The sequence below is a fragment of the Schistocerca cancellata genome, chromosome 8 (assembly GCF_023864275.1).
Source record: "Schistocerca cancellata isolate TAMUIC-IGC-003103 chromosome 8, iqSchCanc2.1, whole genome shotgun sequence".
NCBI classification, from domain to species: domain Eukaryota; kingdom Metazoa; phylum Arthropoda; class Insecta; order Orthoptera; family Acrididae; genus Schistocerca; species Schistocerca cancellata.
In genome coordinates this window covers 359,096,552-359,338,497 of record NC_064633.1, presented here as the reverse complement: position 1 = coordinate 359,338,497, position 241,946 = coordinate 359,096,552, and the positions used below count along the sequence as shown (strand labels likewise).

General features: G+C 42.3%; 2 protein-coding genes across 2 annotated transcripts; both read right to left on the bottom strand.

The window, feature by feature from the left end:
* Positions 1–14,537: 14,537 nt before the first annotated feature.
* On the bottom strand, positions 14,538–72,125 carry LOC126094846 (cytochrome P450 4C1-like). Its single transcript, XM_049909449.1, has 12 exons — positions 71,930–72,125; positions 53,913–54,019; positions 51,960–52,050; positions 51,695–51,880; positions 47,336–47,405; positions 36,895–37,021; positions 33,747–33,819; positions 33,553–33,662; positions 28,583–28,651; positions 28,338–28,506; positions 21,196–21,375; positions 14,538–15,911 (listed from the first exon to the last, which is right to left on the bottom strand). The coding sequence occupies exons 1-12, from the start codon at positions 72,093–72,095 to the stop codon at positions 15,754–15,756; spliced, it is 1,506 nt and encodes a 501-aa protein (XP_049765406.1). The 5' UTR covers positions 72,096–72,125; the 3' UTR covers positions 14,538–15,753.
* Positions 72,126–94,815: 22,690 nt separating this feature from the next.
* Positions 94,816–238,224, bottom strand: LOC126094845 (cytochrome P450 4C1-like). The gene is made up of 12 exons (XM_049909448.1): positions 237,968–238,224; positions 139,525–139,631; positions 134,624–134,714; positions 134,336–134,521; positions 124,597–124,666; positions 118,092–118,218; positions 111,113–111,185; positions 110,921–111,030; positions 109,240–109,308; positions 108,990–109,161; positions 98,956–99,135; positions 94,816–95,582 (listed from the first exon to the last, which is right to left on the bottom strand). Exons 1-12 carry the CDS (start codon positions 238,131–238,133, stop codon positions 95,425–95,427), a joined length of 1,509 nt encoding a protein of 502 aa, XP_049765405.1. The 5' UTR covers positions 238,134–238,224; the 3' UTR covers positions 94,816–95,424.
* Positions 238,225–241,946: the final 3,722 nt, after the last annotated feature.

Here is a 241,946-nt window from a genome sequence, read left to right as displayed (position 1 = left end):
GCGTTGGCTAGTAGCTACTGCACCGTGTTGAGCAGAGTGGAGATATGCTGCGTCTGGAACTGAAACCTGCATTAGCTGTGTGGCATCTAACGCTTGTGGCTGTGGCGCCTGAGCGGAGAGAGAGGGGAGAGGGGGGAGATAGGCACGTTGGGAATTTAGGAAGAGACAAATGCAACAGACAGACAAGACAAGCAAACAAAATAAAGACAAAAGAAAAGAAACTTTCTGCAACGGCCACATGAAAACACCAATTAGCAAAAGAGATTGTTGAAGCAAGCAAATGCCCCTGCAAAGTAAAGACAAGAGAGAATTAAGGCGCCGGCAAACACAAAATCAAAAATTCCATGGCCATCAGGCGCGGGGTTTGTCTGTAGCTTCGCGTCGCCAATGTCTGGTCCTGCCCACTCGTCTCCTACAGGATGCCTAAAGGATGCTGCTTCCTCGGATAGCTATACAACAATTGAAGCAAATCACGTTAATGGTTTTTATTAGAATAAAGTAAATTGACAATACTTAACTTTGGTTTACAAAAATGTGTCACAAGCAATTGGCGACATGCAAACAATTAGTGTCTTTCGCTATTTATAATGTTCACGCAAGTAACACATATGGATCACAAGTCTGGCTCTACTAGTGTCCTACTTCTACTGTCCGGCCGAGGCTGGCAGGAACGGCGCTTATATTCTCTTCTTGCAGAGGCCGCTCCTGTCGTGGTGCGGTTCTAGTCAGCGAACGAACTATTGGCTGACGTCGTCTCGCAGCCTTCTCTGCTCTTGCGTTCTACATCTTCGTGCTGGCGTTTGTCGTTACGCCGGACTACTAAATCGCACCAAATCAGAATACTTCGGAGTCACGCTAGATCATACATTGTCATTTAAAAACGCTGCACTGATCTAAACGGGAAAATATGTGCAAGAAACAGTGTTAGCGTAAACTGGTTAATTCAGAATGTGGAGCACAATCGGAACATCTCCGTTCATCAGTAATGGGACACTGATTTGAAGTCGGAGCATACATGGGAGCAGTACGCGTCTAACCATCTAAAAAATAGACATCGCTTGAAATGAGACTGTCAGGATAGTCGCCGAATGCCTGAGATATACACTTGTCCACAAAATTTACCCACTTGCTGCCTAGCGTCAGACCCATGAAACTTACTGCATAACCACCGAACACAACTCGTCTTAAGTCAATGAAGAGCTTTATCCAACAGACAGTACCGTTAGAAGGCCAACCTGAGACCCGTCGCCTGCCTTTATGGTTGGTCTGTCTGCACAATACAAACCTGCACCAAAAAAGAGGAAATCACACAAGGGCAGCAACAACAGTATAGTACATGAAGAGCGCTGAATAGATTGAGAACAGGAGTCGCAAAATGCAAAGTAAAAATGGTTAAGTGGGGTTACTCTGAATATGAATAGTATGAATGCGAAGAAACACAGACAGCTGAATATTTGCTCTTGTTCCTACGGATGCAGTTTGTTTGCACAGCGGAAGATGTATTTTTGTGCAGCCACAAAGCCATCAAAGCTGCAGAGTTTTTGAGGAAGGGTGTTTATGTGTTCTTGCTCGGACACAGAAAGTGAAGGAACGAAATAATAAAATGTCGTGGCCATTTTGTTACTAATGTTTTCAATATAATTATTAAATATTCCATGCCTGTCAGATACTATAATAATAAATGTTTTTTCCTTGTGAACAAAACCTGGACTGGACCGGGTTACCATTTTAAACTCCGTGTGTCTGTGTTGTAATCCTGAACAATGCTAGTTGTGTAATTACGGAAACGCTATCTCACTAGGTGAGTCACCAAACCTATCTGAAATTTGGTAACCTGTGTTCGAATAAACTTGACCAAAGTGCAAAACTGTATAAACTACAATGCATAATGTCACTCTACGTGACCTGCAATTTCAACACAGTAGACTAACAGAACAAAACAGCTACATTAAATTACAAAACGAACTTTGAAGGAATAAATAACGGGAAATGTTTCTGTGAATGTGCCCTGTAATATTACGAACGCAGACTGAGTAAACATATTTTCAAACGCTGCTTGATATGCACGCAAATTTAACTCTGCGCCGTGAAAATAAAACTGTCTCCATAAGAAATGAGATCTGAAATGAACTTTACCTAATCGGATCCTGATATTAACTTTGAAATGCAACACCTAACTGTGAATGATCTTACTATCTTGGATGTAATTTAACAGGTGCTAACAAAGTTTCATGGCTTACCTGTGGCAATCGACACTTAGTACTGCTCGAAGTGATGAATGTAAAAAATACAACGCAGTGTCAAACTAGCTAAAGGAAGGAAAGAAAGCGTTGCACAGAGAATCGCAAGCACGTGCAACCATGGTAAGCAGATGATGCTTCAGTCTTAGCCAATGTGTGCCGCTCAGTGCAATGTGGCAACACACAAAAATCATAAAATAAATTTTTGTGAGACAATGATAGATTTTACGTTTGTTGAATGACTCAGAGAACACTAACCTTTTTTAAGGAACTGTATTGTGAACTCATTCTTTAACTATTTCAATCATCTTTACAAACATTACTTCTCATTAAAAAAATATGACTTTACCATGAAATTAATTGCTTAAATGGTAAAGAAGTGGCAAATCTATACTACTGAGTGGAAGCGATGTGAACTGATGACTTTACTTTATTGTATCTGAACGATGAAACCAACTAACACAAACCCATAAAGAGGTAGAGGTGTGGGCCAGCAGTTGCAGGAAGTGTTGGCGAGTGAGTACCAGGTCACTAGCATTGTGAAGCGTAGTGCAGGGTTGGCTCAGGTGACTGAAAGCATAGGGGAGTTATGTAAGAATTTCACGAAGGAGGATCAGGTAGTGATAGTGGGTGGAGCAGGGAACAGTCTCGATAGGGACGGGGAATATGATGTCAGTGGTCACTTGGTTAAGATAGCTACTCAAACTGGTGGCACTAATGTGCATTTCGTGCAACTGTTTCAGCGTCATGATCGACCTCACCTTAATGCGGCTGTTAGGCGCGTTAATGTGGGGCTGGGGAACGCACTGAAGGCGGAGGGCATGGATCACATCTCAGTGGTGCCAGTTGGGTCTATCAGTAGATGGGGTTTCACTAGGCATCGCCTGCACCTCAATAGGTATGGGAAGGGGAGGCTGGCTAATCTTATAGGTGACAGTATAGTGGTGGTGGTGGTGGTAGTGGTGTTACTCATGGGGAAATTACTGTAGTAGTTGATGTTAGAGCTGCACCTTTTTTAGATTGAAGTCAGCTGATAGGTATACCTGCTTAAAGGAAGTCCTTCTAACTAAGGGCTCACCTTCAGAGGATGTAATGTTTTCAAGTAGAGAAAGAATTAACATATTTCATCAAAATATAAGGAATATTAGAGATAAAGTTAATGAACTGCTAATAAATGTTAACTCTGAAATTATTGGTGTATCAGAGAACCACTTAAATAATTTGATAATTCAGAGGATTCCTTTACCAGGCTACAGATTAGCTGGCTGTTTCTCAAGGAATTCCTTGCGGGATGTGGGAGTGACTTTGTACGTAAAAAACAGTATTTCATTTGAGTCTATAGACGTGCCACGACACTACACTGAACAGATATTTAAAAGTTGTGCAGCATTAGTTGAATATAGTGAAAATAAACTTCTAATTGTTGTTGTTTATAGGTCCCCTAACTTCGACTTCAGAGCATTTTTGCTTAAGCTAGAGAGGGTTCTTTACTCACTTTGTAGGAAGTACCAGAAAGTAGTTATGTGTGGTGACTTCAGTATTAATTTTGTATATGATTGTGAAAGAAAAAGGATGTTGGTAGATCTCCTAAATTCATATGACCTGATGCAAACTGTGTTTTTTCCAACTAGGGTGCAGGGGAACAGTAGCACAGTCATAGACAATATTTCTATTCATTCTTCATTACTAGATGGGCATTCTGTTACTAAAAGTGTGAATGGCCTTTCAGACCATGATGCACAAATTTTAACACTAAAAGGCTTTTCTACTGAAACCAATGTCATACTTAATTACAAACTATGTAGGAAAGTTAATCCAACAGCAACAGAAAGTTTTTTAAAACTTGTCAAGGAACAAGAGTGGCAAGATGTTTATAGTGCCGATAACATAGAAGATAAATGTAATGCTTTCCTTAAAACATTTCTCATGGTCTTTGAGAGTTGTTTTCCATTAGAATGTTCTAAATGGGGAACTAGCTGTAATAGGCAGCCCGGTTGGCTGACTAGTGGAATAAGGATATCTTGTAGAACAAAGTGGGAGTTATATCAAAATGTTAGAAGTAGTCACAATCAAGCTACAGTAGCCCATAACAAACAGTATTGTAAGGTGCTTAAAAATGTTATTAGGAAGACAAAGAGTATGTGGTATGCAAATAGAATAGCTAATTCACAGGATAAAATTAAAGCAATATGGTCAGTTGTGAAGGAAGTGTCTGGTCAACAGCACAAGGTCGATGATATAGTCAGTTTGCAGTAACAACATTTCTGTTACTAATAAATCAGATATATGTACAGTATTTAACAATCATTTTCTGAGCATTGCTGGTGAATTAAATAAAAATTTAGTTTCGACAGGAAATCATATAAATTTCTTAGCAAATTCCTTTCTGAGATTGATGTCTGAAATACTCCTTTGTGATACAGACAAGAGGGAGATTGAGTCAATAATTAAATCACTGAAGACTAAGGACTCTCATAGTTATGATGGAGTGTCTAGCAGAATACTAAAGTACTGTGCTGCACATGTTAGCCCTGTATTTAGCCATATTTGTAATTTTTCCTTTAGGAATGGTCAGTTTCCTGAGCGATTAAAGTACTCAGTAGTAAAGCCACTTTATAAAAAGGCAGAAAGGGGTAATGTAGATAATTTTAGACCTATTTCTATGCCATCAGTGTTTGCAAAAGTTATCGAAAACGTTGTGTGTATAAGGTTAATTTATCATTTTATATCACACGATTTGCTATCAAATGTACAGCTCGGCTTTAGAAGTCGTTTAACAACTGAAAATGCTATATTCTCTTTTCTCTGTGAGGTACTGGATGAGCTAAACAAAAAGTTTCGAATGCTTGGCGTATTTTTTGATTTAACTAAGGCATTTGACTGTGTTGATGTCACAATATTGCTCCATAAGTTGGACCATTATGGAATAAGGGGTGTAGCTCACAATTGGTTCACCTCTTACTTTAGCAACAGGTTGATAACGGCTGTGATGTGGGATCTGAGCGGGGTACTGTCAAGTGGGGGAGGGGGGGGGGTGCCCCAGGGAACAGTGTTGGGGCCGCTCCTGTTCCTTATTTATATAAATGATATGCCCTCTAGTATTATGGGTAACTCTAAAATATTTCTTTTTGCTGATGACACTAGCTTGGTAGTAAAGGATGTTGTGTGCAACATTGACTCGGTTTCAAATAGTGCAGTACGTGATCTCAGTTCATGGCTTGTAGAAAATAAACTAATGTTAAATCACAGTAAGACTCAGTCTTTACAGTTTCTAACACACAATTCAACAAAACCTGACGTTTTAATCTCACAGAACGGGCGTATGATCAGTGAAACTGAACAGTTCAAATTTCTAGGTGTTCAGATAGATAGTAAGCTGTCGTGGAAAGCCACGTTCAGGATCTTGTTCAAAAACATAATACTGCCATTTTTACTATTCGAACGGTATCAAAAGTGAGTGATACTTCGACTCGTAAATTAGTCTACTTTGCTTATTTTCATTCACTTACGTCGTATGTTATTATGTTTTGGGGTAACTCTTCCCATTCTAGAAGGATATTTTTTGCTGAGAAACGGGCGGTTCGGGAAATAAGTGGTGTGAGTTCACGAACCTCTTGTCGACCTCTGTTCACGAGTCTGGGTATTTTGACATTGGCCTCTCAATATGTATATTCCTTATTGTCGTCTCTTGTTACCAATATTAGTTTATTCCCAAGAATAAGCAGCTGTCACTCGGTTAATACTCGGCACAAATCAAACCTCCATTAGGATTGGACTTCCTTAACTCTAGTGCAAAAAGGTGTGCAGTATACTGCTGCATCCATTTTCAGTAATCTGCCACTCGAATTCAAAAATCTTAGCAGTAATCCACGCGCTTTCAAATCGAAACTGAAGAGTTTTCTCATGGGTCACTCCTTCTATTCTGTCGAGGAGTTCCTTCAAAAAATAAGCTGATTCTTTTGTATTGCTGATAGCGTTTACTTAAACTTATGGACAGACTTTTTTTCAGGTTTATGAACATTTATTTTCATGTGTTATTACTTTTTATGTTGTAAGTTCATGTACTGACACGTTCCAAGACCTTGGAGATTTGCTCCAGAATTTGATCCTACGGAACTTGACGTGTAAATAAAATAAAAATATAGTAGAAATTCTATTAAAACTTTCTGTTTTCCTAGCACATAATAAATTACTCACAAGCAGGCAGTAGAACTCCAGTACTTGAAAATCTTAGCTTCTCAAATTATTCTTTACCATACCATATCACCAAAATTTATCATCCTTATCTTTATCTCCGTGCTCTGCAAGCTATTTACAGACCGCTCAGTTGAATGACCAACATCCCACTCACTCACTAGCTTCTCTTACAATACTACAGCAATGAGAATGCTACTAGCAACCAAACATCACATTTCTTGCACTCAGAACCTCTGTAGTGTGAAATATCGACTATTGAAAACCTCTTTCTGCAGAATATCCAGTACATGGATATGAAGTATGACACATCGAATGATAATAAAGTTCATACAGAATTTTTCTTTGATACCAAAAATAAGTTGGAAACCTTACAACTTGCTTTAGCCTGACGTATAATTCTATTTTGCCGAAAACTGATATGGTGAGACTCCAGCAATCTGAAAGAACATGTTAATAAAGCTGTGATATAATTCTATGCCTAATCTAATGCTGTACTGTCATGTTCAATGGGTTACTTTGGAGAAATACGATTTTACTGAACAAGTGCTAAAGATTTCGTATACCTGTGGTTTGCAAAATGCTAGAAAACATCTCATATTTCAATTATAATTAGTCCGAAAAGATGTGTTAGTAGTAAATAACTTACTCAAACAGAATTTTTTCTCCAGTGTTACAAGTTATGTCTAATTTTTTGTTTTACTGTAAGTATTTATTTATTAAAATTGTGTCCAATTCTTCCTTTGATGAGTTGTTGAGACATGGCCTTGCATCCACGTTGTTTCGGTTTTAGAGCAAGTCGGTAGCACTGAAATGTCGCAGGGTAAAGTTCATGTAAATGTGTGATCTATTATTGATAGTCAACAATAATACTTGTATGTGTATTTACGTTATGTGAGAAGCCGCAGAAGAGATTGTGCTGATTTGTTTCTCGCTATATGTGAGGAATAGTGTTATGGTATCCCACATCCATAGAAAGTATCAGACATTTTGAACGTGTAGCGTAATAGGAAATGTAGTTGAGAAATTACCCTTATTTTGGTAATGCCGATTGTAGATTTTATGTCGACTAGATTTGATCTCGACCTGTGTGTCTGGGTGAAGAAGTCTTCATTTATTTCTTGTTTTCTGCCCTTAATCTTGTTAATGGTTTCATACAATCTGTCACGATTTCGTGACACTTCAACTTGCAATATCACTTACACTCTACGTATTTAGCTATATATTCTGATCTCTTTTTCCTTATATTAAACCTTCTATGGCTCCCTGTAGCTCCACACAACTTATTTTTGTCTATATTTAGACATATCTTCTCATTGTGTGCATCGTTCTTGTCAGTGGTTTCAAATATTCCTTTCCCGACTGATTCGGTGGAAAACCTCATAATTTCTTGTCTTACGAGACTATTTAAATAGCAACAGCCTTCTACAGCGCCACATACCAAATACCCCGAGTCTCTTATTTTCCCGTTTTTCCATTGTCTGTGATTATTTACATGCAGTATTGTTCTTGAGACGCTCTTTCTCAAGGATTTATGCCTCAAATCAATGTTTGATAACAGTAGTTTCAATTTAATCATCTTTGCTCTTTCTATTACTTACCTCCGCTCCTTATTCTGTGCCAATTATACTCATTCAGCAGGTCCGGTCATTCCTCTTCGTTTTCACATAGGACAACAGTGGCTCCTCCAGTTCTTACTATTGATATCTATTTGTGCTAGATTTTAAGTGCAGTTCTGAATCTTTCTTTTCTTTCCTTCACTGTTTCTTCGATATAAAGGTTGAAGACGAGAAACACTGCGTTTCTTCGTTACGACTATTTTAATCCGAAAACTTTTCTCTTGGTCTTGCATTCTTATCGTTCCCTCTTGGGTGTGTACATGTTCTATATCATCTACGTTTTCCTGTAGTTGTACCGTGAAACTGGAATTTCGGCTTACATTTGCGTTCCCGCCCACACAGCTAAAGTAAACAATTGTTTTATGTGTTCTTTAATGTTAGAAGTACGTTAAGAGTAACAGTAAGAGAAAGCACCACACAGGAAGGTAACAAGAGCTTCCCACAAAGCGGTTAATAGCAGTACGTGAGAAAAAAGGAGTTTCCAGACTTTCTTGCTGTAAATAGTGTAAGCTTATTAAACTGTATAAAGTAGTGTATGTAAAAGAAGAAAAACTACATCAAGTCCTAATGTTAGTTTTTCAGTAGAAGTTCTTGTTTTCCGTTGAAAAAGTAAAGAATGACATTTTTTGCATTTGCACGTTTTCTTAGCTACTGTGTACGAGTATAATTCAATTCTGAGGAAACTAATCGGTGCGTAAAACAGATTTCGTTCGTGTCTTATAGTTTCGCATCACAGCTAGGTGATGAAGTCTCTATTTTTTCAGTATCGGTCATTGTTGCTGTGATATTTCATTTCCTACCACTGCAGCAAAAGAAAAATTCGGAGTAGGTATTAAAATTCATGGGGAAGAAGTAAAAACTTTGAGGTTCACCGATGACATTGTAATTCTGTCAGAGACAGCAAAGGAATTGGAAGAGCAGTTGAACGGAATGGACAGTGTCTTGAAAGGAGGGTATAAGATGAACATCAACAAAAGCAAAACGAGGATAATGGAATGTAGTCAAATTAGGTCGGGTGATGCTGAGGGAATTAGATTAGGAAATGAGACACTTAAAGTAGTAAAGGAGTTTTGCTATTTAGGGAGTAAAATAACCGATGATGGTCGAAGTAGAGAGGATATAAAATGTAGACTGGCAATGGCAAGGAAAGCGTTTCTCAAGAAGAGAAATTTGTTAACATCGAATATAGATTTAGGTGTCAGGAAGTCGTTTCTGAAAGTATTTGTATGGAGTGTAGCCATGTATGGAAGTGAGACATGGACGATAACTAGTTTGGACAAGAAGAGAATAGAAGCTTTCGAAATGTGGTGCTACAGAAGAATGCTGAAGATAAGGTGGGTAGATCACGTAACTAATGAGGAGGTATTGAATAGGATTGGGGAGAAGAGAAGTTTGTGGCACAACTTGACTAGAAGAAGGGATCGGTTGGTAGGACATGTTCTGAGGCATCGAGGGATCACAAATTTAGCATTGGAGGGCAGCGTGGAGGGTAAAAATCGTAGAGGGAGACCAAGAGATCAATACACTAAGCAGATTCAGAAGGATGTAGGTTGCAGTAGGTACTGGGAGATGAAGAAGCTTGCACAGGATAGAGTAGCATGGAGAGCTGCATCAAACCAGTCTCAGGACTGAAGACCACAACAACAACAACAACCACTGCAGCATAAAATTTGAGGGGTTTGTAGTGAATAATTGGTCCCTGGCTACTTTATGTTTGGTTCATTTTAGACGATACGTTGGTGTGTACTAAATATACCTTACACACTGCAATCGTTTCTGAAGTTGGCAGGAGAGCTACATCCTACTACAATGTGACGAAAGCGAAAGTAAAAAAAGTATTTTATTCGGGTGTAACGACTGATGGGGCCGCGTCAAAATAGCCTGCAGCTCGCTTGTGAACAGCTGGCGGAAGTGGAAGACGTTTTTAAAATTAATGATCATGGTTTATTGTCATACTTACTGTAGGAAGAATGCGATGAAGAAGAAGACATTCCAGATCAACAGTTACATAGCGAAAAAACCGAAACACATCTCATATTTAGGATAAAGTAGAACAGTTTCGTTGCGACACGTACCAATCGTCACTTATGGAACGAATATGATTCATATTACATAAACTGCCGGAATGAACTCATAGGTCTGGACCTAATTCAAAACATTTGTACAAATTAAATTGTAATGCAGTCTTCTATCTTCGTTTAAAGTAATACCTATGTTAATTCGACATAAATTCAGTGATAGCGAGTATCATGGCATCAGCTATGTTTGGTATATACTACGCTTTAGCGACGTACGAAAATTTGTGCCAGATCCTGACTCAAACTCGGATTTTCCGCTTATTGTGAGAGTTTACCTTAACCACTACGGCTATCCGTGCACGCCAGTTTATCTGGAATTAATTTCGGACGGTTTTCAGTCATCATTAATGACTATTCATCCAGACATAGAACCAAATAATACCTATGTTTTACTTTCATGCTGGAAACATGAATGAAACTTCTAGCAATTATAAAAGCACTGGAACCGCTGCAGTGTCCCATAGGGTAAGTCCGTGAGAGTTGTGTGTTTTTTTAACTCCTTTTTGAGTACTGGCAACATGATCGTATGGAGCATCATATAACCAAGTGCATTAAGTTGTTAAGGCATTGCCTCTTAAAATTTAAGAAATGTGATAAAATGGAAGTACGCATGAGTGGCCCATCTCACCTGTCGGTGCACTGGTGAGACGAAGCAGCGTACTGTGTGAGACAGACCATTAAAAAAATGAACGTGAGGAAATGAGTCAATAAAAATTACGTATTACTGTTTGGATTTTGTTGTAGTCAGTAGAGAACTATACGACTAAATATTTTACCCCAAAATTATTTTATCAGATTATTATAAAGGTTGATTGAACTTGGCTTTTATAACGAACTGGTGGTTTTGTTCAAGCAATAGCCCATCTTTCACTTACCACAGCAACTACTCTTATTACTAAATGTTGGACAACACTCATGACAACATTGTAAACAGGAATCACACTGAATCCAAAATACTTTGTTAGTTTCGTAATAGGTTTCACCATACCCAACACATTTAGATGACCCTATTCATCAAAGCTAATCTCCTAATCTTCGATAAAGTCTCCAATGTTCTGCATCTGATGAGCACTGTGATTTATTTGCAGTATTTTTCATTTTAGCTTCTTCAGTCTCTTTTTGTCTTCACTAGCAATTTGTTTTGGCGGTCTTCTTTGTGTTTTCTGTTTCCTTTCTTTTCTCATCCCTCTTTTCCTTCACAGTTTCAATCTTCTCAGCAGAGTTTAGCACTTTGGATATAGTTGTTGCCTTCCTCCTAAAATTCGTGATTGTATCAGTGTAAGGAACATGTGATATTCCTTCTAAACGTTTTGTAGGTATTGGCTTAGGAATAGTACTTTTGGTAGTTGTAATCTCGGATGTTTTAGATTTAGTACGAGTGGAGTCCAAATTTGTGTCATTGAAGGAACTCGACTTGTGCAGATAGTTCTGCTCTTTCGACGTGCTTGGATTCACTAGGTCTTTTCATGAACTTTGAAGTGGTTGGTTGGCCTATCTGTGACATTCAACTCTTCCACTTGTTGCCACATACGCATCTTCCGACAAATAAGCTTAGCCAGCAGCTGCAGCCAACTTCAGTGGTATCATTCCATTTGATTTGAAATCACGAGTTTTTCAGCGTTGGCCGATGTAGCCGACGCTGAGTTGAGCATTTTCCAAACTGGAGACGGTTAATTTTCCTGGCTGGATTATTCATCATGATAGTGCTGCAGGTGTTAAAAAAAAAAGCTTTTCAGGTATTTGCGAAATGGGTTCTCCAGGGGCTGCAACCAGTGGGACTCATTAAAATAATAGTTTGTTCCTCTGTAAACTCTCATGCTTCCAAACAGCTTATGTGGTGTGCCCATCAAATACAAGCAATATTTTTCCATCTCTTTTTCCTCGATATGAAATGCGTTTTTAACCATTACCAAATATGAAAAAAACACGTGTTATTCAATCCTTCTTCAAAATGTAAGTGAAACTTCCATTATTACCCAAACCAAATTTAATTGTGGTCCGTCTCTCCCAACTAATATTGGTTCACCTCTCTCTGGAATGTCTGGGAGACATGGACCCCCCCGACTTCTGTCTGCTGGCAGTGAACTTGGTGACCCTTTGACGTTAGTTTCATACTTAAATGTTTATTAAGCTCTTAGTAAAAAACTGTATACATATTGTGCAAACTAATCCTTATAATTAAAATTGATAAACTACACAAAAAATATTTTCGGCTCACCAGAACAGAGAACGTGATTTTTTTCCAGAAAAAACACACTCTTTACAAGTATCAGGAGCTACTTACTAGCCTCGCATTTGTGAAACAAGCCACCAGTCCGTGTCACCCAGTGATCCAACTCCCCCGGACATACCATAACCGCTTTTTTCTGTTAGAACTGGAAGTGAGGTTGATTTATCAGCTCGATGTCGCAGAAAAGAAAAATTCATAAGTAAAAGAAAATTACTGTGAGGAGAAAACCGATATGAGTAAAAACAAAGTAGCTTCATTGCCACCTGAAACTAAAAGCATAGACAGTTCACAGTTTGCACATGTGAATAGTAATGCATTTAAAAGCCTATTTTGTAACTTTTAACTAAAGTTTTATCACAACTTGTTTTCATTAGCATTTCCTGCTACAGGAGTTTCCGTTTAGTCAGTTAGATTGCTTCCGTTCCTTAAGAATGTTCATTTCGAGCCATAGTAGTAAGCAGCTATCGTTTCACATTTACTCGACTTCAGTATGACGTCGAGCGCTATGCTTGACCTTACAGCCGATCAAGGGAGCCTCCCTCCACTTTCCTTTTTGTATACTCGCTACTCTTAGACTGTGGCGTCTCGACAAAGCTGTTAGCAGTCTGGTTGTACATCTGAAAGCAGCAAGAACATGAAGCCAGCTCTGGGATACCATGTGCAGCAGTTTTGCACAAGACCTAGCGTGCAGTACTAGGAGATGCAGGGCGCACCACCATATCGTGCTTACTGCCAACAGTTGCCGGCTCTGAGAGCGTCGGCAGACCACAGGTGGAGAAGGGAGGCGTGGGCGAAAGATAGCAACTGGACTTTGTGCCGGCAGTATGCAGGGGTAGCGGCAACATCAACTTGAACTAGCACTGGGGACCGCTATAGTTAGTGATGGACAAGACCTGGGTTCGTCGCCAGGCTTGGCATGGTGCATCGCCCCGTGATTGCCTATGTTGACGTAAGTGGCCGAAGTCGTCAGCTACGGGCGTTACATTGGATTTAGCCGTTACTTTACACCAGCAAAATGAGACAGGTCCTGGAGAAACAGACAGAGTCGTGGAGTCAGTCATTGATTGGCTAGGACAGAGGACTGTTTCACCTCCAGAGATCTAGCTTGGACTCTTGGAGGGACTGCGAAAACAAATTTACCGTTCCGACGATTCTAAATTGGGCCTGTAGAACGGATTGTTCCGTTGAATGTGCCACAGCTACATTTATGTGCCGGCATTAATGACAAGGATTTTAACTGTAAAAACGCGGTGCAGCTGTGTCGTTGCTGTATTGGTAGAACAGTGCTTATATAGTGGTATTTGAATTGAAACAGCATGGTGAGGCCATAGTGTGCTTCGATTGTATTATAAATGTAATTCTGTAGAAAAGACACGGTGAGGCCATAGTGCATCTGATTTTGTCATTAATTCCATCATCAGTTTATGCTTGGTTGTATGTTAGTTTGTTGTGCCAGTATGTTAGTTTGTTGTGCCAGTGTAGGCTGTGTTGTTCTACTTGTCTATTTCGTGTGCTGTTAAGATGTTGGATGTAATTGGATGTTGGAGTATTTTCTGATGAACTAACGTCTTAGTGAAGTATTATTTGCTGTACCAAATGTAAAGTTAATTCATGTGGGCAAGAGACATATTTCTTAGGAACGTATTTGTTTTTGATTAAGTATGTACTTATTGCCTCTGTGATGGTTTTGATATTTGATTACTGTGGGTCGAGTCCTTTTCTTTTACGATTGCTTCATTTGAAGTTAACAGAATAATGGATTAGAGGCAAGACTGAAGAATTTTTTGTCCGACTGCGATTCAATCACACAACTTTACAGTTTAGAAGCATGTGATTTATTACGAGACCGAAAGAGAAAAAATCTATTTTGCTCAAACTTTGCTGCTTTGTAGTGTTTTGGCAGCTGTTTAATTTACTGCTTTTTCCACCACAAACCGCCTCTGCAGCTCATCGGCTTGTAGCTCCCATCATTTGCACGAGATGTCACTCCAAACACCAATTAAACAGTCAACAGTTAATACGTGTGTTACACACTCATCCTTACTAAGCAGTATTAAATTATACACTCAAAGATTTCCTTTCAATCGGTCTATCTATTAGTAATAATCGTATCAATATCCTTACAGTAGTTCTTGAGATTAGCTGGAAGATACAGGTAGAAACTGCAGCAGGGGAGTATAAATTATGTATGTATTGAATATACAAGATACATAGAAGATTACGTGTAATTTCAGTTTCATATAACTATAATCGTAGTACTACTGCCTTTCCTTATTTGCCATATACTTTCGTTTATACAAATATATTTATACTGTTCAAAATAACCTTATTTAATAATGAAAATCAAATGTCATACATTATCTCCAAAAACATGCACAATAGATATGTTCGTAATTTAGACCTTTAGAATATAGTCCAGTAATCTTCAACAGTGAATACTGATTGTAGTGTATTTTTCTTGGCATCCATAAAGCAACTAATATGCGAATGAGACAAAGAGCAGAGGGCTTTGATACGTTTTCCTTAAAATCTCGAAGAACTGAGGCAGAGTATATCAAATGTACAAAAAATTAATTTCTTAAAAGTCCACATGCTTTTTGTAACTTTTCAAAAATTAGATGTGAAAGACGCAGAGCTTCAGTATTAATCTGATACTTGTCAGTGCAAAGTAAAGACACAGTTTTCACAACACTGTCATTCATGTTGGAATTCCACACATTTAGTTGGTAGTGTAAGGTAGTGCTTCTGTTTGTGACAACTGGCGTTTATCTTTCGATTCAGAAACGTAAAATGAAAAACGTGTGGCGGATGAGGCCTTGCCACCATCAAAGATGACAGTTGCAGAGTACATGAGCCAGTGTTCGACTGATATTCTTATTTTTTTTTTGAACGCTGCCGTTGTTTTCGATCTAAAATGTGTAGTCCAGGAGTGAAAAAGAGCATGGGGAAACTCCTTTTTTTCCGTTTTATATTGTCTTTAGGTGGCGCGCCAGTTAGCAAAGGCGATTTCTTTGTCATCCGACACTCCACTCAAGGTACTATACGCTGCTGGTGAAACAGTTCTTCTGTTGGTGAAATGTGTGATAAGACACAAGATTTATTCGTCAGGTATTGCCTCTGAACATCGTCCCCAATGCTTGTACATAATGTAGATGATTTAAGAAACACTGAAGAAGACGCTTACTTAGAAATTAATCTGTCCTTGTTAAAGACCCTAGTACCAACTCACCCACACTGCGGTATCGATGAAATGCTACTTTCTGTCTAATTGAAAAGATCGAGTATATTGTGTCGTTAGTTAACAGGTTCGTTTTGCGCGGTGCGTCTGGTGCCCTGGTCGCGCTGGGCTGCAGTTCAGTTCTTCGCCCCGGCTGTGACCAGGAGCCACCCTCCTACCGCGGAGTCAGCCTGAGGAAGACGCCCTTGAAAGGCCGCAACACCAGCTCGCCTATCAGCTTCAGGTCCTCCCGCTTCTCCACCGTCTCTACGCGGAAGTTGCGTAAGATGTACGACAGAACTGTCTTCTCTTCGAGGACGGCGAATTTCTGGCCTGTCGGAACAGTAAAAAACATACAGAAACAAGGCTTATATTTACAGGAGTGTTTTAAATAACAACTACAGATACACGAAATATAGTGAAGTAAAAAAAAAATGCTCTAATTTTCATATTCTGTTGTGTACTGAAGATGGCCTCACCATGAACGAAATCTACTCATGCAATTAACATCATTTGCGACTGACTACCGTGTCCTCTACTACTTGATAAAACACGGCGTATTATAGAAGGATGTTTATTTGTGTATGCAAAAGTTTCGGGTTTTGATTAAATTAATTGTTGTGTGGCGAATAAAAGTTTTTAATTTTGAGGTTGAAGCTCATGGCTGCGTCCCCGTTTGCGAAGAAACAAACTTGTTTTTGGATAGGTTCCGCCTTTAGCAAACAGTACATTTTCTTTTTTTTTTTTTTTATCCAGACACTTTCAGTGAAACTACAGCGTCATCACTGTCTTTTTCATTTACTTTCTCTCAAATAACAGAAAAAATTTGTTTTTACTGCCTGTACGTAGATAATTTCAGTTTTTAAGTCAAGTATTTATCAAACTAGTTTAGACAAGAAGAGCATAGAAGCCTTTGAAATGTGGTGATGTACTGAACAGAACTGAGGAGAAAAGAAATTTGTGGGACAACCGGACTAGAAGAAGAGGCTCGTTGACAGGACACATTCTGAGACTTCAATGGACCACCTATTTAGTACTGGAGGGGAGTGTGGGGGCGAGGGAGAGGGGGACGTAAAATCGTAGAGGGAGATCAAGAGACGAATATAGTAAGCAGACTGAGAAGGTCACAATAGTCATTCGGTAATTAAGAGACTTGCACACGACAGAGTAGCTTTTGAGTTACATCAAACCAGCGTCCGGATTGAAGAATACAACAACTACTACAACAACAATAACATCCACCAAACCGAAAAAGAAATTTTTTTAGATCCTGTAAACATGCAGATTTGTTGAAATCTGTAAAAGGATATGTAAGCACATTGCATATCACACATACAGACACACAGTCTTTCACATCAGGTAAAATAATGTGAAACATAAGAGTTAAACGTAAAGGCGTAATATCCCATACATCCATGTAAGTAATTTTTCTGTATGCTGACTGCTTTGACAGAAAGCAAACAGAAAACCTAAGGATAATATTGAACTTCAAAGAATCGTGTCGGGTAAAAAACAAAAAAGAAACATTGTTTGCTGAAGGCGGAACCTATCGGAAATCAAACTTAAGGTCTCTTAAACTTAAACTGAGGGATAGACGAAATTAAGTTGTAACGCTTTCTGCAAAATCCCAAGTTCATTTTATGAAAAGAAAAGAATAAAGCCTAGTTGCGAAACGAGCTCAGATGTCACAGTCACCCTAGTCGTGAGATATGACCCTCAACTGCTAAAACAGTGTTACAAAATTAAAAGGTAGAAATAATCGATTGACTTTTTGGGCAGTGCTATTCTAATTTAGCCATGCAACATCTTAACACAACAGTTTCTCTTCCCAAGCATAACATAGGCTGTCGTTCAAACAGCTCCTGACTGAATCAGCCTTAGCTGTGGTTGCATGAGCCTACGAGGAATAAAAGGAGCCAGCTGATTACAACAGTACATTATACTCCGATGGCTCGGTTGGACGAGAGCTCCCTGTGAAAAGTGCTCCTAAGAGTCCAGCTCACGATGTGGTGTGGTTGAGACGCTCTGGAAAGAGTGAAGTATATCATTTCAGGGCCTGGGCTGTTCCTTTAGAATTGACGTATCTTAAAAATTTCGCGTAATATAATGCAGCCGCCGATCCTTATGAGCGCTTACTATGACGCCCGTTTGACAGGAAATGCATGATGCAACAAAAGAAGCGACTGTGATATTATCATCAGTAATATTACCAAGAACATTTTCTACGTTATTCATAAAGTACATAGGTCGCAATGTGAGCATGTTCAGGTGTCGTCATAAGATCATATCAGAAGCAAACAGCCTTAGAGCTGCGTATTTTTGTACAAAGCTTAATTCTTTTGGAGAGTGAGGTGTGAGTGGGGACGGGGGCGCGGTGGCTGTTGGTCGTCAGCTTTCTGACTTGTCTGATGCGGCCAGCAACGAATTCTATGAAAGTGATGCCTAGGTGTCTTAACATATTTTCTATCATCCTCTCCCTTCTTCTTGTCAACATTTTTGGTGTGTTGCTCTCTTCGTCGATGCTGCGGAGAACCTCCTCATTTGTCATCAGTCCACATAATTTTGCAGCATCCTGCTGGAGCAGCACATTTGAAACGCATTGATCCTGTTCTTTTCTAATTTTGCCACAGTCCATAACTCATTGATCTACACCAAACGCAAATTCTCAGAAATTTCTTCCTCAAATAAAACCGAAGTTTCATTCTAATAGATTTCTTCCGGCCAAGAATGCCTTCTTTGCCAGGTTATTTCTTACGTCCTCCTTGCTTCGTTCGTCATGTGCAGTTTTACTCCAGGTATGGCAATGCTTCGCTCCCAAATTCTGATGTCAAGTTCGCTGCTATTTGTGCTTCTGCTACTTCTCACTACTTTCGTCTTTCTTCAGTTTACTGTCAATTCGTTGTGCGTGCTAATTAGGCTGTTCATTACACTCGGCAGCTCCTGCAATTCTTGCTCACTTTTGCTCAGGATAGCAATTTCATCAGTGAATATTTTCATTGAAATCCTTTCACTTTAAATTTTAATTCCACTCCTGAACATTTATTTTCCTTGATTGCTTCTTCGATGTGTAGGATGAACAGTCGGGTTCGAGAAACTGCATGCATGAATTATACTCTTTCTAATCCGAACATTTCATTGTTGCCATTACATTTTTTTCTGTATTGGTACTTGAACATATTGTGTTTTAACCGTCGCTGTCCACAGCCTGCAACGATTTTACTGAGAATTTCGAACATTTTGCATCATTTTACACTATGTAATACTACTTCCGGGAAAAAAAATCGTATGTAACTATTTTGATTTTTGCAAGGCTTACTTCTATTATCAAGGACATCGTCAGAACGCCCCATCTGGTGCCTTTTTCGTTACCTAAAGTAAAACAGATCGACATGTAACACATCCTCAACCTCAGCAGCGTCAACTCGTTTAAAACCCATGACTGCCGCCGAATACTCTAGGGCCACTGTCACGTGGTGAGTGTGTTTTGGGTGCTCCTACCGTCCTCATACAGCCGCATTGCCTTTTGTGACACTTATACGGCGCTAGAGGGATCACCTGTTGTAACGATTGAAAAGAAAAAGAAGAATGCCGATCCGCCTGTCTATCCGTTACACGGTGGGTTTTATAAAACACCTTGTCCACGATACAAAATCCCAGGTTATATCAATACTACAGTTTACGAGGGCATGTGTCTTCACTTTCCTGGCATCTCTGACTTTGGTTTGCTTACCTCGCGACTTCTAAGGTTGTCTCGTAACTTTCGTCCCGCTTGGCTTTTTGTTCATCCAAGAACAGCTTTCGACGTACAAACAACAAACTACGCTAAGTTGAAGTGCTAGTGTGGCAGAAAATCCAGTGCTACGAAATAAAATTATCAAAACGTATAATGCCACTTGAGTTTTAGTCATTAATGTTTAACCGTAATCAGGAACGCAAGTAACAGCCTGTTTAGGTCCATTCATTAAATAAAAAAATGACTCTGAGCACTATGGGACTTAATTTCTGAGGTCATCAGTCCCCTAGAACTTAGAGCTACTTAAACCTAACTAACCTAAGAACATCACACACATCCATGCCCAGGCATGGCGGTCGCCCGGTTCCAGACTGTAGCGCCTAGAACCGCTCGGCCACTCCGGCCGGCTCATTAAATCAAATTCTGTGGGAGGAACCATGTTCAGAGCACCGCAACGAGACACAGTTTAATGATTCACTGCATTACGAGACGTTTAGAATTTCACACGGCCGTTCACCAAGCCACAGTTCAACACAGCAGTGGATTATCGGTAACTCGTCACACTACTCCGTCCAAAGCGCAAGTTGCCTTTGTTCATAACTGATGTAAAACAGATAGCGAATTGTTATACACAAACATTTTCCAAGGCACTGTTAACTGCGGCGAATAATTATCGGCATCACATTCCACTTGACCGCCCCGACTCGTGTCCGGCAGAAGACTCATAGTGACTTGACAGTAACTGATCGGCACCCGCTTATTAAGTGCGCGCTTCTGATTGGTCCGTCATCTTCACCAACAACGACTAAGCTAAAATGTCTTTCTCGTTTAAATTTTTACTATAGTTAATAAACTTAGGAAAATATTATTAATCATTCATCAGTTCAACTATGGTTGACCGGATGCCTGGAGGAGCATAGCAGTGTTCTAATAATAAATGTTAACTAACTATACTGTACTGACGAAGTAAATCTCGGGTGAACAGCCTGGTATGAGTGTGCATAGGACACAATATTTCGGCAATGTGGTCGATTGCTGAAATATTGTGTCCTATACACTCTCATACCAGGCTGTTCACCCGAGGTTTATTTCGTCATAAAATACGCCGGAAGAATCACATAATATATTGTACTGCCTCGTGCCACGATCAGTATGTGATTCTCGGCTATGTATACGGAACTCCAGCGCGATACAGTCACCACTAGCAGGTGCGTTCCCATGCTCTGAAACCATCTCCCGCGCAATTAAGTGCACGGGACTCTCCCTACCTCCCTGCTACTGAATGTTCTTGTCTGATTGGCAACAAGTAGAAGTAAGAATGTAACGTGGGCTATAAATGTGTCACAGATGGCATCTCAGAGCGGCTGTATACGGACGGTAACGAAACGAAACTAAACTAAACTAAACTCCGTCCGAACAGGCCTTGGAAGGCCCCAACGGTACCGACCGGCCGCCGTGTTATCCCTCTGTCCAGGGGCGTCACTGGAGGCGGATGTGGAAGGGCATGTGGTCAGCACATCCCTCTCCCCTCGGTCGTCAGTTTTCTTGACCGGAGCTGCTACTTCTCAGTCAAGTAGCGCCTTAATTTGCCTCACGCGAAGGGCTGAGTGCACCCATCTTGCCAACAGAGCTCGGCAGACTTGACGGTCACCCATCCAAGATCTAGCCCAGTCCGACAGCGCTTAACTTCGGTGATCTGACGGGAACCGTTGTTACCACTGCGGCAAGGCCGTTGGCACATATACGTACGGTAGCAGGAACCAAAAGACATTCTCCACTCAGACTATGGCCGAGGAAGTCTCGGCCGAGAGCTTGTGCATTTTGAACCACTTAACGCGGCTGGAAGCTTGAGGGAATTTTATCAGTACATATCACTATTCTTACCTATGCAGTTGCGCGGGCCTCCACTGAAGGGCACGTAGGCGAAGGGGTGCCTGCCCTGCACCCTCTCCGGCAGGAAGTTGTCCGGGTCGAAGCGCTCCGGGTCCGGCCAGTGGTCGGGGTCACGGTGGGCGTGGTAGATGTGCAGCGTCAGTGTGGTCCCCTCCGGGATGTTGTAGCCGGCTGACAACAAGAATGAGAGGTAGGCTTACACTGCACCCAGAGGGGAGTCCATGATAAAGAATTTACCTTGTCAATATGTACTATATTTTTTACCCTTTATACGCTGTAATTTTAAATGCTGAGCTATCAGTTATCACCATTCTCGCCCACTTCTAAGAGATTACGAAGACAGTATGTAGCGCGAAAAAAAACTGCCTTAGGTTTTTCGTCCCGTCACCAACAACGTCGTTAGGGCCAGAACACAAATTCAGATTTGAGAAGGTTATTATTTTGATGGTAACGATCCAGGAATATTTCCTAAGCAGTTTAGGGATTGAGCAGAAATCCAAAATTTGGATGGATGGTCGGTGATTCGATCTGCCGTAAGCATTGTGCCACCCTAACCGATGAATACGGTGGAAAATGGCTTCTGATAGTCGCAAGTTATTCAACCCAGCAGGAAAAACTCTGAGGTTTCACAACTGAGCGCCAGAACACAGCTCGAAATTCCCAGCAATCCTCGTTGTCGTCTCCTACTCATACACAACTGCAGTACGGTACACAGTTTCAATACTTAGGTGGTTCATACCAGGAACATCATTAAAAACATGAAACGAGATAGCAAGAATCTAATTTTAATAGACAAAAAATAATAACCCGCAAACAACACTGTAATTGTGAACGTTAGAGACAAAGACAGTATCGATTTGAAACTGTACGCGCTATTCACCCGAATACTGCTGGATGTGAACTATATTTAAAATAATTGTGTATATCCACAGTATCGAGGAACGGCAGGTTATTTCTATATACAGCCCATTGTACACACTCGGTTCTTACCAGCTAAGCACCAAGTTACAGGGGAAGAGGGTTCTTTTATTCTCCAAATCTTTCAGTCCTTTCTTATAAGCATTGTAACTTTCTTCACACTTGCGGTATTTTACTAAAGTGTGTAAAGAAATAGAGCAAGAAGTTTGGTCTAAGCTTCATGAAGCTAGGAAATTTTCGTAGTCTTACACGGATGCCATTCATATAATGTAGATCATCAATATACCCAGGAACTCCAACATGCTATAAATAAATAGCTATCGAAAGAAACATTATAACTACGTATCTTTAAGAGCAGAGAAATGCATAAGATCATATGTGTACAGCAGCTGTCACATGTCATTGCAAAATGAACATAATCTACACACGTTTTGTAGTCAGTACTAGTTCCAGATATTTTGCCTGTTTCGTCCCTCCCCCCCCCCCCCTACCCCTCCCTCCCGCTTACAATTCTCATTCCTACTCCCTCAATTAACAATTCTGAATTACCATAGCATATTGCCATGATGGATAACACAATAATTATAAACAATATAGATACGTACATCATGGGTAATATAGCAGTTATAAGGCAAGAGCAGTTGGTGCAGAAATTTTACGAGAGTTAGTGATGAGAAACACAAACAGCAGAACAGTTTGAAGTAATCGAAGTATTAAAGTTACGGGGATTGAAGAAACAATAAGAGAAATGAGGCAAGACATAGGCTACTGTATGAAAGTTTAATCGTTACATTACGCCAATAATTTTTAACAGTTAAATGTATATGACACCAGTAATGATTAGGACGCAAAATCAATGGTTTAAATTTTTTCAAAAATAAATCACGGGGGTCCCACAATTGTTTCAGAGACCTTTGCTAAAAGACGAAGGGAAAAGCAAACAACAGACGTTGAACATATTTCAATAGATAAACTGATTTCATTTACTAATTGTAAGAACTGATGAATTTATGTGACGGAAATTAAAATTAACGGATAGGGTATTCTGAAGACTAATAACCTCTTTTAGACTGTATGTATAATATAGCAGCTCTGAATGTTCTACTGGAAACGTTAACGAGTGTAACCAAACGCATGTATTTCTTCCTTTGACGTAAGAACAACGTTTTTAATAATGTAGTACCACGAAAAAACAAAACTGGTAACTTGCTTTGTGAGGAATCGCTGATATCTACAGTTTCCAAAGAGTAACGAGCACGATTTTTATAAATAAAATCGCTTTCCGCCATCTACCTTCTTAAGGCTATAGCGTAAACGATAAAATGAATTATGCGAATCATTCAAGCCTACTCTTACCTTTTATTCGAACTGGCACTGACACTGATCGATATACACTGTAAGACAAAAAGAATAACGCACCGCGAAGGAGTTATCCAAATAGGCCAAAACAACTACCGACGGAAAATGCAAAACTGTACATTTCGGTGGCCGATGGATGTATGGGTGACGCTGCAACGCAGTTTGAGGCAGTGATAGTAAACAAGGAAGATGTCGATACCAGGGCATAAAGTGTTTGCGCATTTCATTGCTTTTGCTCAGTAGGACCGTAACGGTACCTCGCAGGCAGGCATGTGAACAATAGGCGCAGATGTCAGCATTTGAGAGAGGACGTGTAGCTGGTTTGAGTAATCGACGAATCGTTCAACATTTGAGTAGGAGGGATGCCACTGTTCGACGATATTGGCAGGAATGGGTGACCCATGGCAGAATACAGCGTCAAGAAGGGAGGAATCGACCTAGAGGGACGACAGAACGAGAGAACCAAGCAGTCGTCAGGGAGGCACTCAGAGCAGCAAATTCATCATTATCATCGACCCGACGTGCACTGGAGCATCAGTAGTCTCAAGGACCATTCACAGACATCTCTCAGAAAGGCAGCTGAGCTCCTTGCGCCGACTACCCCCTTACGCCAACTATCATTCGGCTCTATACACCAAGAAGGTCGTCTGCAGTGGTGTCGAGCACATTCGGCCTGGAATCTCATTTACTGGAGTATAACTGTCTTCTGTGATGAGGCCCGCCTCGAAATGAACTCCTATGACCAGCTAGGACATGTCTAGGCAGGCATCTGAAAGAACGCAAAATCCCCAAGTTTGGCAAAGTTTTACAGAAGTTCGAAATATGGCGCGTACTTCAATGCGAGATGCTTTTAATAATTTCCCCAACGAAATTCTGTGTCGAAATCTGGCAGAAAACCCAAAGAGATTCTGGTCATACATAAATCACACCAGTGGCAAGACACAATCACATGACAGTGCCACTAAAGCAGAGTTATTAAACACGCTTTTCCGAAGCTCCTTCACCAAATAAGACGAAGTAAATATTCCTGAATTCCAATCAAGAACAACTGCCGAGATGAGAAACATAGCTCCATCTTTCGCAATTATATACAGCCACTCACAGAAAGATCCGTACCTAAAGACTGGAAAATTGCTCGGGTCACATTAATACCCAAAAAGGGAAGTAGGAGTAATCCGCTGAAATACAGGCCTATATCACTAACGTCAATTTGCAGTAGGGTTTTAGAACATATACTGTATTTGAACATTATGAAGTACCTCGAAGAAAACGATTTATTGACATATAGTCAGCACCGATTCAGAAAATATCCTTCTTGTGAAACACAACTAGCTCTTCATACTCATTAAGTAATAAGTGCTATCGACAGAGGATGTCAAAGTGATTCCATAATTTTAGATTTACAGAAGGCTTTCGACACCGTTCCCCACAAGCGTCTTCTAATCAAACTGCGTGACTACGGAGTATCGCCTCAGTTGCGCGACTGGATACGTGATTTACTGTCAGAAGGGTCACAGTTCGTAGTAATAGACGGAAAGTCATCGAGTAAAACAGAAGTAATATCCGGCGTTCCCCAAGGAAGTGTTATAGGCTCTCTATTGTTCCCGATCTATATTAACGACATATGAGACAATGTGAGTAGCCGTCTTAGATTGTTTGCCGATGATGCTGTCATTTATCGTCTTGTAAAGTCATCAGATGATCAAAACGACTTGCAAAACGATTTAGATAAGATATCTTTATGGTGTGAAAAGTGGCAACAGACCTGAATAAAGAAAAGTGCGAAGTTATTCACATGAGTACTAAAAGAAATCAGCTACATTTCGATTAGGCGATAAGTCACACAAATCTGAGGACTGTAAATTCAACTAAATACTTAGGGATTACAATTACAAATAACCCAAATTGGAACGATCACACAGATAATATTGTGGGTAGAGCAAACCAAAGACTGCGATTCATTGACAGAACACTTAGAAGGTGCAACAGATCTACCAAAGAGACTGCTTACACTACGCTTGTCCGTCCTATTCTGGAGTACTGCTGTGCGGTGTGGGATCTGCATCAGGTGGGACTGACGGATGACATCGAAAAAGTACAAAGAAGGTCTACTCGTTTTGTATTATGGCGAAATAGGGGAGATAGTGTCATAGACATGATACGTGAATTGGAGTGGCAATCATTGAAACAAAGGCGTTTTTCATTGCGACGAGGTCTTCTCTTGAAATTTCAATCACTGGTTTTCTCCTCCGATTGCGAAAACATTCTGTTGGCACCCACCTACATAGGGAGAAATGATCATTACGATAAAATAAGAGAAATCTGGGCTCGCACGGAAAAATTGAAGTGCTTGTTTTTTCCGCGTGCCGTACGAGAGTGGAACGGTAGAGAGTCAGTATGAAGGTGGTTCATTGAACCCTCTGCCAGGCATTTTTTGTGAATAGCAGAGTAATCACGTACATGTAGATGTAGATGTAGATGTCTAGAGACGCCCCGGAGAGCGGCGGGATACCACCCTGAATCTCACCTGCCACACGGGCCGGTAGCCTAGAGTGATGGTTTGGGGCGCCATCTCATCCGTGACACCGTTATAGCACAGCGATATGTCGGCTACGCCCCGTTTTGCTGCCCTTCATGGCAAGCCATCCCTGGCTTACATTTCGGCAAAATAATGCCCGAGCGCACACAATGAGAGTTTCTACTGCTTGTCTTCATGTTTGCCAAACCCTACCTGGGATAGTAAAATCACTGGATCTCTCCCCAATTCAGAATGTTTGGAGGATTATGGGCAGGACGCTTCAACCAACTTGTGATTTTGTTAATCTAAAGCGCCAATTGGACAAAATTTGGCACGATATACCTGAGGAGGACATCCAATAACTCTATCATCAATGCCAAGTCGAATAATTGCTTGCTTAAGAGCCAGAGGTGGATCCACTCGTTACTGACTTGGCCTTGAATAAATCATCCAATTTTTCTGAAATTGTTATGATTTGTTCGCCATAGTCTATTGTGTTTAATGATACAATGAAAGATGGTTCAAATGGCTCTGAGCACTATGGGACTTAACTTCTAAGGTCATCAGTCCCCTAGAACTTAGAACTACTTAAACCTAACTAACCTAAGAACATCACACACATCCATGCCCGAGGCAGGATTCGAACCTGCGACCGTAGTGGTCACGCGGTTCCAGACTGTAGCGCCTTTAACCGCTTGGCCACACCGGCCGGCGATACAATGAAAGATCTATACATTCAACTTCAGAATTATTACTGAGATCAGTCCTGCCTTTAATGTACTAACATACATGCATTTAAGTCCTTATAGAAATTACGTTTTTCGCTGGTGAAGTGTGAATAAGTTGAACCAGTTATCTAGTGGCAGTACGAAAATAGTTTCCACTGCCATAATCTATTATTTTGTCAAACACATTCTCGCTTATACGGATTAAAGAACCTGCAGAATGTAAGTCGAGATCCGATTCAGATATTAAAGTTAACAATTCACTGGTATTTCAATTAAGCATCTACGCAGTCAATATATTCTCAATTTTTGCATATATTCCGTTCAATACATGAATTACAAATATACTTATATAATTTTATATTATAGTAAATACTCGTCTGGTCATAAGACTACTAACAACACAAGCAGACGGAGAGCCCACTCTATTGATATTTATTGGATATCTTCCCAATATATGGCGGTTCCTATATTTCTTCGTTCTAGGAAGACGCCTACTTTCCCTACATGGTGGAAAGACCATGTAGTTCGTGCACAATGTTGCCGTTTATTCATTTGAACAACAGGACACATAGCAGGCGTTACTGCCTTCCAATTAGAACAAGTTGTTTTACATTACGTTAGATACACCTGCATGGCCAGCTGCTCAAGTAGAGGTAGACTGTTCGAATAAAGGCTGCGCCGTTACGTTTCGTCGTTGTGAAATGTACCACAAATTAGACAGATTGTATGTACGCATAGAGTTCTTTTCATTGTATTTTGTAGCCGTATGGAGTCTTCTCTTAAAATGAAGCTCAGCTGTTGAGGTGTTGATAACGGAACTTAGCAGACTCTAATGATACGCATGTCTACGGGTATGTGTTGTCGTTGAGGTTGGTCTCCTCCCCCCTTTTCTGTTTATATTAAGGACAATACTTACACAAGCTCTCACAATTACACGATACAGTAACATCTCACTGGAATATTTCGCCGACTGGTAGTCATAAAATACCCCAACAAACGCGGGGCAGAAATTTTCATCATTGTTAAGTGTATCACAATTCAGATAGATTGTAGGCGTAGAGTCCTCTCATCAGATTTTCTAGCTTTACGCAGTCTTGTCTTAGAAACCTTAACTTCCAGCAAAGGAGAACACAATCAAGTTCATTGGTCTCTCACTGAACTGGAAAACATTTCGATGACAAATGCTCAAGTCTAGTTAAGGCAGTCGTAACCGAGTGTTAACTATTCTTATCGACAAAATGCTAACTGAAAAGAAACTGGAACGACAGGATAAAAGTTACATTTCTCCGACTATAATGGAGTTAGTCTGTTATGAAACTTGTTTACTACTTATTGTAATTGAAGCTAATTAATTTGAATAAGCCGGCCGAAGTGGTCGTGCGGTTGAAGGCGCTGCAGTCTGGAACCGCAAGACCGCTACGGTCGCAGGTTCGAATCCTGCCTCGGGCATGGATGTTTGTGATGTCCTTAGGTTAGTTAGGTTTAACTAGTTCTAAGTTCTAGGGGACTAATGACCTCAGCAGTTGAGTCCCATAGTGCTCAGAGCCATTTTGAATTTGAATAACAGCTTCATGCAAATACAGTCGTCTTAAGTCACCTAATATACATACCTATTTGTACATCTTGAGTGGCCCTGCGCTGGATGAAAGGCACACTCGGATAAATTCTCAAGGATTCCTTGATTACCATTTCGAGATATTTCATGTTATTCAGATCCTGCATTGTCGGTGCTCTCTGCTCGTCTTGGAATATGTCTTTCAGCTCGGCGTAAACTCTCTCCTGCAAACAGAGAAGCACGGTATCGCAACGTCCGCAGCCGCTTCGGCACGCTGTCAAGCTGTCTGGTAACACTCACCTGTACATCTGGATGGTGCCCTAGCAGGATGAGGACCCAGGACATGCCAACTGTGGTCGTGTCGTGACCCTACGACAGACATACCTCTTAATGCGAGACTTTGGAAGAATGGAACACATTTAAATAAGTGGTTAGGGCATTTTGCAAATTTAAACAATAGCGTGGACAGCAAGTATGCTAGAATAGGCCGCAGCGATAATCACGTCTCGTGTACGTTCACACTCCGAATTTCGTGGCACTGTTACGACGAAATTAAACTGTCAGATGTGCGGAACAGTCATTACGTTACAAAATAAACACATCCCGTTAACCTTTACACTGAGTGAAGGCACACTAGGCGCTTGGGATAGGGCGAGATGAACTTACGATGGATGGAAGGGGTACGACTGCAGATGACATTCGTTATGTAGACATATTCATATTATATTCCACCATTCATTACTTCAAGTAGCTACCATCACGAACAGAGAAAAAAGGCTGAATCAATGGACAACCAGAGATAGGAGGAGGTACATCCTACGCATTCTTTGTTGCTACTTAATGAATATTCTTCACGACTAAAATCACACTTTACATTATCATCACTAAGGCCGACATAAGAGCTCATGGCACAAAATCACCGCATCCAAAGAAACAGTGACGTCCCGACAGTTACAAAGTCGTTCTCGACAAACAACAATGACATCAATGGTAATGATATGCCTTCATGAGCATCAGTGTGGAGACTGTATAACTCTTGAAAAATGACGTGATTCCACGATTCTATGTTTTAAATTGTTCTGCACTACTACCTTCAGACACCATTCATTTTCAAATGCATCTAACTAACGTACCAATCATCATAACAAAAGAAGAGAGCAAAAACGTTAAAGTGATATAACTACATTGGATACAGATTTAAACAAACGTATTGGTTACCTATAACGACAGATGGGGGCTCATCGTTGTCAGTTCCTTAAAAAAATCGCATGCTATGCATATTTGTGCACAGCCGTCTTGTCAACAGTAATCATCTAAAACATAAGGTGTTTGACAGACAAAGTGCTTTCGAGGACAATAACATTAAAATGCCACATCTAGCCAGAAGCACCAGTCAAACGAACCATGTAATGTTTACAACAAATCATACTGTATTCACCTGTTCATTTGATTGTCACATGTGCTTGAATGCGTGAGAAAATTTCAAATGTCCGTCAGTAAATAAAGGTTCTTACTGTAGTATTGATACGATTTTATAGTATACCTCTGTCTTACACGAACAGTTGCGTGGGGGACGCGGATACTTATATACAAAGCGGTGCTTCATATGAGCAGCGGTACAGACACTTTTCGTACAATTGTCAAGACGTGTTTCGTCGACAAACGTAACTGTTTGTATCATATATGTTTGGTTCGTCGACATACCATAAATTTTTGTACCATATATGTTTGGTACGTCATTGGTAAGCGAAAAACATAGTGTCGAATCTCGAACTTAATATCTTAGTGTATAAAACTGAAGAATGTGTGAAATTGTACCTTTATCTTTATTGTAAAACAATGAGTTAAAAACTATAGCATTACAACTATAGCACATCACAACATGAAAAAGGTATCAGAAATCAGGAACGGGGAAAAGAAGCTTGTTAGATTTCGTAGATAAGCGGTGTCCATGTACAAAGTAAATAAGGTAAAATAGTAACAATGGATCAAAGGTGAAACAAATAGCTTTAAGACGTCAAAATATACATCGTGTTGTGCGTGATCTCTATTTATATATTGCGTAGTATGTGTCTACGAGCATGTGTGTGTATGTGTTTGTCTGTCTGTGAGTGTGTGTGTGTAGCAGACACCATTTCGCAGAATATAACCATTATTCGAAACTGTTCAACAATTAACATATGTTGTTGTTGTGGTCTTCAGTCCTGAGACTGGTTTGACGCAGCTCTCCATGCTACTGTATCCTGTGCAAGCTTCTTCATCTCCCAGTACCTACTGCAACCTACATCCTTCTGAATCTGTTTAGTGTATTCATCTCTTGGTCTCCCTCTACGAATTAACATGTATTACTTCCAATAGATTAGGCTTACAAATCGTACAAGAAAACGGCTCACTTGGCAAATACATTCATATGAAAAAAAGAACTTTATTTCGTTTAATGTAATAAAATTCTGCTGGTATCAAAGTGGAAAGATAAAAAGAAATATAGTGGACAGGGTAAACATTTAAAAACAGAAACTTCTACTTCAACGGCTAAAATGTTCGCAGGTAATTTAGAGTACGAGATTAGTAAAAAAACAGCGAGGGTAGCATAGAGTGGTGATATACATTGCTTAGGTTATATACGTTTGTCCTCTCTTTTTGATAAAGGCACGGTGGACGATACTGAAAATTATGATGATCGTGCGCGGTGTCATAATATGAGAATTCAAGACAATCCAGCATAGTGCATTGCAGATATATACGTGGCAAGCGATTTCTTTTAAGAAATTGAGTACGATGTTTTTCATTTATTCTTCAGGTACTTCTAGGTAGAACAATTCTACACCTACATCTACATGGATACTCTGCAAATCACATTTAAGTGCCTGGCAGACGGCTCATCGAACCACGTTCACAATTCTCTATCATTCCAATCTCGTATAGCTCGCAGAAAGAATGAACGCCTATATCTTTCCGTGCGAGCTCTGATTTCTCTTATTTTATCGCGGTGATCGTTCCTCCCTATGTAGGTCGGTGTCAACAAAATGTTTTCACATTCGGAGGACAAAGTTGGTAATTGGAATTTCGTGAGAAGATTCCGTCGCAATGAAATACGTCTTTCTTTTAACGATTTCCAGCCCAAATCCTGTATCATTTCTGTGACACTCTCTTCCATATTTCGCGATAATACGATTCCATATTTAAGGTTGAATAATTGTTTTTTCAGTTAATTTTTGCTTATTTCAAACTAGTTTTCGACTTATAGGGCCATTTTAATGAAGAAAACTGAGTGTGTCTGGAAGAGACACTAGTTCTGAGGTAACCAAAAATTATAAGAAAAGATAATATCCACTTGCATAGGGTATTATGTATCAGACTTATTTCATAACGTCGAAATTACACTTTACCTAACAGACAAAAAATTAAGCACAAGTAATAATTAAACTACACAATATTACAGGTTAAATGGTTTCAATGCTTAAGTTTTTGGGGTGTTGACATTGGCTGAGAAATTGTTAAGTGGATTGTATCTTTGTTTATAATGTTTGGTTACCAAAGAACTGGTGTCCCTTCAAGACGCTAGTCAGTTGTTTCCTGAAGATGGCCCAATAAACCGGTAAAATAGCTTGGAATAAAAAAAAATCACTAGAACAAAAATACGGTGTGCTTTTTATTAAATCTTAAAAATGAGAATTATGTGTCCACATCTGTTACTAAAGGTAACTACTATGTTCGTTTAAGGCTGTATCCAATGTAGCTATATGACTTTAATGTTTTTGATCTCTTATTATGGTGCGTTGTGTGTTTTTTTCTTTTTTTTTTAGATTCACATGAAAATTGAGAGTATCTGAAACTAGCACTACAAATAAGGTGATTTAAAACAAAACTTGGTGGAATTATGTCATTTTTAAAATTTAATGAGACTGTGGAGCCCATCCAGAAGAAAGTAAGGGGAATTTTACGTCAACGTACTTTGAGTGGAACCTGCGTACATGTCACAGGTAATAAAGTGAATTGCGAAGGTCTACAAGCCCTGATCTTACTCTTCGATCATATTCTATAACCATATCACGCCCTCCTCATTTCATTTACATGTATTAAGACATAAACATGAGCAAGGATGTCAGTTAACCTTCGATCATATTCTATAACCATATCACGCCCTCCTCATTTCATTTACATGTATTAAGACATAAACATGAGCCAGGATGTCAGTTAACCATATTGATAAATTAATATTGACCATTTTGAATTTTTTGCTCCTTTTTTCCGCTGATTGCCAAATGTCGTACTGCGTCACTTGGACCTAAAAAATACCAAGGAGAGGAATGTGCCGACCACCGTTTAATGTATTAACAACATCGTGTGCGGAAACCGGTCTTGTAAACGCTGACTTTTATGCCTGTTTTTTGTTCCGTCAAAGCAAATAGTTTCTCACGTACTGTTACGTTACACATTTGCAGTCGCAATACTCGAAGCTGTCTATTATGGTGAAAGTCATTCTGTTCTCATAAGGAGTTTCCATACAATCGATAATCCCACATTAACATCCGGCTCTGAATATGAAAAAAGAATCATAAATGTTCATTTTTGTGTCACCATTGCGTGATACATGTGCAGTCGCAGTACTCTGTGCTATCTATCATTCAAAAGGTCGTTCTGTTCTCGTAAGGACATGTACCTAATGAGCTCACGTTAATATCCGACAATATATTTGGCTTCAGCTGCCTGAGACTGCAGTCATGTGTGTGTGAGTTGCGTCTACGTGAGTGTATGTACTTGTATCTGTCGTCTATTTTTGACGAATTTTTATTTGTGACACTCTTTTTGTTGTGCCTCTCTGCAACTCAACATCTCCGCTACATGATGAGTAGCAACTTTACTTTTCATAATATTATTACATTCCATCCTAGATTTTCCATTGTTTGACTATATCACAAAAATTGTTATAAATATTCTTTTTTTGAGCGATGCTAACTTTCATTAGGAAATGTTTAATTAGTTGGACTGGTAAAGATCAAATGACGCTACTGGAATCTCGAGATAATTTTATTAGTAATGGCGTAGTACGTCAACGAGTCAGAAGAAAATACTCGTATTTGCATAAAAACCGCTTCACTACTTCCTCAGAATAGTGAGAAACATCACAGATAAAGGAATGGTGTTCCATACCTTTTGAATAATTTAGACCACTGATACTTGTTTTCAGTCCTGGTGTTTTGAATAAATGTGCGATTGTCTGGTAGCTACATACAGTAGTTAACTTCCCACCGGCAGAGCGGGCTCACCTCAAACATAAAAGTGTCCACTTCCTCCTGCAGCTCTTTGTCGGTTAGTTTCTGCCCATCCTCAGACTCGACGAGAAGCATGTCCAAGAAGGCCACACGCCGCTTTCTCCCTGCGAACATTGACACCACAACAGAGATGATGCACACAATGCAGCAACAATAAGAAGCCTCCGTGTTTTATGAAAGTCACATACCCAGATCATCGTACTGTGCCGCCTTTTCATCACTTTTTTTGGCCTTTCTCGACTGCTTCTTTTGTTGAATGACCTGCAAAAGAAACCAGGTGATTACGCACTTGGTAGTGATACAGCGGTGTTGTAAAGCAGATTACCAGTATCTAATTCCCATTATGAGCCGTGTCGATATCAATGAAGTATAATTCTATGACAGTTGTTGTTGTGGCCATTTTTCCGAAGACTGGTTTGACACAGAACGCTACTGTATCCTGTGCAAGCCTCTCCATCTCTGAATAACTACTGGAATCCACATCCAACCCAAAGCCCGTCCTCACAGTTTCAGTTCTGCCCGTAGCTCGTCTCCTACCGTCTAAATTTCACACCAGCTGTTCAGTGAAACTTGCAGAACTAGCACTCCTGGAAGAAAGGATATTGCAGTAACATGGTATAGCGACAGCCTTGGGGACATTTACAGAATGAAATTTTCACTCTACAGTGAGGCAAAGATTCCGAGTTAAAGTCCCGGTCCAGCAAACAGTTTTAATCTGCCTCGAAGATTCATATCACCACACACTTACCTGCAGAGTGAAAATTTCATTCTGGCATGTGGAATGTTTTTCACGGCTGGCTTCTCCAAGGATATCAGAAGTTCTTCGTTTACTCCATGGCCCGTGTATCGATCTAGGTCTTTCAGCGCTCCGGCAAATACTTTTTACAATATCGTACCTCTCAAACTATCTTCATCTACAATCTTTTCCCTCCCTAGAAAACTGTCTACAGGTTCATTTCCACCGTACATTCCATCTATTCCTTCCACCTTTCAGCTTTCTTTTCTTTGCTTAGTACTGGTTTTCCATCTGACCTCTTGAGTTTCTTACATCTGCTTGTCCTCTCTCCAAAAACCTCTTCAATTTTCCTAAGGGCGGTATCTATCTTTCTCGTGGTTCGCTAGACTTACACTTGTCCACTAGCCATTTATTTTTACCTATTTTGCACCTTTTTAGAAGATTGGTGTTGCCAGTTTCACTTGTTGCATTTTCATACACGCATCAAAAAAAGTTTTGCATCACCCCAATGACCAGAACTCCTGAAGATAGACGTTGACTGTGGATATTGTATCACAGACACAGTCCCTTTGACTGATCAGAGATGTAATTTAACCCACCCAAAGATGTAAACAACCATGCAAGAGCAGCGCCTAATAGACGGAGGGGGTCCGACAGCCGATCAGTTCCAGTCATTCCAATAGGAAGGAGGTACACAGCTCGTGTTGTCTGTAGTTCAACCATACCTAGACGGCCAATACCGCGGTTCGATCGGGGCCGCATTGTTACTTTGTGCCAGGAAGGGCTCTCATCAAGGGAAGTGCTCAGGCGTCTCGGAGTGAACCAAAGCGATATTGTTCTGACAAGGAGGAGATACAGAAAGACAGAAACTGTCGATGACAAGCCTCGCTCAGGCCGCCCAAGTGCAACTACTGCAGTGGATTACCGCTACCTCCCGACGTCCATTGCGAGGTCCTTCGTTGCACCCACGACGCCACGCAGCGCGGTACAGATGGGCCCAACAACATGCCAAATGGACCGCTCAGAATTAGCATCACGTTCTCCTCAACGATGAGTGTCGCATATGCCTTCAACCGTCGGAGACGTGTTTGGAGGCAACCCGGTCAGGGTGAACGCCTTACACACGCACTGTCCAGCGAGTGTAGGAAGGTGGAGGTTCCTTGCTGTTTGGGGGTGGCATTCTGTAAGGCTGACGTACGCCGCTGGTGGTCGTGGAAGACGCCGTAACGGCTGGAAGATACGTGAATGCCGTGCTCCGATGGATAGTGCAACCATATCGGCAGCATGTTGGCGAGGCATTTGTCTTCATGGAGGACAATTCGCGTTCCCATCGTGCACATATTGTGAATGACTTCCTTCAGGATAACGATATCGCTCGACTGGAGTGGCGAGCACGTTTTGCAGACATGAACCCTATCGAACATGCCTGGGATGGATTGAAAAGGGCTGTTTATTTACGATGTGACCCATCAACCACTTTAAGGGATATACGCCGAATCGCCGTTGAGGAGTGGAACAATCTGAACCAACAGTGCCTTGATGAATTTGTGGATAGTATGCTACGACGAATACAGGCATGCATCAATGCAAGAGTACGTGCTGCTGTATCGCTGTGTACAGCAATCTGGACCACCACACTTATTATCAACACACTTGGACAGAAGGGAACGCTTCACTAGTGTCAGCTTTATCAAACCACAAAAGGCGCATTAAGACGTGTAATGAGAGCAACTGGATCCGATGCTGCTACGTATCCGCACGAAATTTTCCAGGAATAGTTTGCTGCTTTCTAACCTATGAGGTAGAATGAAAACGTCGTATAATTCTGCAGCGTGTCTGCAAAGCTCGGCTACACAATCATCGCAGTGGGTTTGAGGCGGGTCAGAATCTGATTGCCGACGTGAGTGCTAGGAAGCACTTCAGAGCTCTGCCGACGCTGCACCTCTGTCATACGAGACTGCGGTGCATTCGTTATCTGCCATCGGGCTTGTGGCTTACGGATATCTGTCAGAGAGATGTTAATACGAGCCGTAGTTGACAAACCAGTTCGTTTCACAACATCTAAACTTTCAAATAACTTTATACAGATTTTAGTAAGATGTTTTTTATGATATCATGAGTTAAGGATTACAATGTCTCAATTCCGTGCTCGACGGGTTACAAAACAACCATCTGAGAGCCAAGAAACTCAACCAGTGACTGCTCCTGAGGATTTTAACTTTCGTTACGCTGCAGGCGGGGAAGGCGTACAAAACAGATTAGCAACCGGCGATAAGATATGAGTTTTCTACGCTAACCGGGAGTGGCGGTGGGGGGTGGGGGGGTGGGAGAGGGAACAGTAAGCTCATACGCCACCCCCTCGTATAGCAAGCGGAAAAAAGAGTACATAACTTCTCCAGCTAGAACGGCTGTAGTTATCATTTTAGGAAAACTAAAGGAATTTTGAATGTGGTTTGTATTGAAATCGGAACGACATATGCTGCATCCTACGGTGTGACATTAATAAAACTGAGATGAGCCATTCAGGATAGAATTCGCGATCTCTTGACTGCCGATCTCATTGTGTGTTTCAACCATTTCTGTATGTTAATGAGGATTACCTTCCTGGTAAATCCGTGTAGAACATCCAGCTGCTTGTAGAACTTCTTCCCCGTCGGAGACATGCGGAAGATGAAGTCACTCAGAAGCCACGGCCTGACGACTCTCTTGATTGTAAGCTCGGCAATACTGAAATGAAACATCAAAATAGTCATAGTAAATCTTTCTAGTCTCAATAAGCGGGAGGAGCTATAATTGGAGGTCATCCGCAGTGTTTTCCATCCTCGCCTTTAAATATTTTTAAATACTAGGTAAGCCTTACTCAAAATACAGTGTAGGTTCTTTAAATGCAAACTATTATTGTCATTGGGTACACAGACTATTCTGTTGCATTACTGTATGGTGTGTAAGACATGTTACAGTGTTTTAACTTATATCACACCATTCTAAATCTACATCTACATGGATACTCTGCAAATCATATTTAAATACATAACAGAGAGTTCATCGAACGACGTTCACAATTCTCTATTATTCCAATCTTGTACAGCGGCGGTGTCTGAGCTGACGTTTTAAATGTTAATAGATCCGAATAGATTCGAGATATAAGAATGAAAAGAGAATAACATGTACCTGTGCGTGTAATAGTACGCGACCTATGTCACAGAAGGTTTATTAAGAGGACACATTTTTTATATGCACACTTCATGCCGTAATATGGGACGAATAGAAACAATGGGGCGAATAGAACCAGAATTTCCAAAAAAGTTCTGTGCTATTGTGTCGAAAGACAAATGGTAATATCATTCAAAGATTAGTTTGGTTAAGTTGATGGTTAAGCAACGTAATAGAGAAATACAAATTTCGACGTTGGCAGCACTGTAAATTGATGTTTTGTTCACTCTATGACAAAAATCCGATTTGCTTATTTCGAACCTTACCTGTAAGTACCAATATAAATTGTGTTGTTTTAACGTAATAATATGGAAAGCTAATTTACAATCCCGCTTCATTGAACAAAAGCTCAGTTTTAAAGTATAATTTTATCTAACTTGCGTTTTAGCTCATTGAGAATAGAGGGTTGAGTTCCCTTCATTTGAGGGGTGAACAGAAGCAGTAGCCGTCAGTGTCTGTCCATAAGCAGATTAAGAATTTAACGAAAATGGACAACCGTCTGGCATTGTTCTCGACCTAGGGGATCACACTGACTGAAGTATGTGGGAAAAAATGAGCTCTCATTTAGATTGTATGCATATAAAATTCGTTATTTGGAAGGCAAAGGTTATGTTTATGTTTTTTTAAACAAGTCCGATTAAACAGTTTTATTTTAAAAGATAAGGAATCACATTTTAGTCAAGGAGATGTTTGAAAGCTCTTCCTTACTTCCGGTGGTACGACATCATTTTCGAAGATAAGGTCAGTGACTTAAGATATTAACAAACGAACCAACTTCATCAGTGTAATTTTGCGTTAAAGTAATCAGGTAACATGATTGTTATGTAATGTTTTTGTATGCGCTGTTCCTCGCCAGATGTAAGATATGGCCTTAAGGCCCTAATCAGTTTAGGCTAAAAATGCAATAAATAAATAAATATATAGATATAATTTTAAAGAAACACCAATTTTATATTCGCAAAAGGCGTGACAACCCCGCAACCCATCACTATAGGCACAAATGTAGCTATAGAAGCTGACAGTGGCTCCACAACGAAGCCGAGAGTTGAAACCTGGGAGAGGGAACGAAAATCGACATGCGAATCAGTCTTCGGGGAACAGAGTTCGCTTGCCGTGCAGAGACAAGCACGGAGATAAACACAAATGTGACCAGCGCAAACGTTGAAACAGAGCACGGAGCAAAGCAAAGTCAGGTCCGAGGTAGCTGAAATAAGGGTTAATAGCTGAAGGGGCAGAACTGTCGCCGCTGGCAGATAAAAAACACCAGAATCAGTGGCTCCATCCATTCCACGCCTCGCGTGCACCCTTCGTGACGGCGTTCTGTACTGTTTCGCTGCAATATCCATGCCAGTTCTTCTGCTGGCGGGAATACTAAAACCTACGTGTTCTTAAGCAGATGAGTTGTGCAAATGTGCTATATGAATTTATTGTCAATTTTAGCTAGTTTAAATTCACTATTACCGTACAAGGAAATGAAACATATTTATTCTTGTTAGAAAAAATATACATCTTCACAATGGACCGTAACTGCGTTATTTTAATTACTGGTGTCACTGAGTTGCTGCTTTGCCTGACCGTGAGCGGCGCTAGCAGCGCGTACCAATATATGCCCTCTCCTAGTATCTTACTTCCAGGTCGTTGTCTGTCGTAATCCAGTTCGGGCAACGAGTTCGGGCTGCCAGTCAGTTGGAACGCGTCTGGAATGCAGCCCGGACCTGTCACTCGGGGAGTTGCAATGCGGCGCTAGTGCTGTCGGGTTGGAGCTGTGAGGTTTGCTTCTACATGGCTCGCCCGACCATAGCTGCCACGCATCACTTGAGCCAGGCCACGGTCTTGGTGGATCGTTGGTCGGTCGTCCAACCGGACGACGCGTTTTGGGTCGCCGATTGTTCATATGTCGGCTGTGTGTGTGTGCATCAACTCCCGATTTGTCTTCTTGCGTGATTAGTTACTGTTGGGTATCGTTCAGGTCTTGCTGCAAGTGTTTGTCAGGTTGGGTGTGTAGTTGGCTGACGACTATTTTAGACGTTGTTGGCATTCTGAGGGTAGTCTGTCGGTTGGTGCGGACCAGGGAGGATATCTTCGTGCGGCGCAGTCGGCTGGGTCCGCTAGCGGTCTCTGCGCAGTGTCGGAGCGTGTGTGGAGCAGTCCGATCGCTACGAGCTTCGTGGCTCACCTACCCAGGACGTCAAAGCTGAATGATGTGTTAAGTACACAAGTAATCCCAGTTCATGTTGTAGTGTCACCGCCAGACACCACACTTGCTAGGTGGTAGCCTTTAAATCGGCAGCGGTCCGCTAGTATACGACGGACCCGCGTGTCGCCAGTGTCAGTGATTGCAGACCGAGCGCCGCCACACGGCAGGTCTAGAGACACTACCTAGAACTCGCCCCAGTGGTACAGCCGACTTTGCTAGCGATGGTTCACTGACAAATTACGCTCTCATTTGCCGAGACGATAGTTAGCATAGCCTTCAGCTACGTCATTTGCTACGACCTAGCAAGGCGCCATTATCATTTGCTATTTATCTTGTGATGCATGTACCGTCAGACCGATGTTCACCAATTATGGATTAAAGTTAAGTATTCCAACAGCTAAGACCCTTTTTGTTAAAGTCTAACTTCCTTAAATGCTCCAGACCTCACGCCAGCCTGCGTGAGCCTTAACGCGTGCCTTTCGGCTACCAATCATAGTGGCTTGGCTGTCTTGCCAAGTCACAACACATGTTGTGTAGTTCGTTACGGTGGTTCGCTGTTGGGGAGTTTTTCCTGTGAGCAACACCAAGTGGTTATAGTGGTGAGGCCAGCCGGTGTGGACGAGCGGTACTTGGCGCTTCAGTCTGGTACCGCGCGACCTCTACGGTCGCAGGTTCGAATCCTGCCTCGGGCATGGATGTGTGTGATGTCCTTAGGTTAGTTAGATTTAAGTAGTTCTAAGTTCTAGGGGACTGATGACCTCAGCTGTTGAGTCCCATAGTGCTCAGAGCCATTTGAACCATTTTGTAGTGGTGAAACCGAGCCGCCGTGCGGTGGAATTAACTATATTTTTCCACTACAATTCAATTCCACCATCGGAATTTTCTGCCTTGTGGCCGTTAGTGCTCCATTTACCTGCCCTGGCCACTAATGTAATTTCAGATTTCTGGCAGTGTCCTTTTCTCGCATGTTGTCGCTGTCCAGCATGGTCTGTAGTTTAGACAGCTTAATACATATTTCATTGTGGATAATCACGTCCGTAACAGTTGACCTTTGAGTTTTCATGTACCAATTGGTGGCTGTAAGTCGTTTTGTCGGTGGGTCCATGACTGTCTCAGAGGGCAGGCCCACGCCCCCCCCCCCCCCCCAGCTCCCCCTGGAGGCATCTAAGAGCTATTGTCTATACTGTCCTTTTAATGGCTGTTTAATGGTCTGTTGGTAATCTATTATAGCAAATGCTTTAAAAAAATTTGTTGCGTTTTATGTAAATTAAGGGCCTTAAGCCTTTATAAGTAAGTTTGAATTCTGGCAAGTGGATATTTTGCTGAAGGTTACTGTTGTTGTCCTTTCTTTTCATTTAGTGCGCTGTCAGCCACTTAAAACTAAAAAGTTTAAGGTATTTTGAATTTTTGGAAAATCAATTGTGGGCTCTCTTCCACTTAAAACCTTATTCTTAAATTTAGTTATTGTCGTTGCGTTGCTTTTTCATTTAGGTTGCTTTCGGCCAACTAAAACTTACAGGTTTAAGGTATTTTTGAATTGTTGGAAAATAAACTGTGAGCCTTCAGCCGCTTAAAGCCTTATTCTTAAAATTTCCCCTTAAGCGAAAACATTGTGGCCTTCTGCCTTAAAAGATTATGGTAATATATTTAAAAATTTTGAAATATAATTGTGGCCTTTAGCCGCTTGTATTGCATTTGTTTATGTTTCTTCTATCCAATTTTGCTTTGAGCCTTTCAGCCTAACTGCGATATATACACTCCTGGAAATGGAAAAAAGAACACATTGACACCGGTGTGTCAGACCCACCATACTTGCTCCGGACACTGCGAGAGGGCTGTACAAGCAATGATCACACGCACGGCACAGCGGACACACCAGGAACCGCGGTGTTGGCTTTCGAATGGCGCTAGCTACGAAGCATTTGTGCACCGCCGCCGTCAGTGTCAGCCAGTTTGCCGTGGCATACGGAGCTCCATCGCAGTCTTTAACACTGGTAGCATGCCGCGACAGCGTGGACGTGAACCATATGTGCAGTTGACGGTCTTTGAGCGAGGGCGTATAGTGGGCATGCGGGAGGCCGGGTGGACGTACCGCTGAATTGCTCAACACGTGGGGCGTGAGGTCTCCACAGTACATCGATGTTGTCGCCAGTGGTCGGCGGAAGCTGCACGTGCCCGTCGACCTGGGACCGGACCGCAGCGACGCACGGATGCACGCCAAGACCGTAGGATCCTACGCAGTGCCGTAGGGGACCGCACCGCCACTTCCCAGCAAATTAGGGACACTGTTGCTCCTGGGGTATCGGCGAGGACCATTCGCAACCGTCTCCATGAAGCTGGGCTACGGTCCCGCACACCGTTAGGCCGTCTTCCGCTCACGCACCAACATCGTGCAGCCCGCCTCCAGTGGTGTCGCGACAGGCGTGAATGGAGGGACGAATGGAGACGTGTCGTCTTCAGCGATGAGAGTCGCTTCTTCCTTGGTGCCAATGATGGTCGTATGCGTGTTTGGCGCCGTGCAGGTGAGCGCCACAATCAGGACTGCATACGACCGAGGCACACAGGGCCAACACCCGGCATCATGGTGTGGGGAGCGATTTCCTACACTGGCCGTACACCACTGGTGATCGTCGAGGGGACACTGAATAGTGCACGGTACATCCAAACCGTCATCGAACCCATCGTTCTACCATTCCTAGACCGGCAAGGGAACTTGCTGTTCCAACAGGACAATGCACGTCCGCATGTATCCCGTGCCACCCAACGTGCTCTAGAAGGTGTAAGTCAACTACCCTGGCCAGCAAGATCTCCGGATCTGTCCCCCATTGAGCACGTTTCGGACTGGATGAAGCGTCGTCTCACACGGTCTGCATGTCCAGCACGAACGCTGGTCCAACTGAGGCGCCAGGTGGAAATGGCATGGCAAGCCGTTCCACAGGACTACATCCAGCATCTCTACGATCGTCTCCATGGGAGAATAGCGGCCTGCATTGCTGCGAGAGGTGGATATACACTGTACTAGTGCCGACATTGTGCATGCTCTGTTGCCTGTGTCTATGTGCCTGTGGTTCTGTCAGTGTGATCATGTGATGTATCTGACCCTAGGAATGTGTCAATAAAGTTTCCCCTTCCTGGGACAATGAATTCACGGTGTTCTTATTTCAATTTCCAGGAGTGTATATATATATATATATATATATATATATATATATATATATATATATTTCCAGTTTCAACTGCGTGTCTTCAGTCACTTGAAATTTATCTTGTTGATTTTTAAGATTTCTGTTTGGAGGCCTTCAGCCGTGAAAGATAGCTCAGATGGCTCTGAGCACTATGGGACTTAACTTCTGAGGTCATCAGTCCCCTAGAACTTAGAACTACTTAAACCTAACTAACCTTAACCTAAGGACATCACACACATCCATGTCCGAGGCAGGATTTCTAACCTCCGACCGTAGCGGTCACGCGGTTCCAGGCTGTAGCGTCTAGAACCGCTCGGCCACCTCGGCCGGCCCTTCAGCCGTGAAAGAAATGGATTTTGTAACTCGTAGTTGTAAAGGTTCAGCTATGTGCCGTTTTGGTTTTCATGTGTTATTAAATTACAATAAACAACAATTTTGAAGTGAAACTGACAGCAACCTTATATGGCGCTTTCAACAATCCAAATCACCTGTTCTGCTCCGCGGGTTTACCGGGCGTATCATGCTCTATGAAGGAAATATAACAGTGAGAGAGGGAGAAGAAATATCCGTCAGGTGTCGTCTAATTCGTTCTTCGTTGCAGTAGGTGTCTGCTTTTAAATACAGGTGCATTATCAACTATTGTCTTTCCTTACCTTGATCACTCTGAATACGCATGTGAACGGAACGTTGGCGCACTGATGACTGATTGGTGCTCTGAAAAGTGTAGGATGGTTACAGTGATCAGCCAGAGGATCATGACAGCCGACCTACTACCGATATAAACCCATCCAGGCGAAAGCACCTCCTCCATGGCATGGAATGACGACTACTCAGACAAGCACTGTGCATGTTGCATCATTTAGCGTGCTGACCATGTGTAGAAGGGGGAAGGCTAGCGATATGAGTTTGACCGAGGGCAGACTGTGAAGGGCAGACTGTGATGGCTTAAAGGCTTGGAACGAGCTTTTCGGAAATTTCACGATTTGTCAGGTGTTTGAGGAGTGCTGTGGTGAGTGTCTTCAATACGTGGGGAAATCAAGGTGAAACCACGTCCAGACGTCGGGGAGTTGGGAGGCCACTCCTAATTATAGGCTGGGCAGACTGGTAAAACAGGCCAGGCGGCGAACGGCGCTGGAACTAAATTCAGACTTTAATGCCGGGCAGAGTATATGTTAGTCTGAACACTACTAACGATGGGCCTCCGCAGCCGACGACCAATGCATGTTCCAGTGCTAACATCACGACCTCGGCAACTACGACAGAAATGGGCACGTGCTCATCGGAAATGGACGTTGCGCATTGGCAGAGCGTTGCATGGTATGATGAACCCCAAAATCTTCTTCATCATGCCGATCAGAGGACGCGAATCCGCCGTCTTCCAGGGGAACAATTCCTTGACACCTGTACTGTGGGACGGAGATAAGCTGGAGGCGGCTCCATTATGCTCCGGGAAAGGGTCTTATTGGCATCCATGGGTCCAGTGGAGCTCATGCAAGGCACCACGATAACCAACGAGTTTCGTACACTGGTTGAAGACCATCATTTTTCCCGACAGTAGTGACATTTTTCGACAAGGTAATGTGGCATGTCACAAGGCTAGGAGTGTGACGGAATAGAGTGCTTCGAGGAACACAGTGGCGAGTCAGTTGATGTGCTGGTCCCCCATCTCACCAGATATATAACCGATCGAATGCATTTGTTATGTGATTGAACTTGGCGTCAGAACTAGGTGACTTGTGTGTGCAGATGCGGTGCCAACTTCCTCCAGCGCACTAGCACAGCCTCATTGCTTCCATGCCACGACGCGTCGCCACTGTTATCCGTGCAAAGATGGACATATGAGCTATTAGATAGATAGTCACAATCATCTTGATAGTGATGTTAGTGTCATGACTTGCCATCAGGTGCAAGTGTGTGTGTGTGTTGTCCTTAGCGTAAGTTAGTTTAAGTTAGATTAAGTAGTGTGTAAGCCTAGGGTCCGATGACCTCAGCAGTTTGGTCCCATAGGAACTTACCACAAATTTCCAATTGCCATAAGGCGCCGGTACTGGTAAGTCGGCGTAGGGTTGAACACAAGCATCAGTCAACGTGGGTCTGGACAAGGTGAACAGGGCCATACTCGTAAAACTGTTTTATCAAAACAACAGCAATAGTGCTGTTGCTCTTCAAGAGAGTGGACGCGTTAAAGGAATACGGAGAGGTCATCTTTCAGCACCGGTGTTGACGAACATGATTCGAATGTTAGAATTGACTGGCGGTTTCGGAATATGCTCCTGGGAGGGATCGACGGTCAACTGCGCCAGTTGCTGTTGATGTGCGATCTCCAAGCTCAGCACGACCTGTGTAACAACAGCTGAACGTTCCGTGGTCCACCGTTGTTTCGGGCAACAGTAAATCAATCAGAAAGTGAGGTTCAGGCTGTCGTGGATGCAGATGGCCGTCACACTGAGCAACGTTTGTAACCTGGGACTTAAACAGGTATCGAGTCAACAAATGTTTCTCTCCCATGTGGAAATTAAAATGTGTTTCTTTCAATTGCTTATTCATTATCTCTCTACCGCATTTTCTTACAAATGTTTCCAGGAGGTTTTACTGTCCTATGATCACTCGTTTTTCATGGAGGCCTTCTCAAGTAGTGGAAGTTTATACCGTGCAAATATTTGCAGATGCTTTGGCGACACAAACCAGTGACGCTCCCCTCTTTGGCTTTGGCAACAGCAACGTACCACTGTATGGTGCATTACCTTTGGATCCCACTTGGTAACATGGGCAACAACGGCTGCTCACAATAAATTTCTGTTGCCCATTTCAAAGGAAAGTCCTCCAACCTAAGACGCTATCATTTATACAGCTCATATTCGTGCTTTTATTCTATCGCTAGGCCACGAGCTGTAAAATGGTTGGTTCAAATGGCTCTAAGCACTATGGGACTTAACTCCTGAGGTCATCAGTCCCCTAGAACTTAGAACTAATTAAACCTAACTAACCTAAGGACATCACACACATCCATGTCCGAGGCAGGATTCGAACCTGCGACTGTAGCGGTCGTACGGTTCCAGACTGTAGCGCCTAGAACCGGTAGGCCACTCCGGCCGGCTACGAGCTGTAAAAAGATGTTGAAACATCCCCTTAGGAAAATTTATATTTTACTGTGCTGGAAAACCTCTACGTTATTTGATTTTCAAACAGCTGCGCAAAACTGAACGTACTCAGACTGTTCTCTCTGTACTTATTCTGATCATCACTAAAATGACACACAATATTTTTAGCGCAACGCAATCTGACTTTCAACAATCCCTACAAAAGAATGGTCCTGACTAACAATAACTTATACCTGTCATGAATCATTTACCTCACACAAATCTTCGTTACTCAAACTACTGCAATACAGCGAGCGCCAGTACTGCCAGCTAAATAAAATATTCTAACTACTGAACGCACTAACTACTGATAGGCATAGTTAGCAAATCAAAGATTTTTAGAGAGAACAAACAATGTATTTAACTTAATAATGTTCAAAAGTCATCATATATATATATATATATATATATATATATATATATATATATATATATAGTTCATGATATCCAGTATTACAAATTTACTCTTTCTGATGGACACACGTCCAAATCGTCCGCTCTCAAAATTCTGTCATCTCTCTCCCCACATCCATCACTGCTGGCGGCTCAGCTGCAACTGCGCAACGCTACGCGCTGTTCACATCGATCTGCCCAACACTACAATAGCAAATATTCCAACAATGCAAAGCAGCCACAGACTGCACACAGCACAGTCAGTGATTTTCATACAGAGCGCTACGTGGCATTACCAACATAAAACCCTAAACAGCCTACTTACATAGCCCCCGTTACCAACATAAAAACCTAAACAGCCTAGTTACAATGTAGCCCCCTCAAGTTGCTGAAATGTAGCTCACTGAAGGATCTCGATTTTCATCAGTCGTTTCAGATGTCCAGCTGCCGACAAAGATGGCCTGGAGACTCGGACAGTTGGCAGCAAGTCCTTATTTACTTAGGAATACAGTAGTTCTTCTTTTGTTCAGTGACCCACACGTAGAGGATTGAACAACAGTACTTCATGCTTCTCTAAACACTCATTTTGGCTGGTAATATGGTTTTATTTCTCTGAAAATTCAGTCATCCTTTTTGCATCAGGGTCGACCATTTCATGATGATGATGATGATAATAATGAGGTCCCATACTCCTTGACAGAGCGTAGGGGGCGATGCGGGAGAGTCGCACGGCGTACTAGTCAAAGTCCTAGCGGCGGTGGTTTGCCATTGCCTTCCTCCGACCGTAATTTCATATCGTATCAAAATTCATATTTCATATCGTATCAAAATTTAATATATTTGATCATTCCTCAAAAATATATTAATTCTTACAAACAATATTGTGTATACTCTGTGATTTAGAGTAACTTACTTATACACCGCTGCTACATAATCAGAATCGATGTTGTGCTGTGCGTCGATTGAAGTCCCCATAGCAGTTTCTATAAAAAAAATAAAGGAAGGATACGGCTGTTAGTAGAATAACGTAATAAAAATCACCCGTTACTGAGAGTGAAACGAGTGTGCAAGACACAACGACATATCAGGACGCAATATTTACAAGCAAGCAGGAGAAAACGTTAAGCTCAACTGCACAAACACACGTTTCGTACATAAAAACGAGGATGTCACAGCTAGGGACTAGCCAAGTACTACAGTTATGAGATGATGTACTTATTTAGAACTGTGACTGATTTTAGTTGGCAGCCACAGGACACGCGCAATGTAAAATGAAAGGAAGATACCGAAAAAAAGACTGAGGACACCAAAATGATGTTTGGGTGAAAACACAAAACAATAATTCGTGTACTTGCAAAAAAATCGATCCATCCTTCAAATGGTTCAAATGGCTCTGAGCACTATGGGACTTAACTTCTAACGTCATCAGTCCCCTAGAACTTAGAACTACTTAAACCTAACTAACCTAAGGACATCACACACATCCATGCCCGAGGCAGGATTCGAACCTGCGACCGTAGCGGCCGCGCGGTTCCAGACTGTAGCGCCTTTAACCGCTTGGCCATCACGGCCGGCGATCCATCCTTAATTCATTATTATTATGATAATAACAATCTAAAAGCAAATTCCGTAAAGACGCTGGTCTATCCTAGGTTGCCGCGCGGGATTCGCCGAGCGGTCTCAGGCAGCTGCAGTCATGGACTATGCGACTGGCTGAGGTTAGAGTCCTCCCTCGGGCATCGATCTCGCCGAACAGACCCATTGACTAATTCAGCAACATAAAGGGTTTGGGAGAACATCATAGAGGAACATACGACTGAGGAGAGGAGTGTCATGATGCTAGGAGTACCTCAGAAAGAGGGGTTCGTGGCTGAAGGGTGTGGTGACCTGCAGGATCCACATATAATGGTCTGCTGAAACCTGCCCCATCATTGTACCACAGAAAATCTGCATGCAGAGAATGATACGGCCCTCAAGGCAGCGATATTCTGGAACTTACGGTCCATCTAATAGAAAATGAACTGTGCCTGGCAGCATTTTTCTATTATATTATTTCTCAAACCAACATCCCTGTTTCTCAACACATACTAATCGTACAGGGATGTATGAGGTATCGTTATAAAAGATTTTTTAAGCCGACTTGTGGCACTGAATGTTGATTTTGCGCTAAAACTTACTATTCGTGGAAAATTTTAACAAGAAAAGGCTTTTAATTTCTTGTCGCCATCAGTCTTGTGACTGGTATGTTGCGGCCCGTCACGAATTCCTCTCGTGTGCCAGCCTCTTTATCTCAGAGTAGAAATTGCAGCCTACGTCCTCAATTATTTGCTGCGTGTGTTCCAGTCTCTGTTTTCCTTACATTTTTTTTACCCTCTACTGCTCTCTCTAGTTCACTGGAAGTCATTTGTGATGTCTTAACAAATGTCCTACCATTCTGTCCCTTCTCCTTGTCAGTGTTTTCCATATATTCCTTTCCTAGCCGGTCCTCCGGAGAACCTCCCCATTCCTTACCTTATCAGTTCGCCTGATTTTCAACATTCTTCCGTAACACCACGTCTCAAGTCCTCGTTTCACTACTGTGCTTCAAACTTAAATTCCAAGAAATTTCTTGCTCAAATTTAGGTCTAAGTTTGTTAGTAGTAGAGTCTTCTTGGCCAGGAATGCCCTTTTTGCCGCTACTTGTGTGCTTTCGATGTCCTCCTCGCTCCGACCGTCATGGTTATTTTGCTGCCTAGGTAGAAAATTCCTTAACTTCATCTATTTCTTGACCACCAATCCCGATGTTATGTTTCTTGCTGTTTTTATTTCTGCTGCTTCTCATTAATTTCGTGTTCCTTCGATGTATTCTCGGTCTGTACTCATTAGACTGTTCAGTCCATTCAGCAGATTCTGTAATTCTTATTCTCTTTCACTGAGGATAGCAATGTTATCAGCGAATGTTATCACTGATAACCTTTCACCTTGAATTTTGGTTCCATTCTTGAAGCTGCTTTTATTTCCGTCATAGCTTCTTCCATGTACAGATGGAACAGTAGAGGCTAAAGACTACATCTCTGTCTTACATCCTTTTTAATCCGAGCACTTTATTCTTCTTCTCCGACTCTTATTGTTCCCTCTGGTTCTTGTACATATAGTATATTACCCGTTTTTCGTTATACCTTACCCCTATTTTTCCCAGAATTTCGAACATCTTGCACCATTTTACATTTCCTAACGTATCTTGATTTTTCTTCAGTATTGCTTCCATTATCAAACAAACGTCACAACTGCCTCTCTGGTGCCTTTAGGTTTCTTAATACCAAACTGATCACTATTTAACACATCCTCAATTTTCCTTTCCATTCTTCTGTGTATTTTCTTGTCAGCAACTTGGATGCATGAGATTTCATGCTGATTGTGCGATAATTCTTGCATTTATCGACTCTTGCTTTCTTCGGATTTGTGTGGATGATGCTGCTCCGAAAATCTGTCGGTATGTCGCCAGTCTCATACATTCTACACACCAACGTAAATAGTAATTTTGTCGCAATTTACCCCAATTAATTTAGAAATTCAGGTGGAATGTTATATATCCCTTCTGTTTAATTTGATCTTAAGTCTTCCAATGTTCTTTCAATTTCTGCTTCTAATATTGGATTCTCTGTCTGTTATATATCGACTCCTGTTTTTTCTCCTATCAAGTCATCAGACTTCTTCCCCCTCATAGAGGCCGCTCTTAACTATCACAGGCAAATGGACATCATGTACGCTCTGCATCATACCTATATTTTAGGAAGCTAACTGATTTACCACGAGCTAGGGACTCCCTTTTCGTATGATCTTATTACAGATATCGTTTTATTTGTTTTAAAGTACATATTAACTGTATAATTTGTATAAAACATTGCCATAAATAATAATTGTGATCACTGCGGTAGTCCATTATATCTGCCGTCGTGCAAGTTGACTGCTCTAAACAAATACACTTTCTCAAACGACATACAAAATTGTCATTTTCGCCAACTACCGTTATAGCAGCGACTACGCTTATTCGAAAAAATGTCATTATTTACTACTATCCAAGTGTGAAAGTTTCGCACAAGTGCCCTGTTTACAATTATGCTCAGCTGATTGACATCGGGAAAAGTATTGTAATACCGCTGTTAAACATAACACCATCTGATCGAAACATGCCTTGTCAATTGACCAGTAAAAACTTTCCTACTTAAATTGCTTTTGCGATCGTTATAAACAAGTTGCAGGGACAAACCAACAAAGAGAAGGAATGTGTTTACCAAATCCCTTCTTTAGTTACGGACAACTGTATGTAGCTTTCCAAGGGAAACTAAATCAACTAACGTTTTTGTATCTCTTAAGGAAAATGAAAAACGAAAGGCACATTTTTATGTCGAATACCGTTTACACTGAGGGACTGTAATGCTCTGTAATGAGTTTTTTCAAAATTATATTCATGAAAATGTGAACACAAAAATGTATTATAAATTCATGAATATTATTTCACGTCGTTCGGTTCATTTTTATAGATGTTTCCTCTTCATTCCTACAACTACCCTTATCCCAGCGACAACATTTATTCCAAATACTGTCATTATTTAAAATTATAAAAGTGCAAAAATTTTGCACGGACCCCTGGTTGCCGGTCGGAGTGGCCGTGCGGTTCTAGGCGCTACAGTCTGGAACCGAGCGACCGCTACGGTCGCAGGTTCGAATCCTGCCTCGGGCATTGATGTGTGTGATGTCCTTAGGTTAGTTAGGTTTAAGTAGTTCTAAGTTCTAGGCGACTGATGACCTCAGAAGTTAAGTCGCATAGTGCTCAGAGCCATTTGAACCATTTTGAACCCTTGGTTGTTATTATTTCGTATTAACTAAGTCCAGGACACGTAAAATAAAATATAAATAGAAGTTAGGAGTCGCCAACAAACCGCCGGTTCCCTCATAATTAAGTAAGAATGTTTAAAATCGGAGGAAGACACGCAAATCTTATCGTACTTAGTAAAGTACTACGATTTACAACAAATTTTACGGTTGATGATGGCCTCATCTCTCACCGCATGGCTCTGAGCACTATGCGACTTAACTTCCAAGGTCATCAGTTGCCTAGAACATAGAACTAGTTAAACCTAACTAACCTAAGGACAACACACACATCCTTGCCCGAGGCAGGACACGAACCTGCGACCGTAGCGGTCGCCCGGTTCCAGACTGTAGCACTTAGAACCACACGGCCACTCCGGGCGGCTTATGTTCCAAGTACCTTAAAACCAATTCTCACCACATATTATGTCGAGAGCACAGCGTGTGATGTAGGGGTAAATGTCGAATGACTGCCCGTCAGCTTTCGTCTTGAGCAAGTTTACCAAAACCTCAGCTTTCTCTGCGAACACTTCTACGAAATTGTCCAGGATGCTGAAGTGGAAGGCGGGCGTTATCATCTTACGGTGAGAATGCCACTTCTTCCCTGAAAAGTTTACAAGTAGCATGAGAGATTATTGCAGGCAGTTGAAGCGTATTGGCACCATATATCGAAGGAGTCTCACCTGTGCTAGTGAGAAGGCCGTCCCCCAACCACGGGTGAAGGAAACTGTAGCTGTCTGCCTTAGTTATCAGTTCGCTGCTCGCCATTATTTTCTGAAATATTGGGAAAAGGGAACATTACGACTATGTTTTGAGTTATGGCTTCAAGTGAAACAAATGTGCTCAGTGCTTTTTATGAACAAACATGTAGATTAAAACATCTAGTCCCAAACCAAATTGCAACAAACTTATCTTAACACACAATTTAGATATTAGTATGACCCAGTAATGTTTATATAATTCTCTGTTACTGGATGGAACTGGGCTAGTTTTTAAACTACTTACTTCTGGCATTCAAGGAAAAAACGTAGTTTTCAGGGTTAAAATACAGGAAGCGAAAGTTTATTTGCAACTCCAGCAGAAATCAAATTGCAGTTACAAGAGTCGCAGGACAAGAAACAGAGGACGCAGTTGAAAGGCAGAGAGCCAGTGTCGCTGTGTATCCGCTTCGTGAGGCTCCTGCTGGCTGCTGACTTCGCTGATATTTACTCCTCACTTTGTCGACGATGGAGCGTTTCGTTTTTAGTATTATTTGATGAAGTTCATCAAATATATTGTATTGACGTGCCACGATTTATTGTATTCTTTGTCGATTGTTATCATACCAAGACACTCGAATAAAATTTCAACTTCGTTGAATTCTTTAATCTTGGACATCCTTCTCTAGATGCAAATTACTATTCAATATTCTTCTGACACTCTACCGTAAAATTTGGTTCGTTTCTTGGCTTTCTTGCGACTACTTTTGCCGAGTGAATTCCCCTGGCATCTGTGTGTTCTAAGGAATGCCACATTAGTTCGCGCTGAGAAAAAAGCAATCGTAGAATTCGTTGTTGGGTCCATAGATGCACAACTACCTCTTTTTCGCACCTAACAGAGGCTGTATTTTTTCTCATACTGATCGAGATACAGCAATGGTGACCTCACAATTTGCACACCGAACAGAATATCAAAGGAGCAAAGCTGAAGTTAGGAAAATTAATTAATCTTGAAGACGAAGACACTGTAATGCCATCTCAGACACTAAGGGATCAGGAAGATCAACTGAAGGAAATTGATAGATATTTGTGAAAAGGCTATAGAACAAATATCAATAAAAGTAAAACGAGAGCATTTTCATATTTAGTTATGCTATGAGGGGAAAATTAGTAGGACTGAAAGCAGTAGTAGGACTGAAAGTAGTAGAAGAGTCTTGTTTTTTGGACGACAAAATAAGTGATTTCGGTGGAGCTACAGAGAATATAAAACACATACCGGCAATAACAAACAAAACTTTTCTGGAAAAAAGAATTACGTTAACATTGCGTATAAATATAGGTTTTCAGAAAAATTTCGCAAGAGCGTTTGGAGAGCAACTTAATATGGAACTGAAATATGGACAGTACAGACATGTTAAGCAGTGAACCTTTTGGAACGTAGCGTTACAGAAGAGTGCTGAAGACCAGGGGCATAGATTTACTAATGAAGAGGTACTGTAGCAGGAATTAATAAAGGAAGGGATAGGCTGATAGGCTGATACAAGACGTCCTGAGGCACCACAGAACAGTTAATCGGGAAATTGAGGTTATGTTATCTGGTTTCTTTCGCAACTGCAGTCACATTACTGAGACCTAAAGTATTTTGTGCACTTCGAACATTTTCCACTTTCGAATACATTCGATTTTGCTCTTATGACTGTTTGCCATTGCTGTACACCAGCTTGGTTTTACCAGCATCAGATTCGACAACTGGTTGTTTCGTTATTTTACTTATAGACATCTGTATCAAAACTCCTCTGCGTCAGGGATGTGACACTTCGTCTCGGCACGTAACCGTTACCGCTATTTGCTTTTCGCATGTCTCTGGCTCTTGCAGCGCTCCTTACCTCAAGTTGGTCTGGTTTGCTGAGGTGGACCGGATTCTGTAGCACTACTTACCTCAAGATGCTCTGGTTTGCTTATGTGGACTTCCGGTCTAGGACCAAGCCATGTTCGATGTATGGGCCAGTACTTCTTGGTTTGTTCGTCCGCGAAAGCAATTAGATCTAAAACAAAAATTCACACGGTACTCCGGATGCAGTCATTTTTTAACTTGTTCAGAAAGGAATCAAATACGCTTTGGTAGAATGTATTTTTGTAACCAGTTTTTCACTCTATTCCTTGTACAGGGTGAACATTAACCGAACTGACAAACTGCAGGGACGGATTCCTGTCTGTAAATGGACCCTTGATCACATAAACGCCCAAAACTGGCTTGAAATGTTTCGTCATGTGGTTGGTGTCTGTGAGGGTACTTATTTTGGTACAGCCGTGCTGTCTCTAGACCGTTTCCATCTGCTTGGCCGTACACAAACACCATCTCGGCTTGTTACCCAATACTGGATAATTCTGCTGCTTACAGCACGCTACATCAATCACACAGCCTGCAACACACAAGGAACACACGGCACGTGGTCAGAGGAACTTTCATTCGTCAAAGCCATCAACCATGACAATTATTCGTTTCCGGACTTCTGTTCATTCGACCTTTTTTCCTCCATTTCCAATCAGGAATCTGTTGTCCCTGGAATTTGTCGGTTTTATTAGTCTTCACCCAGTATATGTGAATGACCTTCCACTTAACATGCTAGAGGCAGAATTGGTACTTACTACAAACGATATTATGACGGTGAGTCGAATGAAAACCTTAAATATTTTTTTAAATATTATTTATTGTGCAGAAGTGGTACAAAGCTGTATCATTTTTCAACATGATCTCCCTCACGCTCAATGCAAGTCCTCCAGTGAAGACAAAGTGCATAAATTCCTTCAGAAAAAATTTCTTTTGGTACTCCTCGCAATCATGCACCGCTTGGCGCACCTCTTCATCAGAACGAAACTTCTTTCCTCCCATTGCGTCTTTGAGTGGTCCAAACATATGGAAATCACTTGGTGATGAGGAATGACGCCATTCCGTGCTCGCTCTCTTCGTTTCCGGTTGGTGGAAGTGAACCCAGGTTTCGTCCCCAGTAACGATTCTTGCACGGAAGCCATCACCTTCTCGTTCAAAGCGCCGAAGATGTTCTCCACAACCATCAACACGTAGTTCTCTCATTTCAGGAATCAGCTGCCGTGGCACCCATCTTGCAGACATTTTGTGAAAGTGGAGCACATCAAGCACAATGTGGTGTGCTGACCCATGACTAATCTGTAAACTTGCTGTAATGTCATTCAGTGTCACTCGGCGGTTTTCCTTCACTATGGCTTCAACTGCTGCAATGTTCTGTGGAGTCACAACTCGTTGTGCTTCACCTGGACGAGGAGCATCTTCCGCTGAAGTCACACCATTTGCGAACTTCCTACTCCATGCGTAGACTTGCTGCTGTGACAAACATGCATCACCGTACTGAACCTTCATTCGTCGATGAACTTCAATAGGTTTCACACCTTCACTGCGCAAAAACCGAATAACAGAACGCTGTGCTTCTCTGGTGCAAGTCGTAAGTGGAGCGGCAATCTTTATACTGATACTGCGACGGTATGTGTGCATCTGCACTATGCTACCAACTACAGGTCATTCTGCACGCTGTTTGTAGCACGCTTACCTACTTACAGGATAACGGCGCGAAATTTCAGTTGTTATTACAAATTTAAGGTTTTCATTTGACTCACGCTTGTATGATTATAATAAGTTCCTTCAGAGAGAAAGCAACAGCTGCAATGTACTGCGAGAAAAAGAGAGAAAAAAAGGAGACGTACCTCGAAGGAATTATACGAATGGGGCGGAAATGGGTAGATGTGTTGTACATGTACAGGAAACAAATGATTATTATTTCTCAAAAACTGAACGATTTATTCAAGACAAGTACCTTCACAAGTTGAGCAAGTTAATTACGCGTTGATTCACATGTGGTTATTTAGAAGTGGTTATTCGGCTTGCCATTGACTGATAGAGTTGTTGGATGTCCTCTTGACGTATATCCTGTCAAATTCTTTGTAACTGGAGCGTTAGGTTGTCAAAACCCTCGATGGTTGGAGGGCCCTGTCCGTAATGCTCCAAACATTCTCAATTAGGGAGAGATACGGTGAACATGTTGGCTAAGGTAGGGTTTGGCAAGCACGAAAACAAGCAGTAGAAATTCTAGCCATGTGCAGTCGGGCACTAGCTTTCTGATAATGACTTCCCACTAAGGGCAACGAAACGGGGCGTAGAATATAGCCGACGTACCGCTGTACTCTAAGGGTGCCGCAGATGACAACTAAAAGGGTCATGCTCTGAAAAGAAGTGGCACCGCAGACCATCAGACCTGGTTGTTGATGCTGCATGGTGATGCTGTTAAGTGATGATTTATGTACAACCAGTTTCGCTGCGGTAAGGTAGCATCTTCAGGTGGTTAGTAGTGCCACATGGGCTAGCACATGGAGACACCCCCAGCTTTCGTAGTCACATAATCCAACCCCATGAAGAGGGAAAGTCGTCAACAAATGATAACAGGCAGAACATTGGGCCGAATAGCGTAGGGGATGAGGCACCCGTAGTCGGCTGTCGCGAGGTAAAGCACTGGTGACTGCCCATGTTATAAGGCGGTATTATTTTTGTAGATAACAGATTTGTCTAGATATTGCTTCTCCGCTCCTTCATATGTCATTACCTCAGCTGTGAATTATTTTCATTTTTCACAACTGAAATCTCAAATTCACTTTCATCAAATGTCTCACTTATACAACATACTAATATAATTCACGACAACTAATTTCACATAAAAATTGATGTACTTAACATGAAATCGATAATTTTAAAGAACATTGCCTTGACAAAAGTAGAACGTACACTACTGGCCATTAAAATTTTTCAGTATGCCCATTAACCTTGTATTCTGTTAACTTCGAATGAAGCAATCGTAAAAGAAAAGAAGGATTTGACCCACAGTAATAAATAATAAAACCAACAAAGGGGCAATAAGAAGGTGCTACAGAAGCGAAATTTAACCGACAGGAAGAACATGCTGTGATATGCAAATGATCAGCTTTTCAGAGCGTTCACACAAGGTTGGCGGCCGTGGCGACACCTACAACGTGCTGACATGAGGAAAGTTTCCAACCGATTTCTCATACACAAACAGCAGAATGACCGGCGTGGCCTGGAGAAACTTTGTTGTGATGCTTCGTGTAAGCAGGAGAAACGCGTACCATCAGGTTTCCAACTTCGATTAAGGTCGGATTGTAGCCTATCGCGATTGCGGTTTATCATATCGCGACATTACTGCTCGCGGTGGTCGAGATCGAATGACTGTAACAGAATATGGAATCGGTGGGTTCATGAGGGTAATACGGAACGCCATGCTGGATCCTAACGGCCTCGTATCACTAGCAGTCATGGTGACAGGCATGTTATCCGCATGGCTGTAACGTATGGTGCAGCCACGTCTCGATCACTGAGACAACACATGGGGACGTTTGCAAGACAACAACCATCTCCACGAACAGTTCGACGACGTTTGCAGCAGCATGGACTATCAGCTCTGAGACAATGGCTGCGGTTACCCTTGACGCTGCATCACAGAAAGAGCGCTTGCGATGGTGTACTCAAAGACGAACCTGGCTGCACGAATGGCAAAACGTCATTTTTTCGGGTGAATCCAGGTTCTGTGCACAGTATCATGATGGTCGCATCCGTGTTTGGCGACATCGCGTTGAACATACATTGGAAGCGTGTATTCGTCATCGCCATACTGGCGTATCATCCAGCGTGATTGTATGAGGTGCCTTTGGTTACACGTCTGGGTCACCTCTTGTTCGCATTGACGGCACTTTGAACATTGGACGTTACATTACAGACGTGCTACGACCCGTGGCTCTACCCTTCATTCGATCCCTGCGAAACCCTACAATTCAGCAGGGTAATGCACGACAGCATGTTGCAGGTCCTGTACGGGCTTTTCTGGATACAGAAAATGTTCGACAGCTGCCCTGGCCAGCACATTCTCCAGATCTCCCACCAACTGAAAACGTCTGGTCAATGGTGGCCGAGCAACTGGTTCGTCACAATACGCTAGTCACTGCTCTTGAGGAACTGTGGTATCATGTTGATGCTGCATGGGCAGCTGTACCTGTACACGCCATCCAAGCTCTGTTTGACTCAATGCCCCGGCGTATCAAGGCCGTTATTACGGCCAGAGGGGTTGTTCTGGGTACTGATTTCTCAGGATCTATGCACCCAAATTGCATGAAAATGTAATCACATGTCAGTTCTAGTGTAATATATTTATCCAATGAATACCCGGTTATCATCAGCATTTCTTCTTGGTGCAGCAATTTTAATGGCCAGTAGTGAATTTATTAGGAACGTATTTGTCTTCGTGGTGTAGCAATTTTAATGGCCAGTAGTGTAGATTTGTTCTCCCCATTTCAAATGCTCTTGTTGAGCACACGTAATAATAAACCGCTATTCAATTTATAGTTTGGCAATTTACTGTTAAATTGAGTTTTTATATGCTCTGCCTTATGTACCCTCATATCAACCCGTTTCAATGAACACTTTTTTTTTTTCAGCAGTCTTCTGACTGGTTTGATCCAGCCCGCCACGAATTCCTCTGCTGTGCCACCCTCTTCATCTCATAGTAGCACTTGCAACCTACAACCTCAATTATCTGCTAGATGTATTCCTATCTCTGTCTTACTCGACGGTTTTTGCCCTCTGTATCTCCCTCTACTATAATGGAAGTCCTTCCCTGATGTCTTTAGAACTGTCATATCATCCTGTCCCTTCTCTGTGTCAGTGTTTTCGACACATAACTTTCCTCTTCGATTCTGCGCAGAAACTCCTCATTCATCACCTCATCAGTCTACCTAATTTTAAACATTAGTCTGTAGCACCACATTTCAACTGCTTGCATTCTCTACTTTTCTGGTGTTCCCACAGCCCAGGTCCACTACCATACAATGCTGTGCTCCAAACGTACATCCTCAGAAATTTCTTCTTTCCTATGTTTGACACTAGCAGACTTCTGTTGGTCAGGAATTTCCTTTTTGCCAGTGCTAGTCTGCTTTTGATGTCCTCCTAGCTCAGTCTGTCATTAGTTCTTTTGCTGCCCAGGTAATAGAATTCCTTAAGTTCATCTAATTCGTGACCATCAATCCTCATGTTCAAGTTTCTCGCTGTTCTCATTCCTTCTACTTCCCATATCTTTCATCTTTCTTCGATTTACTCTCAATCCATATTCTGTTCCCATTAGGCTGTTCATTCCATTCAGCAAATGCATTTAACTCTTTTTCACTTAGGACAGCTATGTCATCACTGAATCGTACCATGGATATTCTTTCACCTCGAATTTTAATTGCACTCCTGACCGTTTCATTTACGCACATTAAAAAAAAGTTTTGCATCACCTTCGTTCCGAGAGTTCCGGAACTTGTACAGAAAATCGGAACAGAGATCAACATAAAAATCATTCCTGCCCTTTTTATTGCTCATGAAAACCACACATTGCATGTTGTACCACCATACAGCGTGACCGTCAGAGGTGGTGGTCCAGATTGCTGTAGACACCGGTAACTCTAGTAGCACGTCCTCTTCGTGGCGTGCTACCCAGAAGTTCATCAAGGCACTGTTGGTCAAGATTGTAACCACGCACTCCTCAACGGTGATTCGGCATAGATTCCTCAGAGTGGCTGGTGGGTCACATCATCCATAAACAGCCGTTTTTAATATAATCCAGGCATGTTCAATAGGGTTCATGTCTGGAGAACATGCCGGACACTCTAGTCAAGCGATGTCGTTATCCTAAAGGAAGTCAGGAGGAAAGGAAACAAAAATTTGGAGTAGGAATTAAGGTGCAGAAAGTATAAATAAAAACTTTGAAGTTTGCTGATGACGTAATTCTATCAGAGGTAGCAAAGAATTTGGAAGAGCAGTTGAACAGACTGGACAGTGTCTCGAAAGGAAGATATAAGATGATCATGAACAAAGCAAAATGAGAACAATGGAAACAAGTCGAATTAAATCAGGTGATACTGAAGGAACTGAATTAGGAAACGAGACACTTAAAGTTCAAAATTAGTTTTATTGTTTGGGCAGCAAAATAATTGGTGATGGCCGAAGCAGAAAGTATATAAAATGTTGACTGGCCACAGCAAGAAAAGCGTTTCTAAAGAAGAGAAATTTGTTAACATCGAGTACAGATATAAGCGTCAGGAACTCTTTTCTGAAAGTATTTGCATGGAGCGTAGCCACGTATGAAAGTAGAACATAGACGATAAACAGTTTAGACGAAAAGAAAATAGAAGCTTTTGAGATGTGCTGTACAGAAAAATGCTGAAGATTAGATGGGTAGATCACGTAACTAATGAGGAGGTACTGAAGAAAATTTAGGAGAAAAGAAATTTGTGGCACGACATGACTAGCAGAAGGAATCGGTTGGTAGGACAGATTCCGGGACGCCAAAGAATCACCAATGTATTACTGGAGGGAAGCGCGCGGGATAAAAACCTTACAGCGAGACCAAGAGATGAATACAGTAAGCAGATTCAGAAGGATGTAGGTTGCAGTAGCTACTCGGAGAGGAAGAGGCTAGCACCAAATACAGTAGCTTGGAGAGTTGCATCAAACCAGTCTTCGGACTGAAGAGCACAGCTACAACAACACCGCAAATGGACGTCCACTGAGTGATGAGTCAGATGAATCAAGTTTTGTACTCGATCGGTCAGATGGCCATTGGCGCGTACGACGTGTAACGTGTGAAAGAAAACAACCTGCCACCCTGCACCAGTTATGGCACAGGGAATGTTTTCGTGGAATTCCCTGGGTAATCTCGTTATTCTGGAAGACACAATGAATCAACACATTTGTGCATCTATCCTATGATGCCTTGTTCACCAGTGTATGCAGTTCGTTTTTCGTCAGTACAATGCAATCAGCAGGACAGTGTCACATATCTCGCAGTGGACGTCCCTGGTTCGAAGCGCACCAGCAAGAGTTTACTGCATTCCACTGGTCACCAAACTACCCGGATTTAAACACAATCCGGGCTCAGCGGTACTACCTAGATCTGGCTATTTGCACCCTGCGATTGTACTGTGTACATTTTATTCTGCATAGGAACACAGTCGCTGCACTGATGCCTCCGTCAACTTGTTCAACAGTGTGTTTTGATGTCTTTTTCCATCAGAGTATTCTAGCTGCACGTTATTCTGGACATCAGGTACTCTGAAGTCAGTTGTGAGATTCATTTGTTTATAACTGTTAGTTACTGTACATTACTCGCAACTCATATTAGAATTTTAACAACTTAAACAGAAGATACTGGTTGTGTGTACAAACTGTTTAGTACATTTTCTTTTCTCTCTTACACCACTTGTCAACAATAGAAGCCTGCTACTCCACATAAGATACAGCGCACATTATTTTCTGCTATAGTTTAGCAAATGTAAGTAAAATAGCCACGTATCATTGTATCACTTGATAAGCGGTTCGCATGATTTTCCAGCGTTTTAGGGGCACGGGTTTGGAAAAGGTAGAGAGTGAAAAGCCTCGTTCATTCCGCAAGGCTTGAGACGGAGCAGTGTCAGCTGCATGTAGTGGACGAAAATTCCGGGAACGATGCGTGGCGATTGTCACTACAGGAATGCAAGTATCACACTTAATCTAATCTAATCTTTGTCCGAGTGCTTCTTTGAGAACGACTGTTATTCTTCATATGTATAGCGCAATTCCTTTCACCAAAGTGTTGACGGACGCAGTGTTATGGATGGTAGCCAGTTGATTATCTCCTGTTAAAAGGTATTATGAATTGACGTCATATCGAGCCACTCCTATACACAAGTAGTTAGAAGAGAGGTGGGCGTTTTCGGACCCATGTTTATTACATGACGGTGTAGCATACTTGGATCAGAGTCTGCAACGTCTGTTGTGGCTGAAAAGTTCCACTCGAGAGTGGCAGTTCCTACTGCAGTTTGGCACTTGAAACGCGAAGGACTCCCTTTCCATTTTTTCCTCTTCCTGTTTTCACCTTGTGTGCGTTCGTACTCTGAAACCTTGACCCCATTTCACACAGTTAGTTGCCACTTGACTCGGTTATCAGCAGTACTTCCCCAGCGATTTGGACTAATCTGGCCTTGGGCAGTTGTCTCTTGCCGACAGCCTTGAAGCAAAGGTGTTGTGTTCTCTCTGGCCTCATTCGCTTCGTACAACAGTTTCTTCTGTATTCTCTCTGTATTCATGCGCCTGACATGTCCGAGCCACCTTTGACGTCGGTGCGTCAGGAGTTCATGATTGCTGGTTGTGCTTGTGAGCTGTAAGACTTTGGTGCTGGGTACTCTATCTCTCCAAGAGATCTGAAAGGACCCTCGGAGACAGTGGAGGTGAAAGCTGTTATGTTGACTTTCGTGCTTAGCAATAGTTGTGTGTGAGCAGTCCATTGTCCCACACTCTTGTTTTTTTTCAATCTATCCATAACAGATAATGCTTTTGCCACGATACATAATGCTTAGTAATCTCAGTGTCCACAGACAAGCTGTTGCATATTGTAGATCTCAAGCACGTAAAGTCATCAATATCTGCAGAGAATAGCCATCAATGCTGATGGATGGATGATTGGTGGTGCCCTGCTGCCCTCTTAGTCTGTTGGAAGTCGATGGTAAGACCAAATTTTTCGCTCGCGTGTGATAATTTGTTAATTAGATGCTCCAGCTCATCTTCTGTGTTTGCTACCAGAGCTGCATCGTCTGCCTGTAGCAACCCAATATAACAACAGTAATTACTTTGGTCTTGGCCTTGAGGCAGATAATTTTGAAAGGATTTTCATCAGACCTAGCAGGTAAATACACTCCGTTCCCACAGTCGCCAAAGTCAATCGCAACAGAAAGCAAATGAAGATTCCAAGTAGAGCAGGGGCTAAGACATACCACAGCTTTACACCGCTGTTAACAGGGGATTCTACCGATGTTTTACCATCGAAGCAGATTGTCGCTCGCGTTTTCTCATGGAAAGAGACAGTTATTTATAGTAACTTAGTTGGGTATTCAATCTCCTTCTGCTTGTTGAAGAGCCCATTTTTGCTCACTAAATCAAATGCTTAAACAACGTCAATAAAAGCAATATAAAGTGGCCCTGCTGCTCGCGTTACTTCTCTTACAGCTGTCGTAGAGAGAATATCATATCCACAGGTGATCAGACAGGACTGAAGCCGCATTGAGATTCTGGGTAAATTCTGCAAGATGGGACTCATTACAGCATTAGGATGACTTTCGTGTATGCCTTCCCGGCTACACTTAGCTGTGAAATACCTCGGTAATTGTTGTAGTCACTTAATTCCCTTTCTGTTTACACAAAGTAACAATCTTCGAATTCCGCATACTTAGAGGGACGTAACTAACTTTTCAGCTAGTTGTGAGAAGAGAGTGTACATGTTTGAGAAGGACAGACTTGTTATACATCATAACCAGTGCAGGGATTCCTTCTTTATCTGGAGCTTTTCCATTAGAAAGGGAATCTATTGTTCTACGTTGTTCTTCCATAGTAGGCATTGCATGTAGTTCTTTCATAACTGGCATTTGTTTGATGGCGTGAAGTGCTTCCCTGTTAACATTACTCATGATATTTAAAACTTTTTAACACCCCTACTGTCGGTTATCAATTACCTCGATGTCTAGGATCCCAAACATAAACAACAGAAATAAAAACATGTAGTAACACATGCGTTACTTTCACTGACGATGTCTGCTCCCAGCTTCGTCCAATCCCTGTCATCCATCATGGTCACTGAACGTCGATGGTAATCCACCGTATGAAAACAATTATCTCGTGTTAACTGCAGTACTACTGTCATGTTTATACTAAGAAGTGCACTCGTATTGAGAAGGTTAACATTGTGTATTTGGTCGATAAGCGTCATCGAAAGGTAAGTGTGGCTGTTAAGTTAACGTAAAATACAGTGATTGCCACTGGATAATAGAAAGAATATCAATTGCTCTAATTGGTCTACGTTTATGGACAATGATTTGGTGACCGCAAAAAGACAAAAATACGAAGACCTTTAATATAAAATGGCTATAGCAACAACTTAAGCTCCATGCTGAAAATCATAAACACTTTCAAGAACGAAAAGTCATTAATTAAAAAAAATCATATGGGAAACCATTGATAGGTGTCTAATCAAGAGCACAGTAATGGAAAGAAACAGTTGACTACCTGAATCAAACAGGTGCATAAAAGTGACGACACACAGTTTTAGATCAGTCGGTGAATCCAGCCTTGCTGCTTGTATGAAACATACAAAACACGATGGGGACACAAACGTAATTAAAAAATAGTTTGGGATGTAGTTCACAAGTTTTCAGTGGGATATACAAATAATATGACACTCCTAAGCGATATTTGATTTCTGGAAAAGTGACGTAAGCAAAAAGTTGGAAGGTTCATTTCAAAAGACCTAATTATTCATTAATTCGACGTATGAAAGAATGGTAGCTTATATTTAGTGACTGAAGGCTTAAATAAGAAAAACTAATATATCGGTCCGAAAATTCTTGAGTCAGAATACTGTCTTCGGCAAATTAAAGGCCATAAGGAACAACAGTAAACATCTCTGTTACACATTAAGGGGCAGCATCAGGATCATAATATACGTAACGTTCTCAAAAAAACTAATTGTACACATAAACCGAGAAAATAAGTCATATTACTGAAAAACTGAAAGCAAGGGAAAGTGGAACGCAAAACGTACAGTAGTAAAACAAAAACTGAAATTCGTGGGTAATACTGAGAACTATGGTGGTATCATGTATAGTGCTGTGGATAAATTCTTTTGGAATGCAAAAAAGGACCTACAGATTTGTTTGTAAGGCAGCTGACGTAAAATAAAGTTCTACTTTCTGTGTTTGATGCCTGTTGCTGTAGTCGCTTCAGATATGAATCTTGTATAAAAATGTAGGTATGTAGGTACAGTTTAATGGAGATAAAGTTGTAGTGGAAAATGCTTTTATCATGATAAGTAGGCAGTCAGCGTATAACTTTATCGGCAAGGCCGAAGTCCTTAAGGGGACGAGAAAAACATCGCATTGGTGATACGATCTGAGAACCTTAGGAATTGCGAAGTGTTATTACAGATAAAGATTGATTATATTCTTCGGATGTCCAGATAGCCACTAATCACGTTTTATCTAAGGTATCTCCAAATCTGCGATGCGAGGGGCGTTCAATAAGTAACGCAACACGTTTTCTTTTTTTTTTCTGAAAGCAGTTTGGTTTCATTCAGCATTCCAGTACAACAAATAATTCACCACCCTTTCGGATGCAAATCCCCATTTTTCAGCACAATCTCCGTTCAATGCGACGACCTTACGCCACCTTACTAAGCCAACGTCTTCTTGCATCAGTAACCTCCCCAACATCCACGTATTGCTCCCCGTGGTGTGCATCATTTATTGAGCCAAACAGATGGACGTCGGAAGGTGCGAGTTGCGGTCAGTTAGATGGATGAGGAAGAACAGTCCAATGGAGTTTTTTGAGCTCCTCTCGGGTAAGTGGATTTGTGTGAGGTCTTGCGTTGTCATGGAGAAGGTACACTACTGGCCATTAAAGTTTCTACACCACGAAGATGACGTGATACAGATGCGAAATTTAACCGATAGGAAGAAGATGCTGTCATATGCAAATAATAAGCTTTTCAGAGCATTCACACAAGGTTGACGCCGGTGGCAACACCTACAACGGACTGACATGAGGAAAGTTTCCAACCGATTTCTCATACACAAACAGCAGTTGACCGGCGTTGCCTGGTGAAACGTTGTTGTGATGCCTCGTGTAAGGAGGAGAAATGGGTACCATCAAGTTTCCGACTTTGATAAAGGTCGGATTGTAGCCTACCGCGATTGCGGTTAATCGTATCACAACATAGCTGTTCGCGTTGGTCGAGATCCGATGACTGTTTGCAGAATATGTAATCGGTGGGTTCAGGAGGGTAATACGGAACGCCGTGCTGGATCCCAACGGCCTCGTATCACTAGCAGTTGAGATGACAGCCATCTTTCCGCATGGCTGTAACGGATCGTGCAGCCACGTCTCGATCCCTGAGCCAAAAGATGGGGACGTTTGCAAGGCAACAACCATCTGCACGAACAGTTCGACGACGTTTGCAGCAGCATGGACTATCAGCTCGGAGACCATGGCTGCGGTTACCCTTGACGCTGCATCACAGACAGGAACGTCTGCGATGGTATACTCAACGAGGAACCTGTGTGCACGAATGGCGAAACCTCATCCAGGTTCTGTTTAAAGCATCATGATGGTCGCATCCGTGTTTGGCGACATCGCTGTGTACGTACATTGGAAGCGTGTATTCGTCATCGCCATACTGGCGTATCACCCGGCGTGACGGTATGGGGTACCATTGGTTACACGTCTCGGTCACCTCTTGTTCGCATTGACGGCACTTTGAACAGTGGACGTTATATTTTAGATGTGTTACGACCCGTTGCTCTACCCTTCATTCGATCCCTGGGAAACCCTACATTTCAGCAGGATAATGCACGACCGCATGTTGCTGGTCCTGTACGGGCCATTCTGGATACAGAAAATGTTCGACTGCTGCCCTGGCCAGCACATTCTCCAGATCTCTGGCCAATTGAAAACGTCTGGTCAATGGTGGCCGAGCAACAGGCTCGTCACAATACGCCAGTCACTATTCTTGATGAAGTGTGGTATCGTGTTGAAGCTGCATGGGCAGCTGTACCTGTACACCCCATCCAAGCTCTGTTTGACTCAATACCCAGGCGTATCAAGGCCGTTATTACCGCCAGAGGTGGTTGTTCTGGGTACTGACTTCTCAGGATCTATGCACCCAAATTGCGTGAAAATACAACCACATGTCAGTTCTAGCATAATATATTTGTCCAATTAATACTAGTTTGTCATCTGCATTTCTTCTTGGTGTAGCAATTTTAATGGCCAGTGTAGTTTCGTTTGCATTTTTGTGGTGACGATCACGCTGAAGCCGTTTCTTCTGTTTCCTCAGAGTAGCACAGTACATTTCAGAGTTGATCCTTGCACCACGAGGTAGTACATCGAACAGAGTAATCCCTTCAGAGACCCAGAAAGCCACCACCATGAATTTATCGGCAGAGGATGCGGCTTAGAACTTTTTTTTTTTTGGAGGTGAGATGGTGAGGCCGCACTCCATGGATTGCTGTTTTGTTTCCGATTCGAGGTCGTAAATCCATGTTTCATCGCCTGGGACGATGTTCTCCAAAAAAATGTCACGATTAGCCTCGCAACTCGCAAGCATGGATAATCTTTCTTTGCTCTTTATTGTCCTCTGTTAGGCGGCGAAGGACCCAACGTGCACACTCCTTCGAGTGCCCAAGCATTGGACGAGTGTGTCAGCACTACCAACGGAGACGTCCGGTTGTGCCGCGAGGTGTCTGACTGTGGTCTGTCGATCACCTCGAATGAGAGTATCCAGTCACAGCTGTGTGCGGCGGGCCGGCACGCGGGAGATGGGATAAGATTGGGTGATCCTGTTGAGGTGATGACAGTCGTGTCGCCCAACATTCACCCTGCTTTTGTTCACTGCCAGGTTTTGTTAGACATTCTGCAAGCGCCTACGATTGTCTTCGATGCTCTGGTTCTCCGCCAGAAGAAACTCACTGACAGCTCTCTGCTTGGAACGTAATTTTGAAGGCTACGTATATGGAACTTCGTGATACTATAGGGCACGAAGCGCGGATATTCCACTATATCCCACAGCAAATTCTGCATTTTTTCAACCGAAATTGGAAAGGAAAAGAGTATTGAATTACTTACTTAACGCCTCTCGTACTGTCCACGTAACGTCGTCAGCTAATAGTAGAAGTAGTCCAAGAAATGCACTGTTGTACAATTACTTGTTGCCAACAGTAACTACTTGAAATACCTTGTAAGGACCATCCGGAGCCATGGAATGACTACACAAAAAAGTGTACTGTCCACGTAACGTCGTCAGCTAATAGTATAAGTAAGCCAAGAAAGGCACTGCTGTACAATTACGAGGTGTGTTTTTTAAGTGAGTACCGTTTTGAAATTAAAAAGACGTGCTAAGATATCTCAATAATAAATATTTTTATATGAAAGCCTGTACCTTAATCTACTTTCCTACATAATTTCCGTCAATATTGAGGAACTTGTCATAACGTTGTACCAGTTTTTGAATACCCTCCTCATAGAAGTCTGGCGCCACTGTTTTGACTTCGTCATCGTCTTGAAGACGCTGACCGCCCAGGTGTTTCTTCAAGTGCAGTAACAGACGGTAGTCACTGGGGGCAAGATCGAGGCTATACGGAGGATGATCTAGATGTTCCCATGAAAAAATGTGGTGAGATCTTTGGTCTGATTCGCCACATGCGTACGGACATTGTCTTGCAGTAAAACGATGCCGTTGCTCAACTTCCATGGACTTTTACCTTGATGCTGGTGTGACGTAGGCCACTCATGTTTCGTCGCCCGTAACAATTTGGCTTAAGAAATCATCACCGTCGTTGTGGTACCGCTCAAAGAAAGTCAATGCACTGTCTAAACGTTTGGTTTTGTGCACATCCGTCAACATTTTGGGTACCCAACGTGCGCACAATTTTCGGTAATTCAAGTGCTCGGTCACAATGGCATACAAAACACTACGATAAACATTAAGAAAGTCATCCCATAAGGAGGAAATCGTAAAGCGTCTGTTTTCTCTCACCTTATTGTCCACTTCCTGCACCAAACTTTCATTAACGACCGAAAGACGCCCACTCCGTTGTTCATCATGTACATTTGTGCGGCCATCTTTAAATGCTCTCACCCACTTTCTTACCATTCCATCACTCATAATGTTTTATCCGTAAGCTACACAGATGTCACGATGAATATCGATCGCTTTTAGGCCTTTAGCACTAAGAAACCTTATAACAGCCCGTACTTCACAGTCGGAGGGACTCACGATTATCGGAGGCATCTTAAACAATCAGTACACAACGTAAACAAGGAAAAATCAGACTAATGGCATCAGTGCGTAGATTAAGGTACAAGCTTTCATGTAAAAATGAAATTAGTGAGATATCTTATCACGTCTTTTTTTAATTTCAAAACGGTACTTACTTAAAAAAACACGCCTCGTACTTGTTGGAAACAGTAACTACTTGAAATACCTTGTAAGGACCATCCGGAGCCATGGAATGACCACACAAAATCAGGTAAAACAGGTAAAGGACTGAGATTCATTGGAAGAATATTAAGGAAATGTAATTCATACACTAAAGAAGTAGTTTAAGAAACTCTTGTTCGACAGGTTTAGAGTGCTGCGCGTCAGTGTAGGATAAACAGTAGAAACAGACTACGTCTGTTGAAGAGCGGCGCATTTCGTCATGGGACATTTTGGTCAGAGCGAAGCACTACGGAGGTAATCAAAAGTCTCAAGAGGTGTAGTGTAGATCACAGAGCAGTTAACTATTAAGATTTCGAGAGGATTCATCCCGGGAGGAGTCAGTCGATACATTATTTCCCCCCAAAAACAGCTTATGAAATAACTGCAACTGGAGAATCAGAGAAAGTGAAGTTAATACAGAGGAATACCGACGATTATTCTTCCTACGTGCCATTCGCGAATGAACAGAGACAAATGGGGAGGAGATACTGGTGCCAGAAATACCATGAGGGGTAAGACACTTTGTTGAGTATAGATATAGATGTAGAGATGCATACGACATGATCAGCAGATTACTATGAGTGGAATATTTGTGAGGTGCAGGGAAGGTAAAAATCGAAAGTCTCATGGTCATCAAGTATGCTACTGACCTCTGCACAGAAAACCTCGTAATTATCGTCTTCCGGCTGTTTCCGATTTCAACCTTGCATGGTTTGATACTTGCTTTGATGTTTTGTTACTGCTTTGGGTAGTCTTACTTCTTTCTTAGTATGTACTGTTTGTAGCCAACGTGACTTACTTGCTGGAATCATTTTTAGCTTTCATTTTATATCCAATTTTTCTGCTAGTCGTAAATTGGGGTGTGTTATAAGAGACTTCCTCTCCCGCCATCTGATGTTCTCGGTAGTTTTTCTAACGGGCAACATTTCGGGACCATACGTTGACGTTGGAACTGATATAATTTTGTAAAGCTTTTCTCTCTCTCTCTCTCTCTCTCTCTCTCTCTCTCTCTCTCCCTCTCCCTCCCTCTCTCTCTCTCTCTCTCTCTCTCTCTCTCTCTCTCTGTTTCACCTTTTAAGGTTTTCATTATTTATCGGGAGATGGTTGGGTAGCAGTTTATTTTTTGAGTAGTTGCCCCTTCGTTTCATAGCAGTAACCAAAATTCATAGATATCGCTGTGAAGGTAGCTTGCTTCCCATGTTTCTGTACCCAGTGTAAAATAATTCTTAAATCTTGTTCTGTAGTAAGGGGTTCAGTAGGACTGTTCATATTTATGTCAAAGAAGGAACATATTCGTAGGGTTGGAACAGTAGCTCCTGGAAGAGGGAAGGATCTGAAATGAAGTTACGTATGTAATAACATGTGTACCTCATTTTATGAAAATTTTATTAAAATGGAATCCATACGAGTTGTGATCGTCTCTACAGCCTAGTGAAATGTTAAACTTCACTTTTAACGGCTCGAAGAAATAAGTACGTCCTAACAGAGACAATTACATATTCCGCCAAACGAAATAACCATCTGGTATAGAAACAAAGCATTCTGTACTGTCTCCTGATGGACTTTCAGTAAAACAATTTTTTTTCGATGTACGGGAAATATTTGATTTTTATTCTTCTAACCTACTTTCTTATTTTTATTGACGGTTCATATAAAAGGTCTGCCTGCTGAGTGTGGGAATAAAGAATTTTAGCTCTGTACGAGTTCTTATTCCGAAAGTTTGTTTCGTTTTAGTCTCAGGCGTGGATGTCCTCAACAAATCACGACAGCTTAATTCCGATTGTTATATGGTATATGCTCCTCTGAGTTGAGTGGAGTACAAAATGTGGTATGGATATAAAATGTCGATTTTTACTTTTTTTGCGGAAAACTGTTGTTTGGAGTTTTGTCTTTAGTTTGATGTCTCTTTCGTTAATTTTGGATAACTGTAAGTATTTTTAAGTTATTTTGAAATAATTTACGGCAAAATTAACTTCTACAGGTTGCGTGAGACCCTGTTCAATTACGACAAGGTATCTCGGTAACTGCTGTAGAAGGCGGCGATTTATGTTGATTTACAATAAGCATTCTGCTGCACAGCCTGGCTACATTAGCTGCTGTGATATCACTTCCTGTTTGTGCTGTAATGCATGGTATGATCCGCGTTTTGTAAGACGCATTGCTCCTTACCCTGTCTGTATTTGGTCACTGAACACGGGCGTCAATAATGCTGTCATCACCATCAGTGATGAAAATGCAGGCAGTATGAATTTTATGAAGCAATTTCGAATTAAGTCTGGCCAAAATGCAGAAGAAATCCTACAAGAAGTGGATAGACAGCGAGTCTGCAAGGCAGAAATTGTGGTAAAAAACACGACCCAAGTCGCATGATCCCTCAGACACTGATATGGTTGATCCTCAAGAAAATAAATATCACAGAGCTGTAGAGTTTTAAACTGTCTCTTCGTTCAATATTGAGTTTTTCTGTACTTCAGCTTTAAAGTGCGATTTCTGAAAAACTGCTTTTTTGCAGATGTTTCCCATTATGTCCGAAACTGCTTAAGCTAAGGCTTTGGAGATAGCATTCACAGTTTGATAGTAAAAATACATTTTTTAAAATGACATTAATTTTAATACCTTCCATAAAATATTCATATTCTGATTAGATATCTTTTAGTAGATCAGTGAGTGTATTACATATGACTCTATACCCTGGTAAAGTTTTGTATTGTTATCTTGGATAGTTCCTGAAAAAACGGGATATAAATATGTTAAACTTAATCAGGATAGGGCATAAAATGATTAAAAGACGTTGTGTATCCCGTCACACTATGCTTCCCTTACCTTCACGAGGGAGGAAGAGAACCTTGTAGGTATTGCCCAGCAAGGGTATGGCCACCGCTCCAGGGAGCTTATCTATCTCGCTCCAGAGGCGCCACTTCCTGGACACGACCACGGCCGTGACCGCCACAACCACAGTCACCGCCAGGAGCGCCGTCACTTCCAGCATCCCGAAGCCTTCAGTTCCAGCGAGTCCACACCGGTGGCGACCGTACCTCAGACTGGTCTCTGTCCCACGAGGTGCTAAGTTCGCCCGAAATCTTATCTGTCCGGTAGTTAAATTGGCCAGTGATTCAGCACTTTATGCTAAGAGTCCAGCTCTCGGCGAGCAACACGTTCTTGAAACGCTTACGTCGGTGGGGCGCTGGCCCACTTGCTGATAATCTCGTCGGTGAGCGCTCCCGTCCCCCCAACCCAAGCGCAGATAGCGCTCCACGGGCGCGGGCGCACCGGTAGCAGATGGGCTTGAGAATCAGGGTAAGGAGGAGAAGGGACAGCAACGCTGCAGCCTGACGCCACCAGAGTGAGGCACTAGTCTGACTGAGGCAGTACTCTCATTACACACCAAACGGTTTTGTAGCAATATTACGTGTTGTAAATTAGATTCAGGCTCTGTATTAGCAGTGGTACGGCGCCTACGCCCCACCCCTCCCCTACTCCCCCCCCCAAAAAAAAAGAAAAACGGGTGGTGAAGGTACATTAGTCAATGCGGAATTGGAATTGATTTTCTTTTCGTATAGTTTGATGGAAATTCAGAGTGATTAATATGCCATCGCACTACTATGAGCCGGAAAAACACTCACTGGAACCTCATTGGGAAACCAGCCATTAAGATAGCCAGCCTAGAAATGCTGTTATCGGAGCACAAAAAAGGCAAATACTCTCCTGTCAATTAAAAGGCTGCCTGAAAAGTGGGTTTACCAGCTGACTCATTCTACCTTCCTCGGCACCTTCAAAATACTTCCAAAAATTTTGTTATGTGAACATATCAGTGCTTTTTTTAACATCCAGTTCAACTTTCCCCTAACTGTAACTCGCTCACACCCTCTAGTCCATCGCAGTAAGTCACCCATACCTACCCACTTCACCCATTCATTCAGCCCAACTTATCGTCATTATTTCTCGATGTCTCCCTGTCACTGTCACCTTATCTAACAGTCACAGTCTGCTTCGTTCTGTCCTCATAGTCTCCGCTCAGAGTCACTGTCTCTCTCTTTCTTACTACTTTTACCTCATTCATTCCTTCCCTCTGCTGGTGTCACTTCTCTCTGCCACTATACATCTCTCCATCGTTGTCATTTCAGTCATAGACTCTGTCTCTCATTATTACTGGCTCTCACTCACTTTCACTTTCTTCTTCCTTTATACCTCTCTTACTGAAACTCTCCTTCACTTTTTTCCTGGCACTGTTCTGCCACTGTCAGCTGTATTCCACTGTCATTGTGTTCCTCTCTTTGTCTCATAATGCCATTGTTACTCTGCCCTTTCTATAACATTCCGGTATTTATTACTCTTCCGTATTTTTCCCCAGTGCCACTCTCTCCTTCTCCCTTAGCATAAAAAAGCACGAATATATTCGCATGCCAATATTTTTGGGGATTTTTAACGGTACTGAGGATGGTCGAATTAGGCTACTGGTACCTTATTGTTCAGGCAGTCTTGTAAACAGGAGCATCTTCGCCCTTTTTGTGCTCCGATAGCAGAATTTTTCCGCTGGTTTCTTTCTTTTACCTGCTACACCAGAGCAAGTCACTTATCTTTATAAATCAGCAAAATGTATTTGAAACAGAAATAACGCAAAGCTATATAATTTTACATTTCAGACCGGTTTTTTTGTTCCAAAAATTTTGCATGTGCTCCAGCAGTACAATAACACAAGGTTACCAGAATGATTCTGAAGATAAAGGAGACGCTTTACAGCATATTACTCCGGGTTACGTCACTTTATAAAGTGTGTTTTCACTTCGCACCGAATTTTTCGTGCCTGTTATACGTGACAAGTAGTGTAACTTACAGAATAAAATTTTCAAAGTGCATGGATTTCAGGATCTTAGCAACATAGCATGAAAATTACACTAACTTCCTTTACATAGCGTCTTGGAATCGGTGACTCGGTTTTGGTACCAAAAAATAACATCTTTTTCGGATTTTCTCAGGAACCGACTACGAACTAAATGGCGCATCTTTAAGCTCATTAGGGCGCACCTTAGATCACATGCAAAGTAAAAAGAACCAACCGATTTGGTCCAAAGCTGGAGGAAATGTGTAATAGTCAAACTTCGACCCTGTACTTAGGATAGGTGCAGTAAAATGATCCCTATATTAGTTATACAAATGATCCCTAGCCCAAGAGTTACCCAAAATACTTGACTTCCAATAGAACCCGTTTTCATGCACTGCGCTTGGGAATGTATTAGGTAGCGCATGTTGTCTCATGTGTATCGATATTATGCACTTATGTTCTGACGAAAGAGAGTGAATGCTGTCTGAACTTAAGAGCTGCCATTAGGGAAATATTAATGGTAAGTAAGCCAGTGACAAGATCTTTTATGGTCGACGTTGTATTCATTAGTCTGTTAACATAAAGGTAGAACCATTTGGTAACGAATATGGTGGAGGAGATTGATGCTATCAACAAAAATTAATCCTATGGAAAAATCGAAGTTCATGACATGGAACGTTTCCTCACACTCGAGTCAGTTATTTGTTGACTACACATGATCGACTACATTTCAGTATTTGAAACATTTTATCGTGAATTCTCAAAGAGATTCAAAGATTTTGAACGATTGTAGACTGACTTTGATTTATCTGTTAAGCCGTTCTCGGTTCTGGCTGCTAATGTACCTCATTACCTCCAACTTGAGCTGACAGACGTACAGTGTAGCATTGTATCAACGACCTCTTTGTCCCGTCCAAGGAATTTAGAACACTTTTCCAAAACGGTACTCCAAATGTCCTCGACAGTACAGACAACCCGTTACATTAATTTCTATGTTTAGTTCATCATAGCTGTGCGAATTTTTTTGTTCCTTATGAATTTGGCAATGTCCCACCAGCGTTGTGGTTTAACCAGTTATAATCTGCTTAGTTCCATGCGTACCATTGTTTCACGGATCATAGTTCCGAATGTGTTACTTATTTTAATGTAGAAATGTGTATAAATTTACAAACAATACAATTTAATGTTATATACTAGTACGTAATTCTATTTGTATTTTTGCTCACGTTATTAGCACTAACTAATGTGCTTATTTAACTAAGTAACAAAGCCACTGCTTTCTAAAAAAAGTAAAAGGTTGAAAATAAACATTACTGATGAAATAAATATGCTGCTGTATTTGCGTCTTAGAAATAGTCGTACTGTGGTACAAACACGTATTCCCTAAATGATTGGTAGAATTGTAACTTACATACCATAATATTACGCAAGTTGTTACTAGCAAATTAGAATTAAAATGAATAAAAGTCCTGATGACCACATGAAGTGATTACGTAAGTATCCTTCAGGATGCACCTTTAAGACGCGAAACCGTTCACGGGTCTTTGAAAGGACTACAATAAACAGTTAATGTGGTCATACGGACTTTCACTCTTTTTTAATTCTAACTTGCCAATAACAGGTTGCGTAGCATTATGGTATGAAAGTTTCAATTCCATCAATCATTTATTATTTTAGCTGTGGTTGCCCCACCTATAGAGTAGCATATGAAAAGAATTTTTCACTCTGCAGCGGGGTGATACGAAATTGTCTGGCACATTAAAATTATTTGTCGCACCGAAACTCGAACTAGGGCCTGAGCTTCCCGCAGACAAGTGCTCTATCCCTGTTTTCTTTTTTTTGTATCTCCTATTTTTTTAAAAATTTTTATTACGTGCCAGTTGGAGTTAAATTGGTCGAACTGAAGGCCTGGCTGCAGTGTCCCCGCCACCGCCAACGAGCCTGTTGGGTATAGGAAAGTAGGAGGAATAGGAAACATTATTATTCACAAAACCCTGGTATAGTCTGATAACCTTATAACTGTCCTGGAAAGAACCGCTGCCTTCCGATCACGCAGCAGGAAGATAACATGGTGGGGCCGCCTCCAGCATCCTTCAACAACTCACACGCATAATTAACCAATAAAAAATTCGAAAATTACATACAAAATAAAAAGTAAAAAAGCTTCTACTGCTGGCTTCGCATCTGTTCTGTGTTCCACGGACTTGTACTCGAACGGTTTCTCGTAGTTGATCGCTTCACTTGATCAGTTCCTCACCTGAACTACCCAGATACGGCTTAAATTCCTCCAGTACCCCACGTTAGGATGGGTCATGAATCATGCTTCAGTAGCTCAGTTGGTAGAGCACTTTCGCGCGAAAGGCAAAGGTTCGGCATTTGAATGTCAGTCTGGCACACAGTTGTAATCTGCCGGGAAGTTTCACATCAGTGGACAACCGCTGCTGCTACAGAGTAAAAACTCATTCTGGAAACGTCCATCAGGCCATGGCTAAGCCATGTCTCAGAAATATCCCTTCTTGCGTGAGTGCTAGTCCCGAATGTTTCGCAGGAGACCATCTGTGAAGTTTTGAAAGTAGGCGTTTAGGTGCTGAGCGCAGTAAAGCTGTGAGGACGGGTCGTGTATTGTGCTTGGGTAGCGCAGTTGGAAGACCACTTGCCTGTGAAAGGTAAAGGTCTCGAGCTCTCGTTTCAGTCTGGCACACAGTTTAAATCAGTCCGGAAGTTTCACGTGTAACACACCTGCTCGGGATAGCGCAGCAGCGGGGTAAGTCGGCGCGCTGTGCACATTTGGCTGTTGCCTGGTGTAACGCATCAGTTCCTGTTTACGACCGTCGGCTAGTTCAAAATGGTTCAAATGGCCCTGAGCACTATGGGACTCAACATCTGAGGACATCAGTCCCCTAGAACTACTTAAACCTAACTAACCTAAGGACATCACACACATCCATGCCCGAGGCAGGATTCGAACCTGCGACCGTATCAGTCGCGCGGTTCCGGAGTGAAACGCCTAGAACCGCTCGGCCACCGCAGCCGGCTAGTGTTGGTTGCTATTGTGAATACCAGTGCAGGTTTCTCGGTTCGCAGGGCACGCGGACTGATCTGCAGCCTGGAGATAGTGGGACAGTCTCAACTTAATCAAGCTAAATGTGTGGTGGTTTGAGATGATTGTGTTGTCTTCAAAGGCGATTGATTTATACAGGATGGCCGGGGCTTCCTAATACACTTTGGAAAAGGAATTTCTGAAAGTGTCGGCAGGAAGCAGCATCTTACAGCAAGTGCAACGATCTTAAGCAGTAAATGACAAACTGAAATGTCAAAGTCTGCTCTGGAGGCTGATTGGCCGAAATTGATTGGAAATCAGTAGGTGGCCAGCAGGCCTCTTCGTGGCCCGAGGCTAGTTTGGTGCCTGATGAAGCAGAGGTAGAAGGGCTGGACACAAAATATGGAAACACTAGGAGAAGTGCATGCGTCAGCAAACATTCAGATTTTCGCCAACCTGAAAGTTGCACTGTTGCATTTGATAAGAAGCGTCAATTGTGCGATATGCTCAATACGTTTCAGGTGTCATTCGTGATCAGTACACCGTTCTGTCTAGTTGCGAGTGCATTATGTCGGAGCTAAGCGAATTCTAGCGTGGTGTGTTGTTGCTTGTGTGGTGGGTGCTTACGTAACCAAGAGACCTGTACTGTTTGGTGTTTCACCGCATCGATGATTTATAATGCATACAGGTAAAGCGGAGAACGTCATCCACTAACTCATACCGCAGACACAAACTGTGAGCTCGATGATAGTGACGGACTGTCATTGAAGAGGACAATAGCTGCAAAAGTCACTGCAGAACTGTATGTCTCACTCGCGAACCCTGTCAACAATAAAACAACGCGAAAAGGAGCTTCAGAAGCGGGGAACTGCAAGGCGACCCGCAATTTCAAAACCGCACATCAGTGATGCAAATGCCCGTAACATGATGCTATGATGCCATAATACCTAGGCTACGGATTGTCTCCAACTTCTGGCCGAGTTTAGTCCAAAGAGTGAAACAAGGGTGAGGTTCGGTAGTGATTTGAGCAGCCATGTAGTGATATTCCAGTATTCCATGGACCCCATGGTTACTCTGCTAGATCGCATTATTGCCAAGGATTAAGTGATAAACTTTGTGGATCAGGTCCAAACCGTGATACACTATTTGTTCACAAAATAGTGATGCTGTGTTCCAAGAAGACAGGGCCCCAGTTCACACAACCGGCATCATCAAGGACTGGTTTTGCGAACACGAGGTGAACTGTGGCATCTCCCCTCAATATTATTGAGCCTTTGTGGTCTTCTTTGGACAACTTGTCACTATTTTTCAAGAAGAATTGTATAGGATTTCCTTGAAAACCATAAAGAACCTTTATTTACCCATACCGAGAGGACTGGAATCTGTTTTGAATGCCAACGGATTTCCTGCACCATATTAGGCATGGTAACGTATTTTTGGTATTTCCATCTTATGTCTAACAACTGTGGTGTTGTGAACCGTGATCTGGAATTTGGTAATAATGATAAAGTGGTTCGCTGCGTGTGGAAAGTTTCGCGAGAGTTTTCGATTGTGTTCCCATGCGCCCGTATAGGTTTCGTCTTAGTCGTTCGTGTGTTCTGAAAGCGGGTGTTGCTGTCTTGTATGCGTACAGCAAGTCTGCAGGGAGACACTACAGAGCAGAGTGTGGCTGGAAGTGACGTTCAACGACGGTAGATAACTTGATGAGGTCTTACAGAACATAATAAATTCTGAATTAAAGTAGATCCGCCTTCTCGCAAGAAAACAAATTCTGTTTCGTTTAATCCCCACACATGTTTCATCACGGCAATGGCTTCGTCAGTAGTACCTTTCTTAATTGCTTCTGAAATATACACACACTTTTATATAGACAAGGAGCTTATTGACACCAGATTTTGCTGGCGTTTAGATTACATATGTAATTCTCCTTTTTCACATTAGATGTGCCATGTAGCTGTCAACAGATATCAATCAAATGTTCAAATGTGTGTGAATTCCTAAGGGACCAAACTGCTGAGGTCATCGGTCCCTAGACTTAGACACTACTTAAACTGACTTATGCTAATAACAACACACACACACACACACACACACACACACATGCCCGAGGGAGGACTCTAACCTCCGGCTGGAGGGGCCGAGCAATTAGTCACATGGCGCCTCTAACCACGCGGCTCAGAAATCAATCAAATACTACAGGGAAACACGGTGCGCATTGGCATTTGACAAAATAATTCCTCACAGAATAGGAAACAAAGTATATATGTGGCATAGAGGAGAAAAAACAGTACACTACAGAAAATATTAAATCCACTCAACACTACCATAGAAAAAATGTGTACCAGTTAACCTACAAAGATGGTGATTCCGTGTATGTCGGACAGAAACGTAGAAATTTCAGAGTAAGATGGGTCAACATTTAACAGCATTGAAAAGCAACAGCACATATTCTACATTTGCACACCACTCACTGAAAGCAGCCCCGGCCTTAGCATGGAGACAGACTTACAGGTCTCAAAATACAGTAATCAATTGTACCAGTTATTGACAACAGAGGAAAATTATCACATCCAAAGAGCAGAGCAAAAGAGGCGTCAAATGAAACAGCACTCTGCAACAGAACATGAGTCACCGCTCTAAGCGAACTATCAAATAACGTACAACAAAACTCTCCCACGTGTGCGTGCGCGTACACACTCACGTATTCACACATTCACAAAGAAACGAAATGGAAACACATCGGCACAAATTCAAACTTCGCGGTTCCCAATCTAAAAGAAGACTGTGCAACCAACGACTATCAGGAGCGTATCTAAAACGTAAATGACCAGTGAAAAGTGTGCCTAAGTAACAAAAACATGGTAACATTTGGCATACGCCAATAATCCCGAGAAAACGTAAGTAGATGCTTCTAAAAATCCGTAACACATTCTATAAATAGCAGACCACACGAAGCAGTCTTACGAAAAAAAAAACATCACGAAATTTGAGTGATGTTCACATGACATTTTAAACATAAAAACAGTAACAACATATTTAGCAGGTAAATTATAACCAAGCACTGTTCAGGAAGCGTCAACCGTAGCAAAGGCAAGGGTAAAAAGAAAGTGCATATGCCTTTATTTTACCGATGTACATAGTTTAGAGGTTATATTGTACACAAAAATTCTATTCCTAAACTGTCGTAAAATACAGGTGTTGCAGATGACATCCAATACGGATTCAGAGTTGTGGCTGATTGTTGGTGGGAGCCAAAATGTACAAATTCTGTAAAAGAAAGCAAAATATGTATGCAGTCTGAACAACAGCAAAATCTTATGTCAATATAGAGCTATCCTGTATAAAATTGCCACATATATATTTCAGAAACAATAAAAGAAAAAGAAAACATTGAAGAAGTGAAAACGATGCTTCTGTGGTGTAATGTGTTTGGGGATTAAATAAAAGAAAAATTGTCATTTTGCGAAAAGGCGAACCCTCTTTAGGCCCTAATTCATTATTAATTTCAGCAAGCACGGGAACAGAGCAGAAAAATCAATTATGATAATAACAATTTCCATTTCTCTACAGTGCAAATTTGAGAGTGGAGATCTTGTGTGTGTCCTTACCATTTTTGACTTTAGAATGCGATCCTGTGTTCTTCGTGAAAGAGATGCTGGAAACCGATTCGAAAAACCAACTACCTGTAGAGCTCGTTTTCAAATCCAGTGGTCGGATCTTGTAACACCTATACTGTATTTATACAAGGTAACATAACATTTTTATTAATTTTTTACTATATATTACTGCTTACATAAAGATTTTGTATATTTTCTGTGATGTATTTTAATGTATTTGACGCAGTATGTTTTGAGTGTGTATATAAATCTGAAAATTATATTTTGTGTAATCTCACTAGTTCGTAGTTGTGGTTTTAAAATTGTAATCGATAGGAACAAGAAAGCAGGAACTCCCTCAGAGCCTGGTAAGCGAGCGTGGAATGGAAAAGTTGAAATGAAGTGCAGAGAGCGCTCCAGTTGTAGAAGAAAGACTACTAATTCCTGGGCAGCATCAGAGGGAGAACCATCTAAGTTAACAACGGAGGCTAAACTGCTCATAAATGATTCCAACTTGGCCTCGCGTGCAACTGATGGGAATCCTCAGCAACGTGGCATTTAATTACATGCTCTGGATAGTATTCCGACTGTAAGAAGAGGTTAATAGAGCATATTACAGGAAGATCCGCGTTGGCACGGTCATTGTCCGCACCACTGCCAAAGCATCTCAGTACTTCGTCTACTTTCAGGCAAGGTATGTTTTAGGGTTATACCATCAGCATGAAATACTGTTCTGTAATATTTGCGTATTATACGCATGAAAGTTAACTTATTTGTGTCAGGTCTACTTTTGTCATTTGGGTTGTATTACCCGCATTAAGCATACAACAGTTTCCTTTACGAAATCAGACATTTCACTAAAGTGCAAGTACTTATTAAAACATTACTTAAAGCGTTTCATTAATTACGTTAATTCTTAAGAGGAGTTAGTAATAGAATCAGAGGGTTAATTACTTTCAGATTCTATGGGTCATGTGCAAGACAAATCGTAATTATGTGGAACGAGTAATTTTAGTCACATGGGAAACTAATTTGTAAATATGACGCTCAATATTTATAATTTGTATTCTTTTTAAACATACAAACATGAGTTATTAGTTCCTACCCATCACATTTTACACGTTACAATAACAGAAATTCTGTGGAATAGACGAAGTTGTCAAGTAGAAACTTTTACAGTTTCTTTTCAGATTTCACTTTACTGTCTCTCAGACGTCTTATGTCACTGTTAAGTGATGAAAAATTTGAGTTAGAGAATTGTACACCACTTTTTGTGTGAAAGAGAACCTCAATGTGGAGCAATGAATGTCAGTTTTTCTTCTGGTACGGTAATTTTGTACATCACGTTTCCTTTTGAATTGCAGTGGACTATTTACAACAGAGTTCAGGAGGGAATAAAAAAAACTGTTAAGCAGTAGTAAAAACTTCCAACTCCATAAACAGATGTCTACAAGACGATCTTGTGTGAGCACCGCATATTATTCTTACATCACAGTTTTGAGCACTGACGGCTTTCTTTTTATAAGTTGGGTTACCCTAGAACATTTATTCCACATGATGTTATTCATTGAAAACTTTCTGATTTGTTCCTCCTTCAAGATTTGTAGTGATTCTGATTGCAAATGTGGCTGAACTAATTTGATCCAAGAGTTACAGAAAGTGCATTTTCCATTTTAAGTTCTCACAAGTGTGGAACCTCAGAATGTTAAAGATTGCACCCTATTTACTATTTCTTCACCATGTGTACACTTATCATTGGTGTAGTACTCCTAGGTGTGCATAACTGAATATGTTACGTAATCTTAAAATTGAGAGCGAGACCATTCGCTGAAAACCAGACAATGACACTGTTAAGAACATTTTTTAACACTTTTTCTGCCTGTTTCAAATCCTGCACTTTCTAGTAAATGATAATTACATCTTTCATATCATAAATGCCTTTACTGAATATTTCTCAGAGTAGTGCTTTTAAAAATAATTCTGTTAATATATAAACCTGAGTATGAAAAGTGTTGAAGAATAGTCGATGCAGTATGCCAATTTAAGGGCCAACTTTTTTTTCCTGGAGCCACTCTGTAGAAATTTTGGGCTCGTGGGGTGTCTCATTGTACTGCTGGAACTACCCAGGTCCACCGGAATTAACAATGGACATGAATGGATACAGTTGATCGGGCAGGATGCTTACGTACGTCTCACTTGTCAGAATCGTAACTAGACGTATCAGGGGTCCCATATCACTCCAACTGCAAACGCGCCACACCATTACAGAGCCTCCACCAGCTTGAACAGTCCTCTGCTGACATGCAGGATCCATTGATTCATGAGGTTGTCTCGATGACTGTACACACCCATCCGCTGGATACAATTTGAAACGAGGCTGGTCCGGCCAGGCAACATGTTTCCAGTCATTAACAGTCCAAAATCTGTGTTGACGGGCCCGGGCAAGGCGTAAAGCTTCGTGTCATGCAGCCATCAAACGTACACGAGTGGGCCTTTGGCTCCGAAAGCAAATGTCTGAGAATATTTTGTTAATGTTTATCAACTACGTGAGGTACTGTTTTGTGGAAAGCAAATCAAGGCACTATATTAAATTCCGGGTCCTCATACGATACTTTGTCTGTCGCTTGTCAGTACTGACAGTTAAGGAACATGCAGGTTGTTTACCTTCCAGCTAGCACACGTTAGTGTAAAACATTCAGTGTACTATTAATGATGCGTTGTTAACGCAAATGATGCTGCTAGAACTTCTTCTGTTCTTGTTATGATAGGCAAACTTAAAGAAAGTATAGCTGATAACCAAACTTAAGGAATGTACAGCGTGTAGCTTCCATCCAGGAATGTCAAAGAGTTTACTATTTGTGCTGTAGTTACGTGCTTGATTTCAGCTGGAGACCGTATTGCTTAATATAATTGTACAATTTACTATTTTGTTTGTTCAGAGAACCATGCTTCGAATCCTGTTTTAGTCTGGTCTCCTTCAGATACATTGCCACACAGAAGAAGCTATATTAGTCTGATTGTTTTACGTCATTAGACGCATGTTCACGGTTAAAAAAATGTTGTAAACGGAGTAACATGAACCGAATTTACGAGAAATTGGCTGTTTTAGTAAACTTCTGTTTGTTTTATGAACTTAGTCTTTTGAAAGTAGCTGGAGTGTTGTTGGGTTTTGATTAGTGGCTATAATAACGCTGTCTCGCTGGTTGGAGCTAGGGTGGAGGATCTTATTAAGCTTGGTACTATATGGTTAGTGGTACACACAAATAATCCGTATCCGCCAAACGTTTCCGAGGAAGTCAGTGGAGCAATAGCTCCCGTAAGTGTTTCGCTCACAGCATTGCGCTACGACAACGTGGAATCTGACCGCTGCCTGCAGTGGAAATTTGCACGACAGTACGGAAACTCCGAGAGCAAGGACGAGGAGGAACGTTTCATGGGTCGCGTTAATTAATGAGGTGTTAATTAATGCCAAATAACGAACAAATGAATAATGTAACGCCTGATTCATGCACTGAGCAGCTGATTTTCAGACCATCATTACACCTTTGACCTGTTGGCAGTAAAAACTCATAAACCACTCACAGGTGGTTAGATTACATCTATTCAAATATAAACTAGCTGAAGGGAAAAACCTATAAAATTTAAGAAAAGGAAGGTAGATAAAATTGTGCCATTAAATTAAGAGTGACAAATAAAAGTAGAAAACGGGGGCAGAGGACGTGCTAAGTATCGGAACACCTTGATGAAAAGGACTTACAAGTTTGTGGCGCCCTCCATCGTTAATGCTGGAATTCAGTATGGTGTTGGCCAACCCTCAGCCTTGATGGCATCTTCCACTCCCGTAGGCATACGGTCAGTCAGGTGCTGGAAAGTTTCTTGGGGAATGGCAGTCCATTCTTCACGGAGTGCTGCACTGAGGACAGATATCGATGTCGGTCGGTGAGGCCTGCCACGAAGTTGGCGTTCCAAAACATCCCAAAGGTCTTCTATAGGATTCATATCAGGACTCTGAGCAGGTCAGTCCATTACAGGGACGTTATTGTCGTGTAACCACTCCGCCATAAGCCATGCATTTTGAACAGGTACTAGATCGTGTTGAATGATGCAATCGCCATCCCCGAATTGCTCTTCAGCGCCGGCTGCAATGGCCAAGCGGTTCTAGGCGCTACAGTCTGGAACCGCGCGACCGCTACGGTCGCATGTTCGAATCCTGCCTTGGGCATGGATGTGTGTGATGTCCTTAGGTTAGTTAGGTTTAAATAGTTCTAAGTTCTAGGGGACTGATGACCTCTGAAGTTAAGTCCCATAGTGCTCAGAGCCATTTGAACCATTTTGAACCATTTTGCTCTTCAACATTGGGAAGCAAAAAGGTGCTTAAAACATCAATGTAGGCCTGTGCTGTGATAGGGCCACGCAAAACAAGGGGCGCAAGCTCTCTCCATCAAAAAACACGGAGACACCATAACACCACCGCCTCCGAATTTTACTTTTGGAACTACACCCGCTGGCAGATGACGTTCACTGGGTATTACCCGTATCCACACCCTGCCATCGGATCGCTACTTTGTGTACCGTGATTCGTCACTCCACACAACGTTTTTCCACTATTCAATCGTCCAGTGTTTACGGTCCTTACACGAAGCGAGGCATCGTTTGGCATTTACTGGCGTGATGTGTGGATTACGGGCAGTGGCTCGACCATGAAATCGAAGTTTTCTCACCTCCCGCCTAACTGTCATCGTACTTGCAGTGGATCCCGATACAATTTGGAATTCCTATGTGATGATCTGGATAGACGTCTGCTTATTACACATTACAATCTCCTTCAACTGTCGGCGACCTCTGTCAGTGAACAGACGAGGTCGACCTGTACGCTTTTGTGCTGCACGTATGCCTTCACGTTTCTACTTCACTCTCACATCGGAAACAGTAGACCTAGGGATATTTAGGAGTGTGGAAATCTCGCGTACAGACGTATGACACAAGGGACACACAATCGTCTGAGCACATTAGACGTTTGTGAGCTCCTCAGAGTGCCGCATTCTGCTCTCTCACGATGTTTAATGACTACTGATGTCGCTGATACAGAGTACCTGGCAGTAGGTGGCAGCACAAAGCACCTAATTGAAAAACGTATTTGGGGAGCAAAATAACTAATGATGGTCGAAGTAGAGAGGATATAAAATGTAGACTGGCAATGGCAAGGAAAGCGTTTCTGAAGAAGAAAAATTTGTTAACATCGAGTATAGATTTAAGTGTCAGGAAGTCATTTCTGAAAGTATTTATATGGAGTGTAGCCATGTATGGAAGTGAAACATGGACGATAAGTAGTTCGGACAAGAAGTGAATAGAAGCTTTCGAAATGTGATGCTACATAAGAATGCTGAAGATTAGATGGGTAGATCACATAACTAATGAGGAGCTATTGAATAGAATTGGGGAGAAGAGGAGTTTGTGGCACAACTTGACAAAAAGAAGGGACCGGTTGGTAGGACATGTTCTGAGGCATCAAGGGATCACAAATTTAACATTGGAGGGCAGCGTGGACGGTAAAAATCGTAGAGGGAGACCAAGAGATGAATACACTAAGCAGATTCAGAAGGATGTAGGTTGCAGTAGGTACTGGGAGATGAAGAAGCTTGCACAGGATAGAGTAGCATGGAGAGCTGCATCACACCAGTCTCAGGTCCGAAGACCACAACAACAACATGTTTTTTGAGTTGCCCGGATACTTTTGATAACATAGTTTATTGACAAGAACCGAAAGTCAAAAACTTATCCAGTGATAAAGTAATCTCACTATCTGCTATTGCGTAAGTTGCGTTCAACTATCTTGAATCGATAACTTGCCACATTTCCGCTCCTACTTGTAAGAAACGAACTCTACTTTCTTAAATACCTGCAACTTTCCGTCCATTGATGTAGATCTAATACAGAAAATTAGGAAACTATATTCATTTAAGACAGACTTGATTACTCAGTGTGAGTTGAGAAGTAAGCCTTTTTTTAATGAACGCATTTTTATTACATCGCTTTCTTGTGTTATCGGTACAAATTTTGCAATTAATTTTAGACTAACTTCCCGATGAGCTACAGATTTGTAACTTTCAGCGTACGTCATGGCTGGGTAACAATGCAACTCCCTTTCGTGTATGGTGTGTGGCAGAGGGTACTTAATTTTTATGTCTGTTTGTCTGTTCGGTATAAATTTTGCAATTCATTTTAGCGTATCGCACTGCCGTTTAGGGAAACAAATACTAGCTTACGGAGTATCGGCTCAGATTTGCAAAGGGAGCAACTCCAAAATACTGTAGCGATTTGCAAGACGTTGATATGGTGCAGGGACTGGCTATTGACTCTGAACGTAAATAAATATAAAATATTGCGTAAACATCGGAGAAGGAATCCAATACTGTACAACAACACAATTGATGATAAATTACTGGAAATAGTACGTACCTCAGGAGTGACTTCAAGTGGAATGACCACATAAAACAAATACGGTAGTAGGAGAAGTAGTGGCTAGACTGCGAGTCATAGGGAAAATATTAAGGAAAAATAACCCATCCACAAAAAAAGTGCCCTACAGCAGTCTTATTCGACCGATTCTTGGGTATTGATCATCACTCTGGGACCCCCACCAGGTAGGACTTACAGAAGGGATAAAGAAGATTCAAAGAACAGCGACGCCTTTCGTCACAGGGTCTTTCAGTCGGCTCTAGGTGTTATAGAGCTGCTCAACAAGCTTCACTGGCAGACACTACAAGAGAGGCGTTGTGCATCACAGTGTGGTTTGCTATTGAAGTTCCGAGGGAGTACGTTCAGGGAGGAGTCGGAGACATATTTCTTCCTCCTCCCTTTCGTCTCGCAAAATGACCACAACCAGAAAATTCGAGAAATTACGAGGGCAGTTCAATAAGTAATGCAACACATTTTTTTTCTCGGCCAATTTTGGTTGAAAAAACCGGAAATTTCTTGTGGAATATTTTCAAACATTCCCGCTTCGTCTCGTATAGTTTCATTGACTTCCGACAGGTGGCAGCGCTGTACGGAGCTGTTAAAATGGCGTCTGTAACGGATGTGCGTTGCAAACAATGGGCAGTGATCGAGTTTCTTTTGGCGGAAAACCAGGTCATCTCAGATATTCATAGGCGCTTGCAGAATGTCTACGGTGATCTGGCAGTGGACAAAAGCACAGTGAGTCGTTGGGCAAAGCGTGTGTCATCATCGCCGCAAGGTCAAGCAAGACTGTCTGATCTCCCGCGTGCGGGCCGGCCGTGCACAGCTGTGACTCCTGCAATGGCGGAGCGTGCGAACACACTCGTTCGAGATGTGTTCTGAAGTGTATTGTGCTACTCTTCAGAAATTGAAGAAACGACTTCAGCGTGTTCGTAGGCACAAAAATCTGAACGAACTTCTCCTTCTTCATGACAACGCAAGACCTCACACAAGTCTTTGCACCCGAGAGGAGCTCACAAAACTTCAGTGGACTGTTCTTCCTCATGCACCCTACAGCCCCGATCTCGCACCGTCGGATTTCCTTATGTTTGGCCCAATGAAGGACGGAATCCGTGGGAGGCACTACGCGGATGATGAAGAAGTTATTGATGCAGTACGACGTTGGCTCCGACATCGACCAGTGGAATGGTACCGTGCAGGCATACAGGCCCTCATTTCAAGGTGGCGTAAGGCCGTAGCATTGAATGGAGATTACATTGAAAAATAGTGTTGTGTAGCTAAAAGATTGGGGTACAACCTGGTGTATTTCAATGCTGAATAAAACAACCCCTGTTTCAGAAAAAAAATGTGTTGCATTACTTATTGAACTGCCCTCGTAGATCTGACGCGGATGTTTACCGACAGTCAATTATCCTTCTCGCCATTCGCCAGTGGAAAAGAGAAGAGGGGATCAGTTAGTGGTACCAGAAGTACCCTATGCCACACACGTTTAGATGGATTGCAGAGTACTGATGCAGATGTAGAAACTAACTTTCTGATGAGCTACAGAGTTCATAAATTAGCTCAGAACTGGATGACAATGTAGTATTTAACTGGCTTTCGTGCCTGGCATGTAGTGGAGGGTGCTTTGTGGACCACTGCTATTTCATCTTTTCCAGTCGCGAATGTTTCAAGCCAACAACCGTTGCTCTTAAGCCTCCGTGTGCGATTGATACTCTGTAATTACTACCTCCACAGTGTTTCCACGAGATGCACGTAGGGGCAAGAAATGCATTTGTTGACTCAGTTGAAGAAAAGCTGAAATAAACCTCAAATGTACAACTTTTCTTGGTTGTAACCTAATCAAATGTCTGAGATCGATTGATAAATTTCACACGCACAGAACTAAGCTTATCACCTTTTTCTACACTATGTTAAAGAACTAGGGAATGTAACCACCGTTAAGATTTTCTCCTGTCATTTAAAATACCTAAATTGGGGCTCCAGTTGCATAAAAGCATATTTATTTTTACGGCCGTTTTTGTTAATGTAACACTTTTTTAAACGGACTGCGAACTATAAAATAATTTCTCTTAGTCCCCTACTGGTTCTTAACTCCATACAGACAGTCCTGAAAATCTGCGCTTGTGAAGTTTTAATAGCTATGAAAATACGTGCAAAAGTTAAAACGAAAACCGTGGGATGCATGTAACACATGACAGTATGGAGTTTAGTGAGTAGCTGTCACAGAGAAAAATATCAGTGCAAGGGCAATAGAACTGTTAGTGACTTAGATGAGATACTCATGCATTGACTATGTATTGCTTGCGCCTAGGTTTTTCGTTTTAAATTTTACAAGTACTTTCATAGCTACTGAAATTTCACAAATATAAATTTTCTGAGCTATCTGCATTATTTCAGGAACCTGCAGGGGGCTAGGAGAAATTATTGTATACTGGTTAATCTGTTTCATTAACGTGCTATATTAAGAAGTACTTCAATTACATAATTATTTTTTGCTCTCCCGTTTCCTATCGTTGTCTCTCATACCCTTGAATTCACTGGGCCAGTATTGATACGCATCCCTGCAAATTGTGGTTTCAATACGGTAACGGCAATGCTTGCTATTGTCGGACAAACGCTCTGTCGTGGTTAATGTTCACAAGACGACTCACAAATAGCGCTCTTTCTTATGACAGGGACATTTTAAGGGTTTAATTAAGTACTGGACAATTTTATATTACACTGTAATAACACGTGACGCGCAGCCTGTAATGTCTGTATACCTGTAGAATAAGGGATTGTAAGGCACTTTGTATGACAATTGTTTACACTTATTCTCCTTTGGTACAGGGGACACGATCAAGGTCAGGTCCATGAGCGTCATCGATGGTCTTCAATAAAAATAAAGTAGTACAGCTGTACATAATACAATGCAATTTTAAACTTATTTTTTGGTGGAGTATGGACATTGTATTGTGTTTTCATAGACTACCTTGAGTAGACGGTTAAATTCAAAAATGGCTCTGAGCACTATGTGACTTAACACTGAAGGTCATCAGTCCCCTAGAACTTAGAACTACTTAAACCTAACTAACCTAAGGAAATCACACACATCCATGCCCGAGGCAGGATTCGAACCTGCGACCGTAGGGGTAGCGCGGTTCCAGACTGAAGCGACTAGAAACGCTCGGCCACATCGGCCGGCGCGGTTAAATTCGAAAGTATGGAGTAAAGGGAAATATTCCAACTGCAAAAAATGTAGATCTCGAAATAAATGTGCTGCATATGCAAATCATTACTACAGTCTATCATTACAAGCATTACTTTAAGATAAAAGCACCAACTTACGTCAAGACGAAAGCATCCATTCAGAATAGAAAACGCAGTCAGGGAACGAAACAGCTTTAAATCGATAATCGAATCACGTTTCGAACATGGTACATACTTAGTATTACTAGGTTATGATGAGGAAGTCTGACATTTTATCATGGCTACACCTTGCTGATATTTCTTCCGCTTTTGCTTATGAGACTCCGCTTGGCAGCAGCACAGTGAGAGAATACATCGTCTAAGGCACAGAAAGTACCTCCTTTAGAGCCACAGGGCACAGTGCTAGTAACCTTCAGCAGCCTTTGTACCGGTAATTGAGTTTTCTATAGGTTGACATAATTAGGAAACCACGTAAAAGGAAAGTGTCGTGTCGGCTACTGTGGGAGTCTGCACGGACACAAACAAGGAAGGAGAGAAGTTTCGATGGCCGGTGGCAGGAATCCAAAATGATCTGTACACAACACTTTCAAATTAATGGAACACTATTTCTAAAAAGGTAAGAAGTGTAAGTTAACTTTTACGAAGTGGCTTGATGTGCTTCCTACATGCAGTTACTTTACACACTGTTACTAGTCGCAGAACGCAGGCTAAGTACTGTCTTCCTATTACCCAGTATTGATGCTCTCGAAGTTTGCGAGCGAACTGGGGCCGACGAGCGATGGGTGGCTGTTAAGTCAGCCCTGACAGGGGGCGCTGAACTTGTTTTACTGGAGGCATGGCGCTGCCGGCTCTTTCCATTGGTGTGGAGGTCAGCTCCTTCTTGACGCCATTTCGCGGCGCTGTGCTGGTCGGTGTACAGTCGACGCTTTACAACTGCACGTAAAGGTCTGTTTGATCGCCTCGAATAAATACATATTTTCATACAATACTAACCTCCAAACCACATCTCCCCTCTTCATACCACCTTTTTCTTCACAATGTTGAAGAACTAGTCAATGTGACAGTCGTTACGGGTTTCTCCTGTTGTTTAATATAGTTAAGTAGCGGCACCAGTTGCAAAAAAGCTCATTTACTTTCATAACCGATTTTGGACTGCGTAGCGTTCTGGGTTTCATCTGATAGATTAGTGTACCCGATCACAATGACCACATGGAGTACACGTGATGGAAGAGTACTTGCAGCAAGAGGACATCATGCATCTAGAGCGCACAAATCGTTTCTGAGGCTTAATTTCGATTGGAAATCCTTGGGAAACTGAGAGACGAAGGACAAAAGCCGTAAGATGTTCATTTCCGACCAGTGCAAATCACCGGTTAGCGTTTGTCCGACAGTGGGAGGTACTACGGTCAGCATTGTTGGATGGCCTACCCCACCCAATGTGTGGGGAGCTACCCTTTACCTTCTAGTACCAGGCAAGGGCAGCACATCAGGCATTGACATTTTATGTGCCAGTGACTTACGCACACTACAATCAGCAAGTGACATCTGTGGCCTAAGTTAGATAGACGTGGTCTTAAGGCCACTGTCTCACATGACACAGTGTTGCCTGCGCAAATTTTACTACATATGTTGTCTCTGTACTTTATGTCGAGTGCTGGATCTCGGTGACCTCGAATAACCCCAACTCGAAATGAAATAGATCATTCAAGTGTTGATGTAGATTTAGCAGGAGGTAATTTGATGGGGATTTTGCTACATAAAGACAGTTAAAGAGATTTCGTGAAGACGTATAAACGAGAGTAACAGAATTAGTGGGAGGTTCAGATGCCTATCGTTGCTTGCCTTTCCCCTTAGGTATAATGGTACATGACGTTAGACAACGCTGAAATAAGACATGGGAAACGGGGATAGTGGTACTACTGTCTGTATCTTCGAGGCGGTAAGCAGCTATTGATAATATACGTACGCTACACTGATGAGCCAAAACTTTATGACCACTTGCTTAATATAATGTTTGTCCGTCTTTGGAACGAAATACAACAGTGAATCTGCGTATCAGGGATCCGACAGTTTGTTGGTGCGTTTGTGGAGGTATGTGGCGTTAGACGTCTAAGCACTGGTTATGAACTCGTAATTTACGTAAATAACGGGCCGCTGATTTCCGTATACGGTTACCGTGCACGATAAGCGGTCCAGATGGGTTCCATGGGATTTACATCAGGCGAATTTGGTCGCCGAGGCATCAACGTGAGTTACTCTAGTGTTCCTCAAACCATTGTAGCACTGTTCTGGCTCCGATACACGCACAGTTATACTGCTGAAAGACGACATCGCCGTAGGGGAAGACATCAAGAAGAAAGGGATGCAGGTGGTTCGCAGCGGTCAGCCTGTCTTCAATTACCACCACAGGTCCCATGCAAGCGCAGGAGAACTCCCATAGCACAATACTGCTCCCACCAGCCTGCGTCCGTGGCGCGCTGTACATTTAGAGCCGCTATTCACCTCGATGACGGCGTTTGTGGAGGCGACCATTCAACTAGGGTACCCAAAATGTGATTCACCTGAAGAGCTGATACTTTACCGTTGATAGACGTTCGAATCCCGATGGTCCCGTACCAACTGAAGTCTTAACTGACGATATCGTTGGGTCAATATGTGGACACGTAGGGGTGATATGCTGCTGAGCTCCCTGTTCAATAAAGTACGATGAACGGTGCCCTCCGAAATATTTGTGCGCGTACCAGCATTGTGTTTCTTTCGGCAGAGAAGCCACAGATCTCCATCTATAGACAAACTTCTGAACCCCACGTTCTGTGAAGAGTCGTGGACGTCCAACCATTTACCGACTAGTGATAGTTTCACTGCCCTTCTACGTCTTTCATAGACGCACGCAACAGTAACATGTGAACATTCGACCAGCTTCACCGTTTACGAGATACTCGTTCACAAGCTCTGCGTAATAATTATTTGCCCTTCGTAAAAGTCACTTATCTCAGTGGATTTCCCTATTGGCAGCTCATATCTTCGTTAGGGTGACCCTCGTTCGTGTCTGTTCCGCTTAAATATTTTTGCTACCACGTCACGTACCCGCAATGCCACGAGGCGGCAGCCAACGTCGCGGTTGGCAGGGGTCGTAATGTTTTGGCTTATACATATAGAAGAGCCGATATTTTCGTATCTGGTACCTTAATAAGTACACAAAACCGTGTGCTGGTTGTTTTTTTCTCTGCTTTGAACAGTCTTCCTAGTCACCAACTTTACGACCTGATGTTTTCCAGCCGGCCGGTGTGCCGTGCGGTTCTAGGCGCTTCAGTCTGGCACCACGTGACCGCTACGGTCGCAGGTTCGAATCTTGCCTCGGGCATGGATGTGTGTGCTGTCCTTAGGTTAGTTAGGTTTAAGTAGTTCTAAGTTCTAGGGGACTGATGGCCACAGATGTTAAGTCCCATAGTGCTCAGAGCCATTTTTGATGTTTTCCGCGAGGTCTTACTGCACCACTAAGTGGACTACATGTCGCAGTATAGACTAACCGTTTTGTGTCCATGCGTCCGTAATGTAGCATTAATATGTGAACTAGTCCCGACTGGAACTCTTTCTGTGCCACAATCAGCTAGTCTGGTGTTTGGTTGAAACGATGAACTCTCCATGTGCGTATTAAAACGTATTACACTTATGTTTTACACATTTGAATTTGTTGTTGTTGTTGTAGTCTTCAGTCCTGAGATTGGTTTGATGCAGCTCTCCATGTTACGCTATCCTGTGCAAGCTTCTTCATCTCCCAGTACCTACTGCAGCCTACATCCTTCTGAATCTGCTTAATGTATTCATCTATTGGTCTCCCTCTACGATTTTTACACTCCACGCTGCCTTCCAGTGCCAAATTGGCGATCCCTTGATGCCTCAGAACATGTCCTACCAACCGATCCCTTCTTCTAGTCAAGTTGTGAAACAAACTCCTCTTCTCCCCAATTCTGTTCAATACCTCCTCATTAGTTATGTGATCTACCCATCTAATCAGCATTCTTCTGTAGCACCACATTTCGAAAGCTTCTATTCTCTTCTTGTCTAAACTAGTTATCGTCCATGTTTCACTTCCATAAATGGCTACACTCCATATAAATACTTTCAGAAACGACTTCCTGACACTTAAATCAATACTCGATGTTAACAAATTTCTCTTCTTCAGAAGCGCATTCCTTGCCATTGCCAGTCTACATTTTATATCCTCTCTACTTCGACCATCATCAGTTGTTTTGCTCCGCAGGTAGCAAAACTCCTTTACTACTTTAAGTGTCTCATTTCCTAATCTAATTCCCTCAGCATCACCCGATTTAATTTGCGTTTATATGTCACTGAATACATTTTATAAGCTACAAGGGGTGTGATGTGTACATAATTTCCGAACATTTTTACATCATGAGGATGAACTCCCTTACATATGTGTCTTAAAACGCGTGGCGAAGGGGTGGGGGAGTAATATGTAGCCTCTAGCCGCACTCTTTCTGCAAGTACTCTTTCGGAATTTCGACTGTTGACCTTGCCACAAAACACAGCACCCATGAACGCGTTGCAATTTCTAGAGGTGCATCATGATTCTAAGTTGATAGTGGAAACCTTGTTTTTATTTAACATAAAACACCATGTACAGCGTAAAAGTACTTACGATATTCATGATGACATATTTCGCTTATTTGTGAAATGGTTTCGTTTATACAAAACTAGTTATACATTATAATCCATTGCTGAAGTTTTTAATTGTCGATATGATCTGCAGCCCTTCACTGCAAAAGTGGAGGTGGCAATCCACTTTTTCGTTTGCAGTTGTGAAGTGTCTGGAGTGAAGATTTCGCAGCGGAAGTTCCCTTTTTAGCCCAATACACCGTGTGAGGCACTTTAAGCTGTGGTGAAGTAGTTCTTACCTTGTCAGTCTGTGTACCAAAACACAACATTTGTTCGTTCCCAGTGCTTGTGAACCCCGTGTGTGATATACCAAAGACTGACGAATCGCTTGGAAGCTGAAGTGTTCCATGAAACGCACTGTGACTGATGTACACGTAGTGTGGCAATGAAGAAGTATTAATTTATGTCCAAACGAAAAAAATCCGTCGTGTCGTGTTGTTAGCTGAAAGGTGCGTTGTTTACAGTACTACATCTCTGGTGCATCGTACGAGCTGTGCTGTAGTCACTTCTTAGCCCCGGCTGCCAATGTCTATCGCGGAGTGAGCCTGAGGAAGACGCCCTTGAAGGGCCGCAACACCAGTTCGCCTATCAGCTTCAGGTCCTCAAGCTTCTCCACCGTCTCCACGCGGAAGTTGCGTAAGATGTACGACAGCACCGTCTTCTCTTCGAGGATGGCAAATTTCTGACCTGTAGAAACAATAAGAAAGCATTTTAGATCAAGCCATACGGAAAAATGTTCGTCAGAAGTATGTTAGGAGTAACAAGAAGAAATAAGTTGAGGAATGAAAGGGTGAGGAAATAGTGAAAAAGGAACCCTTACAGAGAAGGACAGAAATATCAAGGCTAAGATGGTATGGGCACTTAAAAAAGAACGATAATAACAGGATTCCCAAGAAGGTACATAAAATGGAGATGAGAAGGAAACGACCAAAAGGAAGAACAAAGGCCAGATGATTGAAAGGTGTGAGGAGTACGTTGAAAAAATAGGTGAGGCTGCACCAGAGTGAACACAGGAAGACGGTGGAAAAACAGGACTCGATGGCGAAGCTTATGTTCCAAACAGAGTCACTCTGAGGCCGGAAACTTTTCAATATGATGATGATGATGACTACATCAAGGCTTTGTATGTACACGTTTGTTTAAAATGTCGATGAAAATTTAAAAAAAAAAGATGATGAGAGAAAATTATAATCACAGTATCTTTCTTGACAGATTAAAGACTTCACGCACCTTTCGCGAATCTTGTAGTTAAAATGCAGCATAATATCAGGAAATATATTCGTCTTTTGCATTTAAATGTTCAGATATGCAATGAAATTAATGTATGGGAGGCGAATCAGAGACATTCAACTTAACCAGCGGTTTGGAAAATACAGGATTTTGTAGATCTCCATAAATTTCGAAAGCGAACTTTTATTTATGATAGGAGAAGCCTTAAGACTAACAGCTTCTGTAGCTCGATAAATAAATGGTAGTCCTACAAGTGTGGCGAATCCCAAGCCTTCGCACATCTGATCTCTTAAAACTACATAACTGACTAGAAATCAGAAACTATCGCGGGTAGTTCGATTTAAATCTTATCATCCAAATGCGAACAAAGAATACAGTTAGTAAATGACATGAAACTTCCTAACATATTGAAACTCGATGCCACACTGATACGCGAACTGAGAACCTTGTCTCTCGTGTTCAGTGATCATGTTCTTGTTGTTGTGGACTTCACTCCGGAGACTAGTTTGATGCAACTCTCCATGCTACCCTATCCTGTGCAAGCTTCTTCATTTCCAAGTAACTACTGCAACCTGAATCTCCCTGAATCTGTTTAGTGTAATCATGCCTTGGTCTCCCGCTACGATTTTTACCCTCCGCGCTTCTCTTCAGTACTAAATTGATCCCTTGATGCCTCAGAATGTGGCCTACCAACCGATCCCTTCTTCTAGTCAAGCTGTACCGCAAATTCCTCTCCTCCCCGAGTCTATTCAGTACCTCTTCATTGGTTACGTGATCTACCCATCTATTTTCAGCATTCTTCTGTAGCACCACATTTCGAAAGCTTCTATTCTCTTCTTGTCTAAACTATTTGTCGTCCACGTTTCACTTCCATACATGGCTACGCTGCATACAAATACTTCCAGAAAAGGCCTCCTGACACTTAAATCTATACTCGATTTTAACAAATGTCTCTCCTTCAGTAAAGCATTCCTTGCCATTGCCAGTCTACATTTTATATCCTCTCTACTTCGACCACTAGTTATTTTGCTCCATAAATAGCAAAACACATCTACTGCTTTAAGTGTCTCTGCATCACCTGATTAAATTCCACTACATTACATTATCCTCGTTTAACTTTTTTTGATGTTCATCTAATATCCTCCTTTCAAATTGTAAATAGCCTTTCGCTCCCTATATTTGACCCCTGCCCCTTTCAGAATTTGAAAGAGAATATTCCAGTCAACATTGTCAAAAGCTTTCTCTAAGTCAACAAATGCTAGGAATGTAGGTTTGCCTTTCCTTAATCTACCTTGTAAGATGAGTGGAAGGGTCAGTATTGCCTCAGGTGTTCCACCATTTCTACGGAAACCAAACTGATCTCCTCCGAGGTCAGGTTCTACCAGTTTTTCCATTCGTCTGTAAAGAATTCGTGTTAGTATTTTGCAGCCGTGACTTATTAAACTGATAGTTCGGTAATTTTCATACCTGTCAACAGTTTCTTCGTTTGGGATTGAATTTATTATATTCTTTTCGTAGTCTGAGGGTATTTCGCCTGTCTCATACATCTTGCTCACCAGGTGGTAGAGTTCTGTCAGGGTCGGCTCTCTCAAGGCTATGAGTAGTTCTAATGGAATGTTGTCTACTCCCGGGGCATTGTTTCGACTTAGGACTTTCAGTTCTCTTTCAAACTCTTCAAGCAGTATCATTTCCCCCATTTCATCTTCATCTATGTCCTCTTCAATTTCCATAATATTGCCCTCAAGCACATCACCCTTGTATAGACACTCTATATATTCCTTCGACCTTCCTGCTTTCCCTTCTTTGCTTGGAACTGGTTTTCCATCTGAGCTCTTGATATTCATACAAGTGGTTCTCTTTTCTCCAAACGTCTCTTTAATTTTCCTACACGCAGCATATATCTTACCCGTAGGGATATATGGCTCTACAACCTTACATTTGTCCTCTAGCCATTCCTGCTTAGCCATTTTGCACTTCCTGTCGATCTAATGTTTGAGATTTTTGTATTCTTTCTTGCCCAGTTCATTTACTGCATTTTTATATGTTTTCGTTTCATCAATTAAATTCAATATTTCTTCTGTTACCTAAGGATTTCTACCAGGCCTTGTCTTTTTACCTACTTGATCCTCTACTGCCTTCATTATTTCATCTCACAAAGCTACCCATTCTACTTTATTTCTTTTTCCCTGCATTTGTCAATCGTACATTAATGTTCTCTGTGAAAACTCTCTACCATCTCTGGTTCTTTCAGTTGATCCAGATTTCATTTCCTTAAATGCCCAACTTTTTGCAGTTTCTTCAATTATACAGTTCACAACCGATAGATTGTGGCTAGAGTCCACATCTGCACTTGGAACTGTCTTACAACTTAAAACTTGGTTCCTAAATCTCTACCCTACCATTATATAATCTTACACCCATCGCATCTTCTCCAAACATCTACCGAATCTTACGAATTGTTTCGCTTTGAGTATCATCACGCTCTTGACAAAATTTGATGCATTATCGTTGCTCAACACGTTCAGTCATCTTGAGAGAATCGGTAATCCGACAAACGCGTTGTGTAGCACCTCACTCAGCGACCGATAGGCAGCGGCTGACGCACTGGAAGGCGGGGACAAAATTCAGGAATGCGCATAAAGAAAGGTCTCTTCCTTTACTGTGTACAGTGGCGCCGCGCTATCGTCTCAATTTTGCGCGGGAAAATCAAAGGCCGGATAACTTTAAACAGACCTCGTATACGGATACATTGTGAGCGTGCTCAGATTTCCGCAAACACTTCTACATTTGCAGGTAGGCGTTGAGTAACAACTTTCAGGAGAAGCCTTACCAATGCAGTTGCGCGGGCCTCCACTGAAGGGCACGTAGGCGAAGGGGTGCCTGCCCTGCACCCTCTCCGGCAGGAAGTTGTCCGGGTCGAAGCGCTCCGGGTCCGGCCAGTGGTCGGGGTCACGGTGGGCGTGGTAGATGTGCAGCGTCAGAGTGGTCCCCTCCGGGATGTTGTAGCCGGCTGACAACAAGAATAAGACGCAGGCTTAGACTGTGACCAGAGGGGAGTCCGTGGTAATAAATCGACATCGTCAATATAGATTTCTGTCTCGGTTTCGACTGTGGTTTTAACTGCTCTGCTAGATGTACACAGCTCAGTTCCTGGTGTTCTCAAGCAATGTCCTAAAAGAGTGGATGGAGTGGGAAACGAAAACGAAACACTAGGTTTTAGTTTACTGTCGACAACGAGGTCACTGGAGGCAAAGCGCAAGTTTGGATTGGAGAAGGGAGACTGCCTTATCCGTTTCATAGGAACCATCTCGGAATTTGTATTGAGTGACTTAGGAAAACCAGGTAAACCCTAAATGTGGATGTTCCGAGGTTCCATCTGCTGTCCTCCTGTACGCGAGTTCAATGCCTTAACCAGTGTGTCCCCTCGCTCGATGTAATCTAAGAGGTTACCTGACAGATCCAGGTTCTGCCTCGCTGCCAGGAAAAAAACCTCAGATACCAGATGTCATTGACAGAACAAAGCCTGCATTCACTGTTGGTTGGTTTCTCTTTCTTTCTTTGAGACATCAGTCTTCCGATTTGTTTTAAGCGGCCCGCCAAGAATTTCTCTCCTGTGCCAACTTCTTCGTATCAGAGTAGCTGTTGCACCCTACGTCCTCAGTTATTTGCTGGATGTATTTCTCTTATTTACACACAATCCAACACGTTACACAACTTGATTACCTTTGAGTCTCGTACATTAAAGTCGTTTACAGAAGTTAAACAGTTAATGCAACCTATTTGTGAATGATGATGATTCTTGGAAGAAAAATAATAATTATTATAACTCTCTGCAGACAGCCTTGTTTAAATGTTACATGACATTGATGAAATTCGGCTGGTGTGTAGATAGGGAAAAACAATCCAATACACATTTTTTTGTTCGTGCCCAGTTTCACACACCTCGAAAGCTCAATTATTATGTTAGGTTTAGAGGAAATATCTTCGAAACAATAATAGTTTTTTCATGTAGCAGTTCAAGTGTGGTTACCTTTCTTGAAAACCGTATAATCAACTTGGAATTTACCAAAAGCCCCCACCATCATTAATTTGGAAAAATGAAAACTTACGTTACAAAATAGATTAAGGAAGCTTTCAAGGCATGTACACCGATGTGTCTGATTTCTGAAACACCGCTTTTGAAGTATAGCTGTACACAGTGTTCAGGCGGCGATAAGAAAATATCTAAGGAGTCAATATTATTCAACTTCTTTATTTAACATATGTTTGTTTTAAGTTTTAAATTCTTCCTTTGCGTTTTACATTTATGTTTTTTTGTTTTGTTTTGTACAGTACTGCACTGTTTCACTTAAGTGTATTTTGTTAAAAAAAATAATAAGTAACTCATTATTACGTTGCAAAATCGTTACAATAATGGTAATTTGTAAGGAAATTCTTAAAACATAACAATCTTTACACCAAAGTAAATAGACGAAATTTCCTTTCATACTGTAGACGACGGAGAATAAAATATAAAACAAAACCCTGCAGGATTTCAAATTGTCAAGGGTGATTCTCTAAACATCCCAGTTTGTATCAGGTACATTTCAGTACCTTGGTAATGTATGGCGTCGAAAACTGATTATGTACTACCTTCATTATATTGTTTGTCAAGGGCAGACTGACATCATAATCATTCCACAGAACTACATCGCAAAATCTACTCACAGAGATCTTCCAACATCGAAAGCCGCATACGTCTCACTTCCGCACCCGCGCCGTCGTCCCCTTTGCGATCAACAGATGGACAAGTTCCTTGTCCTCAGGTGCGCTTCTCTAAACTGTTCTTTCACACTGCCCACCCAAACAGTCGAACAACAATACAGATTGTTCTCCTTCACTGGGAATGAAACCATCTTTCCAAGGTCTTTAGACCTGGTCAGGCGTTGGTTTACCAGCTGCTGTCACAAAGATATGTGAGGTTTCAATAACATTTCTCCAATTCTCGGTCCAACTAAAACTAAGAAAACTATGAAATGGCGGGTGGTCGGTGCGAAAGAAACGTTTTGAGAATGGTGTCGGACGATATGGAACTTGTTAATTTGTGTGATCCCAAAGGCTCAAGTGCACACATAAAGCCGTGGGTCCTATAAGGCTTTCGATGTTAAAAGACCTTCGTAACAGAATTTTCTGGCCTAGTTCTCTTGTGAGTGTATGATGTCAATCTCCACTTGACAAACAATATTATCAATCTGCAACCAGTAGAACATAATCAATTCACTTCACCAAGGCTTACCAGTGTACTGAAATACGCCTGATACAAATCAGGATACTTGGAGGATCACCTGTGATAATTTCAAATCCCGCTGAATTTTGTTTTATACAGGGTTATTAAAATGATTGAAGCGATTTCACAGCTCTATAATAACTTTATTATTTGAGATATTTTCACAATGCTTTGCACACACATACAAAAACTCAAAAAGTTTTTTTAGGCATTCACAAATGTTCGATATGTGCCCCTTTAGTGATTCGGCAGACATCAAGCCGATAATCAAGTTCCTCCCACACTCGGCGCAGCATGCCCTCATCAATGAGTTCGAAAGCATCGTTGATGCAAGCTCGCAGTTCTGGCACGTTTCTTGGTAGAGGAGGTTTAAACACTGAATCTTTCACATAACCCCACAGAAAGAAATCGCATGGGGTTAAGTCGGGAGAGCGTGGAGGCCATGACATGTATTGCTGATCACGATCTCCACCACGACCGATCGATCGGTTTTCCAATCTCCTGTTTAAGAAATGCCGAACATCATGATGGAAGTGCGGTGGAGCACCATCCTGTTGAAAGATGAAGTCGGCGCTGTCGGTCTCCAGTTGTGGCATGAGCCAATTTTCCAGCATGTCCTGATACACGTGTCCTGTAACGTTTTTTTCGCAGAAAAAAAGGGGCCGTAAACTTTAAACCGTGAGATTGCACAAAACACGTTAACTTTTGGTGAATTGCGAATTTGCTGCACGAATGCGTGAGGATTCTCTACCGCCCAGATTCGCACATTGTGTCTGTTCACTTCACCATTAAGAAAAAATGTTCCTTCATCACTGAAAACAAGTTTCGCACTGAACGCATCCTCTTCCATGAGCTGTTGCAACCGCGCCGAAATTTCAAAGCGTTTGACTTTTTCATCGGGTGTCAGGGCTTGTAGCAATTGTAAACGGTAAGGCTTCTGCTTTAGGCTTTTCCGTAAGATTTTCCAAACCGTCGGCTGTGGTACGTTTAGCTCCCAGCTTGCTTTATTCGTCGACTTCCGCGGGCTACGCGTGAAACTTGCCCGCACGCGTTCAACCGTTTCTTCGCTCACTGCAGGCCGACCCGTTGATTTCCCCTTACAGAGGCATCCAGAAGCTTTAAACTGCGCATACCATCGCCGAATGGAGTTAGCAGTTGGTGGATCTTTGTTGAACTTCGTCCTGGTGTCGTTGCACTGTTATGACTGACTGATGTGAGTGCATTTCAAGCACGACATACGCTTTCACGCCTCCTGTCGCCATTTTGTCTCACTGCGCTCTCGAGCACTCTGGCAGCAGAAACCTGAAGTGCGGCTTCAGCCGAACAAAACTTCATGAGTTTTTCTACGTATCTGTAGTGTGTCGTGACCATATGTCAATGACTGGAGCTACAGTGAATTTATGAAATCGCTTCAATCATTTGTAATAGCCCTGTATTGTGTTCTCCGTCGTATATTATGTGAAAAAATTTCTTTCATTTTATGACCATGGTGTAAAAAATGTCGTGTCTTAAAGCTTTACACAAAGATTATTATTACTGTAATGGTTTTATATCATACTTTCAAGAAACAAAATACGCATACATGAGATGGTAAACCAAAGAACAAAATGAAAACCATGAATGTAAAATTATTTAAAACATAAACCAAATATAAGTAGAATAAATAAGAAGACTAATAATGAATGCCGGCCGGTGTGGTCGTGCGGTTCTAGGCGCTTCAGTCTGGAACCACATGACCGCTACGGTCGCAGGTTCGTATCCTGCCTCGGGCATGGATGTGTGTGATGTCCTTAGGTTAGTTAGGTTTAAGTAGTTCTAAGTTCTAGGGGACTGATGACCACAGATGTAAAGTCCCATAGTGCTCAGAGCCATTTGAACAATTTTTTTTTAAATAATGAATGATTAGACATTTTAATCAGGTATGTTGAAAATATTCCGATAGAACTTGTGCACAGATGTGGTAGTTCTGAAATTAGCTTTATTGCACATGGATGTATGTGGCTTGAAAGCTTATTTAATTTGCTATAACAGAAGTACCCATTTTTCAAAATTAATTAATGTTGGTGGGGTATTTTGTGAAATTTCAAATTACAAAAGTTGATTACACGGTTTTCATGAATGTTAACGGCATATGAGGTTTTATATGAAAAACATTTTGTATATATTATAGTGCAGAAGATTTTTCCCCTAAACCTAATTTACCAAATTACCTTTTGGGTTGTGTTTTACCCCTTAAAGGCGAAATTAGACACAAACAAAACAAATCGTATTGCATTATTTTGCCCCTCTACACACCTGCCAAGTTCCAACATGATCGTTTATGTACATTTCGGGCCTCGTGATGACTGGGTGTTGTGTGATGTCCTTAGGTTAGTTAGGTTTAAGTAGTTCTAAGTTCTAGGGGACTGATGATAATAGATGTTAAGTCCCATAGTGCTCAGAGCCATTTGAACCACTTTTTTGTACATTCCGGAATTTTCCGTTGTGAAATACTGACGATAGGAAACGACAGGATGCTTTCAGAAGATTTTTTTATCTTTTACTCCTGAATCTATGACCGCCTTGTGAATTAAGTCCCACTTGCAGATGTCCGGAAGGGGATTTCTGGTTCCATCGTTACAGTGAATAGAAATCTCCCGAAAGCTGTGATCATAGTGCGAGATGAGAAATATTTTCAATTTAATTGTGAAAATGCACAAGTCTATTTGCCGACGATTTGTAGACATGGTCAGTGTACGCCGCCGAAAGTCGCGGGCAACGTGATCGATTGCAGCTTACTCTGTGCTCGGGCCGATTCATATTTTGCACTTTTTATTCTCTGCTCCAAAGGAGGGAGCGGAGTGTTTCAGATCTGACTCATTATAAAGCAGCTAACAGATAGTTAAATTTACTCTGGTACTACTAACATGAAAGAAATGAACGGCTGTCGATACATTGAAACCAAGTATCATTGCAAAGTAAACAAAGATAAGGAGTCAGTGTCTCCCTAAGGAGTTAGTGTCTCTCTGTGCAAATATTTTTTTTGATCTACCACCCATCACTCATTTCCATCCACACATTCAACGCAACAATCGCAGTGTAACGACCTTAAATAGGATATGACATCTACTACAAGGCGTCGTGAGTTGGTTTGGCAAAATATTAATAAGATATGACTATGAAAAATGCAAATAGCGGAACAAATTAAAGTAACTGAAATGTTGAAAGTAAAGAAACAATTACAGTAATATTATTGGTCTGTTGGCTTCTTAGTGAAAGTTCAGCGCTTGCATTTCCACCTATTGTTATGAAAATGTGGTTGTCTACGGCCCAAGTACTCATTTTCATGCGAAAACAACAACCGTAAATCTGGGGGGATCGAGGGGATGTAGTTCGTCTATATGATAGAACTATCCTCATAGATAGTGGTCTACATTTTCGTCAGTATACGTTCAATTGTATGTTGAAGGAAATAGAAGTATAATTGCATTTCAATTACAACATAAGGTTATTAGACAACATTGTCACCTACTGCATCGCAGCTGCCGACATAGAGAGGGAGGGTTAGAATTACGGTGGCGGCAGAAAATTTCATCTTTGGGAATTATAACACAGTTAATACAGTTTTTAGGGGAGAATTACCTCTCACCAGATTGCGTAATTGTATGGGGCTTCATCTTAGAAATATATACACAATTCTTCAAGGACTATAGGCGTAATACTCAGTTGGCTGTAGACCAGATGTGACACTCGGGAGTCTCTAATGGCGCAGATGTCGACGGAACGAGAAACGTGATCATCTCCAGCTCCGTGGGATTGAACTCCTCACTTCCTTTCAATTCTGATTCAGGACAACTGCTATCTAGACAATATATACAGGGTGGTCCATTGATAGTGACCGGGCCAAACATCTCACGAAATAAGCATCAAACGAAAAAACTACAATAAACCAAACTCGTCAGCTTGAAGGGGGGAAACCAGATGGCGCTGTGGTTCGCCCGCTGGATGGCGCTGCCATATATCAAACGGATATCAACTGCGTTCTTGTTAAATAGAACCCCCATTTTTATTACATATTCGTGTAGTACGTAAAAAATATGAATGTTTTAGTTGGACCACTTTTTTCGTTTTGTGATAGATGGCGCTGTAATGGTCATAAACGTATAAGTACGTGGTATCACGTATTATTCCGCCAGTGCGGATGGTATTTGCTTCGTGATACATTACGCGTGTTAAAATGGACCGTTTACCAATTGCGCAAAAGGTCGATATCGTGTTTATGTATGGCTATTGTGATCAAAATGCCCAACGGGCGTGTGCTATGTATACTGCTCGGTATCCTGGACGACATCATCCAAGTGTCCGGACCGTTCGCCGGATAGTTACGTTATTTAAGAAAACAGGAAGTGTTCAGCCACATGTGAAACGTCAACCACGACCTGCAACAAATGATGATGTCCAAGTAGGTCTTTTAGCTACTGTCGTGGCTAATCCGTACATCAGTAGCAGACAATCTGAGCGAGAATCGGGAATCTCAAAAACGTCATTGTTGAGAATACTACATCAACATCGATTGAACCCGTACCATATTTCTATGCACCAGGAATTGCTTGGTACTTTCAACGTCGTGTACAGTTCTGCCTCTGGACACAAGAAAAATTACGGGACGATGACAGATTTTTTGCACCCGGTCTATTTAGCGACGAAGCGCCATTCACCAACAGCGGTAACGTAAACCGGCATGATATGCACTATTGGGCCACGGAAAATCCACGATGGCTACGCCAAGTGGAATATCAGCGACCTTGGCGTGTTAATGTATGATGCAGAATTATGGAAGGAAAGATAATTGGCTCTCATTTTATCGATGGCAATCTAAATGGTGCTATGTATCCTGATTTCCTACATAATGTTCTACCGATGTTGCTACAAGATCTTTCACTGCATTAAAGAATGGCGATGTACTTCCAACATGATGGATGTCCCGCACATAGCTCGCGTGCGGTTGAAGCGGTACTGAATAGCATATTTCATTAGAGATGTATTGTTCGTCGAAGCACCATATTATGGCCCGCACGTTCATCGGATCTGACGTCCCCAGATTTCTTTCTGTGGGGAAAGTTGAAGGATATTTGCTATCGAATTCCACCGACAACGTCTGACAACATGCGTCAGCGCATTGTCAATGCGTGTGCGAACATTACGGAAGGCGAACTATTCGCTGTTGAGAGGAATGTCGTTACACGTATTGCCAAATACATTGAGGTTGACTGACATAATTTTGAGCATTTATTGCATTTATGTGGTATTTACAGGTAATCATGCTGTAACAGCATGCGTTTTCAGAACTGACAATTTCACAAAGGTACGTGTATCACATTGGAACAACCGAAATAAAATGTTCAAACGTTCTGTATTTTAATTTAAAAAAACCTACCTGTTAGCAACTGTTTGTCTAAAATTGTGAGCCATATGTTTGTGACCATTACAGCGCCCATCTTTCACAAAGCGAAAAAAGTGGTCCAACTAAAACATTCATATTTCTTTACGTACTACAAGAATATGCAATAAAAATGGGGGTTCCTATTTTAAAAAAAGCTCAAAAAATCATGGAAACCACTCATTTCACGCGTGCCCTGTCAGAAGAATTGATGTTCAGAGTCATCCCTGCTTGGCGGTCCAACACATCCATCCACCTACGTCATCAACTACACATTTTTTAAGCACTCTGTATTTCCTGACTGCACTTGATTGATTTTACCTTTGGACAGATAAAGTTTTATCTGTGACTGAAGCTCTTGTTTCCAGCTGTGTTATCGCGAACTAAGGCGCGTTTACTCCGCAACATTGTGTCAAGTGATTTTAGTTCTGTCAGTGACTCACCTTGAAAGTGGCTGTAAGATTATTAGCGCAAATATCGAGAGAGGAAATAAAACTATCCCGACTACAAGCATGAAAGATGACGGACTATTCAATGCCCCGGGGAAAACTGCAAGAAATGCACGTTCAGTAAATCGGTGTCAGATAAAGTATGATGATTTCCAGTTCATCCGTCATTTTCGAAGTGATTGTTGTTTAATAGAGAATAATACAATAATAAATGCGCTCCCAAGTCTCAATGAAGTTAGTCGTTCTAGAATACCAACTTTAGGTAACACCAGAAGGCTCATAGGACAATAATTGAAATGCCAGGGTGCAACTTATATTACTCAGGCTGTATAGCAGTTGCTCAATAATCTGCAATGAAATACGTGCACCCGTTAGTATTTCAGTGACTCAAACCATAAGCAAATTAAACTGATGCAGTGAATTCTATTTTACACTGAAGAACCAAAGAAAGTGGTACACGTGCCTTATATAGTGTAGGGCACCGGCGAACACGCAGAAGTGGCGCAACACGAATTGGCATGAACTCCACTAATATCTTAAGTACATCTGGAGGGAACTGCCACCATGAATCTTGCAAGGCTCTCCATAAATCCAAAAGAATTCGAGGAAGTGGAGGTCTCTTCTGAACAGCACGTTGCAAGGGATCCCAGATATGCTCAATAGTATTCATGTCTGGGGGAGTTTGGTGGCCAGCGGAAATGTTTACACTTAGAAGAGTGTTCCTAGAGCCACTCTGTAGCAATTCTGGGCTAGTAAGGTGTCTCATAGTCCAGCTGGAATTGTCCAAGTCTGTCGGAATGCACAATGGACATGAATGGACACAGGTGATCAGACGGGATGTTTGCGTACGTGTCGCCTGTCAGACTTGTATCTAGACGTACCATGGGTCCCATATCAGTCCAACTGCCCAAGCCCAACACCATAACAGAGTCTCCACCAGTTTGAACAGTTCCATGCTGACTTGCAGGGTACATGGATTCATGAGGTTGTCTCCATACCCGTACACGTCCATCTGCTCGACACAATTTGAAACAAGACTCGTCTGACCAGGCAACGTGTTTTCAGTCAGCAACAGTCCACTCTCGGTGTTGACGGGCCTAAGGGAGGCGTAACGTTTTATGTCGTGCAGTCATCAAGGGTACACGAGTGGGCCTTCGGCTCCGAAAGCCCATATCGATGATGTTTCGTTAAATGACTCGCACGCTGACACTAGTTGATGGCCCAATATTGAAATCTGCAGCAACTTGCGGAATGGTTGCAATTTTGTCCAGCTGAATGATTTTCGTCAGTTGTAGTTGGTCCCGTCCGGATCTTTTTCCGGCCGCAGCCATGTCGGAGATTTGATATTTTACCGGATACCTGTTATTCACGGTACACTCGTAAAATGGTCATACGGGAAAATCCCCACTTCAAAGCGACCTCGGAGACGTTTTGTCCCATCGCTCGTTCGCCGATTATAGCATCAAGTTCAAACTCACTTAAATCCTGATAACCTGCCATTATAGCTGCAGTAACCGATCCAACAACTGCGCCAGACACTTGTTGTCTTAAATAGGTGTTGCCGACCTGAACGCCGTATTCTGCCTGTTTACGTATCTCTGTACATGAATACTCTTGCCTACACCAGTTTCTTTGGCGCTTCGGCGTATTAAAATTATTATTAAAATTATATTTCATTCGAAAATTAACTGCTTATAAAATATCTCTCATTAGTCGTCCGAAGAACATACCTATCTGTATATCTTGCGTGGCCCTACGACCGATGAATGGCACACTGGGATACAGCCTCAAGGATTCCTTGATGACCATTTCGAGATACTTCATGTTATGCAGATCCTGCATTGTTGGTGATCTCTCAGGGTCATCTTGGAATATGTCCTTCTGTTCGGTGTAAACTCTCTCCTGCAAACAAAGGAACATGGTTTATTAACGTCCATAGTCGTTTCTCCCTGCTGTCAAGTTCTCTGTTGAGGGACTCACCTGTATGTCTGGATGATGCCCCAACAAGATGAGGACCCACGACATGCCAACTGTGGTCGTGTCGTGACCCTACAACAGACATTGCTCTTAATGCGAGAGCTTGGAAGAATGGAACGCACTTGATTAAGTGGCTTGTGCAGTTTCCAATTTAAAATAATATCTGGGACAGCACATTAGTTTCAGTAAGCGGTAGTGATAGTCACGTGGTTTGTAATTATTTACGACGAATTTCATGGGACAGACACGATGATATCCCTCTTCCAGATTTGTGGATGTTCATTACTATACGAAAAGAAGCCTGCTCACTGAATTTCTTATTTTCTGTAGACAAATGAAGTTGCTTGAAGTAAGATGGGGGTGGCGAATGGAGATGGAAAGGCGTACGATTATAGTTCAAATCTCTCGTGTAGGTATATTTTCCTTTATTCAGTGTGCCACGTAGATACATTAAAAATAACAGGCGAAACGGTGGTTCAGTGCAGAATCAGAATTAGGAACAAGCAGGTCCTACGCTTCTACTCTGATCACATAACTGCATATTCTTCACATCGAAAATGAAACTTTTGGTTGTAAATCGTATGGTCTACAGAAGAGCTAGTAGTTTTAAATTCAAAGAGACAACATGAACCAACGTCGTCTCCAACGGCGCATCGTAAAGTAGGTAGCATATATCGCAGAATGATCCAAGTCGTTTTTGAAAAAAAAAACGATGAACTGAACAGAAATATTTTAATATCCTCGAGCATCTTCATTTGCAGAATGTAATAAGAGATTTTTTTTCCTTTATGTATGCTAACGCAGTACAAGCGGCTTTCGAATGTTCGACTTAGAGAACAAAGCGACTTCTCAGTGTCTGGAGACGCCTTCGCCTAGCGCTTCAGAGACGTTCTGTAACAATGTAATCCCCGCCTCACACCAGGCAAAGAACTAATACTCGAAATCAGTATTCAGTCAATGCTTTCTACCATACCTAAGAATTTTCAAAGGAGACACTTACTCTCTTTAAGAGAAAAGATGCCAGTAAACTATATGGATTAGCCTAAGTAATACTACTCTATTGTAATGTTTACTGATTTTTGTTCCCTTATTAACATAAAGAAAATTTTAATGGGTTTGAGAATGGGGATACAGATCCCTTAAGGAACTGGACTTCCCTAAATGTGAGTAATATATTGAGCAGAATACTCTACGTAATAATATTTTGTCTGGTAACTAGTCTTGAAAACATTGCCTTTGATAGAATAACACATTTACAGTTGCAGTATTCTAAGCCATCAATCAACAGAAACCATACATTACCAAGGTAAATAGATTTAACATTGAATCAGTAAGCACATTTTAAAATCATTGCTTCGTGTGGAAAAGTATTAAACTTCATGTTAATTTTCTCAGCAAAGGTTAATTTAATTTCGCAGTAAGTAATCTGTTGGACTTGTGCTACTATACATAAAGAGGCAAGGAAAATTGCTTGCGTTTGCATAAAAGCTATTTAACGGCTCCGAGGATAGTAGCCAGAAACATTACCATAAAACACAGACGAAATTAGTAATGACCCACAGTGTACGTATATCTCAGGTACGATAGCTGAGAGTTTTACTGGCTGTGAGATCCAGTGTGTTGGAGTTGGTGACTAATTGCCTGGGAAATCAGTGTCGCGTGCCGCGAAGTACACATGACTCACCTCGAACATAAATGTGTCCACTTCCTCCTGCAACTCTGTGTCGGTGAGTTTCTTCCCATCCTCAGACTCGACAAGAAGCATGTCCAGGAGCGCCACACGCCGCTTTCTCCCTGTAAACATAGACACCACAATAAATGGCGATGAATGTACTGTGGCAATAAGAAATCTGAGTATTTCAGCAAACCCACGCACCCAGTTCATCGTACTGTGCCACCTTTTCGTCAGTTTTGCTGGCCCTCCTCGACAGTTTCTTCTGTTGAATCACCTGAAACAAAAACCAGATCTTTAGAGAATGAGATTTTCACTCTGCAGCGGAGTGTGCGCTGATATGAAACTTCCTGGCAGATTAAAACTGTGTGCCCGACCGAGACTCGAACTCGGGACCTTCGCCTTTCGCGGGCAAGTGCTCTACCATCTGAGCTACCGAAGCACGACTCACGCCCGGTCCTCACAGCTTTACTTCTGCCAGTATCTCGTCTCCTACCTTCCAAACTTTACAGAAGTTCTCCTGCGAACTTCTGTAAAGTTTGTAAGGTAGGAGACGAGATACTGGCAGAAGTAAAGCTGTGAGGACCGGGCGTGAGTCGTGCTTCGGTAGCTCAGATGGTAGAGCACTTGCCCGCGAAAGGCAAAGGTCCCGAGTTCGAGTCTCGGTCGGGCACACAGTTTTAATCTGCCAGGAAGTTTCAGATCTTTATAGATCCGCAAAAGACCAAGCGTGGCTGTAAGGCTGATCGTCAGCTTTAACATCCCCTGAACGATCAAACTGATGCGAAATACCGGATTTAGTTGCAAGAAAAGACGAATTTCGCTGGATGACTTCGGCTGCTCTCACTGTGCCAAAACGTCGAGCAAGCATACTCATTCATATGAGTAAGATGTAAGGTAAATAAGCTTCACATTCAGTACTTACACGTATAAAACGACACAGAAGGTACTAGAAGGACGGTAAAGAGAGAAACTTGGTGTATCTCTGATATGTAACTGCATGAAGTTGCTGGTGTAGTGCCCTGACAAGTAGTTTCCAGGAAAGATTTATTGCCCCCTCCACACACCCGCGAAGTTTCAAAAAAATGGCTCTGAGCACCATGGGACTTAACTTCTGAGGTCATCAGTCCCCTAGAACTTAGAACTACTTAAACCTAACTAACCTAAGGACATCACACACATCCATGCCCGAGGCAGGATTCGAACCTGCGACCGTAGCGGTCGCGCGGTTCCATACTGTAGCGCCTGGAACCGCTCGGCCACCCCGGCCGGCCGCTAAGTGTCAACAAGACCGTTTACGTACACTTAATAATTTTCCCTTGCAAGATACTGACGATAGGAAACGACACACTTCTTTCAGCAGATTTTTTTATCTTCTACTCCTGAGCCGGCCGCTGTAGACGAGCGGTTCTAGGGGCTTCATTTCGGAATCGCGCTGCTGCTTCGGTCATAGGTTCGAATCCTGCCTCGGGCATAGATGTGTGTGATGTCCTCAGGTTAGTTAGGTTTAAGTAGTTCTAAGTCTAGGAAAGTGATGACCTCAGATGTTGAGTCCCATAGTGCTTAGAGCCATTTTAACCACTTTTTCCACTCCTGAGCCTATGACCGCCTTGTCAGGAAATCCCACTTGGAAATATCTGCTAGGGAATTTTGGTTCCGGTATTGACACTGCAGTGAACGAAAATCTCCTGAAAACTTTGATCGTAACGCGAAAGTATAGGCCTGACAGAGCATTCTCGTATTGAGTGTAACTTATATAAAAAGACTGGCTGCTGTGTCCGAAAGCTCGTTTTAAAAGTGCAGTTAATTTGGGAAATTAAGAATACGATTAATGAATACAACACAGTACTTATAAATGTAAATAATTATCCTTCATAAACAGTCCAGTCACACGTAAAACTTGTAGCTACAAATCTAAAGGCAAAGGCTCGTTGGAATACCAAGGAGGCGAGTGGCGGGCAACCATCTTATCCATCCCTTCCTATCTTTCTCTTCTAACTTATTAACATTTGTACTTAACATCCTCCGTACCTTCTACTAATTTCCAGCTTATATTTTACTTAACTTTTTTAATTCATTCTTATTACTTCGTTTTTCTCTGTAGAAAACAATATTTGCATGTAATATGGAACAGGTTACGTTATTTCATGAAAACAATTGTAAAATATGTGACCAGATTTAAACTACCTGGTAACAGATATTCAATAAGGCAATAAATGAAATGCGGGCCTGATAGATAAATCCAGTCTGATTCGGTTGGGAAGAGTGTCATAAGGCCGTTGTTCCTTCTGGCGCATTACTGTTGTAACTGGTCCTCGGTATCCTGGATACGGGGGCATTGGGACGGAGTTGATAGCGGAGCTGGTCCCACACACCTTTTATAGCGGACAGAGCACCTCCACATCATGCAGGGGGTTCTTAGCAACGTGACGTAACATCTTGGCGTTAGAGTTAGCATGCAGTACAACGTCGGGGCACATCTGAATCCCCCACAAATACTGACACTGCATAAGTCGATCAGCTGAACAGATAGAGACCCACAATGAGACGCTCCCCAACCCGTCAGCTGTTGATTACGTTGTCTCACACAAGTACGCGACATCACTGCATCCTGCTCAATGACCAGTCACACCCCTTATATGAGTATACCTTATCAGGACTGGTAACAACGCTGAACACGAACAACAGTAATAGAGTGTGGTGGCAACTCTAAACTCTAATCATTTACGTACCTGCCAATGCTGTGTACATGAACGAAGGTGCATTGGCATCCGACCATGTCTTTTTTTATCAAGCAGTGAGTTTACTGCGTTAATTAGGATAAAAAGAAACAGATCCGGTTGTGGGCTTACCGTCCTCTCTAACAAGAAGAAATAAAGACCACAAATCACTGCCAGCTAAAACATTTCCGGCTACCGCTTTTGGAGGACTCAAGGAGTTTCGGTTGTGGGTTTTACTGATGTTCGACGATAAGTGTCTCTGAATCCGAATTATACACTATGTGATCAAAAGTATCCGGACGTCTGGCTGAAAGTGACTTACAAGGTCGTGGCGCCCTTCATCGGTAATGCTGGAATTCAATATGATGTTGACCCATCCTTAGCCTTGATAACAGCTTCCGCTCTCGCACGCATAAGTTCAATTAGGTGCTGGAAGTTTTCTTGGGGAATAGCAGCCCAGGTAAGGACTCTGTGCAGGCCAGTCCATTAGAGTGATATTGTTGTCAACCACTCCGCTACAGGCCGTGCATTATGAACAGGTGCTCGATCGTGTTGAAAGATGCAGTCACCATCCCCGAATTACTCTTCAAGTTGGGAACCAAAAATGTGCTTAAAACATCAGTGTAGGCCTGTGCTGTGATAGTGTCACATAAAACTACAAGGGGTGCAAGCTCCCTACATGAAAAACACGAGCACACCATAACACCACCGCCTTCGAATTTTACTGTTGGCACTACCCACGCTGGCAGATGACTTTCACCGGGCATTGTCCATACACACACGCTACCATCGGATCGCAACATTGTGCACCGTGATTCATCACTCCACACAACGTTTTTCCACTGTTCAGTCGTCCAATGTTTACGCTCCTTATACCAAGCGAGGTGTCGTACGGCACTTACCGGAGTGATCTGTGGATTACGAGCAGCCGCTCGTCCATGAAATCCAAGTTTTCTCACCTCCTGCCTAACTGTCATAGTACTTTCTGTGGATCGCGATGCAGTTTGGAATTCCTATGTGATGGTCTGAATAGATGTCTGCCTATTACACATTACGACCCCCCTTCAACTGTCGGCGGTCTAAAATGGCTCTGAGCACTATGGGACTTAACTTCTGAGGTCATCAGTCCCCTAGAACTTAGAACTACTTAAACCTAACTAACTTAAGGATATCACACACATCCATGCCCGAGGCAGGATTCGAACCTGCGACCGTAGCGGTCGCGCGGTTCCGGACTGTAGCGCCTAGAACCGCTCGGCCACCCCGGCCAGCTGTCGGCGGTCTGTGTCAGTGAACAGACGAGATCGGCCAGTATGCTTTTGTGCTGCACGTATCCCTTCAAGTTTCCATTTCACTCTCACATCGGAAACAGTGGACATAGGGATGTTTAGGAGTGAAAATCTCGCGTACAGACGGAGACATAAGTGACATCCAATCACCTGACCAAATTTGAAGTCCGTGAGCTCGGCGGAGCGCCCCATTCTGCTCTCTCACGATGTCTAATGAGTACTGAGGTCGCTGATATGGAGTGCCTCACAGTAGGTGCCAGTACAACGCATCTAACATGAAAAACGTATGGTTTTGGGAGTGTCCGGATACGTTTGATTACGTAGTATAACCAAAAAGGGAAATAGCTACTCAGAACAGATATCGTGATTTCTTGGCTACCGGCGTCTGTTCATCTGGCACGTACTTGAGTATCCAGAACCTATCCCGGGCTTGACATGGCTGTTTCCTTAACCCGCACAGAAAATATGCATTAACACAAACGAGGAACCAGAAGACGCTGGCTCGAACTGATCGGGATCACAGGTTGCAGAATTTTATTCCGGATAGATTTTTCAGTTGCTTAAGAAATGCGGCAGGTTAAACTGGACGGCGCCGCTGTGACAAATTATGAGAGAGTTGAAGATTTACAATTTCTCGAACAGCTTGTCGAGAGGTTTTAGTTTACCGATAGCGGAAACTGTGTTTCTCTTATAGTTCGCAACATAGACTGTGGTAACAGACTGATATGCTGTATTGCGTTGCCTAGATCAAAGTGACACGTGACAGTTTGAATTTCGGCGTCAGCAAACGTGACTTCAAGAGACAATAATTCGTGTTAAGGTCCGTATTTTATAGACGTTAGATTTGGATGAAAAATTTATGTCCGCAGTTTTGATAGTGTCATGAATCCAAGAAGATGGCATGGCATTAGCAGCTTCAGTATTCCCAAATTTGCTTTAAGTACTGAATTATTTTATTTGTAACTAATTGAGTACATGGAGTATGTATTCCAGTCTACTGTTAGTTCATATCTTCCTGCACCACTCTCTTCGACCTCCTCCAACCCTGCTCCCAGCCCACTCCTCCCATCTCTCCACATTTCCACCTCCTCCTCCCCCTCTAATTCCATGTCCACCTCCTCCTCTGTTTGTCATTGTCCTCCTCCCCACCCCCACTCTCTCTTTCACCTTCACCCCATCACTCTCCAGCTCCTCCTGCTCTGTCTGTCTCCAACCCATTACCTTCTTGTGTCCATCTCCTCCTTTCCTCTCTCTATCTCTCTCTGCCCATCTTCTCCTCTTCCCTTTCTCTGTATGTTTCTTCCTGCCCCTTTGATATTCATCTCCTCCTCACTGCCCACCGCTTCCCCCCCCCCCCCACCCTGCCTGTCCATTTCCTTCTCTTTCGTTTCTCTGTTCATCTCCTCCTCTCCCATCTCTCTGTCAGTTTCCCCATCCCTTACCTCTGTCCATTCCTCCCCCCACTCTCTTGGTCAGTCTCCCCTCTCTCTTTCCACCTCCTCCTTCTCCTATTTATGCCTCTCTCCTCCTTCCTCCTCACCCCCTCGCTACCTATCTCATCCTCCTCCCTTCCCTCTCCACATTATCACCCCCCCCCCCCCCCGCTCCACCCAATGAATTATTGTTTCTGTGTTACAAGTAATATGTGTACAAAAATTTGATTTAAATCGTTTCTGGGGCATCGGATGAGTTTATCTGCGGTTTCGCCAGCGTATGGACATGTCACACGTATTTAACATGTTTCACACATATTTATACATATATTTCATCTGTATGACTAGCCCTGCTGTTTCATTTTCTCGTAGCTCAATGTTTATGTCTAATCTCTTGATTTATGTGCTGTAGAATGATACAGTTTTGCAGATACATTCAGTGTTATACGTGGCTACTGTCTGCGAAACGTGTTCTGAACAAGTTGGAAGTAAAGAAGCAATAAATTAAAACGTCATGCATGTTACGTCAGTTTTTCATGCATCTCACTATAAGACGCCATATCTCTTGAACTATGTGTTCTAGAATGACGTGTTTTTGTAGGTTCATTCAATGGAAGATGTGGGTACTCTCTGCGAAATGTGTTGCGAATATCTCCTGAACTACCATAAGTGTCGTACAATGGTATATTTTTTCTAGTACATTCAGTGATATATGTAATTTGTGTAATATGTGTCACGCATACATGTTGTCGTAAAGAAGTAACAAATTAAAACGTTACGTTTCAAAGAGCAGTTTTACTGAATGAACTGCGAAATTGTAGTAAGCGATAAACTTTTATCCTTTCATCATTTTGCGGTTGTCATTAGTGAGGAAAAGTTTCGTAAAGGCTTGATATTATGTGTAAAGGTTGTTGCAAGTCTTAAAGTTCTCTCATTGTCAAATACAGGATGACTAAAGTATGGGTATCGTAGCGTCGTGAACATTTCCACCTACGCTCCTTTGATAGGTGGGACGTTCTTACCCCCACAGCGATTATTTCCAGACAGTAAGTGATATCTGTACCAAGCTTGGTTGAAATTGGTCTAATGGCTTACGAGATGTGGAACATACATACATATTCATAATTTGTGTGGATTAAGAGGAGGACAATTTGCCGATTAATCGTCGTATCTTGTTGAAAATTAGTAGCACGCAGTCCATGCTGTCAAGAAGCTATTGTTCCAAATTTCGTCAGCAAATTCAAAATTTCGTGTGCATTATTATAAAAACAACTTAGTTGTCTGGACAAAGTAGTTTTAAGGGTGGATACAATGAGATATGGCCGCGCGTGATTAGCCGAGCGGTCTGGGGCGCTGCAGTCATGGACTGTGCGGCTGGTCCCGGCGGAGGTTCGAGTCCTCCCCCGGGCATGTGTGTGTGTGTGTGTGTGTGTGTGTGTGTGTGTGTGTGTGTGTGTGTGTGTGTGTGTGTGTGTGTGTGTATGTGTGTTTGTCCTTAGGATAATTTAGGTTAAGTAGTGTGTAAGCATAGGGACTGATGACCTTAGCAGTTAAGTCCCATAAGATTTCACACACATTTGAACATTTTGAACAATGAGATATGACACGTCAGTGCCAAGTGCTACCCTTGACACGCTGAGCAGAGACCCACAGATGTAATTAGTCCTAAAACACAGGTTATGCCACTATTTCATGTCCCACTGTATGTTTATGCCGCTCACGTATTTTGAAGCAAAATTACCTTCCTGGTAAATCCATGTAGAACATCCAACTGCTTGTAGAACTTTTTCCCTGACGGAGACATGCGGAAGATGAAGTCATTCAGCAACCATGGGCTAACCACTCTTCGGATTGTAAGTTCAGCAATACTGCAACAAACATCGAAACTGACATAACACATCTATGGACTAGCGATCATTTTATGTAGCTGTAGTTGCTGTAATTGCTAATAGTTACACAAATTTTTGTTTAAAGATAGGATTAACCTTATTCAAAACAGTTCTTGTTCTTTTCACTAAAGCTGTCGTCGTCAGTGGGAACACTATTCAGTTTGCTGCATTATGGTATATTGCGAGAATTCTAGAAAATTGTTGTAATTTTCATCATATTTTCTATTTTATCTCTAGCAAATATAGGAGACAAGACTGAAAAGGCGTTGTGCAACCTAACACATAATGTGAACTGTTTGAAGATGTGTAGTATGCGGTACAAAAAGTACACTTCTAAAACCACCTACATTTAGAGCTAAAGTTCAGTCATAGTTGTAAAAATATATTGATCTATATAACTTTCATACTGAGAGGCGTTTCATGAAACAGTATGTTGTATGACTGTATCTAAGTCTATGAAACACAGTAACACACGTTTGTTAGAATAAAATAAACACACCAAGTGCATGCACATGGAAGAAAAAGGGATTCAGCATTGAAATCTCATCAAGGAAACACGTTCTTCTAACATGTTTCGTATTTACGAATAATGGACAGGTCTTTACATGATTCGAAAATTTGAGCCTCGTTTAGCTCTATAAAACAAAAACAAAAAAATAGTAGAGGAAAATAAAAGGATGACTACAGTAAGCACATCCAAATGCATATAGGTTGGCGTAGTTAGGAAGAGATGAAGAAGCTTTCACAGGATAGATTAGCGTGCAGAGTTGTATCAAACCAGTCTTCTGCCCGCAGCCCACAACAACAAAATGCTGCAATTAGGCACACCTATGCCATCCACCCACTGTTGACAATTAAAAATACGTGCTGGAATAAAAATGGAATTTGTAAATGGTATGCAAACTTTGATGTGAGTTCTTATGCTTCCAAGCGTGGAATGTGTGTGTCGTGGTGTATCAGCAGTCAGTGCTGAACGAGAGATCGCTACGAGTCGTCCACTTCAAGCTATACCACTGTCTACGTCAATGAGCTTCAGTGACAGTGGGTGACTGGCATAGGTGAAAGTAATTGCAGCCTTTTGTTGTTGTGTTCTGCAGGCCCAATACTGGTTTGATACAACTCTGCACACTAGTCTATCCCGGCCAAGCTTCTTCATCTCTGCCTAACTACGCCAACCTATAAGCACTTAAGTGTGCTTACTGTAGTCACGCTTTGATCTTCCTCTACTATTTTTACCCATTGCACCCACACTTGTCTACATTATTAGACTGACAGATCCTTCATGCCTCAGGATATGACCTAACTTGCTACTGTATCTCTTGTTTCAGTCAAGTAGTGCCATAAATAGTTCAGCCAGATTCTATGTTAGTTATCCGATTTACCCATAGAACCCTCAGCATTCTTCTTACAGTTTCATAGCTGTGTTACAAACGTTGGTGCGGATACTGGTTCGCATTTGCATGGTATTTTGTCTGGTAATGTAAGCACAGCCACTATGTAACCATAGACGGTTTGATGATTGCATAATGGAAAGCCGAAATCGGTTTGCTTCTGGAATAAGTCGGAGATAAAAATACATCTATTCGTTTATTTATACCTGGTGCACATGAATAAATCCGACGAACTGCATGGACTGATTACTGACTGGAAGTGGAAGAAAAGAGATCTTCTGAACATGTGGCCGATAATGCATCGTTGCCAAAGTAGATGGCGGTGACTACTGAAAGTTTCTCTGGCCACGTGTCGTGTGTTCCTTGTGTGTTACAAATGGTTCAAATGGCTCGGAGCACTATGGGACTTAACTGCTTAGGTCATCAGCCCCCTAGAACTTAGAACTACTTAAACCTAACTAACCTAAGGACATCACGCACGTCCATGCCCGAGGCAGGATTCGAAACTGCGACCGTAGCGGTCGCGCGGTTCTTGTGTGTTACAGGCTGCGTTATTGTCGCAAAGTACTGTAAGCAGCAGAATGATACGCTATTCATGTCGGTAACAAGCGGAGACGGTGTTTGTGTAATGTGTAACAGATGGAAATGGTCGAGAGGCAGCACGGCAACACCAAAACAAGTACCTTCACAGACACCAACCGCATCACACAACACTTCAAACCCTTTTTGGGCGTTTGTGTGATCATGAGTCCTTTCAGGCAGACGAATGTACAGGGACGCGAAGGACTGTGCGTACACCAGATATGGAGGACCAGGTTCTATAGGATACTGAGACGAACCCAAGTACAAACTCCAGCTACGTGGCCCGCCAACGCGATGTCAGCCAAGCTTGATTATGTGTATCCTGAATGACAGCCGCTACTATCACTAACACCTGCAACGAGTGCAAGGAATATCAGAAACGGATTTTTCTCTACGGAAAGGATTTTGTCCATGGTTTATGCACCAGATGATTTGGTGTCGTCCTAAGCACACCGTCCATTTCGAGACACATGTTGGTAGGGCCATTTTTGAGTCGGAGCACTTGTCATTGCCACAGCTGCTTCTGTTTTCTCGAATAGTCCCTTTAATCTATCAGCATGCAGTGTCTATGTTCCTCAAAATCATGCATGTTTCTACAGCTTCGCATATCTTCTCTAATTATTCTTGTGTTATCATTTCGCATTTCCTGTCGGTCTTATGTTTTACACATCCGTATTGCATTTCACCTGCTTCATTTGCTATTTATATTTTCTCGTTTCCTCAAATAAATTTAGTATCTCGCATGTTATCCAACTACTTCTATTAGAAACTGTTCAGCTTTTCTTTTCTCCAATAGCTTCTTTAATCTTTCAACACGCAGCATCTATCTTCTCAGTAGTCATACATGTTTGTACATCGTTTTGCATTTGCTGTCCATCTCAAGTTTACACATCTGTATTGGATTTAATCTGCTTCATTTGATACTTGTATTCTCTCCTTTTTTCAGTTAAATTCAGTGTCGCCCATGCTGTCCAGTTCTATTACGAACTGTTTTTCGCCTGTTTGATTCTTTACTGCGTTCATTATTTCACCTCTGACAGTTTCGTCTTCTATTGCGTTCCTTTCCATATTGGTCAATCGTGTTCAATTTCGCTCTGAAACGTTCACCCACCATTATTTCTTTCAATTTACCCATAAGCAATCTCCACAATTTATTCCGTTTTCATCTGCAGTTAAACAACAAGTGATTATGTTCGGAGTCCATATCTTCCTCAGGAAATAATTTGCAGTTGAAAGTCTGGTTTCTAAATTTCTGTATTATCCTTATCTAATACATCTGAAAAATCCTGGTGTCTCCACGTCTCTACCTCTTTTTACTGTTCTTAAACCAGACCATCGGATTGATTAAATTGTGATCCGAGCAGAATTCTACTAGGCGGCATCCCATTTCATTCTTTTCCCCTAGTACACGTTCACTTATTAAATTTCTTTCTCTTTCTCTTCCCACTATCAAATTCCAATACCCCATCACCATAAATATTCGTCTCAGTAACGAAACGACTAATTTCTTATATCTAATCTTACAATTCTTTTTATATTTTCACATCGCCTGGTAAGATAGTTGGTATATGAACACATACTGCTGTGAGTGGTCTATATCGTCTGATAACGGGTTGACTACGCTTTTCATAGCAGTTCACCTCCTTTTCTGTTTTCAATCATTATTACATCTTCTCCTGGTTTATCCTAATTGATTTTCTGTTGATAACACTATAATCACCTGATCAAATATCTAGTTGTTTTTGCCCGTACACTTTACAGATTCACACTACATCTAACTTCAAACTATCCGAATCTCTTTCAAACTACTGGTCTGCGGTTATAGCGATCCAAGTTTAGAATCGTGCACAGCCAGATGTATTTCTCTCACGACAGCATCCCACCGAGTAGTCCTCATCAAGTGATCCAGATTGATATCTATGTTCCTTCTGGAATAGTTTACCGATTAAGTTCCCATTATTATCATTAAACCATACAGCAGAGCTTCATGTCCTCGCGAAACACAGTGGCTGTAGTTATCCTCTCCATTCAGCCATTCACAGAAACAACAAAGTTAAGGGACAATGGCCAATGTCAAAATGCCAGATCAGGAAACGATTCCAGACTTGTGCCACTGCATGTAGAGAAAAGACTGCTGCCCTCCCCAGGAGCTATAGGCGAGTCTGGCATTTCCACAAATAGTATGTACAGTGTCTGTTTTATACGACATACTATACAATGTCCTTCATACATGCATGTATCGTATTCGCAATTGCGACTACATTTAATTCATTTCATACGGCTGTCGTCCACTGCATAGCACATTTATAAATCGTATAACGCAGACACTGCAAATACAATTTTATACCTAGATAAGGCCGCGACATAATAATGAAAGTCTCTCGCTGTGTTGGTAATTGAAGCAAGCACAGGTCGTAGACATACAGTGACATATGATATGTGCAGATCTTTCTGCACATATCCTTCCGTGGTGATAGCATTTACGGTGCAACTACCGGTGTGGTTGTGTCACACAAGCAATGCTACTGCAGCAAGGTCCATGGCTCGTGGACAGAATTGCAGCCTTTACAACACACGTTGTGGAGTAGCAGAAATTAGATTAGTGAGAAACTTATCACGAAAATTCGAAACCATGAAGTAGACAAAGTGAAAGAATTCTGCATCACTAGACGGAAAAAAAGAAATGTGTCACAACAGAAGTAAGGATGAGAAGGAGGGCAGGTAAAGAGTACATTTCTGGCCAAGACAAATCTACTAGTATAAAAAATCAGCCCTGATTTGCGGAAGAAAGCACCGAGGATGTACGTCTGAAGTACAGCATTGATGGTAGAGTGTTAAGGACTGCGAGGAAACCTGTTAAACAGAGAATCTAAGCGTTTAAGGTGTGGTGTTGTACAAGGATGTTTAAAACTGGATGGAAAAGAAATAAGGAGGTTCTCTGCAGAATTAGCGAGGAAAGAAATATGTGGAAAACACTGAGAAGAAGAGGAAACATGATAATAGAAGATATGTTAAGAAATCAGGGAATAATATCCATGTTGCTAAAGGGATCTGCAGGGTGTAAAAACTGCAGAGATCGGAATATAAATAACAAAAAACTCCGGACTTAGGTGCAAGTGGACGTGCAAGTGGTGCTCTGAAATGAAGAGGTTGATACAGGAGAGGAAGTCGTGGTCGTGACGGACCGCATCAAACCCTCATCCCCCAACGGCCGAGGTGACCGAGCGTTTCTAGGCGCTACAGTCTGGAACCGCGCGACCGCTACGGTCGCAGGTTAGAATTCTGCCTCGGGCATGGATGTGTGTGATGTCTTTAGGTTAGTTAGGTTTAAGTAGTTCTCAGTTCTAGGGGACTGATGACCTCAGAAGTTAGTCCCATAGTTCTCAGAGCCATTTAAACCATTTGAACCTCATCCCCCCCTCCCCAGCCCTCCTCCCCTTCCCGCCCAACGTGAAGCAAATTTGAAAGACGTGAGTCAAAGAGGACACGGCGTAGTGCAAGCAAAGCTTCATTCCTGTTCCTGTTGCGCGAAATGCACACTTTCATTTGGAGCACATGACATGGATTCACAGTTGCGAATATGGACAACTATCGTCTATATAATGGAATGATGACGATGTAAATTTGTGCCGGACCGGCATTCCAACCCGGATTTCCCGCTTATGGCGAGCGGTCACCTCGCTATTTGGGTTCCAGAGCACGCGTCAGGGCCACACCCAAACTTCCAAATGTCGTCAACTATGTGTCTGCGTCTTACACTCGTACATTCATTATGTTCCTGTAGAGGGGACACATTTTAATTGAAAGTCCCTTTACCTTGTGTCGGCGGATAAATACCATGTTGCATGTGCTAAGGAACTCGGCATGTTGCTTCTGAACAACGAAGCCACAGTAATATTGTATTTCATTTTGAGCGTTGGCTGAACATTTGAACGTTTGCCACCGTTGTGCTGTTCTCTCCTGTCGCTTACACTTCTTTTTATGTTTTACGATGTGACTAAATCAATGACGGTCCCGACTCTTTTCTATTCAAATACCTATCAATACGTCCCAGAAAACTTTCAAAATCTTTCCATCGCCAAACTCTAGCATCTGGCATGCCTGAAATTTCGTCACTTAACTTTTTATCATGCCTAACTTCCGATATAGTCAGAATTAATGTTCATTAATTCCTCTCTGATTCTGTGTTTCGACCTGCAGACGATTGCATCGAACCACGCGGTGATTCTGAAAACACGGCTTTTTGGCGGGTTATGTAGTATTACTTGTTTGCAAATTCAATCTCTTTCGTCGTCTATTTTTTTTTTTTGCACTAGCACTGTCCATATCGTATATGAATTATAAATTATTTTTTAACAGTAAAAAACAATTTAAGATAACTTACTTGTACACCGCGGCTACATAATCCGATTCAGTATTGTGCTGTGCGTCGATTGAGGTCCCCATCGCAGTTTCTATTAAAAATGAAAGAAACGGCTGTAAATATCGTACTATAATACATTTTATTCGATATTAAGAGATTTATAAACTGAACACAAAACTGAGTGGCAATGGGTTTGGTGTACAGTCCATTCAAATATGAGTTATGGTAGACTTAATTTAAAGTAATTGATACTGAGATCAACAGTGAAGCATTATAGGACGTTTAAGAGCAATGATGGACATTGTCCAGAACCATTACTAAGTACGTTATGTACCAAATGTTTGTAACATGACCCCTCGTACCCAGACTGATTAATATTAACAGTCTACATTGCTTACCGACTTACAGATTTTAAGTAACAAAGTATAAGAGAACATAGTATATCTGATGAACTCAATGTTTAGAATTTTGATGCAGAAACCAGGGTAGGTCAAATTTATTTCCCCAGTTAAAGAGAAATTATGATACAGACCAACTGGTTTTGCACCAAGACCAACACATGTTAACACTGTTATGTAAGATATATGTAAATCACTGCACATTTTAACTACAAAATGTATTAGATACCGTTATATTGTTCTGTTGAGATGACACCACGGCTGACGCTTGAGAGAGTCGTGCTGTGACTACAAACTGTTTCCCCATAGTCTCTCCATGTTTGAATACTTGCACGAGCTGCTATGTCATTTCTTTTGTACAGAAGGGGAAAAAAATCACCACGAAGGAAATGTTCGAATGAAGAATGAGACGGAGACAGGTGTAATGTACGTGTGCACACAAACAAAAAAATCACAAATTCACAAACATTGGATGATTTGTTCAAGAGAAAGAGCTTCACAAATTGAGCAACTCGATGACTCGTTGGTCCACCTATGACCCTTATGCAAGCAAGAGGTGTTGGATACCTCCTGGCGGATATCGTGCCAAATTCTACCCAATTGGCTCATTAGATCGTCAAAATTCCGAACTGGCTGGAGGGCTCTAGCCGTAATACTTCAAACGTTCATTAGTTAAGACTTCCGGGCTGAGAGACCGTGATCGATATTTACAACTTCTTCTTCCTGACGTTTCGTTGCCAACTGCGGGCAACATCTTCCGAGGTGAGTCAACGACTGGCTGCCATTTTTTTTTTTTTACTTTATTGTTATTTTAAAGCCTGTACAACTCAGGTAGGCTGGCAGCGGCCCACTACGCCGCTCTTCAGCCATAGCGTTTTACAAGAGTATAAAACATGGTGAATGACAGTAAACAAAATGACGGGCAAAAGAGAGAGGACACAGAGACACGGGTTCACAGGTAGATGCCGTGTTTCTTGACTTCCGCAAGGCGTTCGATACAGTTCCCCACAGTCGTTTATTGAACAAAGTAAGAGCTTATGGACTATCAGACCAATTGTGTGATTGGATTGAGGAGTTCCTAGATAACAGGACGCAGCATGTTATTCTCAATGGAGAGAAGTCTTCCGAAGTAAGAGTAATTTCAGGTGTGCCGCAGGGGAGTGTCATAGGACCGTTGCTATTCACAATATACATAAATGACCTGGTGGATGACATCGGAAGTTCACTGAGGCTTTTTGCAGATGATGCTGTGGTGTATCGAGAGGTTGTAACAATGGAAAATTGTACTGAAATGCAGGAGGATCTGCAGCGAATTGACGCATGGTGCAGGGAATGGCAACTGAATCTCAATGTAGACAAGTGTAATGTGCTGCGAATACACAGAAAGATAGATCCTTTATCATTTAGCTACAAAATAGCAGGTCAGCAACTGGAAGCAGTTAATACCATAAATTATCTGGGAGTACGCATTAGGAGTGATTTAAAATGGAATGATCATATAATGTTGATTGTCGGTAAAGCAGATGCCAGACTGAGATTCATTGGAAGAATCCTAAGGAAATGCAATCCGAAAACAAAGGAAGTAGGTTACAGTACGCTTGTTCGCCCACTGCTTGAATACTGCTCAGCAGTGTGGGATCCGTACCAGATAGGGTTGATGCAAGACATAGAAAAGATCCAACGGAGAGCAGCGCGCTTCGTTACAGGATCATTTAGTAATCGCGAAAGCGTTACGGAGATGATAGATAAACTCCAGTGGAAGACTCTGCAGGAGAGACGCTCAGTAGCTCGGTACGGGCTTTTTTCAAAGTTTCGAGAACATACCTTCACCGAAGAGTCAAGCAGTATATTGCTCCCTCCTACGTATATCTCGCGAAGAGACCATGAGGATAAAATCAGAGAGATTAGAGCCCACACAGAGGCATACCGACAATCCTTCTTTCCACGAACAATACGAGACTGGAATAGAAGGGAGAACCGATAGAGGTACTGAAGGTACCCTCCGCCACACACCGTCAGGTGGCTTGCGGAGTATGGATGTAGATGTAGATGTAGATGTAGATAAAAACACGGAGTCGTTCACATGTGACGATAACAACACTGAAAACACGTTGGCACGGCGCACAAAACACTGATGAGTCCGACGACACAAGTGAACGGAGGAGTGGGACGGCGGACACCAAAAACACTATACGACGTCACACACACGAGACACAAAAGGCGACGATCTCCGGCGCGCGAATGTTCACTATACGTGTGCGAGTCCGGGGACCTGCCAAGAGAGGAGGAGGAGGAAGGGGAGTGGGAGAGCGAGAGGGGAGAGCAGAGATGCCACGGGCAGGGGAGATAGGGGGGAGGGAGGAAGGGGGAGAGGAAGCCCGGGGGAAGAGGGGGAAGGGAGGGGAAAAGGAAGGGAAGAGAAGAGAAGGGAGGGAGGGTGCCGAAAGGAAAGGGCACGGGAAGTGGGGAGGGGGGCAGGGTCAAAGTTGATAGGAGGGGTAGATGGAGGGGGCGAGGACATCATCAGGGAGAGGGAGCTGGCGGAAGCCACCTTGGGAGAGGGTATGGAGGGTGGAGAGATGGAGACCGGGTGGGACATGGGAGTACAACTGGCTGCCATGCGATGGAGGTCATGTTTATAAAGAGCGTATAGAGGGCACCAGAATACGTCACGTGGGGCCGACTGTAAAGTCTGACTAACGTCATTAGTCTCGACTGAAGGTAATCGATTGTCACATCGTTGGTGCAAAGTCGACGGCCATATCTTATCCAACTTCAAGCCTTCCTCTTTTCTATCAAAATTATTGTGGTGTTTCTGAATCTCTATACATGCGTGCATAATAATGCGATATCCTAGCAAGCACGCAAATTCCTTGTAGCTGTGGGAAGGTTTATATTGGAACAACGAAAAGAGGTGTCAGTACTCGCTTAACCGAACACAAAAGGAACTTTCGACTGGGACATGTCGACAAATCAGCTGTAGTGGAACATGTTTCCAAAGACGGCGATCATGAAATAAAGTTTAGTGAGACGAGCGTACTAGCCAGGACACCGCATTATTATGCACGCATGTATAGATAAGCTATAGAGATTCAGAAACGTCACAATAATTTTAATAGAAAAGAGGAAGGCTTAAAGTTAGGTAAGATATGGTGGTCGACTTTGCACCAACGTGACAATCACCTACCTTCAATCGAGAATAATGACATTAGTCAGAATAGACTTACAGTCTTCCCCACGTGACGTATCATGGTGCCCTCTAAGCGCTCTATGTAAACAGGACCTCCACCGCGTGGCAGCCAGTCGTTGACTCACCTCGGAAAATGCTGCCTGCAGTTGACAACGACACGTCTCGAAGAAGAAGTTTTACAGATCGATCACTCCCTCTCAGCCCGGAAGTTTTAACTAATAAAGACGCCGGCTGTGAAAGCCTACACGCTATGATCAAACGTTCTCAGTTTGTGAGAGATCAGGTGTTCCTGCCTAGCCAAGGAATGATTTGGTAAGAACAAAGACAAGCAGTAGAAACACTCCTCGTGGGCGGGCATTATTTTGCTGAAATGTAAGCTCAGGATGACTTTCCATGAAGGACAATAAAACGGGGCATAGACTGTGCTGTAAGGGTGCTACCGACAGCAACCAAATGCCTCCTTCCATGAAATGCAGAGGTACCCCAACCCATCACTCTTGGTTGTCGGGCCGTATGGCGGGTGACCGCAGATTGGTATCCCACCAATTTCTGGGTGTCTCCACACATATTTTCAGCTTGAAATCTGGCTGGCTGTGAGCACTATGCGACTTAACTTCTGAGGTCATCAGTCGCCTAGAACTTAGAACTAATTAAACCAAACTAAGCTCAGTACATCACACACATCCGTGCCCGAGGCAGGATTCGAACCTGTGACCGTAGCGGTCGCTCGGCTCCAGACTGTAGCGCCTAAAACCGCACGGCCACTCCGGCCGGCAGCTTGAAATTTCATTAACTGTAGTCGAATTATCTTCAGTGATGCGTCCCGCTTCGAACTGGGTTCCGATGACCAGCTAGGACATGTCTGGCGAGGCCATGGACCTTTTTTGTCGTCGGTTGCACAGCACAACGATACGTTGACAATAGTCTACGCCTCGTTTTGTTGCTCATCATAGAGTTTGTGGAACAACTTGACAAGAAGAAGGGATAGGTTGGTAGGACATGTTCTGAGGCATCAAGGGATCACCAATTTAGTATTGGAGGGGAGCGTGGAGGGTAAAAATCGTAGAGGGAGACCAAGAGATGGATACACTAAGCAGATTCAGAACGATGTAGGTTGCAGTAGGTACTGGGAGATGAAGAAGCTTACACAGGATAGAGTAGCATGGAGAGCTGCATCAAACCAGTCTCAGGACTGAAGACCACAACAACAACAACAACAACATGGCAAGCCATCCTGGGCTCAATTCACGAAAATACCACCCTCCTACACACGAGGAGAGTTTTTAGTGCTTGTCTTAGTGGTTGCCAAACCCCATCTTGGCCAACAAGGTCGCCGAATCTTTCGCCAACTGAGAACATCTGGAGCGTTATAGGCAGTGCTCTCCAATCAGCTTGGTATTTTGTCGATCTAACACACTAGTTGAACATAATTTTGTACGATGTCCCTCAGGAGGACATCGAACAACTCCTTGAATGACGGCCAATCGGAATAACTGCTTGCATAAAGGTTAAGCGTGTACCGATGTGTTATTGACTTGAAGTTATGGAGCTCTTTGTCTTCAACAAATCATCAAATTTTTGTAAAAATGTAATCAGTTATTTGTCTGCATATGTACACCATATCTACCGATTTCGGTTTCATTCGGATCATTTCTTCGTGATGCGTCGTTTTTTGTCTTATTTTCTTTGATCCAAAATTACATTGAAAATATTGAATCACGCATCTGTATGTGTATTCCAATGCTTTGTGATAATCTTCTATTCAATTGAAACGGCGGAATTTTCATCGTGTTACGAACCCATGAAAATTAATAAATACCCTCAACCACCAGGACCGTTCTGAATGTAGGCTGTTTTTATTCACGATTCCAATACACCATATTATTTCTCATCATTTTCTCGGGCGTCTAGAGACACATTTTCAGCTTGGAATCTCATTAACTGGCGCCAGATTAAGTGATGGGTCTCGCTTCGAACTGCGTTCCCTATAAGATTCTGTTTTTCAATAAAATCTCCGTTCAATGCGACGGCTTGACGCCAACGTGCTAGGAGGACCTGTGTGCTCGCATGGCACCTTTCTACTGGTCGACGTTAGAGGCTATGTATCGCTGCATCAATAAACTCCCAAAGTCAAAACAGCTGTCACCAAAGTTTTCAGCCACTCATTAACACCTAGTACACCCGCAACACCCCCCCCCCCCCACACACAAAAAAATCGCCGGCTCTATCCCCCCTCTCTCTCTCACTCATACACACACACACACACATACACACGCACGCACACACACACACACACACACACACACACACACACACGGTATAAACTTCATAAACAGAAATTAGTATCGAACATATAATTCGTTAGGTCGCCACAAATAGGTAAACATACCAAAGAAGATGAAACACGTCATGCAGTCGCAATATTTACGCTGTAAAAAGCAGTGTACGACGAGACAGTTGTATCGAGTGACAAGAGAACAATAGTCCACCACAAAAAAGAATTAGAAACATGGTGAACAGTGTGTGGAACGCGAGGACACAAAGATGTGATTATATGTCAGTCATAAAAGTGGTAGTGAAACCTCCAGACCAAATGTGAAGAAACGCAGATCAGCAAACCGTAAGTAATTACTTTTTTTACAAAAAATCGCGAAGTGAACTGTTTCATAATCTATAACTAACAAAACTGTATCGTTATAGATCCCACTGGTGATGCCTTAGAACAGGAGAAGGCGAAACGCGTATGGGATAAATAAAGTAACTAGCAGCAGGAAAAGGGAGTTTTATTTACAAAACAAAAAAAAGAACTCCCAATTATCCGCGTACTGCTTCCCACGGAGAACATCCTTCATTGAGCGAAACACACGCAAGTCGGAACGTGCGAGATACGGTCTGTAAGGTGGGGGTCCAATGAAGTTTTTTGAGCTTCTCCAAGGTCCGCAGATTTAAATGAGGCCTTGAATTGTCATGGAGGAGTTCGTTTGCATTTCTGTGTTTCCTGGTGGTAACACAATGCACTTGAGGGAGGACATTAAACAGATGAACCAAAAAAAATTTCAAATGTGTGTGCATTCCTAAGGGGCCAAACAGCTTAGGTCATCGGTCCCTAGACTTAAACTTACTTAAACTAATTTATGCTAAGAACAACGCACAGAAGAACCAAGTCAGAATTCCAGAAGACTGTCGTCATTATTTTACCGGCTGAGAGTGCGGATTTGAACTTTTTGCTGTTGTCTATCCGGTTTCAATTGATGAATCTGTGTTTCATCGCATGTGATGACATACAACAACAATAAATTAAAAATAAAACGCAAGCAGTTATGCAATGGTGGTCGTTCGTCGTTCTTTATGGTCTCCTGTTAGGAGGCGAGGAACTCAGCGGGCACACACTTTTGAGTACCCCAACTGGTGTACGAGTGGGTCAGCACTACCAACAGAGACGTACAGTTGAGCAGCGAGGTGTCTGATTGTGATCCGTTGATCGCCTCGAATGAGAGTGTCCTCACGTTCCAACGGTGCAGCAGACACAGGTGTCTACAGCAGCCCCGCAAGTCAGAGATCGGACAAGTTTGCGCGACCTCATTGCTATGATGACAGACGCCTCACCCAACAACTCACCGTGTTTTTGTTCACTACCAGGTCTCCGTAGACATTCTGCTAGCGTCTATGAATATCCGCGATGCTCTGGTTTTCCGAAAGAAGAAAGTCAGTGACAGCTCTCAGCTTGGAACCCACCTTCGTTATAGACGCCATTTTGAAGGCTACGTACAACGCAGTCTCCAATCGGAACTTTATGAAACATCGGGGCTGAAGCGGGAATATTCCACGATGTTGCACAACAAACTCAGCTTTTTTTTCAGCCGAAATTGACCCAGAAAAAGATGTATTGCATTACTTATTGAACGCCCCTCGCATTACTGCAGGGACTGTTTTCCTTTAATTGATATCATTTGTTATGAAACAGTTTAACTTTCACACTCTGGGACTGTCAGTGATTCAAAAACATGTTCACATTAATGTATTCACACTTCAACTATTCTCTGATTACATCTATTCGTATTTTTTGTATAATATGCATAGTCTAAAAGGACTCATATTTCTATTAATATGGTACGTAAATACTCGTTTTATCATCGAAAGATGAGAGCGCATACGCAGCATGGACACTCGTGATATGCCCCTCTGTGGCTGCCCATATAATCATGCATCCAGTGTTACAGATACTGCAACATTAATTGTGTTGATATTGTTATAATGCTTCCATTCACATTTGAGCAGAGCATTTATTCAGATGTTGTTGTTGTGGTCTTCAGTCCTGAGACCTGTTTGATGCAGATCTCCATGCTACTCTATCCTGTGCAAGCTTCTTCATCTCCCAGTACTTACTGCAACCTACATCCTTCTGAATCTGCTTAGTGTATTCATCTCTTGGTCTCCCTCTACGATTTTTACCCTCCACGCTGCCCTCCAATGCTAAATTTGTGTCCCTTGATGCTTCAGAATATGTCCTACCAACCGGTCTCTTCTTGTTGTCAAGTTGTGCCACAACCTCCTCTTCTCCCCAATTCTATTCAATACCTTCTCATTAGCTATATGATCTACCCATCTAATCTTCAGCATTCTTCTGTAGCACCTCATTTCGAAAGCTCCTAATCTCTTCTTGTCCATGTTTCATTTATGTCCATGTTTCATTTATTGAGATTAAAAAATGAATAAAGCCATGAAACAAGTTACTGGAGATGACAGAATAGCAAATAAATCCTTGGCTTTTGATACTCGGTCAACCCTGGAATATTGCAGACGTCTATATAAGACATTCACTTTCAGTATACGTGGAAAATGTTCTAAGCTATCGTTGTTCCTAGACCAAAGTAAAATGCTAAGTCATTCACAAATGATAGGATGAACTGATTGCCGGCCAGTGTGGCCGAGTGGTTCTAGGCGCTTCAGTCAGGAACAGCACGACCACTACGGTCGCAAGTTCGAATCCTGCCTCGGGCATGGATGTGAGTGATGTCCTTAGGTTAGATAGGTTTAAGTAGATGACCTCAGATGTTAAGTCTCATAGTGCTCAGAGCCATTTGAACCATTTGATGAACTGATTCTTTCATGGAAGGAAGGGATGTGCACACCACATTCAGTCATATTACACTCAGTCAAGCACCCATTGCCAGGTTAACGAGAGGTGTACAAACGACCGAAAATGATGCAGTAACAACAAACAGGGCTTGAAGATATACCTAAATCACTACCGCAGCTGCTGTAGATAAAACACTGTGATTTTCACTACCAGTTGCGTTTATCGATCGTTACTAAGTGACCTTCAGTACATCGTAACAGAAACAATCTTTAAGTTATATCTATCTAATCTTAATGTTCAAAATGTTCAAATGTCTGTGAATTCCTAAGGGGCCGAACTGCTAAGGTCATCGGTTCTAGTCTTACACACTACTTAAACTAAGTTAGACTAACTTATGCTAAGAGCAACACGCACACCCATGACCGAGGGAGGAGGACTCGAACCTTCGACAGGGTGAGCCGCACGAACAGTGGCAAGAGGCCTCGGACCGCGTGGCTACTCCGCACTGCATATCTTAATGTTCATTCTTGTTACGATTTATTACGGGTCACTTGAGATTACACGAACACAAACGCTATCGAAAATTAAAGTATTTTTAAACCACTGCTGAGATGATGAATTACCTACAAATTGAAGTGTCAACAACCGTGCCAGTAGAATGTTAAACATACCTAAAATTAAGACATCCTTTCATAGGCGTTGTCTCAAAACATCGTATGCAAAATACCGTTTCTTAAATTTATGTACCGCGCCACATATCGATTCCATGACACTGAGCTGGTACCAAAATCTCCTCAATAATAATTCCCTATTGTGAATATGTGTAAATACAACACTGCTAACACAAAGCAAATGAAAGGCGAAGTGAACGGCAAAAATGATTATTAGAAATAATATCAGGACAGAGTTTGTGATACAGTTCTCTAAAAGTCTAAAAGAACAAACAGTTCGGTATAAAGCATTCGTAGTAGCTGCTGACTGATTTTCGACTATTAAGACTGGCTGTGGAAACTGCTTGTCGGAATTTGTGGAATAAACTGATAATACATTGTTGCTTGTTTCATCTCGAGTGACATATAAAATAATTCTCACCACATATTATGTCGAGAGCACAGCGTGTGATGTAGGGGTACATGTCAAAGGATTGGCCGTCAGCTTGTTTCTTCAGTAGATTTACCAAAACCTCCGATTTTTCCGCAAATACTTCGACGAAGTTGTCCAGGATACTGAAGTGGAAGGCGGGCGTTATCATCTTGCGGTGAGAATGCCACTTCGTTCCTGGAAAGATAACATATGAGAGACCACTACACTGCCTGCTCACGTAACTGAGACATCATGGCGGAATCTGTTGTAGCAGCACAATCCTGCGTGGAGTCTCACCTGTGCTGGTGAGAAGGCCGTCTCCCAGCCAGGGATGCAGGAAGCTGTAGCTGTCCGCTTTAGTTATCAGTTCACTGCTCGTCATTATCTTCTGGAATATCGAGAAGAAACTGTTATGACAATTTTCTGAGTTTAGGCTGCGATTGTAGCAAGTTTGCCCATTGCTATTTGTGGACTAGTATTTAATACTATATTGATACATACAGACGTAAACCGAACGTTGAAGGACTTTTTTCAACCTAAAACTTAAAATGTAAATTTGATGCAGCAATGATTTTTCAACAAGTTGTTCAAAATTTTTAAGGTTACAGTCCTACAGGTGATAATTTGTTGTGGGGTGATTCCAAATCAATCATATCATTACTAAACATGGTCGTTTACACGTACGGTTGCAAACTATTTCGTTTTTATTTTTACGGCTGAAATTTTAGTAACGCTCCTCATCTTCAGCCAGCTGTCTCAAATACAACTGTGCACACAGACACCAATACAGCTCCATGACCGAACATCGAGCAAGTATGAACGGTGTTCAAGTCATAAGGGACACATCTCTACACAGTTAGCAAATTTTCAAGAAGACACGTACGATCGTAAGAAACGAGTCACGGTTGTGTTTTTTTTACGGTTTTTTTACCTTATGTCATGGATATCGTTCATACTCTCTTGATGTTAGGACTTGCGGTGGTAATTGTTGGCATATTTGTATTTACATCCTATGCAAGTGTCGCGTAGATACCCACGCCTCCTAAGCTCTAAAAGTCCTTCCAAATCCTAGAACTCCATGTACGCTGCCTCGTTTTCCATACATGTTACCTTCTACCACATGCGCCTCAAATCATTCCCATCCCTTCTCTCCACACACGTACTAACCATCTTCGAACAATCAACACGTTCCACAAAAAGGATCCCAACAACCCTGTTGGGTCTCCTCTGATTTTAAATCCTGGTACGCTATCTCGTCTTTAGCAAGGAAGTTCCTCAACTCTGCACCTATACATACTCCACATACTCCCCGAACGAAATTTAAACCGTCTTCCTCTCCCAGACAATGCTATCCGCACTGATATTCACCCCCTACCAACAATAGCTCTTCCTCAGCTGTCGCATTTGATTAGAGCTTCACCTTCTCTCTTCCCTCCCTCTCTCCCGCCCTCCCACATTCCCATTTTTCCCTACGCTTCTCCCCTTCGTATTAAAACCCTACCCACACTACGAACTACACTGCTTGACAACTGCTAAGGAACAGAGACACTGATGTACAAGAATAATCACAAGCAATAATGGTTGACATGAAAAACAGGACGTATGTAATATAAGTCGAGTGGTATACCTACTACGAAAACTGGTTTACACTTCACCACATGGGAAAGCAGGATGGCAGACATAAATAAAGTTCAGGTTGGATTCACATCAAATTCTGAACAGAAAGGTCGATATCGCACTCGTCAGTAAGGAATATGCCCTCTTCGGCCACTAATGCACATTTTGCGCCTGTTATTCATGCGGGGTACCAAATTGTTGAGGCCCTCCTTGAGGGATATTGTCCCACTCCTCTCTCAAGGCAGTTTTGAGTTCTTGCATGGTTCAGGTATGGGGTGTCCGTTGAGAAACACGTCTGCTTACAGCGTCCCAGGCTGGTTCTATAGCGCTCAGGTCTGGGGAGTACGCAGGCTATTATACCACATGTTCATTATCTGCACTTTCCAGTGTGTCAGACGTCTTTGCGGTCTTGTGTGGTCAGGCATTATCGTCCATAAACAGGTATTCGGAAACTACAGCACCCCTAAACAGACGACAAGATCCAGAATTAACTCCCTGCAATATCACTGTGCTGCAACAGTACCTCATGGAAAGATATGCAATGGTGTTCGGACATTGTGCATAAAGCCCGACCACACCACAATGGCTAGGCCTTATCGATGTAGTTCTGAACATTCTGTGGTATGTAAAGTCTTCCCTTCACTCTCTACACTAACTGTTGGTAAAAAATCATTCGCCACAGCGAGGAAGGAAACGTCGGAGAATCACTCGGACCACTGTTGCTGACCCAACCGATATGCTCCCTACATCAGCGATGATATCGTGGGATACATTTAACAGGCTACCGAGCATACAGCCTGATTTAATCGCCGTGAAATGTTTCTGGCGGAGACACTTGTACCGTAGATGCTGTACCGTAGATATTGCATGGTCTGCAGTGATCTGCCAAGGAGTGAGATGTCTGCTGCTTTTCGCCATTAGGGCTGCGCATCGATCCTCTTGCAGTGTGGTGGTCCCTCTACGACTATCAGTCCACCTTCAATGATCTTTTTTAATCGCGATATGACACTTTCAGACACATCTATTACTGTGGCCACAGTAGTCATACTTTGACCAGCTTCGAGCCTCGATCTTAATCACTCAAATCACATCTTGCAGATATGTGTCTATACCATGCACTAAACGGCTCCCCAACAACCTTTGTCAAGCACCATAATGTATGAACCGTCGAATGTATACAGAGCGTGCGTGCACAGGCTTCCCTCCTGTTAACACGTTCCTCTCTATATATTTCCTTTTACTATCGTTGGTCGGGTATCCACAGCAATTGTCGGTTATTCCATGGCAACTAGCAGTAGTTCCTTGTGCAAGTATCAGTTGTTCAGTGTACTACTTTCGTCGGAAGAAAATTTCTCGTTTGCAGCCGGTCGCTATTAAATGTACGATACTTCGAATGAACACCTGTCAGTCATCCTCAAGTGAGCCATTGAAGACCAACAAAGGCTTGCGCCTTTCTGCAATTCATCACCGCCGCCGTGTGTGTTCGGTGCACGAGTAAAGATAGTGCTGTCGACCGACCACACTACCCAATGGGGAACTCTGTCGCTGGTGGCATTGTTGAACTTATTCTCCTCATTGTTGTCCCTCGCAGCGGCCATCGGCGTACTCTGACGTCTTTGATTAGAATAAAGCGGGAGGTGATGAGGTTCCATGCATTATCCAACTGGTAGCCCCCATCAAGGTTCATCAGATTTTCAGCCTTGCATTTCTCAGATTTTTTAGTAATGGGGTGCCAGAAAGATGCTGCTGTGCCAATATTACCATTTTCTTACTCTCCATTGAATGTCCGAAGCAGATACAATGTTTACCAATAGCAGACTTATTTAGTTACAAACTGTGTTAACGTTCCGTGCAGAATTTTTCTAGGATTGCACTGTTCGGCCTGTGTAAGCTATACCATATTTGCAAGTAATTTTGTAGAATCCAGCTTTCGTAAAATCAAATTGTCCTTCACTGATCCCAGAAGATCTGCAGTCGTGGTCGGGAAACGACGACTATGGTTACATGTCGGAATGAGTGAGCTTACAGCAACCTGAATACCCCACGGACAGATAACCTTCATTCTCTACTTCCACATCGCATTGGATGTTATTATGAATGGAATTGAGGTGATGTAAAAACCATTGATTTATCTTCTCCATGAGACCACACTATGAACATATCATCCACATACCTCCAGAAAAAAAGCGTTTCAATGGCTGCTGATTCCATTGCTCTCCCCTTAAAATTCTTCATAACAGCTACCCATGGCGACCATTCTCCAAATTTCCCTCTCGCAGACACTTTGTCACCAACTGGTAGCTCACTGTTTGGGCCCCTTCCACAAATCAATCAACCTACCGACCAACTGGTAGTATCTCTAAGTTGGGCATAGTATAATCTCATTCGATCGTCAATTCAACAGAAATCTGAGGGAGGGAACCAAGTTCTAATGTAGATCATAGACGTCATCATTAACACGGTCAGACATCATTGTTTGTGAGGTGTTGGTACCTGTGGTAATTCCATATTGATGTTACATAAGCTGTACTAAAATTATACACCTCGTTTGAACAACTAAAACATTTGTAAACATAAACACGTCGTTTGTATGATTTTTTGCCATGTATTCTACATCAGCTAAATTTAAGCATCATCGTATTCGACATATTTGAGATGAAACTGAGACAGGGAAGTAGCTTGTCTCCGATGTTATCGAATATGTACAGTGATCAATTTGTAACGGAAACGAACGAGAAAATAGGACAGGGACTCTGGGTTAGAATGAAGAAATAAAACTGTGAGGTTTGCTGAAGACGCGTTATTCTGTGAGAGAAAGCAAACAACTTGGTAGAGCAGTGAAATTGACTGAATATAACCTTCAAGAATGGCTATAAGATGACCATCAACGAAAGTAAAACAAGAGTAATGGAACGTTGTCGAATCAAATCAGGCGATAATGAGGAATTAGATTTGGTGATGAGACACAAAGAGTAGCAGATGAGTTTGGCTATTTGGGTGTCGAAATAACCAAAGATGGTCGAAGAATAAAGGATATAAAATACATATCTGCAGTATCACAAGAGCACTTCTCAAAAACGACAAATTTAAGTGTTAAGAAGTCATTTCCGAAGATATTTGGAGTGCAGCCTTGTACGGAAGTAAAACGTGTATGATAAACCGTTCAGGCAACAAGCGAATAGAAGCTTTGGCAAAGTGGTGCTACAGAAGAAAGCTGAAGCTTAGACAGGTGAACAGAGCCGCTAATGATGAGGTACGGAAGCAAACTATGTAAAAAGAAAGTTATGGCACAGCTTATGAAACAAAAGGGATCGTTTCACAGAACACATTCTAAAACATTAAGGAATCGGCGACCTGGTAACGGTGGGATGTGTAGGAGATACAAATTGTAGAGGCAGGCTAACGGATGAAAAACAGTAAGCATGTTCAAGCGGACTGAAGAAGACACAGCGATATACATCATTATTTTGTTTTTCTATGGAAGCCAGTGACCAAAAGAGCTCTGTACCTAAGGAATGGGGCTCTTTGATACGGCCACAGTCTGCTTTGTGCACGTCTCTGGAATTCGCATCGCTACATACCTCGAGATGTTCTGGTTTGCTAATGTGGACTTCAGGAATGGGACCAAGCCAAGATCGATGTATAGGCCAGTATTTCCTGGTTATTTTGTCCACGTGAGCGACCCCATCTGTAACAGAATGACGTCTTGTTAGTCTTTGTGCAGTTACAGCATTATCTGTTTCATCTTTAATATCGATGTATATGCAATGCACTAAATTATGATATACCTGCTTCTTAGGGAGACACGTTGATGTACAAACATTACACAGTCTCATTCAAGCATCGAAATACACTCCTGGAAATTGATTAAAGAACACCGTGAATTCATTGTCCCAGGAAGGGGAAACTTTATTGACACATTCCTGGGGTCAGATACATCACATGATCACACTGACAGAACCACAGGCACATAGACACAGGCAACAGAGCATGCACAATGTCGGCACTAGTACAGTGTATATCCACCTTTCGCAGCAATGCAGGCTGCTATTCTCCCATGGAGACGATCGTAGAGATGCTGGATGTAGTCCTGTGGAACGGCTTGCCATGCCATTTCCACCTGGCGCCTCAGTTGGACCAGCGTTCGTGCTGGACGTGCAGACCGCGTGAGACGACGCTTCATCCAGTCCCAAACATGCTCAATGGGGGACAGATCCGGAGATCTTGCTGGCCAGGGTAGTTGACTTACACCTTCTAGAGCACGTTGGGTGGCACGGGATACATGCGGACGTGCATTGTCCTGTTGGAACAGCAAGTTCCCTTGCCGGTCTAGGAATGGTAGAACGATGGGTTCGATGACGGTTTGGATGTACTGTGCACTATTCAGTGTCCCCTCGACGATCACCAGTGGTGTACGGCCAGTGTAGGAGATCGCTCCCCACACCATGATGCCGGGTGTTGGCCCTGTGTGCCTCGGTCGTATGCAGTCCTGATTATGGCGCTCACCTGCACGGCGCCAAACACGCATACGACCATCATTGGCACCAAGGCAGAAGCGACTCTCATCGCTGAAGACGACACGTCTCCATTCGTCCCTCCATTCACGCCTATCGCGAGACCACTGGAGGCGGGCTGCACGATGTTGGGGCGTGAGCGGAAGACGGCCTAACGGTGTGCGGGACCGTAGCCCAGCTTCATGGAGACGGTTGCGAATGGTCCTCGCCGATACCCCAGGAGCAACAGTGTCCCTAATTTGCTGGGAAGTGGCGGTGCGGTCCCCTACGGCACTGCGTAGGATCCTACGGTCTTGGCGTGCATCCGTGCGTCGCTGCGGTCCGGTCGCAGGTCGACGGGCACGTGCACCTTCCGCCGACCACTGGCGACAACATCGATGTACTGTGGAGACCTCACGCCCCACGTGTTGAGCAATTCGGCGGTACGTCCACCCGGCCTCCCGCATGCCCACTATACGCTCTCGCTCAAAGTCCGTCAACTGCACATACGGTTCACGTCCACGCTGTCGCGGCATGCTACCAGTGTTAAAGACTGCGATGGAGCTCCGTATGCCACGGCAAACTGGCTGACACTGACGGCGGCGGTGCACAAATGCTGCGCAGCTAGCGCCATTCGACGGGCAACACTGCGGTTCCTGGTGTGTCCGCTGTGCCGTGCGTGTGATCATTGCTTGTACAGCCCTCTCGCAGTGTCCGGAGCAAGTATGGTGGGTCTGACACACCGGTGTCAATGTGTTCTTTTTTCCATTTCCAGGAGTGTAATTTTACTTTTTCACAGAAAAAAGGGAAGAAAAACCTCATGAGCTGCGTAAGCTTGTGTTATAGCCTACTTTATAACTTAAATATGATGTAGGCATATGGCGGCCATGTATTTTTAGTCTAACTCATTCTACAAACGGACTTGTCAAAAGGAGGAGATGTTGTACGCACGTTTTGCGTACCTACTTATATTTGGGGAACTGGGAGGATGCTTAGACCGTATAAATACCAACGATCAACGGCATTAGGGTGCTCAAGCTATGGAAACCACTGCAAAAGGGGAAATCACGGGAAACCATTACGTAAATTATTTTAAATTGCGGGCAAACGCAGCCTAATTTCCACAATGAATGAAATGAGCCACACTGGCAGTATAATACTCTTATTCAAAGTCACGACCGGTTTCGCGTCAGCTGCAGAAGCATCCTCAGGCGATCTGCACAAAAATTAATACAGAAAAAAAATCAAAGGATGCTCAACAGTGATCTGGAGAATAAAGGGATACTGAACAATAGTGTCATACAGCAGTACTTGAAAAGTACTTACATAGAACCTCTGTGAGTACATTTTATGTATTGCTATATGAGAGTATTTTTCAGTATCCAGTGTTAAAAATTATTTGTAAAAAAGTTCTCTGTTGATTTTTGTACATATTACCTGAGGATGCATCTTTCAAAAATATGGTTCAAATGGCTCTGAGCACTATGGGACTTAACATCTGAGGTCATGAGTCCCCTAGAACTTAGAATTACGTAAACCTAACTAACCTAAGTATATCACACACATCCATGCCCGAGGCAGGATTCGAACCTGCGACCGTAGCAGTCGCGTGGTTCAAGACTGAAGCGCCTAGAACCGCTCGACCACCGCGGTAGTGACTTTGAAAAAAGTATTTTACAGCCAGTAGGCATCATTACATTGAAAGTATTTCATAGATGGCAGTAATAGGATTTAAAACCCCTCACTAATTCAAGACCAGTGTGTTCGCCTTTATGTTACGTCATCCAGGTTATCAGGAGGAGGACGGATGAGACAAACATTTTACGATACAGAGAGCGCAATCGTAAAAACTTTTTTTGCCAAGGCTATTGGAGAACCTTAAAACTGAGTCATTCTTTGAGCTTAGAGGTAAAGTTAGCTGAAATGGGCGAAATAAAATAGAAAGAAGATAGATGATTCAAATGCAACACTAGTAGCAGGTTTGATTGCTGTGACAGTTGATGGAAACTTCACAAAAGGAAAATATATAGCAGGATTAGTTAGTATAAGCAACACAGGGACAGAATTATTCTTATGAGACGTGACTCTAAGCCAAAACCAATCAGTAGTCTGCAAATGTACAATGTTAGAAGTTGATGATGTGGAAATAGAGACAGTATATGAAGAAAGGCGGGAACTAACGACATATTAGAAGTGGGATGAAAATTTGTTAGCGTTACCTAACTGCGAAACTAGGCTACTGAAAAGAAACAACGACTGAGTTACTAGAGAATAAATATACTTCCATAATTGGGCAACAGGTTCCATATAGGTCTCGGCAATCACTAGCTTCCAAACCAAAGAGACAAGTAGATACACTGGAAAAAGAGCGATAGATACGAAATCGTCCACCAGACTGCTTCGTGATCAGACAAAGGTTTAAAGATCAAGCTCTATCAGTCTTAAGGTAATATTCAAGTGGACCAAAAACTTAATAAACGATCAAGTGCAATTATGTAAGATTTTTCTTAAGATTAAAAATTGTGTGGATCATAAGCCCCAGAAACGTCTAAAACTAGAGCAGACCGTTTATCTTCTTTCGCCATCTGTGCATTTAGATCTTGAAATCTTCAAGTGATGTAGAGTATGTTAACCTTTCATGTTTAAAAATTACAATATAAAAGGTCAAAAACTGTCTTACTTTGTAACAGATAATACACTTTCACTTCGAAAAAAAGTATTAAGCTGGCCGATTCTGAAAACCGGTGAAGTGGGACACAGGTGTCCCACTAACCTAACTAAATCGATGTTTTCGTGTGAACCTAGGATTTTCTGAGTTAAAATTTTAGTTTTATAACGATTTCATCAGGATGACAGCTATCGAAAAAAGTATGACAAATCAGTACCAAAACCCATTTACTCTCCTGACAGTGAAAAACATGAAATATTGAGCTCAAGTCTTCAACGTAACATTTTAAGATGGCTTTGACATAGCAATGACCAATGTTTTCTATTTTCTATGAAGTTTTCTAGGCCATATATGTCCCATTACATTCAATTTATGTACGAACCAACAGAATTACTAAGATGTGTAGTAATGATTGAAAGCAGTGTCTATGATCTACAAGAAAGGGCAGTTAGTTGTTTCATATATTTTTGGAATGGAGAAGAAAGGAGCTTATCTGATTTTTGTTAAACAGCCACACTGTGCCACCTATAAACACACGCCGCCTCATTTCATCGCTCACAGCCTTCCATATATCCATCCAATGGTTCCTAGTATGTTTCTCCAACTTTAGAAAGCACATCACTGCGTGCTATCATTAGACAAATATGAGATATAGGCGTCCTTAAGAGATACAGACGTCCCAACCTTCAAAACTGCGTATTACTTTAGTAGGACGAATGTATCCCATCAGCCACGAAAAGGGTTTTCTATGTAACGGGAATAAAGAGTGATTATAATTAAACTTTCACTATCTGAGAGAATTGTAGCACAATGAAACTGTGTGGATACATTATTAAGGACATGCGGAGAAAACAATGAATGACCCAGTGAAGGAAACACATTTTAATTTCTGCATGAGAGGATAATATTTGTTAACTGCGTTGCATGTTTAAGTTCCAGGTTACAAACGTTGCTCAACGTGACGACCGTCTGCGTCGACGGCAACTTGGAAACGGACGAGAGACAGCCCTACTGCTGCCCGATTCAACGTTGGTCCACGGTGTGTTTAGCTGCGGTGACGCACCTCGTGTGCAGGTCGAAGATCGCGCATTGCATCCATCACTCTCTGTCACGGCAACAGTCACTTTTTCAGCTATTTGCGGCGCAAATAGACATCGGCCTTTCACAGGCGCAATTCCCCAATCGATAGTTAAGTCGAACTTCCTAATCATGGCATTCTACCCAGGTGTGGAAAGAGAATCTCTTCGTATTCCTTTAGTACGTCGATACCCGCGAAGAGCGGCAGCAATGCTACTGTTGTTCTGGCAAAACAGCTTTAAGAACAGAGCCCCGCTCACCTAATGTAGATCTGTGTTGACTGTCTGCAGCTACAATGCCCACCGATGCTTGTGTTTCAACTATACCGGTACCGGCGCCTAACAAGGAGTCATGATACTAACACTACTAACAACAAAAGTCTGGTAGTACATGTCACTTCTACAAGCGAAATTTGAGGGAAATCTGTTTGTCAGAACCATCAAATATCTGCTAGTGACAATACCTAGACCTACTCGTCACTTACTCTGGTACCTACATAAGTTTATTGGGACAAAGGCAACGCTACTATTAGTGTTTTCTATCTTACCTTTAGTATTAGAACTATATAAAGCACTGTAAGAGTAAACGCGCAACAGTATCAAATGGTTCACATCGCAACGTCTCGCGTAACAGTGTATAACAAACTCGTGTAGTCGCTTAACGCAACGATTCTCAACCTGTGGGACGTGCCCCTCTAGGAGAGCGCCATAATACTAAATGAGGAACTCGAGCTCCTCGGAAAAAAATGTCAAATCAAAAACTGATCAATTTGTTGACAGAACAACAAAGCAAAATACGTTCTTACATAGATTAAAATTCACATTTACACTGATGCAATAAACTTATAAACAAGTTTGTATCAGTACTGCGCAATGCATTTCATAATTAACTTTGAGTACTAAATTAAAAACTAGTTCTGTAGTTATTAGTGACTCTCTTGGCCATGGCTTGCAGAGCAAAGATTTTCGAAGGATTTGCTATTAGAAATAGACAGTCTGAATTCTTCTTCTATGTTTAGCGGAGATTTATATTTTGTTTTTAAGGCAGCCAACGCAGAAAACGCTGTTTCGCAAAGGCAGGATGTTGAAGATGGTAATAATATAGGAACTATTTTTGTTTTCAGTAGAGAAAACTCATCAGTCCAGCCTGTTCAAAATTCAAAAAGCGATTTACACTCCTGGAAATGGAAAAAAGAACACATTGACACCGATGTGTCAGACCCACCATACTTGCTCCGGACACTGCGAGAGGGCTGTACAAGCAATGATCACACGCACGGCACAGCGGACACACCAGGAACCGCGGTGTTGGCCGTCGAATGGCGCTAGCTGCGCAGAATTTGTGCAAAGCCGCCGTCAGTGTCAGCCAGTTTGCCGAGGCATACGGAGCTCCATCGCAGTCTTTAACACTGGTAGCATGCCGCGACAGCGTGGACGTGAACCGTATGTGCAGTTGACGGACTTTGAGCGAGGGCGTATAGTGGGCATGCGGGAGGCCGGGTGGATGTACCGCCGAATTGCTCAACACGTGGGGCGTGAGGTCTCCACAGTACATCGATGTTGTCGCCAGTGGTCGGCGGAAGGTGCACGTGCCCGTCGACCTGGGACCGGACCGCAGCGACGCACGGATGCACGCCAAGACCGTAGGATCCTACGCAGTGCCGTAGGGGACCGCACCGCCACTTCCCAGCAAATTAGGGACACTGTTGCTCCTGGGGTATCGGCGAGGACCATTCGCAACCGTCTCCATGAAGCTGGACTACGGTCCCGCACACCGTTAGGCCGTCTTCCGCTCACGCCCCAACATCGTGCAGCCCGCCTCCAGTGGTGTCGCGACAGGCGTGAATGGAGGGACGAATGGAGACGTGTCGTCTTCAGCGATGAGAGTCGCTTCTGCCTTGGTGCCAATGATGGTCGTATGCGTGTTTGGCGCCGTGCAGGTGAGCGCCACAATCAGGACTGCATACGACCGAGGCACACAGGGCCAACACCCGGCATCATGGTGTGGGGAGCGATCTCCTACACTGGCCGTACACCACTGGTGATCGTCGAGGGGACACTGAATAGTGCACGATACATCCAAACCGTCATCGAACCCATCGTTCTACCATTCCTAGACCGGCAAGGGAACTTGCTGTTCCAACAGGACAATGCACGTCCGCATGTATCCCGTGCCATCCAACGTGCTCTAGAAGGTGTAAGTCAACTACCCTGGCCAGCAAGATCTCCGGATCTGTCCCCCATTGAGCATGTTTGGGACTGGATGAAGCGTCGTCTCACGCGGTCTGCACGTCCAGCACGAACGCTGGTCCAACTGAGGCGCCAGGTGGAAATGGCATGGCAAGCCGTTCCACAGGACTACATCCAGCATCTCTACGATCGTCTCCATGGGATAATAGCAGCCTGCTTTGCTGCGAAAGGTGGATATACACTGTACTAGTGCCGACATTGTGCATGCTCTGTTGCCTGTGTCTATGTGCCTGTGGTTCTGTCAGTGTGATCATGTGATGTATCTGACCCCAGGAATGTGTCAATAAAGTTTCCCCTTCCTGGGACAATGAATTCACGGTGTTCTTATTTCAATTTCCAGGATTGTATTACCAAATCGTCTTTCGATTTCGCAACTTCCCGCGAACTCTATGAAATTTTATTGTTTGGCAGTTGAGAGACCTTCGGGAGTATTTTCACGTGCAGCCTGTAAAACAGAGTGCAATAGAAGGCCATCGAATCTGGTTTGATCAGTGTTGTGGTTCGGATTTGTGAAAAAGAATAAGTTTATTTATTCTTGGTAATTTGTAATGTGTGTAACTTTGTGGCTTAGCGTCAATTGACTTAAAAATGACCCCTCATCTGGTAAAATAAACGCCCTGGTATTTCAAAAACAAAACCTCAACATGACCTTTGCCTTCTAAGTAACAAATTTTACATGTATACGATGTAAATGCATGTTTACTTTTTCCATGTGATTTAATCACAGCATAATCTCCTAGTTTGGGGAAAGCGGCGGATGGTTATTCCTTTCCGTCCAGTTCTTGATCTTCTTCAGAAGAAACACTGACTATGATTGTGTCTATTCACCCCAAAAATACAGAAACCACAACCCTACATTCTAAGTTAGCCGAAACACAAGTAAGATTAAAGTATACTTTAAAACTCTACTTTGGGTAATGAAACATGGTTGCCCAATTTGATTATGAGGTATTTCAGTTATAACCACACAATTCAGACAGGTTTTTAAAAATAAAGTTGAAGATAAGCAAATCAACACCACTTGCAGTAACCTTCTTTTCCTAGTTACAAAGCATTATTAAATAATCGCATTCCTTTTCAGTTTCAAAGTATGGCATAGTTAATTATTTATTTGTCATTTCAATAGTAATAATCATTAGCCTTCTCCTAATTACAAAGCATTATGAAGCAATCGAATTCTTTTCCAGTTACAAAGTATAGCATCGTTAATTAATTATTTGTCATTTCAATAGTAATAATCATTAGCCTTTTCCTAATTACAATCACATTCTTTCCCAATTATAAAGCATAGTTAATCATTTGTCATTTCAATATAGTAAGAATCATATTCTTTTCCAGTTACAAAGTATCAACATTGAAAACAAGAGCTAATTAATGGCATAATTAATAACATAATTCATTGAGTGACATTAATTATTGGCACTCAGTGGCCATCAAGTATCGAATAGTATAAAACATTGTTCCTCATTCAGTATTATTCAGATCATTAAGAAGTAATAACAATTCATTGAGTGACATTCAGATCATTACGAAGTCATTATTAAAAATCAGCTAATTACAGTCATAGCATTAATAATCATGGGCATTATAAGTAGTTTCATTACAATAAACCATGGCAGTTATTAGCCAGTTACAAAGCATTATTGTATACATATATTTTTTTGTATCATTACGAAGTCATTACTGAAGTGACATACTATTCAGAGTTGATCAGTATTATTCAGAACTTTCTCAAACTGGTATCACTATTTGGGACAGGTAATACATTTGGGATCGATAATTAATTGCTGAGGCATAACACTATTTGCTTTTGACCTATTGCTGCAAATGGGGATAGGTAACGTCATTCGTCATGAGTCAGCTGTAGCAAGGTTATGTAACAAGGCAGTATATGTGATCACATTTATAAATGATAAACACAAATGGGTTAAAAAAAATGCAAGTACTAGAACAGGTATAATAAGTAACAGGTTTAGTATGTATCATGAAAAAACTTCTCCTGGAAAAAAATACAAAATGGATTATTGACCTGAAAGAAGAAACGCACACTATGCTGAAAAGTAGTGAACTTCGAATTAACAAGTAGTGAAATGTGTATAAACATGTGTTCCATAGCTGTCCTTTCCAAAACTTTCCGTCATCCTACTATGCAATATAACCCCTGCTGTCAAAACAAACTGCAACAAATACTTAAATAACTACATAGCATAAACACATAACTTCAACATTATCCTCATCTGCAAAGAAAAAACTTCATTATCAATCACTTCATTATCCATATTATCACAACTTCATTATTATCATCACCTGTAAAGAAAAACTTCATTATTCATAATAGCATATTCTTCATCATTATTCATCAGTATTCATTATCATCTGCAAAAATATCACTTCATTACTCACTACACAACTATTCCTTATCTCTAGCATATTTCATCACTAAAACTAAGATGTGTAGTTCTGTCCGACAGCCTGCATCAATCACCTTGTATTCTGAAAGAAAAAATTAGTTAAGACTGCTATTCTACGATGAGTATAGTATATTCTTGTTAATGCTTGTTAATCCTGATCCATTTACTCTTCCTCATAAAGTTATTGCATCTTCTATCGTTTATTCCGTAGATGAAATTCCCATTTCTGTTGAATTTATTTCTTACACGCATCATTTCTTTCTGAAATTGATGAACAGAGATTAACGTCTTGCATTTAAATCATATACCCACTAAATAATGACTGGTTTATGGTGACACAATTAACCATACAGCATAACATTACAGACAACGTAATATGTCAAAGACATTGACAGTGTTCAAAGCCAAAATGTACAGAGAATATCACAATGCAGCAGCAAAAGAAAATGTAAAAGTCACGATGTTGAGATGTCATAAGGCCAAAAAAAAAAAAAATGTCAAAGTCGACTGGTGTGTGTTATATCTTAACTATTTCACAGTGCATATAGACAAAACTGGAATACAATCGTACATAAAAAAAAATGAAAAATGTGCATGGTCTGATGTGTAACGACAAGAAAAGCGACCTGCTAACCTCACGTTGCCGGGCACTTGCCAAGAAAAAATACGATAATCATCAGTAATTAGTCAGGTGAAATAATTGCATTAGTAAATGGCATCATAGCATGTTACATCATAAAGTGATTTCATTCAATAAACGGTTTAATGTTTGAGATATGGTGATTGCCTTTCGATTTTCTGGTTCTCAAAGTTTCGACGTGTACAACATTGGGGTGAGGGATGCTGCGAATCCGATATGGACCTGCGTATAGAAGTTCAAATTTACTGCACTTACCTTTTAATTTGCTGGATAAATAGTGTGTACGTACTAATATTTTCTGTCCAATGTGAAAGTCGCGGTGTGTACAAACCTGTTTTTGCTGTCTTCTCCGGCGCTCTGCGGCACGTTTGATGTTGTTCAGCGCAATGTCAATTATTTCGTGGTGTCGTAAGCGACGAGATGTAGGAAAATTTACAAATTCTTTAATTTTGTTTGGTGGTTCAACGTTTTTCAGTATAACAGACGGAGATAGCATAGTGGATTCATTTGGAATGGAATTAATTACATCTTGGAATGAGAGAATGTGTGTATCCCAATCAATATGTCTTTTGTGGCAGTATATTCGGCACAGCTTACCAATTTCTTTCATTAATCTTTCACAGGGGTTCGAAGAAGCGTGGTACTTGGATATATAGATCGGAGAAATGTTTCTGGCTCGTAACATGCGTGTCCATATACTACTACGAAATTGTGATCCACTGTCGGAAATTACTCTCATCACATGCCCTACATGAAATAGAAAATGTTTTACAAATGCTTTCGAAACAGTTTTAGCAGTAGCTTTGCGTAACGGAGTGAAAGTAACAAATTTTGAAGTGAGCTCAACAGCGACAAAGATGTAGCAAAAACCTCTGTTAGTTCTCGGAATCGGACCAAAAATATCTACTGCGGCCATGTGTCTTAATTTAACAGGTACAATGGGATATAAAGGAGGAATATGTGAAGTGGTGTCTGATTTAGCTTTCTGGCAAATTTTACAAGACGCTAAAACTCGTCGAATACGTTTCTCCATGTTGTTAAAATAACAGTTCTGTCTCAGTATAAGAAAACATTTTCGTGCTCCGTAATGTGCGTAGCTTAAATGAGTGTACCAGATTAATTTGTTAACAAGTTCGTCAGGAATGCATAATAACCAATTGTTGTTGTCAGGATGAGAGCGGCGAAACAGAATGTCATTGCGTACAGTGTAGTGGTTCCTAATCGTAACATTTTTCCTATCTTGCCAAAGGTGTTTAATTTCTTTCCACACATTGTCTTTATTTTGTTCTTGTGCTATGTCCTGTAATGACGATGAAATAAAATTTTCAAATGCTACTTGCTGAATGTACATGACACTGAAATTTGTTTTGCAGAAGTTGGTTGCTACGTCTTGCTGATTGTTGCCGAGAGAACGCGATAGTGCGTCTGCTATAACATTTTGCGTACCGGGAATGTGAACTGTTGTAAAATTAAATTCCTGTAAATAAAGTTTCCATCTGCTTAATCTGTCGTGAGTGAATTTAGCCGAAAGTAAAAATTGTATCGCTCTGTGGTCTGTGTACACGGTTGTATGTCTGCCATAAAGAAAGTGCCTAAATCTCGTGAAAGCCCATACAACACATAATGTTTCCAATTCTGTAACGGAATAATTTCGTTCAGCAGGTGACAAAATGCGGCTTGCAAATGCGATGTTTTTAATTACTATCGAACCATCTTCTTCAATTTCCTGGAAAATGTGTACGCCTAAAGCGGTGTTAGAACTGTCGGTGGCAATGGAAAAATTTCTGGTAAGATCTGGGTGCGATAAAAGTGGAGCATTCAACAAAGCATGTTTCAGGTTCACAAATTCAGAATGTGCTTGCTTATCCCAAGACCAAATACTGTTTTTACCTGTCAGTTGACATAATCTAGGTGTGTCTAAAGCAGAGTGATGAATAAATTTACGAAAAAAGTTAATTAAGCCCAAAAAACTGCGTAGTTGCTTTTTTGTCGTAGGAACAGTAATGTCACGTAGAGCTTGAAGTTTTTCTGGATCAGGTGCAATGCCCTCTGCTGAAATTACGTGTCCAAGAAATTTTATAGAAGTTTTGCCAAAGTGCGATTTACTAAGATTAACCGTAAGTCCTTGTGCATGAAAAGTTTGTAACAGTTGTTCAAGAATCAGATTGTGTTCGGACCAGTTAGCTTCTGCGATAAGAATATCGTCTACGTATGTCGTAATTCTGTCCTTAAGTTCTGTCGGAAGTATTGTGTTCAAACCGCGAATAAAACCTGCAGAAGAAATAGTTAAGCCGAATGGTAATTTACAAAATTGATAACAGTCGCCGAAACAGAGAAAAGCTGTATATTTTCTGCAATTTGGATGAAGTTGAATTTGCCAAAATCCCGATTTCAAATCTAATGTAGAATAAATAGCAGTACCGTGAAATTTCTGTAAAAGTTCCTCTAGTGTCTGTGGTCGATCTGTTTCATTAATAATAATGTCATTAATGTGACGTGAATCAAGTACAAGGCGAAGTGAGCCATCTTTTTTCTTAACAATATGTAGCGGGTTTATGTACGGACTAACTGCTGGTTCTATAATTCCTTGATCAAGCATATCCTGCAATTCTTTTTTAACTTGTTCTCTGTGAATATATGGAATGGGATAATGCTTTGCTTTAAATGTGTCGTGCTGTTTCACTTGAAATTCATACATAAAACCGGACATAGTACCAGGAATGTTGTCAAAAACTGGAGCTTGTTGTAAAAGAATTTTGTGTAATTGCGTACGTTCGTCGTCTGTAGTTGCACTGCTTTGTCTAACTTTATCGCAAATCATTTGCATCACGTCGTAGTCAGCTTCGTCTGGAGTATTATCGTTGTGTACGTACGTATCCGTGAACAATGTGGGATTACAGTCTATGTTACGTGTTGCGGAAATGACCTCTGTGCGGTTAATTGTTTGTTCTTCCGCAGATAATGAGTGCTGAAATTCTAAAGCCAATTGTACATCTTCATCCTTTAGCATTAAATAAGAATTTTGAAAATCGATAACTGCGTCGTGTTGTACCAGAAAATTCGTACCTAAAATTACGTCTGTTGTCAACAAAGGAACAATCCAAAAATTAGAGTGGAAAGTATGACCTCCAATACAAAATGATAAATGTGTCTGCAATTTAACGTCTACTCCTTTACTTGATACTGCTCCTTTCACTTTTGTTTTGCCTAAAGGTAATGTCGGATAAGTATTCTCTTTGTTGCACACGTTAAAAGTCTCCTCATTTATTACTGATATAGGTGATCCGGAATCGATTACTGCTGAGAATTTTGATGAACCAATTTTAATTTCGATGACAGGATGTGAAATAGTTTTCTGAACAAATGGTCTTTCCTGCAAGAGAGTGTCTCTGATATCGTCAAAAGTAATTACATTCTCGTGAACAACATTTTGCGTGTCAAACGTAGTGCTTGTGTTATTGGAAGATGCGATCTGTACATTATCTAGTCAGATTCTGTCTGACGTGTTATTATTATTAGGAGGATTCTGTGGCATTTCTACGATTTGAACTGTCCTATTACTTCTTCCAGACGTATTACGCTCTGGATGGTACCTACTGTCGGGCTCATTCATGAGAATATGTTCTTGTTGATTACTTTGTTGCTGGTAAGACCGACTGTTATTATATGTACGCTGATAATTGTGCTCATCGTTTTTACGTCTGTCGTGATAGTCATTCCTATACGGTGCATTGCGGTAGGAATTGAAATATTGTCTTCTTTGTACGTAGTTGTTTCCTTGCTGTCGTGCGTTACTATTTGTTGTATCAGGGACTATATGTGCACGCGGCGGAACATTAAAGCCTGGTTGACCTTGTGCATTACATTGTTGGTTACGTATACTAACCGGTTGGTTTTGATGTTGTTGCGGTGGAAAACTTCTATTGTTACAAAAATGTGCTTCCTGTTGCTGAAAATTTTGACGATATCGATAATTAGAATTTTGGCTGTTACCAAAGTTCTGGTAGTTGTCGTTTCTAAAGCGTCTGTTATCTTTTCTATTGAAATTACGTGTCTGATCATAATTGCCGTAAGTTTGTTGACCTTGGCTATTATACGAAAAGTTTTTGTTTACAAAAGAATAATCAGATTGCTGTACTTCTAAAAGCTGTAGAAGATCTCTGAATGCTGAAATGTTTTCTTTTTGCTGACCAGTTAAAAGTGACACTCGTAATGACCGTGGTAATTTGGAAATGCATAATTGTATAAGTGCAGATTCACTGTACGGTTCACTCAGGTATTGGTTTTGTTGTACCATGTGCTCAAAAAATTGCGTCACACTGGGAAAATTTGAGTTCTCGTAATTCGGCAAACTAATTAACTGATCTTTAATTCCGCGCTGTGTCGTCTTCGACCAGTACGCTGATAGAAAAGCATTCTGAAATTCCTCTACCGAGTAACACTGTCTCGCGATCGGTCTCATACGAGTTGCCGGTTCGCCTTCCAAAAAGCTGCAAATAAATTCAAGTTTATGCGTAACAGGCCAACTCGGTGGAAGAGCAAAGCTAAATTGTTGAATCCAATCCAGTGGGTGAATCTGCGTTCTATCGTTTTTAAAAACTTTAAACTTTCTCACTGACAGAAAATGTTTGTAATCGAAATTATCATCTCTGTGTGATGGAACATGTTCAGGATCGTAAGAGAATCTATTGAACTGAGGTTGTTCGGAATCTAAGTCCCGTACTCTCTGTAGATTACTCAAATTACACGCGTTGCGCGAGTCTGACAAATGTTCATAAAGTGGCGTCTGTTGTACGTTATTATTAACTGAAATATTTTTAATCTCTGTTACTTCTTGTTGTAAACTCGACAATTTTCTACGCAACGTGTTATTAGACGAATCGATCTCATTAATTGTCTGCTGTAAATTTTGAAATTCAGGTGTTTGATTAAATGAAACCGGTGAAGTATCGTCTGATTTATTGTCATTAACACTTTCGATAGCATCAATACGACTGGCTAATTCATCATATTTTTCAGTCAGTATTTTTGCCTGATCATCGGTTTTAGAATCGGACGCATTAATCTGTTTCTGCAACTTACGCGTAGTTTCGCTCAGTTTTTTAACATCAGCTTTAATGACATCGCAATCCTGTGTTAGTTCTAATTGTTCGAATCTGTCTGTCACTGTTTGAATATCTACTGTGTGTGTATCTGTTTTTGATTTAAGATTGGAAATTTCATCCCGTAATTCCGCGTTCAACTGTTCTATGGTATTAATTTTGTCGGACACTGTAGTAATATTATTGTCTACATATGTCTTCGCTTTCGCGAACATTTTACGTTTGTCTTCTTGTCTCTGAGCCGTGATTGTTTCCATGACTTGTCGTTTTACTTTGTTTTGATCTTGAATAAATTTGCGGAAACGCGTATCACTGTTCTGTATGTGCTGATTAAAGCGTTCGTCAATCTGAGTGTTCTGTTGGTCGAATTTCGCGTCGATCTTTTCATCCATTGTGCGCGAAAGTTCTGCTGTCATTGCTTTAAACTCGTCGCGTAATTGTGTAACTTTTTCAGAGCATTGTTTAGCGACTCCGCTAATTTCGTCTCTGAGTGTTTCTGTTGCGGCTGTTTGCATTTCCCTTAATTCTTGCGCAACAGACTTAATTTCTTCGCTATTTGTTCGTGAACAAGCCTCAATTTCCACACGCAACTGTTCCTTAGTGTCATGACACTGCGCGGCAACGGCTCTAATTTGTTCACTAAGCTGTCTGGAATTGTCTTCTAATTTTTCGTTTAACTGTCTGCAATTGTCGTCTAATTTTTCATTTAACTTGTCTTGTTTTTCGTTCTGTTGTTTGACCTGTTCACTAAGTTGTCTGGAATTTTCACTCTGTTGTCTGATATCCACACTAAGTTCGTTCTTAAACTGTAGCATTATTGTCATAAATTGTTCCAGAGTAACATTACCTACTCCATTATCTGTGCTGTTTGATTGTGTACCTGGAATTGTCGCGCTTTGTGTGACCATTTGGTCATTCTGCAATTTACAAAAAGATCTGTCACTCGAATGTACATTGTCAGTCACTATTTCGGAATCAAATGAATCCGTCGTATTTTCGGTACACTGTCCATTCTTATTAGAAACATTTGTCTGTACGTTATTTGAATTTTCCAAACCGGGTGTGTTATACTGGGCAGCGTTCATTACTATAGACCGCTCCGCGTCATCAATTGTCGTCAAATTAACAGACGAAACAATTGAGTTCGTTTGTTCCTCATTAAGATAAAAGTCATCATTAGTGGTTGTAATGCATTGATTGTTAGTGAACGCAGGATTGTCATCATTACACTGCGTGTCACATGTCCTATCGGTAAAGTCGTTTGAGCCGGTAATTTCGTTCGTAATACCTCGCGATACACTATTCACAGTCTTTCGCGGCATTTTTACAATAGTCACAAATATTCACAAAACAAATAAGCACAAATGCAAAAACAACACACAAATACAACAGAGCAACGAATTGCCGTTGACCTGTAGAAAGAAAGTCACAAGATTAGTAAAAGCGTAGCACCAAATCCTAATTATATCTAAGTAAATAAGAGCAGATATCTGACTGTTGTTCAAAAGATTCTCAACGAAATACGATCCTGGACTGGGTGTCGCCAAGTGTAACCTCCCCACAAAAATTTTAAAGACAATATTATATAGAAATGGGAGCCAAGTATAACCTCCCTGCAATGAAATGTACTGACAAAGGCAACAAAAATGTGAAATTCGCTATCTGACTCTGGTGTAAGCTCCCGCAAAATAATGAAAAACAATTCAGTGATAAGAAAATCTCAGTGATAATGAAAATTCAATTAAACCGAAATATCGGTCTTTGGCCCTGTGCAAAAATCAGAATTAAATTCTTACCTCATTGTAACTGCTAGTCAAATTTCTGCTCTTATTCTTGCGCACAGCTTGGAGGAACTGCATTGCAAATAATAATATTCCTTTTTTTTTGTAATTTAACTGAAATTTGTTTAAGGGAAGTGGAACGAAATTTAGTTCAATAAAATTGCTTTTGAAATCATAATTATTATTGGGGCACTTGTTGGAAATTAATTACAATAAACGAACTTTAAATTATCTGATGATTACCTTAATTAACAATATACCTCATTCAGCATCTTGACCAGTGTTGCCGACAGACTACATCACACAACCGCACTGGGCTGCTACTACTGACCGACTGCTCTGCATGACGACTACTACAGAACTGCTCTCAACGACTACTAACAGAGTACTGCTCGCAACACTCGCGCGGTCAAGCGCAGACTAACCACGATTATAGGCTCTCTGGTCAAAGATTTTAACGTGCCTCACCATCGCTGCTATGTTACATACGTGTTTCAATCCATGACCCTCAATGTTTGCGATATTTTCCAGATTTTAAAGAAAGAGTTGAGACCGGGCTATAAAAGTGGCCTCACCACTTAATGTTAGTCTTCGGTCTTTCAGACACTTTTTTGTCGCTGTCATATGGCCTTTATGTAAAATTGTTTACGGTCTCTTTATTCCTTTTATTCACATTTGTACCTGACTATGTAATTTAAAATTACAAATCCGGCAGTGCCTTCAATAAAGGATTTACAACTCCAAAATATCAATGGCCAGTGCCACCAAGTTTGGAATTTATAATATCTCTTTTAGACTGCCTCACTACCAGCCTAGGCTCAGATATTTAAATTATATTCCCATGTGTCGTCCGGCCCGATAGCACAGAGCTTTTTTGAAAGATTCGCTTCTATTCACCAAATTTTCCGATGACCTTTCTTTTATTGGTTTCAGCCCTGCCTTGCATTGACCATAATATACTTGTTCGAAAAAAGATTTTTTTCCCTTCTAAATATTACATAGCCTGCGACAGGGCTCTTTATGTAAACCTTAACTGGGAATGTTACATTTCCTAAAATTCAGTTTTTTAAAATATGTATTAATTTTTCATGGCATTGTAGATCTTGCAAATGGATGCTTAGATCATTATCGATAGTCGAATAAATTATCATTCCTCACACAGTTGTTTGCCTGGAACGTTGTCTCCCCATAAACATAATACAACGGTGGGGCCGACCAAAGTGTAAATAAAGGACGTTTCTTCTCTGGAAGACGCTCCCACTGCTTTATTTTCTTGAGACGAAGGAAATAGCGTGGAATATATCCAACGGAACGTAAACAAATAAATATACAATTCGGTTGTCTAAACTTTTTACGCCACGTATGAGGCCTACTGCGGACCAGAATTCATTATTGTTGCTAAAGTAAATGCTGTTGTCATTTTCTCCGTTACTAACGTTAGCAGCAAATTCAATATCCCTTGACCTCCACTACCAACCCAACAGGTAAATTCATCAGCTAATGTAGTCAAGTCACCATTGTTAGTATTAGGCCATGGTTTTGAACCCCGATACTTCTCGAGATGGCTATGACTAATAACAGATGGAGAACTTACATTAATCGAGCAAAATTTTTAGAAATATTGTAACAAAGTCATCGGCGGCACTCCAGCAGGTAAGTTCCTGGTGACAGCAATCCACCTTAAGGTATCGAACAGCAAAACTAAAGAAAATAGCTGATTGAAATAAGAGCCAAGCCGTTAATTATTTCTTTCCTGACAGTATCTACGTTCACGGGAGGGTTTATTGACTAAGTTTCTACCGGGTTTTGATCTAAATTTCTTCAGTGATGAGTCCCGCTTTGAACTGAGCCCCCGTGACCAGCGGTCAGCGGACAGCGGTGGGAAATCAACCATACTGACGCCCACTATATGGCGCGACAACCAGGAGTGTTGGTCTGAGGTGCCATTTCATTTCATATTAGAATCCCTTTGGTTGTCATTCGCGGCACCCTTACATCACGACGGTACGTCGAAGATATTCTATGCCCCGTTTTGTTGCTCTTCATGGCAAGCCACCATGGGCTTACATTCTAGCGCACGGCGAGTGTTAATACAGCTTGTCTTCGTGTCACCAAACCCGCCCTGGATCAAAAAGATCACCGAATCTCTCCACAAATGAGAACGTCTGGAGTATTATGAACAGGACCTTAAACTAGCTCGGGATTTTGACGATCTAAAGCGCTAATTGAACGTAATGTGACGCAATATCCCTCAGCAGGGCATCCAATAGCTCTATCAATCAATACTAAGGCGAATAACTGCTTACAGAAGGACCAGAGTTCAACTAACGCGTTATTGACTTTCTCACTTTGTGCAGTTATTTCTTCTGAAATAAAACATTCAGGTTTTCTGAAATCGTAGTCATTTGTTTGTCTGTAAATCTACGTTACATCTATCAAATGGTTCAAATGGCTCTAAGCACTATGGGACTTAACATCTGAGGTCATCAGTCCCCTAGACTTAGAAGTACTTAAACCTAACTAACCTAAGGACATCACATACATCTATGCCAGAGGCAGGATTCGAACCTGCGACAATAGCAGCAGCTCGGTTCCGGACTGAAGCACCTAGAACCGCTCGACTACAGCGGCCAGCATTCACATCTATCGATTTCTGTATAATTCGGATTTTTTTTCTATTGCCTTGGCATGTAACTGGGAAGTGTAGTTACTACACTCCACAGACTGTAGTACGCGGTATTGCCCTAGTTGGTACAAATGTATTTGTAACGTGAATTTTTCACCAACCATTACTACCAACGAAGGCAAAATTTCATATTAAATTCAATGGCTTATGGTAACTACATTTCCCAATTATATCGCAAATAGCTCGTTTGCGAATCCGTTTTTACTTGAATGCTTCTCCTTCTGTTAGTGTAAACTTTCAACCGTGTCGGGTTTCGCTGTTAATTTTATCACATCCTATAAAGCAGATCTTAGTTGCATTTTCGTTACATCTCAAGCCATGATTCAAAAACAGGTTGTCTTGGTACATAATTCCCTCCAATGTTTAAACAAGAGAACTCTAAAAACAATGTCTGAGAAGTCGTATAAAAACATAAAGGAAGTCGAGCCCAGCAGCCATTGTAAAAGAAAAATATTGCATTTGATCAGTCCAGGAAAAACGAATACAGGTACTGAGTAGTGAAGTATTTTTAGTAAAGCAAGTTCACTGTTCTTACGAAATGACAAGGAAGAAAAGAGAGAGACTGTGAATCTGAAGCACGGGACTGGTTAAGAGAAGTGGGAGCGTTTGTTGTACCACACAACTCTTCAACAGACAAATCGTGAAAAAGTCATAAGATAGGTAAATGGTACATGAAGGAGAAATCGAAGAAAACATGTTCAGAGGTAGCACAAAACTAGTATTACTCAACTCAGGAACAAAGCATGTATATTTTTACGAAGCTCACGTTGCGTTTTTAAGCCTTGTGTTGCAAAACAAAAAAGTCTCTCCGTCGTACGCTGAGAATCAGTTACAGTTGTCACTTCACATATGAATTTTGAATCAAATGAATACTTGCTACGTAATTCCGCTAAAGGTGTCAAGGATAACCCCGTAATCAGTTAAGAGTAACATGCAGCAGGTAACATTATCTTCCAACCCAAAGATAACGCGATAACAACTAAATGTGACATTGTGCAACAATCTAACAGTTTCAGTCATTTAGATGTATTGCTACAGATGTTCTCTCGTTGTGTAGGTCAGACGTTTAAGGCATGAGCAGCACACTAAAATGAATAACTCAAGTGTTTGTTAGCTTCAGCGAAACCAGTTGTACAGAAACCCATTGGTCATTAAATACAATACAAACATATGTGCAGGGAAACGGTTCTGCCGAGAATTACATTTTCACCCTGCTCCTGTTTCAAGAATCACACTATAACTACTCATCTATCATTGTGATCAGATTTTGTTACTGGTTTGGACAGTTTCACATCCAGCACACTTCGTACTTGTTATTGTCAAATCTATACCATTTTCTTGAGATCTTGTTTAGAATTGATTTTGTGTTAATTCTGTAATGTCATAATTTACCATCTGATTTAAGATACCGTATCCTTCGACATTCCTTACAAATGCCACGTTCGTTATCTGTGTTCTGAGTTTGTCAGTTTTGCGAGTTTCCCATGTACTAAAACATACAACCATATTACAACTGCCGTAGCTTTTTTCTCGTTCGGAGTTTTAGACTTTAAATTCTAATTTATCAGAAAGAAGGCTGTATACATGGAAGAAGCCTGGAGATACTGACAGGCTTCAGATAGATTATCTAATGGTAAGACAGAGATTTAGGAACCAGGTTTTAAATTGTAAGACATTTCCAGGGGCAGATGTGGACTCTGACCACAAACTATTGGCTATGACCTGCAGATTAAAACTGAAGAAACTGCAAAAAGGTGGGAATTTAAGGAGATGGGACCTGGATAAACTGAAAGAACCAGAGGTTGTACAGAGTTTCAGGGAGAGCAGAAGGGAACAATTGACAGGAATGGGGGAAAGAAATGCAGTAGAAGAAGAATGGGTAGCTTTGAGGGATGAAGTAGTGAAGGCAGCAGAGGATCAAGTAGGTAAAAAGACGAGGGCTAATGGAAATCCTTGGGTAACAGAAGAAATATTGAATTTAATTGATGAAAGGAGAAAATATAAAAATGCAGTAAATGAAGCAGGCAAAAAGGAATACAAACGTCTCAAAAATGAGATCGACAGGAAGTGCAAAATGGCTAAGCAGGGATGGCTAGAGGACAAATGTAAGGATGTAGAGGCTTATCTCACTAGGGGTAAGATAGATACTGCCTACAGGAAAATTAAAGAGACCTTTGGAGATAAGAGAACCACTTGCATGAACATCAAGAGCTCAGATGAAAACCCAGTTCTAAGTAAAGAAGGGAAGGCAGAAAGGTGGACGGAGTATACAGAAGGTCTATACAAGGGCGATGTACTTGAGGACAATATTATGTAAATGGAAGCGGATGTAGATGAAGATGAAATGGGAGATACGATACTGCGTGAAGAGTTTGACAGAGCACTGAATGACCTGAGTCGAAACAAGGCCCCCGGAGTAGACAACATTCCATTGGAACTACTGACGGCCTTGGGAGAGCCAGTCGTGGCAAAACTCTACCATCTGGTGAGCAGGATGTATGAAAAAGGCGAAATACCCTCAGACTTCAAGGATAATACAATAATTCCAATCCCAAAGAAAGCAGGTGTTGACAGATGTGAAAATTACCGAATTATCAGTTTAATAAGTCACAGCTACAAAATACTTACGCGAATTCTTTACAGAAGAATGGAAAACCTAGTAGAAGCCGACCTCGGGGAAGATCAGTTTGGATTCCGTAAAAATGTTGGAACACGTGAGGCAATACTGACCCTACGACTCATCTTAGAAGCTAGATTAAGGAAGGGCAAACCTACGTTTCTAGCATTTGTAGACTTAGATAAAACTTTTGACAATGTTGACTGGAATACTCTCTTTCAAATTCTGAAGGTGGAAGGGTTAAAATACAGGGAGCGAAAGGCTATTTACAATTTGTACAGAAACCAGATGGCAGTTATAAGAATCAAGGGGCATGAAAGGGAAGCAGTGGTTGGGAAGGGAGTGAGACAGGGCTGTAGCCTCTCCCCAATGTTATTCAATCTGTATATTGAGCAAGCAGTAAAGGAAACAAAAGAAAAATTCGGAGTAGGTATTAAAACCCATAGAGAAGAAATAAAAACTTTGAGGTTCACCGATGACATTGTAATTCTGTCAGAGACAGCAAAGGACTTGGAAGAGCAGTTGAACGGAATGGACAGCGTCTTGAAAGAAGCATACAAGATAAACATCAACAAAAGCAAAACGAGGATAACGGAATGTAGTGGAATTAAGTCGGGTGCTGCTGGGGGAATTAGATTAGGAAATGAGACACTTAAATTAGAAAAGGAATTTTGCTATTTGGGGACCAAAGTAACTGATGATGGTCGAAATAGAGAATATATAAAATGAAGACTGGCAATGGCAAAGAAAGCGTTTCTGAAGAAGAGGAATTTGTTAACATCGAGTGTAGATTTAAGTGTCAGGAAGTCGTTTCTGAAAGTATTTGTATGGAGTGTAGCCATGTATGGAAGTGAAACATGGATGATAAATAGTTTAGACAAGAAGAGAACAGAAGCTTTCGAAATGTGGTGTTACGGAAGAATGCTGTAGATTAGATGGGTAGATCACATAACTAATGAGGAGGTATTGAACAGAATTGAGGAGAAGAGGAGTTTGTAGCACAACTTGACAAGAAGAAGGGACCGGTTGGTAGGACATGTTCTGGGGCATCAAGGGATCACAAATTTAGGACTGGAGGGCAGTGTGGACGGTAAAAATCGTAGAGGGAGACCAAGAGATGAATACACTAAGCAGATTCAGAAGGATGTAGGTTGCAGTAAATACTGGGAGATGAAGAAGCTTGTACAGGATAGAGTAGCATGGAGAGCTGCATCAAACCAGTCTCAGGACTGAAGACCACAACAACAACAACATCAGAGACGTTTATGGATCAAATTACTTTTGCACAAATTCCTGGTCGCTTCGCAGCATTTACTAGAACAACAAAGACCTCACCGAAACGGTAGGTTGCAGACTTGACTCCTGTGATCATAGTACAATAACTATTGAGCCTTTGAAGCTTCAGTTTAACAAACTAGGAGAATTAGAATTAAAATGGCAAATCCTAGAACAAGGAAAAGGTTTGAACCATCTTCACATGAATGCTAACACGCGTTCTTTATTATGTTAACATAAGCCAAAGGCAAGACCTTAGTAGAAATTTTTACACGCAAGCGTAATGGCTGTGTTAAAACTGAGAAGCACGTATTTCTGTGAGAGTCTACGTCACAAGAGTGACGATACTTCTGCTAAGGTTAATTGACGTTCATACATGCTACTCCTATAACCAAATTTTTCTTTTAATTTCTATTAACGATGGTCTACTCACGCTCTGAAAACTGGGATGAAAAAATTTCTACAGTGGAACATAGCTATTAATAATGATGAAGACTAACACGAAGTGTGAGAGAATCGTCCGGAGAATCATTGTGGAAAGAAGTGGGACAACAAAGCACTGAGAAATGATAAGATGCCGTGTTTGAAATTTCCTAATAATTTGGTTACTACTACAAAGAACACCACAGCCAGACGTTCAGATGAAGAGGAGTGGACATCTCTAAAAAGAGTAATCACCTATGTTGGACAGACAAACATAAATATGAGGAAGGTAACTGCGAAGAAACCCGGGTGACAGGAAAAACACTTCAATTGATCGACGATGAAGGGAAGTACATACATGTTCAGGGACAGACAGGAAAACTGTAATATAAATCCTCTAGAAATGAAATAAACAGGAATTACGAAGAAGCTGAGGCGGAATGGCTGCAGAAAAATGTGAAGAAGTCGAAAAAGGAATGATCGCTGGAAGGACTGACTCAGCATGTAGAAAAGTTAAAACAAATTTCTGTAAAATCAAAAGCAAGGCTGGCGTCATTAAGAGTTCATTTGGAATTCCGCTGGTGAACGCAGAGAGAGAGAGAGCAGACTGGTGGAAAGAGTACAATGAAGGAATCTATGAGGGGGAAGACATGTCTGATGTGATAGAAGAAGAAACAAGAGTCGACATGGAATAGATAGGGGATCCAGTATTGGAATCAATATTTAAAGGAGCTCTGGAAGACTTGAAATCAATAAGGCAGAAGCGATAACTAACATTCCATTGGAATTTCTAAAATCATTGGCGAAAGTGGCAACCAATTGACTTTTCAGATTGTTGTGTATAATCAATGAGTATGAAGACATAGCATCAGAAATAGGAAAATATGATCCACACAGTTTCGAAGATAATGAGATCAGACAAGTACGAGTATTATCGCGAAATCATCTGAACCTGCCATGCACCGCAATTTATGACAAGAACTGTATACAGAAGAATGGGAAATAAAATTGAAGAACTGCTACATGATGATCAGATTGGCTTTAGGAAAGTAAAGGCACCAAAGAGTCAGTCCTCACGTTGCGCTTGATAATGGGAGCGTGACTGCAGAAAACTCAAGACACGATCACAGTACACTACTGGCCATTAAAACTGCTACACCACGAAGATGACGTGCTACAGACGCGAAATTTAACCGACAGGAAGGAGATGCTGTGATATGCAAATGGTTAGCTTTTCAGAGCATTCACACAAGGTTGGCGCCGGTGGCGACACCTACAACGTGCTGACATGAGGAAAGTTTCCAACCGGTTTCTCATACACACACAGCAGTCGACCGGGGTTGCCTGGTGAAACGTTGTTGTGATGCCTCGTGTAAGGAGGAGAAATGTGTACCATCACGTTTCCGACATTGATAAATGTCGGATTGTACCCTATCGCGATTGCGGTTTGTCGTATCGCGACATTGCTGTTCGCGTTGGTCGAGATCCAATGACTATTAGCAGAATATGGAATCGGTGGGTTCAGGAGGGTAATACGGAACGCCGTGCTGGATCCCAACGGCCTCGTATCACTAGCAGTCGAGTTGACAGGCATCTTAACCGCATGGCCGTAACGGATCGTGCAGCCACGTCTCGATCCCTGAGTCAACAGATGCGGACGATTGCAAGACAACAACCACCTGCACGAACAGTTCGACGACGTTTGCAGCAACATGGACTATCAGCTCGGAGACCATGGCTGCGGTTACCGTTGACGGTGCATCACAGACAGGAGCGCCTGCGATGGTGTACTTAACGACGAACCTGGGTGCACGAATGGCAAATCGTCATTTTTTCGGATGAATTCAGGTTCTGTTTACAGCATCATGATGGTCGCATCCGTGTTTAGCGACATCGCGGTGAACGCACATTGGAAGCGTGTATTCGTCATCGTCATACTGGCGCATCACCCGGCGTGATGGTATGGGGTGCTATTGGTTACACGCCTCGGTCACCTCTTGTTCGTATTGATGGCACTTTGAACAGTGGACGTTACATTTCAGACGTGTTACGACCCATGGCTCTACCCTTCATTCAATCCCTGCGAAACCCTACATTTCAACACGATAATACACGACCGCATGTTGCAGGTCCTGTACAGGTCTTTCTGGATACAGAAAATGTTCGACTGCTGCCCTGGCCAGCACATTCTCCAGATCTCTCACCAATTGAAAACGTCTGGTCAATGGTGGCCGAGCAACTGTCTCGTCACAATACGCCAGTCACTACTCTTGATGAACTGTGGTATCGTGTTGAAGCTGCATGGGCAGATGTACCTGTACACGCTATCCAAGCTCTGTTTGATTCAATGGGCAGGTGTATCAAGGCCGTTATTACGGCCAGAGGTGGTTGTTGTGGGTACTGATTTCTCAGGATCTATACACCCAAATTGCGTGAAAATGTAATCACATGTCAGTTCTAGTATAATATATTTGTCCAATGAATACCCGTTTATCATCTGCGATTCTTCTTGGTGTAGGAATTTTAGTGGCCAGTAGTGTAATTGTCAATACAGAAAAAGCTTTCGACAATCTAAAATAGTACAAGATTTTCGAAATTGTGAGAAAATAGGAGTGAGATGTAGGAAAAGACGGTAATATACAATATGCACAAGAACCAAGAGGGAACAATGACACTCGAAGACCAAGAACGGTCGTATTAAGACGACTTAAGTTGCTCGAAGAGGCAATGAAGAAAATAAAGGAAAGGCTCAAGAGTGGGATTAAAATTCAGGTGAAACTATATCAGCGATAAAATTTGCTGACGACAATTCTATCCTCAGTGAAAGTGAAAATGAATTACAGGATTTGTTGAATGAAATGAACAATCTAATGAGCACAGAATATGGACTTAGAGTAAACGGACGAAAGGCGAAAATAATGAGAAGTAGTAGAAATAAGAATAGCCATTAGCTTTACCTTAAAATTGGTGGTCACGAAATATGCGAAGTTAAGATCTTGGAAGCAAAATATCAGTGACCGACAGAGCAACGAGGACATAACAAGCAGCTAGGCACTGGCAAAAAGGGCATTCCTGGGTTACAGTAGTCTACTAGTGTCAAATATAGGTCTAGGCACTGGCAAAAAGTGCATTCCTGGGTAACAGTATTCTACTAGTGTCAAATAAAGGTCTTTATTTGAGGAAGAAATATCTGAGAATGTATGTTTGGAGCATAGCATAGTATGGTAGTGAACTGCGGACCGCGGGAAAGCCAGAACAGAAGAGAATTGAAGCGTTTGAGATGTGTTGCAGCATAAGAATGTTATAAATTAGGTGGACTGACAAGGTAATGAATGAAGAGCTTCTCCACAGAACCGGAGGTGCAAGGAACAATAAGAAAAAAATGACAAGAAGAGACAGGATGACAGAACATTTGTTAAGGCATCAGGGAATAGCTTCCATGATAGAACAGCGAGCTTTAGAGGGTAAAAACTGTGGAGGAAGATAGAAATTTTGATACATCCAGCAAATAATTAAGGATGTAGGTTGTGACGGCTACTCTGAGATGAAGTGGTTGACGCAGAAGAGAAATTGGTGGTGTACTGCTAAAAATCAGTCAAAAGAGTGAGGACTCACAAAAAAATTCTCTTTTATGAGTTACTTTATTGAAAAGATATTACAAGTTATACAATGATTTAAAACTGAACGTGAGTCAATAAAACGAAAATTCTTTTTCCAGATATTCGTTTGGAATAATCATCTAAAAAAGTCTGATAAATGTTTGCGATAAACATTAATCACTTAGCGAATTCCGTTAAAATTCCATTGCACTCATATATGTTCTGTTTAACTGAGATTTCTTTCTCATTATCACGTTCAGTTTTTGAGAATGATATTGTGTGATGTTCATAGTCGTCCTTAAAATTTACTTAACGTCTTGTATGTCCTACTTTTGTATCTGAAACTGCATAAAAGATGTATTTACTTTACTTTATTATTCAGCAAGCTGCCCGGATCTGCCGGACAAACACGACACAGCTCATTTCGCCGCACGTGCTGTCAGTGGAAACCGCTGTCTCTGTTAATGTCATTTCAAACGTTATCTACCAAAAAGAATTTATTTTTCAGATCTATAACTCATTACACGACAGTTCAGCTATTCATCTACGAATAGTAGGCGGTTTGAAGCAGCAGTTCTAATCCGTGTCAACAAATAAAGGATTACATCACATCTTCCATCTTACACTCTTCTGTCTCGTAGGCACAGAAATTTGTGGTAAGGACTATGGGACCAAACTGCTGAGGTCATCGGTCCCTAAGCTTACGCACCAGTTAATCTAAATTCAACTAAATTACGACAAGGACAACACACACACCCATGCCCGAGGGAGGGCTCGAAACTCCGACGGGAGGAGGCGCGTGAACCGTGACAAGAAGCCATAGACCGCGCGGCTAGGCGCAAAAAAGCATCATAACAGTGTACCTTGCAGTGAAGATGAGGGTAATTCCTTTGTTTAGCTAAAGACACGGAAGCTCTCAAACAGTCCCGTAGCCGGCATCGGCAACGCACATGCCTATGTGATGGCATTCGACGTTGAGGTAGTTGGTTCGATATCTGTTGGTGAACCAAATTCTCACCCACCGGTATTTGCCAGAAAGAGGAGGAGAGGTGGTGGCAAAAGTGCCTGACCAACGTACTTTCCACGAACACTCTGGATTAAATTGCAAACTTTTCTGCAGTGTCGTGTGGAGTGTGGGCGCATGCCACTGCTGGCGATGATTTTGTCCCTTGGATGGAGACATTAAGTTTGGCTGTTCTCTTAGTACTATTTGAGGGAAAAAGGAAGTATGCACGATTCAGGTCTCGTCCTCTTCATTTCTTTCATCATAATACAACCTTTAAGACAACTGTCAGACACCGCATGGAAATGGACCATTGCCCATGGCGGAACATGTTTTCCGATTAATCGGTTGGAACTACATTCCCAGTTTCCCAGTGAGGAATGGTTTTTTTGAGGGATTGAGATCGAGACTTCGACCTTGGCACTCCATACGTAGTGGAAAAGACGCCAAAACAATACTACGGCTTGAGCACCAGTAATATTTCTTATGTGTTGCCTGAGTAGTAGTGTAATATTATTCAGCAATTTCAAATAAATAAGTTAGTGTAGGGAACAGTCCAGTGTTAACGTGAGAGATGGAAAAAATAAAGTAAACTGCTTATTATTTTAAAAGTTCTTGTCATAACTGTAGATACATTCATTCCTCAGTGAGACAATATGCTTAGTGCCTTCATGGAAAAATGTTTGCCGTTGCTTGCGGAACCATGATTGTACCCATACGCGGAAACTTTTGTTCGAAGAAAATCGACGGATACGAATGCCTTTCTTCAAGGCTCCAAAATCACGCAGCGCATGGCGAGAGATCGGTAGTGTATAGACGACGTGTAAGTGCTTTCCAGCAAAACTTCTGCAGTGCACTCAGAACAACCGTGGCAGCATGCAATTTCCATCATTTGGAGCCCTAAAGAAAAACATTCCTGGCCGTGTATTTGCTTCTGACGAGGTGGTGCACGCCAGGATACGATCATACTTCCGTAGTCAACCGCAAACATTTTTCCACGAAGGCATTAGCCATCTTCATCACAGAGGCATAAATCTACTAACAGGTATGGCGATTACTTTTGAAACGATAGTTTACTTACTTCTTTTCTATCCAGCTCGTTTTCATTCAACTGCCCCTTATACGTTCGCACAGGCGCTTCAGCCACGCGCTACTCCTCTTACCTTCGCGAGCCATGAAGAGCACGCTGTAGGTGTTGCCTAGCAACGGTATGGCCACCTCGCCAGGGAGCTTGTCTATCTCCCTCCAGAAGCGCCACTTCCTGGACACGATCGCGGCTGTGACGGCCACCGCCACGGCCGCCAGTAACAGCGCCGTCACTTCCAGCATCCTGGAGGCTCCAGTTCCAGCACGTCCACACAGGTAGCGGCAGAGTCTCAGACTGCTCTCTGTCACACGAGGGGCTACGTCTGCCCGGGCTGTTATCTGCCCATTACCCTAACTGCCCGACGCCTTAGCGCTTTCTACACAGGGCGCCGCTCCCGGCGTAACAACACGTTGTCCTTGGAGGCCCTACCTGTCTGACTGTCACTGCCTTCCCTTCGTGCCAGGAGTCGGGTGGCCATCATTACACACATGGTATCTCGCGTGTCGAAAGGCCCGATAGTATTCACGTGTTGGAACTTCAAACACGTTTCAATATCAAAATGAATATGTTCCTTTAATAAATGAATATGTTGCTTTTATGGCGAGGATAGTGTCAATGATCCCCATGAATACTGTTAACATTGTAAAGCTGCTATCAAGCCGACGAAGGAAACCAAGGGCAGCAGTATCCCTCGCAAATATCAGTTGTGGGATTGACATCGAGAAATGACTTGGCCATTGCATAGAAAGTGGAATAAAAAATTGTAAGCACTATCTTTCCATATAATTCATTAATGAATGGAACAGGATGTAAACATTCGTACGTTAATGCGGGTTTATTTTAATTGCTTGAGTTGCATATAGTGAAAGGGATCGATGATATCCTGCTTCTTGTACCAGGAAAGGTCAGCCAAGGAGAGGGGAAAGGATGTCTGAATAATACACCGAACAATCAGAGCTCTCCCCGACTAACACACGTTGCAAGTTTAAAATTTCACTTGCACTGTAACGATTTACTCTTATCAAAACTTCTGGGTGATGTTTTGCCGTATGTAAGTTGTATGTCAGTAATGTTTTATAAAGTGTCTTCAGTTTGCGTAATCATTTATTTGAGCTATGCCACTAGCTGCAGATATTACTTCTACTTCGTTTTATGTAGATAATATGAGGTAGCATCTGTGTTTTGGGAAGACGGTTGATTAATAATCTCAGCAAAAACAGAGCTTTTAATTGATTAGTTTTCCGTTTGCAGCAGTAGAATCTCACGTAACCAATTTGGAATTTAGTCCCGAATCAGAGGACTAGCGAATTACGGGACATTTGTTCCCCAGAAATGTCTGCAGATTGCCGGATCCTGTCTCACTCTTCGTCGCAGTGATGACGCATTTTTTCTCGTATCATTTGTCTTATTTTATTCAGTATAGCAAGCAAAATCAGTAGACAATGAGGTGCCAGAAGTTACGGGATAGCGATATGCACATATGCAGATGGCGGTAGTATCGCGTACACAAGGTATAAAAAGGCGCTGCATCGGCGGAGCTGTCATTAGTACTCAGATGATTAATTTGAAAAGATTTCCGGCCTGTTATTAGTCGCACGAGGGGAATTAACAGACTCTGAACGCAGCTAGACGCATAGGACATTCCATTTCGCAAATCGTTACCTGATCTAATATTCCGCGATGAACAGTGTCAAAATTGTGCCAAGAATATCAAATTTCAAGGATTACGTCTCACGCAGGACAACGGAGTGACCAATGGCTTTCACTTAACTACCGAGAGCAAATGGGTTTGAGTAGATGTGTCAGTGCTAACATACAAGTAACAATGCGTTAATAGCCGCAGAAATCGATGTGGGATGAATGGCGAATGAATCCGTAAGAGCAGTGCTGCGAAATTTGCCGTTAAGGGGTTGTGGCATCAGACGACCGACGCGAATGCCTTTGCTAACAGCGCGACATAGCCAGCAGTGCCTCTACTGGTATTGTGACCATATCGGTTGGACCCTAGACGACTGGAAAAGAGTGGTCTGGTGAGCCAAGTTCTGATTTCATTTGGTAAGAGCTGATGATACGGTTCGAATGTGGCGCAGATCCCACGAAGTCATGGACAGAAGTTGTCAACAAGGTGCAAGCTGATGGTGGCTTCATAATGGTGTGGGCTGTGTTTATATGGAATGAATTGGGTCCACTGGTACAACTGAACCGATCACAGACTGAAAATGGCTATGTTCGGCTACTTGGACACCATATGCAGCCATTAAATGACGGAATTTTTATGGATGACGATGCACCGTCACGGGCCAGTTGTTTGCGACTGATTTGAGGAACATCCGTTCAGTTCGAGCGAATGGTTTGTCCACCCAGATCGCCCGACATGAATTCCATCGAACATTTAAGGCGCACACATCGTGCGCATTGTGCACGAAATCCTTCAGCGACAACATTTTTGCAATTACAGACGTCTATAGTCGCAGCGTAACTCAGTATTTCTGCACCGGGCTTCCAACGACTTGGTGAGTCTATGCCACGTAGAACAGCTGCACTAAGCCAGTTAGAAGTAGGCACGACATGATATTAGGAAGTATCCCATGACTTTCGTCAGCTCAGTGCATGTGAGTCTGATACAGAACGTAATAATCCGTTTTGTTCGCGCTGTTCACCTTCCCTTTCGTGATACTGGTTTTTCAGCTGTAGTGAAGAACTAGGAATGAATAATCTATTGCTCTTTCCAAAGATGGGCGATTATGTTACTGAGCACGTCTAATACTGTGCTAAGGCCGCCTGTGTTACGATGCATTCATAATCATCGTAATTCACCTTCTCCCTATGGAATTAAGAAGGCGTGCCGAAAAGTAATGTCTCTGATTGTTTTATCTGATCACTCTTAAAACTTTTCAAATATAATAAGCGTTATTAACACCGTAAATTTTTATTCATCACTTATACATATTTATTTCTCAAACGAGTCACTCGGGCGAAAAACACATTTCTCCAAACGAAAGACCAATTTGTTGATAGGGTCGCTGTAGAATGCTTGACTTTTTTGGCGGAACCACAGACTCACCTCCTCTTGCACCGTTTCATCTCTATGAATGTGAAATTATCGATGGTGTTCTTTAAGTTTTGGAAACAGATAAAATTCGGATGGGTTTAAGTTGGGAAGGAATGGAGGAAGATCGATAGCAGTGAAGACAAAGTGTCGAATTGTTGCAGATGTCGCAGGCCCGTGTGTGGTCTGACGTTGTCATGCTGAAGGAGATGGTGCCCAATGTGTGTCAAAGTAGAAACTCGATTACAGCGCGCTGTTTTCACGCACCGACATAGTTACGACACACACAGCTAGGTTACACGTTACAGTTCGGAGCCATCTATTGGTAGAGGGCTGCAGATATGTAGATATGAAGCATAAAGATGTCGAATGTTAATAAGCTTCGTTTTATTTAAGAAACATTAAGAGTACTCACGCAAAAATTTTGGAGGCATTGCTTTTCAGCATGTCCTTGTAAATTCCATTGGCCAAACAAATTCTAAGTTCTTAAGTTTCATGAGGCAAAACTCCTATTTTGCTTTCTTTTCAGATGATGGTGATAATAATTTCATTATAAGTTCTACACAAGTCTTCAGCATAAATTCAAACAGCGTCGTACTGCGTGAGTGTGGAAACATTGGAGTCACGTTCGGGAGTACGACAGTTCAGCTCCGTGCACAACCATTAGGAACAAAGTGCTGGACTCTCTAAATTGTTGTGGCGCTAGAGACTGTCGTTATTCATTAATTAAAGGCACTACGAATGATTCAGTTTCATCTACGACTCTCATTTGTCACTCTAAGTCCACAGCTGTAATGAAAGGAATGACATAAGGTTCACCGTATCCAGGCTTCCATAAGAAAGAATATATCTCATCAAGTAAGTAATCCACCTCTAAAAACTACGAAAACTGAATTTTTGAAGTTACTAAAAGTATGCAGTCGCTGGGCCAGGTACACAAACATAGACGCGATGTTTGCATGTAATGCTTTTCAGTGAGTACCAAATTAATCTCATGTTTAAGGCGTCCATATCGTCTTTCTAAAATCATTGGGACATGTGCCAATAAAAGGACTTCTCACGATGGTGTAAAGAATGTGTTGGGCTAGCTGGCCGCTGTGCGGGTATGAATGTGTGTGATGTCTTTAGGTTAGTTATGTTTAAGTAGTTCTAAGTTCTAGGGGACTGATGACCTCAGATGTTAAGTCCCATAGTGCTTAGAGCCATTTGAACCATTTGTGTGGGGCTGATGATACACCATCAGACTTTCGGAACAATATCATCTACACAGTTCTCAAGACTGCAAGAGCCGATACGTGCGAGCGTTATCGGACAAGCAGCATAACAGGTCATGCAGCCAAGCTGCTGACAGGAATACTATACAGAAGAAAATTCATGACTAATTAGACAACGATCAGTTTGGCTTTAGGAATGGTAAAGGCACCATAGAGGCAATTCTGACGTTGCGGTTGATAATGGAAGCAAGGCTGAAGGAAAATTCAAGATATGTTCATAGGAGAGAAACTTAACGTCAGGATTAGTGAAGTAGATGACGTTAAGGAACGTTGCTATCTAGATACAAATTACTGAGAATGTACGTTTAGAGCACACCATTGTATGGTAGCGAAACACGGACTGTGGAAAAACCGGAACAGAAGAGAATCGAAGCTATTGAGATGTGGCACTACAGAAGAATGTTGAAAATTTGTTGGACTGATAAGGAAAGGAATGACGATGATCGCCGCAGAATCGGTGAAGAAAGGATTGTGTGGAAGACACTGACAAGAAGAAGGGACAAGACGTTAGGATATCTGTTAAGACATCAAGGAATAACTCATACGGTAGTAGAGGGGGGTGCATAAGGTAAAAAATGTAGCTGACGACAGAGATTGGAATACATGCAGCAAATAATTGACGACATTGGCTGCAAGTATTACTACGAAATCAAAAAGTTGGCACAGGGGAGAAATACACAGCGGGCCGCATCAAAGGAGTGAAAAAACCTATGACTTAAAAAGGTTCGCGTTGTGAGACCAGTAATTGACAGTGGTTTACATCCTCACTTATGTCTCAAGTTATTCTCTAAGAAGTAACCGGCCTTTAAAGCTGCAGAAAAATGAATCTGAAACTCCACTACACAAATGATGACAAAGCGTTTCAGTGATAACAGAGTCATGGTTTGTTGCAGTAATTAAGTGTGTTGGAACACCACCTGTTTCATTCAATTGTGCACCATTAACCTGTATGCCAAAACACACAAAGCGGTTGTGCCAATTTCAATATTATCAAAGCCTACACACCTTGGAATCTCTCTCACTTGCAAGGAAATGGAGACTGGGTGTGGCACAGTTATTGAATGGATTATGTGTAAATTTGACGAGAGGTGACATCGTGACCCTTAGTGGTTTAAAAATAAAATTATCGCAGTGCTAAAAAAGGGAGAGAGTTAGAGACAGTCCTATCAGTGCTGACCTAGGAATCCCAGAGTGTTTACATCGGAAGTCGGCTGCCAGCTAGAAGATCGGCTCACTGGCAGGCGGCCAGATAACACACCAGGGCAAGTGTCCTGCGATAGCTGTACTACACAGAAAAGCTCTCCTTCGCCACCTCAAATGATGTTTCCTAACAGAAATTATCTAAATTTTCATGAAATTACTTTTACACCTGAATTCGATCCACACTTAACAACCCCGATGATTATGAAAGATCTGATTTTTAGAGCTGCTGTTCTAATATGCCATATAATTACCTCTTCCATTTAATCTCTGCAAAAGAACGTACCTAATAAGTTACATGGGTACAAGTATGTGAGCTGGATAACCAAAGGAGGATTTGGTATTGAAGACTGGTGTGTTAAGCCTTTGAAAGCTGGCGCCAGTGATACACAAAGAGATTAGCGCGCTGGCAGGCAGTACGTAAGGAACTACTGTGGTGTGGTGAACTCTTCATATATCAGTATGATATCAGTTCAGATACGAAGAGTCATCGTCTCAGCGTGTGATACAAGAATATGAACCATACTTTATACAGCCCTCACAACAAGGAAATTTGAGTTTTTGATAAGTTTTAAGGGTCAAAAAACGGAGAGTAAGGTTCTCATCGTCTTTGACTGCAAATGAAATATGTTTGGTAACCAATGACAATTTGGAATATTAAGAAAACTTCGTATTCATAACTCGTATTATTATAATGTTGCGTTTTGGAATCAGTTTTGTGTACTTTGTAATGGACCTGAAGACAGGCTATTAGCTGCCCCCGATCCTAGAAGTTGAACGCCCTCGCAGGAGGCAGGGAGGAAAAGGGAAACAAACTCCCCTTCCCTTCATTTACGGGACACCAATGCTATCGTCTGTTGTTTATCTTTGCTCTTGAAACACTGAAGCGCACGCAGAGTCAAACACATTTTAAAAGTGGAGATAAACACGCTTGTGGTGTGCTAGATGAGGGGTCACACCTCCATAGGGTGTGAGATGCTAATGTGAAATGACGAAACGCAATTTGCTAAAAGCGTCGACAGCCAGACCGTGCTGTCGGACGTGAACGTTGAGCGTGCCGAGTTCAACGTTCGGCTGAACGCTCAGCCACTATGCGACTTGTGCATACGGTACATGTGCTTCAACGTGGTATATGTGGTCGCAGCGCGCTCCAGCTACAGTTGTCGGCTATAGCTGGCTCGAAAACCACACTGTTTCAAGAAATGGACGGGCCTAAAATTCCTCCGTTATCCCTACTAAAATGCACATTTCCTGCCTGTTCCATATGCTAGTCATGTTACTCTGCCTGTAGAATACATAAATAAAAATTTCAATATGCATGAGCATGGTATAAGGTAAACGAAAAGTACTATGCCCAGTCAATAAGGGAATAGGCTAATAAAAGTTCCATTACAAATAGTGCGATGAAAATTTCCAGTAGTTCTCCACCTAAGATAAACAAAAATTCATCATTCTCACTTTTTAGTAAAATCCTGATGTCATTCTTACTTGATAACTGTCCCTATTCTGAAGTACACTACTGGCCATTAAAATTGCTACACCACGAAGATGACGTGCTACAGACGCGAAATTTAACCAACAGGAAGAAGATGCTATGATATGCAAATGATAAGCCTTTCAGAGCATTCACACAAGGTTGGCGCCGGTGGTGACACCTACAACGTGCTGACATGAGGAAAGTTTCCAACCGATTTCTCATACACAAACAGCAGTTGACCGGCGTTGCCTGGTGAAATGTTGTTGTGATGCCTCGTGTAAGGAGGAGAAATGCGTACTATCACGTTTCCGACTTTGATAAAGGTCGGATTGAAGACCATGGCTGCGGTTACCCTTGACGGTGCATCACAGACAGGAGCGCCTGCGATGGTGTACTCAAGGACGAACCCGGGTGCACGAATGGCAAAACGTCATTTTTCGGATGAATCCAGGTTCTGTTTACAGCATCATGAAGGTCCCATCCGTGTTTGGCAACATCACGGCGAACGCACATTGGAAGCGTGTATTCGTCATCGCCATACTGGCGTATCACCCGGTGTGATGGTATGGGGTGCCATTGGTTACACGTCTCGGTCACCTCTTGTTCGCAATGACGGCACTTTGAACAGTGGACGTTACATTTGATGTGTGTTACGACCCGGGGCTCTACCCTTCATTCGATCCCTGCGAAACCCTACATTTCAGCAGTATAATGCAAGACAGCATATTGCAGGTCCTGTGTGGGCCTTTCTGGATACAGAAAATGTTCGACTGCTGCCCTGGGCTGTACATTCTCCAGATCTATCACTAATTGAAATCGTCTGGTCAATGATGGCCGAGAAACTGGCTCATCACTGGACGCCAGTCACTACTCTTGATGAACTGTTGTGTCGTGTTGAAGCCGCATGGGCTGCTGTACGTATACACGCCATCCAAGCTCTGTTTGACTCAAAGCCCAGGAGTGTCAAGGCCGTTACTATGGCCATAGGTGGTTGTTCTGGGTACTGATTTCTCAGGATCTACGCACCCAAATTGCGTGAAAATGTAATCACATGTCAGTTCTAGTATAATACATTTGTCCAAAGAATACACGTTTATCATCTGCATTTCTTCTTGGTGTAGCAATTTTAATCGCCAGTGGTGTAGAATGTATGCAACGTGTGAAACACAAAACTTTAAACAAGAAAATGAAAAATGTCTTACTGCAAGTGGCGCAAGCTGTCTTGTAGAGCCGGCCAGTGTGGCCAAGCGGTTCTAGGCGCTTCAATCTGGAACCGCGCGACCGCTTCGGACGCAGGTTGTAATCCTGCCTCGGGCATGGATGTGTGTGATCTACATCCACAACTACATCTACATTTATGCTCCACAAATCTCCCAATGGTGTGTGGCGGAGGGCACTTTACGTGCCACTGTCATTACCTCCCTATCCGGTTCCAGTCGCGTATGGTTCGCGGGAAGAACGACTGCCGGAAAGCCTCCGTCGCGCTCGAATCTCTCTATTTTTACATTTGTGATATCCTCGGGAGGTATAAGTAGGGGGAAGCAATAAATTCGATACCTCATCCAGAAACGCACCCTCTCGAAACCTGGACAGCAAGCTACACCGCGATGCAGAGCGCCTCTCTTGCAGAGTCTGCCACTTGAGTTTCCTAAACATCTCCGTAACGCTATCACGCTTACCAAATAACCCTGTGACGAAATGCGCCGCTCTTCTTTGGATCTTCTCTATCTCCTCCGTCAACCCGACTTGGTACGGATCCCACACTGATGAGCAATACTCAAGTATAGGTCGATCGAGTGTTTTGTAATCCACCTCCTCTATTGATGGACTACATTTTCTAAGGACTCTTCCAATGAATCTCAACCTGGTACCCGCCTTACCATCTATTAATTTTATATGATCATTGCACTTCAAATCGTTCCGCACGTATACTCCCAGGTAGTTTACAGAAGTAACTGCTACCAGTGTTTGTTCCACTATCATATAATCATACAATAAAGGATCCTTCTTTCTATGTATTCGCAATACGTTACATTTGTCTATGTTAAGGGTCAGTTTCCACTCCCTGCACCAAGTTCCTATCCGCTGCAGATCTTCCTGCATTTCGCTACAATTTTCTAATGCTGCAACTTCTCTGTATACTACAGCATCACCCGCGAAAAGCCGCATGGAACTTTCGACACTATTTACTAGGTCATTTATATATATTGTGAAAAGCAATGGTCCCATAACACTCTCTTGTGGCACGCCAGAAGTTACTTTAACGTCTGTAGACGGCTCTCCATTGAGAACAACATGCTGAGTTCTGTTTGCTGAAAACTCTTCAATCCAGCCACACAGCTGGTCTGATAGTCCGTAGGCTCTTACTTTGTTTATCAGGCGACAGTGCGGAACTGTATCGAACGCCTTCCGGAAGTCAAGGAAAATAGCATCTACCTGGGAGCCTGTATCTAATATTTTCTGTGTCTCATGAAAAAATAAAGCGAGTTGGGTCTCACACGATCGCTGTTTCCGGGATCCGTGTTGATTCCTACAGATTAGATTCTGGGTTTCCAAAAACGACATGATACGTGAGCAAAAAAAACATGTTCTAAAATCTACAACAGATCGACGTCAGATATATAGGTCTATAGTTTTGCGCAACTGCTCGACGACCCTTCTTGAAGACTGGGAGTACCTGTGCTCTTTTCCAATCATTTGGAACCTTCCGTTTCTCTAGAGACTTGCGGTACACGGCTGTTAGGAGGGGGGCAAGTTCTTTCGCATACTCTGTGTAGAATCGAATTGGTATCCCGTCAGATCCAGTGGACTTTCCTCTGTTGAGTAATTCCAGTTGCTTTTCTATTCCTTGGACACTTATTTCGATGTCAGCCATTTTTTCGTTTGTGGGAGGATTTAGAGGAGGAACTGCAGTGCGGTCTTTCTCTGTGAAACAACTTTGGAAAAAGGTGTTTAGTATTTCAGCTTTACGCGTGTCATCCTCTGTTTCAATGCCATCATCATCCCGGAGTGTCTGGATATGCTGTTTCGAGCCACTTACTGATGTAATGTAAGACCAGAACTTCCTAGGATTTTCTGTCAAGTCGGTATATAGAATTTTACTTTCGAATTCACTGAACGCCTCACGCATAGCCCTCATTACGCTAACTTTGACATCGTTTAGCTTCCGTTTGTCTGAGATGTTTTGGCTGCGTTTAAACTTGCAGTGAAGCTCTCTTTGCTTTCGCAGTAGTTTGCTAACTTTGTTGTCAAACCACGGGGGGCCGGCCGAAGTGGCCGTGCGGTTCTAGGCGCTGCAGTCTGGACCTGCAAGACCGCTACGGTCGCAGGTTCGAATCCAGCCTCGGGCATGGATGTGTGTGATGTCCTTAGGTTAGTTAGGTTTAACTAGTTCTAAATTCTAGGGAACTAATGACCTCAGCAGTTGAGTCTCATAGTGCTCAGAGCCATTTGAACCATTTTTGAAACCACGGGGGGTTTTTCCCGTCCCTCATAGTTTTACTCGGCACGTACCTGTCTAAAACGCATTTTACGATTGCCTTGAACTTTTTCCATAAACAATCAACATTGTCAGTGTCGGAACAGAAATTTTCGTTTTGATCTGTTAGGTAGTCTGAAATCTGCCTTCTATTACTCTTGCTAAATGGATAAACCTTCCTCCCTTTTTTTTAATATTCCTATTTACTTCCATATTCAGGGATGCTGCAACGGCCCTATGATCACTGATTCCATGTTCTGCGCTTAATTTTATATGATCATTCCACATCAAATCGTTCCGCACGCATACTCCCAGATATTTTATAGAAGTAACTGCTACCAGTGTTTGTTCCGCTATCATGTAATCATACAATAAAGGATCCTTCTTTCTATGTCCTTAGGTTAGTAAGGTTTATGTAGTTCTAAGTTCTAGGGGACTGATGACCTCAGCTGTTAAGTCCCATAGTGCCCAGAGCCATTTTATGTCTTGTAGATAAAGCCAATCTAGGAAACTCACTCCTAAGAAAGAGCGTACCTATATTTACATAACATCGAATATTAATGAATATTCTTCAATTAAATTAGTAAGAAGAAATTGAATTCTGTGGGACGCAAATCAGAACACAGCACTTGTTACAATACTAACCCACGACTCAACTAGTTGCACTACACCTACCACGTGCAATTTCCGGCCATACCTGACATCGCACTCTGCTTGAAGGCTTTAATAGTAGATGTGTGATTAACTGACATTTAATTATAACAAACTGCACCAAGAACAATGCGTTTTTGCTGTTCCTCAATATTCTGTTGCCTTGAAACGGCATACTTCATAATACGCAAGCTACAACAATTCTTTAATCCCCAACTTGACGTTTCCAGTCGTTTCATTACAACAAATAGTTGGAGCTTTAGAGAGATCCGCTACTTGCTGGTGCTTATAAACGGCAGATATAAAGGCATGTCGCAAGGCTATACTGAAGAGAGATGGCATCATGTGACGTAGGATGCATTCTTCCATCTCATTGGTCTATTTTCAAACGCTCGGTCACAATATATGAAGTGTCAGATATTACCATGCCAGTTGGGGAAGACACCCCAACGTGCTTCTTCCACGCTACGACGTCAGAAAGTCGACACACTCAAGGTTCGAACGCATGTTCCATTTACGAACTGCTTCAGGGACGTAATGCCTGCTGCGAATGCGTTTTCGCGTCTGCGTGTGCTCTCTTGGAGATAGTAATGTGGAAAAACGTACTGAAGTGGAAGCAGTTTTCATCAGAGGAGGCGGTGGACGGGACACAGGACATCTATTTTTAACTGGCGACGCGCAGCTTGCTCTTTGAAGGAATTCTACACACAATACGGTCCTTGCATGGTCCTACCTTCTTACCATAAGAATTTGGAAATTGTGGGAGGTACAAAAGCGTTTAACTGTGATAGCGAACAATAACGTGATTGGCGACAAGAAGAATTTGAGGTAACCAATCGAATGTATGGCCACGCACGGGGACACAGTTCTGGAGGATGCAAAGAGATAGCATGGGAGGAATACTTGTGGGCGAGCAGGGAAAGGAGACACTTGTCGTCAAGATGGAAAAGAGGAGACCTCCTGCCGAAGTGAGAGAGATGCTTCGTTGCTGGGCGCCTTACGCCGTGCCGCCCATGCGAGACTCCCAGCTCCGGAAGCGACTAGAGCCGCCTTGCCCGCGCACTACACGCCGCTACCGAGGCACTGCCAGCCACCTGCAGCGCGCCGGAATCACTTTGATCACCACCTGGTAAAAAAGCTCTCTGTCTCTTACCTAAGTCCTCCTCCCTGTTTCGCTTCTTTCATAGCAATTACGATCTAAACACTCCGGTAATGACACAGAAATTTTGTAATTGATAATGGGCAAATTATTAATTCCCTCTCTTATGAATAAATGTAATTTGTAAGTATACTTGCGTAATCCTTCATATGTTTCGGTGTTCTAGTGCGAAATGCACCCTCAACAGTGTTGTGTACTTCATTTGTAGCATAATGACGTGCAGATAGATGCACCTTAATGATTCCCCATAACGATTTGTCAGGTGTGATGAGGTCAGGACTTCTTGGTGGCCATTTCAAAAGAGTTGGTGTTGCTGATCGAGCACGACCTATTCACCGTCCTGGAAGGTGTTCATTTACGCACTTGTGCATTGCAAGAGAGTAGCGAGGATGCACTCCATCTACGTGTAACCACAGGCGTTCTCTAAGGCACTTTTTCTCAGCCTCAGGTAGTTACCACATTTGTAACATGAGTAAATAATTTGCAGCTTTCGCAGTCCCTCCAAAATAGTACTGTCCAAGGGATGTTGTTATGTCATATCATTATATGAGGAGGGTACGTATTTAACTCGACTGTGTAATGTGTAGCGGCACCTTCGATTAGGATAGGGAAAGTTAATTTTTTGCAACATTCTGAGCATAAGTTACAGCCAGGTGCGGCCCAGATTGCAGTGAGTTACACATACCAACAGTTGGAAAGTAGAATAGAGGCCACAGGGCTGCCAAATTGCTGAAAGAGTATACGTAGCGGTTTTGCATGTGGCAAATCACAGGCAGAAGGGGCTTACTGGCCAACCTAGCGTGTTATGAGTACGTGAGGTGAAGCAGCGCATATGGCAAAACAGAGGCGCACGGCCGCGTATAAATAGGTGTGGGTTTCTAACGAGATTCATTCAAGTGTGGCAGCTCTCCTGGACGGCGGGGCGTGTCACACCACCATTTACACACAGCAGCAGATGGGGCGCCAGTGCTGCAGTCCACGGCAGGTCGCTGGTTCGACCCTCTGAGGCCGTCACGGTGTCCATAGTAAGCCAGTGGCAGGCCACTCCACAGCTCGCTATAATGAGCAGTCATAATGGCTTCCAACACACGCCAGAGGCATCCCGAGGCGAGGGCCACAGATTCGGACTCCGGATCATGGGCACTTGTTGTCGCCGTGATCTTAGCCACGCTGGCGAGAAGCATGCAGCTGTCCGCCTGCAGCTGACACCGAGCGGCGCGGAATCGGCAGGGTCGCAGACCGCTGAATCAACTGTCGGCATCCTGACCATGCCGCAACTTGGCTGGCATACAAGGCCAACACACAGAGCGTGCACGGGTCGCTGAGGCAGTCATTCTGTGCCAAGTCGTTTCACAGACAGTGAAGTGGTGTCCTCAGCATCGCGGGACGCGGTGACACAGACCGAGGGAAACCCGGCACTTTAGTTGCAAACAATAAATCACTTGAAGGCTCGGACGAGTCTTAATACGGTGCGTTCTACCTCTTCCCTCTACATTTGGGCATCCTGATACATTCGGTGGCAGAAGTTGCCACTGCAAATGTGAATTCTGCTTGCTCTCAAATCGTGAGTTGCGATAAATGCCTTGTTCAACTGGAAACATAACCTTGGCACCGTTCACTGCATTTGGAAACTAAATTAACGAAGCATGGCATGCTAAAACCCGCTCATTCCGGTCTGTACCCAATAACTCGTTTACGAACAGTGGTCGAAAAGATCTAACCTTAGGACATTTTTCATGTCATCTCGCATTGTTGTCCACGGTATATCGAGTTCCGAAGCACGTTTACGTACCGTTCAATCAACACAGAGACACTGGCAAGTGTTTCTTCTAGTGTCTTTTTCCTCCCACTCTGCCAAAAGCAAAAGCACATCTTCCCCATACCAGGAATGTTGCCTTTCACGATGGAGCATTATTAAAACTTTCCTGTAGTGCTCCCATAATCTGTCTCATTGTCTTTCCTGTGCATTGTCTTTCGTGTACCAACATACTTGTCACTAAGCGCTCTTCAACAATGCAACCACGATCGCTCACATCTACGATGACTACAAATTAAAACTCAACTGAGACTGCTAGTACAAAAACATGTAAACGTGAATTCCAACCATTTATTGCAACAATTGATAAGAAGTAACATAGCTACCAACCTGTAAAATAACGTTCGTTACGAAACGGGTGTGAAAAGGGGTATGGGGTATTCTCACCCACTCTATACAGGGTGTTACAAAAAGGTACGGCCAACCTTTCAGGAAACATTCCTCACACACAAATAAAGAAAAGATGTTAAGTGGACATGTGTCCGGAAACGCTTAATTTCAATGTTAGAGCTCATTTTAGTTTCGTCAGTATGTACTGTACTTCCTCGATTCACCGCCAATTGGCCCAATTGAAGGAAGGTAATGTTGACTTCGGTGTTTGTGTTGACATAAGACTCATTGCTCTACAGTACTAGCATCGAGCACATCAGTACGTAGCATCAACAGGTTAGTGTTCATCACGAACGTGGTTTTGCAGTCAGTGCAATGTTTACAATTCCGGAGTTGTCAGATGCCCATTTGATGTATGGATTAGCACGGGGCAATAGCCGTGGCGCGGTACGTTTGTATCGAGACAGATTTCCAGAACGAAGGTGTCCCGACAGGAAGACGTTCGAAGCAATTGATCGGCGTCTTAGAGAGCACGGAACATTCCAGGCTATGACCCGCGACTGGGGAAGACCTAGAACTACGAGGACACCTGCAATGGACAAGGCAATTCTTCGTGCAGTTGACGATAACCCTAATGTGAGCGTCAGAGAAGTTGCTGCTATACAAGGTAACGTTGACCACGTCACTGTATGGAGAGTGCTACGGGAGAACCAGTTGTTTCCGTACCATGTACAGCGTGTGCAGGCACTATCAGCAGCTGATTGGCCTCCGCGGGTACACTTCTGCGAATGGTTCATCCAACAGTGTGTCAATCCTCATTTCAGTGCAAATGTTCTCTTTACGGATGAGGCTTCATTCCAACGTGATCAAATTGTAAATTTTCACAATCAACATGTGTGGGCTGACGAGAATCCGCACGCAATTGTGCAATCACGTCATCAACACAGATTTTCTGTGTACATTTGGGCAGGTATTGTTGGTGATGTCTTGATTGGGCCCCATGTTCTTCCACCTACGCTCAATGGAGCGCGTTATTATGATTTCGTACGGGATACTCTGCCTGTGCTGCTAGAACATGTGCCTTTACAAGTACGACACATGTGGTTCATGCACGATAGAGCTCCTGCACATTTCAGTCGAAGTGTTCGTACGCTTCTCAACAACAGATTCGGTGACCGATGGATTGGTAGAGGCGGACCAATTCCATGACCTCCACGCTATCCTGACCTCAGCCCTCTTGACTTTCATTTATGGGGGCATTTGAAAGCTCTTGTCTACGCAACCCCGGTACCAAATGTAGAGACTCTTCGTGCTCGTATTGTGGACGGCTGTGATACAATACGCCATTCTCCAGGGCTGCATCAGCGCATCAGGGATTCCATGCGACGGAGGGTGGATGCATGTATCCTCGCTAACGGAGGACATTTTGAACATTTCCTGTAACAAAGTGTTTGAAGTCACGCTGGTACGTTCTGTTGCTGTATGTTTCCATTCCATGATTAATGTGATTTGAAGAGAAGTAATAAAATGAGCTCTAACATGGAAAGTAAGCGTTTCCAGAGCATGTCGACATAACATATTTTCTTTCTTTGTGTGTGAGGAATGTTTCCTGAAAGTTTAGCCGCACCTTTTTGTAACACCCTGTATATGACTATTGTACTTAAATTCTTTCTGCTGGCATTGCCAATCATTTTTACTCAATTTGCTAATTGCTGTTCAAAATGGTTCAAATGGCTCTGAGCACTATGGGACTCAACATCTTAGGTCATAAGTCCCCTAGAACTTAGAACTACTTAAACCTAACTAACCTAAGGACATCACACACACCCATGCCCGAGGCAGGATTCGAACCTGCGACCGTAGCAGTCCCGCGGTTCCGGACTGCAGCGCCAGAACCGCTAGACCACCGTGGCCGGCGCTAATGCTGTTCTCACGTGCAATTTCATGTATACCTCTGCCATAAAATTCCCATTTTTGGCACTCTTTTTAAATTAAAGAAACATATGTTTACTATCAACATAAAGTAACGGAATGGCATGGCAAGCAGTTAGCAGTAGAGTTACGAACAGGATGCCTGAGTGCGTGCTGCATGTTTCCGGAATGTGGTTATTATTTCTATTACTGTTTCAGTTTCCGTGTCGTTTGTAACGTCTTGGCGTTGCCTAGCTGCATTGTGCTGGTCTTTTTTTGTACTATTTTGTTGGAGATTAGTGTAAGTGTGTTTAGTTCGACAGAGTAGTGAAACTGACGAGTGAATTTAGTTGATTTTTTTTTTAACTCGGCGGTAAATGAGGATGAGTTCAAATGCGACAAGTCTGGAAATTGCGACAAGTCTGGAAATTAATTGTACGACGGGGAATTCAGGAAGAAATAGGAGTAAAACTGAGACAGAGCATAGTGAGAGTAGAGAGGCAAAAAAAAAAAAAAAAAAAAAAAAAAAAAAAAAAAAAAAAAAAAAACCCTCGAAAAATGTATCATGAAACGAAATGTTAATACAGTTGTATGCAATGTTGAAGGACGATGCATATCGTGTAGACAGGCACGGTAAACAGAGCATGTGAATACAATGTTTTCAGGGACGCGAGAAGCTTTGTCTAATGATTTCAAACAGATGTAGGCAGAGTCTGGTAGCAAATACGCGGAATGAAAAATTGTGGCAAAAGACGTTAAACATGATGCGGGCTGCAATTCCGCACCCGCAACCAATGAAGCAAAGGATGGGCAACAATTAGAAAACTTGCTAGTGATAGTGAAGTCAGACGCAGACGAACAAATAATGTGCGACATCTTCGAAATAGTCACTGATAGCGAACGTGATATTTACAAGTCCTCTAATTATGTTAATGTTGAGTTACGTCAGTAGACTAAACTTCCACCGCAAGAAGCAGTTGTGCCGAAATGCGGAGTGGCAGACGGGGACAGCAGCAGCCTTGCTGCAGGATGCGTCAGTCCTGGCTCACCAGGACCTGTGACGTACCTGACATGGGGGCGTGCGGGGTCACAATTTCGCTCATTTCGACACAAATTACGCATTACTTGATTCGGTGCCTGTGAAGTCATCACTCACAAATTTTAGACCGTTAAGTGATGCAGAGAGTACGAGAAACATGAGGCCACGGAAAAGACGTAAGAGGCAAGGACGCACTCACACAGAAAATACAGTTGTAAATTGAAATCTGCTCGTTTCGAAGAACATAAAATGGTTGGATACAAGAAAAAGCGACTTGACACCAGTATAACGTCTGACGTAGAGAGCGTCAATAGAGCAATGAACTGTCTACAGGACTGAGCGCTCGCTAACGATGGCTGTCAATGATCAAACGGAAAATGGAATTGGAAATAGATGTGATGTCGGAGAGTTTTTATTAGTTTTGTGTTTACTGGAAGTTTTGAGATGTGTGGAAAAATACCAGCGGAACGTGAGAAGTAAAATGTATGCTTTGATCTAAATTGTAAGGTCATCTCATGTGTACAGCAATATCCAATACAAACATACATTAACAAATAAGTAGAGGAATTGACGTTTTAATTTAATTCAGGATATGGAAAAATTTATTTACCTGACGTCGCATGGCATTATAAAATGCAGAATTTTTATACTAGAGGAGCAATTATTGTGAACTTAAAATTGAAAGATCTTTACTAAAAGGCTAGTCAGTTAATCTTTGGCAAGAAACAAACTACTTGAAAAACTCCATAATTTAAGACAAAGAATAATGGAGATGGTCGAATTGTCTTAGTCATGTCTTATATTGTTATAGGAATAACTTAGTTTGCATGATCTACTATTGTCACAGTTTTTAGCGGCAACTTAACTTGGCAGTAAGAGCTGCAACATCTGTTGACTGAACTTGCGACTTCTTGCGACGATACCCAGTATCGACACATTTTTTCCAAAAATATCTTAACGTTGCAGTAGGAGTAGAAGTACCTTCTTTACGTAAGAAATACCAAATACGAAAAGCCGAGTCATTCAAAGTGTTTGTTATAAGGCACTAAACTGTATGCCAATTTTTTTTAAAAAATTGTAAAATATGATGGTACAAATTGTGTGGTAGTGAAGACATTACAAATTTCAAAAGTGCACCATCGCTTTAGTTGTTGAAGAGAGCAGTGCATGAGACACTCCACTGTCCATTTCTCATCCATAACTGAAACGGAATAGGTGTGGTACAACTTCCTTGATAGAATGCTAAACTTCGTTAAGAAGAAGCCGAGTAATGCTGGCGTGAATGCGAAGCATGGTGTAAATTACGAGGTGCATTCAATTTCTAAGGCCTCCGATTTTTTTCCTAATTAACTACTCACCAGAAATCGATGAAACTGGCGTTACTCCTCGACGTAATCGCCCTGCAGACGTACACATTTTTCACAACGCTGACGCCATGATTCCAAGGCAGCGGCGAAGGCTTCTTTAGTAGTCTGTTTTGACCACTGGAAAATCGCTGAGGCAATAGCAGCATGGCTGGTGAATGTGCGGGCACGGAGAGTGTCTTTCATTGTTGGAAAAAGCCAAAAGTCACTAGGAGCCAGGTCAGGTGAGTAGGGAGCATGAGGAATCACTTCAAAGCTGTTATCACGAAGAAACTGTTGCGTAACGTTAGCTCGATGTGCGGGTGCGTTGACTTGGTGAAACAGCACACACGCTGCCCTTCCCGGACGTTTTTGTTGCAGTGCAGGAAGGAATTTGTTCTTCAAAACATTTTTGTAGGATGCACCTGTTACCGTAGTGCCCTTTGGAACGCAATGGGTAAGGATTACGCCCTCGCTGTTCCAGAACATGGACACCATCATTTTTTCAGCACTGGCGGTTACCAGAAATTTTTTTAGTGGCAGTGAATCTGTGTGCTTCCATTGAGCTGACTGGCGCTTTGTTTCAGGATTGATAAATGGCATCCACATCTCATCCATTGTCACAACCGACGAAAAGAAAGTCCCATTCGTGCTGTCGTTGCGCGTCAACGTTGCTTGGCAACATGCCACATGGGCAGCCGTGTGGTCGTCCGTCAGCATTCCTGCCACCCACCTGGATGACACTTTTCACATTTTCAGGTCGTCATGCAGGATTGTGTGCACAGAACACACAGAAATGCCAACTCTGGAGGCGATCTGTTCAACAGTCATTCGGCGATCCCCCAAAACAATTCTCTCCACTTTCTCGATCATGTCGTGAGACCGGCTTGTGCGAGCCCGAGGTTGTTTCGGTTTGTTGTCGCACGATGTTCTGCCTTCATTAAATTGTCGCACCCACGAACGCACTTTCGACACATCCATAACTCCATCACCACATGTCTCCTTCAACAGTCGGTGAATTTCAATTGGTTTCACACCACGCAAATTCAGAAAACGAATGATTGAACGCTGTTCAAGTAAGGAAAACGTCGCCATTTTAAGTATTTAAAACAGTTCTCATTCTCGCCACTGGCGGTAAAATTCCATCTGCCGTACGGTGCTGCCATCTCTGGGACGTATTGACAATGAATGCGGCCTCATTTTAAAACAATGCGCATGTTTCTATCTCTTTCCAGTCCGGAGGAAAAAAATCGGAGGCCTTAGAACTTGAATGCACCTCGTAGTTTTGGTCAAAAAGGGACGAGGGCACCACATCATTGAATCATCTCGAATTGAACACGTCCACTTTGCTGTACATGTAGGGCCTAGTTCAGAATTCTTAATCGTTGAATACTCGCGTGAAATAATTAAAAGATTAGAAAAGAGTATACTGCCTAAAAAAATGCTTGAACAATATTTTTTACTCCCGATTCATCATCCAGCTTCCTTTGAGCTTATTTTACTTAAATCACGCAGAAAAATCGCAACACCAAGAAGCGGCTTTGCGACGTAAATGGAAACTGGTAAGCGTGTTTCTACATCTGACAGACGATGTCTATTCAGATTTCGCTCCAGTCGAATAAGAGTGTCGCTAGATGCTTGGCAGTAATGTAGCCACTGTACATGAATGCTGGCAACGGCGGTCACAGGAATGTACTGTCACAAGAAGACTGGTGTCCGGACGGCCACGTGGCACTAGCGAGAGGGAAGATCATTATGTTCGGCGTATGGTTCTGGCGCATCGTACTGCATCTGCGGCAACAACACCAGCAGCAGTAGACTGCACAACGAACTGTTACAAATCGGTTACTTCAAGTACAGCTCCGAGACAGACGCCCGTAGTGTGCATTCTACTGATCCCAAATTACCACCATTTGCGACGTCACTGGTGTCGAGCGAGAGCTCATTGGAGGGCAGGATAGGGATCTATTGTGATTTTCTGATGAAAGCTGGTTCTGCCTCGGTGCCAGTTATGTCCGCCTGTTGGGTAGAATGAGGCCCGTTGAGGGTCTGCAATCAGTCTGTCTGCGTGCTAGAAACGCTGGACCTACACCTGGAGTTAAGGTCTGGGGTGCGATTGGGTATAAAGCAGGAGAACTCTAGCTCTTATCCCACACACCCTGACTGGAAATTTACACGTCGGACTGGTGATTCCATCAGTCGTGCTATCTTTCGTGAACAGAACTGCAGGGGGTGTTTTCGTTTAGATTCTCGGTTAAAAATTTATTGTGTTATCGAAGTGTAGGCTCTAGTCGCATAAACTGTACCCTTTCAGTTGTCTGGACTGAATCTCTTACTTGTTCATGTTTATAACCTAGTATGCAAAAATATTCTTTTGGAATTTTCTTCTTGATTTTAAGAGGATAACGGGAAGGCTCATCAAAGGAAGTGGAGTCCAGTTGTAAAGACTAAACCTTTTGGTGCTGTTCGGAAAATGGATTGGAGAAAAGGCAGTAAACAGTTTAATGTTACAAAAACAATACTTATGAGGTTGTACAACAACAACTACAGTACACTCGGGGAAGCTGGATAGACAGGGAGAGGCTGACCTACAATTTTGTGTAAGGATCTCGAAGAAGAGCTGGTTTAGTACTGTCTTGCTATGGATACCTCTTCCTTTAGGATTACTCATAACGACTTGTGAAGAATGGCCGTATAATTGGCAGAGTAAGTGTATATTGAACATCCTTTCAAAGACGAAATTCCTGGGAAAGAGTCGGTTAGTGTTAAACGCCACCGTACCCACTTGTCAGAAATAAATCCTGTTGGAACTTCTTATAGCAGGGCTCTTGGGTTCAGCGAAGAAAACACGTACAAATGCTGTAACCTTCTGGAAGATGGTATGCAGTAACGGTATATAGTACCTACTTTGAGACTGCATTCATGCTCCGCAAGCCGCTCTGCGGTGTGTGGCGGAGGGTACTTGGTGATCTGCGTGACTTCAACCTTTTCCTGTTCCAGTCGCGTATGCTTCGTTGGAAGGACGATTGCTGTAAGCCTCTGTGTGGGTTCGAATCTCTAACGTTATCTCTGATTTAATAACTCTTTCCAATATCGTTCAGAGTTATTTCACTTATCACTGAAAGGGGTTCAATTTTGGCAACTATTTTCCAAACTTGGTAAGTATAATGGGTTTGAAAATAGTTTTACAATAACTCTATATTTTATAAGAGTAAAATGTAAATGGTGCATAGCTTTATAAACTAAATATTATCTCTTTTAAAATACAATTTTTACTATTTTCTATTTTAAAAAACCAAAAACCCAATGTGTATCCGATTTTGGACACTTTTCCCTACCAAAACAAATTATTGTTTTAAAATAAAGCTGCCGAATTTCCGTTGTGTGTCGCAGTTGGTAAGGGTTCCAGTGATGAGTGACTGGAAGTGAACACGACAAATTATTAATAGGATGTGGAAAGCCAATCACATTCTCATTCGCAATGCTTCGCCAATGAAATTAACTGGTAATAGCCAAAAATTAAAGAAAATCGTGATTATACATGTCTGATATGTTCAAACCTAAGCACAGCTTCGGAAATCGTGACATTTGAGAAAGAACACGACTAGAGTCCCTATTTTCGTTGGATGTCGTATGCTCTGATCCGACTGACAATGACCAACGACAAAGGGATACCAACAGCGGGATAGTGATCCCACTTTAACCATTTCTGCTCTCCAAAACTGTGAACATAAGAGAACTTCTTTCCTCAAATACCACTGTAAAACTGAGAAAATTATGTATGAACAGAAGAAGTAATAGGACACTGCGATAAAGATGCCGTTCCACTACGCTGTTATACTATTACTACGCCGATTACGTTCGCACATATCCAGGATAAATATACATGCACTCATTCACACAGTCATATCAGCATATACATTCTCAACTAGCATACACATTCCAGTTCACACACATTTGTCGTTACTACACAGAGGCAACAAAGCATAGTGGAACACGAGTATAATATAGGTTTCACATTAACACTTAAAAGATGCCGCACACAATGCAGGGAAAGCAGTGTGTGTGTCTCCAATATGCCTTTTGGTATTCATTAATAGTGCGGAATTTTTATATTACATAACCAAATTAGTAGTTACCTAAGTACACTGATGGAAAAAAATCGCAACATCAAAAAATAATTAATATGCAGTAACGAAATTTCGAGAATACAATCACCTACGTAACATATTTGCGTGATTAACATTGCAACAATACAGGTTAATGTAACTGCGAGATAATCCATTGCAAATATGAAATGCTGGCACATCAGTAACCGGTGTAACCGCCAGTTTGTTCAATGTAACCATCTAGCCGTGAATGCATTGCGTTGTACAGGCGCCGGATATCAGCTTGTGAGATGGAGTTCCATGCTTGTTGCAGTTGGTCGGCTATACAGGGATGGTTAATGGCTAAAGCTGCCATCCGATGATGTACCATATGTGCTCCACTGGAGACAGATCTGATGATAGAGCAGGAGAAGGTAACATGTCGTCATTCTGGTGGCAGTTTGTAGACAAATAGCTGTCAAAATCAGAAGAAATAACGAAACATGCAGTGTAATGGGAAAATTTTCTCCAAAACGTGTTATGGCGAACACATACGTAACAAATGTGGAGGGTGACGCGTGCATTCCGCCGTAAAGTGGCAGAAACCTTGTAAGGTGGCAGAATAAATGAAGGTCAGATTCGCACCTTACATGAGAGCTTTATACATTGCAACAGGAAGGTGAATATGGCACCTAACTTAATTTGTCAGGAATGAGCAAATTTGCCTGGCAGTATGTAATGCAAAAAGGGATGACATTCAATCGACAGTAATTAACACACTGTTTCTAATATGCATGTTTGAGAGGAATGTGAAACAAGCAGCGAGAGGCGTTTTAGTTTGGAATTCAGAGGGACGACGCAGAGGCAAGGCCGCGCTACAGGGGGTGCCACCGAAACCACTTTCAAGGGGTCCCAGGGGGAAAGTCAACGACCGACGAGGTGAGTCAGACGAGGAGAGCGAGTATAACGGCCCATCTGAGGGAGGACAGGAAAGAAAGCTTTTAGAAAACTGTGTTTCGGAATTCCAAATGGATACGAAACAAGACCAGTGACTCATTTTCGATCATGTGTCCAGTGAGTGGTACACATGTTAGAGAGTCAATGTACGCATTTAGGCGTGTGGAACGGCCACAAAACGTCTGATTGGCGGAAACGCGCTAGGAAGAAGAAAAGCCTAAGTTTCGATGCAGTATAATGGTGGGGACCTTGCGATTGGTAGTTTCCACAAAATAAGAGGAACGCTCCTATTGGTCGAAAAAAGCTGTGATGTGAAGAACGAAAGAACCCAGGTGGGAAGACAGCTCGGCTATGAGTAATACAAGATGGAAATTTTCAAGGACTCTTCTCTGAACTGGTGTCAAGCGCAGAATGAAGTGCGTGACGCTCTGTACGACACAGAGGAGTAATTTGTGTGAACATTGCGTTCACAGCGGCTGATATACAGCTAGAAATTAGCTGTAGCATCGTATAGCTCCAATTGTGGAGAAACGAATCAGCCCATTAATTATTTGTTCTTGCGATAAGCGAGAGGGCATTATAATATGCACGATACTCCAACCATGCGCATGTATGTCGCCACAGAAGACTAGTGATAAGTACATGTTCTGTCGCATAACGAGAAACATAGGGAATGTTTCTGCTGGAAAATTCAGTAAACGTGTAATTAGTTTTACAGGAATTTCAGCGGAAGGGAGCGCCTAGCAGACACAACTCATCGCAGCTTAAGGTAAATACCACATGCAGAGGCATCAACTTGTTGGTTCACCAGCTTGCGTCCACTGTAAACTCTAGCGACATTGGGTAATCTTTTGCTCAATTTGTCACATAACTAACCATCCACTGTACACCTGATTCTCATCCTAAAATAGTACCGGACTTTGAACCGTAATTGGACGATTTTCGTAGTACTGACAAACATCATAACGTAAGTGCAAGAACAATTTTGTAAAGAAACTTCTAGTTAAACTTTAATATTGTCGTGTTTAGGAAAATTTAACCTTCTGAGAGTTAATATTTAATATTGTTGTGTTTAGGATTATTTCATTTTTTTATTCTGATGAGATGCGTTATCCTGACAACTGTTTTTTGTTGTCACATTGAAAACTGTGTAAAAGTGTGTATTTTTGTGATAATATTGCGACATTAAACATGTCATTTCAACTCACACAGTAGTCTTCAATCCTAGAATAAGTAAACAAAACAAAATATTGCACCTTACAACCTAAACTGGTATTTACAGTTGATCCGCTTTACGGTGATTGGGGCCTGGGTGGGGTTTTGGGAGTCCAGTTTAGGGCACTGTCTGTAACATTTAGATAATGTGCTCCCAACAACTGATACAGCAGTCTCCAACGTCCGAGCCAAAGTACTGTTAGAAGCCGATCGATTGTCACCTGTGGAGAGTGAAATGAGAAATTGTTTAATTAACTTCTTTATTCCAACCCTCGGCCGTAGTACATCAGGAACACTTTTTTTTTTTGTTTTTCACTTGCCGCCCTGATTTTACGACCCACCACCTAAGTGCTTAAGGTGGGTCTATTTTGACCACTTGGCCGCTACGACCGGTGTGCGGACACTGATGTAGTTGATGAAACTCACACCAGTTCCCGCATCCGGTCGCACCGTTGCCCGTGTCCCGCCACGTGGAGGCGGGTCTGTGCTTTTTTTTTTTTTTCTTATTTCTTTCTTTACTTTGGCAGCTTTCCCAAAACCGACTTAACAAAATTTTTACAAAAATAAATTTTGAATTAGAAGAAGGAAATACAAGGAATAGTTTAGACTGAAGAGGAGAAAAGACGATAGGAAAGGAAGAGATGATAGTCCCACCACCGTAGGGGACTGAGGATGAGCGCCTTGGGATTTATCTTCAAGCCTCTGATCCTCAGTCCCCTAACCTTAGCCTAGGAAGTTCTATTCTATTCTATTTATGGCGTTTGATATCTCTATTTATGTTCTATCTGGTTACTTGTATACAGGTTTAGAGTGCCGTGGTAGCTGATGGCAATTGCGACGGTGCGCCGACACTGTTTATGTCTAATTTTATACATTAATCTATTGTCAGTTTTAGGTCTACTTATGTAAGTCTATTGCATGTCAGTTGTTTTATATTCAGACTTAGTTTAGTTCTTCTACACTATGGTGTCTGTCTGGGTGCTGCATATAGGTTTATTGTCTGTGTGGTCTTCTGTTCCTGTACTCTTTGTGGCATTCGTCAGAAATTTTGTCTGTTAGTGCGTTCAGTATGTCCCAAAGTTCAGGTGTTCTGATCGCATCGTATATGTGGTCCTCTGTCTGTAGGTGTTGTATCCCAGGTGTGTTCCTGTGCTGTCTGTATTTCCCGCAGAATAGGATTGTGTGTTCGGGGGTTCCCATACCTCCACATGTACACGTTGATGTGTCTCTAAGACTCACGCGATTTAAGTGCGTGGGATAAGGTCCGTGGCCAGTCAAGAAATGCACCATGCCGCGGCTAGGATCGGCATGTTTCATTCTTAATCTTTCGGTTATGTTCGGAAAAAATGTATAGACTCTCCGTCCCTTATCACTTGTGCCCCATTCCTGTTGCCATGTGTCGATTTTCCATTTTTTGAGGTCCCGCTTATTGTTCAGCGGGGAACCAGTCAATATGTTGACCTGGTCTAGTCTACCCATCTTTAACCAGTACAGAGCGGCCCGATATTTGATTGTGATATCTATCGGGAAGATTCCTAGCACAACACACAGTGCTTCAACTGATGTAGTGCCGAAGGCTCCCGATAGTCGCAGAAGGACGCTTCTCTGCCCTCGCCTAACCACTGTTCTGTTTGTGGCGAGGTTGAGTCTGTGCGCCCATGTACTGGCCGCAAAGCTTAGCACTGATTCGAAGAGTGCGCAGTGGTAAGTTCGTGTGACTGACAGAGGAAGTCTGTATTGTCCTGAATTAATCCTTGCCAGTTTATGTAGTAATTTTTCTGCCTTGTTTGTTGTTATTCTGATGTGTTCATGGAAGTTCAGCTTCTCATCTATGTGTACGCCCAAGTAGCGGGTTACCGTCATTCTCTTTATGTTGTTGTTCTGTATTTTAATAGATGGATTGCGTCTGAGTTGCCCTTTGAGCAGTGTGTATGTTGTTTTGTTGCCCGCTATCTTGAGCTTGTTTGTGTTGCACCATTGTGTTATTGTTTGCAGTGTGCCACTCGCCTTCTCCTCTAGCTGGGCTCTTGTATTTGCTGAGATAACCACCAGTAGGTCATCTGCATAGGCGACAGCACCGTCTGTCCTCATATCCTCCTCCAGCAGTTGCAGGAGAGGTTCAAAAATTATGTCCCAGAAGATGGGTCCACAGATCGATCCCTGCGGACATCCCTTGGTAATTTTCCTTATTACCTTCCGGTTGCCCACGCGCCATTCCACTATTCTGTCTCTGCAGTAGTCTAAAAGACTGTTGTATAGGGCTGCGGGTACTTCAATCTGGCGTAACCTCAGAAACAGTGCTGGCCACCACAGGTTGTCAAATGCTCCTGCGATGTCTATCATGATTGCCAAAGAGTATGTTTTATCTGTGTTTTGTGTGATTTCTAAAGCTCTGTTTATTGCATCATCGATGCTTTTCCCTTTCCGAAATCCAAACTGGTGGGGATTCATTCCAAGTAGGGTTCTGTGAGCCTGCAAGCGGTCACACAGTAGCCTCTCTTGGATTTTTGCCATGGTGTTTATGAGGCATATTGGTCTGTAGGATTTCGGATCTCATTGGTCTCTGTCTGATGATTTTCGTATGATGACTGCATTTGAGGTTTTCCAGACTGTCGGTACACGGCCTAGCCTTAAGGCGTCGTTTAGTAGTTCTGTTAAGTATGGGGTGATCTGTGGTGCTAGCCTCTTAAGCACTTCTGCATGGATCCTGTCGGGTCCAGGTGCTTTTTTATTCTTTAGCTCTCTTATCGCTACCGCAACTTCCTCGTGCGCAAAGGGACAGGTGACGGCGTCGGTGTTATACTGTTCATGAAGTTCTTGTCTGAGTGTGATCTGTTCCTGTGTGTCTGAGTCTGTGGCATCTTTCGGGAGGAGTTTGTTCAGCAGATACTGTGCTGTGTTTCTCCATCCCACTGTCATTGTGCCATCATCCTGCCGTAGCGTGCTTAATGCCAATGGGGTCTTTATTTTTTCTGTCAGGATCTTGTATTGTTCCCCCCAGATATTCTGTTGTGTGTGTGTGGTCAAGTAGCTCTCCCAATGTTGTTTCCTGGTCTGAAATAATGTCTTTTTGAAGAGTTCTTTGGCTTCCCTATATGCAGCTAGTCTTAGTAGTTTGTCTCTTTGTATCCATGTCTTCTGGTATAGTTTTCGTTTCCTTGTCATGTCACGTTTAAGTCTGGTTAATTCGTCTGACCATGGTGTTTCCCGTTGTTTGCTATGTGTGTGCGTAGGTATTGCTGTTTCTTGTGCTGTTTGGATGATTTGTGTCAGTTTGTGTGCTCTGTAGTCCACGCTTCCCTGTATGTTGTATATATTCTCATTTTGAACAATTTGTTGTAGTCTGTCCCAATTCGCTCTTTTAAAGTTGAAGTGTGTTGTATTGTGTGTGGTACGGTAATTGTTTGTTGTGAGACTTATTTCTATTATGTTGTGATCACTTGTGGTCAGAGAGTCGTGTATGGTCCATCTTTGCAGTCGTCCTAATGTTCTGTCATTCGCCAGAGTAATATCGATTTTGGTGGCAGATCCGTCTGCACCTCTGTATGTAGGTGTAGGTCCGTCTTCATTTATAATATGTAGTTGTGTTCCTGTATGACGTCGTTGACTTTCCGTCCTCTGTCGTCCGTTCTGTCCGAGTGCCATAGTGTGGATTTAGCGTTGATATCTGCACATATAATTAGGTTCTTATTTCTAGAATACTCAGCAATGTCTTGTATCATATGTAGGTATGGCTCTATGTTGTCACTGTACTGTGCGTATAGTGATGAGACCACCCATGTGTCTCGACCCTTAGTTATTTCTGCCGTGGCCAGATGACTGTTACATAGCTGCGTAATCTTAGTGATATTTAAAGTTTTGTTGAGGACAACTATGGCAGCCTTGTAGTTTCGTCTGTCTGAGATTGTGACAGCGTCCCAGGGTAGGTTAGTTAAGTTTCCCTGGGTTGTCACATACGGTTCTTGCAGGCAGAGAATATCCGCCTGCAAGTCAGACATCAGGAACAGCTTGATGGAGGTGACCAGTTGCTTCTCATGCAAAACTACAGACGTCTGGGATTACTGGCGGCGCAAAGAGCGGAGCCAAGGGTGGCGACACTGGAGAGCCGCTGTCAGTGGCGTCTCCGACTGTGACCATGATGACAGTGGGGCAGCACCGCTGACAATACTGCAAGGGCAGCCGTGACCTCTCTCCAGTGAACGTGTGGCTTTGCTCCAGTGCCGGCTCTCTCGTTACTCAGATCAGGCTGCCCTGTCCCTTGGTCGAACAGCAGATCTCATACTGCACTCCAGGATGTTGCTCCTGGAGTCACAGGCTTGTGATGCTGACGGTGGTTCTGAGATGAGAATATTTTAGTACATGAATGACTGAGTTCTTCTACGCTCCAGACTATGATCATTTAGGACTTAAGGTACGTACTCCAAACACTTCCGTGGTGGCAACTGAGGAAAGGTTTCCAATTTTCTGCTGGCGTATTGTGGTGTCAGCTGTTGCTATACCATGCCCAGCTGACTGTTTCGCAAAGCATGACTGCTGTGTTTTGCTTCACAATGGATAACAATCTTGTCTGCCTGAGTATGGCTCTGTTGCAACTCACTTCCGCTCTGACACACTTTTTGACCAAATATGGTCATTATGCTACAGTATAGAAGGGCGAAAGCGAAAAGATTTTGGAGGCTAATCGGGGAAAATTTTTGAGAGTCTTTTCGTAAGTGCCCTTGTTTTCCTGTGGGTTTTTAGGGAGTAAATGAATTTTGTTTAATTTCTTACACCAGTTTATCTTTCTATCTGGTGCACCTTTCTATCTGTATTGCACCCAATATATCTAAAAAACAGGGCAAACGTTGACAGTATGTGATGAGTGCGTGGCTCGTGTACTAGCACAGACAATTCTACGCAAATGCCGCTGCCGTCGGTCGTTAAGTGAAGGTCGTCGAACAATGCGTTGTCCGCGATGAGAGGTAATGCCCGAAATGTGGTATGCTCGCAACACTGTTGACACTGTGGATCTCGAAATAATGAATACCCTAACAATTTCCGAAATAGTAAGTCCCATGCCTCTAACTTCAACTACCATTCCGGGTTCAGAGTCTGTTGATTCGCGTCGTGGGGCCATAATCACGTCGGAAACCTTTTCACTAGAATCATCAGGCTACAAATAACAGCTCTGCCAATGGACTTCCCTTATATACCTCGTATACGCGATACTACCGCCATTTGTATATATGTATATTGCTAATGCACTATTTTTATTGCGTCAGTGTAATGATCCACTTAAAATGGCGCTCTCTACGGACAACTGCTCTATATTCAGCAGCATCGCACAGTAAAAGTACGTTTGAAAAAGATTGTAATGTGTAATCCTAAATCTTCATTAGCCAGTCATAAACTGCACTCATTTGTTAACACTGGGAAGCATCACTAACATGTGTATTTCAAGGTGGAACCATCATCGCCGATGCAGTGGGCAGTTACTTACAATGGAATATTAGTAATCGAAAGAAACATGACTCACATGCATTGCTCATGCATGTAAGAGTTTGCAGCCTCTGAAATATTAATCTCTTATTATTCCTTATCTCAGAATAGTCATACCTACAAGATTCTCTTTGGTCTGTATAAAGTTATTATAGTGTAATTATTCTTTGGCCTGTGACTATCTAAAAGCAGTCGTGTTTCATGAAAAGTTCATAGGTAGGGGTTCCACCTGTTTTCACAACCGCGCGACTGCTACGGTCGCAGGTTCGAATCCTGCCTCGGGCATGGATGTGTGTGATGTCCTTAGGTTAGTTAGGTTTAAGTAGTTCTAAGTTCTAGGGGACTGATGACCACAGATGTTAAGTCCCATAGTGCTCAGAGCCATTTGAACCATTTTTTTGTTTTCACAAAGCAATATTTTTTGCAGTATTAACTACCTTGCTCAGTCTTCACAACACTTATGAGGGTAACATGATAGCTTTCAACGAATGTGGAAGTTACGGATAAGACGTGGTACACACAATTTTGAAGACACAAACATTGAACTCACGCAAGTGGCGAGTCTCTATGGCACTGCACCAGATCGCTTCTTTGCGCCTGTGGTGCCTTTTGCCTTGGCTCTATCTTGTTCGGACGACACAGCAGCCTGTCTGCATGTAATATGAAATATGTTTACTGATCGGTCCACAGCAATCGCACGTAAGAGTTTTACAGCTCCTAACGTCTCTCATAACAGTGCCCATTTACGAGGGCAGTTCAATAAGTAATGCAACACACTTTTTTTCTGAAACAGGGGTTGTTTTATTCAGCATTGAAATACACCAGGTTATTCCCCAATCTTTTAGCTACTCAACACTATTTTTCAACGTAATCTCCATTCAATGCTACGGCCTTACGCCACCTTGAAATGAGGGCCTGTATGCCTGCACGGTACCATTCCAATGGTCGATGTCGGAGCCAACGTCGTACTGCATCAATAACTTCTTCATCATCCGCGTAGTGCCTCCCACGGATTGCGTCCTTCATTGGGCCAAACATATGGAAATCCGACGGTGCGAGATCGTGGCTGTAGGGTGCATGAGGAAGAACAGTCCACTGAAGTTTTGTGAGCTCATCTCGGGTGCGAAGACTTGTGTGAGGTCTTCATGAAGAAGGAGAAGTTCGTTCAGATTTTTGTGCCTACGAACACGCTGAAGTCGTTTTTTCAATTTCTGAAGAGTAGCACAATACACTTCAGAGTTGATCGTTTGACCATGGGGAAGGACATCGAACATAATAACCCCTTCAGCGTCCCAGAAGACTGTAACCATGACTTTACCGGCTGAGGGTATGGCTTTAAACTTTTTCTTGGTAGGGGAGTGGGTGTGGCGCCACTCCATTGATTGCCGTTTTGTTTTAGGTTCGAAGTGATGAAACCATGTTTCATCGCTTGTAACAATCTTTGACAAGAAATTGTCACCCTCAGCCACATGACGAGCAAGCAATTCCGCACAGATTGCTCTCCTTTGCTCTTTATGGTGTTCGGTTAGACAACGAGGGACCCAGCGGGAACAAACCTTTGAATATCCCAACTGGTGAACAATTGTGACAGCACTACCAACAGAGATGTCAAGTTGAGCACTGAGTTGTTTGATGGTGATCCGTCGATCATCTCGAACGAGTGTGTTCGCACGCTCCGCCATTGCAGGAGTCACAGCTGTGCACGGCCGGCCCGCACGCGGGAGATCAGACAGTCTTGCTTGACCTTGCGGCGATGATGACACACGCTTTGCCCAACGACTCACCGTGCTTTTGTCCATTGCCAGATCACCGTAGACATTCTGCAAGCGCCTATGAATATCTGAGATGCCCTGGTTTTCCGCCAAAAGAAACTCGATCACTGCCCATTGTTTGCAACGCACATCCGTTACAGACGCCATTTTAACAGCTCCGTACAGCGCTGCCACCTGTCGGAAGTCAATGAAACTATACGAGACGAAGTGGGAATGTTTGAAAATATTCCACAAGAAATTTCCGGTTTTTTCAACCAAAATTGGCCGAGAAAAAAAATGTGTTGCATTACTTATTGAACTGCCCTCGTATGTACAAAATGTAGTGGTCCGTTATTTATTTTCTTTTACATTTATGAATTATTTTTCACACACACACACACACACACACACACATACACATACACACACACACACACACACACACATATATATATATATATATATATATATATATATATATATATATATATTAGTGCTCTACTGTATTATACTGTAAGTCACACTGTAGGTTACTTTTTGACAGATTTCACGGTCAGTTATTTGCACTTAGCCATTGAGGGCCTTTTTTGCGTTATATTACAAGTAGTGTTGCAGACTTCATTATTCAACAAGTCACAAAAGTAAGCTAATCTTTTAACTAATTTTTGTGTGACTTTGTTACTAAATTGTAGGGGTGTTGTAGAACCTTCCGTTCTGGTATCCTGCTACCTGACCCTGGGGTATAACTGTGTAATAGTGGCAGGAAGAAATGGTATTAGCGATGTGCTGCACCAGAAGCCGTTTCACGAACTCACTAACTTGGCCTATTGTAGCAACAGTGGTATCTCGACCTCCACAGCAGTAGCGATGAGGCCTTTACAAAACTGACGACGACAGTTTAAAAAACAAGCAGTGCTCCAGATGGAACGTATGTACTGTACGTATGGGACAGACAGGCAGATACACTACAAAGCAACAATAAAACGCTCCTTGCGGTCCACTTGACGCACAACAAATCAATGTTCAACTGCCGAAGGTAAACGCCTAGTCCTTGCAGTAGCTCGAAAGTGACCGTTGCCTTCCTCGTCCTTCCAACAATGGACACACTATTACGAGAAGTTATAGAAAATATAAACACTACAGAGCCTAGCAGCGCGCATGCACCTAAAATGTCGGCAGCTCTATGTTCCGCGCTTTTGCACATTTCATATTTTACGTTCTCAGCAGTATTTATTAAACAGAAACCTCTCGCTCTAGAAACTGCAATAACGATTTAGCAGCTCTTTTATTAAGTACTAATCGCCAAATATAAGGTGGCAGTTTTCTGATGGGTGAAAGTTGGCTGACTTCAGGTCGCTATGGGATGTTTACGCTCGTTGCCAACCTTCGCTACCTAGCAATTTTGTCCGCCGAAGGAAAAAGTATTCACTGTCAAAATAATGTTGTCTCGTGGGTGTCGCGTTCCTGTTACTGTTATTCAGAAAAATGAGCAAACGGGCTATACCTGACCTTTCGGACGGCTTGTTATCATCTTATGTGTCACTTCTACAGCTCCTAAATCCATCAAATGTTTGTTTCTTTTAACAGCTGCAAGCCCAGGGAGAAAGAGGCATTGCTTTTCCCCAGCAGCCAACGTGCAACGAGGCGATCACGAGCTCCCAGCACCCCCGACAAAAAGGCAACTTATAGTGCGTGATTAGTACGGCGCCGTAGACATCGCTATGGAAATGACTGTGGTAGTATGACGCAGAGAATATATAAAACATATGATAATGATAACAGTAATTTATCAGACGACAAAGAAACACCTTGTCAATGTTCAAAGTTGCTCCACAAAAGTGATACGTGCCTCAATCATAAAGACTTGTTTCATTATTCATGATAACTATGTGCGTCAGATGACTGTGAGGAACAAGTAAAACTTCTAGTGTCTTCATTACTCCTAACCACGTTTATTTATCGAGGATCGTTAAATAATTTTCTGAAGGAGTTACTGTAAGACTGTCTATAGATTTCTTTAGTTGGATGATAGTTTTTAGGGTTCCATAGCTCAGTCGTTAAAAACAAAACCTTTAGAGTATTACTCTGCTGTCCGTCTCTTAAAAACTCTTTTTCTCAGGATCGCATAGAAGTATCAAGCCGAAATTTCACACACAACTTGAAGTCCAAAAAGCGACACTCCAGAGTTTACTAACCAAAGTAGGATTATACAGAACATCAAATTAAATATGTGTATGAGTTGAAGATATCGTGATAGACAGGTTGCGGCATGGTATGGCTTCGATGGAGACCCGTGGGGGGATGTAGAGCTAACTTCGGATGTAGGGGTAACTTTATGTCTCCCTGCTCATCGTCAAATATGGGGTGTATAGGAAACCTGCTTACTCGAATCACTCATTCAAACAAATCGTATTAACGAGTTTTATTACAAAATGAAAAGAGACAATACTTAACTTTGCAATTATACAGATGTTTCGCAAGCAAAGGGCGACACGACACACGAAATAAGCAGTTTCCTCCATATACATAATCGCAAGTCTGTTACATAGAGTGTCCAGGCGAAGTAACAAGTTTACGCTTTTATCCACGTTGATAGTCTTGAAGCTGCTATTCAATTGGGCCACGGCCAGGTTTTTTTTTCCTTTATTGTAATTTTAATCACCTATACAGGCGGGCTGGCAGCAGCACAGTACGCTGCTCTTCAGCCTTAAGTGGAAACAATAACATGATATAGAGGTGATACAGACAATACAAAAAACGGCGGGCAAAAAATGGAGATACAAAAAAAAAAACAATAAACAGGAAGCCGTTCACGTTGGACGATAAAAACACTAACACTTGTGGACACGGCGCACAAAACACGGAGAACGGCGATGGCACATGTGGACAGTGGAGTCGTAACTGCACGAAACACAAAACGAAGCACACACACGAGATACTGATGGCGATGATCTCCGGCGCGCGAATGTTCACTATGCGTGTGCGAGTCCGGGGACCTGCCAAGAGAGGAGGAGGAGGAAGGGGAGTGGGAGAGCGAGAGGGGAGAGCAGAGATGCCACGGGCAGGGGAGATAGGGGGGAGGGAGGAAGGTGGAGGGGAATCCCGGGGGAAGAGGGGTGGAGGGAGGGGATGGGGGAAAAGGAAAAAGAAGGGAAGAGAAGAGAAGGGAGGGAGGGTGCCGAAAGGAAAGGACACCGGAAGTGGGGGGGGGGGCACGGTCAAAGTTGATAGGAGGGGTAGATGGAGGTGACGAGGACATCATCAGGGAGGGGGAGCTGGCGGAAGCCACCTTCGGAGATGGTAAGGAGGGTGGAGAGATGGAGACCGGTGGGACGTGCGAATATAGGCGCGGCAGCGGGCGGGGGTGGGAAAGGATCAGGGAGACGAGAGGGTGAGGAGGATCAAGTTTACGGGAGGTGTACAGGATCCATATCCTTTCAAGGAAAAGGAGGAGGTGGGGAAAGGTGATGAGATCATACAGGATCCACGTGGGGGAGGGGAGACGGATGCGATAGGCAAGGCGGAGAGCATGGCGTTCGAGGATATGGAGGGATTTATAAAAGGTAGGGGGGGCGGAGATCCAAGCCGGATGGGCATAACAAAGGATAGGGCGGATGAGGGATTTATAGGTGTGGAGGATGGTAGAGGGGTCCAGACCCCATGTACGGCCGGAGAGGAGCTTGAGGAGACTGAGTCGGGAGCGTGCCTTGGCTTGGATTGTCTGGAGGTGGGGAGTCCAGGAGAGGCGACGGTCGAGGGTGACGCCAAGGTACTTAAGGGTGGGAGTGAGGGCGATAGGACGGCCATAGATGGTGATGTAGAAATCAAGGAGGCGGAAGGAAGGAGTGGTTTTGCCTACAATGATCGCCTGGGTTTTGGAAGGATTGACCTTGAGCAACCACTGGTTGCACCAAGCGGTGAACCGGTCAAGATGGGATTGGAGAAGGTGTTGGGAGCAAGGGCAAGGAAGGCGGTGTCATCGGCAAACTGGAGAAGGTGGACGGGGGGTGACGGCGGCGGCATGTCGGCCGTGTACAAAAGGTACAGAAGGGGGGAGAGGACGGAGCCTTGGGGCACACCGGCAGAGGGGAAAAAGGTGTAGGAATCGGTGTTATGGATGGTGACATAGGAAGGACGGCGGGAGAGAAAAGAGCCGATCAGACGGACGTAGTTAATGGGAAGGGCGAAGGTTTGGAGCTTGACGAGGAGACCGGAATGCCATACACGGTCATATGCACGTTCGAGGTCCAGGGAGAGGAAGATTGCGGAGCGATGGGAATTAAGCTGTTCGGAAAGGAGATGAGTGAGGTGAAGGAGAAGGTCGTCGGAAGAGAAGGACGGCCGAAAGCCGCACTGGGTAACGGGAAGGAGGCGGTGCTGGTGGAGATGCTGGTGGATGCGTCGGGTGAGGATAGATTCCAGGACCTTGCTGAGGACCGAGGTAAGGCTGATGGGACAGTAGGAGGAGACGGCAGACGGCGGTTTGCCAGGTTTAAGGAACATGAGGATACGGGAGGTTTTCCACAGGTTGGGGTAGTAACCGGTGGACAGGACTACATTGTAGAGCCTGGCCAGGGTGGAGAGGAAAGAGACAGGAGCTTCACGAAGGTGACGGTAGGTGACACGATCGTGACCAGGAGCGGTGTTGCGTTTTGGGCGGAGTGTAGCAATGAGATCCTGTGTAGTGATAGGGGCATTGAGTTCCGTGTGGGCAATGTTGTCCAAGTACTGGAAACCAGGAGCGAGGGGAGGGACAGAGGTGTCAGTTCGATCACGGACATCCGGGAAGAGGGAGTAATCGAACCGGGGATCATCGGGGATGGAAAATACATCGGAGAGGTAGGAGGCAAAGTGATTGGCCATACTAAGAGTGTCAGGGAAAGGGTGATCATCATGGAGAAGAGGATAATAGGGGGAGGGTTTAGTTCCGGTAAGACGACGGAAGGCCGACCAGAACTTGGACGAGTTGAGTGGTAGGGTAGCATTTAAACGGGTGCATGTCTGTCGCCAGTCCCGGCGTTTCTTAGCCACGAGCAAATTACGAATGTGTCGCTGGAGTTGCCGGTGGCGTCGTAGTGTGTCCGGGTCACACGTGCGGAGGAAGGCATGGTAGAGATGATGGGATTCACGGAGGAGGAGAACGGCCTGTGGGGGTAAGGTAGGACGGTGGGGGTGGATGGCGACAGTAGGGATGTGGGCCTCCACAGCCTCAGACAAGTTCTGCTGGAGAAAGGAGGTGGCATGGGTGACATCATCAGGGTGGTGGTAGGTGAAGGGGTGGCTATCGACCTGGGTGGAAAGGGTATCCCGGTAGGCAGTCCAGTCGGCACGGGAATAGTCGTGGACATACTTAGGGGGAGGGTCAGTACGAGGGTCGGGGCGAGGGCGACGGCCATCTGAAACGGTGAGGAGGACAGGGAGATGGTCGCTACCAATAGGCTCCAGGACATCCACCGTTATGCGGCCAAGGAGGTTGGGGGAGGAGAGGATAACATCAGGAGTGGAGTTGGATTCGGGACGGGTGTGCTGGGGGATGGGGATGAGGTCGCCTTGAAGGGAGGAGAGGAACCGATGCCACCGCCGTAACTGGGCGGCGGAACGACTATGGATGTGGAGGTCGGCGGCGATCACGTAGGAGGAGAAGGTACGGTCAATGTGGGAGAGGAAGTCGAAGGGAAGAGGGGCGTGAGGGCGGACATAGATGGTGGCGCAGGTAACGGTAAGGCCGGGGAAGAAGAGACTAAGGATCAGGTGTTCGGTGGGGTCGGGAAGGAGAGGTTGGAGCCGAACGGGGATCTGGCGGTGGTGACCAATGGCAACTCCGCCACGCGCAATTGGGAAGGGGTTATCGGAGTGGTGGAGGAGATCGGGTGAGGTGTGGATGGAGTGGTGGGGTTGGAGGAAGGTTTCATTGAGGAGGAAGGCATCCACACAGTGGGTAGCAAGGGTGTGCAGGAAGAGGTTCTTGTTGGCGGAGATGGAGCGGATATTGTTGAAAAGGATACGTTGCTGTCGCGCCATGACAGGGATTTAGATGAGGGTGTCAAGATGGGAGAAGGTGAAGTGGGCCTGGTTGTTGGAGTAGGTGGTGTACATCTTGAGTTGGAATATGGAACGGGCGGCAAGGGAGATCTGCTGGAGGGTGTGGGGGCGCTGAAAGGGATGAACATTTTGAAGGACGATGGTGAGGAACCTGATGACGTCCTCAGCGGTGAAGGGGGGTGGGGACGAAGGGAATTTCCAGGAGTGGTGGGGGCGTCCAGGGGACGTACAGGGATGGTGAGTTCAGGAGTGGTCGGAGGGGGTCGAGCTTTACACTTTTGGGAGTAGGTGGGATGGGGGAGATTGCAGGTATTGCAGGAAGGAGGGGATTGGAGGTTAGGGCACTGCCTGAGGAAGTGCGCTTGCCTACAATGCGGGCAGGTGGGGGCCTCGCAGCACTCAGCTGGGGGGTGCGCGTTATAGCGCAGACACCTCTGGCAGCGCAGGGATTGAGGAGGGGAACGGGAGGGGTCAACCTTATAACGCTGGTTAAAAAGGAGGGCACCCTCCTTCAGGAGACGGTCTATGGAGGGGGCGTGCTCAGAAAAAACCCGCATAAGGCGGGTGGGGCCGGCAGCGTTATGGATCCGGCAAACCGCACGCACCTCCAGATGGTGATGGGCCTGAAGCTCCGCCAACACCTCCTCCTCCGTGATCACGGGACTGAGCCGAGATATCACGGCGGTGAGGGTCGGCGGGCGACGCGGAGGTTGAGGTTGGCGGGATGGAGGTGGCGAGGGAGCAGGGGTTAGAGAGGCATGAGGGCCAAAGCGGGTGACAGGGATGTGGGAAAGGAGGTCTGTGTGGAGAGTAGGGCTAGGGGAGGAGATGAGTACCGAATCACGGCGAGGAGTGAGGAGGGAGATGGGGGCACCAGGACAATTCTGGCGAAGGAAGAGGGTGAGGTTCCGGGCTTCAAGGAGGGAGGGATCCGGACGGGAGAGGAGGTAGCGGTAGGAGGAGGGGGTAGAGAAGGAGGAGGAGGGGGCAGGGACGAGCGGGGAGACATCCATGACATCAGGGGTGGGGGAAGGGGGACGAGGCGGAGCCTTTTTTGGAGCAGATGAGGCAGGGGTGCCACTGGGGCGCTTGACGGCGGCGGAGGAGATGTGGGGGATGGGAACAACTGGAATGTGGCGGGGAGGGGCAGGTCCCGGGGCCGGAGTCGGCGCCGGAGATGGTGACGGTGACGGTGAAGGCGAAGGCGACGGCGACGACGGCGGTGGCGGTGGCGGCGGTGATGGCGAAGGCGACGGGGAGAGCTGGGCATGGACAGTGGCCCGACGGGCCACTACCCGAGCCGGAGCTGCAGTGACAGGCTGGGCGAGTGGGGGGAAAGGATCAGATCGAGAGGAGCGGGAGGAAGAAGCTGGAGAGGGGGCGACAAAGAGTGAGGGCGAAGGGAGAGTGAGAAGAGGAGGGATGGAAGGAGGGGGTTGTACTGGGCACACCATGTGATAGTGGTGGAGGCGGCGGAAGGGGAAGTATAAACTATGGCGGTGGTGGTAGCGGTGGCGGTGGTGGTGGGGGCGGACATGACGATAGGGAGAAACAATAACGAACAGAACGAATAGGAAAGGACACAAACTGGGGACAGACAAAGACGAAGACGGATGAAGACGAAGACGGCCGTAGACCAGGGTCAGGACGGCGGCGACGGCGGCGACCAGGCGGCGGCGGCGACGGCGGCGGCGGCGGCGGCGAGCACCGGCTGGCGGCGGCGGCGAACAGACGGATGGCGGCGAACAGACGGACGGACGGACAGCAGGCAGCAGCGGTAGCGGCGGCAGCGGACAGCGAGCAGGCAGGCGAACGGACGGACGGACGGACGGACGAACGAACAGCTACAGCAATAAGCGGCGGGCAGGCAGGCAGACAGACAGAAAGACAGACGGACACAATCTTCGAAGACGGAGATTGCAACCTGAGAGTAGCCCAGGCGTTGCAATCTGACGCCGTCGAATGAGGGGATCCAACCCTCTGATGCGCCACGGCCAGGCGGCCGCGGCGCTTATATCCACTTCGCACAGGGGCCGCTCCTGCCACGTTGTCGTCCTGGAGAGGGGTCGGTCAGTCATGCGATTGGCTGACGCCTTCTCGCAGCCATCTCTTCTCTATCGTTCCCGACTGGCGTGCTGGCGCTTGACTTTACGCCGTAACAGTATCTTCAGGCCTGTCACTGAGAAGTGGATCCTTATTGTTCCTGTTGTATGCTAATGAATTTGCGCTCAATATTAAAAGCAGCCTCAGAGTTTTCGTAATGATGCTGTTATTTATAATAATGAATTGTCCTAAGAAACTGCAGGTTTCAAGGTTGTGTGAAGACTGCAAACTTACTTTATTTTTAAAAAAATTAAAATTATGCTCATAATATAACGAAAAATTATAGTATTCTACTATTACGATTTATTTTATTTACAACGAGCATCAGTGAACTCATACAGTTAGCTAAGTGTAACAATTTCCAGGGAAACGAAATTGCAATTATCATTTGGGATCACTCCCTCAACAACACATAACGAGATGTTTTCAGTGGAGAGAGAGCTGAAGAATTCGACGAACCCTGTGTAAAGGTAGGTAACGACAGCCGATAGACTCCAGTCTTGCGTTATCTTATTGAAAGATAACATCACCCGGACTTCGAAGACAGGACACAGCCACCGGCTGTAACACGTCAGAAATGTTAACTGCTGCTGTCCAAGCCGGCCGGAGTGGTCGAGCGGTTCTAGGCGCTTCAGTCTGGAACCGCGCGACCGCTATGGCCGGAGGTTCGAACCCTGCCTCGGGCATGGATGTGTGTGACGTCCTTAGATTAGTTAGGTTTAAGTAGTTCTAAGTTATAGAGGACTGATGACCTCAGAAGTTAAGTCCCATAGTGCTCAGAGCCATTTGAACCATTTGAGCAGCTGTCCAAATCAACGGCTATGTGAAACGGGCGTTTTATTGTTGTCTACCTAACGCAGCACCATGCCATTAGGGCATAACAATGACGAACGCAATCTGGCAACTTTGGCTCTCCTTCGAGCCTCCACACACGTATGAGGCCATAGTGATACGATATGCAGACAACGTGGTGCCACTCCTGAGTCTAATGAAGTCTATAGCAGTGGCTCTCTCTACTGCCAAGTCAAGAGAAGACACAACAGTGATGGCCGTTATGCTCCAGACGTCGCCGCACTGTCCATGTAGATCCACCAGAGACGTTCAGTAAGTAACGCAACACTAATTTGTTGCCCAGTTTCGGTTGAAAACATCCGGAATTTGTTGTGAGACATCGTGGAATATTCACGCTTCTGCCGCTGTTGTTGTTGTGGTCTTCAGTCCTGAGACTGGTTTGATGCAGCTCTCCATGCTACTCTATCCTGTGCAAGCTTCTTCATCTCCCAATACTTACTGCAACCTACATCCTTCTGAATCTGCTTAGTGTATTCATCTCTTGGTCTCCCTCTACGATTTCTACCCTCCGCGCTGCCCTCCAATGCTACATTTGTGATCCCTTGGTGCCTCAGAACATGTCCTACCAACCGGCCCCTTCCTCTAGACAAGTTGTACCACAACCTCCTCTTCTCCCCAATTCTATTCAATACCTCCTCGTTAGTTTTGTGATCTACCCATATAATCTTCATCATTCTTCTGTAGCACCACAATTCGAAAGCTTCTATTCACTTCTTGTCCAAACTATTTATCGTCCATGTTTCACTTCCATAAATGGTTACACTCCACACAAATACTTTCAGAAACGACTTCGTGACACTTAAATCTACACTCTGTGTTAACAAATTTCTGTTCTTCAGAATCGCTTTCCTTGCCATTGCCAGTCTACATTTTATATCCGCTCTACTTCGACCATCATCAGTTATTTTGCTCCCCAAATAGCAAAACTCCTTTACTACTTTAAGTGTCTCATTTCCTAATCTAATTCCCTCAGCATCACCCGACTTAATTCGACTACATTCCAGTATCCTCGTTTTGCTTTTGTTGATGTTCATCTTATATCCTCCTTTCAAGACACTGTCCATTCCGTTCAACTGCTCTTCCCAGTCCTTTGCTGTCTCTGACAGAATTACAAAGTCATCGGTGAACCTCAAAGTTTTTATTTCTTCTCCATGGATTTTAATACCTAATCCGAATTTTTCTTTTGTTTCCTTTACTGCTTGCTCAATATACAGATTAAATAGCATCGGGGAGAGGCTACAGCCCTGTCTCACTCCCTTTCCAACCACTGCTTTTCTTTCATGTCCCTCGACTCTTATAACTGCCATCTGGTTTCTGTACAAATTGTAAATAGCCTTTCTCTCCCTGTATTTTACGCCTGCCATCTTCAGAATTTGAAAGAGAGTATTCCAGTCAACATTGTAAAAACCTGTCTCCAAGTCTACAAATGCCAGAAACATAGGTTTGCCTTTCCTTAATCTAGCTTCTAAGATAAGTCGCCCAGTATTGCCTCACGTGTTCCAACATTTCTACGGAATCCAAACTGATCTTCCCCGAGGTCGGCTTCTACCAGTTTTTCCATTCGTCTGTAAAGAATTCGCGTTAGTATTTTGCAGCTGTGACTTATTAAACTGATAGTTCTGTAATTTTCACATCTGTCAGCACCTGCTTTCTTCGGGATTGTAATTATTATATTCCTCTTGAAATCTGAGGGTATTTCACTTGTCGCATACGTCTTGCTCACCAGACGGTAGAGTTTTGTCTTGACTGTCTCTCCCAAGGCCGTCAATAGTTCTAATGGAATGTTGCCTACTCCTGGGCCCTTGTTTCGACTCAGGTCTTTCAGTGCTCGGTCAAACTCTTCACGCAGTATCGTATTTCCCATTTCATCTTCATCTACATCTTCTTCCATTTCCATAATATTGTCCTCAAGTACATCGCCCTTGTATAGACCCTCTATATACTCCTTCCACCTTTCTGCCTTCCCTTCTATGCTTAGAACTGGGTTTCCATCTGTACTGTTGACATTCATGCAAGAGGTTCTGCTTCCTCCAAAGCTCTCTTTAATTTTCCTTTATGCAGCATCTATCTTACCGCTAGTGAGATAAGCCTCTAAATCCTTACATTTGTCCCCTGCTTAGCCATTTTGCACTTCCTGTCGATCTCAATTTTGAGACGTTTGTATTTCTTTTTGCCTGCTTCATTTACTGCATTTTTATGTTTTCTCCTTTCATAAATTAAATTCAATATTTCTTCTGTCACCCAAGGATTTCCATTAGCCCTCGTCTTTTTACCTACTTGATCCTCTGCTGCCTTCACTACTTCATCCCTCAGAGCTACCCATTCTTCTTCTTCTGTATTTCTCTCCCCCATTCCTGTCAATTGTTCCCTTATGCTCTCCCTGAAACTCTGTACAAAGTCTGGTTTATTCAGTTTATCCAGGTCCCATCTCCTTAAATTCCCACCTTTTTGCAGTTTCTTCAGTTTTAATCTACAGTTCATAACCAATAGATTGTGGTCAGAGTCCACATCTGCCCCTGGAAATGTCTCAACAATTTAAAACCTGGTTCCTAAATCTGTCTTACCATTATATAATCTATCTGATACCTACTAGTATCTCCAGGATTCTTCCATGTATACAACCTTCTTTCATGATTCTTGAACCAAGTGTTAGCTATGATTAAGTTGTGCTCTGTGCAAAATTCTACCAGACTGCTTCTTCTTTCATTTCTTACCACTAATCCATATTCACCTACTACGTTTCCTTCTCTCCCTTTTCCTACTATCGTATTCCAGTCACCCATGACTATTAAATTTTCGTCTCCCTTCACTACCTGAATATTTTCTTTTATCTCATCATACATTTCATCAATTTCTTCATCATCTGCAGAGCTAGTAGGCATATAAACTTGTACTACTGTAGTAGGTGAGGGCTTCGTGTCTATCTTGGCCACAACAATGAGTTCACTATGTTGTTTGTAGTAGCTTACTCGCACTCCTATTTTTTTTATTCATTATTAAACCTACTCGTGCACTACCCCTATTTGCTTTTGTATTTATAAGCCCGTATTCACCTGACCTAAAGTCTTGTTCCTCGTGCCACCGAACTTCACTAATTCCCACTATATCCAACTTTAACCTGTCCATTTCCCTTTTTAAACTTTCTAACCCACCTGCCCGATTAAGGGATCTGACATTCCACGCACCGATCCGTAGAACGCCAGTTTCCTTTCTCCTGATTCCGACGTCCGCTTGAGTAGTCCCCGCCCGGAGTTCCTGTAGTTTTACGAAGTTCCGATAGGTGGTGGCGTGATGAGTAGCCTTCAAAACGGCGTCTGTGACAAGCAAAGAGTTGTCACTGGCGAAAAAAACGAGCACCGAACATATTAATTGGCGCTTGCAGAATGTCTACGGAGACCTGGTAGTGAACAAAAGCGCTGTGTGTCGTTGGGCGATGCGACTGTTATCATCGCAACAAGGGTGTGCAAACCTGTCGGATCTCTCGCGTGCCAGTCGGCCGCAATCAGCTGTGACTCCTGCAATGTTCGAACGCGAGAACACTCTCATCCCAAGTGATCAACGGATCACAGTCAAACACCTCGCTGCACAACGGGAGGTCGGTATTGGTAGAGCTGACACACTCGTCCATCACTTGGGGTACTGAAAGGTGTCTGCCCGCTAAGTTCCTCGCCACCTAACAGAAGACCATTATGCAACAACGAAGAACAGTGAGTGTGTGTGAGAGAGACAGAGACAGAGAGAGATAAAAATCAAAATGAATGAGAGAGAGAGAGTAAAAGATTGTAAAGAAATTGAATCATGGTATGTAAAGAAATCTTTCATTAAAATCACAGTTCCAAATCATTACGAAATATCGTATTCATGATCTATGAAACAAGAATTAATCTAATGTAATATAATCTAATCATATCATATTGATGACTAGCCATGAAGAGTCATTTTTGCCAATACCAGTAACCAAATCTAAACTTGAAAATAATTGTCGACAATGTTTGTAATAAACTGGGACTTGTCTAAAGACCCTTTCGTCCCTGTTAATTAACCACGAAAGATGTCTGATATACCTCTATTCTGAAGTAACAAAGTGTGCATGCATTTAAAGATGAAGTGCAAGATGTGAAGTTATGTGACGGAGATACGAAACCAACACGAATCTTTCCCTGTCTACGGAATCCTTTTCATGTTAATATCAAATATCAGTAATTACTCGTAGATTACATTAAAACTAAAGTAACTGATGAAGACGTTACTTGATAACAAAAACGCGCTGCCTTTCTTCATTTTCTTCCGCCTACAAATGGCTGTCGTGTACTGCCAAAGCAAAAGTCAAGAGATCTTACTGCCTTCCGATACACGTCGCTGTCAGTTCTTCCATATGATTTGGTCGACATGACCTGTTTCAGGTTGTGTATGAGAGACAATGTTTTAGAAAGTCAATTGTTTTCCTTTGCAATAAACAGAAAGATTTTCATTCTAAGCTATCCAAGTACAAAATTTTCGCAATATTCGTTCAAATTTAATATTCGCTTCTATAATGTAGGAAAGTATTTCACAGTTGCAAAACTCGCATCCGACTCATTGACCTTACACTTAGTCGCTGACCATAAATTCTAGCTCAGAGTGACACCAGATTAAGTAACCTAATGTAGGAAGACTGTTTGCCTGTGCTCTTTCTCACCCGAAAATACGCAGTTCACTCATTTGGCTCCATAAGTGCACTGTAAAGGTAATTTCTGTCTGTATGCAATGCATACGGATTGCAGAACTTAGTGGTGCTCTCTCTTCCACTTCTGTACACAATATGCCTGACCTAAACGGGCCCTTTATCATTACAGGCGTTGGGCAGTGCAACATCATACTGACAACAGTAATGTGCTTATACTGGCGACCTGAATGTTCGTTTTACCTGATTTTGTTATCAATTAAATAAAACAACATGACCTTCCACTGGGAGACATTTCGTCCCTCTTTTCCTTCTGTGAGATTTGTCAGTAAGCTTTTTGCCTTCCAGCTAGCGAAATGCTGCAGAGTACGGACGGTATACGATTCATAAACCACAATTCAGTACCGTTAAGACGATTTCTTTAAAAATTGTTGTAGCTGAAGGAATTTTGTTTCGTCTTAAATCGTCTCAAGCAGCAACGTTCATAGACATCTCAAATAGGAAAAGGCTCATTATCCAGGTACGAAGGTTGTAAAACAGACTTCCCACAGTTTGTGTTAGGTTGATCTTTTCGTCTGATAGCACTGCGTAAGTATTTTGTCTATGAGGTATCACAAGCAGTGTTCCTGTAGCTGTGGGAATCATTGATTGAAAACGAGTTTAACACCAATGAGTACAGTACTGCTAAATATTCAAAATGATTGTCAACCTAAGTCTTAGTTCATCCGCAAACTGAGGCGAATTTATAATATTGAAGCTAGACTGTGTATCTTTGTCTTCCTTGACTGGGCATTACAAGGCGTTTACACACACGTATACAATACTATGAATACTTCGAACGCTATAGCTAACGTTGCTCTCATAAACTACTTTTGTTTTTTTAATTCTTTTGGGTCTTCAGCGTGCAATATGTATTGTAGATACAGTCTTAGTGCAAAAAATTGACCACCGAGTCGTTCACGTAAGGTGGACAATACAGTCGTGCTCCTCTCAGAATACTATGTCCGGCGATATGCTCGATCTGGCAACATTGTAGACTGCGGCATTTCCCAGAGGAAGTCTTGACTTCAGTCTTAGTACATTATACTTGACTACGGCGGTAGTCTTGAGGTAAAACGCGAGACAAGCTAATACGACGTCTAGTAACTAAAAGGACATGTCGACAAAGTTTTTGTCGCCCCTTTCCTTTCGGTGCTGAAGCTATGAGTGTAATTCAAGTGAATCTGCAATAGATTTCGCTTTCTGTCACACTGGTAATAATAGTTAGGTCCAATAATGTTTTAGCGAAAGATTTCTTTGCCGACCATCTGCCTCTGAACGCGGCATGCGTCTGAGTTCTCTGGGACCCGTTTACTGCCCACCGGCGGGGGCTGAGGCTCTGCATTGCCTCGCCTTCTGCCGACGTCTGCTCCACTCCGCACCCTGGACCATGTAAAATGCTTTAATGTTGTTGAGTGGTGACCCATAAAATCTGTCTACTATTTGTGTTTCACTCTTGATAGCAAAGGAGGCACAAAACCGTTTTTATTTGATGATTATTTTATCACACTAGGATGCAATAGATCAATGTGGCACAGAATTAATTTCATCGTTTCTGATCCAGTGCACTACAATTAAAGCGTCACATTCTGTTCTTTTTCCTTTCACGGGAGGTTCTTCAAATAATTTATTGTTGTCATGGATTCATATGTGTTAGTCAAGGTACAGAGAGTAAATGCAATGTAATGTGTTTGGTTTCTTTCTTTGATTCTCTATGGTAAATGGATGCAAAAGATTGTGTCAATACCTATCAGAACCTGCTCTATAGCTACTCAGGCAATTTGCTTGTTTTGAGGTCTATACCTTAATTAATGTAGAAGTGAACGCTGTTCACAAGTGATATTTAAAATATTCAGTTGGATTTAAGGCGACAAAATTGCCCATATTTTAAGCTACTTACCCAGAGAAAAAGTAAGTTGCTAGAGCCGCTGTTAGCAAATGTCTGCAGGGAGTTCCGAATTGGTACTGTGGAAATTTAGCATAGAGGCCCTATAGTAATCAAGAGGTTCATTTCCTTCATACTTATCACCCTCGCATGTGAGTCTTAAGTGAAGAACAATATTGAAATTCGTATCGCTGATGGTCGTTTCGAATTTCTTCAGAGACGCTGGTATTGCGAAGCAGCTTGGCAGTCAGAAAGCCAAGATCTATGACCCTTAACACAACTTGCTGAGTCGAGCTACCAAGAGGATTTGATGTATAAAGGTTTTCTTCCGATTTCGATATAGAATTTTTTCTGGAAATTCGCAGCTCCTTAAAATATATCAGAAAAAAAAGGTAGCACACTTTGGCCCCTTCACGGTTAGAACTGACGACTGATTGAGCCGTTCTGACAGGAGACACGGGCGGTAACACTAGGCTACGGACACACTGCTGCCAGTACGCCACTCTCATCATTGTATTGGTCTATCAGCCTCATAACGCATCGTGAAAGATAATAAAAGTTGTCACTTATGTGAAGAATAGCATTTCTTTAGGCAAAAAATTGAATTTTCTGTCTCAGTGTCTTAGTTTACACGATGATTATATAGCACGAGTCATTCAAATGAAAAGGGGATATAAAGTGAACTTAGCGAGTCAATTCAGTGCCATACGCAGAAGTGATTGCACTGTCACAGTGTTGCCTAATGTTTGTGACGATGTTGCCAGTTCTTAGCTGTGCTAGGAACAGCTCTGTAGCAGTATGCGAGGAGAATCCCGTGCTCGTGTCACAGGAGGATACGGAGAGGAGGCGCGGGGTTTGGTTAATATGCAACGTTTACTCCTACCAGTTGTGTCAAACATTCAAGTGTATAATTTTCCTTCACGATTACAGTTTCCTACAAAATATATACGAATAAAAAACTTCCCTTGTTACTTTGTGACAAAAGATTATTTCAGTACAATAAAAAGTCATTGGAAATCACTTATGCCCACCTGTCACAAAAGTAAGATAACAAAAAATTTGCATCTCGAAATCGATTGCACCTATATGCAGTCTTGTGCCGTTTAAATGAATCGTGTTAACGGCACTAAATAGTGGTTTGTGAACTGTTTAGCAGCCGTACTCTACCGCATTTCACTGATTGGAAGGCAAAAAGCTTGCTGACAAATTTCACAGAAGGAAAAGAGGGACGAAATGTCTCCCAGTGGAAGGTCATGTTGTTTTATTTAAATGATTACAAAATCAGGTAAAACGAGCAGTCAGGTTGTCAGTATAAGCACATTACTGTTGTCAGTATGATGTTGCACTTCCCAGGGCCTGTAATGATAAAGGGCCCGTTTAGGTCAGGCACATTGTATACAGAAGTGGAAGAGAGAGCACCACTAAATACTAATCCGTATGCATTGCATACACACAGAAACTACTGTTACTGTGTACTTATGGAGCCCAATGAGTGAATTGCGTATTTTACGGTGAGAAAGAGCACTGGCAATTAGTCTTCCTACATTAGGTTACTTAATCTGGTGTCACTCTGAGCTAGAATTTATGGTCAGCGACTAAGTGTAAGGTCAATGAGTCGGATGCGAGTTTTACAACTGTGAAATACTTTCCTACATTATAGAAGCGAATATTAAATTTGAACTAATATTGCGCAAATTTTGTACTTGCATAGCTTAGAATGAAAATCTTTCTGTTTATTGCAAAGGAAAACAATTGATTTTCTAAAACATTGTCTGTCATACACAACTTGAAACAGGTCATGTCCACAAAATCATATGGAAGAACTGACAGTGACGTATATCGGAAGGCAGTAAGATCTCTTGCCTTTTGCTTTGGTAGTACTCGATAGCCATATGTAGGCGCAAGTAAACGAAGAAAGGCAGCGCGTTTTTGTTATCAAGTAACGTCTTCATCAATTGCTTTAGTTTTAATGTAATCTACGAGTAATTACTGATGTTTGATAGTAACATGAAAAGGATTCCGTAGACAGGGAAAGAACCGGTTCTTGGGAAACTACTTGTATAGTGACCAAAAGGCAGCAAATGATATTCAAGTACAGTGTTCCAGCAGCGGTATGAAGAAAATGATAGTAATAATGACGGTAATAATCGAATTATCCAGTAACACCACACTTCTCAGTGGATTTTCTCGAACTAAGAAATTTGCTGAATTTGTGAAAATTTCAAAATGGCTTCTCGTCGAGCCTATGATGCCTAGAAGAGTCTTTACATCCTGCTGACATGAGAATAGCATAATCTCCGCTTCAGAAGCTTGCTTCTACTTAACCATTTAACAGACTCGCGTTTTTTCCACCGTGATTAATTTTGTAAGCTAAGCACATCATCTGTTACAGCACACTCCTGGGGCTCGGAAATGTGACCACAATGGACTGGCGGAACCAACTATCACAGGTGTAATGCGTGGGTTCAGGCATTTACTTTTAGGAGGCACAAAACAGATTTACTTTACCCCTGGTAACATCAAGAGAAAGACGTTTTAATCCAGAATCCGCATTAAACATCACGTTCCTTCATTACCAACTGGGAAGAGCCGGTTTACGTTGGGAAATGACATAGCGTAAGTCACGGTAAACAGAAATACAGTCGCCAGTAAACTTACTTACATTAGAAAATTTTATTTTATTTGATGAACCGATAGCCATTTAAAGGAACAGGGCTCTTACTTTACTTGTACTTGATTGAACTAGTGACGTTGAAAAATTTGGTGCTGGACTGTGATTCGAATTCGTATCTCCTCTTTCGAGGGTCTGAATCTCTCGGAACAGTATAGTTCAATCATTTCGTTCCTTTTCTCAAGACTGCTATCTTCTCTAGGTCTCCTCAAAAGGTGGGTTCGAATCCTGTTACAGTACAAAAATATTCATAATTTCATTTCAAACCCTATCACGTGCACACCGGATTGTTAGTGAAAATTAACGTGCAATTTTAATTTCTGCTCAGGTGTTGGCAACAGTGACAATAGGTGCCGTTATTTCTGGTCAAACACGCACACATCTTACTATTGGTGAGTAAACAACTGATACTTAAGCTATATTCGTGGATGCACGGTAGATGTGCAGTTCGATTGTCGCTTAGGCACAAAAGTTTGTATCCTTAATATAGATTCAGACACCTGCCAGCTAGTACGAAGAACCGATACGTAACATTTGATTTTACTTAGTTAACAATCCCATTACGTGTTGGGCTCGTATCTCCGTCACATTATTTCACATCATACGCTTCATCTTTAAATGCATGCACACTTTGTTACTTCAGAATAGAGGTATATCAGACATCTTTCGTGGTTAATTAACAGGGACGAAAGGGTCTTGACAGAAGTCACAGTTTATTACAAAAATTGTCGACTTTTATTTTCAAGTTTAGATTTGGTTACTGGTATTGGCAAAAACTTCGGGAATTCATGACTCTTCATGGCTAGTCATCAATATGATATGATTAGATTAGATTACATTAGATTAATTCTTGTTTCATAGATCATGAATACAATATTTCGTAATGATGTGGAACGTGTGATTTTAATGAAAGATTTCTTTACACACCATGATTCAATTTCTTTACAATTTTTTACTCTCTCTCTCTCTCTCTCTCTCTCTCTCTCTCTCTCTCTCTCTCTCTCTCATTCATTTTGATTTTTATCTGTCTCTGTCTCTGTCTCTGTCTCTGTCTCTCTCTCTCTCTCGCTCTCTCTCTCTCTCTCTCACACACACACACACACACACACACACAAACACACACATTCTTTTTTTATTTTTATTTGTTTCTTGTGCTCGACTATCGGTAAGGCACGAAAACGTCTGTGAATGAGTTCCTTAGTTTTGAGTACACTTACGAAAGAAATATAAAACAACTATGAGAGTTACTGATTTGCGATGCTTAGTTTGCAGTCAGTTCTGAGTATTATTAGTAAGTACGCTCCAGTCCCTAAACCTAGTCACAGAAATGCGAATCAGACGCATTACGTATTCCAGGCCGTAGCAGCCGCGACTTGGAGACACCAGCTATGGTCACTTCCCAGCCCGCTGTGGGATCACATCGGTTCGTCTTCTTCCTCCTGGTATTGTAACTGAGATTTGGCAACAAGGCAATGTATGTTAGGCAACTCTGTGATCGACGAGTTACTTCCTGGTGTGCACGGAATTAAGCCTCACAGTTCACTTGATTTTACCTGTCATTTCTATTGAATAATATGAGTTATTATCGCTTGAGGTGTTACAAAAGATAGTAAATTTACTGTTTTCAGCCCAGGAAATTCGTTGCACGTGGAAATCGCAACTAATCTCGTCCTTCAAATAGCGGTTTACGAGTTCTAGCCACTATTGGTCTCGTAAGAGGAAGCTTAGACGCATGCTTCTTCGCCAGCTCTGTGGTAATGTGCAGACCTGTGAAAAAGCGTCTGTTATGTTTCGCTGTTCCAGTGTCACTGAGTGTAGAGTTTTTATCCCTTCTGTGAAAGAGCTACAAACACTCAGATCAAACATTGATAAGGAAAGCGCAAGAAAATACTTTCGGCTCATAGTGCAATGGTGAAAAACTTACAATGCTGCACAACAGGTAACGCCTCTTTCCGCTGCTGACAAGCAAATTTTCGGTTTCTAGAAATACATAACTTTATTTATGAAATGCCACATTTGCACACCTCTTGAGTATGACACAGCATACCAATTAACCACAGAACCAATCAAAATCTAAGTGAGCAGTATTTTACTAATTCATGACGATAGAGGCATGCTTGTATACAGATACTCAGTTTTATTAAAACAGACTTTCGTCGTAAGGTTATCGTGAGTAGTTTTATTTCACTTTTTATAATACAGTTCACAATTTTCGTAAGGTTTCCTTTAATGTTGTTAAAACAATAGTAAACATGAGAGAGAGATTAATCATCAACGATATATGCGAATTCTGTGATGTTATCTATAACAGTCTGAAAATGCATATGTGGTTTATTGATTACATGCCTGTAGAAAACTTGTTCTGAGTTAAAGCTGTCAAACAAAGTTTGAAGAAGAATAAAATGCCACTACCAGACGACAGCTAATGTAGAAAATACTTTTCCGACGTTTTTTGGCATGATGCGCTCTACCCATACATAATACAAAAGTTTCGAGATGCATCTACTCTCTCTGTGGCTGTCTATAAAACCTGAAATGAACAAAATGTCGCAGAAGTTGGCCCTTTCCCCACATGCGACTATTTTGGGTTGAGAAGTGAAGGGAATTATTTTACGAGTTCCATTAGATTGATAACTTTGGCAGACGGCGGCACTGCGTTTTAGAAAACGTAGCGCTGAATGTACTCGAACTCGCGACCTCTTATCTACCATGCATGATGCTTACCATTACGCTACTAGATGAAACAAAGCTAGAACAGCTCCAGAACTTCCGAATTCCACACCGCTGTGGGATAATGCATATGGCCAGGTGAATACTTATGAGAGACAAACAGTTATACCTTTTCTTTTGCATTGCACGACGTTTTCAACAAGCAGATAGCGCAATAGAGTAGCTCAAGCGGAAAGGAACACTCCTATTTAAATTTTTGCACCCTACACTGTTGGCAGTTCTGTGTTGGTGGCAGTTACGTGATTTTATTTTGGTGATTACAAAATAAAGTTGAATGTATGCACTGGGTAGCCGAGGCAGCTCGTTCATGGTGATTCGGTCAACCAAGTAAATGAATTTACTGAACATGCTGCAAATTGATACAGGGAGCCTGTGTGTCAGAATTTTAAGCCAGTGTGGTACAACGGCGTTAGATAGAAAAATGAGCCGCTCAGAAGAGGGTATGGTGGTCTGTTGGGATGACTGTAGTTTCATAAATCTAAGGTCTGGGTTCGATTCCAGCTTCGGTCTATGATGGTAGATAGCGAGAGACAGATTCCATTCTCTTCTGGCTACACCAAGTGAAGGAGATATAATGGCATTGTGGTCTGAAATTCACATTCTACCAAGTAGACGTTAGGTTGAGCCACAATAAAGTCTGGAGTGGCGACATTTAGAAACTCCATCGCCAGTAACCTTTCTTATACTAGTTATTTATTTCTAGTGACGGAACAAACGCTATGTAGGCTCGCAGGACACTTATTCCATCTTTTATCTTAGCTTCTGTATGTCGATAAAATTGGTTCTGAACTGGAAATGCAAGTCAGACCGCCCTTAACGCGGAATTTGTTCCCTTCGTGATAATACAGCTCGGCTACAATTTGTTGTTTGTTCAAAACTTCAGATTCCTCTAGATCTCCACATATTGCGCGTGAATGGGTTCGAATTCTGGCCCGGCACTAAGGATTTCATTATGTATTATCAAGCTCTAACATGAGAACACCTATCTGCTGGTGGATAATAATTTCGATTTTTAATGTATTTTCATTCGTTGTCAACACTCCTAATGAGACACAGAACTATTTGCGAGATCACTGTAAGTTCAAGCGAGCTGCTGGTGGAGAAAAATTCGGTAGATGACGTCTCTTTGTGTGTAGTCAACAACGATATGTGTGGGGCTCTGTTCCCAGTCAGAACTTATCTCTTCGTCATATTATTTCTAGTTCAAACATGCTCACATGTCGCTGCTGGTGCAACAACCCATATTTACGTTCGTTTTCTCTCGAATATAACAGCGATAGGTGCCGGGTTGGAGTCCTGGGAAGGAAAAAATTGATGTATTGTCTCGTCATTTCAGTTAAAACATCTAGCTACTGCCGAGAAAATCCGATATGTCACAGTTGATTGTGCTTCGATATGTATCCGATTAGGTTCTGGGTTCGAATCCCTGTCCAACACAAAGCTTTACCTCACGGCATTTCAAGTAAGTTACTTGTTAAGAAGCAATATTTAACATCTCTCGTAGTTCGTTATCCGGGGCAATAGGTGCTGGGTAGGAATTCGCGTCCGTTAAAAATATTTACGTTATGTAATTTAAAGTTGATATTTGCTAACTGATACTGTCTAAAATCGAGGTATATCACTCTCTGTATGCCCAATCAGGAATGACTGTTAGTTTCCGTCAGTCACGTAATCTTTGCTTAGTCTGCATGACCTGGGTTTGAATCCATATGCAGAACGAGACGGTTCGTCGTGTCATTTGAAGTTCATACATAATCTCAACTATCTGCTCGTGAATAACTTAAATTTATAATGTCATTTTGTGTTAAATAATAAGTACGGTACAGAGGAAATTATGATTACGACGAACATACTACGTGCATTACCTATCTGACGTGATAATGAGTATGGTAACATTTCAGGTATGTCATTTATTGTAATAAATGTGAGCTTACACGCCTTAAGGACAGTCTTACCTGTGATAAGGTGTTCCCTGATATTTGTAGGATAGTAGTATTACTTTACATCTTGAGTTATTGCGATACAGAGCAGTGTTTTCTAGTGGTGACTTGTTGGAACCATTTTCAATAGTCAAACGACTGTACCAAGGAGTGATTAGAGGACCTGCTAGACAGCTGCGTTATGTGGGTTGCATGCGAATCAGGAGAAATGCAATTCAGGTCGTTCGGATACTTTTGAGCACGACTGTACATTACTTCGAACCAGAAACAAAACTGTGATCAGATATTCAGATTGTGAAGTTACAAGTTGTTACGGGATAACATTTATTGCTGTAAGATACCTAGACGTGGAGCGCGGTGTACGTACAGGAGGCTACCAACTTGTGTTTTAGCCATGACTCACAGCACATATGTCGCTACTAACCAGCGTGAGAACAGGCTTCTGTGTCACTTAGAACGACCGTAAATTCATACCGCCTACGAATCTAAATAAAACATATTAAGTATTATTTTCAAACTTGGTATACTTTTTTTTGTTATTCGGAAGAAGATCTCCTCCAAATTTCAAAGCTGTGCATATAATAGTTTCGTAGATTCAGAAAATTACCTAAAACCCACCAAACCGACACTTAGGGAAAAAATTCAGTTTGGAATGATTACAGTTTGTCTTTTGTTACTATTTGAAATCATTCACAGAGGTCTCAATATATCAAATCAATTAGTTTGGATTTTTATTTTCAAAACTTTAATTGTTAATTTCATAGTATAAAAATTCAGAAAAAATTATTATCTGTTTATTATGTTGTTGTGTGAATAAATGAGTATGAGTGAGAGTGTGTATGTGGGACATACGAAAAAGATTTAATATTATGTACAACATTACGTAATTGGAACGTGGGAGGGGTGTAATTTGCTGATGACATATGTCTAGGGGTGACTGCTTTCGTAAGAAGGCAGCCAGAATATCTGTTTAAAGTACAATTGTTTTCTACATTATTTTATAAATGAACTTTATTTCGTTTTGTTTGGTTAAATATTGTGTTAGTATTTGCATTTTGAGATGACGTAAACTACTTTCTGAAAGTGATTGGCTCAGGCGAGTTTTGCCGCGAGAATGATCTCGAAGGATCATTCTGATTGGTCCATCAGACTGATCAGCCAATCATAATTAAGTAGTTCCAGCGCACAGCTAGTTAGATATGCTGTGAGTGATGCAATATCGACAGAGTCACTCGCCAGCTTCGAACGCGGAAGGACATGTTAAATGTGATGATTCTCATTAGGTGTAAAATAAAGGAATATTGAGTTCCCCGCGCTTAATGTGTCACGACTAACGCTGATATAGCTACGAACAGTTTGATGAAAGTTTGGAGTTTCGGGAGTGTTTTGTTGGAAAGTTAGTCGCGTGTGAACTTTTGGCCTTTATGAAAATTCCGTGTGGCGTATTCTGCATTCAGTTATGGAGTATTTGTCGAGCAGTTTCTTTTAAAGAAACCCACTGAAAAGGACAGAATCTGAAACTCATTTATAGTAGCGGATCTGTGACTCAGAGATCGCGTCATCAATTGGGTCGGACTAGTGTAAATTTCTGCCCGCTTTGCTTGTGAAACTGGTTGTATGAACTGTGAACAGAGAACTATAGATACGTTAGTTAGGTTAATGAGGACTTGATAGCCCATTTTCATGTGTGGTAGAAGAAATAAAAAGGATTATCTACAAATTTTTTGAACATTTACTGTGAGAAAAAATGTACCGTATCACTACCCGAAATCTTGATATATGTGAGATTGCAGGAACTGAAATACTACCAGAGTTTATGCGGACTTTGCAGGACAGATATTAGGTGGAATTTTCTTCAACACTGCTTTTTCGCCGTCTAGTAAGTGTCTCCGCTTGCGGAGTAAAGGGAGTCGAACAGAAGCCGTACTAAGGTAGGTGGACGTTTATTTTGAACATTACGACGAACGATTTTTTAACCTGCCCCGCCGCCAGAAGTTCAGATATGTCTGAATTCTTAAGGGATAAAACTACTGAGGCCATCGGACCCTAGACTTACACACTACTTAAACTAACTTACGCTAACAACAACACACACACATACCCACGCCCGTCGGAGGACTCGAACCTCCTGCGGGAGGGGCCGCTTAATCCGTGACATGGCGCCTCTAACCACACGGCCACTCCGCGAGGCAAAAAAAAAAAAAAAAATGTGATCAATCGAGTGGCTCCACACCATCTCTCCTCCGAAGAAAAAGTTCAGAGCTACACCTTCAGTCCGTAAAGTAATGGCGGCGGTCTTCTGGGATCTCCCTCACCGTGTTACCCTCTGGAAATTGAAGATATGATGTCAGCGTTTTCGTCACTACAGAAATTCAAAGAAGCTTCTCCATGTAATGCAAGACCTCACACAAGTCTGCGTACCCTCGAAGAGCTCACAAAACTTCATTGGACTGTTCATCTTCATCCACCCCACGGTCCAGATCTCGCACCTTCCGACTTTCATCTGATGGCTCAATGAAGAATCCATTTCGCGGGAAGCGGTACGTGGATGATAAGGAGGTTACTGATGGGTCAAAACTTTGGTTCCGACGTCGACGTCGACGTCGACGTCGACGTGGTACCATGCGAAGTACAGGCTACCGATTAAGGTGGCGTAAGGCCATCACACTGAACGGAGATTATGCTGAAAAATAGGGCTTTTAACGAAAAGAGTGGGGAATTATATGATGTACTGGAATCTTGAATATAATCAACCTGCTTTTTGCAAAAACATATGTTTCATTACTCGTTGAGCTCCCATCCTCGTATTCCTACATGCAGTCCCATTTTCTGACGCAAGGGAAGTAACGTGGTTGCAACATTCTACTCGCCTAACGAAAAGTCTACATCTGCATCTACATAAAAATATATAATGCAAAAATCATTGTGAAATGCATGACAGAGAGTACCACATATCGTAAGTTCTTTACGTTCTAATCGCTTGTGGATCGCGGGAATAATGACTGCTTAAATGTAGAGAGTTCTAGAATATCTACAGATTATTCGCTTAATGCAGGTTGCTGAAATTTTATAAGCAGGCTTTCGATGGATAGTTTGCCAGTATCACTTATTAGTTGACTTCTTGTGCTTCCAACAAGCCTGAGAAATATTCTAAGATGGGGAGCACAAGTGATTTGTAAGCGGTCTCCATTGTAGACTAACTACGTTTTACCAGTATGCTGCAGATGCATCGAAGTCTACCATCTGCCTGGCCTGCGACTGAGCCGCCCAGGCACTACGCCTCAAGCAGCAGGAACTGTCGTACCCGTTTCTGCCATCGTAATAACAATCCTGATGTAACCAAACAAGTGACCGGCGATTGGTCAGCGGTCATTGTACACAACCATGGGTGTCGTTCCACTATTGGAAGTAGACTCTGGTTATGTATGATATATTTCGTCTTATACTACCGCTAATGAGACTTTAAGACTTCTAAAGCATTAACAGCAATGGTTTCTCGGTCCAGTATGCTAGATATTTAGACCGATTTCTTACTTCAAATCTCAATGTACAATCCCTTTCTCTGAACAGTCCTGTGCCCGAAGCTATGGCTAATTCTGATCGTTACATGCCGGCTTGGTCTGTACTCTCGCACTTCTTTGAACATGAAATGCCGAAACGCTTAAGTTTTCACTATATTTTTAATACATATGACCAAGCGAAGCGCGCAGTGGTTAGTACATTGGACTCGCATCCGAGAGGACGACGGTTCATGCCCGCGTCCAGCCATCCTGATTTAGGTTTTCCGTGATTTCCCTACATCGCTTCAGGTAAATGCCGGATTGGTTCCTTTCAAAGGGCACTGCCGACTTCCTTCCCTATCCTTCCATGATCCGATGGGACCGATGACCTCACTGTTTAGTCCCCTCCCCCGAATCAATCAACCGACCTAATGAATTTGAGATAAATGGTATAGTATCACCACAAAAATATGACATCCACTATGCTACTGCAACTGTGTAGTAACTGACTTGTATACGCAAAGTTCCATTCGAAGTTAATTTTTTTAAATTTTTATCGAAATGAAGTCCTGTGTTTTGCACTTGAGAGTAAACCGAATGTGCGGAGGAAAATCAACTTCTGTATGTGACAATGCACAGCTTACCATTCATCAGTTTGTAAATGGTAATCTTTCTGTACAAGAACATTCAATTTCATACGTCATTCTGAAAAAACATCCGGAGGGTAGGAGGCTGCAAAGAGCCTCTTTCGTTGTGAGTAACTAAGAAACCGGGGAGAAGTCTCCTTCTACCCCCTCCCCCCTCCATCTTCCCCCCCATTGCTTCTAAACAATCACGCTGGCATTCACTGTGGTGCTCCTCACTCGTTCGTGTTTCCCGTGTGCACGGTGAATATGGATGAAACTGTGTCGCGTTTTTTGTGAAACATGGAAGATGAACACCGTTAAGAAGTGGAGAAAACCTCATAGTTCTCAATGTTTATGAGAAGTTATCAGAAAAACATCCGTCGATAGCGGTAAAGGAACTTAAAGCAGTAACATCCTACTTTACTGTTGTTTCTGTACCAAGTGTAATGTGTGCACGTAAGCTTTCAACTCCAGGAAAGACAAGAAAACGTCAATCGTGAGTTTTAGGAACGTTTCAGCAACGAAGCGCCTACAGTAAAAAAGTGGTTCAGGCTGCAAATAATGACGATGATTTGCGACGTTTAAAAACAACGACATTTTATAAACCGATAAAAGATGCTGGTTTTCAGTTCGAAAGTAGTAGCGTGACTGCAGATAGAATGAATATTTCTTTTTGGAGAAGGCGTTATCCCCGGCGGATTCAATGGTTCACACCTGAGGAACGGACAATTTATCACCTTGACGAAACGTGGGTTAACGCAGGAGATGAGACACAAGAAGTGTGAACTAACAAAACTGTGACTGATAAGAAACAAGTTTTTCTTGTAAGTCTATCACAGGAGTTAAAAATAACCTACGCAAAAAGGGAAAAGGCTAATTATAGAGCATGTAGGAAGCAACTGTGGTTTGGTGGAAGTAAAAAAAGATTGGATATTATCATAAAGAAACGAATGGTGAAGTGTTCCTAACATGTTTCAAAGATATTCTACCCAAACTAGAGCCCAACAATGTTACAACTATGGGCAATGGTAGTGTTAACATTGAGGATAGGCCACAAAAATTTTAGAGGAACGAACACATTGTAAACTGGCTGATGTGAAAGGGAGTACATGTTGTAAATAGGCTGTTTAGGTTTTTATGTTGGTAACGCCACGTAGCGCTCTGTATGAAAATCACTGACTGTGCTGTGCGCAGTCTGTGGCTGGTTGGCATTGTTGGAATATTAGCTATTGTAGTGTTGGGCAGTTGGATGTGAGCAGGTGCAGTTGGTCAGCCGCCATCAGTGGAGGATGTGGAGAGAGAGATGCCAGAGTTTTGAGAACGGACGATCTGGACATGTGCCCGCCAGAAAAAGGAAATTTGTAAAGATGGATGTCATGAACTGATATATATATATATATATGACGACTTTTGAACATTATTGAGGTAAATACATTGTTTATTCTCTATCAAAATCTTTCATTTGCTAACTATGCCTATCAGTACTTAGTGCCTTCAGTAGTTAGAATCTTTTATTTAGCTGGCAGTATTGGCGCTCGCTGTATTGCAGTAGTTCGAGTAACGAAGATTTTTGTGAGGTAAGTGATTCGTGAAAGATATAGGTTATTGTTAGTCAGGGCCATTCTTTTGTAGGGATTATTGAAAGTCAGATTGCGTTGCGCTAAAAATATTGTGTGTCAGTTTAGTGATGATCAGAAAAAGTAAAGAGAAAACTGTCTGAGTACGTTGAGTTTTGCTCAGCTGTTTGAAATTCTAATAACGTAAGAGTTTTCCCAGCAGTGTCATTCTTTACATTCAAAGGGGATGTTTCAATGTCGATGATACTGTGATGAAGTACATTCACTGAAAAGTAAGTTGTGACATAAAACGTGAGGTTATTATTGTATCCGACTATACACAGCTGAAGCTTCGCTGGAATTAAAATCCAGCGAGATAATAGCAAACTTGGAAGAATGTGCAGGGTAATGTATGCATGAGGATTGTTCTTACGATGAAGAGACTATACCTCACTTCCACTGTGTACAACAGAGGTGTCCAACCCGCGGCTCGCATGTGGCCCACAGGTGCCAATGCAGTCCAAGAAGTGAGCATCTATCACACGATTGGTAAAAAAGGAAAAACATAAAACTTATTTATTTATGTAAAGTTACGATAAACTGAGTATCTAGAATCTGAAACCCCGGCCACACGTCGCTGTTATAAAATATTCGTATTCTTCCAATTTGGCACACGTAATCTAAAAGGTTGGACGCCCTGGTCTACATGATCAAGATTATTTCAGTTCGAGTCGGCTGGGTCCCACTGTTGCTGCCATATGATGATGTTTGGTTTGTGGGGCGCTGAACTGATCGGTTATCAACGCCCGTACCAAGTCCCAATCTTTACACAGTCCAATCCGCCACTTTCACGAATGAATTTCTGCCAGAGCTGACAGCACCGCGTATTGTTTCGGCCGATCACCTCCACATCAACTACAAACTGGAACATGTAATCCTCCTAGTATATTGCATTGGCGCAACAAATTGTTCTCGGTGTTGAAACTTTAATGTCCAGCAATGTCTCACCATGTTTATTACTACGCAATACTAGATAGAAGAAAATCAAAGTAAACAGTTTACACATAAAACAGTTGGTTATAAACGATTTATAGACCCGGATCAATAAGGGACTGATGTGTCACAAAACGAATAGAGAGCTCTTGGTTAAGGCTCTTGATTTGCATTCAGGAAAATCTGGCTTCCAACCTCTCTCCGATCATTTCGATATAGACTTCTGCGTGTCACTAATTAAACATTCTAGTGTAGCAATGCTTGCTTTGAATATGCTACGGCTTATTTCTTGCCTCATCCTTATCTGTTCGAGGTTGTACTCAGTCTTTGATTACCTTGTTGTCGACTAGACGTTACACACTTTGTTACAAAAAGGACTTCGAACATTGCAGTCGAACTAGAGGCAAAAACGTGTCGCAACTGGACTTCCAGTTGGCGTGATCGGCAACGGCACGATAACAATAATTGACGTCGAACGAATGGGGCGTGGACGTCCTTGAACGAGAGCATCGCGCGTGACGGCGTGTGCGTGACCAAGCCTAGTGTGTGTCTTTCCGCCAGAGTCCTGCTCTGCAACTGTTTGATGTACACTGAGCATTGTAGTAGCGGAAAACTGTGCGTAATCTTTTAAATTTCATATTACGCTCATGCCGGAGAAGGAAAGCAGCAGCAGAAAAACATGCGTCTGCATGTACTGTACTTTCAGTATTTTCGAAAATCCGAAAAATCATCGTTGTCATATCGTACCATTTTTCGGGTATGCATCCAGAGCACTATTATAACCTCTTTAAATATTTCGGCTGATAACCTTCCGTTCACTGTCAACGCCAGTCTGTGACCGACGTCTGGTAGGGTAGGCGTGCCAATTTATTCTTTAAGACTTGGTGCAGATAACAAGTCAGTGTAACAGCGCCAGACACAGATAAAATGTATGTGTAAGAGATAACATGTTGCAAGCGCCAACTACAAACACAGATCTTCTCGAGAAGCCCCAAATTCAAAATGAGTCGCGTGGTTCGTCGTTCATATTGGCGGCGGACGGCATACGGCAAAAATAAAGACTTAGAGCAATAATTGCAGCAAGAGCGAAGATCTGTAAAAGGCCGAATACCGGTGCCGTAGCACTGCGGAGCACAGCCCTGTGCTTGTGTACATCGAGAATACATTGTGTAAAATAGTAGCAGTATCAATGATTATAACTCATAAACACAAATCATCAATAATAATGGTAGTGTCTTCTGGGATTTGGGGAGGTATCTGTTACAGTAAAAAGAATGATTTATCTGAAATGGTCCTAGGTCTATTACAGAAAATCGTCATGTATAATAACCTCCAAACCAATTTTTTTTTCACCAAGAATTTCTGAAACAACAGTCAAAAATCTTATGCAGGTATGCCTACTGACAATGATATTCAAATTACCTTCTTTTCTAACCATTCTGTATTGTTAGCTCCCTTCTTGTAGGTGAGACCAAAAGAGGATTTATGGGTGATACGAAATTAAATATAAGGCAAGGAATGGAAAGTGTAGTTGGCGAATATGTGCAAACATTCCTTGTTTGTAAAAGATGGGTTACGAGTTATAATATCCCTCCCTCTACCACGTCTTACGAACACTGCTTTGAGTTGGCTTACATTGGCGTACTGTGTATTAATGACTCTTTATTAGTAATATCAGCAGCTGCTTAGTTAGTATTGTTTGCAAATGACAAACACAATGCTTTAAATCACAAATCATGTATAGTTTTAGAAATCTTAGTATAATTTTCATGGATGTTAGTAAATGGCCCGTAGCCAATTTTTTGTCACTAAATATTCAAAACACACTATAAGTAGTTAACTTCTAGAGGTTTCCTCCCAGTATCTGTGAAAAATATGACGACCAACAAGAGGATACCGACAGCGTTAAGTTCTTGGGAGTAAAAATTGATAATAGATTCAGGTGATAGGAGCATATCCTGAAAAGCTGCAGCACTTAAATAAATCTGTATTTGGAATAAGGATGTTATCAGACTTCAATAAATAAAAAATCAAGGACAAATCGGGTACTTTCAAACCATAGTACCGAACGGGATATTTTTCTTTTTTTGGAGGGGTGGGGGTGGGGATGGAGGGATGCGCGGGGTGTAGCTCATCAAGCTAAGGTGAAGCTTTTCCAGTCAGAAAGGTAGTAATATGAATTACTTTGATCCGAAATAAAGAACATCCTTCATATACCTGACCGAGCGAGGTGGCGCTGTGGTTAGCACACTGGACTCGCATTCGGAAGGACGACGGTTCAATCCTGCGTCCGACCATCCTGATTTAGGTTTTCCGCGATTTCCCTAAATCGCTTCAGGCAAATGTCCGGATGGTTTCTTTGACAGGGCACGGCCGACTTCCTTCCCCATCCTTCCCTAATCCGATGAGACCGATGACTTCGTTGATTGGTCTCTTCCTCTAAATCAGCCGTCAGATACCGGATCAGTATATTTATTCCCTAAGGTAATCTGCCATAAATAATATAGTTGTCCAAACCAACACCACAATTCATGGTATAAAAAACCAGTGAAGAGAATAATTTTCATAAATATTTAAAGTCTCTTACTTTGATCCATAAATTTGTCAATTAATAAAGCAAATATATTATCAATAACTTTTGAACAGCCATAAAAAGTTTAACTACTACTGAAGTTTAGTTTGAGAGGGTCCTAAAGGATATTTTGGTGTATAACTGCTACTGCTCCGTTGATGAATTTCCTATGTAGCACCGACTGATGTGTACACATTACTAATAGTAAGTACTGAAACTTCCCCTGTGAATGTAAAGAATGACTGTACGGGTAAACTTCTACATTACTTGATACTGAAACAGCTGAACAAAAATGAACGTACTCAGACAATTCTCTCTTTACTTATAATGATCGTCACTAACCTGACACACAATATTTTTAGCGCAACGCAATCTGACTTTTAATAAACCCTACAAAAGAATGGCACTGACTAACAATAACCTACACCTTCATGAATAACTTACCTCACAAAAATCTTCGTTACTCGAACTACTGCAATACAGCGAGCGCCAATACTGTCAGTTAAATAAAAGATTCTAACTGACAGGCACAGTTAGCAAATGAAAGATTTTGATAGAGAACAAACAATGTATTTACCTAAATAGTGTTCAAAAGTCATAATATGTCTTACAAATTTCCTTTTACTGACGGACACACATCCAGATCGTCAGCTCATAGTAACCTCTCAAAACTCTGGCATCTCCCTCCCGACGTCCACCACTGCTGGCGGATCACCTCCAACTGCCCAACACTATGCGCTGTTCGCATCCAACTGTCCAACGCTACACTAGGCAATATTCCAACAATGAGACCAACCAGCCACAGACAGCACACAGCGCAGTCAGCGATTTTCATACAGAGCACTACGTGGCGTTAGCAACATAAAAACCTAAACAGCCTACTTACAGTATCAGAAATCGTGAGTGTTAGCAAAAATCTGGATTCTACACATAGTCAGTGCAATAATGTGATCAATGTAAATAAGTGTTATAAACTGATTTTCTCTTTGATGATGTATGTTTATGTTGTTGTTGTCATCTTCAGTCCTGAGACTGGTTTGATGCAGCTCTCCGTGCTACTCTATCCTGTGCTAGCTTCTTCATCTCCCAGTACCTACTACAACCTACATCCTTCTGAATCAGCTTAGTGTATTCATCTCTTGGTCCCCCTCTACGATTTTTACACTCCACGCTCCCTCCAATACTAAACTGGTGATCCCTCGATGCTTCAGAACAAGTCCTACCAACGGAACCCTTCTTCTAGTCACGTTGTGCCACAAAATCCAGCTCTCCCCAATTCTATTCAATACTTCCTCATTTGTTATGTGATCTACCCATTCAGCATTCAGCATTCTTCTGTAGCACCACATTTCGAAAGCTTCTTTTCCCTTCTATTCTTTTCTTTTTTCTCTCTACTCTTTTCTCTCTTTATTTATCGACCATGTTTCACTTTCATACATTGCTACACTTCACACAAATACTTTCAGGAACGACTTCCTGACACTTAAATCTATACTCTATGTTAACAAATTTCTCTTCTTCAGAAACGCTTTCCTTTCCATTCCCAGCCTACATTTTATATCCTCTCAACTTCGACCATCATTAGTTATTTAGCTCCCCTAATAGCAAAACTCCTTTACTACTTTCAGTGTCTCATTTCCTAATCTAATTCCCTGAGCATCACCCGACTTAACTCGACTACATTCCATTATCCTCGTTTTGCTTTTGTTGATGTTCATCTTATATCCTCCTTCCAAGACACTGTCCATTCCGTTCAACTGCTCTTCCAGGTCCTTTCTGTCTCTGACAGAATTACGGTGTCATCGGCGAACCTCAAACATTTTATTTCTTCTCCATGGATTTTAATACCTACTCCGAATTTTTCTTTTGTTTCCTTTACTGCTTGCTCAATATACAGATTGAATAACTTTGAGGAGAGGCTACAATCCTGTCTCACTCCCTTCCCAACCACTGCTTCCCTTTCATGTCCCTCGCCTCTTATAACAGCCATCCAGTTTCTGTACAAATTGTAAATAGCTTTTCGCTCCCTGTATTTTACTCCTGCCACCGTCAGAATTTGCAAGAGAGTATTCCACTCAATATGTGCCAGATGTGCTTACGTGAACAGTGAGTGAAAACAGTCCTAGTGAATAATTAGGTTTCACTGCGTAATTTTTATTTAAGGAGATCCAAAATACGTAAGTTGACCAATATTACTCGTATTCCATATTAATAATTTAACTTGAATATAGCGCTTTTACATAATAACATCTGCTGTATCAGTGTTCAAGTGATGTTAACTTTTGTGTGATTGAATTATTAATTATATTTTAATGGGTTGACTGTTTATGTAGACATGTTATGCAATCATTGCTAACATACACAATTACTTTTCTATTATCATAATTGCTAGTTAAACTGGTTGAATTAGGAGGGTATCGCATACTTCGTTACAATAAAGCCTTTAATAGGTTCCGTTACAACGAGTTCCAATATTTCTAAGAAATCCAAACTGATCTTCCCTGAGGTCGGCTTATACCAGTTTTTCCATTCGTCTGTAAAGAATTCGCGTTAGTATTTTGCAGCCGTGACTTATTAAACTGATAGTTCGGTAATTTCACATCTGTCAACACCTGCTTTTTCGGGATTGGAATTATTATATTCTTCTTGAAGTCTGAGCGTATTTCGCCTGTCTCATACATCTTGCTCACCAGATGGTAGAGTTTTGTCAGGACTGGCTCTCCCAAGGCTAAAAGTAGTTCTAGTGGAATGTAGTCTATTCCCGGGGCCTTGTTTCGACTCAGGTCTGTCAGTGCTCTGTCAAACTCTTCACGCAGTATCATATCTCTCATTTCATTTCCATCTACATCCTCTTCCATTTCCATAATATTGCCCTCAAGTACATCGCCCTTGTACAGACCTTCTATATACTCCCTCCACTTTTTTGCTTTCCCTTCTTTGCTTAGAGCTGGGTTTCCATCTGAGCTCTTGATATTCATACAAGTGGTTCTCTTTTCTCCAAAGGTCCTTTAATTTTCCTGTAGGCAGTATCTATCTTACCCCTAGTGAGATAAGCCTCTACATCCTTTCACTTGTCCTCTAGCCATCCCTCCTCAGCCATTTTACACTTCCTGTCGATCTCATTTTTCAGACGTTTGTATTCCTTTTTGTCTGCATCATTTACTGCATTTTTATATTTTCACCTTTCATTAATTAAAATTAATATTTTTTCTGTTACCCAAGGATTACTATTAGCCCTCGTCTTTTTATCTACTTGATCCTCTGCTGCCTTCACTACTACATCCCTAAAAACTACTCATTCTTGTTCTACTGTATTTCTTTCCTCCATTCCTGTCAATTGTTCCCGTATGCTCTCCTTGAAATCTGTACAACCTCTGGTTTAGTCAGTTTATCCATATCCCATCTCCTTAAAATCCCACCTTTTTGCAGTTTCTTCAGTTTTAATCTACAGTTCATAACCAATAGATTGTGGTCAGAGACCATATCTGCCCCTGGAAATGTCTTACAATTTAAAACGTGGTTCCTAACTGTCTTACCATTATATAATCTACTTAATATCTTCTAGCATCTCCAGTTCTAGTTATCTAATGCAGTTTTTGTTATACTCCGCAGTTGTTTTAGAGAGCAATTACAAATATAGAAATAGTATTACGTTTCAGTGCATATAACTGCAAAAATAATTTACATGTGAATCATGGAGTGGTTGGAATCTGTAAGTGGAATTTACCTAAAGGGGTTAATTCTAGTTATAGATTCTAATATTCTTTGCTTTTTGTAGACATTCGTTTGTCATGTACTGGCTTTTCTTTTGCAGTTGAGTGTGTCGGTTTCTCCACATTTTATACTACTCTTTCGTATGTGTTGGATTCGTTTAATTTTACCATTTCTCCGATACATTCTATTTTCTCCCCACTCAAAACCCCAACTTTCCTGCGCTTTTCCCGTTAGATTCAATACTTAATATAAAATTAACGCTATTTTATAACGATATTACTTCACCGTGTGTTTTACTGTAATCCAATTTGAAGATTCTCTGTGCTTTTTAGTCGCATAAATTACGAGAACACTTCTTACCAGAAATGAAAATTTGTTTTTAATTCTTTTTCTTAATTGTTTTCGTTATTTACAGTTCGTTTCTATGTAATTCGTTACTAAGTAAATAACTGCGTGGACGTGATTGTAATTTTATTGTATGGTATATTTGTTTTTTTACGAATATGACCCGTTGCTTTCATAGATTGATTATACGTAGTGTCTTTGCCTTAGGTATGACGTCATTCCTCAAAGCCGACGAGTGGAATCGGCCACTAGAATTTATCCTATTGACGTGTATTACGTAAGATATATTTCCATGACAGTGGTTATTGCTGCATCGTCTATTCAGCCGCGAGGGTAGAGAGATACAACTAGACTAAGGCTCCAAATTTCGTTTACAATCTGAATTCACTTTCTGCAGCCGTGAACAATCCCTTAACCCCAGTGCCAGATTTGTGCGCAACAATGTGCCGCACGCCACTCGCCTTACCTTCCCGAGCGATGAAGGGCACCTTGTAGGTGTTGCCTAGCAGCGGTATGGCCAGCTCTCCCGGCAGCTTGTCTATCTCGCTCCAGAGGCGCCACCTCCTGGACACGTACGCGGCGGTGAGCGCCGCCACGACAGTCACCACCAGCAGTCCCGTCACCTCCAGCATGCTGGAGCTTCCAGTTCCAGTACACTAGCACTCAAGCGCGTGCTCGCGGCCTGCCGTCGCGCTCTGCACTGCGCGATGCTCCTCGGCGCTCGCCGTACGGAGTGCCGAGCTCAGCGCAGCCCGCTATCTGTCCGTCCGGATCCAAAACTGCGACGTGACTCGGCACTTCTTAATGGTCTCGACGCTGGTATCTGAACATTACAGTCCAATGCAGCGCGGCACGCCACATCAGTACACTGACAATCTACCGTACTTATTTATTCTTTGTTACTTTTATTAGTTTCAAATAGGGTAATTTCCAAGAACGATTGCCTATCGAAGTTGGAGGGCTCCAAACGATACATATCGAACGTGCGATAGTAAATCGATTATGGAAGTCTCGTGGCGCGCATCACGAGTATGTTTCAAGTTGTCACTACAGCAACGACAAAAGAAAAGCGTTAGAGAAGCACTTGTCAATTCGAGGAGACGACTTACCTTACTCGTCGTCGGTGTTATCGTCTTCTGACAGTCCGCGTGATGTATAAGCTACAGGGGCAATTCCTTTTTTTCCCGTACCCAGGGTAAACTCTGCCAATATCGCGCAGTAATATCGGCAGAGTGTCGCATGCGTCGACTTTCCCCCTGCAAACGTAAGTTGTGGAAGTGTAGGTACTGGAACGAGTACAGTTCGTCCCTCTGTCCTGGACGCCCTTCTCTTTTTATGGTTGATTTGACAGCCTTCCATAGCCTCTCTATATTCTGGGTGTGGACACTGGCGTCATCTGAAGAGACGAACTCCAAAGAGTGGTTCACGAATTCGTGGTCGAACCCTTCAGCTTTCAGAATGTGGTAAGACTGAAACCCGTCTGTGATAACTTTTGTTCCAGGCAGTATGAAATCTTTTATGAGACCTACTAAAGCCACCTTGTCTCAGGACAATACCCTTGCGGGACTCTCTTTCTATCCCACCGAAAACCCAAATACAGTATGATGTTCTTCACTTTTAGAAGGTCGTCCTCTCTGATTCTTTCGTCTAGCAATATGAGACTCGTCTACTTCTACTGTTTCATTCGATCCACCAATTGGCACACTGTTATTTGTCACTATCACTTAGCACACTTCTCGGCAAAACCCGAAGTAGTCACACGCGGTATTTGCCGTTAACTCAGTTTCTGATGTTGTGGCTTGCAACGTGTAATCTCGAATCCAACAGGACACAAGAATTACGCTCGTCTGAATTGATGGCGGACTCGAACCACTTATTTTTCCTGATGCTGGTTCGCTTTCCGCAAAGTCCGCAATGAAATTGCAACGGAATCTCAGTGACCACACTCCTCAGCCGGCCGGTGTGGCCGTGCGGTTGTAGGCGCTACAGTCTGGAGCCGAGCGACCGCTACGGTCGCAGGTTCGAATCCTGCCTCGGGCATGGATGTGTGTGATGTCCTTAGGTTGGTTAGGTTTAATTAGTTCTAAGTTCTAGGCGACTGATGACTTCAGAAGTTAAGTCGCACAATGCTCAGAGCCATTTGAACCAATCCACACTCCTCATACGAAGTTTTGCAGACTTCACAGCACCACAATCAACACAGTCCCTGCTTTCCTCGTCCGGCAGAAGTCCATATTTCCGGCAAAAAGTCAAACATTGTCCATGCTGGATATACATGGAATTAGAGTTTTCCATGTGAGGCAATCCGCAGAAGAAACGTGAGAAGCAGCAGACATTACACTCGCTATCAAGAGAAACTGTGTCGATTTCCCAATGGAATCACAAGCAATTACGGCGGGAATGTACAGTACACGAACTGAAGAAACGACGCAAAACTGATAAAAATGACAATCACAAATAATTGATCATAACGCGCGCCACGAGTCTTCCATAACCGATTTACTATCGCACGTTCGATATTTACCGTTTGGAGCCCTCCAACTTCGATAGGCAATCATTCTTGGAAATTACCTCAAACAGCAACGCTTACTGAGCAGGTTGCTTCCACGTGCGAGAACATTTCGACCTTACCAGATAACTATGAATTCTTCCCTCAGAACTGTTCGTTTCTCATTTGCCATGGTTCTCCAGCTGTGCAGTTTCGTAATAGAGGAAGAGGTACAAATATGGGATAGGGGCAGTAATACGAAATACTATGGTTTACCGCCTTGTGAGTGCTGTACTCTGGTGTGCTACTTGAAAACTACGTGCGGCAACTGTAAACTGTTTGGGATGCCTTAATATTGCAGTTGGCAGCTATTGCGAGTGAGTGGAGCTGTTTTAACGAATTCACTAGGAGGAGTAATTGTTGCAGTTTGGTGGTTTTCAGTTTCATTCTTGTCATAATACGTAAATTATTAATATATTTTCTAAACAGGCGTTTAGCTAATACATTAAGCTATAAAATAGTTTGCTTGTTGCCTATTTAAACTTAATTTAGGATTTTTTTCCGTTTTTAAATTTCAAGATAGAATACTAGTATTGCATATTTGTAACTTACTTTGACAACCAGTTTCATTTATACGAAGGTATTGCTTCAGAAATGACTTCATGAGCTCAGAAGTTGTGGGATGAGTCTGCTAAGCAAATGGGAAATTAAGAAGGTTAGAGAAAATAAATGGGCTACTTGAAGGCAGCAAAAACTTTCCAAGTTCTCAGGGACACTCTGGGTATTTTAGTAAAACCAGATTTACCAGCTAAAATGTAAATGTCGTGTGACTAGGGGCTCCCGTCGGGTAGACCGTTCACCGTGTGCAAGTCTTTTGGTTTGACGCCACTTCGGCGACTTGCGCGTCGATGGGGATGAAATGATGAACACCCAATCCCTGAGCGGAGCAAATCCCCGACCCATCCAGGAATCGAACCCGGGTCGTTTAGGATTGTCATTCTGTCGCACTGACCACTCAGCTACCGGGGACGGATATTTACCAGCTGAATTAGCCAGAAATGCCGAACTTGGGCGAAAAACTGTTCTATCTAACCAACAAGAAAAGTAGCTGATTGGATGTAGCATGACAATGGAAACTAAATTTTTTGGACTTACCCGAAAGGATCTTCAACAGATGGCATTGCCAAAACCAACAATATCCAGAATCCGTATTTGGATGGACATGCTGGAAAATTGTGGTTATGTCTTTTTTTTTTAAGTGGCACAAAAAGGATAATTTGATTCGAAAATCCACACTAACTTCATTTGAATCTCTAGGTTTCACAAGAGAAAATGCGACAATATTCAACAACAGAAAATGGTATATTTCGTGTTTTTCTATTGTATTATTATGTTTTATAGTGAATTATTGGATTCTCCATTATTTCATTTAACTTTAAGAAACTCGAAATTGTACCCAAAATGTGAAGAGCCAAATCTAAAACTTTGTATTAAGCGTAATTTAGAAATATTCCTAGCGTAGGAAGCATTAAAGTACATCCCACAGTATGAGCTACAGATATTTTGTTTACTTATTGTGAAAAAGTGAGAACTATGTGAAGGAAAAACAAAATGGTATTCCATATTTGTAATACTTCCTCTATCATTATATACAGATGTTGAACACAAATGTGGAAACAGCAAGGGAAAAGTATGCTTGAACATAAACGCAGATTCCAGGCAAGCCTGCAGATTGGTCTGTTCTATTTGACTACAAACGGCACCTATACAATGTCTTCAATACATTGCAAGTATGAGTCGTGGTCAAAACAGTATTCTGTGTCGTTTTAAGTCCGTTACGTAGAAGTTATGTGAATTAGAAAGTGCTCAAAATTATTTGTGCTAGTATAGTGGGTACTTCGGTAACCTAGGGAGTCAAAGTGTTCGGTGTTTCAAGAGGCGTCCTATACATGGAAAC

Excerpts from the sequence above, each read along its gene's own strand:
- LOC126094845 (XM_049909448.1), bottom strand. The coding sequence starts at position 238,133 with ATGCTGGAGGTGACGGGACTGCTGGTGGTGACTGTCGTGGCGGCGCTC. Across the intron at positions 109,162-109,239 it reads GGCATCATCCAGACATACAG|GAGAGAGTTTACACCGAACA; the intron begins GTGAGTCCCTCA and ends CTTTGTTTGCAG. Across the intron at positions 99,136-108,989 it reads CACGCAAGATATACAGATAG|CCGGCTACAACATCCCGGAG; the intron begins GTATGTTCTTCG and ends TCTTGTTGTCAG.
- LOC126094846 (XM_049909449.1), bottom strand. The coding sequence starts at position 72,095 with ATGCTGGAAGTGACGGCGCTCCTGGCGGTGACTGTGGTTGTGGCGGTC. Across the intron at positions 51,881-51,959 it reads CGGCCTTCTCACTAGCACAG|GGAAGAAGTGGCATTCTCAC; the intron begins GTGAGACTCCTT and ends TAAACTTTTCAG. Across the intron at positions 37,022-47,335 it reads TATGTAGCAGCGGTGTATAA|TATTGCCGAGCTTACAATCA; the intron begins GTAAGTTACTCT and ends GTTTCATTTCAG.